This window comes from Podarcis filfolensis (assembly GCF_964270895.1).
Source record: "Podarcis filfolensis genome assembly, chromosome: 13".
Classification (NCBI taxonomy): Eukaryota; Metazoa; Chordata; class Lepidosauria; order Squamata; family Lacertidae; genus Podarcis; species Podarcis filfolensis.
In genome coordinates this window covers 10,589,901-10,873,966 of record NC_139615.1, presented here as the reverse complement: position 1 = coordinate 10,873,966, position 284,066 = coordinate 10,589,901, and the positions used below count along the sequence as shown (strand labels likewise).

At 46.3% G+C, this 284,066-nt stretch overlaps 14 protein-coding genes and 1 long non-coding RNA gene across 20 annotated transcripts; 6 read left to right on the top strand and 9 right to left on the bottom strand.

The window, feature by feature from the left end:
• Positions 1-106: 106 nt before the first annotated feature.
• LOC310748522 (vomeronasal type-2 receptor 116-like) lies at positions 107-4,548 on the top strand (the record flags this gene model as incomplete). Its single annotated transcript, XM_083584353.1, has 4 exons — positions 107-1,084; positions 2,041-2,268; positions 3,445-3,571; positions 4,448-4,548. Exons 1-4 carry the CDS (start codon positions 260-262, stop codon positions 4,546-4,548), a joined length of 1,281 nt encoding a protein of 426 aa, XP_083440479.1. The 5' UTR covers positions 107-259.
• LOC310747167 (vomeronasal type-2 receptor 26-like) lies at positions 4,382-5,801 on the top strand. The gene has a single exon (XM_083581521.1). It carries the CDS (start codon positions 4,574-4,576, stop codon positions 5,471-5,473), a length of 900 nt encoding a protein of 299 aa, XP_083437647.1. The 5' UTR covers positions 4,382-4,573; the 3' UTR covers positions 5,474-5,801.
• An 18,576-nt stretch (positions 5,802-24,377) lies between these two features.
• Positions 24,378-25,002, bottom strand: LOC310747282 (histone H2A type 1-E). The gene has a single exon (XM_083581630.1). It carries the CDS (start codon positions 24,865-24,867, stop codon positions 24,478-24,480), a length of 390 nt encoding a protein of 129 aa, XP_083437756.1. The 5' UTR covers positions 24,868-25,002; the 3' UTR covers positions 24,378-24,477.
• Positions 25,003-25,152: 150 nt separating this feature from the next.
• Positions 25,153-25,766, top strand: LOC310747283 (histone H2B 1/2/3/4/6-like). Its single transcript, XM_083581631.1, has one exon. It carries the CDS (start codon positions 25,287-25,289, stop codon positions 25,665-25,667), a length of 381 nt encoding a protein of 126 aa, XP_083437757.1. The 5' UTR covers positions 25,153-25,286; the 3' UTR covers positions 25,668-25,766.
• A 7,075-nt stretch (positions 25,767-32,841) lies between these two features.
• On the bottom strand, positions 32,842-35,265 carry ADAT3 (adenosine deaminase tRNA specific 3). Of its 2 annotated transcripts, none has more exons than XM_083584085.1 (2): positions 35,083-35,265; positions 32,842-34,350 (listed from the first exon to the last, which is right to left on the bottom strand). In XM_083584085.1, exons 1-2 carry the CDS (start codon positions 35,115-35,117, stop codon positions 33,273-33,275), a joined length of 1,113 nt encoding a protein of 370 aa, XP_083440211.1. In that variant the 5' UTR covers positions 35,118-35,265; the 3' UTR covers positions 32,842-33,272. The 2 variants fall into 2 exon arrangements, with proteins under 2 accessions (XP_083440211.1, XP_083440212.1); XM_083584086.1 differs by having other exon boundaries at positions 35,031-35,115.
• Positions 35,266-35,310: 45 nt separating this feature from the next.
• Positions 35,311-47,091, top strand: LOC310748362 (dnaJ homolog subfamily C member 3-like). Its single transcript, XM_083584084.1, has 12 exons — positions 35,311-35,535; positions 37,051-37,161; positions 37,558-37,682; positions 38,451-38,525; positions 39,251-39,394; positions 40,658-40,839; positions 41,055-41,174; positions 42,366-42,471; positions 43,110-43,230; positions 43,755-43,887; positions 44,777-44,925; positions 45,636-47,091. The coding sequence occupies exons 1-12, from the start codon at positions 35,337-35,339 to the stop codon at positions 45,776-45,778; spliced, it is 1,608 nt and encodes a 535-aa protein (XP_083440210.1). The 5' UTR covers positions 35,311-35,336; the 3' UTR covers positions 45,779-47,091.
• Positions 47,092-48,289: 1,198 nt separating this feature from the next.
• CLDN15 (claudin 15) lies at positions 48,290-62,982 on the bottom strand. Its single transcript, XM_083584087.1, has 5 exons — positions 62,331-62,982; positions 53,147-53,311; positions 52,585-52,666; positions 51,787-51,897; positions 48,290-50,597 (listed from the first exon to the last, which is right to left on the bottom strand). The coding sequence occupies exons 1-5, from the start codon at positions 62,545-62,547 to the stop codon at positions 50,474-50,476; spliced, it is 699 nt and encodes a 232-aa protein (XP_083440213.1). The 5' UTR covers positions 62,548-62,982; the 3' UTR covers positions 48,290-50,473.
• Positions 62,983-95,003: 32,021 nt separating this feature from the next.
• FIS1 (fission, mitochondrial 1) lies at positions 95,004-111,454 on the bottom strand. The gene is made up of 5 exons (XM_083581546.1): positions 111,078-111,454; positions 103,120-103,252; positions 100,766-100,842; positions 97,267-97,372; positions 95,004-96,422 (listed from the first exon to the last, which is right to left on the bottom strand). The coding sequence occupies exons 1-5, from the start codon at positions 111,120-111,122 to the stop codon at positions 96,325-96,327; spliced, it is 459 nt and encodes a 152-aa protein (XP_083437672.1). The 5' UTR covers positions 111,123-111,454; the 3' UTR covers positions 95,004-96,324.
• A 4,609-nt stretch (positions 111,455-116,063) lies between these two features.
• Positions 116,064-125,323, top strand: LOC310748521 (extracellular calcium-sensing receptor-like; the record flags this gene model as incomplete). The annotated part of the gene is made up of 5 exons (XM_083584352.1): positions 116,064-116,364; positions 118,257-119,069; positions 121,379-121,606; positions 123,607-123,730; positions 124,410-125,323. Exons 1-5 carry the CDS (start codon positions 116,107-116,109, stop codon positions 125,321-125,323), a joined length of 2,337 nt encoding a protein of 778 aa, XP_083440478.1. The 5' UTR covers positions 116,064-116,106.
• A 1,225-nt stretch (positions 125,324-126,548) lies between these two features.
• Positions 126,549-132,522, bottom strand: LOC310747244 (snaclec convulxin subunit beta-like). The gene is made up of 6 exons (XM_083581586.1): positions 132,366-132,522; positions 131,510-131,578; positions 130,561-130,670; positions 129,609-129,728; positions 127,856-127,982; positions 126,549-126,821 (listed from the first exon to the last, which is right to left on the bottom strand). Exons 1-6 carry the CDS (start codon positions 132,430-132,432, stop codon positions 126,754-126,756), a joined length of 561 nt encoding a protein of 186 aa, XP_083437712.1. The 5' UTR covers positions 132,433-132,522; the 3' UTR covers positions 126,549-126,753.
• A 4,366-nt stretch (positions 132,523-136,888) lies between these two features.
• LOC310747112 (alpha-N-acetylneuraminide alpha-2,8-sialyltransferase-like) lies at positions 136,889-162,453 on the bottom strand. The gene is given in 9 exon segments (XM_083581446.1): positions 136,889-137,135; positions 137,275-138,513; positions 141,238-141,324; positions 155,844-155,956; positions 157,356-157,500; positions 159,399-159,551; positions 160,481-160,558; positions 162,021-162,202; positions 162,204-162,453. Coding segments are annotated over 8 exon segments (1,245 nt in total). The 5' UTR covers positions 162,228-162,453; the 3' UTR covers positions 136,889-137,135; positions 137,275-138,050.
• Positions 162,454-170,969: 8,516 nt separating this feature from the next.
• ZNHIT1 (zinc finger HIT-type containing 1) lies at positions 170,970-178,016 on the bottom strand. Of its 2 annotated transcripts, none has more exons than XM_083581543.1 (5): positions 177,796-178,016; positions 175,649-175,819; positions 173,913-173,992; positions 172,390-172,559; positions 170,970-171,205 (listed from the first exon to the last, which is right to left on the bottom strand). In XM_083581543.1, the coding sequence occupies exons 1-5, from the start codon at positions 177,815-177,817 to the stop codon at positions 171,184-171,186; spliced, it is 465 nt and encodes a 154-aa protein (XP_083437669.1). In that variant the 5' UTR covers positions 177,818-178,016; the 3' UTR covers positions 170,970-171,183. The 2 variants fall into 2 exon arrangements, with proteins under 2 accessions (XP_083437669.1, XP_083437668.1); XM_083581542.1 differs by having other exon boundaries at positions 173,874-173,992; positions 177,796-177,947.
• Positions 178,017-179,605: 1,589 nt separating this feature from the next.
• PLOD3 (procollagen-lysine,2-oxoglutarate 5-dioxygenase 3) lies at positions 179,606-214,477 on the top strand. The gene is made up of 19 exons (XM_083581425.1): positions 179,606-180,027; positions 195,056-195,147; positions 195,863-195,999; positions 197,138-197,301; positions 199,334-199,446; positions 201,148-201,211; positions 201,760-201,857; positions 202,270-202,371; positions 202,756-202,887; positions 204,066-204,187; positions 204,690-204,794; positions 204,918-205,043; positions 207,226-207,367; positions 208,690-208,803; positions 209,321-209,386; positions 209,483-209,587; positions 211,006-211,152; positions 211,495-211,620; positions 212,637-214,477. The coding sequence occupies exons 1-19, from the start codon at positions 179,919-179,921 to the stop codon at positions 212,790-212,792; spliced, it is 2,220 nt and encodes a 739-aa protein (XP_083437551.1). The 5' UTR covers positions 179,606-179,918; the 3' UTR covers positions 212,793-214,477.
• LOC310747200 lies at positions 193,627-196,522 on the bottom strand. The gene is made up of 2 exons (XR_014540892.1): positions 196,236-196,522; positions 193,627-194,066 (listed from the first exon to the last, which is right to left on the bottom strand). It is a non-coding gene; the product is annotated as an uncharacterized lncRNA (long non-coding RNA).
• Positions 214,478-215,645: 1,168 nt separating the features above from the next.
• On the bottom strand, positions 215,646-270,458 carry ARHGEF15 (Rho guanine nucleotide exchange factor 15). Of its 4 annotated transcripts, none has more exons than XM_083581389.1 (16): positions 270,157-270,458; positions 234,964-235,412; positions 232,289-233,140; positions 231,469-231,529; positions 229,984-230,039; positions 228,569-228,801; positions 227,337-227,497; positions 226,470-226,622; positions 225,026-225,155; positions 224,276-224,350; positions 223,568-223,660; positions 221,371-221,525; positions 220,076-220,240; positions 219,706-219,791; positions 218,397-218,501; positions 215,646-217,756 (listed from the first exon to the last, which is right to left on the bottom strand). In XM_083581389.1, the coding sequence occupies exons 2-16, from the start codon at positions 235,361-235,363 to the stop codon at positions 217,569-217,571; spliced, it is 2,913 nt and encodes a 970-aa protein (XP_083437515.1). In that variant the 5' UTR covers positions 235,364-235,412; positions 270,157-270,458; the 3' UTR covers positions 215,646-217,568. The 4 variants fall into 4 exon arrangements, with proteins under 4 accessions (XP_083437515.1, XP_083437517.1, XP_083437516.1 ...); XM_083581391.1 differs by having other exon boundaries at positions 270,149-270,379; XM_083581390.1 differs by lacking the exon at positions 270,157-270,458 and adding an exon at positions 253,843-254,814.
• Between the last annotated feature and the right edge of the window lie 13,608 nt (positions 270,459-284,066).

Here is a 284,066-nt window from a genome sequence, read left to right as displayed (position 1 = left end):
AATCAATATATTCAGAAACAGTTGAGCAAGACTATATGTGTGTGTCTGTGATTGTGTTTTGTGTGCAAGTAGAGGGGGCATTGCTCTCCAAAAAAATTGTGGAGTATATACAATTGCACTGTGAAAAAATATTCAGTTAAATGGCAATGTGATCCACACTCTTGTTCCCATTCTTACATGTTGCCTTTTTTTCCAGATTTCATATGGTTCATTTGAATCACAAGCAAATAATCTAATTAAGTTCCCATCCTTTTACCGCATGGTCCCCAATGAAGCCCTTCAGTACCAGGGAATTATTCAACTACTTCTTCATTTCAGATGGAAATGGGTTGGGCTCGTCACTATGAATAATGAAGGTGGAGAACATTTCTTGCAGATCATAGAGCCAATGCTTTTCGAGAATGGGATCTGTTCAGCATTCACAGAAAGAGTTGTAAACCATCTGCGTTTCACTGGTGACGTATTTGATTTGATGAAAGATACAAAAATTTTATCATCAGCTTTTTTGACAAGCAAAGCCAAGGCAATTGTTATATATGGGAAAACTGGGACGATTTTATGGTTGGCAAGTACTATAAAGGCATTGAAGATGTTTCAGTTGCTGTTTCCTCACTATAAGAAGTCCGCTGAAGTAAAAGTATGGATTACAACAGCCCAAATTGATTTTGCATTACACAGCATTCAGAAAACTCTTGGGACTGATATACAAATATTCCACGGTGCTATCTCTTTCACAATTCACTCAAAGGAGCTTCCAGACTTCCAAAATTTTATTCAAGATGTAAATCCTGGTTGGGCAGAAGGAGATGGTTTCATAAATAGTTTCTGGCAACAGGCATTCACTTGTTCAGTTTCAAACTCCACAGAGACAATGAACACTGATAAAGTGTGTACTGGAGAGGAGATGCTGGAGAGCCTCCCTTCTCCATATTTTGAGATGAGCATGACTGGCCACAGCTACAGTATCTATAATGCTGTCTATGCTTTGGCACATGCTTTGCATGCTATGCAGTCAGCTGGATCCAACCACAGAAGAAGGGTGGTTGCGGATATGCTGTCTCCTCAAAATGTGAAACCCTGGCAGGTAGTGTTCTTTTCCTCTAGAAAACCTGGCCACGTTCTGGAATTTAGCAGGGCAATGGTTAATTTTGTAAAGCATTCTGTTATGCCAACTGGCCTATTCAGTTGTTTGCTTTTCTTTTTCTTATAATTTTCTTTTCTTACCATTTTATTCATATACAGTGGTACCTTGGGTTACATACGCTTCAGGTTACAGACTCCGCTAACCCAGAAATAGTGCTTCAGGTTAAGAACTTTGCTTCAGGATAAGAACAGATATCGTGCTCCAGCGGCGCAGCAGCAGCAGGAAGCCCTGTTAGCTAAAGTGGTGCTTCAGGTTAAGAACAGTTTCAGGTTAAGAACTGACCTCTGGAATGAATTAAGTACCTAACCCGAGGTACCACTGTGTGTGTGTGTGTATATATACTGTATGTATATATATATATATATATATATATATATATATATATATATATATACACACACACACACTCAAACTTTATATAAAAAGTAAAAAAGCAATTGAAGAAGATAAAATATAGACAGTAAAGTGGAGGGGGGGACACATTCAGTTTTAGATGAACCAGTCATTTTGTGGGTTTTTGTATAGTATTGATGGTATCTTATACTGTGCACTGCTTTGATATTTTATGTGAGCTGGCAGTACTTTTAGATGCGAGTACTTAACAAAATAAACTTTGATAAATTAGCTGTTAAAGAGCACAATCAGTCTCTTCCACGGTGAGAGAGGCAGCACTTAAAATAGTAAAAAAAGGGGGGGGTTCTCATGCCTGTACAGTTAGCTCATATTAGCACCTCCTACTTGCCAAACTGTTGTAAATGGTGCAGAATGTTTGGTTCTAGTGGACGCGTGTTCCCTCCTAAAGGATAAGAGCTTAAATACATCCAGAAAAGCTATGGAGCAATCTTAATAATACTATCACAGCACTTTATATACATTTTTAATATGTCTCCACCTAGCTCCATTCATTCCTGCAGAGGATCTCATTCAACAACAACGCTGGAGATGAAATTACATTTAATGAACATGGAGAATTAGTAGCTGAATTTGATATTACCAACTTGGTCACTTTCCCAAATCAATCCTACATCAGGGTCAAAGTGGGAAGGCTGGATCCTCAGGCACCTCCTGGGAAACAACTCACCATTGATGAGGACAGAATCAAATGGCAAAGAGGCTTGACTCAGGTGAGGAAATAACTGCACAGTCTCTCCAATTGTTGTTGTTGTTGTTTAGTCGTGTCCAACTCTTCATGACCCCATGGACCAGAGCACGCCAGGCACTCCTGTCTTCCACTGCCTCCCGCAGTTTGGTCAGACTCATGTTTGTAGCTTCTAGAACACTGTCCAACCATCTCGTCCTCTGCCGTCCCCTTCTCCTTGTGCCCTCCATCTTTCCCAACATCAGGGTCTTTTCCAGGGAGTCTTCTCTTCTCATGAGGTGGTCAAAGTATTGGAGCCTTAGCTTCAGGATCTGTCCTTCCAGTGAGCACTCAGGGCTGATTTCCTTAAGAATTGATAGGTTTGATCTTCTTGCAGTCCATGGGACTCTCAAGAGTCTCCTCCAGCACCATAATTCAAAAGCATCAATTCTTCGGCGATCAGCCTTCTTTATGGTCCAGCTTTCACTTCCATACATCACTACTGGGAAAACCATAGCTTTTACTATACGGACCTTTGTTGGCAAGGTGATGTCTCTACTTTTTAAGATGCTGTCTAGGTTTGTCATTGCTTTTCTCCCAAGAAGGTCTCTCCAATACCAACATTCATATGAAGATATGTTTGTAAGCCACCTGGCAGAAGATATTGTCCTTTAAGAAGTACAGAAAGTTCTACCAGTAAATATACAAATGACAACAATATTAAAAGTGCACCATCCAGAAATAACATCTCTAACAAGAACTCAATTAATGTCAGAGGATGTTGTCCATCATTCTCTTCTGTGAAATCCCTGAAGCTGGCTTGCTGGCTGGTTTGTTTGTTTGTTTCATAAACTGCATGCTCTCCTTGATTGTTAAAAATACCTCCAAGTGCTTTACAAGGAGATCAAACAAGAAAATCTAGGGGGGAAACGTAACTACTTTAAAACATACCAAAGTCAAAATACTAAAACAGATTAAAATTTCTGCTTCATGGCATTAGATTGAATTCTAACCTACTTAGTTATTCTAAGTATTAACATTCTAATCTTCTACAGTTTGGATGATGTTTAATACAGCAGGTAATTATCGCCCTGAATGTGCTACCTGTGCAATTAGGAAGAATATATTTTGTACGATTAGTGTTCTGCTTTATTAGTAGATTATCTGATGAATGCTCCAAGATGTTCTCTGAATATTAAACTCTTCAAATATATTTGAATAGGTGCCACCGCTTTCAGAATGTAATGACATCTGCCATCCTGGTTATGGAAAGAAAAAGAAGGAAGGAGTTAAATTTTGCTGCTATGATTGCGTTCCATGTCCAGATGGGATGGTCTCAAATGAGAAGGGTAGGGCATGCCACATTAAGATATATCAAACAGTACAATACATTGCAGTAATCTCTGAGAAGCTCTTTTGCAATTTTGTTCTCATTAAAGCGGGGCAAGGATTTAATGATGGCATTGTGTATTTTTTTTCCATTGGTTATAAATAATATGTATACAATTTTAAGTTTCAACCAGTTTGAAGAATATGTTTTTTTTAAGAAATGAAGTTACTACATTCTGCCATCAAGTTCTACTAACTTGAGATGAAATAGAAATTGTGATTCTCCTTTAAGAACAAGGCTTACTGAGAGAAGCTGAAAAGTCTTGTCAAAATTAGCAGAGTTGGCTCTCAAATAATAATAATAATAATAATTTATTATTTGTACCCCGTCAATCTGGCTGGGTTTCCCCAGCTACTCTGGGCGGCTTCCACAGAGACCAAAAATACACTAAAATGTCATACATTAAAAACTTCCCTGAACAGGGCTGCTTTAAGATGTATTCTGAATGTCAGGTAGTTGTTTATCTCTTTGACATCTGATGGGAGGGCGTTCCACAGGGCGGGCACCACTACCGAGAAGGCCCTCTGCCTGGTTCCCTGTAGCTTTGCTTCTTGCAATGAGGGAACCACCAGAAGGCCCTCGGCGCTGGACCTCAGCGTCCGGGCAGAACGATGGGGGTGGAGACGCTCCTTCAGGTATACCCGGCCGAGGCCGTTTAGGGCTTTAAAGGTCAAAACCAACACTTTGATTTGTGCTCGGAAACGTACTTGGCTATAATGATTCATGAGGATCAGGGGGGGGAGAACGAGGCAAACAAGAATTAAAAAGAACATATGTCCTTCACATACAAAAGTCCAAATTTGATAACACGACTTAACTGTTTAAAATGTTTTAGGCATGAAGTTTTGGAAGGGCTTCCGGGAGAAAAATATTAGGCTAGGTGGACTCTTCACAAAAGTTGTCTTTAAGAATAGCTGTAACTGGTTCAGATTGTGATGCATTGCTTTCCTCCCTTCTAGAAATGGAAACTTGTCTCATATGCCAAGAAGATCACTATCCAAACAATGGCAAGAATCAATGCATTCCTAAGATTCCAAACTTCTTAGCCTTTGATGAAACTTTGGCCATCATTTCAACATTCTCTGCGCTATTGCTGTCTCTGATCACAGCTCTAGTCTTTGGCATCTTCATTAAGCACCGGGACACTCCCATAGTCAAAGCCAACAACAGAAGTCTCACCTATGTTCTCCTTGTCTCCCTCCTCTTGTGTTTTCTCTCCTCTTTACTGTTCCTTGGAGCACCAAATAAGGCGACCTGCCTTCTCCGACAAACGAGTTTTGGCATTGTCTTCTCTGTGGCCCTCTCCAGCATCTTGGCCAAAACCATATCAGTGGTTTTGGCATTCATGGCTACCAAACCAGGATCCAGGATCAGGAAATGGGTGGATAAAAGACTGGCTTATTCCGTTGTCCTCTTTTGCTCCAAAATTCAAGTAGGGATCTGCACTCTGTGGCTGGCAACCTCTCCTCCATTCCCTGATTTAGACATGTACACAATGACAGAAGAAATGGTACTCCAGTGTAACGAAGGCTTGGTCTTGATGTTCTATTGCGTCTTGGGCTACATGGGCTTCCTTGCCATGGTCAGCTTCATTGTGGCCTTCCTAGCCAGGAAGTTGCCTGACAGTTTCAATGAAGCCAAGTTCATCACCTTCAGCATGGTGGTCTTCTGCAGTGTTTGGGTATCCTTTGTCCCAACTTACCTGAGCACAAGAGGAAAATACATGGTGGCTGTTGAAGTCTTTTCCATCTTGGCTTCCAGTGCTGGGCTACTGGGCTGCATCTTTTTCCCCAAATGCTACATTATTGTGTTGCGGCCTGAGCTGAACAGCAGAGAACATCTAATACGAAGAAAGACATAAATGACAGAAGAGTCTGTGGTTTTATTCCATTCTTGGTATCTGCATAGAACTATAAAAGAGGTGTAAATATATTGGAACTGTGCAATAGAATTATACTATTTTGGGATTTTGTTCTCTTGTTTTGTGGTTATAAAATAGTTGCTGTTTTAGTGGCCAGGGGGATCAAAAGTTCGACTCTGAATGCTGAAAGGTGTTCTGATATATTCTGTGCTTTAATGCTAAACATTAACTTACGGTATGTAGTAAACCTATCCAGACTAAGTATTTCTCCATACATTTCTGGCGTTATTTTCATTTTCTCTTAGGGCTAACTGTTGAATCTGATTTAGATTTGGAGTGCAAGTCCTAAAAATTATCTTCATAATAAATATTTCTGTTTCTGCCTTTACAAAAAAAAAAAACCAACTTTCTAAGCTTGTGTCCATTGTCCAATGCATCAGTTTCCAAGCAAGGCACACTATCAACAAATGTTAAGCTCCACTTATCAATACTGAAACAACTGCAAGGAGACCAACACAGAGATTTGGTTTTTTAAATAATAATAATAATAAAGAGTAGAGTCACACATCCATTTTCTGGATTTGAGACTTCCTAGTTGCTTTTTAAGCCATTTTTTGGGGGGGGGTGGCTTCTGGAGTAGAAGTGCCAACTGCCCCTAGAAAACAAGAGAGAGGCCCATAACTTTAGCAGCAAAGCACTGAACATGTCTAAGTCAATTCAGAAGCTGGGTGCTACGTGTGTCTCTATTTTTCATAAGTCTATGGAAATCAACAATGCCAGCTCTTGAGCTGATGATGAACCATTCCTATTCTTGCATTGTGCATAGGTGCAGCCCCTTTCAGTGCGCAATGATAACCACCATCCATGTTACAGGAAGGCGAAGAAGGAGGGGGAGAAGTCTTGCTGCTTTGATTGTGGTTTGTGTACAGAAGTAACGATCTCTAACCAGGATGGTAGGAGGCGCAGACCGCAACTGGGGGTATTGCTCAGAGTAAGCCTATAGGCCAGGGATGAGGAACCTCCTTTCAGCCACGCCCAGCATGGCCATGAGTTCACCCCCCCCCCCCCCGTAGGGTTTTTCCGAGTGGCCCATGTGTTTCTTGGCAGATGGTAAAATTCAGATAAAATTAAACAAAGGGGTGATCTTAGTAAGTAGGGAATATATTGAATTGGGGGAAGTGAATTAATTTAATAGTATGTTGCCTACAGGTGGTCTGGGGAAATAAATATGGTGATTCATTCTTATTATTGTTATTATTTATTGAATTTATATACCGCCCTATACACGGGGGTCTCAGGGCGGTTCACAGAATAAAATCAAGATATAAAACCACAAAATACCTAATAAAAATAAAAATAACAACCCAATAGTCCCCTCCCTCAAAAAAACCACCACATTTTAAAAGGGCATAGGATGTAAATTGGATCAACCAAAGGCCTGGTTTAAAAGGAACGTTTTTGCCCGGCGCCTAAAGGTGTATAATGAAGGTGCCAGGCAAACTTCCCTGGGGAGAGCATTCCACAGACAGGGAGCCACTGCAGAGAAGGCCCTGTTCTCCTGTTACCACCCTCCAAACCTCTCATGGAGGAGGCACACAAAGGAGGGACACAGAAGGTGATCTCAAGGTCTGGGTAGGTTCATGATTAAAGGGGAAATTAATTTATTTATCTCCTGCCAACCTAGCAGTTCGAAAGCATGTCAAAGTGCAAGTCGATAAATAGGTACCGCTCCGGCGGGAAGGTAAACAGCATTTCCGTGCGCTGCTCTGGTTCGCCAAAGCAGCTTAGTCATTCTGGCCACATGACCTGGAAGCTGTACGCTGGCTCCCTCGGCCAATAAAGCGAGATGAGCGCCGCAACCCCAGAGTTGGTCACAACTGGACCTAATGGTCAGGGGTCCCTTTACCTTTACCTAATTTATTTAGAGGCAGGTGTATGAATCCAAGAGGAACTGATCTGGAGCAGGGGTGCAAGTTAACTGAAGAGCTTTTGTGGGGTGATTTGGGTGGGAAACCTGTTGACTTGCCACCACAATTTGCCCAGAAAGCTTGCCCAGCAAACCCCTACGAAGGCTTCTTAAGCGGGCGAGCAGGGAGGGCAAGAAGCGCTGGTTTGAATCATTGTTTTCTTTTAATGCCACGAGGTGGCAGTACAGGACCGCTCTTTAAGGAAGATCCACCGCTGCTCCGAGAGCTGCGAGATGAGACATATGAGATGAGTGGCCATGTGAGAAACGGGGAGTTTGCAGTTTGAGGTTGAAGGGAGACTGGGATTCGCCTGAAATGGTGTTGCGGCCTTGCAGACGGATGCACAAGCCGCTCCCTGAAAAAACAAGGCAGACCTGTGCTGTCTGCTTAACGGAGTGCATTTCCCTCCTCTGTTTATACTCTGCACTTACATCTGAAGAAGTGTGCATGCACACAAAAGCTCATATCAATAACTAACTTAGTTGGTCTCTAAGGTGCTACTGGAAGGAATTTTTTATTTGTTTTATTTTATTTGTTTTGTTTTGTTTCATCTGCAAATGGAGCAGTCATGACAGCAAGGCGTCTAAAACAGGCGTACGAAAAACGGTGCCCTCCGGATTTTCGTACTACAACTCCCATGAACCTCAGCCAGCATGGCAAGATTCTCGGGGGGTGGGATGTGTGGTGCAAAACATCTAGAGCAGATGTGGGGAACCTTTGACCCTCCAGATGTTGTTTAATTTCAGCTCCCATCAGCCCCAGCCAGCATGGCCGATGGCCAGAACTGATGGGAGTTCTCGTTCCGCAACACCTGGCGAGCCAGAGATTCCCCATACCTGATCTAGATAGAGGGTACCATTCAGGAGGCAGAAGTGCTTCTGAATACCATTTTCTGGGAACCTCCAGAGGGAGGGGAGAGTGCTCTTGTGCCTGGATCTTGCTTCTGGGTTTCCTGCAGGGATCTGGGCCACTGATCTAACCCAGCTGTGTCGGTGGTCACAATGTCTGCGCATGCCCTGTCATGACACTACTGTATTATGGAGGTACTTTCAGACAACCTGTTAATTGAGCATTCAGCCTGATTTGATTGGATGACCGTGGCTATTTAATGAGTGGTTAGTTTGCATGGAGGTTAGAGCACATTAGGTCAAAAGCTGGCATTCTGCTACACTTTCAAGTGCATTTTCCCCCATTGCTTTTGTTATAAGAATTTTAAGGTCATATATTTAAAAAATACCATATTTTTCGCCCTATAGGACACACTTTTTCCCCTCCAAAAATAGAAGGGAGATGTGTGTGCATCCTATGGGGCGAATGCAGGCTTTCACTGAAGACTTCGCTCTCCAGGCTTCAGGAAGCTTTCCGCAAGCCGTGGGAGAGCTGCGCGACTTTGCGCAGCTCTCCCACGGCTTGTGGAGAGCTGCCTGCACCCCAAAGCCTGGGGGCGCACTGAGCTCAGCGCCCCCCAGGCTTCGGGCTTCGTGCAGCTCTCCCACGGCTTAGAATCATAGAATCATAGAGTTGGAAGAGACCACAAGGGCCATCGAGTCCAACCCCCTGCCAAGCAGGAAACACCATCAGAGCACTCCTGACATATGGTTGTCAAGCCTCTGCTTAAAGACCTCCAAAGAAGGAGACTCCACCACACTCCTTGGCAGCAAATTCCACTGTCGAACAGCTCTTACTATCAGGAAGTTCTTCCTAATGTTTAGGTGGAATCTTCTTTCTTGTAGTTTGGATCCATTGCTCCGTGTCCGCTTCTCTGGAGCAGCAGAAAACAACCTTTCTCCCTCCTCTATGTGACATCCTTTTATATATTTGAACATGGCTATCATATCACCCCTTAACCTCCTCTTCTCCAGGCTAAACATGCCCAGCTCCCTTAGCCGTTCCTCATAAGGCATCGTTTCCAGGCCTTTGACCATTTTGGTTGCCCTCCTCTGGACACGTTCCAGTTTGTCAGTGTCCTTCTTGAACTGTGGTGCCCAGAACTGGACACAGTACTCCAGGTGAGGTCTGACCAGAGCAGAATACAGTGGCACTATTACTTCCCTTGATCTAGATGCTATACTCCTATTGATGCAGCCCAGAATTGCATTGGCTTTTTTAGCTGCCGCGTCACACTGTTGGCTCATGTCAAGTTTGTGGTCAACCAAGACTCCTGGATCCTTTTCACATGTACTACTCTCAAGCCAGGTGTCACCCATCTTGTATTTGTGCCTCTCATTTTTTTTGCCCAAGTGCAATACTCTACATTTCTCCCTGTTAAAATTCATCTTGTTTGTTTTTGCCCAGTTCTCTAATCTGTCAAGGTCGTTTTGAAGTGTGATCCTGTCCTCTCGGGTGTTAGCCACCCCTCCCAGTTTGGTGTCATCTGCAAATTTGATCAGGATGTCCTTGAGTCCATCATCCAAGTCGTTGATAAAGATGTTGAATAAGACCGGGCCCAAGACAGAACCCTGTGGCACCCAACTAGTCACTCTTCTCCAGGATGTAGAGGAACCATTGATGAGCACCCTTTGGGTTCGGTCAGTCAGCCAGTTACAAATCCACTGAGTGGTAGCATAGTCAAGACTGCATTTTACCAGCTTCTTTACAAGAATATCATGGGGCACCTTGTCAAATGCCTTGCTGAAATCAAGGTAGGCTACATCCACTGCGTTCCCTTCATCTACCAGGCTTGTAATTCTGTCAAAAAATGAGATCAGGTTAGTCTGACATGACTTATTTTTCAGAAATCCATGCTGACTATTGGTGATCACAGCATTCCTTTCTAGGTGCTCACAGACTGTTTGCTTAATGATCTGCTCCAGAATCTTCCCTGGTATTGATGTCAGACTGACTGGGCGGTAATTATTTGGGTCCTCTCTTTTCACCTTTTTGAAAATAGGGACAACATTTGCCCTCCTCCAGTCTGCCGGGACTTCGCCTGTTCTCCAGGAATTCTCAAAGATGACTGCCAGTGGTTCTGAGATCACATCTGCCAGTTCTTTTAATACTCTTGAATGCAGTTCATCTGGCCCTGGAGACTTGAATACATCTAAACTAGCCAAGTATTCTTGTACTATCTCCTTAGTTATTCTGGGCTGTTTCCTCTGCTGAATCATTTGCTCCAAATTCTTCTTGTGGAGAGACTTCCGGGTTGGCGCCATTGTTTAATGGCGGATTCCCTCCGAGCTCCGGAGGGAATCGGCTCCGTAGCGTCTGGGTCTGGCCGCTGCGGCGAAGCGGAGACCCTTAAAATCACAGGCGCGGATGCCTGTGAACACAGAGACTCGGCGGGCACCATTTGCGCCCCCCCAATCCGCGACGGAGCCTTTTTAAAGGCTTCGGAACGGAGGCAGGGTGGGGCTTGGTGCTGAGAGTACTCCCTCGCCTACGGAGTGAAGCCGCAAGCCATTGACAGAGAGCGCCAACTTCTTCCAAGACCGATTGGACTCTAAAATATAAACCCGTGAGTAATACTGAGATTGGAATCTTAAAAATTTTTAATTTTGGATTTGGAACGAGCGGGAAGGGGCTAAAAAGGAAGTCCACCCCCCCCTCTTTGTAAACAATTTAAAGCAAAGGACTGGGCAGCTAAGGTCAAGAGAATTTGTTTCTTGTTTCTTTTTAATGAAAGTTCCTGACTTCACGGTTTTGACACTATAAGAAGATTTACTGGAGGATAAAAAGAATTTTGGGAGCTGAAATTTCACCCCCCCCCCCCGAGACCCGGGAACGTCCTATGAGAAAGCCTGTTGTATTGAGGATTTTGACAGCTGTCAAGTGAGCTGTCAGCTGGAAAAAGAGAACATTGTTTCTGCTGTTTTTGCTGGTTTATTTGGTACAACTTGTTGAAAATAAGGAGAGTTGATACAAAATAACTGGACTTTTGGTTTGGAGCCGAAAGGAACATTAAGGAACTAAAATCCCCCTAGAGGGGTAACAGGGACATTACACCACAAAAATGGCTGGAGTATGTAAAATCCAAGCAGAATTGGACAGAGCACTCGTTCTCTTGGGAAACTTGCAAGATGAATACAATGCTTTGTCTACAGAGGTATCATTACTACACTGGACAGTAAACAACAGTTTTGAGCCTGATAAGGACTTGAAACAGGAAGCCTATTCAACTGAACAAATAAATGAAACTGAAAGTGTAGATATGATGGAGCAATATGTTGTTTTTGAAGAAAATGAAGGAGGAGCAGGAGATTTGCAGGAGTCAAAGGAGAGTTACAATATGAGGCCTGACATGATGATAAAAAAGGACAATAAAAATTGGATGTGGAAAGCCTGGTCTGAATGGGACTTTGGAAAATGGAGAGATCCCCTTTGGAGGAGATCTGAAGACCTGAGGATTACAAATTTGTTGAAAGTGAAAGCTGGAGCTTTGGGGACATATGGATCTGAAAGAAATTTGAAACAAGAGTTGGAGTACCCCATAGGCTTTGTTTTTAAGTATGGAGGACTGGCTGGAAGCAACATGGAGCCTGTTGGGCCGGAGCCCCTCCGAGACTTGGGGCTTAACATCAAGGACTATCAAAGAGACCGGCAGAAAGGAACTGAGAGAGATATAAGGGCCTCGGACGTGAGATCTCCAGGCTAAATAAATAACATAAAGACTGATGGATATTGGTTGGGGACTGGAACCGGGAGAAGGGTGGGTGGAGGTTGGGAATCCAAAGGGTACATAAGGATAATTTGCTTTTTATATTTTGTTAGTGGTAAGGAAATTGGGTAAATCGTGGAAGGGAAATTTTGGTCGACTTTAGGGAAAAAGGCTTAAGAATAATTAATGAGGTATAAGTATTGATGTGTGATTTTAATAAGGTAAAATTGGTTTTTTCTTTTTAAATTAATTGAAAATAAGGCTGTTAGAAATAAATTGAGGAAATGGAAAAAAGAAGTAAAGTAAAACAATAGTATGTTAGAACAAATGTTTAAGTTAAGGTAAAGAAATAAGTTAAGGACTTGCTGAACTGACAATTTAAATTGGAATACAAGAAGGGGAGGTGTGAGGAGGTCTGAGAAATAAGGTTAAGAATAATAAGTATCAGAAATTTTATGTGGTTTTTTCTATTTTTTTTCCTCTTTTTTTTCTTTGTTTAGTTTTGAATATTATGTATTTTTGTGTTTTTTTTCTGTTTTGTTTTGTGTATTTTTTGTTTTTGTTCGTTGTGTGTTTCTTGAAAATGCCAATAAATATTTAATAAAAAAACAAAAAACAAATTCTTCTTGTGGAGAGCTGCCTGTTCTGGGGGCTGGGGTCGGGGGGAGCTCAGGCTTCCCCCGCCCCAGCCCCGCGCCTGGGGGGGGAAATAATTTTTTTTCTTGATTTCCCTCCCAAAAAAACTAGGTGCGCCCTATGGGCCGAAAAATACAGTAAATGTTCATAACTGTATATATAAACCACATGTCTGAAACCCCACAGAAAAGGTCCTGAACAAATTGACCTCAAATATTTCTCTGCAAGTGGGAAACCTCCCCATTGTCTCTTTCCTCACAAATCCTGTCTTAAGGGCACATTACAGATATGAACAGGGTGTGAGTCTGTGACCTGGATTCAGGAATTAAGTACTTATAATAACAAAAGAGTGGCCAAAACCCAGATAATAAAATCAGGTAACTTGCCAGACAGGAGATAAACAACACAATCAGGATTCTGTTTTAGACCACCCCTTCTGTGATGTATGTACGATATTTCTGGGGGGGGGGGTGGTCTGGAGTTTGAAGGTGGGCAATTTAAAAAGTCTATATATGGGGCTTGCAAGCCTGTGCTCGAGGTCTTCTCCCCCCCCCCTTGTGTGTGGTGGGAGCACCCTGTTGCAACAGCTTTAATAAAGATCTGGCTTACTAGCTGCTTTACTTCTCAATATTCCCTGGCTGGCCTCTGTTATTTTCTCCTACCCATAGAGAACCTATGGTGCTGGAGAAGACTCTTGAGAGTCCCATGGACTGCAAGAAGATCAAATGCATCCATTCTTAATGAAATCAGCCCTGAGTGCTCACTGGAAGGACAGATCGTGAAGCTGAGGCTCCAGTACTTTGGCCACCTCATGAGAAGAGAAGACTCCCTGGAGAAGACACTGATGCTGGGAAAGATGGAGGGCACAAGGAGAAGGGGGCGACAGAGGATGAGATGGTTGGATAGTGTTTTCGAGGTTACCAGCATGAGTTTGACTAAACTGCGGGAGGTAGTGGAGGACAGAGGTGCCTGGCGTGCTCTGGTCCATGGGGTCACGAAGAGTCGGACACGACTAAACGACTAAACAACAACAACAACAACATAGAGAACCTAAAAAGAGGACTCTAGATGGGCTCTTGGGTACCCCATAAGGGAATAAAAGAGCAGTTTTTTTCTTATAACACTTGAGTCTCCAGCTGTTTTTGAACTACAACTCCCATCACCCCTACCTGGCAGGACCAGTGGTCAGGGATGATGGGAATTGTAATCCAGAAACAGCTACAGACCCAAGTGCGGGAAATTCTGGATCTAATGGGAGGCTATCATAGCTGCGTTGCACAATTCCCCGCTGGGAAAATGGTGAAAATGTCTGGGAGAACCCGGCGGTATGGCAACCCATATTGGAAGTGTTATTGTTGTTTTTTGGCGAGTTTCAATTTTTTGTGTGTGCTTTTAGGAGGGAAAGCTCAACAACTTTGCCAAAAAAAAAACCTCAACAGCTTTTGTGTCCAGATCTTCATGTTCTGAAACATGACACCCCTACATAAAACCCATTACAACCCTACATAAAGATCACATGTGCATTAAAAATGGAAATCCTTTACTATAATCGGCTGTAGTTCCAAATATGAAAATAAAGTTTATCCAAAGGAGCGAACCCTCTACCCATTCCCTTTTATCTTTACCGTTGCTGCTTTCTATTATGGCCACAAGGTGGCAGTATAGGACCACTCTGCAGACTCGAGGAGCCGCCGCCGCCGCTTGCTCTGAACTGAACCATTTTGATTCCTAAACTGAGCAAATGTTTTCTCTGCAAGGTCAAAGTGGGAAACCTCCCCATTGTCTCTTTCCTCACAAATCCTATCTTAAGGGCACTTTTAAGATATGAATAGGGTGTGAGCTTGTGACCTGGCCCAGGAACTAAGTCTTTATCATTACAAAAGACTGGCCAGGCTACCCAGGCAATCCAATCAAGTAACCTGCCAGACAGGAGATAAAAGACAGGAGAAAAACAACATTCAAATTTCTGTTTTAAGACCGCCTTTTCTGTGATGTAGGTATGTTTCTGGGGGTGGTCTTGATCTACAGGGTGGCAATTTAAAATGTCTTTATAAGGCCTTGCACACCATTTTTTCTGGGTCCCTCCTCCTCTCCTGCGGGTGAGGGGAGCACCCTGTTGCAACAGATCAATAAAGATCAGACTTACTAGCTGCTTTGCTTCTCAGTTTTCTCTGGTTGGCCTCTGTTATTTTCTCCTACCAATAGGGTACCTATGTAAGGACTCTATATGGGCTCTTGGATACCCCATAAGGGAAAAGGGCAATTTTTGTTTACAACAGATTCAAAGAGGAAGGCGGGCGTCTGCTGGAAACGGCGTCCCAGCCTTGCACAAGCTGCTTCCTGCTAATGCAACACAGACTGTGCCGTCTGCTTAGAGGAGCGTATCTCCCTCTGCTTAAAATCCATCTGCCCATAAATTTGCAAATACAGTGGTACCTCAGGTTACGTATGCTTCAGGTTACAGACTCCGCTAACCCAGAAATAGTGCTTCAGGTTAAGAACTTTGCTTCAGGATGAGAACAGAAATCATGCTCTGGCGGTGCGGCAGCAGTAGGAGGCCCCATTAGCTAAAGTGGTGCTTCAGGTTAAGAACAGTTTCAGGTTAAGAATGGACCTCCGGAATGAATTAAGTACTTAACCTGAGGTACCACTGTAAATCAAATATCTCAGAGAGACTCCAGAGCTCTCTCATCCTATGGAAGATAAATCCTTTAGAATTGCACCTGGAACTGCTCGTCCCACAAGACGGGGGAGCTTTTTTGTAACAATGCTTTAATTCAACCTTCCCCCCAAAAAACCAGCCTCTCAACCTTGGGTCCCTAAATGTTGTTGGACTACAACTCCCATCATTCCTAGCTAGCACGACTGGTCAGGGATGGTGGGAGTTGTAGGTCAAGAACATCTGGGGACCCCAGGCTGAGAAAGGTTGCCCCAAATGCTGACTTCTGGATCTTTGGGACTACAACTCCCATCATCCCTGGCCAGTCTAGTGGCTGGGACTGTGGCGATCACACAGGGTCCCAGGACGTTTGACGGTCTATTGATCCCTGTGCCACCACACGGAGTCCAGACAGTTGTTAACATTAACAAATAATCAAGTTTATTTTATAAGCATGAACAAGTTTACGGTTTCAGTTAATTTTTCTTGTCAGTTTCTTAATCTTAGTTTCTACACAGGCTTATACTTTTCCTAATAACTGCTAACTGATTATCCCAACTGTCTATCTGACTCCTCCTATCAGTTTCTCTCACTCTCTCACAACACAACTCGACCAGCCCCGACCCCAGCCCCCAAACAGGCAGCTCTCTGCAAGCCGTGGGAGCGCGCCCAGGCTTCGCGGACCTCTCCGCAAACAGCGGGAGCGCTCCCGCTGCTTGCGGAGAGTTGCCAGCATGCCGAAGCCTGCCCGCGCTGAGATCAGCGCGCCCAGGCTTCGCGGACCTCTCCGCAAACAGCGGGAGCGCTCCCGCTGCTTGCGGAGAGTTGCCAGCATGCCGAAGCCTGCGCACGCTGAGATCAGCGCGCCCAGGCTTCGCGGACCTCTCCGCAAGCAGTGGGAGCGCTCCCACGGCTTGCAGAGAGCTGCCTGTTTGGGGGCTGGGGTCGGGGGAAGCTCGAGCTTCCCCCGCCCCAGCCCCGCGCCTGGGGGGGAAATAATTTTTCCCCTTTATTTCCCCCCCAAAAAACTGGGTGCGCCCTATGGTCCGGTGCGCCCTATGGTGCGAAAAATACGGTATTCTTGTACTATCTCCTTAGTTATTCTGGGCTGTGTTTCCTCTGCTGAATCATTTGCTCCAAATTCTTCTTGTGGAGAGCTGCCTGTTCTGGGGGCTGGGGTCGGGGGGAGCTCAGGCTTCCCCCGCCCCAGCCCCGCGCCTGGGGGGGAAATAATTTTTTTTCTTGATTTCCCCCCCAAAAAAACTAGGTGCGCCCTATGGGCCGAAAAATACGGTAAATGTTCATAACTGTATATATAAACCACATGTCTGAAACCCCACAGAAAAGGTCCTGAACAAATTGACCTCAAATATTTCTCTGCAAGTGGGAAACCTCCCCATTGTCTCTTTCCTCACAAATCCTGTCTTAAGGGCACATTACAGATATGAACAGGGTGTGAGTCTGTGACCTGTGACCTGGATTCAGGAATTAAGTACTTATAATAACAAAAGAGTGGCCAAAACCCAGATAATAAAATCAGGTAACTTGCCAGACAGGAGATAAACAACACAATCAGGATTCTGTTTTAGACCACCCCTTCTGTGATGTATGTACGATATTTCGGGGGGGGGTGGTCTGGAGTTTGAAGGTGGGCAATTTAAAAAGTCTATATATGGGGCTTGCAAGCCTGTGCTCGAGGTCTTCTCCCCCCCCCCTTGTGTGTGGTGGGAGCACCCTGTTGCAACAGCTTTAATAAAGATCTGGCTTACTAGCTGCCTTACTTCTCAATATTCCCTGGCTGGCCTCTGTTATTTTCTCCTACCCATAGAGAACCTAAAAAGAGGACTCTAGATGGGCTCTTGGGTACCCCATAAGGGAATAAAAGAGCAGTTTTTTTCTTATAACACTTGAGTCTCCAGCTGTTTTTGAACTACAACTCCCATCACCCCTACCTGGCAGGACCAGTGGTCAGGGATGATGGGAATTGTAATCCAGAAACAGCTACAGACCCAAGTGCGGGAAATTCTGGATCTAATGGGAGGCTATCATAGCTGCGTTGCACAATTCCCCGCTGGGAAAATGGTGAAAATGTCTGGGAGAACCCGGCGGTATGGCAACCCATATTGGAAGTGTTATTGTTGTTTTTTGGCGAGTTTCAATTTTTTGTGTGTGCTTTTAGGAGGGAAAGCTCAACAACTTTGCCAAAAAAAAAAAACCCTCAACAGCTTTTGTGTCCAGATCTTCATGTTCTGAAACATGACAACCCTACATAAAACCCATTACAACCCTACATAAAGATCACATGTGCATTAAAAATGGAAATCCTTTACTATAATCGGCTGTAGTTCCAAATATGAAAATAAAGTTTATCCAAAGGAGCGAACCCTCTACCCATTCCCTTTTATCTTTACCGTTGCTGCTTTCTATTACGGCCACAAGGTGGCAGTATAGGACCACTCTGCAGACTCGAGGAGCCGCCGCCGCCGCTTGCTCTGAACTGCTAGATGTGTGGTTTGGGGGGGGGGGCGGCCCAGAAATGGCCAGTTTGCAGTTTGGATTTGTGATAGGAATTTTGAGGTCTTAGATATATGGTAATATTCATAAGCGTACCAACCAAGCACGTACATAGAGCAGCACAGGAAGACCGACCTGGAACCATTTTGATTCCTAAACTGAGCAAATGTTTTCTCTGCAAGGTCAAAGTGGGGAACCTCCCCATTGTCTCTTTCCTCACAAATCCTATCTTAAGGGCACTTTTAAGATATGAATAGGGTGTGAGCCTGTGACCTGGCCCAGGAACTAAGTCTTTATCATTACAAAAGACTGGCCAGGCTACCCAGGCAATCCAATCAAGTAACCTACCAAACAGGAGATAAAAGACAAGAGAAAAACATTCAAATTTCTGTTTTAAGACCGCCTTTTCTGTGATGTAGGTATGATGTTTCTGGGGGTGGTCTTGATCTACAGGGTGGCAATTTAAAATGTCTTTATAAGGCCTTGCACACCATTTTTTCTGGGTCCCTCCTCCTCTCCTGCGGGTGAGGGGAGCACCCTGTTGCAACAGATCAATAAAGATCAGACTTACTAGCTGCTTTGCTTCTCAGTTTTCTCTGGTTGGCCTCTGTTATTTTCTCCTACCAATAGGGAACCTATGTAAGGACTCTATATGGGCTCTTGGATACCCCATAAGGGAAAAGGGCAATTTTTGTTTACAACAGATTCAAAGAGGAAGGCGGGCGTCTGCTGGAAACAGCGTCCCAGCCTTGCAGAGGGAAGCACAAGCTGCTTCCTGCTAATGCAACGCAGACTGTGCCGTCTGCTTAGAGGAGCATATCTCCCTCTGCTTAAAATCCATCTGCCCATAAATTTGCAAATACAGTGGTACCTCAGGTTACATACGCTTCAGGTTACAGACTCCGCTAACCCAGAAATAGTGCTTCAGGTTAAGAACTTTGCTTCAGGATGAGAACAGAAATCATGCTCTGGCGGTGCGGCAGCAGTAGGAGGCCCCATTAGCTAAAGTGGTGCTTCAGGTTAAGAACAGTTTCAGGTTAAGAATGGACCTCCGGAATGAATTAAGTACTTAACCTGAGGTACCACTGTAAATCAAGTATCTCAGAGAGACTCCAGAGCTCTCTCATCCTATGGAAGATAAATCCTTTAGAATTGCCCCTGGAACTGCTCGTCCCACAAGACGGGGGAGCTTTTTTGTAACAATGCTTTAATTCAACCTTCCCCCCAAAAAACCAGCCTCTCAACCTTGGGTCCCTAAATGTTGTTGGACTACAACTCCCATCATTCCTAGCTAGCACGGCTGGTCAGGGATGGTGGGAGTTGTAGGTCAAGAACATCTGGGGACCCCAGATTGAGAAAGGTTGCCCCAAATGCTGACTTCTGGATCTTTGGGACTACAACTCCCATCATCCCTGGCCAGTCTAGTGGCTGGGACTGTGGCGATCACACAGGGTCCCAGGACGTTTGACGCTCTACTGATCCCTGTGCCACCACACGGAGTCCAGACAGTTGTTAACAAATAATCAAGTTTATTTTATAAGCATGAACAAGTTTACGGTTTCAGTTAATTTTTCTTGTCAGTTTCTTAATCTTAGTTTCTACACAGGCTTATACTTTTCCTAATAACTGCTAACTGATTATCCCAACTGTCTATCTGACTCCTCCTATCAGTTTCTCTCACTCTCTCACAACACAACTCGACCAACCCACAGACTTATCTTCCCTCTTCCTTCTCCAACTCCCAACTCCCAGCTGACTTTCCAACAACTCCAACTCTAACTCCTCCCCTTGGGTTCCCACTGGCCAATCACTTCACACTCATTTAACCCTTTCCTTGTGACGCACCTAGGAGGGCAAAGGCCCAAGGACTGATGGGGATTGTAGTCTAAAGATACAAATGAAACCTTAATACTGTTGGGCAACTCCTGAGCACATAAAGCAGGAGTCAGCAAACTTTTTCAGCAGGGGGCCGGTCCACTGTCCCTCAGACCTTGTGGGGGGCCTGACTATATTTTGGAAAAAAATATGAACGAATTCCTATGCCCCACAAATAATCCAGAGATGCATTTTAAATAAAAGTAGACATTCTATTCATGTCAAAACGCCAGGCAGGCCCCACAAATAACCCAGAGGTGCATTTTAAATAAAAGGGTACATTTTACTCATGTAAAAACGCGCTGATTCCTGGACCATCCGTGGGCTGGATTTAGAAGGCGATTGGGCTGGATCCAGCCCCTGGGCCTTAGTTTGCCTACCCATGGCATAAAGGATAGCCACAAAGGATGGCAACAGATCTTGCTTCCCATTGCATTTACCATTTTTACCTGTCTGAAAAGTGATACTGCTCTTTAACCTGAAGGATAACTGTTATTGGGAAAATAAATAAAAGAATTGTTCACGTCACAAAAATTGTGCCTTCTGTAATGAAAGAAGAGCTCAGCTCGGCTCCCACTAACAACACGAGAAGCATCCATCCATACATCCATGTTAGTTACACATAAAGATCAACATATGCCAGCCAGTGTTCAAATAGGTACCCAAGCAAAGTTGGTGTTTATAAAAAGTGCTTTCAAATGTAGCAAGTAAATAATTTCTGACCAGCTAAACTGATTCACACACACTAATAATATCCTAGTTGTTGTGTTTTTATCACACCCTGCCACCAACAAACTCAACCTGGTTCTCCCTCTCCCTATTTTATTCTCACAACAACCCTGTGATGTAGGTCAGGCTAAAAAAAAGAAGTAAGCTCCATGGCTAGAAGGAAGGGGAAATGAAAACAATTGTACTATGTACAGTGGTTTTGTGCGAGTGTTTTAAAATAATCAAAAATATTGATTAAAATGCCTTGGGGGGGGGCAGCCAAAAATGACTGCCATGAGCAACAAAAAAGTGCTATCACCAAATAAAAGAAACCTGGTTATGTATATCTGCTATTAAAATCTGTTGGTTTTATCTACAGTTTGGAAATTTTATTGAATGTCTGGTTTTTCTTACTATTTTTAAATAATATTCCCTATCTTGTTTTTTAATTTCATAGGATGTTTTCTGCCTTCAGTTGAACGATATATACTGATTGCTAAATAAATAAACTTATTAGGGTGCCATGTTAACACTTATACAGAACTGGCTCAAAAAAAAAAAAGCCAGCCCTCAATTTGCCGTGACTCGGATTCGAACCGAGGTTGCTGCGGCCACAACGCAGAGTACTAACCACTATACGATCACGGCGAGCTACGAGGACCTTCCTGCGAAAGCGCCTCTTGCTAGCTCTGATAGTGCAATGGAACTTCCATGTACAGAGGAATTGTATCTCTTTAAATACCAGCTGCCTAGCAACCAAAGTTATAGGCGCGCAGAAGTTCGTTTCTTTGATGCCGTGCTTGTGGGATTTCACAAGACCATCCGGCTCCCCACAGTGGAAGAGGCTGGGGGCAGATTCTAGGTCAAATGGATCTGTGATCTGATCCAACAGGGTTTGTAAGTAAATAAAAGTAATAATAATCGTGTAGTCCCTCTCAGGAATCAAATGACAGGATTCTTTTAAAAACAATACAGTAATAATAATAATAATAATTCATTATAATAGTTTATATTATTATTTATTATATTAATTATTAATTGTATTATTAATTGTACTAATAATTATTTATTATTATAATTTATTTATACCACGCCCATCTAGCTGGGTTCCCCCAGCCACTCCGAGCGGCTTCCAACCGAATATTAAAAACAATACAGCCTGATCAGTGATCAGTGCAAGAAACTCATATTAAAGTATTCACGCATGTTCCACGGGAACACGCACGTCTGAAAGCAGCCAAACTACTGCGGGTCTCAACGTGTCCACAAATCATCCCTCATCTCAAAACAGGAGCAGAGTTTAGGTTCAAGCCGAAAGAACCTATGCGATCCGAAACCTTGCTTCCTGGAGCTCATTGAGGAAACGTTGGGATGAGATCTCAAGCAATTGTAATTCCTTCCTTGACTCAATAGATTTCCTTGCTTGTTTCTTTCCTAGGCGGGGAATTAGGATATAGAGTTGCATAGCGCGTACAAAACTCCAGATGGATTATTTTCCCCCTCCCGCTGTACGGGTGGCTGCAGAAGCATTTCACTTCCAAGGCAAAATTAGCAGGCAGGGAGTCTTTGCAAGGCGAGCGCGAGAAAGGTTTCTCAAGCCTTAATCAGAATGTAAAGCCCAGACGGGAGCCGTGTTTTTAGGAATCTTAATGAAGACTAAATACTCGTGCAGCAGAGTGGCGCAGCGGAAGCGTGCTGGGCCCATAACCCAGAGGTCGATGGATCGAAACCATCCTCTGCTAGCCTAATATTTTTTTCCCTCGTCCCAAATACAGTTTCTGGCATTTTTATTTTATTTACAAAACTCTGCTGTACAATTTCCTTGCCTTTCCTTCCTGCTACCTGATTGGCTCTCGCATTATTTCTTACGTGTATGAAAAAGCACCCTCTCCCCCCAAAAAAGGGCTTTTGTGTAGTGGATATTTGGGGAAAGTGTTGGCTCAAAAGAAATTGCAAAAGAGCTTAACGTTCCTTTATATAGGCAGCTCTAAAGATACCATAATGATATAGTGTACAGTGAACTGAAGCAACGATCGACGTGTGGTGTGTAACGCAAAAAAAAAAATGTTGTTGGTTTTGGAAGAAACAAAGGTTTTTTTGAAAGAATAAGCAGTGAAGAGAGAGAAAAATTCTGCGCCCAACGTGGGGCTCGAACCCACGACCCTGAGATTAAGAGTCTCATGCTCTACCGACTGAGCTAGCCGGGCTGCTGAAAGCACTAGTTTGAATCACCCATCTATATAGTGTTACTCTAAAACAGAGAGTTTATGCAAGAACTATATTTCGGTTGGATTTCTTTCTTTATTTCAATCCCGGGCACGACTCTCATTCTGGATTTTATTTTATTTAAACTGGAGGTGCGCGTTTTCCAAAGCCACTTAAGAGATCACAGCACCCAGGGTTATTATTGAGTTGTATGGTGGGTGAGCTAGTCGCTGACCAATGTCTGTGTGTTAGAACACGATCAGAAAGGGTGTCTGCGTTTGAGGTTTCCTGCTTCCAATTGCTTTTCCTTGTGTTGTGTCTTCTTGATTACAAAACTGCGGGCAGGAGGGTATTTTTAAACTGATGTTTGAAAACTGCCCGGGGAAGTTCGTGGTCTTCTGCTTTCTTTGTTGAGAGAAAAATGTTTTAGGCGAGGACACAAAAAGAAACTTGCCCTCTCTGAGGATCGAACTCAGGACCTTCAGATTATGAGACTGACGCGCTGCCTACTGCGCTAAGAAGGCACCTGATAGCATCTAGGCAGCTTCGATCTGAAAAGATACAAAAGCTGCCAATCAAATATCAAAAGGACCACGTACAAAGTATTACCACTTCTCTATATTTAGAAAGCGCACAATTTGGGACCCTAAATAAGGCTGCAATCCTAATCTGAGAGTAAGATCTATTGAATTCAATAGGATTTACTTCTGGATTACACTGTAAATGCAGTTGGGGAGAAAGCACTTAAATTACTCTATTGTCCTATTTAATACTTTCACAGAGCAATCCTATGCATGATTGCTCAGAAATAAGCCCCACTGAATTCAAAGAGACTTCCTCCCAAGTAATTGCGCATAAAGATTGTGTTAAAAAATCTGACGGCGAATAGGTCGAAGGCAATCTTGTTTTGTTTGGATCCTGTGGACAACATGACCATGACTATGGGCGTAGCCAGGGTTTATGTTGGGGGGACAAGCTTCATGTTGCGGGAGAGGAAGAAGATGAGCAAATGCTAGAAGTTCAGACATTAACAGAAAAATAGTTAGGTCCACGAAAGGTTATCCCAAAATCTCTTTCTTAGCCTTTATGGTACTCCCTGAGAGGGGAAGGGGGGGGGGGAGAGAGAGAGACGAATTTCCTGGTTGCCGCATTTCTTTGACGGAAGCTTCCGTACTTGGATGTGATTGGTCCAAATTCTTTTTTCAAAAGTCCCGCGCTTTTTACGATTGGTCCAAACTGTTTTCAAAATTCCCGCGCTAAAATATTAGCCAATTAAGTCCCTGCCGCTTCGGCTCCCTTTTCTTTATACTGTACTACTCCTGGAAGCGGGAAAAAAAAGATTCTGCTACATTCTATCATCAGAACTTTTGTGCCGAACTGAAAACTTGAATCAGATTCAAAAGTGTTACTTGGGTATCAGTTGTGGCGTTTACTTGTTACAGTAATGTACAAAGCTCCCTTTCCGTAACAGTGTATTCAGCTTGCCTTCTTACTGGAAACATTGATCTCCAAAGTACAGCTCTTTGTGTTACTGGTTTATTTTTTTTAAAAAATTCACACCCACCAATCTCAATGAGCTTTATAAAAATTCAATGTGTTGTTCGGGGAAGATACCGCAGCCTGCTATAGGGGCCGTAAAACCTATCTAGCAAGAGACTCGCGAACGGGAGGACCATAATTTTATAAACTATTAACTCTTCCTCAAGGCTTCGCATGGGTTTTTACATCTCGCAAGTAGTCAACTCATAAGAGAAAAATCAGCTCTTTTTATGAAGTTGTAGGTGGCTCTTAAAAGAGCCTTTGGGTTGGTTGGGCTTTTCTACTTTTTAGCACCTTTCTTCTTGCTTTATTTTCCTTTGGCCTTGTGGCTCTCGGTTTTCTTGGGCAACAGCACAGCCTGGATGTTGGGGAGGACGCCTCCCTGAGCGATAGTGACTCTGCCCAAGAGTTTGTTCAGCTCCTCGTCGTTGCGGATGGCGAGCTGCAAGTGGCGAGGGATGATCCTGGTCTTCTTGTTGTCCCGGGCAGCGTTGCCGGCCAACTCCAGGATCTCAGCAGTCAGGTACTCCAGCACAGCAGCCAAGTAGACGGGCGCTCCGGCTCCGACGCGCTCTGCGTAGTTCCCTTTGCGCAGAAGACGGTGCACACGACCCACGGGGAACTGGAGCCCGGCACGAGAAGAGCGAGTCTTGGCCTTGGCCCGGGCTTTTCCTCCTTGCTTGCCGCGTCCAGACATGGCGATGACGTTGAAAGTAGGCGCACAAACAAACTCCTCCGATGCTGAATGAAGCAACTGCTCGATTCCGCTCCTTATATACTTTCCCCTGGTTTTGAGACTGCGTTTTCTGATTGGTCAGCCTCTGGAACTCAATGCCCAATGACCGTGCAGGATGCCAGCGACAGAAGGAATTCTGAAATGCAGCCATTGAGAGAGGACGGCGGGAAACGGTTGGCCAATGAGAGCTCACAGGCGCGCAGAACAAAATTCCGGACCACGCCCCTCTCTTTTTCTTTTGCGTCAGCGAGGATTGTAGCCAATTGTGACAAGAGCATTTCGATACCTCATTTGCATAAGCGTCCTATAAATAGGAGAGCGCGCAGCGCGGCTGTTACTCGACTTTCTTTCCTTCGGTGCTGTCGGCAGAAAGTTGGAAGATGCCTGAGCCAGCGAAATCCGCTCCTGCGGCCAAGAAGGGCTCCAAGAAGGCCATTACCAAGACCCAGAAGAAGGGCGACAAGAAGCGCAAGAAGAGCCGCAAGGAGAGCTACTCCATCTACGTCTACAAGGTGCTCAAGCAGGTCCACCCGGACACGGGCATCTCGTCCAAGGCCATGAGCATCATGAACTCCTTCGTCAACGACATCTTCGAGCGCATCGCGGCCGAGGCTTCCCGCCTGGCGCACTACAACAAGCGCTCCACCATCACCTCCCGGGAGATCCAGACCGCCGTGCGCCTCCTGCTGCCCGGAGAGCTGGCCAAGCACGCCGTCTCCGAGGGCACCAAGGCCGTCACCAAGTACACCAGCTCCAAGTGAGCTTCCCCGGAGAAATGATTATTGGGCTTCCCAAAAAGAAAACCAAAGGCTCTTTTAAGAGCCACCTACTTTCACAGTAAAATGAGCTGATATTGCTAAGCATCGCCTCTCTTGGTTAACCAGAGAGACTAATTAGCTTGGGACGTGACTTGAAGGCAGATCTGTAGTGGTAAATTCTGTTTCATGCTACTGGGGTAATTGTTTTTAGAGGTAGAATACTAATTGGTAGAGGTGCAGAGTGACTATATAATTTGGGATGGTTTAAAGCTCCTGATGACATATCAGAAGAGCCTGGTCAGGCTAAAGGTCTATTTGGTACAGCATTCTGCTCCCCACATTGGGCAGCCTGAAGTATTAAACAATCCCATAATTAACAGTGCCCTAAAACAGCACTGCTACTGTCTTCTTTGGCAATCATTCATAGCCAAGTAAAATTGTCTTCCATGAACACAGTCTTAACAGTGAGTCCGTAAGTGACTTATGGATCCACACATCCACACAGTGGGAACATAGGCTTCCAGGTGGGAGTTCATCACGGCGAGGGTTTGCCAAGCATGCCTTCCTCTTAGCGCATTTCTCCCTTTCGTCCAGAGTTTGAGCATCTTCAGAGTCTATGACACCTTTGGTAAAGGCTGTTCTCCAACTGGAGCACTCTCAGGCCAGTGTTTCTCAGTTGTCAGTGTCTATACTACATTTTTTTTTAGATTTGCCTTGAGAGAGTCTTTGAGCCTCTTTTGTTAAACACCAGCATTACGCTTTCCATTTTTAGCTTTGGAATAGAGTAGTTGCTTTGGAAGACGATAACCAGGCATCCGCACAACATGACCAGTCCAATGAAGTTGATGTTGAAGAATCCTTGCTTCTACACTGGTGATATTTGCTTCTTCCAGTACACTGGCATTAGTTCATCTGTCTTCCCAAGTGATGTGTAAAAATTTTCGGAGACACGGTTGATGGGATCTTTCAAGGAATTGGAGATGGCATTTGTAAGTGGTCCATGTTTCACAAGCATACAGTCAGGTTGCTAGTACAATAGCTTTGTAAACAAGCATTTTGGTTTCCCTGCAAATGTTCCTAAAACAGCACTGCTACTGTATTTCCTCGCTAGCCCCACTCCCATAAGAAAAGATATGCCTTATCTGAAGCTGGAGGTTCCATTTAGTTGCCATAACTGGGTGCAAGTGTCAGGCATGTCTAAGCCACTGATAATCTATCACCACATTTATGGTGATGAATTACACAAACCGCTGGACTTCTGTTTGTCCTGAATCTACCGCTGATCAGTTTCAGTGGGTGATTTTCATGTCTACCTTTATGAGACAGGGAGAAAGGGCATCTTTCAGCTGCTTTGAGAAACAGCTGCATGGAGGAGATGAGATGGGGAAAAGATGCATAAGCCAGCAGCCCGGCTAGCTCAGTCGGTAGAGCATGAGACTCTTAATCTCAGGGTCGTGGGTTCGAGCCCCACGTTGGGCGGAAATTTTGGAGGATGGGGAAGGCTGCAACTCAGGTCCCTGATATCTCAGGCTAAGACTAGTAAAGGACTCCAGAAAATCCAGAAGCCATGAAGATATTTGAATTGGCATTGCTGACCAATGGTCTGATCTGGTGGAAGGGGGCTTATTCCTACTACCTAGGGTGATATATACGAATCTTTTTGCAGAGAAAATCTAAATGCGTCCCACAGTGAAATGCTTGGCTTAGCTCAGGGGCAAGGAGCCTGCGACCTTCCCATCTTCTTACGGGACTCTCATCCACCCCAAACAGCATGTCCAACAGGCAGGAATTATATCTGGAAAGCAAAATCTGAAAAGCCAACAGCTTTCCATACCCTTGGATTAAATCTGTACATGCTGTATAGAACCTTTTCTGTAAACCTATTGCTTAGTGTGAAAGTGACAAAGGAGGTCCTTCTCTCAGCACAGGGAAGGCTTAAAACATCACTTAAACACGAGAAAGCATGGAGGCTGTTTCAAACATGCCTCTGAATACCAGTTTCTTGGAGCTACAGAAGGGGAGAGTGTTTGGTTCACTCAGGTCTTGCTTGTGGGTTTATTCACGTGGTCTGGCCACTGTGAGAACAAGATCCTGGAATAGATGGGCTATTGGCTTGATCCAGCTGGGTTCGTCTTACGTCCTAACCCCCCACCCCAAATTATACTTTCTTTTTGAGCTGCTAATAATGAGTCAACAAAAGACGTGTTCAGCAGCCTCTGAAGAAGGCATTAACTCTACGCATAAAGATCTTAGTTTAGAAATCACATTTTTGTTTTTGAAAAATACCATGCCCTCTCTGAGGATCGAACTCAGGACCTTCAGATTATGAGACTGACGCGCTGCCTACTGCGCTAAGAAGGCACCTATTATTAAAAAGTCCCAGTAAGCCTGACTAGGATGTAAATTTGCTGTTTTAGTAAATAATTAGCTAACTGGTATTTGTTTCGTTTGAAGTTTCGGGAATGACATCGCGTTTATAATCTGAATTATCTCCCTACACCGAAAACGCAACAGATCACAACAGATATAATGCACAGATCACAACGGAGTGGAGGGCCTCTATTATAACCACAGAGAGGGAAAGAAATTAGTTCTATGCACCAGATATAGGCGTCTGAAGAAACACCCATTGGATTACACAGTAAAGTTTCCCATTCAGCTCCCTCCAGGATTTTGTCAAAAAATAAACGAAAGCATGAGAAAATCGGAGGGAATTAACAATATTGTATTGGAAAAGGTTCCAAAAATAAGCTACTGGCCCGTACGGGGATCGAACCCGCGACCTTGGCGTTATTAGCACCACGCTCTAACCAACTGAGCTAACCGGCCAGTTACGAAAGAGTTGTTTCCTGGATAGCTGTTGAATGTAACAGGGGATGTTAAAATCGTGCAAGTGAACGCTAGATGGCGAAATCACACTACTGAACTTTACTCTCGCCTATCAACACACGCCATTATGCCTACATAAATAGAGCATTCCTATTTCAAGCTTTATTCCAGATCAAACAAATCAACCAGGAAGTCGAATTTCACATTTGCCCGAAACGTGGGGCAAAACGGGAGAGAATGAGAGAGAGAGAGGAAACGATAAAATACCGAAACAGAAAGATTTAAGCAGTTATATTCTGTGCTGATCTGCAAGCTGCTTAGTCATATACAGTAATAAGGACAGTAATTTTGGGGGTATTAAAACTGCAATTAACTACGATAGTGGACAGGGGTGTGTGAATTGCACACAATCAATTTTCATTGAAGGATAGCTATCCACAGTGCACCCAAAAAGGAGAAGGAGAAGAATATCTCCAACCCGTTCTTTGGCAAAGGCACCAAAAATAACGCTTTGTCAGAAGTGGGATTCGAACCCACGCCTCCAGGGGAGACTGCGACCTGAACGCAGCGCCTTAGACCGCTCGGCCATCCTGACAGTTGCTAATCGCCCTTCCCTGTGTTGCAGTATTAATAATTTGTTATTATGTGATTCTGTTCCAGTTTTAAACCGATAAAATATGTATAATAATCATTTAACCACTGGGATAACAAATGACTGCCTCTTTCTTCTATCTCAGAACTATTAGGGCTCTAAGTTAGCGGCACCAACCTGGAAGGCTTTGAACGATGGTGAGTCGCAGTAGCTACGTTCTCTCTCCCCTGTTGGAGACAGTGGGTTTAGTTACTGCGAATCACAAGTGGGGAGAATGCTGTGCACCCCCCCCCCTCGATCTCCTCCCCACCTCCTGCTTTTGGGCTCCCCATTGGCCCCATGGCTGGGCCAATGTAAGGACAGGTTGCCGGACAAGGTGGACCACTGGCCCGATGCAACAGTTGGCCTCTTACCTTTCCGGGAGGAAACAAAGGGAAGGAGAATGTGCCAAGAACCTGCAGGCTTGCTATGCCAAATCACACTACACTACTCCTGAAACAAGGCACTCTCAGAGCCCGGATAGCTCAGTCGGTAGAGCATCAGACTTTTAATCTGAGGGTCCAGGGTTCAAGTCCCTGTTCGGGCGGCTGAATTTTTTTTAATTCTTTTTTTGTTCGCTTGCATTTTTGTCTTTTACCTTTCTTAAAGAGATTGCTTTGAATCCTCCCCAAATAGCAAAAAAAAAAAAAAAAAAATCATCAAAGAAGTGCCCTTTTCGATAATCAGGTATGTTTTGTTCTTTCATTTCCGTATCTGGCTAAGCAGCCCCTCCCCCTCCTTTGCCTAACGAAACATGTATATAGAAACACATTTTTAAAAATATGTTGGAAGTTGGCCGTTGGAAGGAGACCTCTTTTCACGATGAATTTCATCCTAACGCCGTTCAGCTCAGTTCAGATTTATAAAATCTGCTTTTATAAAGCGCAAGGCTTGGCTTGCAAACCATTTGTGATCACAGTGAATTGCAAATGTAGCAATTAGTGAATCCGAATGGTTTTTAAAAGCATCCTTTCCTTTTCTTCTTGGATCACATTTCGTGCATCACATTTCATTAGGGCTTTTTTTTTTTTTTACAAAGTTTGCAACTTTGCGGAAAAAGGTAAATCAAATGAAACTGTGTGAAAGGTGTGGGGCGGGGTGTGGGTCCCCCATCGAATACTATCACGGTCCATGAGCTTGCAGCGAAATCTTAAGCAAGCTTACTCAGAAGTAGATCTGACGTTCAATGAGGATACGTAAGTGTCAGGTTTTGAGCCACAAAGTCTTTTTCTGCTATATATATAAAATCGCATTTTGGTGATACCCCACTCACAATGCAAGCCTCAACCATGTCTACTGCTATTTAATTAAGTGGGGCTGCTTCACCCCCATATACGTGGGAGCGAGCCCCGTTGAATGCAATAGATATTTAAATTTATTTTTTAAAATGATCATAGAGTATACCGCAATTCCATTCAAAAAACAAACACAAAGCGATTTACCGGAATTATATATACAATTAAAAAAACCCCACACAAATCGACGGCTAACTATTACAGAAAGGCATATTTTTCAATACCCTTTGTGAGTAATCATAGTTAAGATTGCGTCATATTGGCGTCAACAAAAGACTTCTGTCTCCAGGCATCTAAACTGGAAGGTATTGCAGCTATTTGAGACTCGAATTGCCTGCATATTAATTTAAAGGAGGGATTTGTCTTCTTCCACATTGCTACCAAATTAAAATGTCACCCTAAAAAAAAAAAAAAAATTCAAGCTTAGCAGAGGATGGTTTCGATCCATCGACCTCTGGGTTATGGGCCCAGCACGCTTCCGCTGCGCCACTCTGCTCCACGAGGCTAGGTGTTGCATTACATTCCTAAATAGTCGCTGCTGCGTATTATACAAAGCAATGAAAGTCTATCGATTGAAATGTACCATGGATTTGAAATGATGCGGTGCATTTTAGAGCCAGCCAATTTTGACGAGCAATTCTGGGTCTAAAACATATGGACTTCTTCACCTTTGCATACTGATGGGCATTGGGAGGGGGAAGGTTGGCTTCGAATTGAATTTTTCAATTTGCAAATTCCCCAAATGAGAGGTGCTAAGAAGCTGAAACATGACTTGGCAATTCAAAAGATATTTTGGTTATATTATAATTTAAGGTTTTTTTCTTGGTAAGTAAAATTGCATAGAAATGTTTAAAAATGATTGCCCAAAATATGAGGTAATATTCTATATTTTTTATTTTATTTATTTATTTGTTTGTTTGTTTATTTATTTATTTATTTATTAGCATTACCTGACATTTTCAGAAGTTAAAATTAAAATTCTTTGGTCCTCCAAAAGCAGTTTATATGCTTCCTCATCATTTACCAAACTAAATGCTGCCCAATAGCAGATTTGAGTTCTTCACAAGCAAAAACATATTTTTAAGACCCCCTCTCACTGATGAAACTTGCGAAAATTAAGGTTCACCCCCTAAAATGGCATGGCCAAGCTCACAGTCCATTGGCGCCACTCTTGAATGCAGCCGCCTGTCACTGCCAGTGCTTGTTTTCTGTAGCCATACAAGGCAACAGCACAGTGGCAAACTCAAAAGTGTTGGGTCCCTTCATGAGAGTTGCAGCCACAGAGCTGTTCTAAGATCATACAATAATCTTCTAATTATACATTTAATAAAAATTAGGGGTGTGTTGCAACAATCAAGGCAGATCTCCACGTGTTGCCCTTCAGCTATTTTCTGTGCGCATACATGATCTGGAGTGCTCCAATATCTTATTTTGGAGTGACTTTAAGTTGTTTTCCGTAAATCTCCACTGTACGTAACAGATTTTGAAGTACCTTCTTCTGAAACTGAAGCACCTTGTGTGTTCCCAAATGCTTAGCTTTGGAGCATATAGTGGCTAAAATGATCCCTTTTCATGCTGACCGGTAGGTTGCTAGTCAGGAATACAATGAAATATGTGCAGTATTCCCCACATGAAGTGTACATTGGGGTCATCAACATGGTGGTGCCTGAATTTTCCAAGCACGAATCTCTACGTAGCAAAAAAATAATAATCCACAAAGGAGATATCAGCAGGCTCAAGTGAAATCCCAGGTACATAGATGTACAAAACAACTTTAGGGGAGAGGGGAGAGAATTCATCAGGCAAGACCTCCTTCCACCTGCCTTGGTCCACCTTCTAGTCTCTGCTTCTCAATTTGCATTGTATTATTTCATATTCTGTGGTTTGCCATTGTTTTATTGATTATAGTTTAGAAATTATTTATTGTAGCTGTTGAGTGGATTTGTTTAGCTTTTATATGTTGATATTATTATTATTTTATATTATCCCAGTGATTGTTGAATGTTACTTTTGTGGTGTAGGTTGCTTATTTTGTGTTGTTTTTATGGTTAGCCGCTCTGAGCCTGGCCTCGGCCGGGGAGGGTGGGATACAAATAAAAATTTATTATTATTATTAGAAAGAAAAACTGAGGGGACCACAAAACACCGATGAGGACTGGACATGCTCAGTAGCTGTGGAAAGTTGACCAACTGCTGCAGGCCAAGGGAAAGGAGGTACAAGGGCTTTCCGCACTGCAACTTTTTCTTGCAGGTCCAACTCATGAACCTCAAAACTGCACATAGGACCATTTATAAGTAGAGGTTTTCCCTAGTCATCATTTCTCACAATGCACAAAAAAATTCTCACAAGTGCCAAAAATCTGTAGAGGGTCACTGCTCAGTTTCAGGTACTCCAAATTCCCAGTTACCACAGACACATGACTGTTTTTTAAATAATGTATTTCAAAAGAAAAAAAAAAGAACAGTAAAAAGGGTAAAAATGAGAGACAACTCCCCACACACAAATACAGTGGTACCTCGGGTTACACACGCTTCAGGTTACATATGCTTCAGGTTACAGACTCCGCTAACCCAGAAATAGTACCTCAGGTTAAGAACTTTGCTTCAGGATGAGAACAGAAATCGTGGTCCTGCGGCACGGCGGCAGCATGAGGCCCCATTAGCTAAAGTAGTGCTTCAGGTTAAGAACAGTTTCAGGTTAAGAACGGACCTCCGGAACAAATTAAGTACTTAACCTGAGGTACCACTGTACACATTCCAAAGCTCCGCAGACATGCTACTTCTCTTAAAATAAGACATACATAATATATATTATAAAAAGTTAAAAAGGAAGCAAAACAAGAAATATCCTCCTCAAGGACTGTCTTTCCCTGATTCCCTGGGCACCGAAATATGTGCCAAGCTGTGGCACTGGTCTTCCAGAACTCCGCGGAACACCTCAAAGCGGTGGTTCAGGTCCTTGCGGCAGTGGATGTGGTATTTGGTCCCCAGGGCGCCGTGTGGGGACGGCACGCCATAGAAAACCCGTCCGATGCGCGAGTGTACCAGAGCCATGGCGCACATCACACACGGCTCACGCGTCAAGTACATATCGTAGCCGGTGCAGATGTAGGGGAGCCCGTCGCTTGAAGAGGAAAGGCCTGAGTCGCCATCCGACTGAACGAAGGTACAGGCAGGGTAATCGTTATAGCAGTACGCCCCACCTCCCTGGCCGCGGGCCACCAGGTCGATGCAAACCATAGCGGCGTGCAGCAACGGGTTGAAGCCTTTCCTGCAGTCATGCGCCACCGCCAGAACTCTCCCAGAAGCTTGGTCAACCACCACGGCCCCCACCGGCTCCATGCTGAGGCGCGCACCTTCTCGCGCCGCTCGGATAGCCAGCTCCATATGGCTTTGCATGGCGGCCTTTTCCGAGGGGGTGAAGAGGCAGCCGCTGAGAGCCTGGCTGATGCGCTTGTTCTCATGGAAAGAGACAGGCCAGTGCGAGGAGGCGTCCTCATACTGGGGGCGGGTCAAGGGCGGGAAGGCTGGCACCAGGGTCAAAAAAGGCTCCCCCAAGCCACGCGGGTCGACCTGGCCATCGGGGAAAAGGGCAGCAAGGGACTGCGAGCCATCCTGCTCTGGTCTGGGGCTGGCCAGGCACAGGATCATCTCCAGTGGGTGGGCGCTCTCCGCGGAGACGCAGCAACGGACGCGTTTCAAGTGCGGGTGGTCCCCCAGCGGGTAGGCGGCAGAGACCTCCCTCACCAGGCGGCAGGCCTCCTTCTTGTCCAGGACAGGTGCGGCAAAGGCGGGGATTAGCACCACACTCTGGGATTCCCTCTCAGAAAGAACAGGAAGCACGTCCCATGTGAAGGCCCCATTCAGCTCCACCGTTTTCCGGCGCTTGCAGCCTGTCTCCATTAGGATGGGCGCATCCCTGGCATGCTCTCTGGATGGTGGGCTGAAGGAAGAGAGCCGGTTATCAAAAATGCACGACACAAGGAATCTATACCACCTGCACATTTGCTGCAGTCTCTCTCTCCCTCTTTGCATTAAGAGGCTGCATGTCATGATCATTATTATGTATGACTTCTAAAGGGCTGTAAGTGGGAATCCTGACCTGACTATGCCTGCAGGCTCACAATCAAATAACTAGATTACTGAAAATGAGTCTGAAGCTATTGTTCTTGAAAGATAAACATTGGGAAATATCAATACATTGCTAGAGCTCATCGCTGGCACAGGATCTCTTAGTCAAACCTGTTAAAATAACTATAAGCAGAACAAGTTCTGCCCATTTCAACACACAGGCAAACACACACGCAGTGTTTTATTTTATAACCAGGCTGATACTAGGACTTCAGGTTCTCAAATGTGGTGGGAGGGATTGTGATGATTCAGCCAAGGAAGTAAGTCGCTCTGCACATGCTCAGAGGTACTCTTTAGGCTTGAACCGCATGAGCCAGAGCGGGGGGGGGGCGATGAGCCCACGTGCACAAGTCCAGTTCACCCACATAAGAAATTCACAAGTGCTGGATTTAATAATTCCTAATTATTACATTTATGACTAGCAAGTATTATTATTAGGACGATGACGATCGATCATCATTAGAATTTTCATTATCCCACCCTGCAAAAGTATCCCCCTATTATCATATCCACACGTGCATCGGCATCTCACCCCCGACTTGGCTCTGCAAAGATCACGAAACGCATCCGCCCACGTGGTGCGCCGGGACTTCACGTGGCGCTGATTGGCTACCTAAGTTCCACGGCATCCACGATGTGGAAGCTGATTGGTCAGCAGCTCCTTTCTTCCCCCTTTCCCCTGTCCTTCTTCCCTTTCCTTGACGCGATTGGAGGAGTAGGGAGGCCGAGTCGGCACGTTGACGTAGCCTAGAAGAAGAGACAAGTAAGAGGCTAGAGCGGCCGGAAATGGTTTTCGCCGACGAGGAAGCGGAAGTGAGTTGGGTCCGGAGCTGGGACATGGAGTCCGGGCAGCAGCCGGTGTGGCGCGGCCTGGGGCTGCTCGGCAGAGGCGGGGACAACCCCGGGCTGGGCCCTGGGGGCTGCGAGAGGCGGTTGCTGTGGGTCGCGTCCTTGCTGTGCGTTTTGCTGGACCTGCAGTTGCCAGGTAACCATGGTAACCGGGAGGCGAGGGGTCGTTTCCTCTTTGCCCTCAGCGACAGGGCTTCTGCTGGCCCCGCCCCCTGCGTAGGCGGTCGTCCCGCCCCTTTCTCTCCCCCCTCCTCCTGTGTTGCCGGGTCCTCCGCGTCAGGGTTCGCTCTGACGCCCCCAACCCACCTTCTAAGCCCCGCCCGCCACGGGCCCCGCCCTCTCACGTTGACGCGCCTTGCAGCCCCGCCCCTTTTCATTGCCACTCTCACTTAGCATGTTTCTAGTCCTTAGTGTTCTCCATCTTCTGCAACTCATGCGTTGCACTTCTGATCTTCTGCATCCGGTGGAAGGTGCCTGCCGGCTACCGGTCAATATCTTGCGGCTGAGATAGTCGCTCCCTCTGCCGTACACCCAGCTGTCTCCACAAAGAGTACACTTATTATTTACCCAAACAGAGGCAGGACTGTACAGGACCTGTCGGATAACCTAATTGAAAGGAACATTCCTTGATTATAAAACCATACGCATGATTTCCTAATGTATCTTTAATATTTCTTCACGTGCCATACATAAGCAACGATAGCAGCTAGTATGTCAGAAAGGCGTAACGGTACAGTAGTTTGAAGTTGGAACCCCCACTTGGAACAAGTTTGTGATGCATATTAAAGTCTCTAGTCCAACAGATCGCTCCAGATGTTTCCACGGGTCTGGGGAGATTGTGTTGATTGATCTTTGCATCTCATATGGGAGACAAAGATAAATGACAGGAGGCAGCTGTTTTTGAGCACGACGGGTTTAGTTTTAAAAATAGTTTCATTGTCTGTTGAATTTAAAAAAACAGCAAACCAGTTCTAGAGCTACTTGCCCTTCAAGCTTACTTCTGCAGTACACACCTCCTGGGTTTGCAGAAAGCTATGCAGTGTGAACAAAACTGAGATTGGCAGGATACCTGGTTCTGGAACCAGTAACTGAATGGCGTTTCCAGAAGTGATCTTTCACATCTCATCCCCCTTCCCCCTGGAAATGCTAAGGAGTTTTTAACAGAGTCACTTCAATAGCAGAGAGTCCAGAGAGAAAAGAAACTAATAATGATTTAATGTGCGACCTGAACAAAAGCAGTACGTAAATATGAGGAGAAATAAACAGGTTTTTGCGTTTCGTAATTAAAGCCTTGTTCACAGCAGTAAGATGTACAACTGCACATATAAGGGGAAACTCTCTAAGAACTACATAGCCAGTCAGAGCGTGAGTTACCTCAGCAAGCACCATGCCCTTCTGACTGGGTACTAGGCAACACCTTCACAATTCTCTTGGTTAGCTGGCTAACTGTAAATAGAATTAACCCTTAGGTTGCTAACTTAATTATCCCTGCTGTTGTACTTCCAACAGGCTTGACCCTAAGCAGGTGTCCTGCCATTTTGCTTGGGCCCCCCCTTTCCTTAAAACATGCATATGTCCTCTACTGACACCTCTCTTTCTCCTGCTCTGTTACAATGGCTATTGGTCTCACAAACCATTTTATACCTTGCAGGTTTGCTGGCTGCTGGGCAAGCTGAGATAGAAAACCACCTGGAAATGGGGCGGAAGCTATTGGCCGCTGGGCAGCTGGCTGAGGCACTATCACACTACCACTCTGCGGTGGGTGAGTAATATAGCCTGTTTTGAATGTCATCCCTGAGGCATCTAACTGACAGGTGTCTTATGGGCTTATGCTGCCCTCTCAGTGTCAGTGTGTCACTCGACTTCTGAGCTCTCTCAAGGTATAAGTTAGAGGGCCCCTGGAAGGTAAGGGTTCCACTACCTGATCTGTTGTTTTTTGTATAATTGTAAATCATAAATATAGCTGCAGCTGGTTCAGAGAAATGCATGTGAAAGAGCTAAACCACAGCAAATCCAGCCTGTCCCTATAATTATATTGCTACTCATGAGGGGGACGGTGCAGATGCAGAACTGTACGCATCTTCACACAGTATACGTTCTGTTAAGCATACTGACATTTATTTCTGTTTGGTTTCCCCCCCCCCCTCAACTCTCCTAGAAAGTGATCCCAAAAACTACCTTACCTACTACAAACGGGCAACTATCTACTTAGCCATGGGCAAGTTCAAATCGGCGCTCCCTGATCTCTCAAAGGCTATTGAGCTCAAGCCGGATTTCATGGCTGTAAGTAATATGTGTGTGTGTGTGTGTGTCTTCTCCCCCTTTCCCCAAGACCTTCTTAATGGGAAAGGGTGCAGGGAGAAGGGCTTGTTTCCGGCTCAGAGAACCAGTTTGAATGATTCAAATCAGTCCCCTGCTTCCTTTTTCAGTGCCTCTTGCATGGGTGGAGAATGATTCTGAATAGCATGGGCATGCTGGCAGATGCCGTTGATACGGGTTATAGCTAATCCGCAGCCATTATTTGTTTTATTTTTAAAGATGTTCTATCCTGTCTTCTGATCAGCTGATTTCAGATCCATATGGTTTTGTTATTTTAAGATCCATATGGTTTTGTTATTTTAAATTGCCTAGCAGCCCTTGTGTGCCTTCCCCTCAATACTGCTGTCCCAAGGCAAGTGGCACAGAGCAAGTTCCCCTTTTTTTGGAGGTGTGGGGTGGCGAGCTGCAGGGAGATAGTAAGGTCCCTGCAGCTGCTCACCTTGTACTGATGTCTGAGGCCAGGCTGGTCTTCCCTTTTCCATGGTGTCCTTCTAAGGAACCAGGATGCTTCGTGCAGTGGGTATATTTGTGAAGTTTCCCGTTTTGCTATATAATCGGGGCCCTGCAGATTCTTACTCTATCCTTCCTTGCGTGTGTTTGCAAATGTGTACAAGCACGAATGGTTTGTGCACAAGCAGTTTGTGCAACCCAACGAATAAGCTTCCTGTTTCCAAGCAGGAAATGATTGCTGTCACCCAAACCTACTTCCCTGGGGGGTTTTCTGTCCCACAGGCCCGGTTACAGCGAGGCAACATCCTCCTGAAACAAGGCAGCACGCAGGAAGCCAAGCAGGACTTTGAAGCTGTGGTAAGCAACCTGCCCACATCCACATCACAGGTGCAGGAGCCTCAGCTAGCGATGCACATTCATTTTCATGTCTGGCAATGGACCGCTGGTAAAATATATTCTCTTGCCTCCTTAGAATTCCATTTCAGGGCCATCAGGAAGGCTGTATAGCTCAGCAGCGGTAGCCTGCAGCACCAGTCTCCGCTCAACACTGGCTGCGTACACACCATCCATTAAAATCTTCCCACAAAGAATCCTGGGAATTGTAGTTTAAGAGTCTAGTTTAGTTCTGTGGGGGTGAACTACGGTTCTCAGGGTTCTTTGGGCTTGCACGTTCTAGCCAGTCAGGAAGTTGCAGCAGCACACATTGGATTCAAACCTTGCAGTTATGCAAAATATTGCGTTCACTGTGGTGTGCAAATAATACCTAGTATGATGCATTGGTGGGAAGTATGGAGGAGTGTAGTTCTTTGGGAAAGTTTGCTTTGTAACAAGCAGGAATGGTCCAGGAACGGTGGGATATCTGCCCAGCTGAGCACCTTGGGAAATAACCTTTCTCATAATTTCAAATCCCCAAATACATAGCAACACCTTTGTTCTTTCTGTATTGGCCCCCATCTTTTCTCCCTGTGTCAGCTACATGGACATTTTCAGACCTGCTCAGAGATTTGAATCAACTCCTTAAAATATTCAGTGACCTAATACATGCGTTCTGTTTTATTTTTTGAAAAAAATGATCTCATCAGCTCCAAAGTAATCCGGAAAATACAGAGGCCCAAAGGCAGCTTGCGCGCGTCTCTGAGCTCGAATTTTCCATGCAAGAAGCCCGTACTGCCTTCCAGAGGAAGAACTACCTGGGAGCAATCAGTATTTTGGATCAAGCAATTGAGGTATGTTGTCTTCAACTCCTCCTAGCTTTATATTCTTATTTAAGCAGCACCATGGGTCAGGTTAATGGGTCCCAGGAACTTGCCTTCCTGTCCTTATAATGAGGTAGTTGGTATGAGAGTGCTATGAAGTCTACAAAAGTCATTTAGCTGTGTTGAAGTACAGTCACACAGCAAGCACCTCTTGGGCCAACATGTGGGGGTGTTTAACTCGTCCATTGTTTGGAATGGCTGGGGAGAAGAGGTGTCTGTGTGAGCGAGAGGACGAACCCTCTTTTTAACCTGCATTGTTAGAACATTGAGACCAGAACCTGGAAGACCAGGGTTCCAAACCCCATTCAGCGGTGAAGCTCATTGCATGATCTTGGGCCAGGCACTCTTTCTCACCCTCACACACCTCATAAGGTTGTTGTGAGGATGAAGTGGAGGAGGAGAAATCCATGTACACCACCTTGGAGGAAAAATGAAAGTGGAATAAATAGCATGGTCCTTGTCGCCTTCTGTCTCTTCCAAAGGGAGCGGGTGGTGCTGTGGTCTAAACCGCTGAGCCTCTTGACCTTGCTGATCGGAAGGTCAGCGGTTTGATGGGATGAGCTCCCGTTGCTATGTCCCAGCTCCTGCCAACCTAGTAGTTCAAAAGCACACCACCGCAAGTAGATAAATAGGCACCATTGCGGTGGGAAAGTAAATGGCATTTCTGTGCGCTCTGGTTTCTGTCACAGTGTTCCATTGCGCCAGAAGCAGTTTAGTCATGCTGGCCACATGGATCTGGAAAGCTGTATGTGGACTTAACTATCCAGAGGTCCTTTGCCTTTTTACCTTTTACCTCTGTCTCTTCCCTCATCTCCACCCACCCCGGTCACCTGAAGCTGGAAAAGAGCAGTGGAAATCTAATGGGCTTGGCACACTATCAAGTCCTGGGGAGGGGAATAATAAATAAATTTTATTTATACACACACACAAAACTCTGAATAAATATAGCAGAAATGAGTTTTGGGGTTGGGAGGGGCCATAGCTGAGCATTTGAGCATCTCCATGCAATGAGGCCCAGGTGCAATTCCAGGCATTTGCAGCTAGGGTGGATAGAGACTCCCTGGCTGAAACCCTTGAGAGCCAGGGTGGACAAGTCAGAGTGGACTATCCTGAGCTAGGTGGACCAGCCACCCAACTCTGTGTAAGACAACTTCCTCTGCTACCAACCAAGGTTCTAAATTAAAAACAGCAGTAGGCTTTGAGGATATTAACTTCCTCTCCTCTGTGCCCCAGATCTCCCCCTGGGACCCAGAAGCAAAAGAGCTGCGTGCTGAGTGCTACCTGTACCTCGGCGACTACAACAAGGCCATCATGGACCTGAAACCCACCACCAAGCTGCGTAACGATAACAGGGCGGCCTTCCTGAAGCTCAGCAAACTCTATTACAACTTGGGGGAACACGAGGAGTCCTTAAAGTGAGTGGTGCATGCATGCATATGTTGTGCGGTGTGTTACAGACACGTGCAGGGGGCCATTCTATATTTCTTATCCCAGGCACTGTGTCTGGATTTAATAATAAAGCAGCTGGGGAGCAGCATTGCACAGGAAGGGAGTTTCTGCACCCCTCTGGCCTTTCCAGTGTCTTGAATCCCTCCTGTTGCATCTAGACCCGGTCTCTTTTCCTCCACAGCCAAGTGCGGGAGTGCTTGAAGCTGGATCAGGATGACAAGGACTGCTTCTCCCACTACAAGCAAGTGAAGAAGCTCGCCAAGCAGCTGGAATCTGCCGAGGAGCACATCAGATCTCAGAGGTGCGCTGAGTACCTCCCTATGTCCACCCGCCTTAACCTTCCTGGCTTACTTGTTTGCATGGGTGGCTGGCTAGAAGTCGGCAGGGCACATCGAGTGCCTTCTGTGCACATCGTTACGCTCTCAGCATGTGCAAAGGGTACACAGAGGAATGCTCTGTTCTGTAGCATTTTATGAGCTTGCGGGTTGAACCAATATGCATATATTTGTTCAGTGTGTATCATCGCTTCTGTTTCTGCTGTTCACAGAGAGGGGAGGACACCTGTGCAAGACTCTGTTAAGTACATAAACAGTTTCTGAGACTTCAACAGGCGGCATATTTACAGTACATTAAGTCTAGAAAATGTAAACTGATATTCTTGAGATAAGAAAATAAGAACCAAGTTGCGGGTTCAGACCAAGGATTCATCTAGGCAGGCATCCCACACAAAACGTGTTTCTGGGACGTTCACTCCCAAGCCATAGGTATCCTTCATGAATTTGTCTGCTCCCTTTTTTTTAAGAAAGTCACATGAAGCTGCCTTTTATCCTGAGACAGACCGCTAGCCCAGAACTGGTTCTCTGAGGTCAGGTCAGAGGGTCTTTTCCCAGCTGTGAAGCCCATGTTTGTTTTAACTGGAGATAGACAGAACTGAAAATGGTGCTTTGCCTGCTGAGAACATCTGGCTCTCTAACAAGGCAGATTCATGTGACTTTAAAAGGGGAACTATCAGACAACTTTGTGGCAAACGGGTCTTAGCAGCTACCCATGGAGCCATCTAAGTTGGTCACCACCTCCATTTCTTGTAGTAGTGAGTTTTGTAAGATAATCAGGTGTTGTGAAATGCTCCTGCACCTATTGTCCATCTTGTTTGTTTCATTGGACATCCCGGAGCTCCAGTGCTGTGAGAAAAGAAACCTCTCCTCCCTTCCGTACTATTCATAATTTAATAGATGTCTATCGTGTGGTTTTGTTTGTGAAAATACAATGTTTCTGCACTCCGGGGCCCAGTAGCTATCTCTGCACTTGAGTAGAGTGATAGCAGGATAATCACAGTCTTTCTGTTACACGGACCACGAAATCAGACAAATCACATTCAGTTCTTTGGCTGCTCGTTATCCCTTTGTCGATGAGAGCATTGTGCAGCCTCGAGGTTCGCATGCTCCTTTCCTTTCCATATACGGTTGTCTTCTCTGTCGTTGCCCGGGGACAGGTACGAAGATGCCATTGAGAAGTATAAAGCAGCCATGAAAACTGAGCCCAACGTGGAGATCTATACCAGTAAGGCAAAAGGACGCATCTGCCACTGTTTATCCAAGGTAAGGCAGTGCGGTCCAGCCTGTCTGAGGAGATGAATAGGAACTGAAACAAACTTGGCTTTGTTTGGTTGTTTAATTAAAGGAGTGAACAATCAAATACAACTACAAGAGTATTTGACATAAATCAATGAAAATTCATAACACTTGTATTGCAATTTTGCCCATTTTAGAATGAACTCTGACAGCCTTAGAAGTAACAGAGATGTCAGTTTTGAAATCTAGGGATCTGCATTTGGTTTCCTGATCTGCCGCTGGTATCCTATCTGTGCCTGGTCATGTTCTCAGCCTTCTCATGCTTCTTCCTTCCTGTAGAAATGAAACTTGTTGGCCTACAATCAGAGTAGCCAACAGGGTGACCTCCAGTTGGTGTTGGACTCCCTAACAGCCATCAGTCCCCCCCCTCCCCGCCAGCACGGCTAATGGACAGGGTTGACCAGAATCATCCATCAAGCATCTAGAGGACACCCTGTTAGCTGCAACTGGCCTGTATCTCAGGAAAGATTTGAACCACCATCTCTCTACTCTATAACAGTGATCCACTGGATCAGAATAGATAACGGAGCAGATATGGTGGGGGGACATGATTGCTGGGAAACCAGTAGCAAAAAAAAATCCCTTCCCGTTTTTGTGTGCCACAGAGCAAACAGCCTCATGAAGCTATAGACATCTGCACAGAAGCCCACCAACTCGACCCCAGGAACATCTTCATCTTGCGTGACAGAGCTGAAGCCTATATCCTGAACGAGGAGTTTGAAAAAGGTAAAAGAGTTGGAGATGCAGGAGGACCATGTCAGGACCTCGGCTCAGTGGTAGTGCGTCTGCTTTGCCTGCAGAATCATAGAGTTGGAAGGTACACTGAGGATCATCTGGTTCAGGTTTTTTCCATACTTGGGTCTCCAGCTGTTTTGGGACTGCAGTTCCCATCATCCCTGACCACTGATCCTGCCAGCTAGGGTTGGTGGGAGTTTGTAGTCCAAAAACAGAAGGAGACCCAAGTGAAGAAGCCTTGATTTAGTCCAGCCCTCCCTGCTCACTGGACCAAGCACAGGGTCATTGCTTTAAAATTTTCAAAATTTTCATTTTATTTTATTACAGTAATAAAGGATTAGGCATGTGGCTGTTTTTTTAAAGGAATATTTTATTATCTCTGGATTTCATGCACTTTGGTCAGATTCCAGGTGCGCAGACCTGCGAGATAATGACGTTAAGAGACAAAAGTTGAAAAAAGTGGCTGCAAAAAAGTCACTTTCCTTCCTGTGTTAAAGCCAACTCTTTCCTTGTAGCGGTTGAAGACTATCAAGAGGCCAAAGAGTTTGATGGTGAAAATGAGGAATTAAAAGAAGGGTTAGAGAGGGCGCAGAAACTGCTGAAGCAATCGAAGAAACGGGACTATTACAAAATCCTTGGGATCCGGAGGTATGGCATGCACTTTCCATAACTCTTTCCTGGTCCAGAATTGGACCTGGAAACAAATTGAGAGACAATACAGCTGATACAGCATCGGTTTAATAGAGTCAAGAAACTGAGCTCACAACCTCCTCATTTGTTTTGAACCCATTGATGCTTGTGGACAGTTTTCAAGGGCAGCCCCATGTAGTATGCATTGCCGTAGTCTAATCCAAATGTGCCCTCTGTGTGTAACTGTGGTAAGTTCAGCCTTCACCAGAGAAGGCTGCAGTTGAGACACACCAGCCCAAGCACAGCCACCACCTGTCTATTCTTGAATTCAATGGGACTTGACTTTGACTGAATCAGACCTTAAGTGATAGCTTTGCCAGAGCATAGTTTTAAACTTTTCAACTCTTGCCCTCCCCACCCAGCCACCCGGCGCTCACAAAAGGATATAAATATTGGAACGACTTCAATAGTTTTAAAGACAAAGTCAGCCTGGCCAGGTTTCGGGTAAATATTTGATGCGGCAAAGTAGATGTACTGGTTGGTTGGCAGAGTGTATTTATGAGGTGGCAATGGGGAAAAACAACTCTCTTGCAGCTCTAATTAGGTTGCTGCAGGAATATGCAAGCCTTTGGGTTTGCACAGGAATCTCTGGTAGACATGAAAGATTTCTGTATATCTCCAGAGCTTGCATACACTGAATGCTGAGCTCAGTTGGCCAAACATAGTGAGGTCTTTTTACCTACCTGCTTTGCTTCTCCTATTCTTCTGAAAACCATGGCACTGGAACCCATGTCCGAGCTGTGCAGTCTGTGGAAACTTTCGTGCTTAAATTTGTTATCATTCACATCACTGAAGAAAATGCAGGAAAAAACTTAGTTTCTGTTTCTCCCCTGTCCCCCACTTCTAGGAATGCAAATAAGCAGGAAATCATCAAAGCCTACCGGAAGCTAGCTCAGCAATGGCACCCTGACAATTTCCAGTCTGAAGATGAGAAAAAAGAGGCTGAGAAGAAATTCATTGACATTGCAGCTGCTAAAGAGGTCCTGACAGATCCAGGTAAGGCCTGCCTGATTAAATTCAGGTTTGTGTGTGCTTCACTGTAGGCGATAAATTGGTTGTTTTGCACGACGAGTGCAAGAATACATATTTGCCATGTGTTCTTCTTTGCTTAAGATAGCCTGCCCCTTAACCACTAGAATTTTGGGAGTATGCAATGGGTTACAACTGTACCAGTAGAATGGTGATTGCATCTAATTTCCCTGTACTTGCTAGCATTTAAACTCCAAATTTCCTCCAAGGAGCTCAGGATGCTGTGCATGGTACTTCTTCCCCCTTAACCTTGCAACAGTCCTGTGTGGGCAGATCAAGCTGTGAGTTGGTGATAGTCCCATCATCACCTTTGTAACCTTGGTGAATGGGTGCAATTTGAATCCGTGACTCTCTCCTAGTCTAACCTCTGCATCTCACTGATTCACGCAGACAGAGACCACGTAGGGTTTTGTGTGTGTGTTTGTCTACACCATCTAGCACACAGTAAGTATTTAAATGGGTCTAGAAACATCCACGTATGGAGGGGATGAGATCTTTCAGATTTGAAGCTAACAAGGAGTGCTTGAGAGATACGAAGACCAGAGCTGGCTCCCTCCTTTTCTCCCACCCACGTGTGTCCACCCAGATAGGCCTTGCACCTCTTTTGACCCAGGGGCCGTCTCTTCAACCTCTTTCCCACCCTACGTTTTTCTTCTCTGTTTTCTTCCCCCTTCCAGAAATGCGGCAGAAGTTTGACTCCGGCGAGGACCCCCTGGACCCAGAGAACCAGCAGGGAGGCGCAGGACACCAGCACCAGTGGCCCTTCGAATTCAACCCTTTTGGTTCTGGGAACTTCCACTTCAAATTCCACTTCAATTAACTTGGGACCGAGCCTTGGAACAGGAAGGCAAAAAAAAAAAAAAAGACCCTGTGGCTAGCAAGCAGGTGCATGGACCTCTGGGCTGTCCATTGTCCATACAGACACTGCAAAAGTTACCAGCCCCCATCAGAAAACAACCGCTATGCAATGGGGGTGGGTGAAGGTGGCCTCCCCACTGCATCCAGACATCCCCAGCCCAGATGTCCGGATGCTTTTTCCGACTAGAGCTGAGGCCTGAAGAAAGATGGTGTCGTCTTGCCTCTGGTTGTGGTTCCAAACAATGTGGGGCTGGAAGGTGAGATGTTACCATGCATGCAGGGCCTTGCATACCTTTCTGAAAATCCTGCTTTTCATGGGAGTCCTTGCAACTCTGGATTTATGTACGCGGCTCGACTTGGCCGATGGGCTGTACCTCTCGTGTCTGCTGAGATTCCTTTTTTTTTAAGCTGGTGGTAAGGAAACTGATTCCTCATTCCCTGTCCCCACTCCCATGTATCCTTAAAAAAATCCTTCACTGCCATATAACTACCAACCCGTTTAAATTGTAAAAAGAAAAGTGGGCAGGAGAGTATACCATCCTGTTCACCTGTTGGCATGCATTTGAGTTTGCCTACCTGAGAAAATATTTGAGTAATGTGAAGTGTGGGGTGATCTCTGCTGATGGCAGAAAGCACCGCTGAGTCCTGCAACGGCCTTCCTCCGTTGCAACACCCTTAATTTCGTTGATGCAGCTATTCATCTTGAAAAGGCAGTGAGAAACGCCTCTTTATCAACACCCACCAGGTTTTGCGGTGGTGTGGGCCACCCTATGAAGTGGCAAAATTCATCTCTTCTTTCGGTGGGGTGGATTCCGGTATTGCACATTTGACTTCTCCCTTCCCCCAAATACAAAGGAAAATAATGGTCAAGAACCCAGTCTGGATTTGGGGGAGAGGAGCTTAGGTCATACACCTTGCCCTAAAGTTAAACCCTGTGAAATCCATCTCCTTCCTTGCCACCGTTTGACTGTTACAGTGTGTGAATTGCGAGTCTGATATTCTACCACCCAAATGAGGGATTCTTGCCTCCCTCAATTTACTCCAGTTAGGCGAATTTTTAACTTTTCTTCCTCCTGCTCCAGGGCAAAAGGGGGAGGCACTGCTGTCCCCTTACCCCACCCACCCACCCACCCACCCCAAGACAGCACAGTACTTCTATAAAGCCTGAACCTGCTCTAGCTGTTGCCCAGGGGCCGAGGGAAGGAACTTTAAGGAGGGGGTGTTAAACCGCCACCTATTACCAAAAGTGTCAAGATTAAACGTTTGTATTGCAAAGCTCTCGCTTGTCTTTCTGTCTTGCTGCTTCAAGAAACGAGGGTTGGCCACGTCTGGAGGATCTGTCTCATCACAGCCCCACAAATTCTCTTGTACTTGGAAGCAGAAAAAGGGCGCAAAAAGAGCCCTGGTTTATCAGATCAAAGGCCCATCTAATCCTATCATCCTCTTTTCACTGTGGCCAATCAGCTGCCTATAGGAAGCTTGCAAGCATGACTTCATTCTTCCCTAAATGTCTCACCTTTTGAAGCCATTCCCCCTTTGCTGGGGGGGACATTGTAAGTCCTACAAAAGCAAGGCTTTCTGCAACAAAGACCTTTATCTAGCATTATTGAGCTGACCTGGCCTATTAAGGGAGGAACACACACACACACAAACGATTTACTAATGCCTTCTGCACAGGTTTGCAAGGAGAGGTGAGTTGCAGGTACAAGCCTATATTGTTCCCTAGAACTTGGTGGGGCATGCGTGGCAGGATGCGGACCTGTGGCCCTCTAGGTGTCAGACAAGTCTCATCATCCTCATCCAGCATCCCTGGTGAGGGATGATGGGAGTTGTAGTCCAACATATGGACACCCACAGGTTCTTCACCTTTGCCTTCAGTGTGTTCCATGTTAGGGAGAGCAAGGTAGTTTAACCATGCCTTTCTCTGGTCTCTTTTGTGTATCAGTGAACCCAGAACAACTTGCAAGGCTTTGCCAAATCCAGTATGTTACGCCTTGGGAGCAAACATAAGTGGATTCGGTACACCGCGCTACTGAAACGACTTCTTTCCGGAGCCCCCAAGCAGTATCAGGACTGGGGCACAGGAGTCTTTTGCAAGAGGAGAAATAGAGGGTTTTTTCGTCCCTTCTGCAATTAGGGAGGGGGAGAGGAATGATAGGACCTCGAAGGTTGTTGTGATGATTATGGAGCTCCCTGTACCATTGTGCCTAAATGCTAAGGGCCTTTTCTGGTGTGTGTGTGTGTGTGCGTCAGTGTGGTAAGAGTTGGGGTTGTGATGAGCAGCTCCTGAATGAAAAGATCGGAGCATGGAGCATTGCCAGTGAAGTCTGGTCCGAAGTCATTTCAGAGCACTTGGTTGTAGGACGTTGACATCAGTCCTGGCTAGGTTGCCCTACTTTAGTTCTGATTAAGAATCGTGCTTTTATTTTAGTTGGGTTCCTGCAGCTGGTTGTAAACAGCAGACACCAGTCAATTGTCATTGAAAACAATGTTCATTTTATATATATAATATATAAATCTGAAATGTACAAGGTAGTGCTTCTAGCGCACAGGTCATGTGCTCCCAGAGTTGTTTTTCTCAGCATTGAGTGAGCAAAGACTTGGTTCAAAGTCAAAGCAAAATTCACGTTTTCTTATCTATAGGAGTCCAGTTGCTCCTCTTCTCAGATGGAGGGAGGCCAAGTTACCCCAGGCTGCTGTGTCTCCGCGTTGAGTATCTTTGAGTAATACTTATCACAAAGAGGAGCTGTTGAACGTTCTGTACAGGTCCAGAGTCCAGGTGCTATTATTAACTTCCTTATGTGTAATTGTCAGAAGTAGAGATCCCTTTCAACCAGAGCTTTTGGAGGACTTTCAAGTCACCAGCTTGGTGTGTCATATCCTGAAATGCAAAACTTTTCAATATGCACCTCCAGCTGCATTTGAACTTCCTGCCCGCCGGGGGGAAGGCTGACACGGCCCTTTCAGCAGAAATTTCCAAACCAGCAACACTGCATGAAAGGGTAACCTCAATTTTCTTACACACCCTGTTTCAGGAGCCAAGCCAGGAGGTGTTATTGCAGAACAAAGGCTTACCTTTGGTTGCCAACTTTTCAACCAGCCCATGTTGCTGTGCCTTTCACAGGGTGATTTGTGACTCTGCAGAGATTATAACATTGACCCCTGCTGTGGAGCCACTTTCCCTAACCTGATGGCCTTCAAATGACGCTGGACTCTCATCTCTGGTCAGCTCCAGCCACCATGGCCAGCGGTCAAGGAAGATGGGAGTTGTAGTTCAACCACATCTGGAGAGCACCAGAGTGGGAGAGGCCGCTGTGGAATATACCAGGGCATAGCAGCTAGTGCTAATCTGAAAGGTGACAGAGGTGTGCTCTAAGCAGTAGTTAATAATGGGGGGGGGGGGGTGGAGAGACTCCTAGCAGAACCAGAAAGTACCCAAAACTGTAATTTCAGCTGTGAATTGCTGGACATAATATATACACCCAATGCCATGCTTGATGAATGATGACAAAGCACCAGATCTTTTGATCTACCTGATCCCCATCTTCAAATACAAAAGGGCAATCAAAAAACCCTAAGGCTAGTAAGAGAGGGAGGAGATACAGAAGCAACCCTGGTTTGCTTTACAACACAAGACCTGATAGTTCTTGCAAAAGCTTAAATTTCTACAGGATGTCTAGGTTTTTTGACATTTGAAGCCACTTTGCTACTTCAGGGAGTGGGAATCTGAGGTCTTCTATCTATGGTTGGACTTCCCATTATCCCAGACCAAGCTGGCTGGGGCTGATGGGAGTGGATGTCCAATGGGGAGGGCACCTTTAAAAAGCCACATCTTAGAAGTTTGTCTTACGAATCCTCGAAGCAATCCTATTCTGTTTCAGCAAGCCTTATTCAGTACTGCCATCCTGATTCAGTACCATTTCCCACCCCCCCATCCAGCAAACTCAACTGGGTGTTGTCGGGGTGTGCAGAGGTAGCGGCCACAAAACCTACAGAAAATACTATTTTGTTGCTATTTACAAGTGAATTTGAGTTCAGACTACTTCTTTCCCCATAGAGAATCCAATCCAAGTATTTGGTGCTTTGGGCTGTAGGAAGTAAGGATAAAAACCAGTTCCTCTGAGCACGTTCAAAAAATTTTTGGCCTCTCTCCCGATCACCAAGCGCATATGACCTGTGCAAGTGTCTGGAACAGACGAGAAGTTATTTCTCCCAAGAGAAATGGTCTGATTTCATCCCCTGCCTCTGTCGTTTTAAGAAGCCATCTGCTCCCAACAACACACTAGCCAAAACCTAGCAAGCCAGGGTTAACTGACCAACAGGGAACCGTCTCCATTCAGAGGAGAAGGAAGGCAAAATCATTATATGTAGACAGCTCTCCTCCGCATTGAAGAACTGAACACCATGCAGCATTTTCCAGGGTCGGTTGTGGAGTCGCTGTCTCTGTCCAGTTCCTGTTACCATCATCATCACCACCAGAAATGTCCCAAGGAATTGGAGCAGAGAGTGGGATATGAGAGAGAAAGAGAGCCCTTCCTACGAGCTTGCAAGCTCCGTAAATAAAGCCTTTGGGTTCCTGTGCAACCAGGAAAGCATCTGAAAACGTCTCTTTTGGAAAAATGCAAACAGAAAGGGGTGGTCACCCCACTGCAAAGGCTTAGACGTAAGCGTTCTTCCCATACTTTCCGTTGCTGCTGGCGTTAGACTCCCTGCGGGGGCGAGGGGCTGTGTTGGTGGGGGCTGACAGGACACTCTTGGGGGCCTTGTATGGATAAGTGTAGCTGTGAAGACACAAAAACAGATGTTAGGGGGTTACTATTCGATAAATCTTGATGTGGCTTTGGCCTTGTTGCTTCCTCTCAGAATTGCCTCCACTCCTTTTCTTGCTGCTTTCATAACAATTAGACTTTATAACGGAACCTGTGGCCTTCCATAGATTTGTGAGACTACAACTGCCATTATCCCTGACCATTGGTCATGCTGGCTAGAGCTGATGTGAGGTGGAGTCCAGCGACCTCTGGAGGTACCCAGGCTCCCTGTCCCTGGAGAAGACAATTCTAAGCTAGATGGATAAATAGCCATAAGGCAGGAAGTCTTGACAACCTCTCATTGCCTTCCCTTTTCTTTCTGGGTAATAATAATAATAATAATAATAATAATAATAATTTATTACTTATACCCCATCCATCTGGCCAGGCCTCCGCAGCCACTCTGGGTGGCTCCCAACAGGATATTAAAAACACAATAAAACATCAAACATTAAAAGCTTCCCTAAACAGGGCTACCTTCAGATGTCTTCTAAAAGTCAGGTTGTTTATTTCCTTGACATCTGATGGGAGGGCGTTCCACAGGGCGGGTGCCACCACCAAGAAGGCCCTCTGCCTGGTTCCCTGTAACCTCACTTCACGCAGTGAGGCAACCGCCAAAAGGCCGTCCAAGCTGAACCTCAGTGTCCAGGCAGAATGATGGGGGTGGAGACACTCCTTCAGGTATACTGGGCCAAGGCCATTTAGGGCTTTAAAAGTCAGCACCAACACTTTGAATTGTGCTCAGAAACGTACTGGAAGCCAATGTAGGTCTTTCAGGACCAGTGTTATATGGTCTCAGCGGCCACTCCCAGTCACCAGCCTAGCTGCTGCATTCTGTATTAGTTGCAGTTTCTGGGTCACCTTCAAAGGTAGCCCCACGTAGACCGCATTGCAGTAGTCCAAGTGGGAGATAACTAGAGCATGCACCACTCTGGCGAGACAGTTTGCGGGCAGGTAGGGTCTCAGCCGGCATACCAGATGGAGCTGGTAGACAGCTGCCCTGTACACAGAATTGACCAGCACCTCCATGGACAGCTGGAGTCCAAAATGACTCCCAGGCTGCGCACCTGATCCTTCAGCTTGGACCCAGAGGGGAAAAGGGAGGAAGGCATAAGTCCCTCTACCCACCCCACGAAAAGTTTGGAGCCAGCACTACTCTCACCTTTTGTCCTGGGACAAATGGGTCTTACACGAACTGAACAGGCATCCTCCTCCAATTATCACAAGCAGTGAGGCGCTCCAGCCCAGGTAGAGTGCAGGTCCAATTTCATACCTGCACATTGGAAACCATCCCAAAGGAATCTTGGTTAACATCCTTTCGTCACATTTTGTCATCCAAAAGGAATTCAGTTTGCAAAAGCAAACATGGGGGGCGGGGAGATGTTTGCAAAAAACATGGCATGCCAGTGATGATGCGGTTGGACTCCCAATCCCATCAGCCCCTGCGGCCAGCAAGCCCAATGGTCAGGGATGTTGGGAGTTGTAGTCCAACACCGTCTGGGAGGCCATAGGCTCCCTGTCCCTGTGCTGAGGTCAACTAAATGACGCAGATAATAAAACTCTTTACTCTCGACTCTTACGATACGCAAAAGCAGTCAAGGGCATGTCCTGTAAAACAGGGGTCAGGAACTGCAGGCCCAGGGGCCAAATGCAGCCCACCCAGTCCTCTCTAATTGGCCTGTGAGACTCTCCCCAGGCAACGCCTCCTCTCTTCAGGCCACACCCCCTCCCTGGTTCCGCAAGGCACCCTAAATGCTTTTGCCTGGGTGAAATGTGTCCTTGAAGTCTGCTAATGCAAATTTATTTAAGTATTTTATATATGACAGTAAAGTCATTGTAAAGAAAGACGCAGTCATTAAGACAGTCTAGAAATAAGCCCTGCTTCTCTTCCCTTATTTCATTGTTGTTTGGGGTCCTTTGATCTGACACCCCACCCCCTCCTGCCGCTTGGCAGACTTACTTTGTGCCGACGAAGAGGGGATTAAAGAAATCCCGGGTAATATTGAAGGCATACCAGGAGATGGTCACCATCCCGCAGATACCTGAACAAAGAGAAAGAAAGGTTGTTTAGGACAGGACGAAGCCCTGGCACATCTCTGCATACTAAAGAGGGATGCTTTTTGCACCCATAGAGAAGACAATGAGAATGACGAACGAGGAAGTGAGAGAGATTAATTCAGGACAATGTCATTATCCAACAGACTGGGTTCTATAGCCTCTCTCTGTGAAGATTGAAATAAAAAAGGATGGTAAAAAACTGTTCCTTGTATTTATATTTTCCTGGGCAACCAGCTAGGAGCCGCTGACAGCATCCTGACAGTAAGTAGGACTGCTAAGTGGGTGTGGCCTGAGGAGAGGGGTGTGTCCAGGGGGTAGAATCCCCAGTGCCAGATAAGAGAGATTCCCCACTCCAACCAAAAGGCTTATGAACAATCTCCAGCTCTGAATCCAGGAACATTGCTCAGCAAGTAATTTCCGTCTTGGTCAACAGTCGTAAGGCTCCCTCTTTTTGCTCCACTTACCAGCCAAGATGAACATGCAGCCAGCAAGAGCCGCCATCTTTGCCTTGACGTTGGGGTTCCCCTCTGCCACCTTGGTGCACTGCAGACCCAACATGCCGCACAGGATCCCCAAGAAGCCCAGCACCAACGCACTGATCATGAGGGCTCGGGATGCCTGCAGGTAAGCTGGAGAGGAATAGCGAAAAAGCTGGTCAGTGTTGACCCAGGCAGAACTTTCCAACACAACCCTGAAATTTGGGTTCGAGTTTCCCAACTCAGGAGCTGCCACAGAGAGCGCACACTCCAGGGCCACAGCCACCATCTGAACTTCTGAGGATGGTGGAACAAATGAGAGGGTCACAGAATCATAGAGTTGGAAGGGACAGCAGGGTCATCAAGTCCAACCCCCTGCAATGCAGGAATCTTTTGCCCGACGTGGGGCTCAAACCTACAGCCCTGAGATTGAAAGCCTCATGCTCGTCCGATCTTAGGGTCTGTAGGGAAGGAGGTAGTCTCTCAGGTTATTGGGGGCCTGAGTCATTTAGGGCTTTAAACACTAATGTGAGCACCTTGAATTGGGCCTCACAATTGCTCAAAGTGCAGCTGTTTCAAAACAGGAATGAGTTCTAAACATGCAAGCCCTAAACACAGTAATCTGGCTGCTGCACTTTGGAGCAATTGAAGAGCTCTTCAAAGGCGGACCCACGCAGAGCGCATTGCAATAATCCGATCTGGAAGTTACCAGAGCATGGAGTTCAGTGGCCAAGTCATCTCAGTCCAAGAAGGGCCATCTCCCCACCTCCTGGATGTGAGAATTCGGGTCGCCTCACACCTCTGTCTGTTTGGGATTCAGCGTCAGTTTACTGACCCATGTCATCACCGCCTCCAAGTATTAGTCTAGCAGTTTACAAGTATAAAATCAATTATAAAAACCCATAGGTAACTAAAATACGCAATAAAGCAATTCCTTTGGAACACAGGAAAACATCGGTAATTGAGATTTGTAACACAAAAACATGGCAAAACAACCCCGTTATACAGTGGTACCTCAGGTTACATACGCTTCAGGTTACATACGCTTCAGGTTACAGACTCCGCTAACCCAGAAATATTACCTCAGGTTAAGAACTTTGCTTCAGGATGAGAACAGAAATCGTGGTCCAGCAGCGCAGCGGCAGCAGGAGGCCCCATTAACTAAAGTGGTGCTTCAGGTTAAGAACAGTTTCAGGTTAAGTACGGACCTCCGGAACGAATTAAGTACTTAACCCGAGGTACCACTATATTTTTTTCTGCCTCCCCCCACCCCCTGGACATAGTATTAGCCTCGAGTTCCGGAAAGGTAGCTTTTGGAGTAAAGCAAAGGTGTCATTTGAAGAGGTTTTCACACCTGTGGTTCTGCCCAGTAGTATAGCTCTCTCTCTCTCACAGACACACTATACACACACTGAGGGCTATTGTCATATAAACAATGAAACTGAACTGTGCTTGCCAAAACCACAAATCCCTTTACCTTTTCTTTGGGGGGGTGACTGTTTGAACTCTGTTGATAATGCTTCCCACAAGCAAATAAGCCAAATCAATGGCTCTTTAAAATGCCATTTTTAACCATTTGACCTTCCGCATATCACTTTTGTGTGTGTGTGTTTTTAAGGTACACAGAGATAGAAGCTGGGTGCATGAAGTTGTCGCTCTGTGCTACTGCTTCATTTTGCTCCATGTTAAAGCCGGCCTTGGTTTAATTATCCATTGATCTTCTTGCTTTTTGATCCTGCCTTTCTGCCATCAGGGAAACCAAGGGGATACATTGTGCAGTTCCCTGGGCACAGACCAGAACCAGGTTCGCTTTAGTTCCAAACAAGGTGGTCTCCTGATGTCCTCTCAAACCACCCCCTAGAGCAGAACTTGGAAAGTTCCTTTTTTAAAAAAGAACAAACTCAGGTTTATCCAAAAGGAACTAATGTTCACATTTTAAGAAGGCAAACATGGATGTAGCCGGGGTGGGACAGCTGCCCCCCCCCCGAAATCAAGTAAATAAATAAAAAGACTTAACTAAAAGTAGAAATTGAGGCAGAAACACCATGGACAGAATAATTGCCACACACAAGAAGAACAAAGAGAGAGTTTGAATGCTTCACCTGTGGGACTATAAATCATTTAATGTGTTAATGCGGATGGAAGTCGTTAAAATTGCAGTTGCGGTATAAGGGTTTATTATTCTGACTGGAGTGTAATGGAAACGTAGAAAATTGGAATGCAGAAATATAGTAAATCATCAACTCTAGCATGCGGGGGCCATCTAAATTGTATAATTTGGCTTTTGAATGATTGGAATTATTAATGGTATTATAATCTGGCATTGTTATAATTAGCCTTTTATTGGATTATTGTAATTGAAAATTAATTTAAAAAAAATTCAAGGAAAAACAGAAAAACTAAAAGTAGAAATGGTACAAAGATTTTGACAGCTTTTTCTGAGCCCTTGGGTTCAAAAGAAAGTAATTGGTAACAACTGCTGCTGAGACATTTCATTCTGAATCTGCTAGACAGAACCAGACAGAGGATGGCGACAAGAGGGTGTCTCGCCCCCGCCTCGCACAGCATAAATCCTGGCTCTTACGCCCATGATGGCAATGGCTTTTAAAAATGGGGGCAATAATTTGCAGCAGACAAGCTCTCTGCTGAAAAGCCCCCCAGGAACAACACAGACTCTCCCTGGCCTGGTAAGAAAGGAACAGCTGGAACATGTGGATTCCACTACCCAAACGGCCTCGGTCCAGTATACCTGAAGGAGCGTCTCCACCCCCATCGCTCTGAGATCCAGTGCCGAGGGCCTTCTAGCAGTTCCCTCGCTGCAAGAAGCCAAGTTACAGGGAACCAGGTAGAGGGCCTTCTCGGTAGTGGCACCCGCCCTGTGGAACTTCCCCCCGCCAGATGTCAAAGAGAAAAACAACTACCAGACTTTTAGAAGACATCTGAACGCAGCCCAGTTTAGGGAAGCTTTTAATGTTTAACAGATTATTGTATTTTTATATTTTGTTGGAAGCCGCCCAGAGTGGCTGGAGAAACCCAGCCAGATGGGCGGGATATAAATAATAAATTATTATTATATTATTATTATTTGACTGAATCCTTGTCCAGCATTGTCACACATCTCACTCTGTCGCTATAGGAGATCTGCACTCCTCTTCCTCCATCATACTTTCTGCTTCAGTTCCAGATCTTTGCTGAAGGGTGGTAGGGGAGACCGATTGTGCCAGAGGAGGTGTGTCTCAGAGAATAAACAGGGAAGTCAGAAACAGGTTCTGCCATTCCCCGCTCACATCCTTTTTGGCCCAGACTCTCCTGTCTGCCAGTCTGAGGACAGCTCTGTGGTCATCAGTCCTGCCTCAGTTCATTGTCCAGGTGTTGAAATCTTTCTTCCCACCTCCACCCACCCTTCTTTCCTGTGGCAAACACGCTGACTCACACATAGGCCAAGTACCAATGGCTCCCACAGGTCAATAAACTGAAGAGGGAAGCCAAACTTTCCATTTGCACCTCTCTGAATTTTGCAGTGCCGTTCTCCATCCCAGTAATGTGTACAAAATGCACCAGGGTGATGTATGCATGAAAAAAGGCATGTTGTATTCATGAAAATAGCATGCAAAAAAAAAAGTTTATTATTAGTGGAAAGTGCTGGCAAAACTGTATATACAGTGGTACCTTGGTTCTCAAACGTCTTGGTTCTCAAACGCAGAAAACCTGGAAGTAAGTGTTTCAAATGTTTTTTTGGAAGCCGAACGTCCGATGCAGCTGTCAGCTATTGTTTCCAGGGCACCTGCACCAATCAGAAGCTGCACCTTGGGTTTCAAACATTTCGAAAGTCAAACGGACTTCTGGAACGGATTACGTTTGGCACTTTTGTTTTGCTATTTATTTTGCGTTTTTGTTTCTAAGGCTTTTTTGGTTAATTTGTTTTTGTGACTGCGTGGAACCCAGTTCAGCTACTGTACTGATTGATTGATTGTGTGACTGTGGAAATGGATAAAAGCCCCCCATCCAAACAATGACTATCATCGGTGCAAGTAAGAAAAAAATAATAATTTTAATTTTTATCATCTATAATACTGCCTTATTTATTTTATACTACAGTGCATTGATTATTGCTTTCATTTTATGGATCAATAGTCTCGTTAGATAGTAAAATTCATGTTAAATTGCTGTTTTAGGGGTTGTTTTTAAAAGTCTGGAATGGGTTAATCTGTTTTGCTTTACTTTCTATGGGAAAGTGCGCCTTGGTTTTGGAATGGACTTCCGGAACAGATCAAGCTTGAGAACCAAGGTACTACAGTAGTAGGCAAAACCGCATTCAAAAATGTGTATATTGCAGGGGAGGAGGGGATCACATGATTTTTTTATGAGACCTTTTAAAAAAAGTTTAATTGAATTTAAATTTACTTATTTATTTGCAGAGTTAAAAATTAGTAACTGATGTCAAAATGTAGAGAGCTGAACTTGAAGACTGGAAAAATGAAACATTGGGAGAGAACAAAATTGACAGATTAGCTGTTCCCTAGCAAGGAGGATGAGAGATAAGTGTGCCGCACGGCCTGTCCTGCACTCCTTAAAAACTTTCCTGCTGTCCTCAGGTGCCCTGAAGGATGCTGTCCTCTTGCCAGTGATGAACCAATATTCAGGTACCAGGCTACTCATCATCTTTATGTGACATGGAGGATGTTGGAGGCAGGAGGAGGACCAGCTTGTCCTTTGCCCAAGGCAGCAAAATGTCTTCCGGCTGAGCCTGTTCCTGCTCATGATGGGGTGATTGATGACCCAGCAGGAATGGATCCCAGGAGAAGGAGGGAGTCTGGCAAAGAAGAAAGACCTAAAAGCCTCCTCCAGTTGATTGACCCCCTCCCACTGACCTGCACCTAAAGATGGGAAGGGATCCCATTGGCATTTAAAGGTGAACCTACCTAATTCACACTTTCAAAGAGAAAAAGTGAACCAAAACACAGTCGTGAGCCATCCTTCAAAAGTCACACTTCTGTGAGTTTGGCATTGCTGTTCTTCAGCTTGGCAATGTGTACAAAAATGCAAACTCCAGTGTGAAGTGTGCGCAAGAATTCATTTATAAGTGAAAACAAACTATTCAAATGTATTTGTGAGCTTAACATATACTAATGCATTCTGCTGGGGAGAATTGCTCTGCAAAAATGACAGATTTTAATTTTTAATTTGCAAAATTGCATGCAAAAAAAGTGTTAGGATAAATTCGCACTAAGAATGCTGTGAATTTTCATGAGTTCTTTAAAAATAAACAAACAAATCACAAGCTGGTGTAAATAACTGATTTTTAAATTATTATTATTATTACTATTACATTTAGATCCTGTCTTTTCTCAAGGAGCTCAGGGTGGTGTAACAGGTCCTCTCCACTCTATCATTTACAACAACCCTGTAAGGTAGGTTGAGAGTGAGTGACTGGCTTAAGGTCGCCCAGCCACTACATCACTCTGTATCTCAGTGTAAAGATTAGAAGAAAAAACCGAGATGCTGCGAGAAAGCAACGTGGCCAGATTATTCCATCCCTACCCTCACAGGACCATCTACTACCAATTGCCTCCTCTCAAAGTTGCTTTTATATTAGTAAAGCACAACAAAGTGGTGCCTGTTGAAACGCTCCTGTTCATGATGCAAGCCAGCCAGCCAGCCATGCCCTTTCCCAAGTTACTCCATTCCATCCCTCTCTCCTTACTGTCGGTCAGCATTCTGCGGCCACCAGGTTTGCTCGGTTCTTATTGGGCAGAAGCTCTTTTTGGGGGCGGGGAGTTCTCTTCCTTAGTCCCGCCCCCCTCCTTAAGCGTTCCACATATCTGCAAACTTTAGGGTTCTTCTAAGGCTGCCCGTGATGGATCCCTCTTGCGCAGGGAAGTTCCATTTCGACTACATAACCGACGGCACTCAAAGCCTGGACATCGGAAATAGAGGGAATGGTCACAGGCAGAGCAACTGAATACACCTAGCAGACAGCAGCCTGCAGCGGTTTGGAGAGATCACAAGCATCGGTGGCAATTCGCGCACAGTACGCGCCACGCCCTGCATCGAGCTGCGGTTAAAAGCACAGCTGCGCGAGCAGTTGGCAACCTCGGTTGGCACACAGTCGCCAGCCCCCTTCAGCCCCCTGGAAAGGACGGCTTTTGTTTTGTTTTTTTCCATGATGTTACCTTTCCCACGTGCCAGCAGATACACAGCTGTTCTGAACGTTTGCAGCTAGCAGAACCATTCTGCAAACAACCGACCAGGATGCAGACTAACACAACAAGCCCGTTTGACGCATGAGGTGACAGTTGCAGCCAAAAGGCAGTTTATTCTCTTTATAATTACATTTTCCTATCGGAGATCATTTCATTGCTCATCGCTGCCCCCTGCAGGGCCTTAGGAGAAACGCTCATAATCGGCATCTTTTTTTTTCTTTCACGCCCTCTAAGACAGAAGCGCTTCCCCCAAACCCCAGGTGTGTAGGGGTGCGGAGAGAGAAAAGCACTCTGCACATGCCCCAGAACACTGCATCAGAATGTCGCACGGTTCAGGACTGTGTTTGTTTGGTTTTTTGACACAGAAGTCTAATTCCATCATGGTCAATCGAACAGGTACTGTACCCATATCGCACGCCCCCCACCCAACGCCCAACAGTGCTTAGTTGGGAAAGGGAAAGGGGATTATTCTCCCAGATTGTCTCTTCTGCAGAAATTCCACGTGGAAAACTCTTTGTAGCGCTGCCTTAGCTCGATGCTGACAGAAGCTACATCTGTTGGATTTCTGCCTGTCGTGCAACTATTCAAGATCCGGGAGAATCTTGGCAGAAAGATGCAACAGAAGGTTTCAAGCCTGCATCGAAGCCAGATCTAATGGGAAAAGGAGATTGCTCTGCACATGCTCAGAGGAACTTCTGTCATGGCTTTTGCATGCCCGCTGAAAGGTACGACTGGCCGTTGGTTATATAAGCTATCATAATACATAGGGCATGCTGACTTGGCAGTTTATCCCAGGGCAGAGTTTAAAATTCTGGATCACCCTTTCTGGCAGCCTTCGGCGAGCTCTTCTCTAGATTCGCTATACAATATGCAAACTAATAACAAAGCGCCTCTGAGCATGGGCAAAGGACTTAAATATACCCAGCTAGCACTCCTTTGGGGTGGCATCCCAGCTGCCGCAAGCAGGTCGTGTAAAAAGTGTGGTCCCCCTTCACCCCACTTTTCCAGAAACGAATGTACAGTGGTACCTCAGGTTAAGTACTTAATTCGTTCCGGAGATCCGTTCTTAACCTGAAACTGTTCTTAACCTGAAGCACCACTTTAGCTAATGGGGTCTCCTGCTGCCGCTGTGCCGCCACAACACGATTTCTGTTCTCATCCTGAAGCAAAGTTCTTAACCTGAAGCACTATTTGTAACCTGAAGTGTATGTAACCTGAAGCGTATGTAACCCGAGGTACCACTGTAAAGGCAAGGCATCCCGCCTGAAGGAAAGGGGTAAAGAGAAGAAGGGATCGCTTAGGATTTTGCTGCAGCAGGTTCAATGGGAAGGGGCTCTGTCTGGGTGGGTTTTGCCCAGAAACCCCCCTGATGCCTACTAAGAGCTGCCCAGTAGGAAAATAGACTGGAGCCTGTGCGTGGGTGGAAGCGGGTAGAAAAGAAACTATTCTGGGATGCCCAAACAGGAGCAAATGCAGCTGCCATCCGGAGCCATTTCCATGACCCCTTGGTACCATTCCCATGGCCACTCGGAATCATTCTCCATGGCTACCACCAGCCACCGTGAAAGCACTTTGTTAATCTAAAGAACTCCCTGCCACAGGAGGCAGCGATGGCCAACCAAGGTGGTGTAAAAAGAGGATTCGACAGAAAACATGGAGGAGAGGGCTGTCAATGGCTCCTAGCCAGGATAGTATGCTCTGCCTCCTCTACAGCTGCAGGCAAGAATGCTTCTGAAAACCAGTCGCTAGAAACCATAGGGGGAGAGAATGTTGTTGTGCTTGAATCCTGCTTGCTGGTTTACCACAGGCATCTGGTTGGCCACTGGGAGAACAGGATGTTGGGCTAGACACGCCATTGGCTTAATCCAGCAAGCCAGGCATAGGCAAACTCAGCCCTCCGGATGTTTTGGGACTACAACTCCCATCATCCCTAGCTAACAGGACCAGTGGTCAGGGATGATGGGAGTTGCCTGCAGCAAGCTCTTCTTGGGTTTGTATGTCATATAGCGTCCTTCCCATGGCCACCTGGTGTCATTCCCATGGACATTCACTGTCTTTCCCATGGCCACCTGGTGTCATTCCCATGGACATTCACTGTCTTTCCCATGGCCACCTGGTGTCATTCCCATGGACATTCACTGTCATTCCCATGGCCACCTGGTGTCTTTCCCATGGCCACCTGGTGTCATTCCCATGGACATTCACTGTCTTTCCCATGGCCACCTGGTGTCATTCCCATGGACATTCACTGTCATTCCCATGGCCACCTGGTGTCTTCCCCATGGCCACCAGGCATCAATCCCATGGGCTTTCACTGTCATTCCCATGGCCACCTGGTGTCATTCCCATGGCCACCTGGTGTCATTCCCATGGCCACCTGGTGCCATTCCCATGGGCATTCACTGTCATTCCCATGGCCACCTGGTGTCATTCCCATGGGCATTCACTGTCATTCCCATGGCCACCTGGTGCCTTTCCCATGGCCACCTGGTGTCATTCCCATGGACATTCACTGTGATTCCCATGGCCACCTGGTGTCTTCCCCATGGCCACCTGGCGTCAATCCCATGGGCTTTCACTGTCATTCCCATGGCCACCTGGTGTCATTCCCATGGCCACCTGGTGCCATTCCCATGGGCATTCACTGTCATTCCCATGGCCACCTGGTGTCATTCCCATGGCCACCTGGTGCCATTCCCATGGCCACCTGGCGTCATTCCCATGGGCATTCACTGTCATTCCCATGGCCACCTGGTGTCATTCCCATGGCCACCTGGTGCCTTTCCCATGGCCACCTGGTGTCATTCCCATGGGCATTCGCTCTCATTCCCATGGCCAATCGATGTCCTGCCAATGGCCACCCGGCTGCCACTCGCCTTCCCACTACCCTTATGCATGGATGCCAACCTGCCCTCCTGTCCTGCGAGATCCGAGGACCCCTCCGCCCCTTTCCCTCCCCCGCCGCTCACCTGGCAGCTCCAGCAGCGACTGGAACTCCCAGCAGTTATAGACGCCCGTGGAGTCGGTGGCGCAGCTCTGCCACAGGTTCTCGAAGATGGTGGAGGTGGTGATGACGTTGCCGGAGATGGTGGAGACCCTCCAGTAGCTGTTGAAGAGCGTGATCCCCAACATCCCGCAGCCGATGGTCGCCATGAAAAAACCGACGGTCTCCAGCATCACAGACATGGTGATGGAGAGGAGGAGGAGGAGGAGGACGACGACGACGAGAGGAGGATGGCGATGGCAAAGGCAGATTATGGGATGGCGAGAACCGGGAGCGGAGGGGTGGGTGGTCTGGCAAGCAGGCAGGCAAAAGGGAGAAGCCCCGACGGCGAAGACGCGCGGCTGCAGACGTGACACCCTTCGACGAGGTTTCCTTTGGACTCGGAAACTGCGCGGGCTGGCAGGTAAAAGCAGAGGCAGCCCCCCCTCCAAGTGACGTCAAGATCTGGACCAAAGTCCACCCCCCTCTAAGAGGCATGGGGAGGAGGGATCAAGAAGGCAGGTGCTTTTTGGCGTGGGGAGAATAGCGGGGGTGGAGCCGCAGTGAAAGTTTCCCCCCTCCCTCCCACACACTTTCTCTCCAGATGTCTGAGTGCGCTCGCAGGATCGAGCACGACGATCGCGTATCTGCTCCTTTTTGTAATTGTGGGGGCGGGAGATGTAAGACGCTGTGTGTGTGTGTCACAGACTTGCACAGGCACCCAAAAACGCCCCCTGTCTTCTTTCAGGTCCGGGAAAGGCGTGGGAGGGTGATGAAGATCCGGCGCGCGGAGCGGAGCGACCCCTTGGACGCGAGAGTCCCGTTAATATTGGACAGTTTCGCTACCTGTCCTGCTAAATTTAACAACCCGAGACGGACATCCTTTGGGTGTGAGACACTGGGATGAGTCAACGCTCCTGGATCCACGCAGAATCCGGCCACACGCAGAGTCCGCTGTGCCGGTTGCACAATATATTGAACAGTCGAATTGCATTGTATTCCACGGAGCTTTCTCGTTGGTTAGGGTGCGCAGGACTGCGGTACGATGCTTACTGATAACGCTGAACGCACATTTAAAGCCCTTGGGAGGTTTTCTCCAAAACATCCTGGGAAATGTAGTATTTTTAATCTACAATTCCCAGGATTCTTTGCGGGGGGGTCATTAAATTCTGGAGCGCATCCTCGAACTCCGGTCAAGACAATGGAAGAGAGATGTGTCCTTGCATGTATAGCCTACGGTACAAAGGTGAGAGTCGCGTTTTGTCTCTGGCTCTGCCCACTTTTTTTAAACCTCTCATCCTGTTCGCCACTGACACGTGTCCCCAGGACGGTTGCACATGAGTACGTATATGTGCCTCTCAGGTTGGAAATGGTGCCCTGTCCCTGAGATGCAGGAAGACCACGACTTGCGCGCATTTAACATGTGCGCATTCAGCTTTTGGCGCACTTGGCAAAATAAAAATTTAAAACAGTTAAAAGAGGGCAGAAAGAGGGTGGGTGTGTCCAGGAAAAAGGGAGTTTGGCAATCCCGCCTGCCATTGAACCCAATGTGTTTTCACTATATGTGATTTTGGCTTTCGGCGTGATCCCGGAACATAATCCCCAAATAAGTTGTGGGCTTACTGTAGCTGATCCAGCAGGACTATTTATTTTATTTTATTTTTAATTTGTTTTGATTAAAATATTTTATTGGGGAGCAAAAGTACATACAGCGTCTCTGTTTTCAATTCATAGAACCCTTTCTACAGATCAATTACATTAAATGAGATACTAATGTTATAGACAATATGAAGTAGGGGGAGAAAATAGGTGGGGAGAGAGATTGGGGAGAAAGAAGGGGATCATGGTCATAGACAGGCTTTATGTTGGGGGGGGGCAGAACCTCAGTTAGTTAAGTATTTTTATTGATTTACTTGATTTAGGGAAGCAGCTGCCCCCCTGTCCCCCTTGGCTATGCCCAAGGGGGGGATTGTAGAATCTTAGAGTCAGAAGGGACCTAAGGGTCATCTAGTCCAACCCCCTAATTTTTCCTTCTTTTACATAGTGTGTGTGTGTAGGGCTTTTATGCCAGCGTCACATGAATAGGTTCTTCATCCATCCATTTGTCAGTATTCATTGGCGGTAAGCGAGATTGGGGAGCCCAGGGCCTGGTCGGTTGCGTTGGGTTGACTGCAGTGAGTTTTGTTTGCGTGAGAGGGGGGAGGGGTTGTAGGGTCAAATTAGCCATATCAATTCATATGCTGCTGGCGGGATTATGTGTGCAATAAAGGGGAGCCACACTGGAGCGAAGGCATCCTCTTCCGTTTGTCCCCATGCTGATTTCAATTCAGCAGGGCTCTTGATGAAGTCTTTATCATCTTAACTTTGGCTGGATCAAGGCCCACATTTGCTGAATTGGAATCTCTCTCCCTCCCCACTCCTCTCATAATAAGCCTGAGCTACACATGTTGTTGGGTGACCCTGGTATTAGAGGTGTTATGTACTGAGTTGAATAGGATCCAAACTGCAGCAGTCTGATTGGTCCTAGAACAATAGGATCCAAAAGGCAGCAGTCTGATTGGTCCTAGAACAATGCAGCAGTATGATTGGTTGGCAGGAACCACCCAATCATGCTCCAGATAGAAGTGAATCCACAACCTGATTGGCTTACAGTAGAATTCCGGAATTAGCCAATCATGTGCAGCCCATTGTGTAAATAATGTATATAAAGCAGATACTTTGAGGGGACTTTCATTCATTCCTCCTCACCACTATGAGCTGAATAAAGAGCATGAAATCACTTTGCGACTCTGAGTATATTTTAAGAGGCTGTGTGTGTGTGTTACCATCTGCTTCCTAGCTTTCCATCCTGTGTTTGCTTTCCATGTGTGCTTCCTAGAACATTTTCCTATTTGCCATGTGGTCCCCCACCTATCTCCCATTTATTTATTTAATATATAGTCCTCAAATAGAGGACATATCAGATATTAAACTGATAAGAACAGATACTACACTTGATCTTAGCCAAAAGGCCCAAGGGAAATGGGACACATAGAAAGCCAGAGACAGATTTGTCTTTGACGAAGACCCCCCAATGGTCCCAGCAATTCAGAAAACACCGTCGATGCCGGGAAATTGGGAAAATGCTGCAAATCAACCCCGAGAACAACAACACCGTGCATATCCTAAGAACGGTTGCATCATTTCCGAACCAGTGGGAGAGCTGATAACAGTTTCCCCACCACAATGAAGCCAAGCCAGTTATGGAACGAGCAGCCTTAACTTCATCTCATGGAACATAGCGGGTTGGGCCAACAAACAAGGGGACGAGCCATTTCGTGAATATATAATGGGGTTTGACATAATAGTGCTGCAGGAAACTTGGGCAACTGACAACATAGTTTTCGACGGTTACGACGCCTATGAAATCAAGGCCTCTAAACCGCTCGGAAGGGGACGACCGAGGGGGGGCCTAGTGACTCTGGTTTCCACTCAATTGGCGTCACAAGTTACTGAGTGCTCAGTTTTTGAGCAGCTGGCACTGGGGATCACTTTGCATCTGGAATCCAAGTATCATTCTTGTTTCAGCTTATATCCCACCATATACAGTGCAAACACAGATAGAGAGCACGTGGCGTAAATTCCATAGTTTCCTTTATTCCCTACAAATTAGGCACCCTGGATCGCCTTTTTACCTAATGGGAGATATGAATGCCAGAATAGGCTCAAATGATGATAGCCTGGAAATAAAATTCCCAATATTAAGAGATCTAAAGGAAAATAGCGCCCTCTTTCTAAACCCACGCCCACGTAGACATTCGAAAGATTGCCAAATCAACTATGCCAGATTCTGCCTGGCTTTTTTACAAATAAGCCTTGACCTCATCATTGCTAATGGGGCATTCCCCAGGGACAGAGAAGGCAAGTACACATTCACAAATACAAATGGAGCCAGCACAGTAGACTACTGTCTCACTAACAGAGAGACCTTCGAATCAATTAAAAAATTCACCATAGATAATGGGACTGAAAGCGACCACCTACCTCCTATCTCCACCTATCTCCACTACTGGCCAAAATTCAATTCAGCGCACTCACATAGAACATGAGGTCATAGATAAAGCAAATTATCCAGCATTGCGTAGGAAAAAATGGACACCTGAGATAGCAATTGCAGTTGAGAATAGATTGAATTCACAAACTGCAATTAAGTTAAGATCAATTATAATAAACAATCTATCAATAGACTCCTCCCTGACGGCTTATGAAAATCTCATTGAGTCCTTGCAGGATGTGGTTTCGGTTAACATAAACTCAGCCGGCAAGCCACGCACTGCAAAAGGGCGCGGTTGGTTTGACCAAGAGTGCCGCACAAAGAAGGAAGCCTTAAGGGACGTTTATTTGGCCTATAGAAACGCTGGATTAAACTACGTACCTCCATCTTATTTCAAAATCAAAAAAGAGTATAAAGCCCTTTTGGCCTCAAAAAAAAGGCAGTCCGAACAAAATTCCTGGTCCCTGCTATTGAATGCCTCACTAAACAATGAAACTAAACTCTTTTGGCAACTGGTCTCTGACTCAATGAAAAATAGTTCCTCAGCCCCCAGCTGTGTCATTCCAGCTCAGGTTTGGGAGAATCACTTCAGAAATATATTTATGGAAAATCCAAACCTCCCTTCCAGCTTACAGGAGGATGACAGGGCAGAATTGTCACTGCTCCCTCATTGGAGGCCGGTTACTGTGGAGGAAGTCCATACATTAATTGGGAATCTGAAGAGTGGAAAGGCTCCGGGGAAAGACTTTATCCCAGCAGAGTTGATTACATCAAACCAGCACTGGTCGGCTCCGCTTCTGGCAGCACTCTTTACGGTAGTAAATAACTCAGGTAAGGTACCATATAGCTGGAAACATGCTATAGTAGTTCCAATCTTTAAGAGAGGCCACCCAAATGTACCTTCCAATTATAGGCCAATTAGCCTGCTCTCAATAATTGGGAAGCTGTATGCCCGTTTCCTCAGTAGCAAACTGACAACTTTTCTAAATGAACATAATATACTATCTGAAGCCCAGGCAGCTTTCCGTGAGAACCATTCAACAACAGACCACTGTCAAATGCTGTCCTTCCTAGCTGAGAAGTATACCAGGCCTCTACAGGGTAAACTCTTCGTGGCCTTTATGGATCTGAAATCAGCATTTGACTCCATCCCCAGATTCCAGCTATGGTCCAAATTAAGTCTGATTTTGCAGGACAAACGACTTCTCTTTCTCATAGAAGCCCTGTACAATGGAACCAAACTGCAGGTCCAATGCGGTCGACAGGGACAGCTATCGAACAGCATTGAGATGACTAGGGGGGTGAGACAGGGTTGTATTTTGGCCCCACATTGTTTTGTCTATTCTTAAATGACCTAGAAGAGAACTTAATGGACCCAGATGGACACATTCCAAAAATAGGAATGAGAAGGACCCCTCTGTTGTTATATGCTGATGATGCGGCCATCATCTCACGTTCCAGACCGGATTTGAATTATCTGTTGAGGAAATTTTCTGATTACTGTTCTGGAAATGGTTTATCCATTAATTATGAAAAATCTAAAATTTTAGTCTTCGAAAGAAGATTTTCCCACTCTAAATGGGTGCTGGATGGCCATAACCTTGAACAGGTAAAATACTTCAGTTACCTAGGGCTCACATTCCATCATACAGGATCTTGGAAGCAACATTGGCAAACCTCCCTTCAAAAGGCGGAGATTACAAAACTAGCCATACATAGATTCTTCTTCACAAAGGGCGGCAAATATGTTCCAGCAGCCTTAAGGGTTTTCAACGCAAAGCCCCTTTCCCAACTCCTGTATGCAGCAAATGTCTGGCATAATGGGGACCTGCTAAAGCTAGATGGCTTTCAGGCAAAATTTATACGATCTCTGCTGCAGGTACCTAACTGCGTCCCCAACTCCATACTTCTGTTAGAAGCTGGTGAATGCCCCATTTCAACTAAAGCGTGGTGGGCTGCCCTAAAACATTGGCTCAGGATTTCAGTGTTTAATCTAGGGAAGGGTCTGTACCAACATCTGACCAATGAGGAATTTGTCAGCAAATGGCAGAAAACCATGGCTAAAAAAGCCACCTCTATTGGTCTGTCTCCCCCCAACTGTATTACCTGGGTTATGAAGGCGCCCAAAAGGTTTTAAAGCAAAGATTATGGGACAATGCACACAGTGACTTGCGATCTCGATCACACGCAGTCTGTAGTCTGCTGGCAGCAGGAGTTCAATATGGGTATGTCTTTAAGTTAACATCTTACATTAAAAACCTGACAGTACCTAACTACCGAAGGCTTTTCACCAAAGCCAGACTAAATGTCTTCCCCTCTGCAGTGTTGGATGGTAGGTTGAGAGGAGTTCCCTACCAGACTTTGCTCGTGTGCTCAAGACATCGATTCCATAAATCATATTTTTTTGCATTGTGCAAAATATGAGCAGGCCAGGGCTGAACTGATACTACCCTTGCTGGTACCTTTCCCGGGAAAATCAGAGGCTCACTATGTCAGGTTCCTACTGGAAGACCGGACAAAAGCTAGAACGTTAGCAGTGGCAAAGTTTTTATCGGTGGTTGCAAGAACAAATGAGCCCTATATTCTAAACAAAATGCTTGATTAACCTGGAGGTAGGCTGTATGAACTGTGTATTGATTTGTAATGATTTGTTGGGTCTCTAGACCGTAATAAAGATTGTTATTGTTATTTAAAATGTCAGCTTCCCAGAGCTTGATGTTTTACAGGCCGGGATCCTGTACCCCATTGAACCATATTACAATACCAGGATTCCATGGTGCCATCCATGGGGAAGCATCATCAATGGGATTGTGTCATCTCCTTGCTCTCCAGGTGCACACTTTGCTCATATCATGTCCCTCCATGCTGGCTGAAGGGCACGGGGGTGCTTCTGAGCATGTGCAGAGTGAAATATCCTCTCTGTTAATGCAGGCAGGAACTAATGCTCTGATTCAGGAGGACAGATAGGTCCACAAAACAGATTTCCAACAACAATTTTTAAAAATGCATACGCTAATTTACATGCATTGATGCCACTTGTTGGGGAAATGGATGGTAAGATTGAGGCTGCATCTGAACTATACATTTAAAGCAATATCCTACTACTTTAAAGAGTCATGGATTCCCCCAAATAATCATGGGAACTGTAGTTTATTGCTTGGTGCTGAGAGGGCTTGTTGTTGTTTAGTCGCTTAGTCGTGTCTGACTCTTCGTGACTCCATGGACCAGAGCATGCCAGGCACTTCTGTCTTCCACTGCCTCCCGCAGTTTGGTCAGACTCATGTTTGTAGCTTCGCGAACACCGTCCAACCATCTCGTCCCCTGTCGTCCCCTTCTCCTTGTGCCCTCCATCTTACCCAACATCAGGGTCTTTTCCAGGGAGTCTTCTCTTCTCATGAGGTGGCCAAAGTACTGGAGCCTCAGCTTCAGGATCTGTCCTTCCAGTGAGCACTCAGGGCTGATTTCCTTAAGAATGGATTGGTTTGTTCTTCTTGCAGTCCATGGGACTCTCAAGAGTCTCCTCCGGCACCATAATTCAAAAGCATCAATTCTTCGGCGATCAGCCTTCTTTATGGTCCAGCTCTCACTTCCATACATCACTACTGGGAAATGAGAGGGCTTCGGAGACCCATATTCCCCTCGCAGTGACACAGTTCAGAGTGGTTTAACAGTCTCTCCCTCTTAAGAGAGAGCTCTGGGAAACTGTGACTCTGTGAGGGGAATAAGGAACTCCTAACCACTCTCAGCACCATAAACAAGCTACATTTCCCAGGGTTATTTGGTTTGGAGTGGTATAATAGTGCACTGAATGTAAGATGCAGAAGTGACCCAAGCAGAGGAAGACGTGGGCTAAGGGCTAAACAGCCACTTTAGTTTGAACCCCCTCCCCAAAGCCCCTTTATAGAACTAAACCAAAATGTAATAAAATAGTGTGCAAGCTTTTGCATCCAACAGAACTCTTCAGCAAAGCAAGATGGGGGCAGGTGAGAAAGAGGAAAACGCTGGCCTGACACTGAAGCCATAGCCGGCCAGTAATTAATTCATGCTGCATATCTCAGAACAGGAGTGAGGAATTTGTGGCCCTTCAGATGCTGATAAACTCCACCTCCCATCATCCCTGATCATTGGCCATGCTGGTGGCATCTGATGAGAGAGAAGAGTCCAGTCACATCTAAGAGGACCACTTATTCCCCATCCATGTCTCAGAATGGAGAACTATGGGGCTTAATCAGGAAGAGTACCTAGTGGCTCACTGCTGCAGCCTTGTCCCTATTTACAAGAATTTAATGGGGGATAGAAAGGGATGTTGAATCCAAACATTAACAGAAGTCAAATGGGAGGAGAGACTGTAAGGAAGATTGAAATATACTGGGAGTTGAGTGTGAATTTCATATTCTTTATAAAGCTCGTAGTAGCAACGAATGAAACTTTCCCCAAAATGTCTAGCTATATATACATTATTTACACAATGGGCCCTGCGTGATTGGCTAATTACGGGCTGCTCCTGTAGGCCAATCAGGTTGTGGATTCACTTCCTCCAGAAGCCTGATTGGCATAGCTGTCAAGTGTCCCTTATTTGAAGGGACAGTCCCTTATTCCAGCGCCATGTCCTGCTGCTGTCCCTTATTGATGGATGTCCCTTAAATGTCCCTTAAATGATGTCCCTTAAATTTCAAAGGAAGCAGCTCCTCTCCCTCCCTCCCTGCCGGCCAGGGAGGAGGGAGGCTCCAACTGTGTTGCTTGGCTGTGTTGCTCACCCAATAAGAAGTCTAAGAACGACTGGGGGGTGGAGCTTGCATGCCTTGTGTGTGGCTAGTTAATGCAAGCTGAGGGGGTTTTTGAATGTTGGACGCCATTTTGTTGCACGTGCTGCTGCAAACTTTGCAGTGCAAAGCCAGGCCGGGGAGCCATCTTAAGTTGAGGCTGCATAGGCCTTGTGGTGCATGTGATTCAGATTCTATTCAGTTGAACCTCTGGTTACAAAGTTGGTTGGACAGTGTTCTCGAAGCTACCAGCATGAGTTTGACCAGACTGCAGGAGGACAGGAAGACTGTAGTGCCTGGAACAGGTGAGGCTGCAGGTCCCTTATTTTGGCTGCTGGTCCCTTATTTTCAAGGCTGCTGGTCCCTTATTTTCAAATCTGTAAGTTGACAGCTATGCTGATTGGCTGCTCCTGCAGTCCAATCAGGTCACTGGTTCACTTCCACCTGGAGCTGGATTGGGTGGCTCCTGCGGACCAATCAGACTGCTGCATTCTGGATCTTATTGTTCTAGCATTCAGCTCAGTAATAATAATAATAATAATAATAATAATAATAATAATAATAATAATAATTTATTATTTGTACCCCGCCCATCTGGCTGGGTTTCCCCAGCCACTCTGGGCGGCTTCCAACAAAGATGAAAGATACACTAAAATGTCACATATTAAAAACTTCCCTGAACAGGGCAGCCTTCAGATGTCTTCTGAATGTCAGGTAGATGTTTATCGCTTTGACATCTGATGGGAGGGCGTTCCACAGGGCGGGCGCCACTACTGAGAAGGCCCTCTGCCTGGTTCCCTGTAACTTGGCCTCTCGCAGTGAGGGAACCGCCAGAAGGCCCTCGGAGCTGGACCTCAGTGTCCGGGCAGTACATTAAAAAGATTCAGTTTGGAAAGAGGCCAGGAGCATCTGAAGTGAGAATTATGGTAGGTTTGCCATAGCTCAAAAATGAAAATCAGGACAGAGTTGTTGAGCTTTTATTTATTTATTTGCCCAAAGTTGTTGAGTTCTTTTTGTTTTTGTTTTGTTTTTTATGGGAACCAAAGTTGTTGAGCTTTGTTTAGCAAAAGCTACAAGAATTTCTGAGTTTGGGAGCTTTTCTTTGGCATTTTCGGCACGATTTAACCCCCATTCCTGGTTTTCCAGGACATTTGCGAAAAATACTCCAGGACGCCATTTTCGGAGGTGAATTCCAGGACATGTCCTGGAAAATCAGGACGTATGGCAGCCCTACATTATGGAGATGCACAAGGGAGGGCCATGGTGACATTACCAGGGGCTCCTCCTTATTTACTGAGCACTCATCTGGATTTGTTTGCGCAAAGCTGACACAGAGTCATCTAGCCCAACCCCTTGAAGGGAAGGAATCTTTTTCTCAATGTGGGGCTCAAACCCATAACCCTGAGAACCTCTACCTGAGAACCCTCTGAGAACCCTCGTGCTCTACCAACTGAGCCATCTAATTCAACCCAGCTTACACATCTTCCCATTCCTCATTCATTCATTCATCCCAGGTGGGAATGATTCCTGCATCGCGGGGGGTTGGACTAGATGAGATCAACTTCCAGTTCTACCATTCTAAGATTTTTTGATCCCATACTTTTCAATGCATTTCCTGGTCACTTTCCAAACCTCAAATAGTCTGGCGTATTTCCCCCTGCTCCCAAGAGCATTTCTTGTGCTAGGCTGGCGTAGCCCTTTAATCCACTTTAAACTCATGAACTTAACTGTTGTTGTTTTTGCATTTATATTTCATCTGCCCTCCAATGAGCTCAAGGAGGTGGCGTACTTAGTTCTCCCCCTCCCCAGTTTATCCTCACAACAACCCTGCAAGGGAGATTAGGCTGAGAGAGAGTAGACTGGCTGAAGTCCAGTGAGCTTCTTGGCTAACTGGAGGTTTGAGTCCTCTTCTCCCAGATCCTAGCCTGGCCAGTATTGCCACACCACCTCTCCTGATGCACTTGAATCCCTCTTGGAAAATACCAGCAGACTGGAGGTACCCTTGGTGTGTGGCAGCAGAGTGGAAATAGGAAAAAGCCATCTTCCATCATTTCACCTCCACATTTATTTTTTTGGCTGCCTTGCTATGCACACGTCCATCTCTCAAGCCCTGAAGATGGGATCGCCTGCCTTTTCATGTTGACACCGATCACGCTCTGCAAACACATCATTTCCTGCCGACAATCTACAGGCAGAAGGCTGGATGCCACCCCTGGAGGGATTACTTGCTTCGTTCCCCTCTCCTCTCGGGATGAGGCAGATGAACGGTGGGTGCTGATGCCAGACTTCTGCCCAGACATCCGCCTTCTCTGCAGGAAGGCATAGGGAGGGCTGGAGGAGCATTGCACAACCTAAAGGGCATTATTAGCAATGTTTATTTTAAGAGAAGAGGAAGAAAGGGCTTGAGGAGGGGGAGGAGGAGAAGGACCTGTGCAGGAAGTGGGTTTCGAACAATAAGGGAGCTGTTCAAGTGCCACAAGACTTGTATGTTGTCCACGTGTGTGTGCAGTGGTTGCGTTGTCCCTTGGGATAACCTCCCTCTTGTTTCACAGTGACCCTGTTCTGGATCCAGTCCTCTTGGCACTCACCATCTGAGTTCAGTATTAGAAGGACCATGAGGCCAAGAGAGCTGTTAGACAGCAAGGACAACTTCCCATGGGCTCTTAGGTTTTCTAATATGTAAGTCAATACACGGAGCACAGGGTTAAATGCATCTCATTCCTGAGTGGGGATGGGCAATTCTGTCAGTTTTGGTTTCTCATTTTTGCAATCTAGGGTTCAGTTCTCCATGTCTGCATATCAGTTTGCTGCTATTATTATTATTATTATTATTATTATTATTATTATTATTATTAACAAATTTCCCCTAAAGTACATGCTTTTGTACAAAGCTTTGTCTCATTTATATTGCATCTCTATTTTTGTATGCTTTAGGTGCTGGCCTGTGCCTTTATATGCACACTTTATCCTAGTATATGCATTTTTGCACACATGCCTTGGCTGGAGAACTGCATGGCAAGATTCGAGAAAGCGTGGATTTGAAAGGATGGTCTAAGCTTCAGCCTGCCTGTTCTTTCACAAAGTAGGGATTAGGTAGGTTCCCCTTTAAAACTGAACTGCATTGAACTCTCTCCCATCCCTCTTCCTAAAACACATTTCTGGATACCTTGCAAGCAAAACATTAGCATGCCACCTGGAGAAGGTTTGCAGAAATTAGGGGTATTTATTTAATTCCACTGTATATGAGCCCATCTTCATGGTCAGGCAAACAGCAGACCCAATGCATTGCATTCATATATAGGAAACAACCTACTTCATAGAATTGTAGAGTTGGAAGGTGCCATGAGTATCATCTAGTCCAACCCTCTGCAATATGCAGCTGTCCCATACAGGGATCGAACCTGCAATCTTGGTGTCATCAGCACCATGCTCTAACCGACTGAGCTAATGCTGCATCAAATAATTTACTGTGACATATACACTCAGTGGTGTAGTCAGCTTCTCCCTTGCCTCTACTTAGAATCATTCTGTACAACCCGATGGCTTGTAGATTTCAACAAGTAAGGCCTGCAACAAAATGTTGCAGTACATTCTGACATCCTCCTGCTCAGAGTTTAAGCTACCCATGCATGCCATCCTCCCTCAGGCTATTCTATTCTCCTCCCAGCTGCTTTCTTTTCCGAATGCCAGTCAACCTTCCAGGTCAAGTGATTCAACGGTCCAGAGTCAGGGGGAACAAAGACCCGTTATTATTTCTACAGCAGGGTCCCCTTCGGGGGTCTCTCTCTTCAGCACCATACAGCTGCTCAGTCAGCACAAAAGGGAGGCTATTTAGGAACTGTATGCTCCAAAGCCTGCTGTTCTTGTCCATGGAGTTTTCTTGGCAGGGATACTGATGTATGAAAGTGAGAGCTGGACCATAAAAAAGAATTGATGCTTTTGAATTATGGTGCTGGAGGAGACTCTTGAGAGTCCCATGGACTGCAAGAAGATCAAACCTATCCATTCTGAAGGAAATCAGCCCTGAGTGCTCACTGGAAGGGCAGATCCTGAAGCTGAGGCTCCAATACTTTGGCCACCTCATGAGAAGAGAAGACTCCCTGGAAAAGACCCTGATGTTGGGAAAGATTGAGGCCACAAGGAGAAGAGGATGAGATGGTTGAACAATGTTCTCGAAACTACCAACATTAATTTGACGAAACCGCAGGAGGCAGTGGACAACAGGAGTGCCTGGAGTTCTCTGGTCCATGGGGTCACGAAGAGTAGGACACGACTAAACAACTAAACAACAACATGCTCCAAAGCTAAGCATTTGGGGACAATGAAAACAGGAGGTGCTTCAGTTCCAAGACAACGGAGAGCAAGTTCTGTTGCGTGCAATGGAACATCACAGAAGACACAACTTAAGTCACAAATAAAATATCAGAGCACTCCAAATCATTTGCCCAAGAGCACGCAGAGAAAATGGTAGGTCTAGCTGCAAGCAAACATGTTGGAGACCTTCACTGATTGTTGCAATGCATCCCTAATTATTATTATTCTATCATTATAAGATTATTGTATAATTATTACTGTATAATCTTAGGAGGTTATATAATCTAAGGAGGGGTGTGACTGTGGCTTCCATGAAGGGATTTTCCTATACACTACTGCCCTAGTTTATGCTGACACATTATCCCTCAACAACACTCAATGAGTTTTGTGGCTGAGTGGGAATTTGAACCCAAATCTCACAGAGCCTCATCCAACCATCTAACCACTGCATCACACTGGCGTGTATTTTCTTTTGCATCAAGGGAATACTTCCCCCTTCAAAAGGCTGCTTTCTTTGCTTTTTAACATGCTTACTATTATCAAGACATCCCAATGAAGTTAATGCAGTTAATGGCAAAATATTCCAAGGTTAATCAAAAAGAGGATCCATTTTTTCTCTGGTTCTCTCTCCCTGCCCCCCGCCCCCAACACCACCTCCTGATTCAGGAGGGAAGCAAATGTTGGGAAATGTGCAGGGAAACAAAACTTCAGTGTTTGGAGCAGCTTTGTAAAGTAGGAAAGTTTGAAAAACTGGCTGGGAAAACAAGAAGACTTTTTATTTGTCCCCAGGTAATAATGCGTTTGATGTTGGCACAGCATGGATTTGGCACATGCAGGGGAGAAAACTCAGCTAAACACTGTGCGTGCCAGCAGTGTCGGATTTACGTATAAACTAAACAAGCTATAGCTTAGGGCCCCACTCTCTTGGGGGCCCCCCAAAAAATTTAAAGGGGAAAAAGACTGGATGCACATTTCCAAAATATAAGATAAAAAACAAATAAAATAAAACCCACATACAGCAACAGTGTTTTGTGTTGTGTAGGCTCCTGTTAGGTCCATAAATTACCATATAGCATATATTCAACACAAAAAACTGACAATTTGTTGTTGACAAAGGACAGCTGGACATAAAAAGGGCCCCATTACCTTCAGTAGTTTACGGCCTCATCAAACCTAAATATGACCCTGCGTGCCAGTGTAACCTTTGGGGGAAAGATTTCTTCCAAACCTCTTGAGTAAGCAATTGCCTCACTGGCTGATTCAAAAAGTTGCCAACTGATGGGGGACGATGACAGGACCCTGCCTTGTGCAGAGCCAGGCAATTGAGTCTATCTTGATCAATCTTCTCTACAGGGGCAGCGACTTTCCAAGGCTTCAGACAGGAGTCCCTCAAACTTGCCTGCACCTGTTCCTTTAACGGGACTTGGGACAAATATTACCCCAACCTCAAGTCTGTAGAACAAACTGCCATTAAAAGCGCAGGAGCAGGGTTGGGCAGAAAAAGTTGGCAACCAGTCACAGTTTAGAACATGGCTGTTTTTATTTTAATGCTTTACATTTGTACTTAAAATTGTTTGTGTGCATCTGGGGGCATGTGCTCTTTAAACAGGACTTTTGGGCAACACATGACTGGCTCCTGTGTATATAATATCTATACAGCTCTTCTGTCACGCAGCTTTCAAAGGCTGTAGCCATGCCTGCCTTCCATGGTATTCCAACTCCACCGCTGAACTTTTGGGTTTCTTTTTAAAGGAAAAAATGTGCCTGCTTACAGTGTTCTTCCCAACCCCTGATTTCTGGTGTTCTGAAGCCAAATACATCAGATAATGGTTTATAGAAGTATACACTGTATTTGGTTAATATATAATATCAATACAAGGGCAAAACTTTAACCCCGTCTGGCTAAATAAACAACAGCAATATCTGAACCGGTGTCTTCCAAGGAACTTGTCTGACGTTCTAGCCACTTCCCCACGCTGCCCCTGAAACAGATTTAGCTCTCTCTGCCCAGTGGGCGGGATTCAACATTACACACACTCAAGAGTAGACCTACCGAAATTAATGGAGAGGACTCTGTCCTTTAATTCCGATGAGACTACTTGCAGTAGAATTTAGTCAGCCGCTACCCAGTGGTGTCCCTTTTGGACCCATATAAATGATCAGTTGCCATTCCTAAGAAAAGTCTAAATGGCCCATTTAGTCCAGCATCCTGTTCTCACAATGGCTGTGCAAGAAAGATCTGAGCGCAACAACACCCTCTGCTCCTGCGGTTTCCAGCAATTTGTATTCAGAAGCATACTGCCTGAAATTGGAGGCAGAACACAGCTCTGTATCTTCCTCTCATTCATTCATCATAAAAGCATAGAATAGAGTTGGAAGGGACCTCAGGCAAACAAACAAAAATGCCTTAGGCCAGCCCTGGGGAAAAGCCCAGTCCACGGCTACTGGAGTTGCGCTTCTTGTTCTTTCTAAACTAAACTAATACTGTTTGGCGTGTTCCCTCAGAAAAAGACTGCAAACCTATCGTTGAAACTTTTATTTTTTTATTTATTTTATTTATTGAATTTATATACCGCCCTAGACCCAGGGGTCTCAGGGCGGTTCACAGAATAAAATCAAAATATAAAAAAATACATAATAAAAATAAAAACAACAACCCAATAGCCTCCCTCCACACACAAAAAATAACACATTTTAAAAGGGCATAGGATGTAAATCAGATCATCCAAAGGCCTGGTTAAAAAGGAACGTTTTTGCCCGGCGCCTAAAGGTGTATAATGAAGGCCCCAAGCAAACTACCCGGGGAGAGCATTCCACAGATAGGGGGCCACTGCAGAGAAGGCCCTGTTCTCGTGTTGCCACCCTCCGGACCTCTCGGGGAGGAGGCACTCAAAGGCAGGCCTCAGAAGATGATCTCAGGGTCTGGGTAGGTTCATATGGAAAGAGGCAGTCCTTGAGATATTGCAGTTTAAGGTGACAACCAGCACTTTGAATGGGGCCTGGAATCTTATTTCACCGCTCACGACAAGGCAACATCCTCTACTGTCCCTGAGGCAGCAGGAATATAGGGAGAGGCATGTGACACATGTACGCTTGCTGCCATCCCATAGCTCCTGCTGCCTGAGGCCACTGCCTCACTCTGCCTTGTGAAAGAGCCGGTCCTGCTTTCGTGCCATTACTCCCTTTGTGTTTTGCACTAACACACCAAAGCTTATTCTCATGATTCAATCTGTTCCCCTTGTGAAATATATTCAAACCCTAGAAATTAATCAATGGTATGATTTTGATTATTTGGGATGTGAAGGGAGAAATACAAGCTGCAGAGGAATTCTTGAGCTAGCCTATGCAAAAACGACCTGCCCAAGCTAGGGTTATTAAGGAACAATGCAGGGTCACTGAGGGCCGCTGGCAATGTAGAGAACTCTCCTTCCCCCTTGCCCTGAGGTATGAACAGAGACTGGGGGTTTGAAAGGTTGCCAGGATAACTGGGCGTGAGGTGACAGGAAAAGAGAGTTTTTAGCAAGGTGTTCTGGGAAGAAGAAAAACTGGGGTCCATCTTGGGCTGGCTGACTGAGAGAGATTTCTTAGATTCCAGGGCCGTCTTGAAATGACCATGCTGCACGATCTGGACTTCCTACACGCAGACTAAAGGTGTAAATAAGTGAATAAACCATTTTTCTTAAGTCTACAGCAGTCTCCACCGTGTCTCAATTCTCCAAAGGAACACAGACCCTGGGGGAGTGCCTGGAACCTTATGGTAACAATATTACTCGTCCTTCGCTGGTCCAGGGTGGGTTACAGTTTAAAATCCAGTCTGAAAAACAGTTACAGTCACAGAATAGGGTGGGTCCTGAAAACACACTGCTCAGGTGTCAAAGGCCGGAGTAAAGAGGCGTATCTCTTGATACCTGAACCTTCCTCAGCATCCGAGGTTGAGGCCCAAGGTTACTCTCACCTGGGTATATGCCCAAAACCTGTTGCTTGGCAACCGAAAATGCCCTTCTTGCAGAAGGGATTCCAACAAAGGCTTTCTCTCTGGCCTTGGCGGAAGCAACTAATTATTAACTCTCTAGGCCTTGAGTGACGCAGACATCTTTTCCTCAGCTGTTGAGCTTTCCAGAAGTCCCCACATACACTCCCTGCAAAGGCAGCAGGAGGATAAACAAAAGGCCCATCCCTCTAATTTCTGCGTTTCTTCAAAAGGACCATGTGGTGTTACCGTTCGATCACAGTGACTTGGCGTAGCAAAGTCCAGAGGAACTGATGTGACTCCCATCTCACAAGGCATTCGATAGCAATAGCTTCCTTATAACAAAGAGCAAGACATGGTGTCAGTCAACTCTGTTCCAAACAGGACTGTCTTTACCCAGGGGTGCAAGGGGTGCAGGGCACCCGGGTGCTGAATTCTGGGGGGGGCGCCAGGCACCCGCCGCTGAAGCCGCCTAAGCTCTTAACTATCTTCCTTTTCTGAAATAATAAATAAATTTGATTAAGCTAGAAAAACAAAATACATATATACCTAGGTATTACCGAAATGGATACCTACTGTTTCACTAAAGGACTTTCGACTTGGTGCGCTCATTTACCAAAGACGCGCCACGCCGGCGTTTGCCATTCACAACGGCGGCGCTTATCAGACTCAACGACGGCACTTGTCATTCACAACGGCGCCATGCATGCAAAATTAACTCTTACATCAAAATATTATGTTACGTATTGTATTGAGCTGCTATGTGGCAGTGGGGACAGCCGCACCTTTGACATGACTGATGTTTCTCCTAAGTAGGTGCCTAAACAATGCTTATGAGTTTAAGTGTGGTGGTGTTGCATACTTAAGTATAAGTGTATTGTAAATAAATGAGCAAATAGAAAAGTTTGTTTCTTTTTCCTCCTTTCGTAAACAAGAGATAAGGCGTAAGCGTGGTGTCTGAAATATGCATAATAAAAGTTAATTTGGGGGCGCTGGGTGGATCTTTGCACCCCAGCGGCGCATATGCTAAAGACAGTTCTGGTTCCGAGACACTGATCTTAAACTTCACATGAAGTTTCGGGTTGTGGCTTTGCTAAGTGGCTGGAAAGAGATGCTGGGCGGAATAGACACCTGACCAATGCTGGCCAATCACGAGTCTTGGTATTGGAATAGCGGTGCCAATGGCAGCTCAGGGAGGCCCTAGGACGCATATGCTTTTCTGGCACTGCTCTGAGATCAGAGCAGCTAGGCCAATAGCAGCCAGAGTGGGGTGGGGCTCTCATCCCTCGCCGGAGTCCCTCTTACATCAGAGCAGTCAGCCTATAAGAGAGAGGGAAGGGGAAAGAGAGAACTTGTTGAAAACACAGGGAAATATGACTGCGCTCACCTCCTATGCTACAAGCAGTTACATAAGTGAGGGAAAGCAACTAAAATGAACAGCAAATATTCGCGAGAAATCCTTCCAAGTTGGCAGCAGAGCACAGGGAAGGAAGTGTCTTGTTACACCCCTCCTACACTACTTAGAAATTTAATGCCCTTCTAGTATCCGTGCTGATTTCCTGGCTCCTATTTCAGAGGCCTAATCCAGTGGAGGAGCTGAGCGCTTTCACTACAGCCATAGGCGGAAGCCAGCACCATTTGGCTGGAAAGTTTAGAACCCTGTGAGGCCATTTTTGCCCCCCTCCCCTTGTTCGGGAGCCCTGGCTCTGCAGAAGAGAGCATTTCCTTATTATTTTAAGCTTCTGGTTGACAACTCTTAAATACACAGTGCAAGGGAAAGTGCACAATCTGTGTTTTTCAGCAGAGCTACTGGCCAGGGAGGAAAAAGGAAAGTTTTGGGGTTTAACTGCAAGCCACTATGAAGCCCAAAGTTAAGTGTAAATAAAGTAAAGCATTTGCTTTATTTTTGTTCTGTTTTGTGTTTGTTCACTCCCAAAGAGTGGTTAGAGTGTTTGGCTGAGCCAAAGGTGAGGACTCAGTGCTGGCTGAGCTGGAAATCTGCTGCATCCTAAGCTGGGTGAAGGATCTTGCCATAGGATTCCCCCCTTGGTCTAGGAACTGCGCCTGCCATTGATCTCAATGGCTGCCTGGCAATTCTACTGGATTTTCCTTATCAGCCGCATTACCACTTATCAGTTTTTATAGCACTAACTTGGCAGAATTGCTTTTGTTTTTGTTGCCATTAGTCACCTTGGGGTGAAGGGTGGAGAGAAATGCAAGATGTGACTGTTCTAAATAAACAGATATGTGCATTTTTATTAATTTACGTACTTCGTGCAGGTCACAGAATCCAGCTTTGCAGTTATTGTGGTTTAGAATTATAGGGTTGGGTCCAGTGTTTATCAGGCGTGACTAAGCCACATACCATAACGTTAGCTTTAAAGTGGATCGACACGCTCAACCTAGTACAACACTTTAAACAAAAAGAAAAGATGGACAATTTGCGGTTAGGAAAGTGATGGGAAAATGCACTGCAAAGAGTGGGATGGATAAATAATTAACAGGAAGGTAAAGAGTCATGTTATGAGAAAAGAACTGCTCCTTTTCCCTTATGGGGTACCCCAAGAGTCCATATAGAGTCCTTTTGTAGGTTCTCTGTCGGTAGGAGAAAATAACAGAGACCAACCAGAGAATATTGAGAAGCAAAGCAGATAGTAAGCCTGATCTTTATTAAAGCTGTTGCAACAGGGTGCTCCCACACACACAGGAGGGGGGGAGGGACCCCGAACCATGCGCACAAGCCCTTATATAGACTTTTGAACTGCCCACCCTGGAGCCCGACCACCCCTCCAATACATTATACGTACATCAGAGAAGGGCGAACTACAACAGAAATCTGAGTGCCTTGTTTTTTCTCCTGTCTGCTACGTTACTTGATTGGATTACCTGGGCATCCTGGCCACTCTTTCATTATTATAACTTCTCAACTCCTGAATCCAGGTCACAGGCTCACCCTATTCATCTCTTAAATGTGCCCTTGAGACAGGATTTGTGAGCAAAGAGACAATGGAGAGGCTCCTCATCTCCTTCGACCTTGCAGAGAAATATTTGAGGTCAATTTGGGAGAAAATGGTTTCAGGACTTTTCTGTGGGTTTCAGACAAGTAGTTTACATATTTGTATGTGTTTGCCTGGTACATTTATGAACATCTATTTTATATGTATAAGACCTTAAAATTCTTATAATAGTCATCACACGAGCAAATCAGGATAAACGCAGGAGATGTGTTCTTGGTTATATAACATCCTCACAGAATAGTTCAGTTGGTTAGAGCATGGTGCTGATAACGCCAAGGTTGCAAGTCTGATCTCCGAATGGGACAGCTGCATATCCGTGCATTGCAAGGGGCTGGACTAGATGATCCTCAGTGTCCCAACTCTACAATTCTATGATATCAGAATGAATGCTTAGTAGCAACTGCGTATAGGCTGCATGTACACCATATATTTATAGCACATTTCCTGCCCCTGTAGAATCCCGGGGACTGCAGTTTACCCCTCACAGAGCTACAATCCCAAGCACCCTTAACAAACTACATTTGCCATGATTCACAAACGTCTGGTGTGGAAACCCAGCCTTATGGGTGGGGCACAAATAACGTTATAGACAGGATAGACTTGTCTGTAATTAATAAATGCTAGGATTTTTGTTATTTGTGGTGGTATGAAGGGAGGGTGCAAGCTGCAAGGGAGTTCCTGGGCTGGCTTATGCAAACCAGCTTTCTTAAAGCATGACAGTCTCCGACAGTCTCCGCCACGTCTTCTGTTCTCTGAAGGGACAGAGACCCTGTATGTGCGCCTGTGACCCCATGCGCTCTTGCCACTGAGAGGGGCAGGCACCAGGCTTTTGTAGCAATCTTATTGTGTACACAGCCATAGTTTAACCTCTATGTAAGCTTTGTGGAAGAAAACCAGCATAGGTTGCTTGGAAAAGTCCCAAGTTAGCTGAACTTAGTCTTCATGAACATCAGTGGGACAAGTTCATCATGTCCATTGCTTAAGTCTTATTGATTTTGATGGGAACAAAGTGTAACTCAAGACCTCTTTGGGCATAGTGATAAAGTGCTAAGCAAACATGGGGGGGGGGGTAGACAAGAGCGCTGCCTCTACCACCCCCATTCTCATCCCCCTCTAACAGAAGAGTATCTGCCTCAAGTGGGGAGGGGGGCTTTCTAGACTTGTGGGGAATCCCCATCCATGGGAAAACCCTGATCCTCTTACATTCACCTTAGGAACCAGAGCGACCTGCTGAATTCACCTGTGTGTGTCCCTGTGTGTGTGCTGAAACCACCAATAAATGTCAAAATGCTAAATGACTTTGCATTGTTCCGGCAGCATGTGGCTCTTCCTGCAAGGACAGAGTTAAATGCTGTCTTTATTCATACCTAGAAGAAAGGGGTGGGAGGGACACATGCACCACGTTGGGAATGTCAGCCCAGCTCACGTATCTTTTTTAATATATTTTTTCCTCCTGTTATGTTTGCTCTTTTGTCCCTATATAAGACGGATGGGATGTTTCGACTTGGCAGCTTATTAATTAAGTGCCTCAGATAAACACCATACAATAAGGCCTCTATCTGCGGGGACTGGTTTCCCATCGCGGTGGGCCGCTTACTTCCTTCTTTGTGTCACACGGCTACCGGCAGCCAGTGTGGCCTGTTTTTTTCCACCGCCGATCAAGCTCCTCTATCCGTTTCCCAAACAGCCTGTGCTCATTTCTCTGGGGTCCTTTTTTCCACAAGGCCAGCCTCCCTGCTCCCCTCGTCCTGTATGGACTTGTACATCCCTCTCCGTGCTGCTCCCTTCCTGTTTTCCAGCCATTTCTGTTTTGTCTCTCGGCTTCCTCAGAAGAGCAAGGCCGAAGCCACATCTCCCCGCCCCCCATGCTTTGATGCACAATAGGACCCCCCTGATTCTCCTCCGTCAGCCGCTGAAGCTAATCTCTCTCTGGAGTGCTATAAATCTCTCCACTGTGCCAGTATAATGTACCAAAGCTGGAAAACATTCTCCCATCCATTATTCCGCTTGGGCCAAATGGGAATCAGTTGCTGGCCACATTTGTTACACGTTCATCGTCATCATCTATGTGTCCTGCAAACACATAGCGGCCTATCTGAATCAGGGACACCCTTGCCTTGGACCGTTTGCCAGCAAGATAAGAATATATATATATATATATATATATATATATATATATATATATATATGACCTTAAAATTCTTATAACAAAAGCAATGGGGGGAAATGCACTTAAAAGTGTAGTAGAACGCCGGCTTTTGACCTAACATGCTCTAACCTCCTTGCAAACTAACCACTCATTAAATAGCCACCATCATCCCATCAAATCAGGCTGAATGCTCAATAAACAGGTTGTCTGAACGTACCTCCATAATACAGTAGTGTCATGACAGGGCATGCGCAGACATTGTGACCACCGACACAGCATATACGTTTATTCTCCCAAAGAGTCCTGGGAACTGTAGTTTGCTAATGGTGTGCGCAGAGCTTTGTTCGTAATCACGGGCGGGTCTGACTCAGCCCCATCTGCTCTCCGTCAGGGAAGGACTGAATCGGCACCTTGACAGCCTCAAGATGGAATCTGGCTTGGCGTTCGCTCCATCTCACCCGTCGCTTGGTCACCTAACAGGGCCTGCAACGAAACTTCGGCCCTGAGGGGAGATGGGAGCTGCCTGATAGCCGCCTATTACATAACCCAACAAGGCCTGGGAATCCGAGCCAAGAATGAGATAATGACTCTGACACTTCTGTGTCACCTATGTAGGTCTAGCACAGAAACATCAATTACCAAATAGAATGGGAAATGCCCATAAACACACGTACTACATTCAGACCCTGTCTGTTAAGGGCTGAGGTAACTTTTCTAACCGTCATTTCATTTCCATTCTTTCTATTCTTTACGCATTCATTAATTTGGAGGAAAGGTGGGGTATAGATGATAGATTAGATAGATGATAGATAGATAGATGATAGATGATAGATGATAGATGATAGATAGATAGATAGATAGATAGATAGATAGATAGATAGATAGATGGTAGATAGATAGAGAGAGAGAGATAGAAAGAAAATGAAAGCCACAAGCAAAAAATAAAAAGAGGATCGGTTTTTTGATGGGCCGGAAAATGTGGCATCCTATGACCCACGCTACTGCGAAAATCACTGTTCCCTTATTTTTGCTTCAGGGAAATTATTTCCTAACAGACACACACCACGTTCTTGATACTGTAAAACGAGCATACCTTCCTCACCCATTGTTTATGCAAGTTATGTTGTATAAATTGAATTTCTTTTTTTGCTATTCTGAAAACGAATAAACATATTTGAAAGCGGGGGTGGGGAACGAGAAAAACACACACCCCCCGGGCTCACTTTGCTTAATAAATATTTTAAATTCCATTTTATAATGTGTATAAAACATGATTGCTGGTATTTGCCACTACTTACCTTTTACTATTGGAAGTAAGCACTACTTACTGTTAATACTGGTAGTAGCCTTACCACTATAGCCTATTTACCATTGCTGATAATAACTGCTAATAGTGGTGGTAGCACTACCAGTGCTTCTACTGCTCCTAGTTTTAAGTGCTGCTGCTACAGCTGTTGTAGCAACTACTGCCTCTGCTATTACTGCCGTACCTACATCGTTGGAAGGTGTGGGTCATCAGCCTGCTGGGAATCAAGACGTCCGCAGCAGTTCTTTGGGAAAGCCCATGGCAGGAGGACAAAAACAACAGGTGCATGCCTGACCGCCACTGACCTCCTTATCACCTGACAAGAGGTCCATTGTTATCGGCTGAACCAGCTCAGCCGGAACTGTCAGCAGGGACACACACAAGCCACTGGGAAAATGAGAGGGCAGGGATGGCGTGCGTGGAAGAGGAAATTCCAACAAGTGTGGTGTCAGCATCTGCAATGCTGGTGTTTCGCCTGGGCTCTTTTCCCTGCCAACCTCCATGAGAACTGGAAACTTAAAACCTCCATAAGAATTTTGAGGATGTTGGATTCTAGCTCCCAAGACAGTAGCCAACCTTCCAAGTGTCCCTATTTTCCAGGGAGAGTCCTGGATTTACAGAAGCAGTCCCGGTTTCCGATTTGACCTGGAATGTCCTGCTTTACCTTAAAAAGGTAAAGGGACCCCTGACCATAAGGTCCAGTCGCGGACGACTCTGGGGTTGTGGCACTCATCTCCTTTTATTGGCCGAGAGAGTCGGTGTACAGCTTCCAGGTCATGTGGGCAGCATGACTAAGCCGCTTCTGGTGAGCCAGAGCAGCGCACGGAAACGCCGTTTACCTTCCCGCCGGAGCAGTACCTATTTATCTACTTGCACTTGATGTGCTTTCGAACTGCTAGGTTGGCAGGAGCAGGGACCAAGCAACGGGAGCTCACCCTGTTGCAGGGATTCGAACCGCCAACCTTCTGATCGGCAAGTCCTAGGCTCTGTGGTTTAACCCACAGGGCCACCCTCATCCCTTTTCCTTAGGACGTCCTTATTTTCACCAGAGAAATGTTGGAGCGTATGGAGCTATGTGGCCCCTGAGCCAAGGAAATAAGCAACTATGCAACCTTTAGGAGACCTCTGAAGGCAGCCCTATATAGGGAAGTGTATTATTTTTAATGTTGATTATGCTTTTTTATATGTTGGAAGATGCCCAGAGTGGCTGGGGCAACCCAGTCAGATGGCCAGAATATAATAATAACAATGATGATGATGATGATGATGATGATGATGATGATGATGGACTAGGACGTCCCTATTGTTGTCAGAGAAATGTTGGAGGGTATGCACTAGGTGCAGGGCAAGCAACCCCCAAGGTCCTTTTAGAGTGATAGACTTGTAGAGCTGGCCCAAACACAGTCCAAGATGTGAGAGGCATGCCCGGGCTGAGGTCCACTTCGGCTGGAGGTGAGGAAGTTCATGTTCCAGAAGGCCATCCATGACGCGGTGAAGATTCCTTCCCTCCCACTCTTGGCAGGCTGGGCAGCTTAACCCACAGGATCAGGTGAAGGGCTGAACTCCTGGCAAGAGGCCACGCAGCTTGGGACGGGAGCTGCCGGTACCTACTATCTCCCACTGAAGGGGCGTTCCACCAATCAATCAAGCTTTCGGGCAAGAGCATGCAGCACATTCCTGAGCTGGTGCCCCGAGCCAAGGCCCTGAAGGCAGCCCCAGGGCATAGTCTGAAAGCCCATGATGCAGGATCTTTGTGGAAATTAAACAGGAGGTCGAAGGCTGGTCAGTCTTCCTGGAACCCTCTGGGCCTCGAGTTCTGTCTTTCAGTTCTCCTTTGGCAATCACTTGTAGCCGAGTAAGATTGTCTTCCATAAACACGGTTTTAACAATGAGTCTGTAAGGGACTGTGGAGGCCAATTCTGGATCCACACATCCTTCCACAGCGGGGACATTGGTTTCCGGGCGGGAGCTGATCACGGTGTGGATTTGCCAAGCGTGCCTTCCTCCTAGCACGTTTCTCCCTTGCATCCCGAGTTCGAGTGTCTTCAAAGCCCATGACACCTTTGGTGAAGGCTGTTCTCCAACTGGAGCGCTCGCAGGCCAGTGTTTCCCAGTTGTCGGTGTTTATACTACTTTTTTTTTTAGATGTGCCTTGAGAGAGTCTTTGAACCTCTTTTGTTGACCACCAGCATTAAGCTTTCCATTTTTAAGTTCGGAATAGCGTAGTTGCTTTGGAAGATGATCATCAGGCATCCACACAACATGACCAGTCCGACGAAATTGATGTTGAAGAATCATTGCTTCAACACTGGTGATCTTTGCTTCTTCCAGTACACTGATATTACAAGGCACTGCCCCACCAACCTCTGGGCACCTTCAGCCAGCTCCCACTGACCTGCCTGCAGGTCAGCCTTCTTGCTTACAACCACTCAGATGACAGGCTCTGCTGATCACTGGCTCTGGCGCCACCTACTGTCCGCCTCCCTGCCTTCTGCCCTACCAGTCGCAATCAGCACCAGGCAGCCCCCACCTGCCTTGCAGGGAGATCAGTGAGGCTGCCTCAAAGCAAACGTTACCCCACACCTCCCGTCAGTTCTCCTTATCGCAAAAAAAAAAAGCCCCTATCTTTTGGACAAGCGGGTTTGTTACGCAAGACCTCCTAAACTTTTCTAATTGTGCAACCTGAATTTGCCGGAATGCAACTGAATTTGCCGGAATCCACAAGCACACACCCCACCCCTAAAAACAGCAGTCTGGAAGCTCCCCTGCTCTATTTTTTTTTTTAATTAAAAAAGCACGACCACCCTAATAATGCAGCAGTGCTGGGCAGGAGGCGGCAGCAGGAAACTAGCCCCTCTATGAAGAGGGTCCAGACTCTTACAAAAATACTTACTAGCTGTTTTCCTTTCAATACAGATAAGGAATTAATTAGAAATATCAAGATGTAACAGTCAACAGATTCTTGTTGATTCACTCAGATTGATGGGAGCCGGGCAGGATGCTGAGTACTGAGTAAACACCCTCTGATTAAGAGCAGGGAAAGTGGTCAGATTTTTTTCTGGTATTTCTTCCTCCTTCTCCGATCAACAGTTTCCCAAGTGCAACGTTTCACCATTTAGCAAATATGGGCATGCCAGGGCTCAAACATGGGACCTTCTGCCTGCAAAGCACATGCTATTCCCCTAAGCTACAGCCCTTCCCCTATTTCATTAGTTCATATCATTTTAATTTCTGTAATGATCTACATACGTTTTATACACAATTATTTTACTTCAATTAAATTTTTTTTAAAGCCTAGCTATTTCAGAACTATGGCACATAGATAGCTTCTCGGATGAGGACGTACCACTGCTGCAAGTCTAAGTCTAAGGGGTTTTAAAGCCCATTAAACAAGGCAGAGCATCACTGCTCCAAATGGGGCTTCAGGGCCTGCCCTACCATTAGGCAGAGTGAGGTGACTGCCTCAGGCAGCTGAGGTAGAGGCTAAAGTGGAAGGAGCTATGTGGCCAACACAAACACACAGAGATGCACACATACAGCCACCTCCAGGTGGGGTCAAGGATTCTGTCCCCATCATTAATTGCCAGCCTGCTCAGCTTTTGTAGATGAAACGAGGGAGAGTTTATAGATGAAACCATCTTGCGCTTCACCTCAACCAGCAAAATGCCTCGAGAAACAGCCTTGCTAGGCTGATAGCCATCGTGGCTTCTCAACCCTCGAAAGAGAGAGCATGTGGTGGAGGTACAGTGGTACCTCGGGTTACATACGCTTCAGGTTACAGACGCCGCTAACCCAGAAATAGTACCTCAGGTTAAGAACTTTGCTTCAGGATCAAAACAGAAATTGCGTGGCGGCGGCAGTGGGAGGCCCCATTAGCTAAAGTGGTGCTTCAGGTTAAGAACAGTTTCAGGTTAAGAACTGACCCCCGGAACGAATTAAGTCCCGCATTTTTCACTCTATAAGACGCATCAGACCACAAGACGCACCTAGTTTTTGGAGGAGAAAAACAAGAAAAAAAAATTCTGAACCTCAGAAGCCAGAACACCAAGAGGGATCCCTGCACAGCGATCCCTCTTACTGTTTGGCTTCTGGGATAGCTGTGCAGCCTACATTCGCTCCATAAGACGCACACACATTTCCCCTTACTTTTTAGGAAGGAAAAAGTGAGTCTTATAGAGCAAAAAATACGGTACTTAACCCGAGGTACCACTGTATATCTTTGGGGCAAGCAAAATAAAGTAGCAAGATCTTGCTTCGTAAAATTATACTGCACATACTAGCAACCACTGATAATGCAGAGGAGCTTCAAAACTGTCTCTCTCTCTCTCTCTCTCTGTGTGTGTGTGTGTGTGTGTGTGTCCCTCCACAACCTGACACCAAACACAGGAAGGGTAGCCCAAGTCAGATAAGGGTAGCCCATCCTAATGCAATGCAGCTGAATACACTTTTAACTGTTTTGATATGCAGATGTAGCAGATGGCTATGCTGAAGTCACTATATGTTGGGGTGGGGCATGATTGGTTCAGAGCTCTCAGCCAAGCGGAAGAGATAAGCACCTGTTATGTGTTAATGTGGGAGCCCAAAGGGCTTGTAGTGTGGGCATAAGAGGAAGCGTGTGACCTGCAGTGAATTGTTGATGAGTAAAGTGCTGCTGTCCTGGATCATACCTCCTCCATTGGGTCCATATTCCACCCCCCCTCACTCATCAGTCAGCATTTCCATGGCCACTGAGCATGCGCAGTTTTCATTGAGCTGTTCCCCAGCGCATACCCCTAAACATTTTGTGAATCTAAGTTTGGCCTCACTGAGGGGCAGTATTTCAATATGAGCGCGAAAATGAGAGTACCCCTAAACGTGTGTTTTTAGGGGGGGAGCACTGGTTAAACCACTCTGGAAACTGCTGTTCCTAGGGAGGAATGAGGGTTTCCTAATAACTTCCTAACAAACTACACCTGACAGAAGTCTTTGAGGGAAGCCATAACTGTTTACAGTGGTACTGCTCACTGTGGTGCGGATACCGTTGCAGGTTCGATGGCACAGCTGCATATTCCGGCATTGCAGCGGGCTTGGGCTAGATCATGGGTAGGCAAACTAAGTCCCAGGGGCCGGATCCTGCCCAATCACCTTCTAAATCCAGCCTGCGGGCAGTCCGGGAATCAGCATGTTTTTACATGAGTAGAATGTGTACTTTTCTTTAAAATGCATCTCTGAATTATTTGTGGGGATAGGAATTCATTCTCACCCCCCCCCCCAAAAATATAGTCTGCCTCCCCCCCCCCCCGAAAGGTCTGAGGGACAGTGGATCGGCCGCCTGCTGAAAAAGTTTGCTGATCCCTGGGCTAGTTGGTCCAACCCTACAATTCTACGATTCTATCATGCTTTAAATGCATGGTGTGAATGTGGCCTTTTAATATAAAGGTACTGTACTGGGTCTTTTTAGATGGGCATTACCAATTTACTGGGCACGACGTTACTGACAAGACAAATCTCTGCTGCCAGGAACTTGCAATTGCAACATAGGGAAGACAACAGATGATGACCAGTGATGAGTCCAGGTTTTAGAGACCCCTTTGGGTCCTCCCTCAGCGTGTCTACCTCCTCACTTCAGCAGGGCCAAGGGGCTCTTGTCAGATGCCTAAGCCTTGACACCAGCCTTGGGAGGATAAACAGGGAGGGGAGGCAATTGATTCAATTAGACCGAATGGACTTTAGGCTTGCTTTTCGTAGGGGAGCAATGAGACCTTGGCAAAGACTTCATGGAAAAGGTGGGTCCGAAGGAGGGGATTTGAAAAGAGGGCAGGCATCCTGTGTGGTGTAGTGGTTAAGAGCGGTGGACTCGTAACCTGGTGAACCGGGTTCGCTTCCCCACTCCTCCACATGCAGCTGCTGGGTGACCTTGGGCCAGTCACACTTCTTTGACGTCTCTCAGCCCCACTCACCTCACAGAGTGTTTGTTGTGGGAGAGGAAGGGAAAGGAGAATGTTAGCCGCTTGAGACTCCTTAGGGTAGTGATAAAGCAGGATATCAAATCCAAACTCTTCTACTTCTGTGGATGGTCAGTTACGACTAAACCTGCCCCAACAGTTTTAAATCATTTGTGTGGGGGGGGGGGTTGAGGTGGATTAGAAAGTGACCAGGCTTTGAAAGTTGCTCCCCTGCCCAACTATTCTTATCACTGGAACATTCTTCCCCATACCCAACCTAAATCTTTCTTCCTTGCATTTAATCCGATTAGCTGCTGTGATGTAACTCCAGGGAGAATGATCCATGTCCGTTCTCCTTAAGCAGTGCTTTTAAAATAGGAAGGGATGTGTGCAAGATCATGCAAATGCAAGTTAAAGCACCCATGTGAGCTGTAGCTTCACCAAAGACGCCACCTTTAAACATTGGGAAGATACGAAAACAGTGGCCTAGATTTTCCAAGGACCTGACACAGAAAAACAGCAGCTTCCTATATACTTACAACCCTATTCATTCTAAAGCCATGTCATTAACTAAACATGGCCAAGAAGTGTACAGAAGTCTGGACCATCAAAAGAAAGTTTCCCTAGATTATGCAACATAAAAAACTTAACGTCAACAAGAGATAAGCTAGAAAAACATTTCCATTTTCTAGGAGCCATCAATCTCCTTTCCGAAGGAGCTGCAGCCTCTGCTAGTACACCAATATTTTCCTCCTCTGCATTCAGCAGGTGGAAGCTCTTGCCTGGCTAGAGATCCAGTACTGGCAACAACTTTACCTGGTGAATTTCAGCCTGCTGCACTTAAAAGATGCAGTAAACTCCCTGGGTGGGAAGCAGGGCAAAACACACTCCTCTGGAAGATGCTATGCATGGACAACCCAACACTGAAGGCCAAGACGACACAAAGCAAACCAGTCCCCCAGTGGCGTAGCGTGGGGGGTGCAGGGGGGGCGGGTCGCACCGGGCGCAACATCTGGGGTTAGGGCAAATCCATGGGTTAGGGGGCGCAAATCCACGGGTTAGGGGGCGCAAATCCACGGGTTAGGGGGCGCAAATTACTTGCCTTGCCCCGGGTGCTGACAACCCACGCTACGCCACTGCAGTCCCCACTGCCAAAAGAAAACTAGAGGCCTGGGCAGGGAAGGGGAAAAACAAAAATAAGGGAATCAAGTGTTTCCTAGTATGCTGCAGTCTCTCTGCAAGGGCGAATGAGCTGGGTAGCTGGCATTTAAATCCTGAGAATATACCATGGCCTAGGACCCTCATACCTATGGGACTGCCTCTCCCAATATGCCCCACAGAGGACCTTAAGGTCCATAAATAGCAACACCCTAGAGGTCCCGGGCCCTAAGGAAGTCAGATTAGCCTCAACCAGAGCCAGGGCCTTTTCAACACTGGCTCTGGCCTGGTGGAACGCTCTGTTTCATGAGACCAGGGCTCTGCAGGATTTGATTTCTTTCCGCAGGGCCTGTAAGACAGAGTTGTTCCGCCTGGCCTTTGGCTTGGAGCCAATTTGATCCCCTCCCCCTTTCTTTTTTCCTTTCTCCTGTATTGGAACTCCTATTTGGGGACTTCCCTGGCTTTTTTTCTGGCCCATGGAGGACCAGTCTGGATAGTTAGCCGTGGTAAAGACTTGACGTTTTTATTCCCCAAAAGTTTTTTGATTGAGTTTCGAGGCTGCATTTTAAGGTTGTATTTTAATCTTATTTTTTAAGCTGTATTTCAATCGTTTTTATATCTGGTGTTAGCCGCCCTGAGCCCGGTCTCGGCTGGGGAGGGCGGGGTATAAATAAAAATTATTATTATTATTATTATTATTATTATTATTATTATTATTATTCCTCAAGCTCTCAACATCCTCAAACATTGCAGTCCCACAACATCTGGGGACCCGGTTGTTGTTTTTAAAAAATTGCTTTTATTAAAAAGGTTTTCTTGGGTTACAAAAGGAAAGAAGAACAAGATGTTTGGTACCAGCTTGGCTGCAGTTGTTGCTGGAAAGAGGCATACAAGGCGCCATCCAACAGCCTTAGGATTTGTGTAGGGTTTTCTTCTTCCAAATATCCCATAAGGCAGCAAAGGTTTAGGGCCAGCGTTTTCCTTTTCCTAGATGAGCTACCCTCACCTGGTTTAGCTGGCCAGTTGAAGCTGTTCCCAGGGTGGCCGCCGTCACATGCTGACAGCATCTAGGAGCCACAAGTGAGAACTGAGTGGGGGGTGGGGGGGCAAAGGTGGACAAACTACCCCAGGAGTACAATGTCCCCCCCCCCCCCACTGGAGGTATTATCCCTCCCTTGCCACAGCACACACGTCTACCACAACTATTTAAATCACCTTAATTTAAACCCAATTCTGCAAGCTGTCAGAAATGGAGAGCGAGGACTGGAAAGGGACGTTTCAAGACACAATGTCCTAGACAGACCCTGGCGCAATGGGACGTTCTCAGCTTGCTTCCAAACGCACGTCAGCTGCAGAATGGGAAAGAGGCCCATCGAATCAGGCCATCACTTTGCTTCCACTTGCTCAGCAACTCTTGCAGCCAGCGGGGTGAGGGGGAATTGCAGTTTGCCAGGCTCGGTCCAAAGGCTACTGTGTAGCCTCTGCATTCAGTAGGTCAAGAGGCATTTGCCAGGATGCTGGCACACAACATCTGCATGCACAGCAGCCAGGTTTCAGCTGTTTGGCAATGTGAAATTAGCCATCTTGCTCACTTCTGAAACTCACTTGGGGCTGCCTGGGTGTGAGCTGTCGTACAGCAATTAAGACGCACGGTGCTGCCAAGGATCCAGAGTTCAAGGCAAGCTGTCGGGTGCTCATTATCGAGGGAGACCCTGGCCATAGGGGGAAGGGCTGGAGCTCCCGTGGTGGAATATCTGCTTTGCATACAGCTTCAATCTCTGGCATCGCCAGGTAGGGCGAGGATAAGGCTCCCTGCCTGAAACCTTGGAGATCTGCTGCCAGGCAGCATCCACAATGCCGGCAGCTGAGGGGCCAATGGTCTAATTGATTCCTAAATGGTCAAAAACACAGAAAATTCAGTGGCGGCCTACAGTATAAACAGGATGGATTGGACAACAGCTCACCATCTTAAGGACATCTGAGGCCCAAACTTCACGAGAGGCGCAAATCAGACAATCCAAATCATTTGCATCTGTATTTTTATTTTTATTGACATCCCTGCCTCACACCAGTCAGAGGCTAGAAAACCATATAAAAGCACCTGTTCAGTGAGCAGGGAAATTAAAGTTTCCAGAAAGGAGGAGAGAAGTGTTTTCAATACATCTGTAGTCTCTGAACGGCGACTGGAACGTCAACCTTGCACGAAGGAAGCCCCGCCATAGGGTTGGTGTGGGGTCTTCACTTGCCAACCTAAAAAAGGAACCCATCCCTTGTCAGCTTAGAAGCAGATACTTTCCAATATAAGGCTGCTTTGAGTGTCCCTCTTTTCTGCTGTTTCCTCTCCATGTCCCAAGAAGCTCGCTCTCTTTATCTGTTGCGAGACAAAGAGAGGTGACCTAATTCTCATGTTGGCAGCCCCCACCAGCTCTTATCAAATAAATAAGGGGACAACAGAAGATAGCTATCTAGGCAGAGGAAGACCCCAAAGAAGACGCAGGGGCACCTATGTTCCTCCAGTGATGGGGCTGGACTACAATTCCCATCGTCCCTGACCACTGCCCATGCTGTTTGGGGCTGATGGGAGTTCAACAAAAATATGAAGGGCCACAGGCTCCTCTAGAGGGAACCCAGTGCTGCTACGGAGCTAAGAGGGTCAGGAGGCACCATGCAAAGGAAGTGCAAACTAGGGGGATGCACTGTGTATGGAAGGAAGAGAGGGAGGCACATGTGTGTGTTTATTAAGTGTAAGAGAAAACACAGCCTGACAGTGAGGGAAAGGTTCTGTCCTGGAAAGCCTTCTCCTCGACCATCGTTCACAGCAACAAGAAGCTAAGCCGCACACTGCAGGACCGGGGAGCTTCCCCCCGCCCCACCCAATCCAACTGTAATCTTCTGAAAATGATGTCCTTTCCTGGCATTTTGTATCTTAAGTCTCAGATGAGAGAAATCTCCAAGCCCCACGACAAGTGAGAGGCGGCAAATCCGGGCAGCGGGGAGAAACCCGTGTGCTTTCCTCACGTCAGCGTGTGATAGGTGAAGCACAGGCAAGGAACCTAAAGGAAGTAACACAACAGGGGGCTGGGGCGACTGAGAGCTAGACAGGCTCGCAGCCATGCGCGCCCATGTTCCTATTTGGCCAGTCTTCTACCGAAAGGGCCACTTTGGCCTCACAGAAGGAGGGGAGGGGAAAGTCCGGGAATCAGGGTCGGATTAGTGGCTGCCGAGCATGTTTTTAATCGTCCCTCATTTTCCCTGCAGGGTTAGAGCTGTGAGTTGCCAAGGCCAGGCTGCTCTGGCCGGGTGCGAAAGGGGGGGTGGGACCCCACCACCTCCCTAACCAAGCCAGTTAAGGTTTTGATTTGGAGATGGCCAAGCCGATGAGACCAGCCAGCCCGGCTGCGCCCAGGGCCATGCCGCCCACAATCGCCATGCCAACCAGGCCATCTGTGGAGAGAGAAGAGGGAAGAAAGGCGTCATTCTGGAACGCTAGTTAAGGATTGAGAGGCTCCTCAAGAGATCTTTGGACTGCAGCCTGCGGGAGGGGGGCTGGACCAACCCGGTTGCCATGGGGATCAACTTTTTCCATCACCACCTTTTCAGAGGAGGTGGTGGAGGAACAGCTGCTGCCACCTCCCAGGACGACGGCCATCAGCCTCTCATTGGCCTCTGCCAGTGCAGAAGTGATCCCTGTGCCGTCTTATCCAACCGAGGCACCCGGTCCTCATCGCTGGTACTTGAGAGCTGTTGAAACGCCTTCCCGCCTCCTTGAGAAATACTAGGAGGCATTTCGTAAAAGGCGCTCAATGATGGTTGGGTGTTTTAATGCATTCTGCTTTCTGAACACATCGGCTTAGTTTACATATCCAAAGCACGATGGTTTGTTGGGAGTTACGAAGAGCGTCCCTGCGCTCTCCCCATTCCTACGCACTTGAAAAACAAAAAGCCTCCTTGGTTTGTTAAACCACATTTCCCTCATTGCTTCCAAACTGGGAAACTGTTTTGGGCGATCCCCACAAACCTTGCATGAAGAAACGTCTCGGGGTTCAAGACTCGGCATCTCCAGCTATGGCTGGGAAAGATTCCCTTCCTGAAACCCCGGAGAGCTGCTGCCAGTCAGTGCACGGAGCTAAGCGGACTGACACAGGCCTCAGTTTCCTATGTGGAGTCATCACTTGGTTTGTGGGAAATGCCCCAACCATGGTTCACTGGGATCAGAGTTACTGTGTTTGAACAGAGCCTTAAAAGGTGGGAGGGAAAGGGTTTCGCTCCCCACTCCTGGCCCCCTGACCTTTCTGCATGGCCCTCTTGATGAGCTTCTCCAGCTCCATGGCTTGCGTGTTGCTTGGCTCCGTCTTCAGCAGCCCCCGGATGTACTTCAGAGCTTTCTCATATTCCTACGAGAAAGAGAGAAGAGCGTTAATGCACCTGTGTCTGGGGACATCATGCGCAGTACCCTGTTGCCCACCACAGATGGAGTGAAATGGAGGGAATCAGTAAGTGGGGAGTTCTAGCTTTGGAAAAAGAAAGTGATGAGCTGGATGGAGGCTTGGGGACAGTCAAGGAAGGTGGGGAAAGGAGCTATGTACACTTAGAACTAGGGCCACCCAACAATGTGGACCATGGCTGTGGTCAGACTAGACACAGAGCACCCTAGCTAACCTACCGTATATACTCGAGTATAAGCCGACTTTTTCAGCACATTTTTTATGCTGAAAAAGCCCCCCTTGGCTTATACTCGAGTGAGGCAGGCAGCGTCGGCAGAGGGACGAGTGGCCCGAAAGGAGCCCTTTCTCGCCGCTGGTCCTGCTGCTGCCACCTGCCTCTCGCAAATGCAGGCAGCAGCAGAAGCGATGGCGGAGGGACGAGCAGCCCGAAAGGAGCCCTTTTGGGCTGCTTGTTCTTCCTCCACTGCTGCTGCCACCACCAGGTTTGTGAGGTGGTGAATCGGCTTACACTCGATTCAATAAGTTTTCCTAGTTTTTTGTGCTAAAATTAGGTGCCTCGGCTTATATTCGGGTAGGCTTATACTCGAGTATATACGGTATGTAAGGGCTGCTGAAGTGGGTTTCAAACACCCCAAGAAATGAAGTCCATTAGCAACAACAGCTCAATGAAACCTCCACATTCAAAAGGTGGGATGCCTCCAAGGGCCGGAAAACAGGGACAAACAACAGGCAACAGTCTGATTCTCAAGCTTCCAGGAGGTCATCTGGATGACCACTGCTGAGGGCAGGATGCTAAGGCAGCTCTTATTAAGGAGAGAGAATTCCTCTACAGGGGAAACAGGGACAGTTCAAAAGTCTCCTGCCTCAGGACGTTAAGCTCTCCCATTCCCCCTTTTAGCTCAAGGCAAGGAGTTTAACCTGCACAGGAGATGCAAACCCCACAGAGCGGTGGATGGGGAGAGCGGTGGCTGCTTGAGCAACCTTCTGAAGTCCACATGGCAGAGGTGGGTGGAGCAACAAACACCACCTTTGTAGAGTAGGCTAGTTTCTATATGCACACTTTGCAGGAGGCATGATTAAAAGACACTTTACTGCCAGACAAAAAACACTTGGGGTGGTGTTGATGCAGAGCGAGTAAGGGGTGTGGCTAGGGAGCATCCCGAGGGCCAGGCAGAGAGGCCTGGAGGGCCACACTTGGGCCTGAGGCTCCCTGCCCCTGCCACAAGTTTTGAGAAGGACAGGATTTGAAGTGGGGGGGGATTCAGGGCAGAATCCCACCAAGGTGTTCTGCTGGTGCATGGCTGCTCAATGGAACTCCCTCTCCCCATGTGCCCCCAACTGCTCTGCAGGATTGGGGAGTCCCAGAGCAGAATGGAGGATGCATGAAGAGATTTGGGGAAATTGCGTTGCACAGCTACTTTGCTGGATACTGCCCTCGATTTCTTGGCTGCAAGCCTAACACTTTCCCGGTAGCACAACCCAGACCCCAGCAATCAACTGCAGCTTGCCATCATTTGCACTGACACTCTCAGGGCTGCAACCCCAGACAGTGTGAGACCCACTACAAGCAACAGAACTCCCTTGCGCAGGATTGCACAGTTAAGATTGGCTGTGTTTTGCACCGCTCCTTCCCTTTGGGCCCAAGCTCCTGCTTATCTCGCGCCGTTGCCTCCACACACACGCCCCATAACTGAAGAGGGTTATGATCTGCTGCTCTCGCAGTCTATAAAAGCGCACCGATAAAAGGCCCAGCTGAGACTGATACATGTGGGCACCACCCTGGTTTTGACAAGGTTTATGGAGTTGGGATTAGCTGCCAGAGATAAGAAAGGGCCTGAGGTAACGGGAAACGCAGGACTTTCACCCCGGAGAGGAGAGTTAACGTCTCCCTCACATGGTGGGGGAAGCGAGCGTGAAAGATAGGCAAAGTCTCAAACACTGACTGAGGATCTCTCCCCCGCTCGCCATTTGGCAACCCAGGCAGAAAACACATCTGTTGCCTATCTGCAAAAATCTGCAGGATGCAAAACATTTTGAAGTTTTCCAATCTGTGTAAGGAGGAAGTGGGTGAAAAACAGAAGCTCAGCTTTCCTTAAGTCAGATTTGGGGACAGAGGATGGAACAGGGGAAGACTTAATGCAGCCTCCAACTTTCTGTTGCCTGATTGAATCCTCTTGAGTGCCAACTGCTGCTCTTCTATATATTCATTCATCGGAGCCCTGAGGATACAAACAAATGCTATGCAGGGCGTTCTGTGGAGCTAGCCCCTGTGGATGCTGTCCAAGTGAGGGATCAGCAACTAGCAGCCCTGGGCCAAATCAGTTCCAGTTTGGGAGAAAGGGGCAGAAGCTGGGAGAGGTAATGAGGAAGAAGAGCTCACTTGCTTGACGCCACTTTGAAGAAAGGAAGAACGGATCTTGACCTTCCTTCCCTCTTTGCCTCTGTCCCACTGACTCGATGTCAGATGTTCTCCTCCAGAGCAGAGGTGGAGCGCTGGATTTGGGCAGATCATCACCTCCCCACCCCCTGCACAGAGGCCAAGCTCAACAGGTGGGCAAGTCTATCTGTCAATCACCTGGCACCACAATGACACTAGGAACATATCGAGTCAGACCATTGGGTCATCTAGCTTAGTATAGTTTGCATCGACTGGCAGCAGCTCTCAAGTGAAAGTCTTACTCATTTTTTATCCCTTTTTTTTGCCTAAATGACTTGGAATCAAAACATTTATTATTGTTTATTTATTGCATTTATATACCGGTATATATCCCACCGTTTTCTCCATGCAGCTCAATGTGGCTTACATGATTCTCCTGCCTCCTCCTTTCATAGAATTGTAAATTCGCAAGGGAAACGCAAGGGCCATCTAGTCCAACCCCCTGCAAGGCAATCCCCACAGCAACCACCATGGTCCTACTATGACTCTAACCACTACACCACACTGCTCCCATGGGCTTTGCAAGTGCCAACAACTGGCTGATCATCAGGGTTCACAAAGCACTGTGCATGAGACTTTTCACAGATCAGTGGGCCCAGCAGACCCCCCTTTCAACCTGTTCTTTCCCTGACCTACACCTGACATCACGTACACTATAGGGTGGGTGGGTTCCCTGAACAGTCTCACAGCACAAATAGACAGGCTCGGTAGGCCTAATAAGGCCCGAGAGCTAGAGGTGACCCCGCTGCTGCTTTAGAGGAAATTACCTCCCTAAAAAAAGTTAAACTTTTCGTGGATTTTAACTATAAGCCTCATCAGGATCCCATCTCGCCTGAACAACAGAGGTACAAATATAAGCAGGTCCAAACCAAAGGAAGCAGGCAGGGCCACCAGCAGAGACTTACCTTCAGCCGGTAATTGGCCACCGAGAGGTAAAAGACATAATCACGCTGCTCCTCTTTGTTCCCTTTAGGCAGCAGCTCTGAAAATAAAAGGGTCAAGAGTGTAACGTTTACCTATATCTGTTTAGAGAGAGATGGGTCTGAGGGTTTCTCCATTTTACCTGCCTCCTACAGCTCACGACACATACAGACACAAAACACAAAAATCTGAACTTGGAACTAGAGTAACCCCACCTGGATTCCTGACAACCGAATCCCAAACGACACCCCGGCGCCTGGACTTTGGCAAGCCGAAGGTCAAGAGAGTGTACGGGGAGCTGCCGTGCAAGGAGAGCAAGGACACTGTGCCAAGGAGGTCATGCCCGACCGATGAAAAGACAGGAATGGGACAGATGCACACACAGAAAAAAGAAGGGGGAGGATGTGGCAGAGGCGGAAGGACAGGAGGCATCTCACCCGCTGCCACGTACACACAAAAGGTTTTCTCTCCCCACAGTGCAGAAGATCCTTTGATACTCCAAGGGAGGTGGGGGGGAAACTCATAGCGGAAGTTTATGGTGCGGAGAAATGAGTTTTTTTCTCCCCTCCCCAACCGATTATGGCAGAATGTGGGAGCTGCTCAATTAATTGACTGGCAGCAGATTCAGGGCAAACCACGTACAACCACAGAAAAACGTACTTATTCGCAGAAAGCATAATTGGCACGTGGACCTCTTTGCCAGTTAATGTGGTGGTGGGTTCAGGTGGCTGTGAAAGAGGGTTCTGCAAATCTCAGCCATGTTTGGTAGATGAACTTCCACGTTCAGAGACAGTGTGCTGCTGAATACCAGGTGCTGGGGGAGAAGGGCTAGTCACGCCCTGCCTGTGGGCTTGCTGGAGGCCATATGATTTGCTGTGGGGCCGGGCGGAAGAATGCCGGACTAGAAACACTTTCGGTCCAATCTAGTAAGGCTCTTATTAGAGCAAGTGCTTGCAGGTGGAGATGTTGCAGTGTAAGAAACTCAGATACAGTGGTACCTTGGTTTACAAACTCCGCAAAACTGGAAATAGTGTCTTGGTTTGAGAACTTCACCTCGTTCTAAGAACAGAATCCGAAAGGTGGAAGGGTACCAGCAGCAGGAGGCCTCGTTAGGGAAAGCACGCCTCAGTTTAAGAAAGGTTTTGGTTTAAGAACATACTTCCGGAACAGATTAAGTTCGTAAACCAAGGTACCACTGTATATAAGCTAGGGGCCAAATGGATCTTTCAACCGAGGTTGTAGATGCCAAAATGGAATGCCTAGTTGCCATTTTGGGGTAAAAGGTAAAGGTAAAGGACCCCTGACAGTTAAGTCCAGTTACAGACGACTCTGGGGTTGCAGTGCTCATCTCACTTTACAGGCCGAGGGAGCCGGCGTTTGTTTGCAGACAGTTTTTCTGGGTCATGTGGCCAGCATGACTAAGCCGCTTCTGAAACCAGAACAGAGAGGTACCTATTTATCTACTTGCACTTTCTGACATGCTTTTGAACTGCTAGGATGACAGGAGCTGGGACCGAGCAACGGGAGCTCACTCCGTCATGGGGATTCGAACCGCCAACCTTCTGATTGGCAAGCCCAAGAGGCTCCGTGCCACCCGCTTTATGGATTAAGACGGCTCTAAGGTGGTCTTCTGCAAATGTCAGACAGTGATTGAGTTTCACTGAAACATCAGGCTAGTTCCAATGACAACCTTGAGCTAGGTTAAGAACTTGGAGGACTTGAAGAAGAAAAGTCACTTGATCCAGGGACAGTCCACATATATACTGGCCCATCCCTACCTGTTTTTCTTCATGGTGACACAAACCATTCATAACGTAGAAATATTCTTCACAACTGTGACCAGGGCAGTGGGATGGGGTAAGTGAAGACAAACTACAATTAACCATAACTTTGTTCACTGCTCCTGCTCAGGCTGCACAGAAAAAGCATTTTGGTTCCTGAAATTGGTTCCAATTGTGCAAATAAAATATAACAGATAGGATGTGGCATTAGTGTGTGAAAACAATCAAGATCCAAGGATCCCCGGGCATGCACCTCCAGATGGTGGAGATGTCAGGCACCATTCAGGCTTCTTCACTTGGTTGCAAGCAGTCAATAGCCAGGTGCAAAATGTGCCTGGCTAGTTTCAAGCACTGGGATGTTTGTAATAAAAGCTACAAAATAACCAACAAGAGTGTACAAAAAGGACACACTGTGGAGCTCAAATAAATAAATCAAATCAAAATGGGGTGGGTGTTTCAACCACTGCTTTGCGATTAGCTTACTGGATGTCTTGCTTGGCAAGAGAAATCAAGGAGGTGGCTCGGTGGATGTTAGAGTCTATTGATCTACTGCTCACCTTCCAGGAGTACAACGCCCTTCTTGATGTCCTCGTTGTATTTGCTGCGGACCAGGCACCAGGCGTACTCAAATGTGGTCCCTTTGGAGACATTGCCTGAGCTCACCTCAGCATTGTACTTCTTCTCAAATCTCTGTGGAAAAGAAGAGAGGGATGGTTAAGCTGACACCAGTCTCCCGGGAAAGGCAAAATGTGCCTTTCTGCCCCACTTCGCCCACCCAATTCACAGGTTTTTCCTGAGAACAATACGTCAGCAGGGGTCAAGCTGACACGATCTTGGCCACAGTAGGCCACCAGAGAGCAGGTAGCAGGCCTATAGATCATGAAGGAGTGACAAGGGACTCTGGCCCAGTGTTAGAAGCCGAGATATGAAAGCTAGGAGCTAAATGGCACCTTAAACCTAGGTTATGGGTGCAACAATGGAATGTCTAGACACGCTTTTTTATAACAAGAATACACAGCTGAAAATGAATGAACTGCAGCTAATATATTATGTTTATTTTTCACATGGTCTAGTCCTTCCCCTGCGAAAGGTACCTAGAACAATGGGAGTTATGAATGCTGCTCTGGCCTATGGTAGAGCTGCTTCCATTGGGCCACTTGTCTGTGGTTGGCAGATCCAAGAGTTTCCTTTTCCAGCTTTTCAAAAAAAACACACCATCACCCTAAATATTTTTTTGTATTTGTGCGTGGATGGTACCATCTCGGCTACTCACCACTGAACTTCAGAAATAGAAAGGGACAGGTGCAAAACCAATTATGTAAGAGGAATGATGTACAAGCACATAAATTTCAACAAAGGTTAGAGAATTCAGCTCTACCAGTTGGGAGATTTATTATTATTTTAAAGCATTGAGTACCTAGTAAGGACAGATGATTCCCAGATGAGGAATTGCTCCAACAGGAACCGGTGACCCTGGCTTAGCAGCCGGATCTTCTATGAAGCCTTATGCAAGCATCGAAAAAACAAGAAGAACAAGCACCTCCGAAACCAGACACTGGTCTTTTTGTCTCCCATCAATGGATTTGGTCTGGGCAGGTCGCACCAACTGCCGCCCAAGGCTGCCAGGCTGTTTAGTGCTGGAAAGTCAGAGGGGGCTCTTCGTTCCGCAGGCACACGAACCATTCAAACCCCATTTCATGGAAGGGCTCAGAAGGGAACGTGCAGGGGAAAGGGCTGTAGCTCAGTGGCAGAGTGCCGGCTTTGCGGGCTGAAGGTCTTGGGTTCGATTCCCAACATCCCTAGGTAGGGCTGAGACACACTCCCTGTTGGAAAACCTGAAGAGTCGCTGGCAGTCTGTGCAGACAGCACTGCGCTTGGAGGACTAATCTTCCCATTCATTATAAGGCACCCCCACCCTGTTTAAACAGGGCCATGCAGTTGTTTACAATTTTATTGGGTAGCCAGTCATTTTAATGATTGTTCCGTACTACTATTAATTGTGGGTTGTTGTTTTTTTACGTTTCCGTACTGCTGCACACCACCATGATACTTTTTATGGGTACTTTTACCAGCTAATCAGTAAAATTAATATAAAGAAATATAAAGATCATTCACACTCACAATGAAAACAATGTGACCTTCAGCGGGGCGGTGGTGTAAAGAGGTTTGAAGTGATGGCTAAACCAGCCAAAGATCTGTCCAAGTGGCTGCATGACTTCTCAGAAGCCTGCTCAAAAACCCACGTTTACTAAAAACAACCGCTCAAGGAGGAATGTCACCTGCCATAAAAGCGCCCTTTTAATTTCATCGGAAAGGAAACAGAACTGTTTAAACAACACTCTGGTTGCAACACCACTGCTCAAAAGCCTGAAAACACCCAAAGAAGGCCAAGAGAAGACCTGAAAAGCACCTTGTCCTCTGTGGGGTGGGAGCTGGCAGAAAGGAGTCAGCAACTAGCAAACCGCCCTTTCACTTGCAAGCCCAGAGGCAATGGGGGGGAGGAAATGTATGGAATCTGCTGCCAGTTCACTTTAGGGTGGGGAATTGGAGGCTCCATCAATGTCTTGAGGGCTCCGGATTCCATACATTGCTGGAGCCTCCAATTCCCCACTAGGCCAAGCTGGCTGGGAATAAGGAGATGGGGCTCAGTAGCATCTGGTGAAGGGTCACTGATCCCACCCAGCTTGCAGGGTGTGATGGTAGAGCCCAGGCCCCCTTGGTAGTATGTGGACTGTATTAAATCCAAGCAGGACAAAAACCATTGATTTAAACCACCAAGCGGGGGGGGGGGGGAGGGAGGAGACAGAGAAATAAATCAACTGAAAGGCACATCAATTTAAGTCATGTTTCCCCCCATTATGAAACAGATTAACTTGAGAAGCCAAAATTCTCATGGAGTCTGCTGTAGGCTCCATGGAGGATCTTGGCAAGAGATAGGATGGCAGCGCTTGGAACCCAGCGCCAGTGAAGAAGACATGTTAGCCCCTGCAGGTCAAGGAGGACATCCAAAATAAATACTCTGAGGCTGAGCTAGGAGTTCTCCCACCAGTACCAACCCCCACCAATTTATTATTGCACAAGTTTCTGCAGACTGGAGTCCACCTGAAGCGTTATCTTCAGGGAGAAGCTTGGGGGGGGAATTACCCCCAACAGAAGCTTCCTACAAGGAAAAGGATATACTACCACCTGGGGAGCATTTTAAAAATGGCATCCCTCCACCTTTAGACAATGCCTATGCCATGGCACTCCTCATAGGGTACTGATCACTGCAGACCTGCGGTCATCGCCAACAGCGAGCGTCCCTTGCCAAGGGTAGAATTTAAGGCATGTCCGCCTGCCTAGGATTACCATATGTCCAGAATTTCCCGGACACAGGCGGCATTCGGCCGTCAGAAAGGGTATCTGGGAGGAAATAGCTTAAATGTCCTGGAAAATCCAGACGTATGGCAACCCATGTTGGAAGTGTAGATTTTGGCGAATTTCCTTAAAAATAGCTCTCTTTTTGTTTGAGATTTTTGTGTCCGGATTTACACTTTTTGAAATATGACAACCCTACACCTGGCCACCAGATGACAACAGGTGGGTGGGGGTTTTGGGGGGGAGGGGAGGGAACAGCATCCCAGGCCAAATTGGTTCCAGGCCTAATTAGCTCACAGGCTACTAGCTCTACAACCTCCAGGGAGATTGGATTAATACCAGGAACATTTCTTTAAAAATGACACCCATCCATCTACAGTCTGAAATTGCACTGCCCACTCCTGCACATCAAGATTCAGCCACATCAGTCGGATGCACGCGTAGATCAGGCGCTGGCATTTTAAGAGGCAGGCCTCTGTATTAAATGGAGGTTTCCTTTTAAAACTGGGCTATGTTTCGAGAGAAGCACACATGCCCTGGTCACAACCAACAAAGTCTCTTGGATCCTTCTCCACTAGCCCTCAGCAGTAATCACAGGAAATAGGTCACACATAGTGAGTAAATTTCAGGGAGAGGGATTTTATTATTATTAAGATGTTTGCTATATTAAGTATTCCTGCAGCTACTCAAATGAATCCATGATTCCCCCTACTCTTAAACACATCAACACAGTTCAGATGTTAAAGCAGGGCTCGGGAGCACATGACTCTCCAGATACCATGGGACACCAAACTGAACTGTGGATTCCTTGATAGTATTGTATGACTTGACAGGTGCAGCTCCCAAGAGTTCAAGCATTGCAATTTTGATGTTCTGTTATATTAAGTGTGATGTTCTACTGTAACGTTTATTGATTGTATGAAAGCTACTTTGGAATCCAGGCTAATGGAAACTGGCATGGAAATACAATAATTCGCTCTCACATACCCAAAAGGCAAGGAGTCTAAATATTCATGGTTTGAACAATAAACAGTAGTAAGATTTGCTTTCCAAGTCATGGAGATGCATGACTCTCTCTGTCCTGTATCCACCAACTCCTGCTTCTGATTTCGGTAAGTGCCTTACAGATGTAAAGAGTGTGCCAGGAAAAAGTGCTTAATTTCACAATTGCTCCTTAAATGCAGATAGATTCTGCAATACAAAAGGAAACTAGTTTTAGACTGCATTCCTGTGCACTATAGAAAGCTCTGTTGGTACCTCACCATGCCAGTATTTCTACTCCCAGCAGAACTAGCACAGGTCATTGCAAGCCGATATTGGTCATTACGACAAAACATTAGCATGCATTGTTGTGGAGTAACCATATATGAATGAGAACACCAAAACCACAATTCAAGTCTTCAATTTGAAAAACCAGCCCTTATTCATGGTCGCTTAAAATACACCCTGATTGTTTGTCATTGTGTAAGGCATACATGCCATGCGATTTTCCCATTTCCAGAGGGGTAGCTGGGCTGCAACCAACTAACAAAGCATCTTGTGCCACCTGGAAGGCTAACAAATTTATTATGGCGTAAGCTTTCGTGAGCTATAGTCCATTTCATCAGATGTATGAAATGTCATCCTAGGTTACAGATGTACTTAAGGTTAATAGACGAGGCAAGCTATTATCATCACTGAGATCAGAGGAATGAAACGCAGAAAAAGTACAAGACTGTGATAATTATGTTATTAAGAGTAGCCATTCACAACGAAGTTGATGGCGCTAATACAGACATCCTGGAAATTCCTCCTTAGTGACTCAATTGACCTTGAATGACCAATTCCAACTTCACACAGCCATAGAAACCTATGGTATCTTCTTTCCTGAGTTAGCACATTCAATGTAAATGCAACACGTAGGACCAAACAAAGCACCAATTCTTTAAAGCCAAACTGCTGCTCAGAGACTGCAAAAACAGCAGCTGCATTGGCGGAAAAAATGTCACTGAATTAGTGCTCTCCTCTGGAACAAATAAGGCTACAACTCTAAATGTACCTACTGGAATGAAATTTACACTGAATTCAACAATACACATGCATAAGTGTACACATTTAGGCTTGGGCAGTTAAGCGCACAAGAGCTATTGGAAGTGATTTGATGCCCCCTAGTGGATTTGCTTTACTTCTTACGCCAGTCACTTCCTGACAAATAAATCACAGAATTGTAGAGTTGGAATGGACCCCAAGGGTCATTTAGTCCAACCCCCTGCAATACAGGAATTTCAACTAAGCTTCCTGGATAGATGTCCCATCCAACCTCTGCTTTAAAACTACCAAGGAAGGAGAGTCCACCACCTCCTGAGGGAGTCCTGTCCTCTGCCAAAGAGCCCTTACAGCAGGCATAGGCAAACTCGGCCCTGCAGATGTTTTGGAACAACAATTCCTATCCTCCCCGACCACTGGTTTTGTTAGCTAGGGATGATGGGAGTTGTAGTCCCGAAACATCTGGAGGGCCGAGTTTGCCTATGCCTGCCTTACAGTCAGAAAGTTCTTCCTTATGCTTAGTTGGGATCTCCTTTCTTGTAACTTGAATCCTTTGGTTTGGGTCCTACCCTCTGGAGAAGGAGAAAACAAGCTTGCTCCATCGTCCATGTGACAGCCCTTTAGAGATCTGAATCATCTGATTACAGGCTGTTAACATGCTGCCTTCTATAACCATGAGGCTTCAATTACTTGGATCTTACACATCTAAGAAACCACCTCTTCTTCTTTATCATGGATGTGGGTGTGTGCATGCACTGCTCCCATCTCTGCAATACAGAACTGCGGGGGAAAGCACAGGGCACCTTCTAGGATCCTGCATTTGTGTAAGAAGAGGAATGGGAAACCTGTGTTCCCCCAGATGTTGCTGAACTGTGACTCCTGTCAGCCCCAGCCGGCATGACCAGTGATCAGGAATGATGGGAGCTGTATTTCAGCAACATCTGGAGGACCACCTTGTCATGAAATTCTACTCATTAATCCAGAGCAGATTCCAATTTATAGTTAGCAGAGTAAAAACTTAAACACGTTGCAGGATTCCCAAAAAATAGACCAGAGGCAGTTGTATTTCATCTAGCAGAGCTTTACTGCTACCGAAGGCAAATGAGCATAATGGTTGTAAATCCAATACATTCGGGATTGGCACTGTCCATAAGAAATCCAGTTACAGCAGACTTAACTTTAACTTACAACAACTTATAATAAGTCTAAGACCTTAAAACTATACAATGGTACCTTGGTTCTCAAACAGAATGTGTTCCGGAAGCCGCAGAAGACATGCCGGACATTCGGCTTCCGAAAAATCATTCAAAAACCGGATCACTCGTTTCCGGGTTTTGATAGTTTGGGAGCCGATTTGTTCGAGAGCCAAGGCCTTTGAGATCCAAGGTACAACTGCATATAAAACACCACACCAGAAGGAAAAGAGATGGAAAGAGAAAGTGAAACCCAGGCTCCTTCTGCCCCTACTTTTATAGTCAGCATGACCTTGACAGAAGAGATAACAGAATCAGTTTAAGCCAGCTATACATCATGAACCTTCTGCTTGTTTCTTTCACACAGAGAAGCTTCCAGAACCCTTTTGAATTAAGCAGAATAGGAAAGATCTCTACACATCAGATCAATACTTACTGGTAATACTTTTTATTTATTATTTTGATAAGCATGAACTAATACACAATTCACATAAGTGACACATTGTTAATATCACATTTTAAAGAGAATTTGTTAATACAAGTTTAATTTGGTGTTTACAATAAAAATATTGGTACCAAACTTCAGTTTTCAAAACATGCTACTCTTTATTGTTAAACTCCTTAACGTATTGTCTATCCTTAACATATACTTCAAGGCTTCAAAGCACATACATTCCAGTAATCCTTGAGTGTCATCCAGGTGCAAAAAATGGCACCCAGACATTTTGAGGTGCTTGCAAATGGAGAACCTTTAGGCGCAAAATGTACCTGGCGTCCTGCTAATTTTGAAACCCGTATACAGTATATACCTCAGCTGTCCGCAAACCCTGCTGTTCAGAAATCCTAATTGGAGAACAGAAGAAGTCACTGCCATGAAGCTGTCTCAATGTGTACAGGAGGGTGGGGGTGGAATGACCAATCACAGGGAAGCAAGATAAACCAGCCCATTTTTTTCTTGAGCTCCCTCTGACACTTTGATGAGGGAGCAGAGGAGAGCAAAACATAGATAACATACAAGTTTATGTATAGCATAAGTAGCTAACTAAATTAATTTACCTACATAATTTAAAATCCAGTTTGTAGCTAATATTCATAATCATAAACAGTAGCACCCAGCTAAGCCAGAGTAGAGCTACTCTGATCATGGCTTAGCTGCATATCACACTAAATTAATAGAGAGAGTCCGTGTGTGTGTGTGCTGAGAGGATCACACCTTTTCCAGCCAGAGGGCCAAATTGCATTGTAGGCAATCTTCCAGGGGCCACATTCCAGTGATGCGTGGGGCCAGGTTTTACATTAGCTACATTTTAGCCATATAAAAGCTACTCACTCTCCAGCCTCCATCCAGAGAAGAAAGAAGCATTATTACAGCCTCATAGTTTAATGCTACATATAAGCCAGGCAAAAGCGTCTTGAGGAAGATAGGGGGTGCTTTGTACTTTCCCTCACTTGAATTCACTCAAGTCACTCCCAGCACTTCCCTTCTCCATACGGAGTGGCTGCCCAGCACTTCAGCGGAGGAGAGTGATGCCTCTTCCTAGTCGCTACCATGAAGCATTTCCGCTGAAGGAGAGGAAGCTCCGGCTCCACCTCATCTTCAGACCAGACATATGACCCACAGCACAAATGTAAAAGGTTACAGGAGGGTGCATTTTTTTAAAAAGGAAGAACCACCCAAAATCAGGCCGTCGGAGAGAGAGAACGAAGCGACCAGGACGGAGAGCAAAGGGCGGCCATGCTGGGCCAAAAGGCCCGTCCAAGCCCAGCTGACCCCACGAAACTCAAAGGCACCGCCCACACTCAGTGGCCCAAGGTAGACCGCCCCTGGACCTGGAGGCTCCACTTAAATCTCGCGGCCCGCGACCAGAGCCAGGAGAAGAGGGAGATACACACACAAAACCCGCGCGCTCCTCCTGCTGTTAAATAAGGCTCCGACTCACTTGCAGATCCTCCAGCGCCACCACTTCGCTGAGCACCGACTCCATCGCGCCCAATCCAGGAAGCAGGGCCGGAAGCGGTCCGGCGACGGAAGCGGAACTTTAAAAATCCCATTCGTCGCTCTAGGACGGGAGAGGGCGGTTGTCTCTATGGTGTCCCTTTTCAACTTTCCCTTAGTTCAGCCACGCCCTGTTGCCTCGCGCGCCTGCGCACGCTCCCTTCCGCAGAGAAACCCCGAGAGGTTCAAAAGCGCCCGCGCGCTTGTTTCGTGCGTTGGTCCGTTTCCACGGCAACGGGGAGGGCGGGGGAGAGTCTTTTCCCGCCGTTTCTCTCCATCTTCACGCTCACTGGAGGCGCTTCCTCGTGTTTCCAAAACAAAAAGCCAATAGGCGGTTGCCATGGCAACCTCGGGAGCAGGAAGCGTCATAGGGTAGGCGCGCTTTCCCATAGAAAGTAATGCAAAATGGATTAATCCGTTCCAGACTTTTGAAAACAACCCCTAAAACAGTAATTTAACATGAATTTTACCCTCTAACGCAGGCATCCCTAACCTTCGGCCCGCCAGATGTTTTGGACTACAATTCCCATCATCCCTGAACACTGGTCGTGTTAGCTAGGGATCATGGGAGTTGTAGGCAGAACATCTGGAGAGCCGCAGGTTGGGGATGCCTGCTCTAACGAGACCATTGAGCCATAAAATTAAAGCAATAAACAATGTACTGCAGGCACACAATCTGGGTTCTGGGTTCCACACAATCACAAAAACAAAAAAGAGCCGCAAAAACAAAGGGCTGAGGTGGATAAGGGCAATGGTGGGGAATCTGTCCCTCCAGCTGTTGCGGTAGTATATTGTTAGGAGCCACCCCAAACTCTGCCCAGCTGTGCATTAGATTCCAGGGGGTATTTGCCCTCAGTGTAGGACCACATTTGGTCCCATTTTTGCCATCTTCTCTGATGATACATTTCCTCCTTCTTTGGCACAGGCCAAGTCCACACTATACATTTAAATAATCTTAACCCACCCACCCACCCCCCGCCGCAAAAAAAGACTCCAGGGAACTATGGTTTGTTACAGGAGCTGGGAATTGTAGCTCTGTGAAGGGGTAAACTACAGTTCCCATGATTTTTTTATGCATGTGGTTAAATGTTGTTGTTTTTTTTTTCATCTATAACGTGACAGGCTGCCAGTTGCCAACCAATGGCAAAGTCCATTTCTTTGTGATAACTGTTCTTTCCCTAGAAAACACACACACTAGTTAGCAGGCATTTAATTAGGACAGGGAGGTGCAGTTCAAGTGTTCTGCTTCATGTTTGAACCTGCCCTCAATTACATGCACTTATCTGCTATTTTCCTAATGGTAATTGGAATAAAAATAATCCTAACTATTCCCTTGTCACATGCGGTTTATCTGCCCTTGGTTGAGATGAGGGCGTTGCCTGAGCTAGTAATGTGTTGCCTTATTTGGTTAATGAGACAAAATTAGCTTTAGGGCAGGAACTGGTTTAATTACATAAAGCAGCTGGGAATAAATCTGCAAACAGGGACAACCCACTTGCAAAAGTTTCAAAAGTTTGTCCTCAAGTAGAGCACGTGGAGATTCCTGTGCTTTTTACAGCTGGGCAAGGGGCAGAAACCCAATAGGGGCAGAGCTTTCACCACCAATGCATCTCTCGACCTGAAAAAGCGGCACCCATTTAATTTCCATATTCTCTCTGCCCCTGAAAATGTGGTAGTTTAGTAGGAATGGCTGAGCGATAGATCACTGCCTGCTCCTGATTGTTCACATAGAATCTGTGTAGATTTTTCATTCTGTTAAGAACAGAAGAAGAGCCAAAGGCTCGTTTAGTCTGGCCTCCTGTTCTTACAACCAGATGCCTATAGGAAACCCACAAGCATTGTCTGAGCACAGCAGCACACTTCCCACTTGTGATTTCCAGCAACTGGCATTCAGGGACATACTACATCTGACAGTTGAAGGGAAATGTAGCCGTTGATAGCCTTATCCTCCATTTGCAAAGTCCTCTTTTAAAACCATCCCAAGTTGGTAGCTGTTATGTACTGAGTTGAATAGGATCCAAAATGCAGCAGTCTGATTGGTCCTAAAACAATAGGATCCAGAATGCAGCAGTCTGATTGGTCCGCAGGAGCCACCCAATCCAACTCCAGGTGGAAGTGAATTTGCAACCTGATTGGCCTACAGGAGAATCCCAGAATTAGCCAATCACATGGGGCCCATTGTGTAAATAATGTATATAAAGCAGACATTTCGTGGTAATTTCCATTCCTCACTACTCTGAGCTGAATAAAGAGCATGAAATTCACACTCGACTCTTGAGTATATTTCAGTAGCCATCACTACATCTTTGGGGAGCAAATTAAGTAGTTTAACAATGCACTGTGGGAAGAAGTACCATACTTCTCTGTGTATAAGACAATTTTTTAAATTATAAAATAATGGAGAGTGCAGAAGGGGGACGATTGTCAGCCAAGGCCTGCTGTTGATTTTTGGCAATCCTCCAAAAAAAGGCTCAGCAACTCTGGTCAACTCCCCCCCTCAAAAAAAGCTTAACAACTCTGGGCAATCTCCCCCCCCTTTCTTAATTTGGAGTCCCCCAAAATAGGGGTCATTTTATACACAGGGGCATGTTATACACAGAAAAATACAGTACTTTCTTTTGTCTGTCCTGAATTTTCCAACATTCAGTTTTATTGGATGCTTACAAGTTCTGGTGTTAATAAGCGTGAGAGTGGGGGATTTCTCCACTTTGACACCACGCATGTTGTTATGGCTCTGCATCAGGTCTCCACCTCCCCTTTTCTCTAAGCTAAATGCCCCCAGATACTGTAACTTTGCCTCATGTGGGAGTTGCTACATCCCCTTAATAATTTTGGTTGCCCTTTTCTGAACCTTAGCCTTAGGTTAACACTTCTCACTTGGGTTTCTCACCACTGGTCAGAAGGAAAGGCCTTGTGTTTCCACGGCCCCTAAGATTTCACAGCGCGCTGGCCTCCTTGGCCATCATGAGGTCTAGAAACCTATTCAAAAGAAAACAAAAGAGAGTGAAGTCCACACCAGACACAAAATTCCACACTAATGTGACGCTGTTGCACATACCCAGAATTAACACATACATGTAATACAGTCCAGGCATTTACTGGGAGGGACCCAATCCAGGTGACAAAGGAAAAAGACACATGTGCCATCTTTCTTCTTTCATCTCCTGGGTGAAAGAATTAACAATTACGGGATTCTCTGGCCTGACTGGATCATCTGCAGTAACCCCCTAGGAGATAAAAGTTTCAGAGGATGGGGGAATAATTTTATGCTATTAGCTGCTGTGAATGCAGAAGCCAAAGGCTGCCTTGCTGAGCAGGTGGAGTCTCCGGTGTCCTGTCATCCCTCCAGAGAATCCATTTTCAAATGTGCCCTTCCTTTGTGGCAGCTGGTGGCCCCTCACTCATCTCGCCTTGCTTCCTCAACTCGCCACAATTTTCCATTTGGCAAAAAAGCTCCAGGGATGGTAAGAGCCAACAAAATATTATTTTGTTCTCCGAGTCAATTGAAAAAGGGAGTTAGGAGGTCCTGGAGATTAATTGTGCATTCCGTTTTTATAGCCAAGGGAGCTGCTAGTTTCTGTCCCTCTTTCGCTAGCTAACACGATGTGAAATATTACTAATATTTGCCGTCAACCAAGATTCAGAGCGAAGAAAGACCTCCGCGTTACAGAGGGCCGCCTTCTTTGGATGTCACATTTATTTTCCGCGAGAGGTGAATACAGAAGATCTGCTTGTGGATCCATGAACTTGCTAGGACTCCCATTTTTCATGCTGGTGATCCACACTGATGGGCGCCAGTGTCAGCTGCCAGCCCTCAGGATGGAGGCCTTTGAGAGAAGGGGAGACATCCTCATCGGAGGGCTTTTCCCGCTGCATCACCAAACATCAAGCGATGCTGTGGCCATCACCTTTACGATGCCGCCTAATCCCACATACTGTCACACCTCAATGCGGCGCCAGCAGCCCCTCCCAAAGGATAGTGCTGGAACTGTCAATGGAAGACATCCCTCAAGGTAAATCTGGAGTGTTTGGGCTGCTTTGGAGCAGGGTGGGCAGATGGTTCTCCTTTTCTCTTCTGCCTAAGGATGGCTCGTTCACTCACACAAGCATGCACGTCACCCAGGGCGTCTCCGACCAAGCCTGTGATGGTGTAGCGGTTAAGTGTGGGACAGGGACCTGGGAGAGACTTGGGTTCGAATCTGAGGCCTCACCAGACTGGCAATTCGTTGGGGGCGTGTTCTGTGACATGTTCTTGACCTCATAATAATGCATTAGCAGTGACTTAGCAGCCTTCACCAGACTCTTTTCTGCGACTGTTAAAATTTTACAAGCCTACCCAGATATTTAGAATGCTGGTTTCTTTTTCTTTTCTTTTTTGTAAAATCAGCAAAATCTGGATTTAATTGTTTTTACTAATAACAGAAAACAATAGAAAATTGCTTCAGTTTATTTTTAATATAATTTTAATTAGAGGTTTGTGTGTGTGTGTTTTTATACACTCACTGGTATCTGTGTTCAGTAGCTAGTAGCCACCAATCATAAGACCCCATTGAAAACACATTTACAGTGGTACCTTGGGTTAAGAACTTAATTCATTCTGGAGGTCCGTTCTTAACCTGAAACTGTTCTTAACCTGAAGCACCACTTTAGCTAATGGGGCCTCCCGCTGCTGCCGCGTTGCTGCTGCGCGATTTCTGTTCTCATCCTGAAGCAAAGTTCTTAACCTGAGGTACTATTTCTGGGTTAGCGGAGTCTGTAACCTGAAGCATCTGTAACCTGAGGTATCACTGTATTTACCATTCATGTCCATTAGCCATTGACTGAACAACATCTGAGGCAGGTCTATCTCAGTTGGCAGCCAGTGCAATAATCTGTGCAGTCCGAAGATCAATTCCTGTGTTCTGATTGGAATCCCTCATTCTCTCCTGCTTTCCCACAGCTTGGTGCTTTGGTTTTACAAGTTCATCCAAACCATGGTCTTTGCCATCAAAGAGATTAACCAGGATTCAAGCCTATTGCCCAACATCACTCTCGGCTTCCAGATCTTCGATTCTTGCCAAATTCTTTCAAGAGCCCTTTTGGGTGCCACACAGTTTCTTGCGGGCGGTCAAAACCCCATCCTCAACTTTCACTGCGGCCACACCCCGCCTCAAGCTGGTCTTATAGGAGAGGCAGGCATAACCGAGTCCAGGACGATAGCTAGGTGGTTGGATCTCTATAAATACCCTCAGGTAGGAGTGGTGTGGGGCTGTGAGATCCTCTGAGGCAGGAGCTGTCCTTTTGCACTTTGCAAAATGCCAGAGCCCCCACAAGGATAAAACCGATTTCATGCCATATCTGTGTGTTTCACATAAGTTGTGGCAAAGGAGCAAATAGCATTGTGAGACTTTAAAAAGAGTAACCAATTTTTTTGTGGCGTGTGCTTTTATGGACTTAGATGCACTGGATGAAGTGGATAACTTAACGCTTTAGACTGGCGTAGCCCATGCAGATGGGAGCCTAATCTGTAATGTGAAAGATTTTCTGAGTTTGTTTCCATGGTGTGTGGATACAAGACTTAACACCTGTACAGTGGTACCTCTGGTTAAGAATTTAATTCGTTCCGGAGGTCCGTTCTTAACCTGAAACTGTTCTTAACCTGAAGCACCACTTTAGCTAATGGGGCCTCCCACTGCCGCTGCGCTGCCGGACCACAATTTCTGTTTTCATCCTGAAGCAAAGTTCTTAACCCGAGGTACTATTTCTGGGTTAGCGGAGTCTGTAACCTGAAGCGTATGTAACCTGAAGCGTCTGTAACCCGAGGTACCACTGTACATGTATTTGTTTTGGAAGACAGCACCTTATGTTTCATAACTGTTTTTAAAAATTTACAATAAGGTTTGTTTGTTTTTTAAAAAAGAAGCAGAAGAAATGGATTTGAGCAGTTCATCAAAGCTTTCGCTATAATAAAATCGGTAGTCTTTTAAGGGTGTTGCAATTTTGGCAGATGGTTGTAGTTGCATGGAAGGGCCAGTAGAGGGCAATGTGGTTGCATGGATTGAGTGGGAGCATTATTGTACCTGTGGTACATTATTAGCCTGTGGCTGGGAGCTGTTTACTGTGAATTTATTATTTCCATGAAAAATGCCTTATATGATAATACCATGACTAGGCCTCATGCGGTATCTAGGTGCACCTACTTGCATTACTGTCTCTCCCAGCACCCTTCCAACAATTTTTGCATCCTAGAGACTTTTCTGTTCTTCCAAGCGATGTCAGTTCCATTTTTTTTAAAAGTCTAAATGATATAGGTTTATAGGTTTTTTGAAGTCTAAATGATTTTGGTTTATAAGGTGGTGTGTTCAGTGATTCTTTGGCTGAGCACAATGTCAGCAGAAATAAAATGGCAGCATTAAAGAAAGCCATTGCCTCAGATATTCACATGCACGCAAGTCCCACGGTTCGGATATCCGAATCAGATGTTCGCGTACCAAGGTGAGGGTCATAGCTGTCAACCGTCCCTTATTTGGCGGGAAACTCCCTTATCCCAGCGCCGTGTCCCACTGCTGTCCCTTATTGATGATGTCCCTTAAATTTCCCAGGTCTCAAAGGAAGCAGCTTCTCTCCCTCCCTCCCTGCCGGCCAGGGAGGAGGGAGGCTCCAACTGTGTTGCTTGGCTGCATTGCTCACCCAATAAGGAGTCTAAGAACGACTGGGGGGTGGAGCTTGCATTACTTGTGCCGATCAAATCAGCCGCGTTGCCTGGGGACTCGCCTTTGCTCAGCGCTTCCCAGCAGAGAGGTGACGGTGGTTTCCCTTGCTGCATCCCCTTTGCCGGGTTGCTGCGCTGTGGGAACCACCGCTTTAGGCCTTGTTTGGCTGATGGCTGGGCTTTCTGCCTTTGGCTCGGAGGGGCTCAGAAGTTGAACATACCTGTGCCCAAAAAATCCCTTATTTTGGCTGCTGATCCCTTATTTTCGAGGCTACTGGTCCCTTATTTTCAAATCTGTAAGTTGACAGTTATGGTGAGGGTGCAAGTCCCTCATTCAAATAACTGAAGGTTCGACTGACAAGTGCGTCTGCATAGGGAAACCGGCGTGCATTTTTGTTTAACAGACGGGTGGTTTTCTCCTCTTGCGCCCAGATCAGTTACTTTGCCACGGGCCCGGTGGCCGACGACGGCTCTCAGTTCCGCTCTTTCTTCCGCACTGTCCCTAGCAACAGGCTGCAGGCCCTGGGCCTGGCTCAGTTGGTGACCCACTTCGCCTGGACGTGGGTCGGCCTGCTCACGACGGACTCCGAATATGGGAGGCAAGGCATCGAGATTGTGCGGGAGGAGATTGTCCGGAACGGGGCCTGCGTTGCCTTTTCGGAGCTGCTCGACAAACCGCCGGACATGGGCAACGTCGAGAGAGTCGCCAGAAGGGTCGCAGGGTCCAAGAGCCAGGTCATTGTCACCTTCTGCGGGTCTGAGGCTCAGTCTCTGCTGCTCCTTCTGCACAGCCAGGGGGTGACAGGGAAGGTTTGGCTCTGCTCCGAAGCCATGAGCCACATCACCTTCTACAGGAACCGGCAGGCCTTGCTGATGCTCAGCGGTTCGCTGGCCATCTCCCCTCGCAAACGGCCAGTCCCCGGCCTGAGGGACTTTGTAGTCCGGCTCCACCCTTCCACTTCTCCAGAAGACATCTTCATCCAGGAGTTCTGGGGCGAAGTCTTCCATTGCTGGTGGGACGCGAGCTCTGAGGAGGGGGAAAACAACAGCAGCCATTCCTGCACAGGGAAGGAGAACTTGGGGGACGGCAGGAACTCCTTTGTCGGCATGATGGGGTTCGGCTTGTCCTTCAACGTCCACAACGCCGTCTATGCCATTGCCCACGCCCTACACGACATGGCGCAAGAGGAGCCGAGGGGCCTGAAGAGGAGCAAAAGGGAAGTTCCTGGGATCGAGCCCTGGAAGGTAATACAGTGGTACCTCGGGTTACATGTGCTTCAGGTTACATATGCTTCAGGTTGCAGACTCCGCTAACCCAGAAATAGTGCTTCAGGTTAAGAACTTTGCTTCAGGATGAGAACAGAAATCGGACTCTGGCGGCACGGCAGCAGCAGGAGCCCCATTAGCTAAAGTGGTGCTTCAGGTTAAGAACAGTTTCAGGTTAAGAACGGACCACCGGAATGAAGTAAGTACTTAACCAGAGGTACCACTGTATCTGAGAGCCAGTGTGGTGTAGTGGTTAAGAGTGGTGGACTCATAATCTAGGGAACCGGGTTCGCTTCCCCGCTCCTCCACATGCGGCTGCAGGGTGACCTTGGGCCAGTCACACTTCTCTGAAGTCTCTCAGCCCCACTCACCTCACAGAGTGTTTGTTGTGGGGAGGAAGGGAAAGGAGAATGTTAGCCGCTTTGAGACTCCTTCGGGTAGTGATAAAGCGGGATATCAAATCCAAACTCCTCCTCTTCTTCTCCAATCGTATGCTGACTTTAAAAGAGGATTGGACAAATTCGCGTTGGAGAAGGCTATGGATAGCTTCTAGCCGTGGTAGCTATGATCAGCCTGCCACAGGTGCTTCTGAATACCAGCTGAAGGAAACCACAGGAGGAGTGCTCTTATGCTGAGGTCCATGCCTGAGAGTTTGCAGCAGGATCTGGCTGGCCACTGTGAGAACAGGATGATGAAATAGATGGCCCATTGGCCTGATCCAGCGGGCTCCTCTTAATGTTCTTACATTGAAATGCTTTTGGGGGGTTTCCAGAATGGGTGCAGCCTAAGGTGACTACCTCCAGAAGTTGTTCTTCTTTATCAGATTCTCCCCCACAAAAAAAGAGCAGAGAGGGTTAATAGCTGAAAAAGCAGCTCAGAATCCAGTATATGTTCTCCTTTTACAGAAGAGATGTGGCGAGTCCTTCCTTTGTCCCTCTTATGGGTTTTCAGCAACACCGTAAATCCTTCCCAAGCACGAACAGGGCAGGATAGGACACATGGTATGAAATCTCCTCATAACAGTGAAGATACAGTGGTGCCTCTGGTTAAGTACTTAATTCGTTCCAGAGGTCCGTTCTTAACCTGAAACTGTTCTTAACCTGAAGCACCACTTTAGCTAATGGGGCCTCCTGCTGCTGCCGCACCGCCGGAGTACGATTTCTGTTCTCATCCTGAAGCAAAGTTCTTAATCCGAGGTACTATTTCTGGGTTAGCGGAGTCTGTAACCTGAACGTCTGTACCACTGTAATTATGGTAGAATTAAATTTGGCCACAGAGAAATAGAGGCCAGTCCAATATCACACAGAGAACTTAATGGTTTACTGGGGATTTGAACCTGGTTGTCAAGCACTCTTAACCATAGAGATCTAACTCCAGTGCTACAATTCTCTGCTGGGGCTACTGTTCCCAGTCAGCACAACCAACAGTGAGAAATTATGGGCTCTGTAGTCCAACAGTATCTGGAGGGTATCTCACTTGCTACCGTGGTTTAAGGAGATTCACACTGATGCTGGTTCAGAGGATACCAAGGTACAGTGGTACCTTGGTTCTCAAACTTAATCCGTTCCAGAAGTCCGCTCCAAAACCAAAGCGTTCCAAAACCAAGGCGCACTTTCCCATAGAAAGTAATGCAAAATGGATTAATCCGTTCCAGACGGATTAAAAACAACCCCTAAAACAGCAATTTAACATGAACTTTACTATCTAATGAGACCATTAGTCACACAATCAAGCAATCAGTAGCTGAAAAACAAACAAAAAAAGAGCCGCAAAAACAAAAACGCAAAATAAATAGCAAAAACAGACAGACCTCAGCGTAACACTCAGAATGGAAGTGTGGCACTCAAATCGGAAGCAAAACACTCAAAATGGAGTACGTTTGGCTTCCGAAGAAAGTTCACGAACCAGAACACTTACTTCCAGGTTTGCAGCGTTCTGGTTCCAAGTTGTTCAAGTACCAAGGCGCTTGAGAACCAAGGTACCACTGTATTCCGTTGCCAGTAACTAGCCACACGATTTGGCCAGTTAACCAGTCTAGGGCAGCATGTACATACGAGCAGAAAGCCTAATCTCTTCCCTTTAAAACTCAGACGCCTGGAACCTTTGGCCTTCCAGGCGTTGCTGAACTACAACTCCCATCTGGCCCAGCAAGTGTGGGGCGATAGGAGCTGCAGTTCCTCAACATCTGGAGGCCCAATGGTTCCTTGAATGCCCTTAACTCAGATGATGCGTATTTACATAGAGCACAAAACTGATGCCTGCCCCTTTCCTCCCTGCCTTGCTTCCAGTTGCTTCACTACTTGAGGAAAGTCCGTTTCAAGAACAAGGTGGGCGAGGAAGTCTCCTTTGACCAGCACGGTGACCCCCCTGCCCTCTTCGATGTCCTCAACACCCGCTACCCTTCCATGAAGCAATTCCAAGCTGTGCCAGTGGGGCAGATTGCGTTCACCCCCTCACAAGGCGAGGAACTGAAGGTGGACGACAGCGCCATCATGTGGACAGGAGGGAATACGCAGGTAGGACAGATTTTATCCTCCAAGGCAGGTGTGGGGGGGGGACATTTTGCCCTCCAGGTGCTGCTAAACTACAACTCCCTGGCTATTGGCCATGCTTGCTAAGGCTGATGAGAGTCGTAGTTCAACAGCATCTGGAGGAAGGACCAGATGTTCACCATTGTGAAATAACACTTGCTACGTGAAAGGAACTGTGGATATAAACAGAATTTTCTGGACTAATAGAGGACAATATGATATGCAGTGGGAAACAGTTATCGGCAGACTCCACAGAGGGGAAGAAGGAAGTCCGAGAATTAAGAGAACGTTACACTCTTTTGGGATTCTAATGTATGTGTGAATATAAAATTAAATTGTAAAACCAATAAAAATTTATTTATTTTTTTAAAAAGTTCACCCTTGCTCCTCAAAGGGCATATCTATCTTGCATATGTAGTTATGCAGAGAAGGAGGTGGTTGTTGTTTTAAACCCCTTTTTCATTGTTCCCCAGGGGACAGTTCCTGTGTGAGGACTGGATGTGGCAGGGCACATGAGGGACGGGCTGTGGCTTACTTGCAGAGCATCTGCTTGGCGTACTGAAATATACTTGGAGTCAAGAGTGGATTTCATGCTCTTTATTCACCTCATAGTGGTGAGGAGGAATGGAAGTTCCCCCAGAATGTCTGCTTTATATACATTATTTACAAAATGGGCCGCACATGATTGACTAATTCCGGGATTCTCCTGTAGGCCAATCAGGTTGCGGATTCACTTCTACCTGGAGCTGGATTGGGTGGCTCCTGTGGACCAATCAGACTGCTGCATTTTGGATCCTGTTGTCCTAGGACCAATAAGACTGCTGCATTTTGGATCCTATTGTTCTAGGACCAACCAGACTGCTGCATTCTGAATCCTGTTGTTCTAGGACCAATCAGACTGCTGCATTTTGGGTCCTATTCAACTCAGTACATAACACGTGCAGAAGTCCCAGGTTCAATTCCCGGCATCTCCAGATAGGCCTGTTCAAAACCCAGAAGAGACACAGTCAGTGTAGACAATACGAACTTAGGTGGGCATATGGTTTGACTTAGTAAAGGCAGCTTCCTGTGTTTGTGTGCCCTGAGGTGCATCTTGTGGTCAAGCCTGTCCAGGGAGATTTCTTTAGAATGCAGCTCCTAGGAAACTCTTTGCTACAGCTGTCCTGTGGAGTACAGTGCATGCTGCTCTTAAAAACAAAAAGAGAAAAATAATAAACCAGAGAGGGTTGAGGAGGGTCCTGAGTTTTCTCACTCAGGGCCTCTGGGCAGCATCCCAATTTTGATCTGCAGGATGCTAGAGGGTATGTGTTTGGCTCCTGCACCAAACATTCTCCACACCTGCCCTATTTCAGTGGGCAGGAGCAGCAGCCATGGGCCCAGTTCCCACCTGGAGGCAACTGCAGACCCTCCAAGTGTCCCTTTTTTTCCAGGGACGTCCCTGATTTAGGGAAGCCATCCCAGTTTCTGATTTGATCCCGGAATGTCCCACTTTCCCTTAGGATGTCCCTAGTTTCATTGGAGAAATGTTGGCGGGTATGGCAATCCTGCATAGAGAAGTTCTTTTAATGTTTAATTGTGTTTTTATATATGTTGGAAGCTGTCCAGAATGGCTGGGGCAACCCAGTAAGATGTGTGGAGTATAAATAGCAAGATAAAAATTATGGAATGAGACGACACCTCACTATTTTCATCGGAGAAATGTTGGAGGGTTATGCAACTGTGGCACATCTCCGGGAGACTGGGGTGCCCCACTAGTGTTCTTTACCCTCGCCAAAACTACAGTTCCCAGGATTCTTGGGTGGGGGCAGCCATGATGTTTGAGCTGATAACACACCAGTGTAAGCCTTTTTCATATAGATGTGCTATTTTAAAACAGAGTGTGCTTTGTCATTCATGGTCATTTTAACTGTCACAATGCAGGTAAACATTGGCATTGCGATGAGAAATATTAAGTCAGGCAAATTTTCCTCTCCTCTCTTATTTAGGTCCCTGTCTCAGTCTGTACACCGAGTTGCCCCATGGGCCACCACAAAACCCAGCGCTCAGATATGGCTACTTGTTGCTTTGAATGTGTGCCGTGTGCAAGCGGGGAAATTTCAAACCAGACCGGTGCGTGGAATGCTACAAATATCTGTCAGTTTTATATACCTGTGGTTGCTGTTTTGGCTGCCCCCCATGGCATTTAGCTAGCACTGCTAATAGCTGTGGATAGGTTGGTCCTCCATAAACTCACCAAATACTCTTTTAAAGCCATCTTGGCATCAAATCACATGTTGGAAGGAAGGAATGAAGGAAGGAAGATAGATTGACATAGCACGTAGCTTGGCCCTAAACTAGGGGCTGTTCCCATATCTTGCAGCTGAGAATTCCCAAAATTAATGGCATGTTCCATCCCATAAAGAAGTCTTTCTCTTTCATCTGTGATGATTCTCCTGCCAATCAATTGCTCAGGGTCAACCCAAGATTAGTATTTTTGGAAGGGGGATATTTCTAACCCATTTTGACCTACACCACAGTTCCAGACGCACTTGAATTATGCTTTGAGCCTGTGCCAGTGATATACTCTGTGTGCACCCAGAGACTCCCTTGTTTAGTGTAGCTTTAGGGTTTTCACAGCGTTAGACACAGACTGCAGGGCAAAAGCTGGTGAGGTCAAATAGAAGCTAAACCAAGGATTATGAAGGGCACATGAAGGTTTTACTTCCTTTCTTTTGGGGGGGGGGAAGGGAGGGGAATTTGTTGGTTCGTGCAGTGATGAGATGCTCCCTGAATCCCTCTTTGCTTCTAGATTCTTCCGCCTGCTCAAGGTGTCCCGAAGACCAGTGGCCTGGTGCAGGGCAGACACAATGTGTACCCAAAAGGGAGCTTTTTCTCCATTTCCACGAGCCTCTGGGGGCCGGTCTGGCCAGTGCCTCCATCTGCGGCTCTCTCTTGCCCGTCTTGATCCTTGGCCTCTTCATCACTCACCGGGGGACCCCTCTGGTCCGCGCCAACAGCCAGGAGCTCAGCTACCTCCTGCTCTCAGGGCTGGCACTCAGTTTCCTCTGCTGCCTGCCGTTTCTCGGGAGGCCCACGCCTCGGTCCTGCTTGTGGCGCCAGGCTGCCTTTGGGCTGACCTTTGCCCTCTGCCTCTCCTGCATCCTGGCCAAGACGGCGATGGTGGTGGCAGCCTTCCGGGCCACCAGCCCCGGCAACCCCGCAAAGCTGTGGCTTGGGTCCAGGACACCCCGTGCCGTGGTCCTGCTGGGTTGCCTGCCCCAGCTTCTGCTTTGCGCCATGTGGCTGGCCACCTCCCCTCCCTCCCCTGGGAGAGATTTTCACTCCATCCCTCACGCCATATCCTTCTTCTGCGATGAAGGCTCTCCCAGTGCATTCTGGGGCATGATGGCTTACCTGAGCCTGCTGGCGGCGCTCAGCTTGGCCGGGGCCTTCTTGGCACGGAATCTCCCCGACGCCTTCAACGAGGGCTGGCTCATCTGTTTCAGCTTGTTGGGGTGCCTTGGGGTGTGGCTGGCCTTCGTCCCTGCTTACCTCACCTCCAGAGCGTGGTACACAGCCGCCACAGAGGCCTTCGCCATCCTAGCCTCCAGCTCAGCCTTGCTCTGTGGGATGTTTTTCCCCAAGTGCTACATCTTGTTGTGGCACCCTGAGCTGAACACCAGGAGGTTCCTCATGAGAAGGGAAACGCACGCCAGCGCTTAACGTGACCTTAAGCGCGAGCGGGAAAAGAGTTTTGCCCGCGGATGTTTCTCCCTCATTCTCAAGATTCACCCGTTCGTATGTGAAGAGGTCGGCGAAACAAATCCGACTCGGGCAGACGCAAGCCGGATGCATCAAACACTCAGTTTTCCCATTCTGGAAAATGGGGGTAGAAGTGATCTTGTTCACGGTGTTACTGCAAGGATGAAGCTCACAGCAAATCGAAAAAAAGACACAACAAAGATGAGCTGTGGGAGACATCCCCAGAAATCTACATTTAATATTTAATATTTTCATTTGGGGAGATGGGGTTGGAGCATGGGTAGGCAAACTAAGGCCCGGGGGCCGAATCCGGCCCACGGATGATCCGGGAATCAGCATGTTTTTACATGAGTAGAATGTGTACTTTTATTTAAAATGCATCTCTGAATTTATTTGTGGAGCATAGGAATTTGTTCATTTTTTCCCCTTCAAAATATAGTCTGGCCCCCCACAAGGTCTGAGGGACAGTGGACCGGCCCCCTGCTGAAAAAGTTTGCTGTCCCCTGGGTTGGAGGGAGCTCAAACTTGCCATAAACGTTTTTAGAATTCAAAGCCTACCTTGCTCCCTTATAAATGGGCTCATATCTAGATTGCCTTTAGGGACTGGGGAACAGGACATTGCTGCGGTTTACCCCTATCTGTGGAACATATTTTACTAGTTCTGTCCTCTGGCACCTAAATGCCTGTCTTTTGCAACAGATACAAATATTTATTTTTTGTGTTTTAACATTTTGTATTGTTTGACCGTTACTGTTGTGATTATCAAGTTTTTGGGGAGTTTAATCTGGATTTCATTTTGTTGGTTGTGATGTCATAGTTTTGTGTAATAAAAAATTATTGTGCGATTTATTATTTTGGTTAGTCCCCTCGGACTTTTTTTTTTTTTTTTAAGTACGAGAGATAAATTTAGTAAAACAGTCAAGCCGTTCAGCCATGCCTTGTTTTTAATATTTGCTCCAAATCATTTCAGAAAACATGCATGTACATTTTCAGCCCATCCTGCAAATGAGAAATAAATAGTGTAGCGGCTTCCCATTTAATTTCCTGGATTTTCCTTTGTTCCATCGACAGATGGAACATTCTCACAACCAGTATTCAAAGGAGGCACACAGTACACTCATCACTGGACTGTTTCACTTCAGAATGCAAGTGAGGCATCACATTTCTGAAGGCCCCTTACAAGTCAAAAATTCTCCACGGGTCAGAAGCATTTTCCTAACTCTGTGAAACTCAAAAGTTCTCTATTCGGTTGGCTATGATCTGAGAACAATTGTTTGGACATCCATCTGCTCCAGAAAAATTTCAGCTACCGGAATAATAGTCGCTAAGCAAAGGCACACAATAGCTTCTTAAAACCAGATGCAATTCTCCTTTATCCCTGGGGTGCATCCTCAATACAGAAGGTATTTGCAGACGTACATGTGTTGATTACTCTTAGGTGCATCGATCCAGTAGATACCTGAAAGAAAGGTGAGGCAGCTGAAAAAGGGGACCAAGAAATCTGAGTAGCAGCATATATGACATATGTGGGGCAGGTGGGCACGGTTGGGGGAAATAACCTCCTTGGGTCATGTTTGACCTGTGGGCCAGAGGTTATCCAACCCTAATTTCCAGTATCAGTGGCTGAGCATCTTCTCTGCATGCACAAGGCCCCGGGCACATATCCTCAGCTTCTCCAGATAGGGCTGGGAAACACTCCTGCCTAGAGCCCTAGAGAGTCACTGCCAGTCAGTGCAGACAAGTGCTGAGCCCCACTCATAATAATAATAATAATAATAATAATAATAATAATAATATTTATACCCCGTCCATCTGGCTGGGTTTCCCCAGCCACTCTGGGTGGCTCCCAACAAAACACTAAAAAAAGAAGAAAACTTCAAACATTAAAAACTTCTCTAAAGAGGGCTGCCTTCAGATGTCTTCTAAAAGTCAGATACAGTAGTTGTTTATTTCCTTCACATCTGGTGGGAGGGCGTTCCACAGAGCGGGTGCCACTGAGAAGGCCCTCTGCCTGGTTCCCTGCAACCTCACTTCTCGCAGGGAGGGAACCACCAGAAGGCCCTCGGCGCTGGACCTCAGTGTCCGGGCTGAACGATGGGGGTGGAGACGCTCCTTCAGGTATACTGGGCCGAGGCCGTTTAAGGCTTTAAAGGTCAGCACCAACACTTGGAATTGTGCTCGGAAACGTACTTAAACTTAAACTCAGTTTAAGGCGGCTTCCTAGGTTCATTTCAGCGGTGCACTGTGTTGCATTTTAATTTGTGGTACATCACCGTGCAACTCTTGTGCTGAGGGTCAGTATAAAGAACTGCAATAAATACATAGCACAAGAATCGTACAGAGGCAAACCTCACCCATGTTCTGCTTCAAAGGTCAATTTATCTCTCCACCATCAATTTCCATTATTTCCATGCAACAATGGAAGTTGGTTGGCTGATATGTGCTGAGTGCACTCAAGGTGTTCACCCGGCTATGCCTCCCCCTGCCCCGAACCTTTATCTTTTGATCTGTCGACTGCCAGTGCCATGGGTATCAGAGGGTTGCTTGATTTTAAAGGCTGCCCAAATTTCTCATACCGCCACGTGGAGTTATCGGTCCATCTCCAGGGCGCTGCTGGATCCTACAGAACAAACAGTGAAAAGAAGAATTAGCATTATGAACCAGCCACTGCTTGAGAAACTGATGAAACACGCCTATTACCTACAGAGGTAAGACCCATTGAGTTCAATCAAACTTACTCCCAGGTAATTGAGCCTCACGCATCAACCCTTTACCCCTTTTCCTGGCAGTAAGTCCCATTGAACTCAGTTGGAATTACTCTAGAATATGCGACTGCAGCGGCAAGAATGTTGTTTTCCCAAAATTGGAAAGAAGAAGAAGTCCCGACGAAAGACAAATGGATACAAAAACTTACGGAATATGCAAAGATGGTGAAACTTATCGGAAAAATAAGAAATCAAAATAACAAACTTTTTATAAAAGAATGGAAATGGTCTATCGAATATTTACAAATAAACTGTAAACAGATAACATTGGCAAGATTGTTGTAATAACCTACAGTTTTATAAGTGTATACATTTAAAGTAGATGAATAAATGATTAACTTAATTTGGACTATTCAGAAAATATAAAAAACAAATTTAAGGAACCACAGAAAGAGGGGGAAGTAAGTCGAGTTTTGAAATGATTCTAAAATTTTTGAGATGTATAAAATTGAAAATCATAAATAAAATTTAAAAAAAAGGAAAATTACTCTAGAATAGACACATATAATATTGGACTCTTTAAAGTCACAAGAAGTGAGGTGGGAACATCAGTGTCATATACAGTGGTATCTCGGGTTAAGAACTTAATTCGTTCTGGAGGTCCGTTCTTAACCTGAAACTGTTCTTAACCTGAGGTACCACTTTAGCTAATGGGGCCTCCCGCTGCCGCCGTGCGATTTCTGTTCTCATCCTGAAGCAAAATTCTTAACCCAAGGTACTATTTCTGGGTTAGAGGAGTCTGTAACCTGAAGCGTCTGTAACCTGAAGTGTCTGTAACCCAAGGTACCACTGTACAGGAAGTTATCTATATATGCCTTTCCGAAGAGCTTTTGAAATTTCCCTACTCGTCTACCCCAAATAGACAACTGAACTGAAGAAAACCTTTGATGCGTTTCTCACTCTTTCCCAATCGGGTGCCCTGCAGAAGATGCTTCACCTACCACCACCACCAGATATGTTGGCCAAAGTCAAAACGGGCTTCCCTCAATAACTTTCAGAGGTCCAGAAATGCTGAGACAGGTAAATCTGCCACCAGCACTTCCTGTGGTATAATAAGCTGTGGATATGAGCAATACTCATTGTGGGACATGGGTGGCGCTGTGGGTTAAACCACAGAGCCTAGGACTTGCCAATCAGAAGGTTGGTAGTTCGAATCCCTGCGACGGGGTGAGCTCCCGTTGCTGGGTCCCTGCTCCTGCCAACCTAGCAGTTCAAAAGCACGTCAAAGTGCAAGTAGATAAATAGGTACCGCTCCGGCGGGAAGGTAAACACCGTTTCCGTGCGCTGCTCTGGTTCGCCAGAAGCGGCTTAGTTAGGCCACATGACCTGGAAGCTGTATGCCGGCTCCCTCGGCCAATAAAGCAAGATGAGCGCCACAACCCCAGAGTCGGCCACGACTGGACCTAACAGTCAGGGGTCCCTTTACCTTTACCTTTATGTGCAATACTAACAGTGGATCCCACCCACTCCCTTGTTCTTACATCAGTTCCCTCTGCGCCAATCCAGTAACGCGTCCGTTGCCCCATCACGTGAAAGATGAAGCTTTGCTCATCATCGCTATGAACAGAGGCTAGATGGGTACCGAATCTCTCACAGTTCTCCTGATAAGAAATAAGAAGAGTAGCATTGGTGGGACTGCAGTCTCTTTCCAGAGCATGAAAAACTTTAAAAAGTCACAGTTTTTCTAATCTTGTGGTGTGGTTTCTCTAACTAAATAATCTGTACAAAGGTCCATATGCATTATCTTTGTGTGGTTATATTTGTTGTTTGTAATGTTTAGTGGAAATAATGGGAAATCCACAAAATAGGAGAAAGCGTGCATAAGAATGCATCTGTTGGTGAAAAATAACATAAAATGCATTAGATGCAGGGAAATACCTAACAAAAATCTGTATTTCAGGCAAAATTGCATACAAAAAGGTGTTTTTATATTTTGATTTTGTTCTGTGAACCACCCTGAGACTTCCTGGTATAGGGAGGTATATAAATTGACCAAATAAAATAAATAAATAAATATTAGGAGAAATTTGCACCATGGTACTGATGAATTTTCATGAGGATTTTCATGAGTTTTCATTAATTTAAAAAAAGTAACACAAATTGATACAGAAATGTGGATGACTGTGCCTGGGAAAATGATAAACTTATAGAAAGTGGAACTGACAGATTTGTTAATCCATTATTATTATTGCTGTCATCATCATCAACAACAACTTATTAGTTTTCTTGCAAACGCAAACATTAAAACCATCACAAAACCAAGCATAGAAAAATCTAAAACATGTCCACATTTTTAAAAGGCAGGGTTAAAATATCCCATCCACAAAAAGTAAGGATCACATATGTTTGGATCTCCTAATCTATCCACTGGTATTTGAAGATTCTTACACACACACACACACACACACACACACACACACACACACAATGTACCTTAACTGTACTCCAGTCCTGAGTGTCACCTGTGACTGGTAGGTAACAAGCATCTTTGTACTGAAACCAGGCATTGGCACAGCATCCCTGAGTGCAAGGACAAACGAGTCCTGGAAAGGAAGGAAGCAGTTTTCTATGAGAGGACAGGGCAAGGGCAGAACATCTGCTTTGCATACAGAAAGTCCCAGGTTCAGTTCCCAGCATCTCCAGGTAGGGATGGGAATTTCCGCTGTCTGAAAGCCCTGGAGAGCTGCTGCCAGTCAGTGCAGACAGCACTAGGCTAGATTGAACCTGTGGGCTAACTCAGCACCACTCATTTCAGGGGGTGAATTTATGCAAATTTCTTCCTTGGGGGATCTTTTAAAAGGGTGGAAAAGAGATAGATGATAGATAGATAGATGATAGATAGATAGATAGATGATAGATAGATGATAGATGATAGATAGATAGATAGATGATAGATGATAGATAGATAGATGATAGATAGATATAGATGGATAGAAAGATAGATGACAGGCAGGCAGGCAGGCAGACGACAAAAGACTTTTGACAGCCGATGTCTTTCTGGTGGTGAGTCTCCCTCCATGGGAACTAAGAAAGTGAGGCGATGATCAGATGCGCTTATTCATCCAGAGTACAGTGGAACCTTTGTTCTCCAACATTTTGGCTCCCAAACACAAAAAACCCAGAAGTGTTCCAGTTTTCGAATGCTTTTCGGAAGCCAAATGTCTGATGCGGTTGTCGGCTATTGTTTCCAGGGTATCTGCGCCAATTGGAAGCCGTGCCTTGGTTTTCGAACATTTCGGAAGTCAAATGGACTTCCGGAATGGATTACGTTTGAGAACCAAGGTACCATTGTATAGGGACCCTGGGCAGATGCATGACCATGCTAACCCTCGATTCTGGCCCTAACAACTTATTGACTCACAGCAAAATGATACGCACACACCTGTCCTCTCCATAGATCCGCCGTCGTCTTCACCACTGTTCTCAACTGTTTCCATGGAGCCTCCAGAACCTTAGCAGAAAACATCTATTTTCTGTTTTTGTTATAGTAATTTAAAAAAAAATCATGCAGAAAGAAGAAGAGTAACATATTGGGTTGTATCTGCTGTTCCCCCTATTCATAAAAGGCCCACTGCATGGCATGCAATACTATCCTACTCAGAGTTGACCCGCTGAAGTTAACAGACATGACTAACTTAGGTTTTCTATGGGTCTCCTCTGCGTCAGACTTAATTGAATACAACCCATTAAAACTGGTGGGCATGGCTGTCAGGTGCATGAATTTCGGTGTTTGACTCCAAGTTGGACTTAGTTGGATACAACCCACAGCCATTAATCCACAAGGATAAAGAAGAGATTTAAGTCTCATTTTAAAGTACAGTGGTACCTCAGGTTAAGTACTTAATTCATTCTGGAGGTCCATTCTTAACCTGAAACTGTTCTTAACCTGAAGCACTACTTGAGCTAATGGGGCCTCCTGCTGCCGCCACGCCGCCGGAGCACGATTTCTGTTCTCATCCTGAAGCAAAGTTCTTAACCTGAAGCACTATTTCTGGGTTAGCGGAGTCTGTAACCTGAAGCGTATGTAACCTGAGGTACCACTGTATGCAGTATGGTATCTCGTCATCACCAAACTTCTTATTTCATTATTATTCTTATTTTATTATTATCATAAATAATATGAGGCAAGCTCACCAAGGACTAGCAACTGAGGGGTGGGGCACAACAGATGATGCTTTGCCTACCACCACCATCCCGAAAAACAGCCATCTCTGCTTGTCCTTTCCCGATAGCCTTACCTGCCACCACGGTGCCTGCAATCACCAGAGCGATGGGAAAGAGAACTTGGGCAGGCCGAGCCGCCATCTCTGATGAGGAGGATTCGGGAACGTGGAAGCTCTGCTACGGAGGCAAACGGTGCTGAAAAAGGCAAAACTACTTCCAAACAAACCCCAACCCCTCTCATTTAAAGCACATTGTCCCCCTGCCCCCAAAATACCAAGTGGGATGCTGGGAGTTGTAGCTGCGAGGGGCAAACTCCAGTCCCCAGAATTATTTTGGGGAAGCCATGACTGTAAAAGTGGTATAAATGTCTGATAATTATTATTATAAATAATAATAATAATAATAATAATAATAATAATAATAATAATAATTTATTTATATCCCGCCCATCTGGCTGGGCTTCCCCAGCCACTCTGGGCGGCTTCCAACAAAATATTAAAATATTATAATACATCAAACATTAAATAATGTATGGTGCACATTGTGACCTAAGTTGAGGAGAGGTTTACTGCAGGGTCCCCCAGCTGAGAAAACTCCCCCCCCCTTATACCACCATAAGAGCTAGTGCTAGTGTAAATAGTTTTTTGTTTTGTTTTTAAGTGTGACTGGGCTGATCTGCCTTGAAGAACTGTGTGATAATAAGCAGGAACCCATTGCTTATTTATTTCATTTCAAAACATTTATTAGAGTTAGGGGTAGAATAAGAATAGAAATATAAGATAAATAGACAATTCTTGGAAGAAATTGTTAGGCTTAGGGGTAGAATAAGAATATGCGCTAGTAAATATTAAGGAGAGAATAGTAATAAAGGAGAAGAGGTTAGTAAATGAAAGGAGTTAATATTATTGGAAATATGAATTTGGAGAACTGTTAAACAGGTGTCATAATGAAATTCACTTAGAGGGGATTTGAGGAAGTCAGTTATTAATGTAATGAAATTATGGATTTGAAGTATTAACTCTTTTTTATGTCTTTTTTTCTTTGTTCTATGTCTTGTAATGCTTTTCTTTTTTCTTTGTGATAAATGTGAAAACCATTTTTTTTTTTGAAAAACAACAACAACAGCCACCCTGCTCTTCCTTGAAGGAGCTGGGGACAAGGAACCTGTCCACTTCTTCACAACAACCTTATGTGGTCGCTTAAGATGGAAAAGAAAAGGATGGGTAAGTTGCCCAAGGCTATTTATGGTTCAGAAAGTGAAGGGGGCCATTAGAATATTGTTCTCTATATGATCCCCAAAAAAACCTGTTTAAGACGAGGTTTTTCCAAAGGTTTTTCACCAGCCAGAAGGACAAGGCCTTTTCTTGCTTAAATGTTACATTGCAAATGGGTCTCTTTGGAATGTCTAGGCTTAGGCGGTGAAAGATAAAGAGCAAGGTTGAATATGTGTTATTCTGGCCCCAGACGGGGGAAAGACTGAAGACAAGGAGGGTAATGCAGGAGACAAAGCCCCCATTTTATTGCTATCAGTATAAATCACATGTTTTAGATTTGAACACGTGTCGAGGTTCATGGCGTGGAGAGGCTGGTGCAGGAAGAAGGGGGCAAGCAAGCCCATATAAGGTCAAGCCCATATAAGGACATAGGAAGTTGCTAAAATTACGATTTCCCAGAAATCAGGTGGTATTATTCTGCAGATGTATAAAAGGGCTGGCAAGCCCAGAGAGGGCGGGCAGGCAATGAACCTTGTCTGTACCTTTTTTGTCATGGCAAAAATAAATAATTTTACTGCTGTCTGATTGACTCTTTGAAGCGATTTCTGATGCTCCAAGATAAAGGAACAAAGAAAAGGTCTAACAAAAGGATTTGAAGCAAGTCTTCCTAAGCCTAGCCTGACACTCTCGGTACATCACACCCAACTGAAGAATGCTTCACCTTCTGAATTTCTGCTCTGGGGCACAGCTGTTAATAGAGCCCCGGCAAAATAATGAATCTGGTGCAGTTCTGAGCCGAGGCTTTTGCCCAGAATTACATTTCCACGTTGGGAAAGGATTTCGCCCGTTTAGCAAACCCTCCAACATTTCACAGAGAATATTAGGGACACTCCAGTTTCAGGACCTCAAAGAGCTACAATTCTCATAGTGGTTTAATCTATCCCTTTTTCCAGGGAATTCTGAAAATTGTAGGCAGGTAGGGGGTTCTCCTAGCAACTCTAGGCACCCTTAATAAACTACAGTTCCCAGGATGCTTTGGGGCTACAGCCATGACTGTATCACAATGCTTTAAATGTAAAGCTTGGATGTGGCCTCTAGTCACCCACCACACGAATTTGCCTGAAGGTATCTATAAGTGTCAGTTAGCGCATTACATGCAAATTAAAATTAGCACCTGTAGTTTTGTGTCATGGCCTTGCATCCCAAATCCTTAATTTTTTAAAAAAATCATTTTTATTGATTTTCCAATAAAAAACATCCAATTAATATATCCAATCGTAATACTCCAATTAAAATAAGAAACCAAATTATACTCCAAATTATAACTATTTATTTTTTAGAGCTCCCCATGGTCTGGATCTCTGAAGCATATCTCCACATCTCAGCCCTGCCTCTCCTTGTTATTCCCATATTTTCCCACATCTCGATTTTGACGCTTTATAATTCTCCGTCCCTGAGTCCACATCCCAAGTCCTTTAAATAGGTACAAAAGGTCAAGGCACCCCACCCCGAAACGCATGCCGTATACCTGATGGTCTAAGTTAGATGCTTCCACTCGGTAGCTGGATGGTTTTCCAGGGAACAGCCTCTCTGCTGGGTTGCATTTATACACTAGGAGCAGCTGTGTTTGCTGTGCCACTGATACAGACATGCAGCATTAAAAGAAATGGGGAAATTGGGCCAGTTTCGGGGGTCCTTTGCTGTTGCTCTTCCACTCAGTATCAGGTAACACGGCGGATAAACTAGCTGAATGGATTGTGGGCATCAAGCATGATGCTTGTTCTGTAAATGCATTTGCGACTATCTAAAGGACCTTCTCCTTCCCGATGGACCCACTCGGGTGTTAAGATTGGCAGAAGATAGCAGTCCCTCGAAGTGGACCGAAAGTTTAAGATAATCACATTTTCTTATTTTATGTAAACGGCAAGTGGAAAATCAGAAGTTCCCCTTTTGTATTTTTTGCTAATGTTTCTTTTCTTTTGCTTTCTTTTATCTTTCTCTTTCCTCACTTTATTTCTCTTGTCCCTTTCTTTTCTCCTTTGTTTTGTACTTTTGTAGATGCAATTTGACTGTGTTATGGGGAAATCTCGATTAAACATCTTATTAAAAAAGAAAAAGTGGTTATTATTGCAATTCGTAAATGGAATGAAATAGATAAATAAGCATAGCAAATGCATAATAGATATAAATTGGCCCAAGTCCACCTTTCCTGATCTCAGTGTTGTGAAAAGCCGGGGTGGGGGGTTGATAAAATAAAATGATGATGATGATGATGATGATGATGATGATGATGATGATGATGTATTATTTATACCCTGCCCATCTGTCTGGGTTTCCCCAGCCACTCTGGGTGGCTTCCAACATAACAATAAAAACATAATAAAACATCAAACATTAAAAACTTTCCTATACAGCGCTGCCTTCAGATGTCTTCTAAAAGTCAGATAGTTGTTTATTTCTTTGACATCTGACAGGACGGTGTTCCACAGGGCAGGCGCCACTACCAAGAAGGCCCCCTGCCTGGTTCCTTGTAACCTCACTTCTCACAGTGAGGGAACTGCCAGAAGGCCCTTGGAGCTGGACCTCAGTGTTAGGATGGAGGACAGGGCGAGGTGAGGACAGACTGAGGTTGATGGGGCAGTGCCCAATTTCCCCACCTTCACTAAGGAGGACCTCTGATTGGGTGTGTGAGAAACCTTTGGCCTGCCAGATGTTCCTGAGCCACAACTCCCCTCATTCCAGGTCATTGGCCGTGCTTGCTGGGGCTGATGGGAGTTGTAGTACAGCAGCACCTATCAAGCCAAAGGTGTCCCCTACACCTGCCTTTGATGAAAGGTCTTGGCAAAGCGAAGTCTCTCTTGGTTGAAAACAGCTTGGAAATCTGACCCTGACCTGACCTGACCTCATGGAAGACTGTATAAAACACTAAGCAAATAATGAAATCTGCTAATGGAAAAAAATGTTTGCTATTGGGCTTTGTTCCTGCATTCTAGACCTTCTAACAGGAAGCAGGTGCTGAGCAGGAGCGATTATTTATGTTTGCTAATGGGACGTCAGGCAGTAGCAAGAAACCACCTTTCTTTCTCCTGTCCGAGGGTAGGGCAAGCATGAAAGTCAGGCATGGGTTGGGAGGTGAGGCAGAATCACAATCACAAGACGAGTTTCTACATGAGAACTAGCCCTTTTGAATTTATATTCAGTGAAACGTTAAGAAGCAGAATAAGGCTGTGTCCCTCAGTGTGTTTACGGCAGCAAAAACAACAAGGGTTCCCAAGTGTCTCAAAAGTCAAGAGACCTGCAATTCTGAGCTGGATTGGCCACTTTTTTGTATTTCTGTTATTTCTCTTTTTTCAGGTGTTTACACACACACACACACACATACACACACTCCATTTTATAATATACATTCACATCATAACACTCCACTTTGCATCCCTGGCTCTTTAGAGCCTGTCAACTTCTTTCCCTCCTGCCTCATGGCTTTCAAAATTAGCCTTTATATCATTGCATTTTGTACGTTTTCCAATTCTAATTACACACATTAGAAAATAACTCAAAATTTAAATAAATATAGAAAGGTAGAGAATTTCTCATTACAAGTCTTCAAACAACCCTGCTAGTGATGTCAAGCTACAAACATGAGTCTGACCAAACTGCGGGAGGCGGTGGAAGACAGAAGTGCCTGGCGTGCTCTGGTCCATGGGGTCACGAAGAGTTGGACACGACTAAACGACTAAACAACAACAACACAGTGATGTCAATTGCTTACAATCTTTCAGGTATCGTATAAATTTACTCCAGTCCTTTTGGAATGCTTGATCTTGCCGGTTTCGGATTTTTCCTGTCAGCTTTGCCAGTCCTGCAAAGTCCGCTATCTTCTGTTATTTCTATTGGTTTGATTTACTTCAGTAAAATCTTTCTCTTAAAAAAAAAATTAAAAATAAGAGAGCGGCTTACAAATACAACATGAACACTAACACAAAGAAGCACACGTTGTCGTAGAATTGTAGAGTTGGAAGGGACCTCAAGGACCATCTAGCACAGGCATCCCCAACCTGTGGCCCTCCAGATGTTTTGGACTACAATTCCCATCATCCCTGATCACTGGTCCTGTTCGCTAGGGATCATGGGAGTTGTAGGCCAAAACATCTGGAGGGCTGCAGGTTGGGGATGCCTGATCTGCCACAAACCTCAACAATGCAGGAGCAGGCAGGTGTCCCATAGGGGAATCAAACCTATGACCTTGGCATTATCAGCGCCACACTCTAACCACACTCTATCCCTCAGTCTACCAATCCTGGGACACAGACGAGCCTCCTGTTCTTAGAGGAATTTCACTCGTGTTCCTTAAGACATCCAGGGGGGTAGGAAAGTTCTTCCGATTTGAATGAGCGGCCTTTGATTGTGTTGACAAAACGCTCCTTTGGGCTGTCTGCACTGCTGCCTGAGCATTGCAACTTGGTGCCATCATTTGTGCCGCCCATTCTTCCACAGCTCAGGAGACACCTGATCACCCCCTTGCCCATTCAGGCGGAAGCTCCCCTCTCACGGACACTTGCCAAGCCGTAAGCGCAGCAACCCCTGGGCGTACATGTCTAGATATCGGGAAAACTCGCTTGGCATCTCGTGAACCCCCTGCTTGGGCAGCCTGTTGTCATAGTAATGGTGGAGAATGGGCTGGTTCTCCAGGTCGTGTTGGAAAGGCCAGAATCCGTAGAGGGTGATGCGCTCGCACAACTCCAGAGCCATACTGGTGAAGATGAAGCCGGAGGAGAGACGTTTGGGCCCTAAGCCCCTCGACTTCCAGTAGCTACCCAGTGGGGCCAGGTAATGGGGGTTCAGGAAGAGAGCTCTCTGAGACAAGCCAAAGTCCTCCATGGTATACAGGGCACGGTAGCTGACATCGGTGTGTCCCACGAAGGAGAAGGCAGGGATGAGGAAGAAAGCATCTCCATAAAGGCGCAGGGAATCGGCGAAAGGCTTCCGGCGGTCTGACAGTCTTCGGAATCTGCAGGAGATGGGGAAGGAACAAAACGATCAAGCCACATTCTTCTAAGCCTGGAGGAGAAAATTTCATCCTATCTGCAGTTTCTAAGCTGGCTGATCTCATCAGTACCTCCTGGACTGCAACATGGATTGGAGCTGTGGGGGCAGCCGCACCAAACATTTAAAGAATCCTGAGAACGGTAGTTTGTGATGGGTACTGTTAAGTTGTGGGTGAACACATCAGATGATACAGCGATTCTTCAAACAGCTCTTGTTTATTCAAAGGCCAGAACAGAACTGAACTGAAGGGTTCAGCTAGCCTGCTTATATAGAGCTCCACTAGAATGCAACAGTAACCATTTTCTGTAACTATCCAGTCACTGAATGTCACTTTTGATCCCTTATTTGCATATGTGGACCTGAACTATCTACAGTATCCCCCTGCTGGCCCAGGGTGAGAACTTCAGTACATAACAGGTACTGTGAACTGCAAGAAGATCAAACCTAGCCATTCTGAAGGAAATCAGCCCTGAGTGCTCACTGGAAGGACAGATCCTGAAGCTGAGGTTCCAATACTTTGGCCACCTCATGAGAAGAGAAGACTGCCTGGAAAAGACCCTGATGTTGGGAAAGATAGAGGGCACAAGGAGAAGGGGACGACAGAGGACAAGATGGTTGGATGGTGCTCTCGAAGCAACCAGCATGAGTCTGACCAAACTGCGGGAGGCAGTGGAAGACAGGAGTGCCTGGCGTGCTCTGGTCCATGGGGTAACGAAGAGTCGGACACAACGAAACGAGTGAACAACAACAACAACTGTGAACTGTAGCTGTGCGAGAGGGATACTACAGTTCCCAGGGTTCTTTGGGGGAAGTTGCGGGCTTTAAATGTGCGCTTGATGTGCACACACGGGGTTGATCTGCCCTAAGGCACATTTAAAGCATACAGCCTCCCACAAATCCTCTAACTGTAGTTTATCTCGCACGCAGCAGAATTCCCAGCACCATTCATTCATTCATTCTTTCATTCATACTTTTCAAGTTTATACATTTCACTAATTGTAAAACCATTTTGGCATTTCAAAACTTGACTTCCTTCCCCCTCTTCCTGCAATTCCTTGAATTTATTTTTAATATATTCTGCATATCCAAATTAACTCAATTTGTTCATTTGTTCATCTTCTTTAAATATGTACTCTTATCAACTGCAGGTTATTACAATGATCCTGCCAGTGTTTTTATCTGTTTATAGTTTATCTGTAAATATGCAATAAGCCATTTCCATTCTTTTGTAAAAGATTTGTTATCTTGATTTCTTATTCTTCCGTAAGTTTCACCATTTCTGCATATTCCATAAGTTTCTGTATCCATTCTTCCTTTGCTGGGACTACAATTCCTAGCACCCTTGGCAAACTACAGCTCCCAGGATCCTTTGTGGGGAGCGGTGTGTTTTTCATGTGTGATGTGTGGGCATGGCCATAATTATCCTTTGAGTTTCATGAAGTATTTGAAATGTTTACATGGGATAAAACATGTTTTCATACACCTAAAAGGTAAGGGGACCCCTGACCATTAGGTCCAGTCGTGGCCAACTCTGGGGTTGCGGCGCTCATCTCGCTTTATTGGTCGAGGGAGCCGGTGTACAGCTTCCGGGTCATGTGGCCAGCATGACTAAGCCGCTTCTGGTGAACCAGAGCAGCGCATGGAAACGCCGTTTACCTTCCCGCTGGAGCGGTACCTATTGATCTACTTGCACTTTGACGTGCTTTCGAACTGCTAGGTTGGCAGGAGCTGGGACCGAGCAACGGGAGCTCACCCCATCACAGGGATTCAAACTGCCGACCTTCTGATCAGCAAGCCCAAGAGGCTCAGTGGTTTAACCCACAGTGCCACCCGCATCCCTGTTTTCATACACCTACACAGAGATAAATAAATAATAATAATAATAATTTTTTATTTATACCCCGCCCTCCCCAGCCAAGGACGGGCTCAGAGTGGCTTACAAGCAATAATAAAAACAAGTTGAATGATTACAACTTAAAAACAAAATTAAAATACAACATTAAAATATTGAAACATTAAAATATTAAAATGTAGCTTCCTCGCAGGAGGAGAAGAAAAAAGAAAGAGAGGGAGGGAATCAAATTGGCTCCAAGCCAAAGGCCAGGCGGAACAACTCTGTCTTACAGGACCTGCGGAAAGAAATCAGATCCTGATTTATACATTTATACAACAAATCTTAAATAACCCGGAGCACCGAGTCAAACCATTGACCTCTCTAGCTTAGCAGTGCCTGCACTGACTGGCAGGGGCTCTCCAGGGTTCTAGGGAGGAGCTCCTGTCAGCCCTACCTGGAGACACCAGGGATTGAACCCAGGACCTGCTGCATGCAGAGCAGGAGGCACTGGCCGCTGGGTGCAGCTTTGTTACTGCTTCCTACAACCGCTTAAATCAGGGGTCAGCAAACTTTTTCAGCAGGCAGCCAGTCCACTGTCCCTCAGTCCTTGTGGGGGGCCAGACTATATTTTGGGGGCAGGGAATGAATGAATTCCTATGCCCCACAAATAACCCAGAGATGCATTTTAAATAAAAGGACACATTCTACTCATGTAAAAACACGCTGATTCTCGGACTGTCCGCGGGACGGATTTAGAAGGCGATTGGGCCGGATCCGGCCCCCAGGCCTTACTTTGCCTACTCATGGCTTAAATTATGACACAGCCAGTGCATTCTCGGATCTTTCCCTTACTTTTCATTAAGGATGCTGGGGTTTAAAGTCACCAGGTCTGACTTGGTTCCCACATCTTCAGAGAAATTCATGGGAGGCAGGTTGAACCTGGATTGGAGGGAGAAAGTGGAAAAACAGAATCAGCTCTCATGTAACTGTTGGGGAGCTCTCATTCAGACAGGCTTCATGGAGAATCCAGGCAACTTAATTGCCAACACATCACATTCCAGGGCTCTGCATGCTATCCCTGCATCTATTTTTCAGGCCTGATTTGTGAAGCTTTCTTTTTTTCCTTTTAATTTTTTTTTTATTTATACCTTTCAAATTTATACATTTCACTGATTTTACAATCATTTCGACATTTCATTTTTTAAAAATAATATTTATTAAAGTTTCAAAGAAGTTAAAGAAGAAAAATAAAAAAAGAAACAAAAAATACAAAATACAGAAAAATAAAAGCAATTAAAAACAAACGAATCTTTCCATGTCTTGTCTTTCATTTGCTTGTTTCCCTGACCTCCTCACACCTCCCTTTTTTGTATTCTAGTTCAATAGTTGTTTCAGCAAGTCCTTACCATTTTTGCTTTTATCTTGATATTTTATCTTAATATATTGTAACTTTACATTTTTACCTGTTAACAATCCATTTTTACATACCCCTTTGTAACATTATTGCTAAAACCACATAACTTCATCCTTCTAACATTCCTTAATTTTACAGTGTTTCTGTAAATAGTCTTTAAATTTCTTCCAATCTTCTTCTACCGACTCTTCTCCCTGGTCTCGGATTCTGCCGGTCATTTCCGCCAGTTCCATGTAGTCCATCAACTTCATCTGCCATTCTTCCCGGGTGGGTAAATCTTGTGTCTTCCAATACTTTGCGATGAGTATTCTTGCTGCTGTTGTTGCATACATAAAGAAAGTTCTATCCTTCTTTGGCACCAATTGGCCAACCATGCCCAGGAGAAAGGCCTCTGGTTTCTTCAGGAAGGTATATTTAAATACCTTTTTCATTTCATTATAGATCATCTCCCAGAAAGCCTTGATCCTTGGGCACGTCCACCAAAGGTGAAAGAATGTACCTTCATTTTCTTTACATTTCCAGCACTTATTATCGGGCAAATGATATATTTTTGCAAGCTTGACTGGTGTCATGTACCACCTGTATATCATTTTCATAATATTCTCTCTTAAGGCATTACATGCCGTAAATTTCATACCTGTGGTCCATAACTGTTCCCAGTCAGCCAACATAATGTTATGTCCAACATCTTGTGCCCATTTTATTATAGCAGATTTCACCGTTTCATCCTGAGTATTCCATTTCAACAGCAAGTTATACATTCTTGATAATATCTTAGTTTTGGGATCTAACAGTTCTGTTTCCAATTTTGATTTTTCCACCTGGGAGCCAATTTTCTTGTCCAAATTGTAAGCCTCCCTTATTTGATAATAATGAAGCCAATCTCGCACTTTGTCTTTTAGTTTCTCAAAGCTCTGCAATTTTAATTTATCTCCTTCTTGTTCCAAAATCTCCCAATATTTCGGCCATTTGGCCTCCATATTGAGCTTTTTCTGGGCCTTCGCTTCCATCGGTGACAACCACCTTGGGGTTTTATTTTCAAATAGGTCTTTATATCTTATCCAGACATTGAACAATGCTTTCCTGACAATATGGTTTTTAAATGCTTTATGTGCTTTGACCTTATCATACCACAAATATGCATGCCACCCAAATACATTATTGAAACCTTCTAAATCCAAAATGTCTGTGTTCTCAAGAAGCAGCCATTCTTTCAGCCAGCAAAATGCAGCTGATTCATAGTAAAGTTTAAGGTCTGGCAGGGCAAATCCACCTCTTTCTTTTGCATCGGTTAGTATTTTAAATTTTATTCTGGGCTTCTTGCCCTGCCAGACAAATCTTGAAATATCTCTCTGCCACTTCTTGAAACAGTCCATTTTATCCAAAATTTGCAATGATTGAAACAAAAACAACATTCTTGGCAATACATTCATTTTTATAGCAGCAATACGGCCTAGCAAAGAAAGCTTCAAGTTTGACCATATTTCTAAATCCTTTTTCACTTCTGACCAGCATTTTTCATAGTTATCTTTAAATAAATTCACGTTCTTAGCGGTCATATTAACCCCCAGGTATTTTACTTTCTTAACCAGCGTTAAACCTGTCTCCTTCTGAAACCTCTCTTTCTCAATCGGTGTTAGATTTTTCTCTAAAACCTTAGTTTTTGACTTACTCAACTTGAATCCTACAACCTGACCAAATTCTTGAATCAGTTCCAATACTCTTTTAGTACTAGATTCTGGCTCCTGTAATGTCAGTACTAGATCATCTGCAAATGCTTTCAATTTGTACTGTTTGGCTCCGACTTGTATACCTTTAACCAATTGGTCCCTTTTGATCATATTTAGGAGAACCTCCAGGACCGAAATAAAGAGCAATGGGGAAATTGGGCAACCTTGTCGTGTCCCTTTCTCTATCTTAAATTCCTCTGTCACCACATTATTAACAATTAATTTGGCCTTTTGTTCTGAATAAATTGCACCTATACCATTTCCAAAACCTTGACCAACCCCCATCCCCTGGAGATTCTTCTTCATAAAACTCCAAGAAATGTTGTCCAAGGCTTTCTCCGCGTCTACAAATATCAAAACTGCTTTAGTATTAATATTCACTTGTAATTTTTCTAAGATATTAATTATATTTCTCGTGTTGTCAGACAAGTGTCTGCCCGGGAGAAAGCCTGCTTGATCTTTATGTATCTCTTCCGCTAGTACTTTTTTTAATCTTTTAGCCAAAATATCTGCAAAAAAATTGTAATCCACATTAAGCAGAGATATGGGGCAGTAATTCTTAAGTTGTGTCTTCTCAGACTCAATTTTCAGTATAAGTGTAATGTAAGCTTCCTTCCACGACTCTGGTGCTTTTTTCCCTTCCAAAATTCCATTACAAACTTCCTTTAATGGTTGTATTATCCAATCTTTCAAGGATCTATAATATCTTGAAGTTAAGCCGTCCGGCCCTGGAGATTTACCCAGTTGCATATTCTGGATGGCACCTTCTACCTCCTGTTCAGTTATTTTATAGTTCAGCATTAACTTATTTTCTTGAGAGATTTTTTGTAGTCCATTTAATTTCAAAAATTGATCTATATCAATTTCTTTCTGTGGCCCTTGTGTATATAATTGTTTAAAGTACCTCTGGAAACATTTTCTAATCTCCACTGGATTCTGTATATTCTTTCCTTCCACTTCCAAATTTGTAATAGTGTTGAGTTTTTGCCTTCTTTTCATTTGCCAAGGTAGCAATTTCCCACATTTATTGGCCGATTCAAATGTCTTTTGTCTCATCTGTTTGATTTTCCACTCTATTTCCTGGTTCATCATTTTCATATATTGTACTTGATATAACTTTATTTCTCTCAGAATCTCTTGCGACTTTGGTTTCGCTCTCAATTTCTTCTCACCTTCTTTTATTCTGTCCAAAATTTTATCTTTTTTCTCATTTTGAGTTCTCTTCTTTATTGCATTCTGTTGTATCAGAAACCCTCTCATAACCGCTTTGCTTGCATCCCAGATTACTCTTTTTTCAACGGTGGTATTCATATTTATCTCAAAATAATCTCTCAAGGTTTTTTGGGCCTTTTTGGTCACTTCTTCGTCTCTAAACAAGGTGTCATTCATCCTCCATCTGAAGGAGCCAATTGGTGTTAGTTTCATCTCCATTTTCACAGAATTGTGGTCGGAGCAGGTTTTAGGACAAATTTCCACTTTTCTAGTCTTTGGAGCCAGTCCTCTAGTTATCCAGATTTGGTCAATTCTTGTCCATGTCATTTTGGCTTCAGAGATGAAAGTTCCCTCTCTACCCAAGGGGTTCTTTGTTCTCCAAATCAGCTAAGTCCAAACTGTCAGTCATCTCAAAAAAGGTTTTTGGTAGTCTGCCGTCCTTAGTAACTACCTGTCTCTGTGCCTTATCCATATTTGTAGATACCACTCCATTCATATCCCCCATCATGATCATATTATAATCCAAATAGTCCAACAAAGTCTCATGCAACTTTTAAAAAAATTCTGATTTTCCTTCATTCGGTGCATAAACGCCTACTATCAAGAATTTCTCTCCTTGTAGTTGAATTTCAATTGCCACAAATCTTCCTTGATCATCTTTAAATATAAATTTCGGTGATAGGCTCTCCTTTGCATAAATTACTACTCCTCTTTTTTTAACTTTGTCTGATGAAATAAACTCTTGGCCCAATCTTTTATTAATCAATACTTTCCTGTGGAGCCTCATCACATGTGTTTCCTGTAGGCAAATCAAGTCCAATTGTTCCTTTTTTAATAAATGAAAGACTCTTTTCCTTTTTTGAGGCAGGTTAAGTCCATTAGTATTCCAACTCAGTAGTTGCAGGGCCATGATGTAGTTATTCTGATTTTCCTCCAACCGCACCAAGTGCTTGCTCTTGTTCTGTCAGTGGTATTACTGTTACTTTCTCTGGACAGTCCAATCCGAAGGGTAGTCTTGCTATGTCTAGTATTCCTCTTTTTGATAATCTTCTGTCCAATGCTCTTTGTTTTAGTCCTCTATCAAATGGTTCTCTGTCCAGTGCTCTTGGCTCTTCTCCAGATTCTTTCTGTAAATCTTCTCCGTAATCTTTCAGAAATTTTTCTTTGTCATCCACTGATCTTATTTTTATCTTTCTTCCTTTAAAACTAAAAGATAGGCCTTGGGGAAATTCCCACCTGAAGATAAGTCTATTCCTTCTCAGCAGGGCAACCAAATCTCCGTAATTGGACCTAAGGTCCAAAAGATGTTTTGGAATATCTTTAAATATTTCCACTCTTGATTGATGTATTTCCAAAGTCTTCTGGAAGTGCAAACCCAAAATTTTGTCTCTCTCCTCTTTTGTTCGGAGGGTAATCAAACAGTCTCTCACCCTGTTCTTCTTCCCCCCTCTTCCAAGTCTGAAAGCACTCGCGATCTTGAATCCTTCTTTTTCCAAGTCCAATTCCCAAAAGTCTGCAAATTCCTGCATAAGAAAATCTGTCAGATTGTCCTTCTCTAATTCAGGCACAGCTCTGATCCTCAAGTTCGTTTGTTTCTCCTTGAGTTCAATCATAGAAAGTGTCGACCTATGGTCCTCAAGTTGCCTTTGTGTACCTGGAATCTTCTCCTCTGCGGCAGCTGCTTTTTCCTTAGCTTCTTCAGCTGTCTGTTGAGTCAGGGTAGATTCCTGTAGCAGTTTCTCGATAGTTTCTGTGTTGGTATTTACCTTTTGTCCCAGATTATTAATACTTATAGTATTTTGATCAATTTTAGTTGATGCTTCAACCACCTGTTTACTTAGTTTTTCCAATGATTCATTTATCTTACCTAATGCAACTGCTAAAGCTTCTTCAGATGACATACCTTTTGACTTAGATTGTGTAGATGCAGCCGCAGATGAGGCAGAAGGGCCAGATGTTGATGGTCTTCGCTGCCAAGATTTCCCAGACCTCGTTGTTTTGTCTTGAAGGGAATCTACTTTTTCTTTTCCATCTGCCATAACTCTTCAATTAAATACCCAAGGTCAATCCCACGGCCACAGTTTGTTTTGAAGTGGAAAATTCCCCTGGCCCAATTGTTAACAGTTTCAGAAACTTCCTCTAGGGGGACACAGTATCAGTCTATACTTGTTGTATTACAAAGTAGCACTTTTTAAACCCCCCCCCCCTTCAAGCAGAAAAAAAGGATAAAAGTCAGTTTCAATTTCAGTTACTTTTCAATTACTTCCCTTTCTTTCTAAGATCAGTAGGTGACAACCAAAAACAATGTATCTTCCTTGCAGAGCTAGCTGTCAAAAGATACTCTATTCACAAGCAGTGCGCTTCCAAATGCGGCAGTCTTATTGTCTGTTGGCAGCCCGTTCCCAGGTTTTGAGCAGTAGATTTTTATTTCCTTCCCTCTCTCTTGCAGGCATATATAGTTCAAGCCTCCCCCCCCTTCTCCTGCATCCAAGGGGGGAATCACTTATTTAGGTGTTGGGATTTTAGTCCTTTCCAATCAATTTTCCAAGGCTTTAGCTTGCAACTTCTTTGCTTTAGTCTATTTACAAAAGCGGAAGGCGGACTTCCTGTTTATGCCTTCCCGCTTCGGTGCCAAATTAATTCTTTTTTTCCCTTGCCTTTTCCAATTTATCCTACTCATGGGTAGTTGCTTTTGTAGTCGAATTGTCACAGGAAGAAGTCAGCGCTCTTCGATAATGGCTGTGCGGCTTCGCTCCGTGGAAGTAGCAGTTGACTCTCAGCACCGCGCCACTCGCCCCACTTCGCTCTGGAGCCCGTAGTCGGGTTTCCTTGCGGATTGGGGGGGCGCAAAGGGTGCCCGCCGAGTCCCACGTTCACAGGCTTCACCCCGCCTGTGATTTTAAAAGGGTCTCCACTTCGCCATTGTGGTTTGACCCGATTTCCTCGGAGCGGGTCCCTCCGAATCAGAGGGAGTCCGCCATTACTTTTTTTTTTTTTTTTATAAATATTTTTATTTTTCCATATAAACACAATACAACAAACATAAACATACAAAAACAAAAACAAAACAAAAAACATGTATCATTTCATATCCTAATTTCATATCCTATCTTCCCCGACTTCCTCGTGCTTCCCCTTTCTGTATTCCAAATTCTTATCGATTGTTCAGCAAATCTTCCCTTATTTTAATTTAAATTTAGACTATTCTTCCTTATTTTCCTTGTCTTAACCATTGCTAATAGTAACCATTTACTTTCCAGTCCAACATCATTCTAACTTTCATTAACTTTATGATATTTCTTTAAATAGTCCTTGAATTTTTTCCATTCTTCTTGCGCTGCTTCTCTTCCCTGGTTTCGGATTCTGCTCGTCATTTCTGCCAAGCCCATATAGTCTATCACCTTCATCTGCCATTCTTCCAGTGTGGGTAGTTCTTGCGTCTTCCAGTACTTCGCAATGAGTATTCTAGCTGCTGTTGTAGCATACATAAAGAAAGTTATATCCGTCTTTAACACCCCTTGGCCGACAATACCCAAGAGAAAGGCCTCTGGTTTCTTGGGGAAAGTATATTTAAATACCTTTTTAAGTTCATTATAGATCATTTCCCAGAATGCCTTAATCTTCGGGCAGGTCCACCAAAGATGAAAAAATGTACCTTCAGTTTCTTTACATTTCCAACATTTGTTGTCAGGCACATGGTAAATCTTTGCAAGCTTGACTGGGGTTATGTACCACCTATATATCATTTTCATAATGTTTTCTCTTAAGGCATTACATGCCGTAAATTTTATCCCGGTGGTCCACAACTTTTCCCAATCAGCAAACAAAATATTATGACCAATGTCCTGAGCCCATTTAATCATGACCGATTTGACCGTTTCATCTTGTGTATTCCATTTCAGCAGCAAATTGTACATTTTGGACAAATTCTTAGTACTGGGTTCTAACAGTTCTGTCTCCAATTTTGATTTTTCCACCTGGAAGCCAATTTTACTGTCCAGTTTAAACGCTTCATTAATTTGATGGTAGTGGAACCAATCTCTCACCTTCCCTTTTAATTTCTCAAAACTCTGCAATCTCAATTTGTCCCCTTCCTTTTCCAAAATTTCCCAGTATCTTGGCCATTTGGACTCCATATTTAACTTTTTAACTGCCTTAGCTTCCATTGGCGACAGCCACCTTGGAGTTTTATTTTCCAGCAAGTCTTTATATCTGTCCCAGACATTTAGTAGTGCTTTTCTGACAATATGATTTTTAAAACTTTTATGTGCTTTAACCTTGTCGTACCACAAATATGCATGCCACCCAAAAATGTTATTAAAACCTTCCAAATCCAAAATGTCTGTGTTTTCAAGAAGTAGCCATTCTTTCAGCCAGCAGAAAGCTGCCGCTTCATAGTAAAGTTTAAAGTCTGGCAGGGCAAACCCCCCTCTTTCCTTTGAATCCGTTAGTATCTTAAATTTAATTCTGGGCTTTTTGCCCTGCCAGACAAATTTAGATATGTCTTTTTGCCACCTCTTGAAACAATCCATTTTATCAATTATTTGCAATGCTTGGAACAAAAACAACATTCTTGGCAATACATTCATCTTTATAGCTGCAATACGGCCTAACAAGGAAAGCTTCAAGTTGGACCAAATCTCCAAATCTTTTTTCACTTCTCTCCAAGTTTTTTCATAATTATCTTTAAACAAATTCACATTTTTAGCTGTCATATTTATACCCAAATATTTCACTTTTTTAACCACAGTCAACCCTGTCTCATTCTGGAACCTTTCCTTTTCTATCTGTGTCAAATTTTTCTCCAAAACCTTTGTCTTAGACTTATTCAATTTAAATCCTGCCATTTGACCAAACTCTTGGATTATTTCCAAAACTCTTTTCGTGCTAGCTTCTGGCTCTTGCAATGTAAGTACTAAGTCATCTGCAAATGCTCTCAGTTTATATTGTTTAGCTCCGACCTGAATCCCTTTAACCAACTGGTCCCTCCTAATCATATTAAGCAAAACCTCCAGGACCGATATAAAAAGTAATGGGGAGATAGGGCACCCCTGACGTGTCCCTTTTTCAATCTTGAACTCTTCTGTAACCACATTATTTACAATTAGTTTGGCTTTCTGTTCAGAGTATATTGCACCTATACCATTTTCAAACCCTTGGCCTACCCCCATCCCCCGGAGGTTCTTCAACATAAAACTCCAAGAAATGTTGTCAAAGGCTTTCTCGGCATCCACAAATATCAAAACAGCTTTAGTGTTTATGTTCACTTCCAGCTTTTCCAAAATGTCAATTATATTCCTTACATTGTTCGACAAGTGCCTTTTTGGGAGAAAGCCCGCTTGGTCCCCGTGAATCTCCTCCATCAAAACTCTCTTCAGTCTTTTTGCCAAAATATCAGCAAAGATTTTGTAATCCACATTCAATAACGAGATGGGTCGGTAGTTTTTAAGTTGGGTCTTTTCAGTCTCTGTCTTTGGTATAAGTGTAATGTAGGCCTCTCTCCACGTATCAGGTGCCCTTTTCCCTTCCATAATCTCATTGCAGACTTCCTTCAAAGGTTGTATCAACCCTTCCTTCAAAACTTTGTAGTATTTGGAAGTCAGTCCATCCGGTCCAGGGGATTTGCCCAGCGTCATGCCTTGAATGGCATCTTCTATTTCTTGTGCTGATATCTCCTGGTTCAATATTATCTTACTTTCATGCGAAACCTTTTTCAGCCCATTTTCCTCGAGGAACTGTTGTATGTCCATTTCTTTTTGCGGCCCTTGTGTGTAAAGTTGTCTAAAGTAGTTCTGAAAACAATTCCTAATTTCCGCTGGGTTGCTTATGTTTTTTCCTTCCACTTCTATATTTGTTACCGTGTTGAGTTTTTGTCTCTTCTTTATTTGCCAAGCCAGTAACTTGCCACATTTATCAGCAGATTCAAAAGTCTTTTGTCTCATTTGTTTAATTCTCCACTCTAATTCTTGATTCATCAGTTCCATATATTGTGTTTGATGAAATTTGATTTCTCTTAGAATCTCTTGGGATTTTGGATTCGATCTTAATTGTTTTTCCCCTTCTTTTATCTTTTCCAAAATTCTCTCCTTTTTCTCATTTTGCTTTCTCTTCTTTAAAGTATTTTGCTGAATCAAAAACCCTCTCATCACGGCTTTGCTTGCGTCCCATACTATTCTTTTTTCTACTTCAGACCTTAAGTTGATTTCAAAATAGTCTTTCAAGGTTTTTTGGGCCTTCTTACAGATCTCCTCGTCTCTAAATAAGGTGTCATTCATTCTCCATCTGAAGGAACCAGTTGTTGTTTGCCTCATCACCATCTTTACAGCATTATGGTCGGAGAAAGTTTTTGGGCAGATTTCTACTTTTTTTATATTCGGAGCCATACTGCTAGTCACCCAGATTTGGTCAATCCTTGTCCATGTCATTTTGGCTTCAGAAAAGAAGGTTCCCTCTCTTTCTAATGGGTGTTTTGTTCTCCAAATATCAATCAAGTCCATATTGTCAGTCATTTCAAAAAAAGTCTTTGGTAGTCTTCCATCTTTTGTTATTACCTGTCTTTGTGCCTTGTCCATATTTGTTGAAACCACTCCATTCATATCTCCCATCAAAATTAAGTTGTAATCCATATGGTCCATCAAAATTTCATGCAACTTCTTAAAAAATTCAGCTTTCCCTTCGTTTGGTGCATAGATTCCCACTATCAAATACTTCTCTCCTTGAGATTGAATTTCAATTGCCAAATATCTTCCTTGATCATCTTTAAAAATTTGTTTCGGTTGCAATTTTTCTTTTGCATAGATCACCACTCCTCTCTTTTTTACTCTGTCTGAAGATATAAATTCCTGTCCCAGTCTTTTATTTATTAATAATTTTCTATGTGCTCTTGTCACGTGGGTCTCTTGTAGGCAAATCAAGTCCAATTGGTCTTTCTTTAAGGCATGAAATATATTTTTTCTCTTCCTGGGAATATTTAAGCCATTACAATTCCAGGTTAGAAGTTGCAGAGCCATGATGGGATTATTTACTCCTTCCTCCTACAGCTCCCTGTTTTTGTTCCTCGTCTGTCGGTGGTACCGTGTTCGTGTCCAGTGATGGATGCCCTTGTCCTGGAAATGTCTCTTTCTGTAGGTCTTCTTCGTGTTCTCCCAAGAACTTGTCTTTATCACTTACAGTCTTTATTCTTCTCTTCTTTCCCTTATATTTAAAAGACAAGCCTTGGGGAAATTCCCACCTGAATGGTATGTAGTTCTTCTTCAGCAGTGTCACCAGGTCTTTATAATGTCCTCTTGCGTCCAAGATACTCTTAGGGATGTCTTTAAAGATCTCAATAAAAAAGTCTTCAATTCGAAGGGCTGTTTGGTAGTGCAGGTTCAATATTTTATCTCGCTCCTCCTTTGATCTTAAGGTAATAAGACAATCTCTGGGTCGATTTCTCTTCTGTCTTATTCCCAATCTAAATGCACTTTCTATCTTAAAATCTTCTTTCTTCAGCTCCTGCTTCCAAAAGTCAGAAAATTCTTTTGTCAAATCATCCACCAAGTTCTCTCCTTCCTTTTCCGGCACAAGTCTGATCCTCAGGTTCCTCTCCTTGCGTTGCATATCCTGCATAGAGAGTGCCAGTTCATATTCATCCAATTTCTTGTAAACTGGTGGAAATTTTTCCTCCGCAGCAGTTGCAATTTCCTTAGCTTCCTCGGCTATCTTTCGTGTTATAGATGAATCTTCCAATAATTTCCCAATTGCTTCTGCATTTGAGTTCACTTTATTCCCTAGGTCAGTTATACTTTTAGTATTTAGGTCAATTTTCCCAGAGATTTCTTCAATTTTTTTATTTGTTTCAGCAACTTGTACTTTAGTTTCAGCAACTTGCAATTTAGTCTCCGCACCTTGCTTTTTTAGTTCCTCCAAAGAGTCATTTATCTTCTCCAATACCTTGGCAAATGATTCTTCTGTAGACATTGCTTTCGCTTTTGGCTTTGCAGCCACTATAGTTCCAGAGGCTCCTGTTACAGAAGCCCTTCTTTGCATGTAAGTGTCAATTTTGTATTGTCTGCCAGATCTCAAGGTTGTTTCTTGTAACTCCCCTTTCTCTTTACCATCTGCCATAACAAAGTCTTTTAGTCAAGGTCATTCCCAGACTTTGAAACTCACAAACAAAGTTCTCAAATTTTAAACTCCACTTGTTGCTGAAACAATTTGTAAATCCTCTAGGGGGCGTAGAGTCAGTTCTATACTTCTCAAAGTAATCCCACACTCTTCAAAAAAGAAGGAATAAAAGTTTCCTAGTCCCTTTCAATTTTTCTTTCCTTTTTCAAGGGGATCCCAGTCAATAGTGTCCTGTAAGTAACTTTGTAATGCCACAGAAACAGTGTTTCAAATTGGAAGTAACCAAAGTCAATTTGAGATATTTATTAGCTTCTTATGGCAACAGTCCTTAGCCGGTTCCTTTTCTCCGGCAGTCCGATCCCAGGTTAAAGAGCAGCGATACTTAATCCAATTCTTTTAAATTGGCAGGGAAACACTTTTAAAATCTTCTTCCCCCTCCTCCTGCCTTCGGGGGGGGGGAGTTCTTTGCTTTGGTGGTGGATTTCTTAAATCCCGCAAATTTCCTCTCAAGCAGTTACAGCTAGAGTGCCTTTCGCTTTGATCTTGCTACAGAACGGAAAGCAGACTTCCTTTTTAATGCTTGTCCGTCTCGGTGCCCAATTTCTTTACTTTTAGTGTCCAATTATATTTTAGCGGTCAATCCTACTCACGGATAGTTGTTCTTTTAATCCAATTTCCCGGGAAGAAGTCAGCGCTCTCCGCTAATGGCGACGCGGCTTCGCTTCGCAGGCTGGGTGAAGACGACTCTCAGCACCGCTCCAAGACCCCTCCGCTCCTCCGGAGCCTTTAAAAAGGCTATTTCGCAGCGTCGGGGGGGCGCAAAGGTGCCCGCCGAGTCTCCAGTTCACAGGCAACGCGCCTGTGATTTTTAAGGGTCCCCGCTTCGCCGTAGCTGACAGGACCCGAACCCACGAAGCAGATCTCTCCCGGAGCTCCGGTTGAGATCCGCCATTAAGCGCCGGCGCTGACCGGAAGTCGGGAGGGAGTCCGCCATTACTGATGGCGCTAACCCGGAAGTCCCATTTTGACATTTCAAAACTTGACTTCCTTTCCCCACTTTCTGCAGATCCTGAATTTTTTTTTTAATATCTTCTGCATATCCAAATTAACTCAATTTGTTCATTTATTCATCTTCTTTAAATATATACTCTTATGAAACTGCAGATTATTACAATGATCCTGCCAATGTTTTTATCTGTTTACAATTTATCTGTAAATATTTAATAAACCATTTCCATTCTTTTATAAAAAGTTTGTTATCTTGATTTCTTATTCTTCCGGTAACTTTCGCCATTTCTGCATATTCCATAAGTTTCTGTATCCATTCTTCCTTTGCTGGGGCTTCTTCTTCTTTCCATTTTTGGGCAAGTAACATTCTTGCCACTGTAGTTGCATACATGAATAAGTTTCTATACATTTTAGGTAGTTCTGTCCCTATAATTCCCAAGAGAAAATCTTCTGGGGTTTTTTACGAACGTTATTTTAAACATCCTTTTCGTTTCCTTATATATCTTTTTTCCCTTTTCTTAAAACCCAACAGCAGTGTCAGGCCGTCCAGTATGGACTCACACAGTAGTATTGATGCTTTCCCAATCTACCATTTCTTTAACAGCTTCCCCCTTTTAATGGGGCTTCTACCTTTGTATTTAGTTGCTTCCTGTTCACTGACTGCAGCATTCCTAAATCAGCTGCTAAACTGGCAGTTCTGTTCTATGAGGTACGTTTCTCTCTCTCTCTCTCTCTCTCTCTCTCTCTCTGACTCGGTGCTTTCCTCTTTGCAGCCAATTGTTCCTTTGTTGTCTACTTTTTAAGTGTATTTAAATGAGCAATTGTTCTGGCGGGAAAGAAGAAGCCAATAATGAAAGGTTTAGCTCCTGCAAGAGACATTACTAACTAATGAACGGTGAATTTAGGAATGCAAAACCACAAGTGAACAGGAACATGAAGATTCAAGGAGCAGAATTCTGCCCAAGACCTTGGAGGTGCGCTGCCGGTCAATGTTGATGACACTGGGCTACATACATGGGCTCAGCATTAGGCTGCTTCCAATATTAGAAACATAGGGAGCCCCCTTAAACCAGAGCCAACCACCTGTCTATATAGCTCAGTAATGTCTACTCTGACTGGAAGCAGCTTTTCATAATCTCAGGCATGGGTGGATCTTTCCCATTGCCTTTAAAACATAGCTGTCAAGTTACAGATTTGAAAATAAGGGACCAGCAGCCTCGAAAATAAAGGATCAGCAGCCAAAATAAGGGATTTTCCAAGCACAGGTATGTTCCACTTCTGAGCCCCTCCAAGCCAAAGGCAAAAAGCCCAGCCAGCAGCCAAACAAAGCCTCAAGCGGTGGTTCCCACAGCGCAGCAACCCAGCAAAGGGGATGCAGCAAGGGAAACCACCGTCACCTCTCCGCTGGGAAGCGCTGAGCAAAGGTGAGTCCCCAGGCAATGTGACTGATTTGATCGGCACAAGGCATGCAAGCTCCACCCCCCAGTTGTTCTTAGACACCTTATTGGGTGAGCAACGCAGCCAAGCAACACAGTTGGAGCCTCCCTCCTCCCTCGCTGGCAGGGAGGGAGGGAGAGGAGCTGCTTCCTTTGAAACCCGGGAAATTTAAGGGACATCATCAATAAGGGACAGCAGCGGGACATGGCGCTGGGATAAGGGACTTTCCCGCCAAATAAGGAACGGTTGACAGATATGCTTTAAAACTCAAAATAGCAGGGGCTGAACCTGGGACATTCCATATGCAAAATATGAATTTTACCACTCAGCCCAAATGCTCTTTTAAAATAATTTGGAAACTGCCAGTTAAAAGGCTAGTTGCAAGGAGAAGTAGGGCTTTTACAGAATGTTTGTTACTTCTGAGTAAAACAAAACAAAAAAACCAAGACCGCCTGGGAATAAACACTGTAAAAGGACCCGATATTATTTGCGATTCCCACCTGTTTGCAGTGCCACCAGTTTCCCTCGAAAAGGAAGAAGAAATAAGTTACCTGATTACTAGATCTGCCCGGTCAATCTCCTGACCACAGCTGCTGTTTCGTAGAATCCCACCATTGCCCACTACAGCACAGTGCCTATACTGGGAGTCTGGGAAGGGTGACCTCTAGATTTTTGAGAGTGCAGAAGAGAAATAATCTTAATAAAAACATACAAAAGAAATATTGGCTTAGATCACCAGGATTCTGTTACCCTTTAACTCAGGAGTGGGAAATCATTTTCATGCATAAAAATATTGATAGGACACTGTGTCATAAAAATATATCACAGCGCTTTACAACAATATAAAAGCATAAAGCCAAACAATAATGTCATAAAAAGTTAAAAACTAAAAGAAAACCTCCATAAACCATTATGGGTGGATGCACTCTGAATTTCCTGCTTAGGCCTAGCAGAACAGAAAAGTTTCCAGCAGGCATTTAAAAGTTGACACATAATTCACTTGGTGATTCTCTTGTGGCAGAGAGTTCCACAGGACTAGGTTGATGACACTAAAGGCTCCGTTCCAAAACCAGGTCTAAACCCAGATTGTAGCATACCTGCCAAGTGCCCCCGGGGGAAAAATGGACAGCCCGTTTTTTCACGCAAGATTGCAGCAGCCATTTTGGGTGCAAACGCCACCACCCCCACCAAAAAAAAGACTTTTTCAGGGTGAGAGTGAGGCACAGGTCACATGACTCACTCCCGGAAGTTGGACAAATTTGTCTAGGCAACCCCAATCTTCCTGGGATACCAGCTCCACAACCAACTTTGCCAAGAAAGGGATACTGGCAACTGGTTCATGGGTGTTAACTTCCATTGGGTCTAGGGTGGGCTTTTTGTGGAACAGATTCACCACGGCCTTAATAATAATAATAATATTATAATAGTTTTATTATTTGTACACCGCGCATCTGACTGGGTGACGGGTGCCATTCCCTCATGCAAGGATGTGTTGACCACACCTTTGACCCCTTTAGTAACCCCACCCTGGCTAGCTTTAATAAGTCAGGATGGAAAAGGATTAATAATAATAATAATAATAATAATAATAATAATAAATTTTATTTATACCCCGCCCTCCCCAGCCAAGACCAGGCTCAGGGCAGCTAACAACCAATAATAAAAGCAAGTTGATTGAAAGACAACTTAAAAAACAAGATTAAAAATACAACATTAAAATGCAGCCTCAATTATTATTATATTTTATTTATACCCCACCTATCTGGCTGGAGTCTAATGAGCAGGTGGTTGAGTGCATCACTGCAAGAATCCTTCGCACATCCCCACGATGTATTAACCAGAAATGATCCCACAAAAACAGGGTTCATAGGTGGCATCAGGTATACAGGGCAGGCTGGTGTGGACCGTGAGGGGAGGCCTGGCAGGCCAGGGGAGACCTGTGAGCCAAAGGTTCCTCTGCCCAGTTTAAACGAAAGAGGCCAAGGACTGAACCTTCTGTACCAGGATGTGCTCTGGGTTGTGGCTCTTTTCCCCCACCCCAAATATCCCCCCCCCACACACACCTCCGGCAGCAGGTCCACCAGCTTAGCGCTCGCCGGAAACGCCTTTCCTTTCATTCCGTCAAAGGTGATGCTTGATCCCAACGGCGTGTTTTCCTTGGTCAAGACTATTGAGAAGGAAGCATTGCAACATTGGCCCAGTTCTGCCCTACAAATGGGAGGAGAGGTGGATTAGGGTGACACTGCGGAGGAAATAACTTATGCTCCCCCTAAGCCCTTTGTGGCAGGTGGGGCAGGGGGTCGCCTCATACAAAGAGATGAAGTCACTCTAAGCTTCATCAAGGGGAGATCATTTATGGACTATGTGTGCTCGGGATGGTGTTGCCTTCCTTCTGAAGATCTGTAGTCTGGCTCCATCCTTCGAGTCCTCGAGTTACTGAGAATCACAAGAGGATGAGGGTGTTGTTGCACTCAGATTCTGTTTGCAGGCTTCCCACAGGCTGTGGGTTGGCCACTCTGAGAACAGCGACCTGGATTAGATGAGTCTTTGGCCTGATCTCTTCTGATGGTTTTATGTTAAGTGACCTCAGCGACTAGGTGTGCCACTTTCACCAGCTGGCCATGGAGGCACAGGTCAATTCTGTGTCCAAGGCAGCTGACTACCAGCTCCATCTGGTATGCAGGCTGAGACCCTACCTGCCCGCGGACTGTCTTGCCAGAGTGGTGCATGCTCTGGTTATCTCCCACTTGGACTACTGCAATGCGCTCTATGTGGAGCTACCTTTGAAGGTGACCTGGAAACTGCAACTAATCTAGAATGTGGCGGCTAGACTGGCGACTGGGAGAGGCCACCGAGACCACATAACACTGGTCTTGAAAGACCTACATTGGCTCCCAGTACATTTCCAAGCACAATTCCAAGTGCTGGTGTTGACCTTTAAAGCCCTAAATGGCCTTGGCCCAGTATACCTGAAGGAGCGTCTCCACCCCCATTGTTCTGCCTAGACACTGAGGTCCAGCTCCAAGGGCCTTCTGGCGGTTCCCTCAGTGTGAGAAGTGAGGTTACAGGAAAGCAGGCAGAGGGCTTCTCGGTAGTGGTGCCCGCCCTGTGGAACGCCCTTCCATCAGATGCCAAAGAAATAAACAACTATCTGACTTTTAGAAGACATCTGAAGGCAGCCCTGTTTAGGGAAGTTTTTAATGTTTGATATTTTATTGCTTCCTCCTCCTCCTCCTTCTGTTGGGAGCTGCCCAGAGTGGCTGTGGAAACCCAGCCAGATGGGTGGGGTATAAATAATAAAATATTTGCTGCTGTTGTTGTTACCAGCTTTGTCCATTCTTGGACAGGAAGATAGCTTGTCTACAGTAGTCTAGGCACTTGTTGTAATATACAGTTACTGACTTCCACTTCCATGCATGAAGGAATTAACCTGAGCTCATGTAGCCAGTGGGGGTAGAGCTTAGCAGGCTCCCTGCAGCCTTTTGTTTCTTCCCTCCCATTCTTCCCTTTTCTCTTCATGCTTTCTGGAACAAGCAAAGAAGGAGCCGTGTGGCTAAGGCCCCCAATAGCAAACAACAACAACAACCCAAGTGAATTGAATCTCTCCGAAAGGGAGATTTTACAGCCTGCATCTTTGCTAACCCAAAGATTGCACGAGACTTTTTGTGCGGAAACAAAGTACTTTTCTTTTAAAGTCTTTCGGAACCTTTGCATCTTTGTTTTACCGCCAACAGATAGGAGACTTGTTTAATGTAGCGTCTAGAAATGCTGTGAGTAAACTATGTGATTTATTCTAGCCTAAGTATTTTCGTGCAGAATGTTTGTTCAAAGGCGTATGGCGTATGGAGCAATCACCATTGTGCCTAACTCTGCTACGAAAGAGTAAGGATCTCTCTCCCAAACCTCTCTCTAGAACACCGGTAACCTTTGAGACTAGATTACTGTAACATGCTCCATGTGGGGCTATGTGGGGTTGGTCTGGGAGCTGCTGCTAATGCAGAATGCAGCAGCCAGGCTTCTGGCTGGAGGGTCTAACAATGGCATATACAACCATTGCTGTCTGTTTTTCCAGGTGTCTCTCCAAACAGGTGAGTGGATGGCTTTACCTGTATTGGGCCATTGCTGCAGGATTGGGTTCCCAAGGGCACTCCTGAGAGAGTAGCACATGCTCCAGAATGCCCTTATCTTTTTGAGGAAGTTTCCACGTTTTGACAACACGAACCCGCTTCTCATCGCTGGCTGTCTTGCTGAATTGAGCACTGCCAGCAAAAGAGACAGAGATATCAACAACTAGTTTCAGAGTTCATCCCTTTTTCCATATGAACCTAACTGGACCCCGAGATCATCTTCTGAGGCCCCTTTTCTTTGTTTGCTTCCTCCACAAGAGGCCCCGGGGGCGGGAAGTCATGCTTCTTCAGGGAAGTAAAGAAATTTGGCAATAACAGATCGCACAACACAGAGGTGCCCCAAGATTGTGGAGGCCCGGGGTGTGACGTCTCAAGCAAATATAGAGGGGGGCCGAGATGCCTTTTGTCGTGGAATTCTACTCAAAATGGTCCAGAGCAGAACTCCAACGTACAGTTAGCAGAGTAAAAACTTAAACACGTTGCAGGATACCCCCCCCCAAAAAAAATAGACCAGAGGGAATTGTATTTCATCCAGCAGAGCTTTAGTGCTACTGAAGGCAAATGAGCAGAATGGTCACAAATCCAATACATTCAGGACTGGCACTGTCCATAAGAAACCCAGTTGCAGCAGACTTAACTGCAGACTTAACTTACAATAAGTCTAAACCTTTACGCTAAGCATACTATGTGCAGAAGACCACACCAAAAGGAAAGAAAGACAGAAAGGAAAGTGAAACCCAGGCTCCTTCTGGCTTTATAGTCAGCATGACCCTGACAGAAAAGATAAGAGAACCAGTTTAAGCCAGCTTCTCTGAAGGAATAACTCAAACATCATGAACCTTCTGCTTGTTTCTTTCACACAGAGAAGCTTCCAGAATAGGAAAGATCTCTATGCATCTGATCAATACTTTCTGTACTAAGAAATGCAAACTGACACCTTTGACCCCCTCAAGTTGACGCGCCAGACACAACTAAGATTTGCTGCCTTTACATGACACCCCAAATCAGCTGCCTCTCTCTGCCCAACAGTGAGGCCTGCCAGTCCAACCAGAAAAACTCACCTCTGAGAGAATTCCCTTACTTCAAATAACCGATTCAGTTCCCGGCACTTTGATAATTGTCCTAACGTAGTTTTCTCTCTGTGGGGGGAAAGAACCACACACAGCGCTGGGATTAATTTCAGAGCTCGTCGTCATTGCTACAGACTCTGCTGAAGCCCATTTGCACTTCCCCTTGTTAAAACAACTCAAGTTTTTAAAGAAGGCTCTCAGAGCTGATTTTCTACAGGTTTTCCTCTTGTTATAAGAATTATTAGGTCTAAGATATAAAATAAATGTTCATAAATGTATAAGGCAAACACATACATAAATATATAAACCACGTGTCTGAAATAGTACAGGAGAACAATCCTGAAGCCATTTTGACCCTCCCCAGTGGCGTAGCGTGGGGGGTGCAGGGGGGGCTGGCCGCACCGGGCGCAACATCTGGGGGTTAGGGTTAGGAGGCGCAAATCCATGGGTTAGGGGGCGCAAATCCACGGGTTAGGGGGCGCAAATCCACGGGTTAGGGGGCGCAAATTACTTGCCTTGCCCCGGGTGCTGACAACCCACGCTACGCCACTGACCCTCCCAAAATTGACCTCAAATATTTCTCTGCAAGGAGGAAAAGCTTTCCAATTGTCTTTGGACTGTAGGGGCTTACACCTCCCTATAAATACAGTCTGGCAAGTATCTGTTAAACTGAGCACACTATCAATATGCGTAAGAGATTCAGGTATTTACCATCACAAAAGAATGGCCAGGATGCCCAGGTAAAAGCAACCAGTGACCATTATCAGGTATCCTGGCAGACAGGTTTTCTGCTGTAGACCGCCCTTTCAGTGATGTATGTATGATGTATTGCGGGGTGGCCTTGATCTGCAGGGTTGCAATTTCAGAAGTCTATATAAGAGCTTGCACACCAATGTTCTGGGTTCCTCCTCCCTCCTGCATTGGGGGGGGAGCACCCTGTTGCAACAGCTTAATAAAGATCAGGCTTACTAGCTGCTTTACTTCTCAATATTCTCTGGTTGGCCTCTGTTGTGTTCTCCTACTGATAGGGAACCTACATAAGGACTCTATACGGGCTCTTGGGTACCCCATAAGGGAAAAAAAAGCAGTTTGTTTTCTTATAACACTCTACAACATGTGTGTGTGTGTGTGTGTGTGTGTATACTGTATTTTTTGCTCTGTAAGACTCACTTTTTCCCTCCTAATAAATAAGGGGAAATGTGTGTGCGTCTTATGGAGCAAATGCAAGCTGCGCAGCTATCCCAGAAGCCAGAACAGCAAGAGGGATTGCTGCTTTCACTGCGCAGCAATCCCTCTTGCTGTTCTGGCTTCTGAGATTCAGAATATTTTTTTTCTTGTTTTCCTCCTAAAAACTAGGTGCGTCTTGTGGTCTGGCGTGTCTTATAGAGCGAAAAATACAGTATATGGGGGTGCTTGCCTCAGTGGATGTCTCAGGCGGCCTGGCTATCTCTGATACTGTTTGACATTTCAAAAAAGCACTTAAAACTATGCTGTTCCCAGCCCACTTTCCCAAAGAACCCAGATAACTCACCTGGTTGCCCTCTGTAGCAGCGAAAGAGTAAGACTAACAAAGAAAACCATGCAGACGGTCAGCGCTACGTTCTGCTTCCGAAGCCGTAAATTGAAGGACATGTTACAGAAAGACAGAGTCGAGACCCGAACCGTTTGTCGCCCGGGTTCATCTGGAGTCTGCTGCTTCCTCAGGTGTGCCCCGAACAGCTGCTGCCAAGGTAGGCATCAAAACGCATCAGGATGAGGAACAAGAAGCGCGAGAAACACCTGAAGCGAATGCAAAGGTAATAAAAAGGATATAAGAACAGTGTTGTATTATATTCAGCATATACGTATCTAAAACAAGCTGCATCGGCGTTGATGTGTAAACAAAACTAAGCAAAAGGATAATATAAACCAGAAAGGCAGGCTGGTAGATAAATATCTGCTTAAAACAGCTCAGTTAAAATGTTTCTCACGTCTGATTGGGCTCAATAAATCTCTTTCAGTAAGCAGCCCCACCTTTTATCGTTCAGTCATCCTGTAAGTGTGGATTTGCCCTCAGGAAATAACACACATTTCAGAGTGCGCACAATGGTCACAACAACTTTTGTTGGTAAAAGGAGTAGACAGTGTCAGATTTTCATATGGGCTGAGTGGTCCGCAGCCCAGGGCCTCATAATTTAGAGGAGACTACAGTGGTGCCTCGCAAGACGAAATTAATCCGTTCCGCAAGTCTCTTCGTCTTGCGGTTTTTTCGTCTTGCGAAGCACGGCTATTAGCGGCTTAGCGGCTTAGCGGCTATTAGCGGCTTAGCGGCTATTAACGGCTTAGCGGCTTTAAGAAAAAGGAAACAAACTCGCAAGAACTCGCAAGACGTTTCGTCTTGCGAAGCAAGCCCATAGGGAAATTCGTCTTGCGGAACGACTCAAAAAACGGAAAACTCTTTCGTCTTGCGCGTTTTTCGTCTTGCGAGGTATTCGTCTTGCGAGGTACCACTGTAAGCCTCTAGACAGCATCTTGAAAAGTAGAGACATCGCCTTGCCAACAAATGTCCGTATAGTTAAAGCTATGGTTTTCCCAGTAGTGATGTATGGAAGTGAAAGCTGGACCATAAAGAAGGCTGATCGCCGAAGAATTGATGCTTTTGAATTATGGTGCTGGAGGAGACTCTTGAGAGTCCCACGGACTGCAAGAAGATCAAACCTCTCCATTCTGAAGGAAATCAGCCCTGAGTGCTCATTGGAAGGACAGATCGTGAAGCTGAGGCTCCAATACTTAGGCCACCTCATGAGAAGAGCAGACTCCCTGGAAAAGACCCTGATGTTGGGAAAGATGGAGGGCACAAGGAGAAGGGGACGACAGGACGAGATGGTTGGATGGTGTTCTCGAAGCTACCAGCATGAGTTTGACCAAACTGCGGGAGGCAGTGAAAGACAGGAGTGCCTGGCGTGCTCTGGTCCAGGGGGCCACGAAGAGTCGGACACGACTAAACGACTAAACAACAACAACGGCCTCTTGTCATTAAAAAAACAAACAGGCAGATTTTACTATCTAGAATCATAGAACTGCAGAGCTAGATGGGTCTAAAGGGTCATTTAGTCCAATCCCATGCAATGCAGGAATCACAGCTAAAGACAATCTAGGAAGCTGCCTTGAATCTCAAGCAGAGTCTCAAGCAAAGTGAGAAAGATCTCTCCCATCCCCTGTCACCTAAGGCAGCTGCGTTGGGCTGAACCTGGGACCTTCTTCCTGCAAATCAAGAGGGCTACCCTCACTGAGTTTTCGTCACCTTCCCCGTTGCTTCCCCAGGCATCCCCACCCTCAATTCTGCAGCACCTGGGTAATGTGTGGCACACACAGAGCATTGCTGTCCTTCACAAAGTGGTCCAGGATGGCCTTCCAATTGCTGTCAATGCAGTCAAAGGAGGCTCACTCACTGGGCAGCTGCCTGCAAATGTCTTCTCCCAAGAAGACATCTGTCAGAGCTGCCCAAGGTCCCAGCTCACAAAGGACCAACGCTGCTTCGTTGTTAAGTACAAAAGTCTTTATTGAAGTTCAGTTTCACTTCCAGAGCCGCAGCGCGCAGCTCTACGTCTCAACTGTCAGACCGCTGATGCTCCGTCTGAGTCTCCTCCCCCCAGACACCAATTTAAGACTCTAGCCTTACTCCACCTCTTCCTCTGTTCCTTCCGCCTCTGGTTCCGCCTGGCCGTTGGGGTCTCGCCCTTTCTAGACTCTTCTGACGCTGAGTCCCCTGAGCATTCCCCCTCCCTCCGGCGGGCTTTAGGAGCTGGTTCCCCATCCGGGTCTCCTGCTGTTCCCCGCGCCTGTACATTTGAACTTGGTGCGCACGCCCAGCCGGTAACTTTCCTCCTGACCGTTTCACTGCTGCTGCTGTCACTGCTTCCCCCTCTGGGGGGGCTAGCTGCAACTGACCTCCCCTCCGTTGGAGGTGTGGTCAGCCCTGACTCACTCTCTCTCCCCGCTGGAGGAGACGCTGGCCCTGACACATGTGACTCTTCCCCCCCACTACGCTCTGGTGGGGAAACTGGTCCCGATCCCCCACTGCTGCTTTGGGGTTCCCCTCTGGCTCCTTGTTTCTGGTGCGTCCCCCCTGGGACCCCCCTTGCCCTGACCATCGGCGCCCCCTTCTGGGAATCTTCTGATTCGCTGGAGAAGCTCATGGAATCTCTCGGGCCACTGTCATACTCCCCTACACTGCCCTCGGATTCTTCCCCTTCGCTCTCCATTTCCTCTCTCCCCAGTGCTCCTGCTCCTGAGTCCCTGACAACATCAAACCCCTTGCAATGCAGGAATCTCAGCTAAAGCATCCATGACAGATGTCCATCTGAACTCTGCTTAAAAACCTCCAAGGAAAGAGAACCCACAACCTCCCAAGGGAGACCGTTCCACTGTCGAACGGCTCTTACTGCTGAAATAAAACAATTAAGGTCTTATATATCTAGTAAATGTTCATAAATGTACCAACCAAGCACGTACATAGATATGGGGACCACATGTCTGGAGCAGCACAGGAGGACCGCCCTGAAACCATTTTGACTCGCAAACTGACCAAATGTTTTCTCTGCAAGGAGGGAGGGGGTGGGGGAGCCTTCCCATTGTCTCAGGAATTGGGTAATCACCATCTCAAAGGAATGGCCAGACTACCAGGAAAGGCAATCAGATAACCTGGCAGACAGGAAAAACAACAACATTCAAATTTCTATTGTAGACCACCTTTTCTGTGATGTAGGTATGATGTTTGTGGGGGGTGGTCTTCTGTGATGTATGATGTATCGAGGGGTGGTCTTGAGCTCCAGGGGAGGGAATTTAAAATGTCTATATAAGGGCAGGCACACCTTGGTTCTGGGTCCTCCTGCTTTCCTGTGTGTGAGGGGAGCACCTTCTTGCAACAGTTCAATAAAGATCAGGCTTACTAGCTGCTTTGCTTCTCAGTATTCTCTGGTTGGCCTCTGTTATTTCCTCTTACCGATGGAGAACCTACAACGGACTCTATAAGGGCTCTTGGGTCCCCCATAAGGGAATAAGGGCCGATTTTGTTTATTACACTGTCATAAAGTTCTTCCTTATGTTTGGTCAGAATCTCCTTTCTTGCAAGTTGAAGCTGCCTCAGCCCAGTAGCTTAGTGTCAGGGAACTGCCATCGGAGCCAAGAGTGGAGGTAAGGCTCCCCAACGATGCAGGAGAAGGGACCAGCAGGGAGAGAGAGAACACTTCCTTTGGGGAAGGAAATCGGCGTGACACCAGGAAGAAAGGGGAGCAGGGAAGGACTTCGGAGACATGGCTCCAAGACTCTTCCACAGAGACCAGTGGGGAGAGCCCAGGACCTCCGCTGGCCACGCCCACTCTGCGCAGAAGACTTCCACGCAGGGAGGCTAGGTGGAGACTTGGCGTCAAGCAGCTTTTATGTTGGAAGAAGTTCAGGAAACACCCACTGACGGATTCTGCCAGTGACTGACACAGCCACGGAGAAAGGGCTGTCCAGCCAGGGAAAGGTTTAGCCAGACAACGTTGCCTAGAGCAGCAGCCCCCTTACGCACGAGCAACCCCAATTCCCTTTACACTTAGTAATGTTAAAAACATGATGCATAAGTCTATGGCTCTATGATAAGGTTACCAGACGTCCCTGTTTCCCAGGAACAGTCCCTGGATTTACAAATCAGTCCCTTGACAAAATCCATCCCCTTCAACTGAAGTTGAAAAGTGTCCCTGGATTCACTGGAAAAAATCTGGTAACCTTACTCTACGACAGTTACACAAATGTGTACTTACTGTTTAGTAAAGTTTGTAGAGGCTTTGAAGCTACTCAGAATCAAATGATAAAGTCAGCTATGAAGCATTACAGGTGTTCAGATCACTGTCTATCATTCTAGTGTGTGTTTTGAGAACAAGTGAGAATTCTTGTACATCACTATGAATCACAATAATATTTCACTTTGACTTTTTGTGAAAATAGCAATGAGTAAGCGATATGAAAGTGGTGCTAGTAAACGAAAGCGACAAAAAGAACAGAAGGAGAAACAGTGGTACCTTGATTTACGAACTTAATCTGTTCCTGAAGTCCATTCTTAAACCAAAGCGTTCTTAAACTAAGGTTCCACTGTACTCAAAATCTTTAAATGGCTTTACACAGCAGGCAGAAACAGCCCTCAGATACAGAACAATTGCATTTACAAGCAAAAGAAAATCAAATAGACTATACTTAGCAGCCATACAGACTGAAGAAAAAAGCAATTTATATATAGAATGCAGCCTCCCAAAATTTTCAAGGAGCACTGTTGTCAGTAACTACCACTACAAGTACAAAATCCTCTGGAGAAATTGACAATGACGGCAGAACCCACAGGCAAATATTAACACAAGGCGTGAAGGAACATGCCACGAGATACCCTAGTTACATCAAAAGAAGCAGTTCAAGCTCATTACCACCTTAATGAATGGGAAAAAACAGCAAACGATCTCTGCGAAAACTCTAGCATCGTAGTCACAAAAATACTAATTGTTCGTGCTACTAGTTATTTCAGACACGAGAGTGACGTAGGTTTTTGGACCACATTGAATAATAAGGAAATGTCATGGGGTTCATGGGGTCACAGAGAGTCAAACACAACTAAGGCAACTAAACAACAACAAATGAAAACATTTTGTCACTAAACAATGGTAACTGTCTTGGATTGCTTGAATCAGTTGCCAAATTTGATCCCTTCCTGTGTGCTCACATAAATCAGTATGGTGGTAAAGGCTCTGGTCAACCATCATACTTTTCCAAAAGCATATGTGAAGAGGTTATTCAGTTGATGAGAAGCAGTACTGAGATTATTTTAGTTTAGCAGTTGATGCAACCCGATGTTTACCACGTTGATCAACTTACTATCGTTGTTAGATATGCTTCTCCCTCGTGATGGATTACCAGCTAAATACTTTCTGAGTCTTTTTGAACTGCCGTGAAAGTATGGCTGAGCTTGTAGCAGGAGACCCCCTGATACTACTACAGTGAATTTGAAATAGATTTCAGACAATCCTATGATAATGCAGCCAATGTACCTGGAAGGTATAATGGTATTAGACAAAAAAAAATATGGAAAGGAACAAGTTTGCAAAATTTATTCCATGCACTGAACATTCTCTATATCTAGTTGAATGAACCACAGCTGACTTGGGCCTGGATGCAGTGAATTTTTTTTTTTTTATTTTTTTTGCCACAATAAATGTGCTTTCTTTGTTTGTTTTTTGTTTTGCAGCTTCTTCAAAAAGGGCAGTGCTAAAAGTTATTGCCTCTTGAGTTAAAAAATCCTAAACATTTAGCAGTCACAATAAAATTATGCCAAAGCACTTGGTCGTATTTCCCGTGATGAAACTGAAAATGGAAATGACAGGCTGATAATCTTCTGCAGGAAAACTGAATCATCCGAATTCATTTTCACGCTTCACCTTTGGACACCTTTACTAGAACATTTGCATAAAGTTAGCAAGGCATTCAAAATTTGCAAATTTCATCGAGGATGTATGCAGAGCTCACTATTGTGGTTCGTATCAAACACTCGGACAGAGGAAAGCAAAATTCCCTGTACAATGGGGCAGGGGGGACGACCTCCAGCCCACAGCTCAAACATGGTCCACCAAGACATTTTTGGGAAGCCACACCCACCTGCCCCACACCTGACATCATACAGTTGTGGGGCAGGAGGGTAAAAGTCCTGGCTGTTCCTTAGATACAGCTCTGGTCCACCTTCAAACCAAACACACCACTCGTTTCTCTTTCAAAACTTGGAAGCTTGAAAGAGAAACACGAGAGTGGGTCCTGGGTGGTCCTGGGTGGAGAATTTGAAGCCTCTTTAAATCAAGCTTTGAAGGAAAAGGGACAGGCTGTTTTGAAGACCTTTGTAAAGGTCCCTGGGCAGGGAACAGACACCAAGTCTCTAACCTCCTAGAAACCACAAGGAAAATCAAAAGTTAGAACGTACTTTAAAGGTCAGCGGATTGGCAGCTTGCGGTGGGCAATCTCAAGTGAAGGTTGTTGAAGCCCATTTGTTCATCAAAATCCAGCATTAGATTATTAAGGGCTAGTTTCTCCTCCCCGCCCCTCTTCTGCACAGACCACGTATTCAGAACCCAAAGTGAAGCCACCCAAATTCAGACTTATCTCCTTATTCAGATTTTGGATGTGTCAGGTTAATCATTTACAAATGAAACCGAATGATGCCTCCACTTCCTAACGACATTTCGCTTCACCATGCTCATCCATTGGACAAGACTGGAAGGGCAATTTAAGCTCCACCCCTAAATAGTGTTATTATGTGCCCTGGGTACAGCAGTACAAAGGAATAACACACTATTAACAGCCATCCCAAAATGGCTCAGTCCAGCTTCCTGTTCTCACACTGGCCAACCAGATGACTGTGGGAAGATTGCAAGCAGAACACTCTCCTCCTGAGGTTTCCAACAGAGGCAGCTGGTTCTGGGGTGGCTCAAGGACTAAATGGCCGCCATGACAAGCATGGGGCTGTCCCAACATGTTGTCGCAGGAAACGCCCCCCCCCCAATCATTCAGTTTGTACAAACTTCACACACACACACACTCACACACTACATACGCTACACTTCTGTTATAAATTCATAGAAAATCAACCATGCATTAGATCTGCACTGTTCCACTTTTTTTTACTCCATGAAGGAAGGACTACAAAATGGGGAAGGTTTGATACAGGCCAGCCATAATCCCTTGAGCATACCACCACATACACAGGAGGCCCTGCCCAGTTGCTATGCCAGCCCTGATGGTCCTAGACAGAAGACCATCAAGATCACAAAGAACTTGCATATGGGAGTGAATTCAGCACAGACAGGAACAAAGGACAATGATCAGCTCTTCCCTCTGGGGGCAGGAAACTGCAAGCTCCCCTTTGTCACCTGGAAAGTATTCATGGGGAGGGGGGAAAGGAGGAACCAGCCAGGTGACAGGACACTCAGGTTACCACCACAATTCCTCCCTCAACCCCTCCTTTTTGTGATGTAGTTGTGATGTAGTCTTAGGGGTGTAGTTTGGGGGATTAGTAACTAATAAAAGTTGGGGTCTTCTTTTGTTCTGGGCTTCCATTTTGCTTCATCTTGTTGTGGGTGGGAGTCCTGTCGCGACAGTATTCAATAAAGGCCAAGCCTACAGGCTGCTGTTTTGCTCCAAGTTCTCCTGGTTGGTGTCTTTGTTATTGTCCAAGGGAGCCCTCGGATTTTTCCATTAACAATGTCACCGGCCCAACGCACATGCAGGCCACACTCTGGACCTTGTTTTCTCGACTGGCCTCTTCCTTGAGAAGTCCAGAGGGTGGCAGCACAAGAACAGGGCCTTCTCTGCAGTGGCTCCCCGTCTGTGGAATGCTCTCCCCAGGGAAGTTTGCCTGGCACCTTCATTACACACCATTAGGTAGCAGGCAAAAACGTTCCTTTTTACCGAGGCCTTTGGCTGACCTAATCAACATCCTATATCCTTTAAAAGGTGGCTCTTTTGGGGCAGGGTGTTATTGGATTATTGTTTTTATTTTGATTTTATACATTGTGATTTTTTTTGTGAACTGCCCTGAGACCTCTGGGTATAGTAAAGGACCCCTGACCATTAGGTCCAGTCGTGGCCGACTCTGGGGTTGCAGCGCTCATCTCGCTTGATTGGCCAAGGGAGCCGGCGTACAGCTTCCGGGTCATGTGGCCAGCATGACTAAGCTGCTTCTGGCGAACCAGAGCAGCGCACGGAAATGCCATTTACCTTCCCGCCAGAGCGGTACCTATTTATCTACTTGCACTTTGACATGCTTTCGAACTGCTAGGTTGGCAGAAGTAGGGACCGAACAACGGGAGCTCACCCCGTCATGGGGATTCGAACCGCCGACCTTCTGATTGGCAAGTCCTAGGCTCAGTGGTTTAACCCACAGCGCCATCCGCGTCCCTGGGTATAGAGCAGTATATAAATTCAATAAATGAATGAAATGAATGAATTGCCTCCAGCAGTGGTGGTAGAACACAACTATTGCGCTTAGTAGCCACCGATCGCCTTACTGAAGTTGTTTAATCATTTTTTAAAGCCTTCCAAATTTGTGGCCATTGATACTGCTTGGGGGAGGGGCTTTCGTGGTAGTTTAATTATGAACGGTGTGGAAAAAGCACTTTCTTTTGTCTGTCACGAATCTTTCCAACATTTGGCTTCGCTGTCGCAATCACTGGCTGTACACCCATTGAATGTAATGTGTGAACAGTTCTCTGGCTACGAGCAGAACCAGACAAAGCTGCAGCACGTCTGTTGATGATTTTTAAATATGCTTCATAGACCGAGACCCATTACCCAGCATTTCATATGTTGTGAGCCACCTTGTTGTGTTTTGTGAAAGAGCGGATTGGAAATTTCCAAGTACAAATATATAAATCTGCCAGACAAATAGTCCCAGGCGACTCAAAAGAAGCGATCCAAGCCCCAAGGCTACAGCACAGATACTTTTTAATTACTCAAAATGCTAGTGACAGATGATGGCGCAAGGCAAAGCGGCCTTCCTCTCCGTCTCTGAGAAACCTGGTTTCCTGTCCTTCAGCCTCAAAGCGAGGAAGAGCTCCAGGCCCAACCCATCCAAAGGCAACAGGTACGCCGCACAAATGCTCCTTCCACAGGCAGCACAGGGAAGTTCCTTAGAACACACCTCAGACGGTCCACTTCAGACACCTTCAGGTAAGAGAGAGAGAGAGAGAGAGAGAGAGCAGGAGTTTCAGAAGAAAGCCTAACAAGGCATTTTCAGTTCTCTTTGATGGATGTTTATTGCTATAATGGTCTTTTATTAATCTCTTTGTGAGAGTCACCTGAAAAGCTGTATAAAACCCACTTAATTCTTAAAAAAAAACACACCACAACTACAGGCATAGGCAAATTCGGCCCTCCAGATGTTTTGCGACTACAACTCCCCTCATCCCTGACCACTGGTCCTGTTAGCTAGGGATGATGGGAGTTGTAGTCCCAAAACATCTGGAGGACCAAGTTTGCCAATGCCTGAAGTAGGGGCTCTGCACCTACTCACCAACTTTGCATCCTGCCCCCATTAACTTCTGTCACTGTTTAAACCACGGGTAGGCAAACTAAGGCCTGGGGGCCGGATCCAGCCCAATCGCCTTCTTAATCCGGCCTGCGGATGGTCCGGGAATTAGCATGTTTTTACATGAGTAGAATGTGTGCTTTTATTTAAAATGCATCTCTGGGTTATTTGTGGGGCATAGGAATTCGTTCATTCTCCACCCCAAAAGAATATAGCCCGACCCCCCCACAAGGTCTGAGGGACAGTGGACCGACCCCCTGCTGAAAAAGTTTGCTGACCCCTGGTTTAAACCATCACTTTCCCCCTCTTCATGTTCCTCCTGTCTTGCTCCCATGTCATGGCTGCTGCAGTTGTGCAACCTGCCTTTACTTGCGCTCCCCTGCCCCACTATGCAAAACCAGGATTGTGGGGAGGCACTGCAAATCCTCCAATGGGGAATGAGTGACAACATCCTTACATTTTCATTGTAAAGAGAGAAATGTTCAGGCTCTGAGTACTACAGAACGAAATTCCTACGTTTCTATTAAATACTGTAGAGAGAAAATGGCAGGCTACGAATACCGCTAAACAACCAATCCGGTGCACACCAGATGTTGCTGGACTACAACTCCCATCATCCTTTGCCACTGGCCAGGGGCTGATGGGAGTCAGAGGCCAACAGCACCCATAGAGCACTCCATTTGCTACTTGCTGTCCTAACAGTTCTGTGTTATTATTCTTTTAAAATCCCCTTGGTAGTTGCGGTTTTGGGTCAGGAAACGGAACAGCAGCCCATGCTGGTGGCGACCAGGGCGAGCTGCTGTTTGCAAACCTGTCTCACCGAGTTTCCTGGTGCGTCCCCAGACACTTGACACAGCAGTACCGGGTTCCGCACGATACACATGTGTAGTTCGACGGGAAGCCGCAAACAGTGCAGAAGTGGCGCTGGGGCAGGTTGGAAGGGGGCGCACACGCTGTCAGGTAGTTGGGTCCTTCGCTCACGTTCAGGTTCTGTTGGGGAGTCCAGAGGGGAGAAAAGGATATGAACTCAAGCCTCACGCCATGCATTATATAGGGAAGAATCAAACCATCTGATGCACATGGAAGAGGGCTCTCTGAAGGAGCGCTGGGAGTGCAGCTTCAAAGTGGGGCCAGTGGGGCGTAAGGGCTGGACTAAGACCTGGGTTCAAATCCTCCACTCAGCCATGGAGCTCACTGGGCAACCTTGGGCCAGTCGCTCGCTCTCAGCCTAGCCTACCTCACAGGGTTGTCGCGGGGATTAAACAGGTGTGACACTTTGAGCTCCTTGGAGAAGGAAGCGCGAAGCAAATGCCCTAACAGCTTACAGAAAAGAGGCTCATCGCCTACCGACACTGAGGTGCCAGGTGATTGACTGGCGAGCAGCCCTGCCTCCCTGTCCAATTTGGCCTGTGAAGGGTAGGGCAAATATTGATCTGGCCTGCATAATAACGGACACACCTGTCCCAGGAAATGCTTCCTTGAAGTATAGAGTGATACTGTTCAAAGTTCTGCCTGTGCAATCGCTTTCCCCCTCAGTCAACAGTCTATGCCCATGGAGCTGGCTCAGTCCTCACTGGCCTGCGGCTGGTTTTGGGGGGGGGTGACATATTTTCAGTTTTTATTTGGGGTGTGTGGAAAGGTGCCCAATCCAAGCTAACGGCAAAAACTTAATTCGTCCGCTTAGTTCTATAGAAGGTTATCCTTTCCATCTCTGGGAGGAGTGGTCCCCTCCTTGCTACATCCCTCTAGGCCCGTGGCAGCCAAAATGGTTCCCGTCCAGATTCTGTTGGGACTACAGCTCCCATCATCCCTGACCGCTGCTCACAACATCTGGGGCTGATGGGAGTTGTAGTCCAAAACACTCTGGAGAGCCCCACATTCATTGCCCCCTGCTCTTGGCCTAAGAACAGGAACGTTTGGAGCTTGCCTGGAAACTTTAGCAAGTCTCCACTTTTAATCTCAACCCTGCAATAAACCTGACCCCCCCCCAATTCAATCCGCAACATTTATTACAAGCCTATCGCTCTTGTAAGGATCATTTACGGAGTTATGGCCAGTGAGCTTTCTGACTAAATTGTCTCCACACACAGCACAGCCTCCAGGCCGCAAATCCAACGACATGCAGATGTTTCGCGCAAAACTAACAAAGCACTTTTATGCTTGCAATGGCTTGGCTACAATGTCTGCAATTGTTCAAACATTTATATTTAAACAGCGCTGTTAAATCCATGGTGGGGTAGGAAATAAGACCATAAGGAAGGAGTACATAAGCGAAGCAACTGTTAAAGAATATTTATGCCTCACCCACGTCCCACAAAGGGGAGAGGGAGGGCCTAGAGGCACCTGTTCTTCCAGCAAGGCTTGGAAGTTCTTGCGGAAACGCAGCTTGAAATGGTCTCCCCGCGTTTTCTTCTTCTTCTTCCCTGTAAAAACAAAACCCAGGGAATGCAAAGTATGATTTTATCTGGATTCGATAGTATTCCTTGCTGCTGACCGCTCTGCGGTGCTTCCATGCTCTTCTTATTCATGCTGTTGTTACGATCTCCCTTCAATAATAATTTCTCTGCTCTGCATCCATTTTTTTCTTTTTCAAATTGAGGGCCATATGATGTCAAACAGGCAAGCCCCTGTTGGTTTCTGCATCTCTCAAACAGTTGCATTGTTATATCCAATAAAATAAAATAATTAAAACGTAGGGGGAGAAATGTTACTATCTACACTCCCAGTGCCAATAATAATCCATTATTTTCAGGGATTGTGAATGAAATGACCCACATTAGCATTTTGAAATTTTTAAAAAGTTTTAGCTACTGTCTATAATAAATTTTAGGGACACGGGTGGCACTGTGGGTTAAACCACAGAGCCTAGGACTTGCTGATCAGAAGGTCGGTGGTTCGAATCCCCGCGACGGGGTGAGCTCCTGTTGCTCGGTCCCTGCTCCTGCCAACCTAGCAGTTCGAAAGCACGTCAAAGTGCAAGCAGATAAATAGGTACCGCTCCGGCGGGAAGGTAAACGGCGTTTCCGTGCGCTGCTCTGGTTCTCCAGAAGCAGCTTAGTCATGCTGGCTCCCTCAGCCAATAAAGCGAGATGAGCGCCGCAACCCCAGAGTCGGTCACAACTGGACCTAATGGTCAGGGGTCCCTTTACCTTTATAATAAATTTTACTGAGGAAAAATATATATAAATTTATTATTTGTACAGTGTGATGGAACAGTGATAGGTATATCTATATCTGGGGTGTTCCGTTAGTGCAGTGACAGGAATACCTGTGGGGGTTTTTTGAGATGCGGTTGGACTCCAAATCCCATCAGCCCCAACCAGCATGGCCAACAGTCAAGAATGATGGGAGTTGGAGTCCAGCAATTTCTAAAGAGCTACAGGCCTCCCACCCCTGAGCTAACACATCCATCATGGTGGAACCATATCAGTGGGGCTTCTGCCAAATCCTAAAGCCCCTCAGCTAGTGGATCTTGAGTGCAGGATTGCACCTTTGTCTCCCACCGTTTCCCATTTTCTTGATACCATCTCTGCTCAACTCCATCCAGCTTGGCCAACCCTCAAGGGTGAATTTGTGACCTTCCCACAAAGGAGGAATGGCTTTTAAAAGTAATGGACTACGTGGAAAAGGCAAAGCTGACAGCAAGATTAAGAGATCGAAATGATGAACTGTTTACAGAAGAATGGAGGCCTTTTTTTTTTTTAAACTAATTGAAAAAGTACTGTAGTGAAATGAAATCATGGGCAGGTTTTGAGATAGGAGCAGCGGAAGGAAAATGATAAAGTAATTGTATTAGAGGGATTTATATAACAGATAAGAGTCCGATATATAATGCAGTAGAAAAGAGTTTGAACGAAAACACTGTAGAGGTAGGGATGGGAAGACAAAGTATGAAACAATGTAACTATTAGTTTTGAAGTGAGTATGTAAAAATTCGGAAACTCAATAAAAAATTATATTACAAAAATAGAGAGGAATTTGTGACCCACCTCCAGCAGCGAAGTGGTGCAAGTTAACAGAGTGAGAGCCAAGGAAGACGGCAGAAGTCAACAGATGCAACCCAACAAACAAACCCTCACCTGTTTCAGCGTCGTCGTCAAACTGGGGCAAGCGCTTCACAAGCTGGGGCATGTTGGCGTGAGGGTCATCCTGGAAGTTGTCATTCTCAAGGGCCTCCAACTGGCGGTTCAGGCGCCGCTGCCGGGTGGCCCGGTCTAAGATGCGCCTCTGGCTGGGGTCCTGAGACCGTGCTGAGAGAGAAAAAGAGAGAGAGCTGTGTCTGATGCCAGTAATGGTTAAGAGCGGTGGACTCGTAATCTGGGGAACTGGGTTCGCGTCTCCGCTCCTCCACATGCAGCTGCTGGGTGACCTTGGGCCAGCCACACTTCTCTGAAGTCTCTCAGCCCCACTCACCTCACAGAGTGTTTGTTGTGGGGGAGGAAGGGAAAGGAGAATGTTAGCCGCTTGAGACTCCTTCGGGTAGTGATAAAGCGGGATATCAAATCCATCCAATCCAAGCAACCCACAGTCTGCCAGGGGAGACACCCCTTGGGCCTTCCGCTATGCCCCTGAACATCTGAATTGCCTCCGCTGAAGCTCAGGTGGCCTTGTGCTCAGGATAGCTTGGTGGCAAGGACTGCCTTAAATCAGCTTCAGCTGGTGTGCCAGCTATGCCCCCTAAATGGACAGGGATAGCCTAACTACTGTTGTCTATGCTCTGGTGCTTTCATTCATCAGTTAAAACCACTGAAAGGTGAGAGCAGACTAGTCTCTCCCCAAAACAAAGGAGCAGAATAGTGCCTGCACACCTGGCCTCGTATCTGACGTTCTACAAATGTTGGAAATTTTTACTCTTTTTTTGGAAAAAGAAAGCTGGGAATCTGGAGATTATCTTTCATTTGGGGTGGGGGAGGAAATGCCTCATTGTCCCCCACCATCACAAAGCACCCTAGAGGTCTAACAGACACATTAGCCCCATGGTGACCGCACTACCACATACATTTAGCTCAAGATTATGTTCTACTAACGCACCATCCTGTGGCAGGAGCAAGTAGGTGCTATGCCAGAGCATAGGAGGAATTTGTATTGCATTTTTGTATTTGATTTTTATCTGCAATTTTTTGGTTGTTCACAAGAATATTTTGTTTTTCTGTTTAAGCATACTGCCCTAAATGTGAATCATTATTGCATTGGATTTTCATCTGTAATGTTTTAATTCAGTGTTTTGAAAGGTTCTGCTCTTATGTTTTAAGGTGGCTAAGATTTATTTGTTTAGAAAAATAAAACGGTATAAAAAATTATTACAAAGAATAAATCCTCTCCTACAGATTCAGTTTTTAAGAGGCAGCCTGGTGCCAGCTTCTTCCAAATAAGAAACACTGTCCCTTCATTTCCAGATTGTTGAGAGAGGCTGACATTCATCAGTGGCAAGCCAAAAGGCACTCTGTTCAAGCTCAGATACCCTCCTATGTGGTAAGCTCACGTACTTCCATCATGCCTGACCCCTGGAGTTCAGCAACTTCTGAAGAGCACCCCCAATGGCTACCCCTGAAAGGGATACTGTGTTTGTAGCAGGAATTGGGAACGCCCCCAAATGCTGCTGGACTCCAACTCCCATCAGCCCCAGCCAGCATGACCAATGGTCAGGCACGGTGGGAGCTGGAGTCGTGCAACATCTGGAAGGCCACAGATTCCACACCAAGGTCCTTTCTCATTACCAGGTGCTAAACTAGCATCAGCATAAGTTCCAGGTTTCCCCAGTAAATGCTAGTTCAAAATTAAGCCCGGGTCACATCAAAAACTTCTAGGACCCACCTCGCTTCTGCGACTGCAAATTGTTTCAAATATTGTGTTTTAATGGCAGCAGCCCACACTGGGACCTTCCAGCGAAGGGCAGATAAATGTTTAGGGCTATGAGGAACACAATGAAACCTCAGCAAGAGCGTTCTTCTGAACATGTGCAGAGTCCCTGCGGAATAAACTCTCCACCAACGACAGTGATGATAATAGTTCGGCAGGTGGGAAGCCGGATTATAGCATTATTTTGGGGTTCCCAGAATATCCTTTGTTTTGCAAAGGGCTGCTCCTGATCACAGCACAGCACAATGCAAAACATGCATTCCTTGTTTCCCATTATTTTCTTGGCAACTGCTATTTAAATCGGAGAACACCGATCCCCCTTCGCGCCCAGCAGCCCCGCCGCCCTCCCATTCCCACTGCGAAGTACCTGAGATTTTCTTCTCCACCATCCTGCGAGCAAGCAAAGAGGCACAACCTCCCGCAGACACTCCTTCTTGACACTTCCGGTATCGAACAGCACTAGCTTCCCAACGCTGGTTCTCTTAACGCAGCGTAGATAGGGCTTTTCAACCATAGAGAGCGGGAAAAAGATAGAGGGGGGTCCGCATCCCGGTCAGGCAAGAGCTTTCGCTTTAATACCGGAAGTTTAGGCTGTATCTCCCCGGGCGGTGGAACCGCTCGCAAGCCGCCATGTTACCAGGGGCAAATCGCGCTTCCGCCTGTGCTCCCAACTCACATTCCTTGGGGAAGCGACTTCGCGGGGTCCTAAACTCCGCCGCTGTTTGGCGCAAAGCCTTTCTAATGGCTTGTTTGTGTGAGAAGGGAGAGGCAGTGATTTATGGCTGGTGGCGATTGGGAGGGAAGGCAAAGGGAGCCCAAGGCAAAGGAATGTCATCTCCTCTTCCAATGTTTAGGGCTATGATGAGCATCATGAAACCTCAACAGGAGCGTTCTTCTGAACATGTGCAGAGTGCAGGCGGAATAAACCCTCCAACAAGCACAATGAAATGTAGGAGTAGGGGATAGAAAAAGTTGGGAGATAACAATTGGCAGGTTGAAGGGCAGTACTGAGCTTCGAAACACTTTATTTGAGCCCGGGGATGTAGCTCAGTGGTAGAGCGCATGCTTTGCATGTATGAGGTCCTGGGTTCGATCCCCAGCATCTCCACCTTTTACTCCTTGCTCTGCCGCCAAGTTGACACGCAGACAGTGCTGTAGGTTATCTACTTAGGGCTATCCCTGTCTGTTGAAGCCTGAGAGGGCAAATGAACGTCAGGCACGAAAGAATTCACGGAGCTGTTTACAGTTACGTGTGTCCCACTGCCCACGTCTTCAAAGGCAGTACAGTACAGTGGTTAGAGTGTCAGACCAGGGAGACCAGGGTTCAAGTCCCCACTCAGCCACGAAGCTCACTAGGTGACTTTGCCCTCAAAGATTGCTGGGCGCTGTCCTTTGTTGCTGATGAAATCAAACTTTGAAAACGAAGTAGAGGAAACATTTGTCAAAGTATAGATAAAAATCGGCAGTTTTAAAACAAATTAACAGAAACAAAATTACACGCCTGGGTAGGCTGCTGCTGGCCTGAGCAAAATGAAGTTTTGATGAGGCAGGGAAAGCAATACAAGGCATGTGAAATTAATGTTTCGAATTCTAGTGCTAAACAGACACGCGATATGTATTCAGTTATAAAAATATTTATAGACCACTATTTCACTCTTTTAAAAAAACTTTTAAAAACGTGTGTGTGTGTGACATCAATTACATTTGCAGAAAGATGTATCATTAACTGCCTGCATAACCCTGGCTTTTAGCAGGTGTATGAAAGTGGCTAAGGCTGCCGTGGAACCATCTGGGCTCCCATCATTTTGAAGCACGCGAAGTGTGCATGGGGAGAGGGCTTTAATACCTTTAAAATCAACAGCACCCCCTGCTCTGGGCAGCCCACCCTTCCTCCCTGGAGGATCCCTTTCAGATCTCCCACCCACCCCGCGCGCAGGTTTATTTTCTTGGCAACGTGGCATTGGAGGAAGCGCAGGTCTCCCCCCTCCTTCCTCCCCTTTCCAAACACTTTTCCCGACCAGATTTTCTACTACTTTCTCTCGCCGTCCCGAACTTTCCAGACTCCTGATTGGCCCGCAGAGGAGGGAGCCCCCGCGTCCCGATTGGCCGCCCCTTACCCGAGCTGCCGCGCGATTGGATGGCGGCCACTCTCTTTTTTTCCCATGGGCTCCCATTGATGAAAATGACCAGGAAAGAGACGCGAAGGTTCTCGCGGGGCTATATACTGATTTTTTTTCTGGTTTTGTGGGTGGGCGCAGCGGGAATATCGGGGTCCCGCCGCCTCATTCCGCCCAAGGAAAGTGGAGGGGGGAGAAATGGGAAGAGGGTTTCCGATCTCCCCTTCCTCCTCCCCCTTCTTTTTCCCAGCTGCGGGGCTGCTGCGGGGAGGAGCCTGACGTCGGTCCGGCCCCGCCGATCGCGAGAGCTGAAAAAGCAGCAGCCCGAGCGGGCCCCGCAGTCTCTCGCCTCGGTTCCCGGGTCGCCTCCACCATGAAGCGGCAGAGATGCGTCTTTCTCAGCGCCGCCGCCGCGATCCTAGCCACTCTGCTGATGGGCGCAGCCGCGACCAGCGACGAAGATCAAGAGGCCGTCGATCCAGGTACGAGACAAGATCGGGGTGGGGTGGGGGGGTTGTCAGGATCGGTAGCAGAATGACCTTTCCAGGGATCCAGTGTTTCCACGCCGGAATGAGGCAGAGGTTGCAATGGGGGGTGGGTGCAAAAACGGGGATGGGGGTGTCATACATATATGCGCACGAGGAGGGAGAGAGGCTTATTGGCAAATACATGTAGGGGAAAAAGAGGATCGACCCGGGAATTGCAAGCTGCGCGCCAGCGCCTTGCACAATTGCTGGCCTTTCTCTTCGCTTTCTGGGAGAAGCTGGAGGGGCTAGAATAATCACAAATAATATTTTTTTATTTATACCCCGCCCTTCCCGGTTCAGAAAACCGGACTCAGGGCGGCTAACAACAAATTTAAAACACTTTAATTGCAATACAACATAGAAGCAGCATAAAATACAGTATAAAAGCATGAATAACAATAAAATTCAAAGTTCAAAAATCAATTTGGGGAAAATCCATCCAATAAGCGTTAGTCACCAGGGCTAGCTGGCTGAATTAGTCCTACTTGGGCCAGCGAGGAGGCCAGGAGAGAATTAGCTGTGGGGTCTCTGAGCGGGTAAGCAGCCAAGGAGGTTGTGGACTCCCAACACCCATCAGTGGGCCTGGGATGATGAGAGAGGTCGTTCCCAACATCTGGAGTGAGTGCATCGCTTTCGGGTCAGAAAGCAAGATGTTTGCAGAGACGGGAAATGTGTAGCCCAGGCATAGGCAAACTCGGCTCTCCAGATGTTTTGAGACTACAACTCCCATCATCCCTGGCCACTGGTCCTGTTAGCTAGGGATGATGGGAGTTGTAGTCCCAAAACATCTGGAGAGCTGAGTTTGCCGATGCCTGGTGTAGCCCTACAGATAGTGTTGGGCTCCAGACTCCCATCAGCCCCCAGGCAGTGTGAATGGGTGGTTGAGGATTGTGGGAGTTGTAGTTCAGTGACATTCTTGGCTGCAAATAACCATTTGTACATCCCATTCCTTGTGATTGACCAAGTGAGCCAAGCAGAGGGGGAACAGAGGGAAATCAGAAAGGTGTGTGTGTGTTTATATAGAGAGCTCTTGACATAGTCCATGTGATAGCGGAAGAAGTGAAATATTACCAGGGCCATCTTTACAAAATGTGCGTGCAGACACACACATGGCACTAATATTATGCACTGATGTGTTTTGGTGTAACGGGGGAGCAGAGAGGAAAGGTTGTTACACGGGTCAGATGAGAAGCAATAATGGCCACCAACTTGGATGATTTCAAGAGAGGAATGGACAGCTAGGAATAAGGTGATCAGTGGCTGTGCCCTACTTCAGCTCAAGAAGCCTGGCACAGAACAGTCTTAAAAATACTTGTTTTTCTTCTGCCAGAGGAGCAGCAGCAGCCCCGCTGTTCATCGGCTTCTTATGCATAGGATTTCTCTCTAAGTGTTTGTCTTTTGCAACAGATCCCAGTTCGTAGATCTCAGAGTTCTGGTACAAAACAAAGTAGATCCCACCAACCTGCAGCCCACAACCCCTGGTGCAGGTTCCCTTTTTTGCCAAGTCTTTTTCTTATTTTTGCCAAGATCTGACAAGCGCTTTGAAGCTAATCAAAGAATGTATTGTTGAGAGAGTTTAGTGCTTTGTCCAGGTGGTGTCTTGGCCTGTCTTGGTTCATTCTCCCTTTGTGAGCCTTCTTTTCCAGAGGATGCTGACCTACATAATCTCGCCATGGTTGGGTTGTGGGAGGTTTGGGTTGATACCCCACACTGCTTCAGTATCCATTAATCCTCTGACACGCTAGTGTGGCTCTTCCGCAGCATTGTACCCTCTAGCCTTCGGACCGAAAAACAGTTCCTCCTGCTGCTCTTCCTCTTGGTTTGAGGAAGCGTCTTTTACTGCCTTTTGCTTGTGATGTGAAAGTTGCAGACTTGGCGACTTAACAGAATTTGCAAAATTGCAACTTAACTGCTGCCCAGAAATATTTCATGGTTGCTTTGCTGCTGCTGCTGTTCTTGATTATGGTAATATTGGAGCAGTAGTAGTCATAGCTTACTGTTCTGGATCACACCGAGGTTCATCTAAGTCCAGCATTCTTAGCGTAGCTAACTAGATGTTTCTGTGTGTCCTCTAGGAAGTCCATCAGGGCGGGACTTCAGGGCTGAATTTCGAGGGCTCTTCACCAGAATGAGGACCCCCAAATCCAGCAGGGCTGACTTACCGCATTTTGAACTGAAAACAGGCATTGGCATCTAAAGAGCTCCCTCCCACCCATAAGGCCATAAAGTCCAGAGTTTAAAATGACCTAACCGCATTGCTGAATTTACAAAGGTGGCAATTCTCTTGCTCCTGGCTTGTGTGACTCATTGTGGTCTGGCCTGCCTTGGTTCCCCTGTGGCTGAAATACTTGCCATTTATATTTTATTTTATTTTATATTTCATTTCATTTTATTTCATTTCGTTTCGTTTTATTTTATTTTATTTTTACCCTGGCCAAGACCGGGCTCAGGGCAGCTAACATCAGATATAAAAACAATTGATTAAAATACAACTTTAAAAGCAAAATTAAAATACTACTTAAAATGCAGCCTCATTTCAGTGGAAGCCCAGATCAAAAACTGTTTTGGGGGGGGGGGGGAGAAAACGTCAAATCTTCACCAAGGCCAACTATCCAGACTGGTCCTACGTGGGCCAGAAAAGCCAGGGAAGTCCCCAAATAGGGGTTCCATCACAGAAGGAAAAGGAAAGAGGAAGAGGGGATCAGGCTGGTTCCAAGCCAAAGACGAGACGGAACAACTCTGTCTTACAGGCCCTGAGGAAAGAAATCAAATCCCACAGAGCCCTGGTCTCATGAGGCAGAGCGTTCCACCAGGCCGGAGCCAGTGTTGAAAAGGCCCTGGCCCTGGTTGAGGCTAATCTGACTTCCTTAGGGCCCGGGACCTCTAGGGTGTTGCTATTTATGGACCTTAAGGTCCTCCGTGGGGCATACAGGGAGAGGCGGTCCCATAGATACCTGTCTTTATAGTTCCTTCGAACTTCTGAAGTCGAGAGCTGGCAACTGCTAAAGTGGGAATGGGGAAGTCAGTGGCCCACCAGATATGGCAGGACTCCAACTCCCATCATCTTCAGCCATTGGCTGTGCTGACTGGGGCTGATGGGAGGTGGAGTCCAAGGAGATGTAGAGGGTTGGTTCCCCATCCCTACTCTAAAGCAAAGTGAGCTCTTGGAAGTAATGCACTGGGATGCCCTTTGAGCCCACCTCACACGTAACCTATTTTTAGGGTTGTGTGTTTTAAGCATGCACTTGAAAACGCAAGGCACAAGCAACAAAACTGGGGGCACAAAAGAAACGTACCAGCTTCTTGGCATCATTCTAGGAGTTTCAGCATTTTATCGTTTAGCGGCTTTTTAGCTGGTGATTACCGTATTTTTCGCCCTATAGGACGCACCGTCCCATAAGGCGCACCTAGTTTTTTGGGGGGGAAATAAAGGGGGGAAAATTATTTTTCCCCCCCCCCAGGCGCGGGGCTGTGGCGGGGGAGGCCCGAGTTTCCCCCGGCCCCAGCCCCCAAACAGGCAGCTCTCTGCAAGCCGTGGGAGCCCAGCGCTGGCTCCCGCTGCTTGCGGAGAGGTCCGCAAAGCCTGGGCGCGCTGATCTCAGCGCGCGCAGGCTTCGGCATTCAGGCAACTCTCCGCAAGCAGCGGGAGCGCTCCCGCTGCTTGCGGAGAGGTCCGCGAAGCCTGGAGAGCGAGAGGGGTCGTTGCGCACCGACCCCTCTTGCTCTCCAGGCTTCAGCGAAAGCCTGCATTTGCCCCATAGGACACACACACATTTCCCCTTCATTTTTGGAGGGGAAAAAGTGCGTCCTATAGGGCGAAAAATACGGTAATATTGTCTGCTGGGGCTGTTGCCTCTTGAAAAGGGTTTTGTGTATAGCAAGTTTTGTGCTTGAATGCGGGTGCTCTTGCTGTTAGCAGTTTGGCTCGAGGTGTTTTATCGCCTGTGCATTTTTTATAAAAACATTTGTATTTATGACATTGCATGCCTTGTTTTATCTGTAAGTTGCCCATAGGCTTTTTACGTCTGCAACAAACAAATATATTCAATCAATAATAATTTTAAAATTATATGTCCCATATGGGGATCAAACCTGCAACCTTGGCATCATCAGTACCATGCTCTAACCAACTGAGCTATCCAGGCTATAAATATAGGGATCGTCCGGGATTTGAACCTGAGACCTCTCGTACCCTAAACAAGAATCATACCTCTAGACCAGCGGTTCTCAACCTGTGGGTCCCCAGATGTTGTTGGACTACAACTCCCATCATCCCTGAGTTCTGGCCTTGCTAGCTAAGGGTGTTGGGAGTTGTAGTTCAACATTTGGGGACCCACAGGTTGAGAAAGGCTGCTCTAGACCAACAAGCCAGCTAGAGAAGATACATTTGAAATGAATGGACTCCATTTAAAGACCCTGTGAGGCAGGTTAGGCTTACAGGCAGGGTGCTTCATGGCCGAGGGGGAATTTGAACCCTGCTCTCCGAGGTCCTGTTCCAACACACTTACCAGCCGTTCTCAACCTGGGGTCCCCAGACGTTCTTAAACTATGACTCCCATGATCCCTGACCGAAGACCATGCTGGCTATGAATAATGGGAGTTGTAGTTCAACAGCATCTAGGAGCCTGTAGATCTGTAGGCTCCTAGATGCTGTTGAACTACAGAAATATTATAAAATTAATGAACTTTGAAAAGATGTTGGTTTGAACTTTGGTGGTCTCCAGCTGTTATGATAAAGATAATGGGGATCATAATTGTTTCTGTTACTAAATTTAAAAAAAAGTTGAGTGGAAAATAAGGTGATATTTTAAAAGGAATGTTAAGAGATTAGGATTTGCTGAATTAACAAATTGAACTAGAGAACAAGAAGGGGAGGTATGAGGAAGTCAAAGAAACATGTGACTGAAAATTGTTATTGAAACTGAATTGTTTTTAATATTTTTCTTTTTCTTTTTCTTTTTGTCTTTATATAAAATTGGAAAATTTAATAAATATTCATTTAAAAAAAAACAACAGCATCTAGGAGCCTGAGGTTGAAAAAGGCTGCTCTAACCACTGTGCCACACTGGCGACCAGATTTTGGTGCCTGGACCTTTTTGTTCAATGTAGACTGTAAAGTGAGTTTCTTCTCTTGTTGTTTTCCAAACATTGTGTTTCCTGTTTGGGACGGAGATGGAGCAGCCCAGTTTGCAATTTGGCTTGGATCCTGTCCTTCATAGATCTTTCTCGGTGGCTTAGTGTTGTTTAAGGACAGCTCTCCAATGTGAGTTCCAGGGAGATGGCCTCTCTCTTTCACCCCCCAGCCAGCTCTGTCAGTAATTATTTTTACAGAAGTTGCTGGATAGAATTTCATGGGGCTGGTGACTTCCGGCTTTGCGAAATATTACTGACTGCCAAAGGAAATATACGGACCGTGGAGACAGCTGTCCGGTTTTTGAGAGGTATTGCTATGTCCATGAATGGAACACCGCCAGACTAAGACATTATCATATTTATTTGCATTTTCTCTATTTGGGCTCAAGGATTAGAGATTCCTAGTCCTAAATCTTACTAGGTTGCAGCAGATGTCCTTTTTCTGCACTCTCTGTGGCTAAACAATTGCTAAAGGGCTGAATCCTTAGGAGAGGAAAAGTATGGTTTGTACAGTTCCAGACTGAAGCAAGCATAAGTTGGCTTGAGCATAATTGGAAGGTAATTTAAAGCACCAGGCCTGCAGCTTAAGGTCTCATTCTGCCATAGCGTTTAAAGCCCTAAACAACTTAGGCCCCCAATATCTGAAAGGCCACAATCAGAATGAATTTCAGAAACCAAAAAGTCGTATCGAAAAAGACGACTTTCAAGCCGTCTGGCCCCAGAATGCCAACCAGGCATTCAGTTTTGGCAACTGTAGCCCTGGTTTAAGGAGCCATTTGGCGCCTAGATTATCTACCTGAGTTTCTAACACTGCAGTCCGTCCCTACAGACCCTCTTGGCTGTCAAGATTGTCTGAGGGAGCTCACCTGGTAGTGTGGGATGTGTGAGGGCATTTTTTGTGGCAGCCGCCGAGCTGTGGCGTTCCCGCCACACAGAAACATGAAGGCACACTTGTTTCTCGTGGCCTTGACACCTGAGAGATGTCTTTTAGGGCTCACCCTATTTTTGATTGTGGCTTAACTGTTTTTAATACTGTATTTTTAACTTGTTGTAATCCAGTTTGGACGGCGTGGTAAGCCAAACCATGCAGCCACAGGAGTAATCTCCCAGCCAGCTCCTTCTTTCTTCTGATGCAAAGATGGTACCAAGACCTGTTCACAATGAAGGAAAGGGTGAGGGAGGCATGGCCAGTGATTTAGGACGATGGGTACTGTAGTCCAGCAGCAACTGGAAAGTCCACAGATGTTTCCCCCTCCTTACACGGAGCTAACATGCCTGCTACTTTTCCCTCAGCACCAACCCACAAACTTAATTTATCTGTTGAACTGGGAATATTCGAGCACAAAGTTTGACCACTTCTTCACCTAGGGTTTTCTCATTCCTCTTAATGCTCTTTCTTTTCGTCCATTATTCCTCGCTCCTGCGGCAGGTTTTGTTAGGCGGCTGCTGAATAACTTTTCTTTCTTCCCTTTCTCAGTTGCCTCTGACTGACTGGTGCCTTTTTCTTCAGTTTTTCTCTCTCTCTCTGAGCGCACGGGACAATTTGAGACGTTCCTGGTTGGTTCTCGAATTCTCTGGCAACACAGGGAGTGGGACGGGCTGGGAAGGCTCTCGCCAGACTTTCCAGAGTTTGAGGAGCGAAAAATAGTAGCTTGGAAAATATTGCCAGAGGGATACAATCATAGGTTGGCAGTCTAGGTGGCGGCACCGACAGCTGAGAGGAGAAACCCTTGTTCAGGAGAAGTTTGTTTTGATGTGGGAAGGATGGCTTCTTTTTGGCTTGGGTTTAAAGCATAAAAATAAATGATTTTTTCCAGCGGATTTTTGGCATTTAAAACGGATTTTTAAAATAAAATGCTTTTGGAGGAAAAATATTTCTAAAGATAGTTATCTATTTAAGTTACATTATAGTCCATCAGGAAATAAGGATTTGTTTTAAGTTTTTCATGTGTGCTAAACTCAGTCTAAGTTTTTTGTTTTTTGTTTAAATTGTTTAACCACACCAGTTAACAAACATGGATACATTTGCTATCATGTTATTGTTTTAGTTAAATAAATTGTTATTAAGAAAATGATTATATTTCTCCTTCCAATAAAGTACGGCGGAAAAGTTGTCCAAATGCAAACAGTTAACTTATTAAACCTCACTTTAATTTCATAATTATCTGTATATGTATTTCTAATAGTATAACCAAATCAATAATTGTTGATATAACTGTAAAAATGGTTGTAAATAGTAAGAGTACACCAGCAAGAATGAGTCTTTCTGCAAAAAATATGATTTAAATCAAGTCTTACTTACTAGTGATTTAAATCAAATCCACCCTGGTTTAAAGGCAGCCTCTTTTTGTTGCCAGAGCTCAGATGGGAAACCTTTTTTCTCAGACTGAGGGCTGCATCAGCTGAGGCACATTTACATTTGCTTGAAGTAGCTGTTAGGGGAAGGACTAGCAGAGCATATGCTTTGCATGCAGAAGGCCTCAGGTTCAGTCTCCAGCAAATCCAGGTAGGACTGGGAGAGACTGGAGATTCGCTGCCTGTCTGTGCGGACATTACTTCGCCAGATGAGGCAGTGATCTGAGTCTGCACAAGGAACTTAGGGAGCTGCCTTAGACTGAGTCATCAACCCACTGGTCCATTTACAAGATTTCAAACCAGGTATCTTTCCCATCCCTACCTGGAGATGCTCTATAGCCGAGCCATGGCCTTTTCCCAAGTACAGTGGTACCTTGGTACTCAAATGCCTTGGTTCCCAAATGCTGAAAACCTGGATGTAGGGGTTCTGGTTTTCAAATTTTTCGGAAGCTGAACGTCCGATGGGGTTGTCGGCTATTGTTTCCGGGGCACCTGCACCAATCAGAAGTTGCACCTTGGTTTCCAAAAATTTCAGGAGTCAAACGGACTTCCAGAATGGATTAAGTTTGGTGCTTTTGTTTTTGCTATTTATTTTGCGTTTTTGTTTTTCAGGCTTTTTCGGGTGATTTGTTTTTGTGACTGTGTGGAACCCGGTTTAGCTACTGATCGATTGATTGTGTGACTGCAGAAATGGGGAAAAAACAATGACTATCATCAGTGCAAGAAAGAAAGAAAAAATTAATTTAAATTTTGATCGTCTACAATACTGTATTTATTTTATAGTACAGTACATTGATTATTGCTTTCATTTTATGGATCAATGGTCTCATTAGATAGTAAAATTCCTGCTAAACTGCTGTTTTAGGGGTTGCTTTTAAAAGTATGGAATGGATCGATCCGTTTTGCAGTCCTTTCTATGGGAAAGCGTGCCTTGGTTTTGGAACGCTTTGGTTTTGGAACGGACTTCCGGAACGGATTACGTTTGAGAACCAAGGTACCACTGTACGAAGCCGCTTCCTAAGGGAGTCTTGGCATCCTCTTTTCCCTCTGCTTCTCTCTGTCCCTGGGTGACCGAAAGCACCCTGGTCCTCTTTCTCCCCGAGGTACGGCTTTCTCTGTGCAAATTTTACCCTCCGACTAAGAGGGACCTTCCCTTGTGAGCCAGAGGCCTCCTGACAGAGCAGCAGCGTTGGCCTTCCCCCAAGGCTGCATTCCTGATCCCCTGAAAGGCCCATTGAGGAGCCAGAGGCCCTGGCGCTGTCTGGGACCATCAGAGCCAAAAGGGGACGCACAGGGATTTAAAAGGAGGAGAGCGGAGGGGACCCAGGATGGAGTTACCACTTAGCTGTGCCAGGCCTCAGAGACACAGCTCTTACTGGTTTTTTTTTAATAGCTGGGAACAGCCAGGAGAGACAGGGCCCAGCAAGATATCTGCCCATCACTCTTGTCTCAGGAAACTCCAAACACAATGTGCCTTTTATTCTCATTTTAATTCCGTCCACCATTAGATTGATTGCAGAGACTCGGCTCTGAATAATGGCTACTATTAAACCACTCTGCCCACATGGTGCATGGCCTTAGATGTTGGACTATGGTTCAAATCTCCACTCGGTCCCAGTCTAACCTACCACACAGGGTTGCTGGAAGGATGAAATGTGGCGGGGGAGAGAATTGAGCTGCTTGGAGGGTAGGTGTGGCGTGCACATAATAAAATACGCAAATAAATGCTCTGTATTATTGAGTGCATTCTTGTGCAGGGTCGGGGTGGCGCAAAATGCCTCTCTGCCAAGTGTGGAATTGAGCAGCAAATAGAAACAAGAGACCAGATCCGTTTGTGTCTTGTAAGGAATTGTAGAAAGAACCCTGGGGGTTTTCATTTTGCTTTTTTAAACTCCCTGAAACAGAAGACTTAACACAGCAGGGCTCAGCTACCTTTCTTCCTGCATGTTCTTCATTTTGCAAGCAGTTTTTCAACGGGCGTGTTTTTAAAACTGCTCTTTCCATGACCACCCCCTCGTATTCCGAAATGGCACTACCTGGTCAGGATTCTACCATTCCATTCTGCTGCTTCCATTGACTGGGCTGGAACTTGAGATTTACCAAAATCTGCTGACTTCCACTGTGGTCCTGTAGGTTTCAGTGACGCTGCCCTTGCTGTGTGGTCACAGAGGCTTACTGTGCCAATGTGTGGATGCCATTGTGCCATGTAAGCATATAAGGCCTCTGTGTGTGTTTGGCGAAGCCTGTGGAACTCATTGCATTAGATGGATTTTGCTCAGGTTCCCATCAGTTCTGGAACAGCAGGGAGATCAGTGGCAGATGCATCATTGGGGGGGGGTGTCATTTTTTCCTTGAGGCTCCATGCCACTCAGCACCCTTCTACCAGCCTGCCATGCCTTAAAAGGTAAAGGTAAAGGGACCCCTGACCATTAGGTCCAGTCATGGATGACTCTGGGGTTGCGGCGCTCATCTCGCTTTATTGGCCGAGGGAACCGGCGTACAGCTTCCGGGTCATGTGGCCAGCATGACTAAGCCACTTCTGGCGAACCAGAGCAGTGCATGGAAAAGCCGTTTACCTTCCTGCCGGAGCGGTACCTATTTATCTACTTGCACTTTGACGTGCTTTCGAACTGCTAGGTTGGCAGGAGCAGGGACCCAGCAACGGGAGCTCACCCCGTCGCAGGGATTACATTGATAATAATAATAATAATAATAAATTTTATTTATATCCCGCCCTCCCCAGCCGCTCAGGGCGGCTAACAACACAAATAAATAATGATATAATAAAACAGTGGATATTCTCTGCTCCGCCTCCGTTCCTGATTCATTCAGTCCACATGAGAGAAATCTGGAGCCTAACTTTCTTCCAATAGAGATTATTGGTCCCAAATGATGGGACAGCATTGCATCCATCTTCCATAAATGGATTAATAAGAAGAGGCGGGAATTATAGGGACAGAACTACCCAAACTGTATAGAAATTTATTCATGTACTTGACTGCAGCGGCAAGAATGTTATTTGCCCAAAAAATGGAAAGAAGAAGAAGCCCCGAGGAAACAAGAATAGATACAAAAGCTCATGGAATACGCAGAAACTGCAATACTTACCGGAAAAATAAAAAATCAAGATAACAAACTTTTTTTATATAAAAGAATGGAAATGGTTTATTGAATATTTACAAACAAATTGTAAACAGACAAGAACATTGGCAGGATTATTTTAATAACCTGCAGTTTTATAAGAGTGTGCAGTTGTACCTTGGAAGTCAAACGGAATCCGTTCCGGAAGTCCGTTCGACTTCCAAAACGTTCGGAAACCAAAGCACGGTTTCCAATTGGCTGGAGCAAGCTCCTGTAGCCAATTGGAAGCCGCGGAAGCCCCATTGGAGATTCAGGTTCCAAAGAACGTTCGTTCTTCACTTCCAGGTTTGCAGAGTTCGGGTGCCAAAATGTCCGAGTGCCAAGGCATTCAGGATCCAAGGTATGACTGTACATTTAAGTAGATGAATAAATGATTAAGTTAAGTTAATTTGGAATATGCAGAAAATAAATTAAAAAAAACAAATTTAAGGAACCACAGAAAGAGGGGGAAGGAAGTCAAGTTTCGAAATGTCAAAATGGTTGTAAAATTACTGAAATGTATAAAATTGAAAATCATAGATAGATAGATAGATAGATAGATAGATTAGATTCAGGTAGGTAGTCGTGTTGGTCTGATGGAGTCGAAATAATAGATAGATAGATAGATAGATAGATAGATAGATAGATAGACATCAGCTTAGAAACCAACTAAGTTTGTTCTTGATATAAGCTTTCTATCTGAAGAAGTGTGCATGCACATGAAAGCTTATACCAAGAACAAATTTAGTTGGTCTCTAAGGTGTGTGTGTGTGTGTGTCTATATATAAAATAAAGATAAGAGGTGGGGAAAATACCATAGCTGAGCGGTAGAGAATCAGCCCAAGTTCAATTTCCAATCTCTCCAGGTAGACCTGGGAGAGAGAGTCGTGTCTGAAACCCTGGAGGAGCCACTGACTGTCTGAATTGCCAATAATGAATGAGATGCCACAGTGGTTTCACGCAGGATAAGGCAGAGATTCCTATGAGTCAAAAGGAACTGTGTTGGTGGGATGACTCACTAGGCCCCACTCCCCAGAAACCTGGCAATGGACCACTGGATCGAGACATTTCTCACAGCTGGTTTGAGCTGAAGATGCCATGGGAACGAGGAAGAGTCATTGGTCCCAGCAGAGTTACTCCGATGCTCTGAGCCAATGCTGCAGCTGTGTCGGCAGGAGAGGCTGCACATGTGTGTTTTTTACATGCATGTGCAGAGAGAAGCCTTTCTCCTCCTAGAAATCCATTGCATCCATATTCATCTGTTTGTTGAGATGTGGAGGGTGGGGAAGACCAAAATAGGGTTGGCGGGACCAGTCTGTTGCTTGGACAAATACCAGGAAATTTTTGCTGCTGTTTTAAAATTGTCAAATATTCCATGAAGCCATGAATGCCACTGTTGAGATGGTGGCTCACATAAAAATATAAATGATTTACAGTGTTGTTTGTCAGCAAGTACAAGAGTGAAGGTTCTTTTTCTGCTAGTAGTCTGACGTATTCCTCATTGGGGAAGGATGCATGGCAGAATATCTGCTTTGCAGAAGATTCCAGGTTCGGTCTCTGGAGCATCTCAGACTGGGAAAAGACTCCCTGTCTGAAATGCTGGAATGCTGCTGCCGGCCTGAGCTAGATGGGCAGAAAACCACGCAAACGTTTAAAAAGCAGTCCCACAGATAAAAACACTTGAAGATGATTCAAACACAGATGATGAACTGGGTTGAGGTTCTGCACTTAAAAGCTTCCTTGGAAGGTGAAGGTCTTCAGAAGCAGGTTTCTCAAGCGACAACAGAGGCAGCACCTGTATGATTTGCAAAGGGAGGGAATTTCAATGGGAATGTATTGTTTTGGGTGCTGGCATCTGTCTGTCTCAAGAGACAATGGAGTGCGCCTCCGGGGGTGAAGCCAAACTGCTGTGTTAGCAGTACCGAAATGACCTCCCTGGGGCCCAGACCTGACCAGTGTGTCTGGAAGTCCTGGGCTGCCCAGATGACAAGACACCCCCCCTCCAGGCCTTGCTGATGTGATCCAAAGTAAAGCAGAGCAATACGTTTTGCACCACTTTTGCTGCAAGAGCTGCTGCAAGGAGGCGTACAAGATGCCAACCAGTCTTAGGAACTCCACTCCAGATTGGGGTAGGGTTCCTGAGCCTTTTCTTCTCTCAAAGATACCCTGCAAGGCAGCAGAAGTTTAGGATCAGAGTTTTCCATCTGCCCCTCGCTTCCCTCTACAGCACATACAGAAACCCCATTCTTGTTTGTTTGACCCACTATTGGTCCCATCCTCTCAATCCACCAGATCCTGTCTTTGCAAGCAGAGGAAGTCCCTAACTCACAGAGAGTTTGAGACCCACTGGCTACCCTCACCTGGTTTAGCCAGCCAGTTGAAGCCATTCCTGGGGTATGACTGCTGTCGCATGCTGACAGATTCTAGGAGCAAGAGCTGAGTGCAGACTGGGGACCAAAGGTGGACAAACTGCCCCAGAAGAAGCATGACATGTCCCCACCAGAGGTAATACCCCATACAACCCAAAGGGAAGGTGCCACCACAATAAAGGCCCTGTTCCTATATTGCGAAGAACAGGCCCCCTGATAAGATCTTCAGAAGGTTTTCTCACAGTGATATATTGGGCATAGAAGGGGCAAAGTGATCTTTTAGGTAGAAGGATATAGGGTTGCAGGCTTATTCTGGATCCAATCCTGAACCTGTAAGGTAGCCTTCCCAAACCTCGAGCTCTCCAATTGTTTTTGGCTCCCATCCGCCCTAGCTGGCCAGTTGTGGCTGATGTCAGTTGTCGTCCAAAACATCTGGGGAGCACCAGGTTTCGGAAGGCCTCAAGTGTTCCTGCACAAAAGCCCGAGAGAGGAATGGCCCAGTGACTGACTTGCATTAGAGGAAAACCTTGCTTCCCGTCTTTTAAATACAAATGGAATCATTATCGTATCTACTGGCTGCACTATAACCAAGAGTTTATTTGTAATTAGTGTTGTGTTTCAAACCAGCTGATGGTTAAAAAACATCTGTGTTGAAAAGTTTATGCTTTTTCAAATTCACATCCCTTTTTTGACCAGATCTCTTTCGCCTGGTTAGATGCCGGCCTGCAAACCAAAATTCTTTCTTTCCTTTGGTGCGTAAGAGCGGGTCACATCGTGCCTGGCCTTGGCTACTACTAGCGATGTTGTTTTTGGGAAGCTTCTCTGCTTACTCAACACGCTTGCAGCCGGCGCCCGGAATACGTGTAGTTCGTGGCTTCGGTGCGATCTGAATCTGGGTCCAATCCAAACACGCCTGCCTGCCTGAGCGCGCAAAATCTTCGCTCCTGTTAGCAGGGATCCCGGTGGTGTAGATCTCCTCCGCTCTCCCCCTGCTCTCCCCCTGGGCCTCTCTCCTCCCTGCAAGGATTAGAAGAACATCTTTTCCAGCACTTAATCACCAGGAATGTGATAGCTTGTGAGAAGGTAGATAGAGGGAGATGGCCCTTAGCTCTGTGCTACTGAGAGAGGAGGGGACGCTTTGGTAAGCTGAGCTCTCAGTAGTAGAGAAGAATTTAGAAACCTTGAGTTGGAGGGTTCCTGAGGTGAAAGCTGGGCATAGTGTCGTGCGGTGGTCTTCAACTGGTCCAGAACCAAGACCCACCTCCGACACATGTTCACCAAGCTGCAACATGGGACCCAATTTCACAATTTGACTGTTGATTTACACTGTAGGATCCCATCTTAGGCGGGGGTTCACTTCCAGGGGTTCTTTGAATACAGGAAAATCCCGCATATCCAAACCCAATCAAGGCGGAGAGCTTAAAAGCTCTTTCTTTGCTGGGTAACCCTAAGTGGATCCGGCATAAAAAGAGCTTTTAATATTATTATTTGCATACCACCCTATAGCCATAGCACTCAGGTCGGTTCGCAACATAAGAATAAGATATAAAATTCACAAAAGACATAATAAAAAACGAAAACAAACCAGTAAATTCCCCCCCCACACACACATTTAAAAGGGCATTGGATGTCAGTCAGCCAAAAGCCTGGTTTCAATCCTGAAATCCTCCGGGGAAGAATGGGCTAACAGTATTAAATTTCTAAGTTCATGTGTCCAAACATTTCGCCTCTCCACAAAGAGCTCTTGCTAAATTCTCTACGATTGCTGGACTTGTTCAATCTGTGAATGCTTCCAAAAATCTTCAGGGGAAATATGCACTTATGGTGCCATCTTCTGCTTTTGAGGAACTGGCTTGGGGGGGGGGGAAGCATTCTTAATTCCTACCTAGCTTTTTTTAGAACCCGAGATAGATCCTGGCTTTGATAGCCAAGGTGCAGTTTATATATGTAAATCCTCTGGTTTCCATTCCTGACTCTATTTGGGGAATGTGTGTTCCTATTTTCAGGCAAACTCCTGGTACTGACAGCTGCCACAGATGAGACAGAGGGTTACCAGCGCTTCCTGCGGACGGCCAAGTACTTCAACTACACTGTCAAGGTGTGAGAAACTCTGAAAATAGCAGATATTTTCTTTCCATTAAAATAATAAAAACATTTGAGGGGGGGAGGTAGAATGTAGAGCCAAATTTCAGCTCTTAATTTAACTGTCCCCGGATTACCTCAGCAGTCTTATTCTCTGGTACCTCATGGGGCATGACTGTATTGCAGCGGCCAGGGAAAACCTTTCTGAGCTTGAGGGCCACATTTCCTTACAGGAAACCTTCCAGGGGCCACATGTGAATTGATGGGGGAGGGGACAGAGGCAAAGGTGGCAGAGCAGCAGAGGAGATTCTTGCCTTTGCACAGTAGGCTATATTCCATCCCAGGGCAGGCCCAAGACGTTTTGGCACCTGAGGAGAACCACAAAATGGTGCCACTGGGGTGGGTGACCAGCAGCGTCTCCTCTTCAAGAGGCCGCTGTAGAAGTGGCTTTGGTGGGACTGTCATGGAGGCAGCAGATCCAGCCTTCAAGAAATGTCCCGTCGCTGTCGTTGCTGCCACAGCAGCAAGCAGCCCATTCCTTGGAAGATGGCTCTGTTGGCCTTGTGGGTCTTGCCGCCTGAGGCGGTCGCCTCACTTTGTCTCGTGAGTGGGCCGGCCCTGTTCCACCCAGGCAAGGTGGAAGAGGCATTATCAGTCAAAGGACAGTTTTGCTTTAGAGGAAAATAACGAATTTCCACCCCTGTTGCTTTTGTGTTGTTGTCGTCTCCCAGACTCTCGGCCTAGGAGAAGACTGGAAGGGTGGAGACGTTGCTCGGACGGTCGGCGGAGGACAGAAGGTCCGCTGGCTGAAGGCGGAAATGAAAAAACATGCCAATGAGGAGGACCTAATTGTCATGTTTGTAGACAGGTGAGCTCACAGATTCTCTCTATGCCAGTCGCAACAACTTGACTGTGAGGGAGGCCTACGTCGCAGGGTTGTTGTGAGACTTAACACTTACATGTTTGATCTGTTCATTTTATTGCACTTCTTTACTTTTCTTTCTCTTCTGCCTGCGTGGGCCCCCAAACTCAGAGCAGGTGAGATGAGGATATAATATATTAGCTGTGCAGGTCACGAGGAAATAAGTTGGTGTTGCACTTTACCTGATAAAGGAGTGATGGGGAGGTCAGGGTCTTTTCCTTTTGAAGGGAGGAAAGTGGGGGTAGGCGTGGAAACGGGAGGAAACTGAAGCTTGGGATGGGGATATCCATTCTCTGAGGAAGAGAGGCAGCCGACCATTTAATTCCCACCCAGATATTTGTGACTTACCACACTTTAATGGGTGACATGAGAAGAGCTGTGTTCAAATCCCCCCACTTGGTAATAGAAGCTGGTTTGGTAGCTTTGGGCAAGTCAATTACTTCTAGCCTAGCCAACCTCACAGGGCTATTGAAATTGATGGGCAACCAAGAAGATAAAGGGTCTGGAAACCAAAAAGGCTGATGGCCAACGGTTGAAGGAGCTGGGTATGTTTAGCCTGGAAAAGAGGAGACTAAGAGGTGATAGGATAGCCATTTTCAAATAACTAAAGGGCTGCCCCATGGAAGATGCAGCAAGCTTGTATTCTGCTGCTCCAGAGGGTACGACCCGAACGAATGGATCCCATTGCAATAGAGGAAATTCTGACTAAACACCAGGAAGAACTTTATGATGGTAAGAGCTGCTCGACAGTGGAACGGACTCTCTCAGAATTTGATGGACTCTCATTTATTGGAGGTTTATAAGCAGAGGTTGGCTGGCCATCTGCCAGGGCTTCTTTAGACTTTGATTCCTGCATTTTCTGGGGGTTGGACTAGATGACCCCCTGGGTCCCTTCCAGTTCTGCAGTTCTAGGATTCTATAAAATGTTGAATGAGTACTGTTAGTAATTATAAATGGGCATGCTCTTTTCCTGGAGACGGCCACAGGCTGAACTTGCAGTCCCAGCCTCACAATAAAGCACTGCCTTGCTTACCTGAGGACCCTCGCGAAAAGCTCTCAATCTGCCCTCTTGTCTGCTTCCCAGCTACGATGTGATCCTGGCAGGCAGCCCCATCGAACTCCTCTGGAAGTTCCTGCAGTTCAAGAGCAACGTGGTCTTCTCGGCGGAAAGCTTCTGCTGGCCAGAGTGGTCGCTGGCCGAGAAGTACCCGCCGGTGGGCGTGGGAAAACGCTTTCTGAACTCTGGAGGTAAAAGGCCAGCTTCCCTTCCCTTGTCCCCCTCCAACTCCCCATTTAGCAAAGTAACTTGAATTCTGTGCTAGGAAGGCCCACTGGAATCTGCCACTGGAATCAATTATGCAAAGATGCACATGGGTTTTGCACAATTAATATTCCGTTGCCGAGTGCCAGGTTTCCAAATAATACAGCGTTTCTTTAGCAAGCTGTGCGGGTTTGGATGGGTAGGGTGAAACTTAAGAAGGAAAGCATTATACAGTGGTACCTCAGGTTAAGAACTTAATTCGTTCCGGAGGTCCGTACTTAACCTGAAACTGTTCTTAACCTGAAGACCACTTTAGCTAATGGGGCCTCCCACTGCTGCCACACCGCCGGAGCACGATTTCTGTTCTCATCCTGAAGCAAAGTTCTTAACCCGAGGTAATATTTCTGGGTTAGTGGAGTCTGTAACCTGAAGCATATGTAACCCGAGGTACCACTGTATTAGGAAAGCATTATATTGGAAGAAGGAATGAGATGCTCACTGGGGCTATAAAGACCTACTCTTCTGTCCCGAAAAGTACTGTTACCGCTTTCTTTCTGCTTGAGGTTCTAGCTATTTGCTGCTCACACGCTTGCAAGCTTATATCTACAGCCATATGGACTAGAAGCTTGGAGCAGAGGGAATTGAGTGTAAAAGCTATTTAATAGTTTATACTAGATGCTAGATTAGGGGACGCGGGTGGTGCTGTTGTCTAAACCACTGAGCCTCTTGGGCTTGCCAATCAGAAGGTTGGCGGTTCGAATCCCTGCAACGGGGTGAGCTCCCGTTGCTCAGTCCCAGCTCCTGCCAACCTAGCAGTTCAAAAGCACGCCAAAAAGTGCAAGTAGATAAATAGGTACTGCTTCGGCGGGAAGGTAAACGGCGTTTCCATGCGCTGCTTAGTCATACTGGCCACATGACCCAGAAAAACTGTCTGTGGACAAAGGCCGGCTCCCTCGGCCTGTAAAGCGAGATGAGCGCCGCAACCCCAGAGTCGTCTGCGACTGGACTTAACTATCGGGGTCCTTTACCTTTTAGATGCTAGATTACAAGCTTGCACAGCAAATGTGAGTGTAACAGGGCCTGATTGATGACTGGCTTCTTAGCACTTTCTGACAGGAGCTTCTGTAACTGTCCTGTCGACTCCAGCTAGGATGCTGCTGCTAATGCCCTTCTGGAAGTGTGCCAGGATTGTAGCTCAGGTGTGCTTTGAAAGTGCCCTGCGAGTAATAACCCAGCAGCAAAACTCTGTTTTCAACAGGCCAGGTGCTCGCCTTCCAGTGACAGACATGGTATCCAAATGCAGAGATCAGCATTCTGAGAATTCCTGCTTTACTTTAAAAAAGAAAAAAAGTTTCTAGTTCTTAAGGTGGGCTGGGAAGCTCAGGCCTGGAGACCAAATGCAACCCTCCTGGCCTTTCTACCTGTCTCTTGGAATTCTTACTGACCCCTCAGGCACACCTTGAGGAATTTAGCCTGGCTGGAATGTGTTTTGAGCTCTGAGAACATCTCTTGCTTGTTGAGAGGTGTGTGTGTATCTCTCTGTGCGTACAGTGGTACCTCTAGTTACGAACTTAATTCATTCCGGAGGTCTGTTCTTAACCTGAAACTGTTCTTAACTAGAGGCATGCTTTTGTTAATGGAGCCTCTTGCTGCCGCTGTGCCACTGGCACATGATTTCCATTCTCATCCTGGGGCAAAGTTTTCAACTCGAGGTAACTCTTCCAGGTTAGCGGAGTTTGTAACCTGAAGCATTTGTAACCTGAAGCATTTATAACCTGAGGCGTTTGTAACTCGAGGTACCAATGTATACAGAAACTAGCCTATTCTACAAAGGTAACATAGATCGGCCCAGCCACTTTTGCTTCTGACCGCTGGCACATGGCCCCCAGAAGGTTGCCAGAAGGGAATGTGGCTCTCGGGATAAAAAGGTTCCCTACTCCTGCCTTAAGGCTGCAAGGGTAGGCTTGAAACAGTACATACCCCCTCAAAAATCCCAAAATTGGTGTCTCTCTGCCTCAGGGTTCATTGGCTACGCCCCCACCATCAACCGCATCGTCCAGCTCTGGAAGTACAAAGATGATGACGACGACCAGCTCTTCTACACACGCATTTACTTGGATCCTGCCTTGCGGGTGAGTCTGTTGGGGTGGGTGGGTGAGTCTTTGCTTCCTTTGAGAAACAAAGACGGGGAACTCTGTGGCCCTCAGGGCTCTGCTGGACTACAACTCCCATCATTCCCAACAGCTGGCCGTGCTGGCTGTGGCTGATGGCAGCTGGAGTCCCGACAAAATCTGGAGGGCTTTAAGAGACTCCCCTGCTGCCTGTGGAAGGCACACGTGGAGGTCTCTGAGTTGACCATCTTAAGCTGCTTTCAACAGCAGCCGGGAAACTGAAATCTGATGCCCTCACAAAGCAGCAGGACCGGATTCTCAGAAAAACACTAAAACTCTGCACATTCACTCCTCTGGCTCAAAAGCTGGGAGCTAAAGTCTTGGGGGGGAACCTTTTTCATCACCCATTTTTAATAGGGAAATAAAGATTTCTATCCAATGTCCATCATGCTCTGAGCAGACGCATGGAAAGCAAGAATCAGAAGAATCTTTATTTGTATCAGCCACTAGCCATTAGCAATAAAATAAAATAAAATGTACTGAAGATAGAGGTAGAAACGTAACTATAGAAAATACATTTTAAAGGGGTTACGTCAATAATCAAATGCAGTTGTACCTTGGAAGTCGAACAGAATCCGTTCCGGAAGTCCATTTGACTTCCAAAGCGTTCGAAAACCAAAGCGTGACTTCTGATTGGCTGCAGGAAACTCCTGCAGCCAATCGGAAGCCGCATTGGATGTTCGGCTTCCAAAAGAACATTCGAAAACCGGAACAGTCACGATGAACGATTACAATCGTTCAGGAGCCAAAACCTTCGAGAACTAGGCTGTTCAAAAGCCAAGGTACGACTGTAATAGATCTTATTCTAATTGCCCCAGCTAAAAACCTTGCAGTTTTTGCTGTCACCTGTTCATCTTGATCTGCTAAAAGAAAGGACACAGTAGCAATGGAAAGTGTAATGGTTATAGGGGTTGCTCGTGCGTAAGTTGCCGCCACTCCTGGCTAGGTTGCCTGGGTAAACCTTTTCTGTCTGGACAGCCCTTCACTTCGTGGCTGTTTCAGTCGCTAGCAGAATCCGTCAGTGGGCATTTCTTGAACTTCTTCCGATGGCAGTTCCCTGACAGAAAGCAGTGGACATTTATTATTTGTTTATTTGCTGCACCTATATCCCACCTTTCCCCTCAAGGAGGTCAAGGTGGTATTTTTAGTTCTACCCCCTCCTTGTTTAATCCTCACAACAATCCTGTGAGGTAGGGTGGGATGATGATGATGATGATAATTAATAAAAATAATAAAAATTATTTATACTCCGCCCATCTGGCTGAGTCTCCCCAGCCACCCTGGGCAGCTTCCAACAAAGTATTAAAATACAGTGGTCTGTAAAACATTAAAATCTTCCCTAAACAGGGCTGCCTTCAGATGTCTTCTAAAAGTCTGGTAGTTGTTCTTCTCTTTGACATCTGGTCGGAGGGTGGGTGAGAGTGAGTGACTGGCTCAAGGTGAGCCTCATGGCTGACTGGGGTTTGAACCTGTTGCTCCCAGATCCTAGTCTGATACTGCAAGCACACTGAATTTATAAATAGATAGGACATATAAATCCTTGCTGGATTTGTGTTTATAGCGGCACTCTATGGGTGCTTTGTCATTGTACCGTTTTGATGGAAGATTATGATTATGTAAGGGGAGGCTTCTGCTCTTATCTCCTCCTTCCTGTCTCCCTAGGAGAAACATAAGATCACGCTGGATCATAAGTCAAAAATCTTCCAAAACCTGAATGGCGCCATCGGTGAGTGGTTGATATTTTCTGTAGCAGCGTTCCGGTTGTCTATGAGTGAAAACATCAGTAGGGCAGCCAGAACCGTACATTTAAAGCACCGTGATATCACCTTAAACAGTCGCGGTTTCCCCCAAAGGATTCTGGGAGCTGTAGTTTGCTAAGGGTGCTGCTTGGAGGCCCCTATTCCAGAGCTACAATTCCCAGAATTCCCTGGGAAGAGGGCTTGATTGTAGCTCTGTGAGGGGAATAGGGATCTGCTCAGCATCCTTAACAAACTGCATATCCCAGAATGCTTTTTTGGGGGGAGAGCTATGACTTTAAAGTGGTATCGTGATGCTTTAAAATGTGGTACATTCCCATTTAAATGTATGGTGCGAATGTTGCCTAGCTCCCCCTGATCTGCATGTTTGAAACTTCATAGTCACGAGGCAAGCTGCAGATCGCAATAATTCCCACTGTGTGATGGACATTTCTGCAAGGGGAAACATGGTGTTTGGTTTGGGAAGCAGAGATTTGGTTTGTCCCATACTCTTTATTCCATCCTCCTTGCTTAACAGACGAGGTAGTTCTGAAATTCGAACGGACCCGAGTGCGCGCCCGGAACGTCGCTTACGACACCTTTCCTGTTGTCATCCATGGCAATGGGCCTACCAAGGTATTTGAACTGCTCCTCTCCTGGCCATGCGCCTTGGTCGAAGAAGACCTTATTCCTTGGGGTTGGGAGTCTGCGGCCAGCTTGCTGAAGCTAAGCAGGTCCGTGCCTGGTCCGTGCCTGGATGGGAGACCCCACTTAGGCCAACGGACAGAAGAAAAGCGGGATAAAAGCACAAATAAACAAAATGGATGTTGCGTTTCAATTTGCCTCTGGGCTTTGTAGCCAAACCAGTCTTGAAACATTGTCTGATATCTGGTAAGGCAAGCAGGCTCCCAAGCTTACAGTCCTCATGGTGACAAAACCCACAAAGAAGAATTCAGGTTGGGGGGTGTTTGGGGAAACTGTCCTCTATTTTATTTCCTCCCCTCATCTTGCTGACTGGTGTTCTTGCCTTCTCCTTCCTTCCCTGCAGCTGCAGCTGAACTATCTGGGAAACTACATCCCCAACACCTGGACCTACGAGGGGGGCTGCGAAGTTTGTGACGAAAACCTCTTGGATCTGTCAGGCCTGCCGGTGAGTCAGAGGATAAATCAGGATGCAGAAGAGTCAGCTGTGAGGCTGGAGGCGGGGGAAGGTGTTGAGGGAGCGGCAAGGCCAGCCCAAGACATTTTTTGACCGCCTGAGGCGAAAGACAAAATGGCTTCCCTCTCGCTCCTCATACGGAAGCGAACTGAGCTGCTGTCGATGAGATGATGCCCTCCTCTATATCTGGGGGTGGTAGGTCTACTTGGAGGCAGGAAGCAAAGCCTAAGGGCACACACACACACACCCTCCATCGCTTCTTTCGCCTGAGGCAATTGCCTCACCTTGCTGGTCCCTGCAAGAGCAGTGTTTGAGAGTGGGCTTCTGGAGGTTCATATTTGAGCTCACCTTTCCTGTGCCCTCTCCTTTTCACAGGAAGAATCGTATCCACGCGTGCTTCTGGGTGTGTTCATCGAGCAGCCCACACCCTTTCTGCCTCAGTTTCTTCAGCGTCTCTTGACCTTGAATTATCCGTACTCTCATCTCCAGCTCTTCATCCACAATCACGTGAGTTATACACATGCACACACTCACACCCTACAAAGGATAGGTATTTTGCACTGTCCCTAACTGTAGCCTGATCCTCATTTTACATTTAAAGCTCTGGTCTAACTAGACCATCAGATAAACAGCATTGGGGCGGGGGGGGGGGAGCTGTCATAGCTTCTTAAAGGACTTGGGACTCGGGACCCATGGCACAAATTTACATATGCTGATTTGCATGTGATATCCTAATTATTTATTTTATTTGCTTCGTAAAATTTATATACTGCTTGACTGTAAAAAAAACCCCAAACACCTCAAAGTAGTTTACAAAATGATAAAGCAATAAAATTATCACTGAGGAAAATTGACAACAATATATTAAGACATTTGAAGAGTTAAAATACTGATATGTATCAGTGCCCCCAGGCAAATTAATAAGCTAGGTAACCGGTGGCTGTCTCTGAACTACGCATTTAAAGCACTATGATACAAACTTTAACAGTTACAGCTTCCCTCAAAGCATCCTGGGAACTGTAGTTTGCTATGAACACTGAGAATTGCTAGGAGACCCCTACATTTCCTGGACTGAATATATTAAAAAATAAATAAATTGTCCAGTAGCACCTTAGAGACGAACTAAGTTTGTTCTTGGTATAAGCTTTCGTGTACATGCACACTTCTTCAGATTTCGTGTGCATGCATACGGAAGCTTATACCAAGAACAAACTTAGTTGGTCTCTAAGGTGCTACAGGACAATTTTTTTTTTAATGTATTTCTACTGCGTCAGACCAACACTGCTACCTACCTGAATCTATTTCCCAGACTGGTTTGACAATCCTTCTTCCCGGGGAATTCGGGGAATTGTAGTTCTGAGAGGGGAACGAGAGGTCACCTCACAGCTCTCAGCTCCCTCAACAAACCACACTTTTCCAGGATGATTTGTGAGAAGCCAGGAGTGTCTAAAGTGGTAGAATAGAGCTTTAAATGTATGGCACTGATGTGACATGTTTGTTGCGGGGGGGGGGGGGTTTGAACCCAGGCATTCTGAGGTTCCGCTGCATCTGTGGCATTTTGATCTCCTGTTTGGGCCTGGATGTAAAGGCGCAGGAACTCTCTGCCTTGTCGGAATGTGGCAACGTCAGGGAAACTCTGCTTCCCTGCTAGGGAGGCTCATTTAACCTGTCCCAACGTTTTGCAGGAGGTGTATCATGAGCCGCACATCGAAGCCGAGTGGGAGCAGCTCCGTGGGGCCTTTGAGAGCATCAAGCTTGTCGGTCCAGAGGAGGAGCTGAGCCAAGGGGAGGCGAGAGACATGGCCATGTAAGTAATAATAATAATGATGATAATAATTTATTATTTATACCCCGCCCATCTGGCTGAGTTTCCCCAGCCACTCTGGGCGGCTCCCAATCAAGTATTAAAAACAATACAGCGTTGAATATTAAAAACTTCCCTAAACAGGGCTGCCTTCAGGTGTCTTTTAAAGATAGGATAGCTACTTATTTCCTTCACATCTGAAGGGAGAGCGTTTCACAGGGTGGGCGCCACTACCAAGAAGGCCCTCTGTCTGGTTCCCTGTAACCTTACTTCTCACAATGAGGGAACCGCCAGAAGGCCCTCGGCGCTGGATCTCAGTGTCTGGACTGAACGATGGGGGTGGAGACGCTCCTTCAGGTATACAGGACCGAGGCCGCTTAGGGCTTTAAAGTTCAGCACCAACACAACAAGTAAAAGCAGAGAAAGGTAGTTAAACTGGAATTTTCTCCTATAAGAGGAGAAATGTTCTCAACCCGTTCTGACAATTTCCTCGCTTGTGCAACAGGGACCTCTGCCGCCAGGACCCGACCTGTGACTACTACTTTAGCCTGGATGCTGATGTGGTCGTGGCAAACCCGGACATCTTGCAGATATTGATCCAGGAGAACAAGTAAGCAATGCTTCCTTTTCCCTCCTCCGGAGCATTTTATAAAACCGTTTGTACAGCATTTCTCCTGCCCCCATCTCCCCATAAGCGACTTCTCTTTTGCTTCTTTCTCCCTCCGCGATCCAGGAAGGTGATTGCTCCGATGATGTCCCGCCACGGCAAGCTTTGGTCCAACTTCTGGGGGGCCCTGAGCCCTGATGAATATTACGCGCGCTCAGAGGACTACGTGGAATTGGTCCAGGGCAAGAGGATGTGAGTCGTGGTCAGAACCGGGTGGGAAGAAGAATTATTATTAGTACTTATTTATTAAATTTATGCGCTGCTCTTCATCTGAAGATCTTGGAGCGGTAATAATACAGGAGGGTTCTGCTTCGCTCCCAAAAATTTCATTTGTATATTTAAAGCTTTGGTCTTCAGCTGGGGGTTGGGACCCCTCCTGGGTCACGGCCTGAGATGAGTTGGGTCACAACAGCGGGGTAGTCAACATACAGATATGTGGTACCTGAAAAAAGTTATGAAGTGGGCCCCAAACAGCATGTGGATGGGCCAAAGGTGGGCCAGAAGACAACAGGTTTATTTTTATTTTTTTAATAAATTTTTATTCACTTTCTTTTCTATCATTACATACATCTCATATCAATAACATACATATTACACCTCTTCACCCATTCCCTCCCGGGCTTCCCTCAGCTTCCATTTCTGGTTTGTTATTACATACTGCTGTTTCTTAAAATCCACTATATCATTTCTTCATTATTTTAAATGTTCTCTGTTAATAGAGATGAGTGATTATTTAAATCCTGCCATCAAGTCGATGTTCTTTCTGCAAATGTATTATAAATATAAGACGACAGGTTTAGACTGCTAACAAAAATTGTGCATGGCTTGGAGAAACTGACTAGAGAAAAGCTTTTATCCCTCTTTCAAAACGCCAGAATTTGTGGGCATCTAATGAAGCTGATGAGGGACGCGGGTGGCGCTGTGGGTTAAACCACAGAGCCTAGGACTTGCCGATCAGAAGGTTGGCGGTTCGAATCCCCGCGGCGGGGTGAGCTCCCATTGCTCGGTCCCTGCTCCTGCCAACCTAGCAGTTCGAAAGCACGTCAAAGTGCAAGTAGATAAATAGGTACCGCCCTGGCGGGAAGGTAAACAGCGTTTCCGTGCGCTGCTCTGGTTTTCCAGAAGCGGCTTAGTCATGCTGGCCACATGACCCGGAAGCTGTATGCCGGCTCCCTCGGCCAATAAAGCGAGATGAGCGCCGCAACCCCAGAGTCGGCCACAACTGGACCTAATGGTCAGGGGTCCCTTTACCCTTTACCTTTTAATGAAGCTGAACGCTGGAAGATTTAGGACAGAAAAAAGCAAGTCCTTCTTCGCGCAGTGCGGAGTCGTTCTATGGAACTCACTGCCACAGGAGGGCAGTGCCAGTCGCCAACCTAGATGACTTTAAACGTGGATTAGACAAATTCATGGAGGAGAAGGCTGTTGAAGTTATGCTATACTTCTGAATACCAGTTGCTGGGAACCACAGGAGAGGAGAGGGCTCTGTGCTTTTGAGTTGCACTTGCTGGTTTCCCACAGGCATCCTTTTGGCCACAGGGAGAACAGGATGCCAGACTAGATTGGCTATTGTCCTTTAAAGTCCTTTGTGGTTTAGGGCCCTCGTATCTACGGGATCGCCTCTCCTGGTATGCCCCGCAGAGGACCTTAAGGTCCATGAATAACCATAGTTTAGAGGTCCCGAGCCCTAAGGAAGTCAGACTATCCTCCACCAGGGCCAGGGCCTTTTCAGTGATGGCTCCGACCTGGTGGAATGCTCTGTGCCATGAGACTAGGGCCCTTCAGGATTTAACCTCCTTCCATCTATTCCGCCTGGCCTTTAATTTGAATTCAGCCTGAACTTTTATTTCCCTTCTCTTCCCTCCCCCTCCCCTTTTATGAAGATCTCCTGCTCTGAGACCCCACAGCTAATTCTCCCCTGGCCTCCTTGCTGGCCCCCCAAGTAGGACTAATTCAGCCAGCTAGCCCTGGGGATTATCTAATGCTTATTTCCCCTAAATTGATTTTTGATTTTTGAATTTTATTGTTATTCATGTTTTTATACTGTATTTTATGCTGCTTTTATAATTAAGTGTTTTAAATTTGTTGTTAGCCGCCCTGAGCCCGGTTTTTGAACCGGGAAGGGCGGGGTAGAAATAAAATATTATTATTATTATTATTATTATTATTATTATTATTATTAGCCTGATCCAGCAGGCTCTTCTTGTGCACAGCTCTTCAGCAAAAAAGTTCCCTGAGCGGATTACTTGCAGTTCATTTAAAGAAGGCGAGCTGCGGTGAAAGGGAATCTGCCGCATGCGACGACTAGAGGGCAGAAAACGATGGCCACTTACTTCTTACTGAGAATTCTCCTCTCCCTCTTCTCTTCCTACAGCGGAGTGTGGAATGTCCCCTACATCTCTCAAGCCTATTTGCTGCGAGGGGAAACTCTGCGCCAGGAGCTGCCCCAGCGCAACGTCTTCACCTTGGACGACACAGACCCAGACATGGCCTTTTGCAAGACTGTGAGGGAGAAGGTAAGGAATGTTTCGCCTCCCAGACATCCCGTGAATCAAGATCTCCCCAGACTCTGCGCTTCTGAAAGCTGTGTTCTGTCTCTTCCAGAGATGGTGCAAACCCGACACGTTTTCCTGGGTTTGCATAAATTTATTCTACACCTAGCACTTTTGGGGAAATTCAAAAGATTAACAGAAGCTCTGTCCTACTTTGGGGAGTTTCACTGCTGGTTCGCTGTCCTGGCTTTCAGTTCTGTCTGCCCAATCTTAAAGGCTAGAAACCTCTTTTTTAAAAAAAACCAAAACCAAAAACCACCACCTAAGGTTCTCTACAAGGGACGTGGGTGGCGCTGTGGGTTAAACCACAGAGCCTAGGACTTGCCGGTCAGAAGGTTGGCGGTTTGAATCCCCGTGACGGGGTGAGCTCCCGTTGTTCGGTCCCTGCTCCTGCCAACCTAGCAGTTCAAAAGCACGTCAAAGTGCAAGTAGATAAATAGGCACTGCTCTGGTGGGAAGGTAAACGGCGTTTCTGTGCGCTGCTCTGTTTCGCCAGAAGCGGCTTAGTTATGCTGGCCACATGACCCGGAAGCTGTACGCCGACTCCCTCAGCCAATAAAGCGAGATGAGCGCTGCAACCCCAGAGTTGGCCACGACTGGACCTAATGGTCAGGGGTCCCTTTACCTTTTAAGGTTCTCTACACCGTGAATGATGTTCTCAATAGCAAAATTCTGTGATCTTGCAGAACACATATAACCATACAATTACCGTATTTTTTGCTCCATAAGATGCACTTTTTTCCTCCTAAAAAGTAAGGGGAAATGTCTGTTCGTCTTATGGAGCGAATGTGTGGTCGATCGCTGGCTCCTTTTCTGGCCCTGCCCTCTTGCCCAGGCCTCCATTGCTGAATGTTCTGCAGATGGAGGCTGTTTGTTTCCCCAGCAACATGTGACTGGCTGATTAGATTATCTGTCTGGAAACTATAGAAATGGCTCCCTTTCCTTTCCTTAAAGAAGCTGCAGAACTGTGAGTTGAACCCCATAAAAACAGGACTTTTCCCCTTTGCAAAAGAAGCTGCACAACTTTGAGCTGATCCTCAAAAAAAGGGGCTTTCCCCCTTTGCAAAAGAAGCTGCACAACTTTGAGCTGATCCTGCCCCAAAACAGGGCTTTCCCCCTTTCCTCCTCTAAAAACTAGGTGTGTCTTATGGAGCGAAAAATACGGTATATGGGGTTTGGGGGAGCACTTCTGTGTCCTCCCAGGATGCATGTATTTGGGGCTGGACGGTGGCTGTGGTAACCTTTTTCTACTTATCCAAATTTTAACTATCTACTTTCTCCCCCAGGGCATCTTCCTTCACATCAGTAACCGGGACGAGTTTGGGCGCCTCATTTCCACCGCCAGATACAACATATCTCACCTATATCCTGACCTCAGGCAGATCTCTGAGAATCCCCTGGTGAGAAGCAGTCCATTTTCCTGCCTTCCGTCATTCCACAATTCACTGGGGTGTGATGGCTCCCCTCCCGCTACCCATCTTCCCACAAGTTTGAGGGGGGGCCCTAGCCAAGCGCCATCTTGTGGCCACTGTCCCACATTGGGGGACCTCCCTGAAGCTGCACACTTACCTAAAAATTTACCACAATGTCTTGATTTGGCGTTCTCTTAGGGTTGTGGGGAATCGTAAATGGCTGCTGCCCAACTGAGGTCTGCCCTTTTGGTATCCCTGAAGTGATGTCATGCTGGTGTATAGTGGGAAATAAAAATGGCAGCTCCCCAAACCAGCCACACAGTGCTTATCTGGCCTGAGTGCCAGTTAAGAGCCCAGTGTCTCTGCTGCTGTATGCTGGGTTATTATTTTTTAGCATTTCTCTGCAGCCATGAGGTCTAGGAACTTGCTCTTTGTCATTTTGGGGAATCCAATATGTACTCCCTGGATCCCTTAATGTCTCTGTCCCGCACCCCCTTTTGTTTAGGATTGGCAGGAGAAATACATCCATGAGAATTACACTCAGGTGTTGGAGGCAGACTATTACGAGCAGGTAAGCACCTCTTGGTTCCCATGCCTTTGCATCATGCATCTCATGTCTCGGAAACTCTCCTTTCTCTCTCACGCCAACCCTTCTTCCCTTTCGCAGCCCTGCCCTGACGTTTATTGGTTCCCTGTGTTCACCGACCAGATGTGTGATGAGCTGGTGGAAGAGGCAGAAAACTTTGGCCAGTGGTCCGGAGGGAAGCATGAGGTGGGAGCCCTCCCTTCTCCTTTGGGTCTAACATAAAGAAGAGCTTTGCCGGATCAGGCCAGAGGCTCATCCAGCCTTGACACTTTTTCTTATTCTCACAGAGGCCAAACACATGCACTCTGCGGTTTCCAGCTGCTGGTATTGAGAGGTTGTAGGGACACGCGTGGTGCTGTGGTCTAAACCAGAGAGCCTCTTGGGCTTGCCGATCAGAAGGTCGGCGGTTCGAATCCCCACAACGGAGTGAGCTTCCGTCCTAGCTCCTGCTAACCTAGCAGTTCAAAAGCACGCCAGTACAAGTAGATAAATAGGTACTGCTGTGGTGGGAAGATAAATGGCATTTCCATGCACTCTGGTTTCCGTCACGGTGTCACGTTGTGCCAGAAGTGGTTTAGTCATGCTGGCCACATGACCTGGAAAACTGTGGACAAATGCCAGCTCCCTTGGCCTGAAAGCGAGATGAGCAACGAAACCCCATAGTTGCCTTTGACTGGACTTAACTGTCCAGGGTCCTTTTCATTTATTATTACTATTATTATTCAGAGGTGTACTGCCTCCAAGGGGGAAGGGGGAGAACACAGCCAGCTTGGCCTAGCAGCTGTTGATAGCCTTATCCTCCCTGAATTTCTCTATAATCTTACGTTAAAGTCATCTAAGTTTTGGTGGCGCCATCAGCTACACCCTGTAAGAGCGCAGTCCATAATTTTAACTACACTGCATGAAGAAGTTGCTGCCTTTTTCCCCTCTGTCCTGATTTGACCAACTTTCAGCTTCCCTGGAACACCCCAGGCCCTGCTTGCATGCTCCCCGTCATGGGCATCTGCTTGACCACTGTGAGAACAGGATGCTGGACTAAATCGGTCCTTGGCTTGATCCAGCAGGTCTTTCCTTATGTTCCATATCCCTGAATTCTAGTATTAAGAGAAAGGAGGGAAAGCATCTTCCTATCCACTTTTTCAGCACCATGTATCTTTCATATACCTGTACTTGCTAAATTTGGCAGAAGGGACCGTACACTCCCATGAGAGGTTTCAGCTTGAAATTTTGGGCAAGGGGAGGCAAATGTGGCTTGGGGCCATCCTTAATCGTTATTGTAAGATTATTGTAGAATCTTAGAAAAGGCAGTGGCAGAATTTGCCAGTACAGTGGTACCTCGGGTTACAGACGCTTCAGGTTACAGATTCCGCTAACCCAGAAATAGTACCTCGGGTTAAGAACTTTGCTTCAGGATGAGAACAGAAATTGTGCTCCGGCGGCGCAGCAGCAGCAGGAGGCCTCATTAGCTAAAGTGGTGCTTCAGGTTAAGAACAGTTTCAGGTTAAGAACGGACCTCCGGAACGAATTAAGTATTTAATCCGAGGTACCACTGTGTGCTGCTGGTTTCTCAGTACCATTTGCCTCGGCGATTTTGCCTCCCCCAGGATTCCCGGCTGGCTGGTGGCTATGAGAATGTCCCGACCGTTGATATCCACATGAACCAAATTGGTTTTGAGAAGGAATGGCTGCAGTTCCTGCAGGACTACATCGCTCCCGTCACGGAAAAGCTCTATCCCGGCTACTACACCAAGGTACCGGCTCCTGCAGTTTGTCAGAGGGGGAAGCATCTAGCCTGCCTGATGAAGCATCACAGCTGAGGGGTTGGGAAAAGGGTCGCTGCGAAGAGCCCAAGTGGGGAGATGAATAGAAAACTGTTCCAAACTTTGAAAGCAGAGGGGGGAGGAGCATAATCAGACCATCTCCAGTTTCACAAAAGCTTCAAGTTTTTTGTGGTGGCTATTTATAAGCCTGGGCACAGCAGCAAAGTCTGGCGTTTCCTGAATTATTTCCACTATTCTTATTTTGGGTGTGGGTGTGTATGTGCAATTTGCCATTCTACCGAAGACAATGCTTGACTCACTGCCGTTCTGCAGGCACGAGCGATCATGAATTTCATGGTCCGCTACCGCCCGGATGAGCAGCCCTCGCTCCGGCCACATCACGATTCCTCCACTTTTACCATCAATGTTGCGCTGAACCACAAAGGGATCGACTATGAGGTGAGCGCCCCCTAGAGGGCAGGAGTTGGATCTGGGGCTTTTTTTGTGTGTGTACAGGTAAAGGTACGGGTGGCGCTGTGGTCTAAACCACTGAGCCTCTGGGTCTTGCTGATCAGAAGGTCAGCGGTTTGGATCCCCGCGACGGGGTGAGCTCCTGTTGCTCTGTCCCAGCTCTTGCCAACCTAGCAGTTCAAAAGCACACCAGTGCAAGTAGATAAAAAGGTATTGCTGCAGTGGGAAGGTAAACGGTGTTTCCGTGTGCTCTGGTTTCCATCACGGGGTCCCGTTGCGCCACAAGCTGTTTAGTCATGCTGGTCACATGACCTGGAAAGCTCTCTGCGGACAAACACCAGCTCCCTTGGCCTAAAAGCAAGATGAGCGCCGCAACTCCATAGTCGCCTTTGACTGGACTTAACCGTCCAGGGATCCTTTACCTTAACCTTAAAAGGACCCCTGATTGTTAGGTCCAGTCACGGACGACTCTGGGGTTGCGGCGCTCATCTTGCTTTACTGACCAAGGGAGCTGGCGTATAGCTTCCTAGCTTCTGGGTCATGTGACCAGCATGACTAAGCTGCTTCTGGCAAACCAGAGCAGCGCATGGAAACGCCATTTACCTTCCCGCCAGAGCAGTACCTATTTATCTACTTGCACTTTGACGTGCTTTCAAACTGCTAGGTGGGCAGGAGCAGGGACCGAGCAACGGGAGCTCACCCCGTCGTGGGGATTCGAACTGCCGACCTTCTGATCAGCAAGCCCTAGGCTCTGTGGTTTAGACCACAGTGCCACCCACATCCCTGTACCTTAACCTTACACAGGTATAAATACTGTACTTTCGTTGACTAAAAAATGTGAACACTGCATGTTCATAGTCCAACAAGTGCACAGTCTGTACGTATAACTGCTGAGCTGTGCAAATCAGCAATTGTACACCCTTTTACACAAGCACATGCGAGCCTCAAACACAGTTTGTGACGTACTTTTTCTCTCTCTTTCTCCTCTCCCCGCCCTCCTGAAGGGAGGCGGCTGCCGGTTTATCCGCTACAACTGCAAAGTGGAATCCCCCCGCAAGGGATGGACCTTGCTGCATCCCGGACGCCTCACCCACTACCACGAAGGACTGCCCACCACCCGTGGGACCCGCTACATCATGGTCTCGTTTGTGGACCCCTAACACCAGCTCCACCCCCCTGGTCCTGGGGCAGTGAGTGGGCCGCGGTGGTCAACACACTGGCAGGAAGAGACTTGTGGGGGGGCAGATGCAGGCGGGTCCATCTCTCCGGCTCGGCTGCTGCCTTCCTTGGTGCCTTTGAAAATGGAGGGAAACAAATAACTCTACGTCCGGTGCTGATGGATACGGTCCTTGCCTGGCACTGAACTTTGGGTCACTACTAGTGCTGGGAGCAGCCACTGCTGCCTTGTGGCGTTCCACCAACCTCCCCCCCCACCCCATAATATGTGGGTTGAAGATGACAGGTTGTCTCTAACAAAATGTCGCCAGTTCAGGATGTGTTTTAATGCCTCCCTCTCTCAGCATGGCCCAGCCAACTGGAGATACAGTTGTTTTAGCAGTAGCACAATCATTCTCTAAACATTTTTTAGTCCCTTGCTCAAATCAAGGCACCTCTGGGGTTTTTTCCTACAAATATATGTACTGCTGCTGTTCTGTTTTTGCCCCAGGTCTTCATTCTTTCCCTCCACCCACCTTTTATATGAGTGTCTTTGTTACACTGAAGCTGCATTTTGTGAAAGAATGCCTCTGAGCAACTGCAGAGTGTTTTTCATCTATAATTCCCAACCGCATGCGGTTGAGGATCTAAGTGGGAAGGTGTTCCTTCGTTTCATTGCACCATTTTTTTTAAAAAAAAAGAGGCAGGGGGAGGATGAAGAGAAAAATCTCTCTTCCTATAGGCACAGGGTAAAATCAGTATTAAGGGAGAAGTAAGTTAATGAGAGGTAACCTATTAACTCCCACGGAAGGGAAAAGGGGCTTGTCTATACATTTCAAGTTTACCTATATTATACATTTAAAGCTGGTTATAGCACTTGAAAAGTCATGCTCCCTCAAAGAATCCTGGGAGCTGTAGTTTGCTGAGGGTGCTGGGAATTGTAGCTCTGGAGGCAAACTACAGTTCCCATGATTCATTGGTGGAAGCCCTTATGCATTAAATATAAGATGTGATCTTCCTCCCTGCACACAGCTACAGTTCCCAGGGTAGTTTAACAATCAGTCCCTCTTCCTAGTGAACTCCGGAAATTGGGGCTCTGTGTGTGTGTGTCTCCCAACTCTCAGCACGCCTAACAAACTATAGTTCCTAGGTTTCTTTTGTGATGGGGAGCCATGGTTTAAAAAAGTGGTATAAGAGTGCTGTAAATGTTTGGTGTGGAAGTGGCCTAACCTCGAGGTGGAACAGCAACAGAGAGCTTGCCTTATGCTGCAGCGGGGGTCCCTTTTATGCTTGATTTTTGAAGTATTTTAAACACTGTGATCAAGGCAGCAGCTACTCAGACACACACACACACGCACCTCTCTTAGGGCATCTGCAAAGTGTGACTAATGTCTTTTTAGCAGTATGTGGAAAACGTGGTTGGTTGGGGGAGGGAGGGAGGAATGTTTTTTCCATTTCCTAAGCCAGGAGCTCCCCTCCCCCGGGGTGAGGCGGGAAAGGCCTGGCTGGCACTTCTGAGACAGGGGCCTTGCGTAATCTCCCATAATCCTGTGGGCTTTTCTTTTTGGCCCTCAGCCTAGCCTGGCTGGTAGGGTGGACATGCGTCGGCTGCTTCCTGTACAAAGCGTGCATTAAGTTATTGGCGTGGCTGTTCCACAGAACACCAAATAAATCTACCTTTTATACTAGACTCTTTTCTGTCCGCAGATTTGAGGGAAGAGGCGATCCCTTGCTTTAAGGGAAGCGCTTTGGCCTAAGATCTCTCAGTCAAATGTGTGAGAAAGACACCCTTGAGCATTGGGGCCTAAGGAACCATTTCCTTGTGAAGATCTGAGGCAGCTTTCTGTCAAGTCCAACTGCTGGTCTATATAACCTGGAAATATCCGCTCCGAATTATAACCAGAGGCACACCCTACCTCCCCACTGGCTTACTTTCAAAAGTATGTGAATTGGATGCACTAGGGGTGCCCAACAGATATTTCTGGACTACAACAGGGGTGGGAGGGACCAGTGTGGCCCTCCAGGCATCTCTTAATTGGCCCCTGGAACAGTCCCCAGACTGCACACTCCTCACTGGTCCTGCTTTGCCCCAAATGTTTTTGCCTGGCCAGAACTTTGACAATGCTTTCTTCTTGGCTGGAAGATGTGGGAGTGTGTTTGGAAACTAAGCCTGCATTAAAACAGCAACATTTATGCTCCATACACCCCCCGCCCCAGCAAAGGAATGTGGCCCTCTTCTTCCCCTGCCCCCTGGATGACAGCTGTCATCAGCCTTACCCACTTTAATAATGTGTTGGCTGGGGCTGATGGGAATTGCAGTCCAAGACGTCTGGCAGGCAGCAGGTTACCAAAAGCAGATTGCTCTAGCAGAATAGGCTTTCCTCGTCTGGATGCCTGTTCCAGCTAGAAGGAGACCAGTCCAGCAACTCGCACAGAGACACACTTGCCAACCTCCCGTTGAAAGCAACCGCTCCTGCTGATGTGTTTCTGCACCTGAAGGAGTTGAAAAATCCACTAGCACCCAATGCTGACATTGCAAAATGGCCCCCTCTCTCGGGACAGGCTGATTGAGCCTTGTCCTTTTCCAGACTAGTGGATCCAAAATAGCAATAGTCTGGAAAGGGAGGGGGCTTGAGCTCAGAAGAATCTTTAAATGTAGGAAACAGCAAGCCTAAGGGTCAAAAGAGCCACTGGTATAGTAGTGGATACTACAGGGCTGGCTAAGACAGTGTTCTGATCTCCCCATGTGGATGGAGCATGGACGTAGGAAAAAGTAATGTCACCGGTATTTTAAAAGGATCTGCAAACACCAGAGAAGGAGCCGCTTGCAGGCAGAGAAAAAGCCCATTGCCACAATGTTCTTCCATCATCTTCATTTTTTTAAAAAAGCAATTCCGATAGAAAAACACAAAACGAAAACAAAGACAACAGTGCAGGCAAATATGGTACAGAATAAGTTAAACATCTTTTTCGTCCGCACCTCCTTGATGCTACCAGAGCTGGTGGGGGTGCAGAAATCTCCTCCTCTAGGATATAGGAGTTAAGAGGCTGTCATATATAATAAATAGAAGCCGGTCCGTGGCCACGTTTCTAGAGTGGAAGCAGGGAAGAAGATGCAAGAAAGGCCGAGGAAACTCTGGCAGGCTTGCAACATTGGCGGTAGGGAAATGCATTTAGAGGCGGGGGCGGGGGGGGGCAAGCAGATCAGACGCCAGCGCCAGAAGAGAAGAAATGAGCGGCCGAGTCCTGAAAAGTGGGCAGAGCCAGGAGGCCCCAATCCCCTGCAAGGGCTAAAGGAGAAGCGGGGGCGCTAGTTGGCAAGGAGCATAGCCGCTGAGGTAGAGAGAGGGCCCTGAGGCGAAGAACAGCAGGGAGAGTCTCTGCAATATTAGCAGAGATCGATGGCACCAAGAGGAAGGGATTCCCCACTTTTGCAAAAGGTAAATCCCAGGTTCCTAACATGGCCTGATAGGAAAAGGCACAGCCAACCCCACAGTTAGGGCACCCTCAAGAGCCAGGGGTAGGGCGCGGGAAACAGCATCAGGCCCATGAGGCCTTGGGGCAGGTTCCGGGTTGGTTTACCCACACGTGGAATTGACTGACCCTCTGTATCCAGAGGAGGATGGGGGCTGTGTGCAAATCCTGCTCCAGCTTGCTGGCAAAGAAGGTGCTGTGTTCAGGCATCTGATTCTGGGAATGGGGCGGACTACACTTGCAACCCTGCTTTGAAATGGAGTGCCCACCCCCCGCATTGTTAACAGGCGTTGGCAAACGGAGGCTCCAACTAGCTGCTCCTCTTCATGTGAAAAAGGGACCCTGTCTTTGAAAGCACATAAATTTAACCCTCTGAGCGCAGGAGGTAAAGGTAAAGGGACCCCTGACCGTTAGGCCCAGTCGCGGACGACTCTGGGGTTGTGGCGCTCATCTCGCTTTACTGGCTGATGTGGCCAGCATCACTAAGCCGCTTCTGGTGAACCAGAGCAGTGCATGGAAACACCGTTTACCTTCCCGCCAGAGTGGTACCTATTTATCTACTTGTACTGCGTGCTTTTGAACTGCTAGGTTGGCAGGAGCAGGGACCGAGCAACAGGAGCTCACCCCGTCACGGGGATTCGAACCGCCGACCTTCTGATCAGCAAGCCCTAGGCTCTGTTATTTAGACCACAGCACCACCCGTGCAGACAGGAAAAAATAACCCCTGCACTGACAAAGTTTGTCATTGTGGGCGCCCCTGAATCATCTACCTCAATGCATCTGGCCTGGCAATGATGTCATGGGTGTGGGTGGGGCGATCTGGCTTTTTCCCATGGAGCATTGCTGGAGGCGGCCCACCTACCCACCCTTCCCTCTGGCTGAGGAAGTTGGCTGTCATCGCCCTGGGCATTGAGCTCCCCCACCAAGCAGGACAAGTGCTGAAGAGTTCGGACAAGTTTGTAGTCGAACCAACCGTAGGTGGCTCTGTACACAGTGCAATGAAGCTGAAGATGCTGGCAACACCGCCCTCTTCTGGCAAACAGCAGGCAAAGCAGGCAGGTTGGGCGGTGTGCCTCCGATGCCTCCGGTGGCCCACTTGTGGCATTACAGTCTACATCCAGCGAGAAGCATTGTGGGCATGTGCTATGTATTGGTCTTCCTCCCCTCTAGCGCCACCTACTGCTGCCATCTTTGGTGCCCCCCTTTGTGGCAGTGCTTCTCCTGCCCTGAGCGGAGCAGACGTTGCTCTTAGTCTGAGCCCAGTAGTGGGATTAACATCCTCGTTCCGTGGCTCTGTGCCCGCCGCCTCAGGCCGAACTGTACTTGCTCTTCGTGTGGCTGGTGCGCGTCAGCTGGAGTTGGCAGGCGGCCTGCAGGACGCGGTAGCGCTCGCGGAGGTTGCGCCGCCGCACGTGCTCGTTCGTGATCTCCTGCACGTAGCGTGAGGGGAACCAGCCCTTCTTGCCGTCGGTCAGGCGGACGCCCTCATACCAGCCTACGAGAAGGGAGGAAAAGGGAAGGAGACCCGTCAACCTCTCGCTTTCTGTCCGCCCCTTTCCTCGCCTTCAAAGCCACTGGGAGGGGGGTTCTCTCAGGAGTTGGGTTTGAAGCTTCCAGAAGCTTCCAGAGCAGCCCTGCTGCTTCGCAGGAAGGGTGGGGTCAGAATGCAGCATATCAATAAAGTGTGTGGCCTCTAGATTGCAGGGAGTGTGTGTGTGTGTCAAAAACTGAAGGAGGACCGTTCTTTCGGTAGCTACAGGCCTCAACTTCAAAAAACACCGCCTTGTAAGAACTTAAGAAGAGTTTTGATGGACTGGCCCAATGGCCCATATTGTCCAACATCTTGTTCTCTCAGATGCCCTGGTGAGAAGGCCAGAAGATGGATCTGAGCGCAGCCACACTCTCCCTACCTGCGGTTTCCAGGAACTGGGATTCAGAACCATATGTTGCCTCTGGGTGCAAATTCCATAGTTTTAACTACCTCTATGTTTAAACATGGCATACCTTAGGTGGTGAATGTCTCCCCCCTCCCCTTTATCTATCTGGGATAAGTGACACTTTTACAGAGTGATTTGATAACTCCACACACGTCGATATTAAACGTACGCGCATTTCGATATTAAACACACACATACCCTCGTTGGTTTTGCGTAGCACATTGACAATGTCTGTAGGCTCTAGGCTCAGTTCGTCGGCCTGGGCAGCAGAGTAGGTCTCAATGCACTGCACCTGAGGGCAGTCTGCGAGGGAAGAGGGAAGGAGGGAGAGTGAAAGAAGGAAAGAACGAAAAAGAGGCATTGGCATAGGGTACAGGGAGGTTTACAGATATAGGTGAAAATGATCTTCCTGTAATTGGACACACAGTCATGGCGGAAGGAACACACATCCAAAAGAATAGTTCCAGGAGGAGGCAAATTAAACACTGAGAGCAGGTTGGACACAGACCTGTACCTCATGAAAAACAATGAGAATAGTACATTTTGCCTTGTATTGCAGGTTCTACAAACGCTAGAAACTTGCTCTCTTTTTCTTATTTAAAAACCAAAAAATGAACACTGGGAATCTGGGGATTATGGTTCATGGCCAGGAAGGGGAAGAGGGTCTTGCCCTCAAAAAATAACTTACTAGTTACCAGTAATTGAAGGGAACCGCAGCTTTAAGGTGAGGGCATCATTTTACATTGGTGAGCTTGTGCAGCTTACAATTGTGAGGGTTACACAGACCATGAAGAAAAACATTTCCTGTCACAGTTAGCTGCTGATCTATAATTTTAAATCTCCATGTGGTTTTCGTTATGTATGCTGTGTATAATTGCTGTAAACCAACTTGGTATTTTTTTAAAAAATGAAATCGTGGTATACAAGTATTGTTATAAACAAATCCAAGAAAATCAATGTACATGGGGGCTGACCACCATCGCCATCCCAGCACCACCATCCTGATTCAAATCCTACCTCTGAAGCAGTTAAAGCCTCGGGCTATGTACATACTACATACCCTTCAAGCACATTCAAGGAACACTCTTTCCCCTCAAAGAATTCTGGGCCCTGTAGTTTACCCCTCACAGTTACAATCCCCAGCAAATCCTAACATACTACGACACCCAGAATTCTTTGAGGGAATGAACGGGCTTTGAATGGACTCCAGAGGCATAGTGTGTACACAGCCTCAGACCAAGACCTGGGAGACCAGAGTTCAAATTCTTGCATGGCAGTGAAGCTCAGGTGGGTGATACTAGGCCAGACACCTTCTCTAAGCCTAACCTATCTCACAGGGTTGTCAGGAGGATAAAATTTGGAGTGGGGGTGGGGGACACACACACTCCTTTGAGGTCCTTGGAAGAAAGGTGGGATCTAAATGTAACAAGAAAGCAAATAAATTCTGCTGGTAGTAATGACAAGAGCGGATTTTAGGCAGTGTGTACATGAAACCAATGTGTCTCACCCCAGTCCTCATAGATGGTTTCCTGTTTGCCAACCGACTGGGATTCATGGCGAGGAAAAGCACCCATCCAGCGGTGCATATCTGACCTGAAACCAAATGACAAATCCATGAAAAGCATCTTTCGCCATGGTGGGCTAGTTCTGGAAGAGGTGAGGCAATTGTGGTCCTCCAAGAATGTTTTTTTGGAAAGTGATTCAATGCATCAGAACCACAGGGAAGCCCCTGGGCAGAGTTTGCACGCAACGCAAAGCCATGGTATAAGAAACCACAGTTGAATCAACCATAGGTGTGCATCATGTACGAACTAGGACTTTAGCTAGTTGTCATTTTCTTCCCTAATCCCACACCCAGCCTGATCTCTGCCACTCACTGTGTTGGGGCCCGGCAGAGCCGGTCACTGCTCCGTCCTTGGTGGTTCTCCAGCAGCGTCAGGTAGAAGCTGTTCTCTGCGCTGTGGCTTGTGGAGGATTCGCAGCAGCCCTGGGCCTGGACGAGAGAGCGGTGGGCATAATCCAGCACCACAAAGCGCTCTGAACTGCAGGAGAGGGTGAAGCAGAGGAGAAAACCTATAGCAGAGGGACTGCTAAGCCGCAATGTGCACATATAAGCCCTCTTTCTTTACAGAAAACATCATCTTGAAAAATGGCTTCTATTCCTTCAGCAAAGTGGAATAAATAGACTGGTGTGTGCATTGCCATGTTCACACCCCGCAAGCAGCCAACACTTGGGCAATCTCCACTCTTATTATTATTATTATTACAGTCAAACCTCGGTTGTCAAACGTAATCCATTCCGGAAGACCGTTTGACTTCTGAAGTATTCGACAACCGAAAACTGAAAGCAGAAGCCTCAATACAATAGGGTAGCATGTTCAGTAGCATATTCAGCTTCCGAAAATCATTCGAAAACTGGAGCATTTACTTCTGGATTTTCGGCATTCAGGAACCAAGGTTTGACTGTACAGTGGTACCTCGGTTTAAGAACAGTCCTGTTTACGAATGATTTGGTTTACAAACTCCGCAAAACCGGAAGGAGTGTCCCAGTTTGCAAACTTTACCTCAGTCTAAGAATGGAAGCCGAACGGTGAAAGGGCACCAGGAGGCCTCATTAGGGAAAGCACGCCTCGGTTTAAGAACGGTTTCGGTTTAAGAACAGACTTCTGGAACGGATTCCGTTTGTAAACCGAACTTATTATTTTTAAAATTTCTAGTCCTTGAGAATAAAGCAACAGGCTTGGAAAGCGGGCAACTGACTGAGACTTAAAATTTGTATAAATGTATCACAGGCTGCAGGCTTTCAGCTACCCGATACTGCTTCTCTGCCCCATGAGTCACTTCTTAAGATCCCTTCCCTTCCCCATATTGACCCTGTCCAAAATTTGCATGCCCTTTCCTTTGTCGGGGGGGCCAAGCACAACCTACTCAACCACTCCTTGCCAAGGAGAAAAAAATCCAGCGTGTTGAACCCCATACAAGCCAAGAGTTGTAGGTCAGAGCATCTGACTTGCATGCAGAAGACCCCAGGGCTTAATCCCCAGCATCTCCAGCTAGGGGAGCTAGTCTCCTGTCTGAAACTCTGGAGAGCCCCTGCACATAATACCAAGGGAGATGGGCCAAGACTCTGGTTGACTCCGCTGTAAGGCAGCTCCGCTGTAAGTCAGCTCACCTCTTCCGCTGGGTGATGAGCAGCAGGTCGTTGAAGAGGTACAGGTAAATGGGGACCAGTTTGGGCTTGGTGCCAAAGATGGTGCCCCGGTGCACCACCTCCAATAGCTCGCCCTGTTTCAGCAGCTGCCGGCTCTGGGAGATGATGGGAACTGCCTGGATCAAAGAGAAATCAAAGCAGAATTGAAGCCCCCAAAACAGGCCACCAACTTGGATTAATTTTTGCTGAGCATTTGACGTGTGTGTGTGTGTTCAAGTGTCAGGTCAAATGTTTTTTAGGCAGTGTTAACTTCATCCGATCAAACGCAAAGGTGCTTTAATTATTCACAGGTTTTACACTTACACTAATTATTTTTTAAAAAAACAACTGCCATTATGAAACAATGAAATTAACTTTTTCTTTCCTCTAAGCAATGGGAAGTACCGTACTTTTCCGTGTATAGGACTATGTTTTTTTCTTTAAAAATCATGCTAAAAAGTGGGGGTCGTCTTATACACGGGCAATGCATAGGGTGGACGTTTGATTGGTTGCTGTCGAGGCTGTCAGCAGCTATTGTGCATGTTATTGGCTGCTGCGTCAATGGGTAGAAGAAGAAGAAGAGTTTGGATTTGATATCCCGCCTTTCACTCCCCTTCAGGAGTCTCAAAGCGGCTAACATTCTCCTATCCCTTCCTCCCCCACAACAAACACTCTGTGAGGTGAGTGGGGCTGAGAGACTTCAAAGAAGTGTGACTAGCCCAAAGTCACTCAGCAGCTGCATGTGGAGGAGTGGGGAAGCGAACCCGGTTCCCCAGATTACAAGTCTACCCCTCTTAACCACTACACCACACTGGGTAGTGTTGATTGGCGGATGCTCGGTATGTAGTTGGGCGGTCGATTGGCAATTTATGCAAACGATGTGACAGACAGGAGGCTGATTTAGCAACGCGTATGGGCTTTTGGCAACCCCCCCCCCAAAAAAAACCCTCAACAGCCCTGGGCAATCCTCCTCAAAAAAAGCTCAACTCTGTGCCATCTCCCCCCATTTTCTTAAATTTGAGTCCCCCAAAATAGGGAGTGTCCTATACATGGGGGCGTCTTATAGACGGAAAAGTATGGTAAGCTTTCTAGAACTGCGAGTGATTAACTAACAGCTCTGGGCTTTCTTTGGCTTTTATCCTGGAACAAGTGGGTCAGCCTTGAGTCGCAAATTTTAAAAACATCAAAATTAAAAACAGAAAGAAAGAGAAGCAATGGCAAAGCCTCACTTTTTAATTTTTATTTTTTAAGGGTGGTTGTTCTAAGTGAGTAAGTAAGGCCAGCGGGCTAATTTCTCGAGCATCCCTGACATCAAAGTTTCTGGGCGTATTTGACAAAGAGTTGATGGTCAACCGGCAATATTAACTGGTCTATTAAGAACATTACAGAGATCCCTCCTGGGGCAGGCCAATGGCCCATCTAGTCCAGCATCCTGTTCTCATTTTGGCCAACCAGATTCCCACAATGGGAAGCCCATTCAGTAGCAGAACCTGAGCACAACAGCATTCTCCCCGCCTGCGGTTTCTGCAACTGGAATTCAGAAGCACACTGCCTCCGACGGGTGGTGCTGACCAGCAAGACAACTCAATTAACTAATTAACTAATTAGCTCAAGTAATTAATTAATTAACTTAATTAATGAATTAGCAGAATGTGTATACTGCTTAACTGTAAATAAGATGTTCAAACGGTCCACAATGTCTATTAATAGCATGAATTTTGCAATTATTATTACATTTACGTGCTGCTCTTCTTCCAAGGAGCTGAAGGTGGCGGCAGATAGGCAATGTTATTTTCACAACAACCCTGTGAGGTAGGCTAGGCTGAGGGACCCTAAGATCGGCCAGTGCGCTTCAAGGCCGAATGAGGGTTTGAACCCTAAATTCACAGAACGTCAACGCTCCAATCACACGGGTAGCTCACCGATTCCAGGGAACGCGATCAAATGACTTATTATTTCCGAGGGTTGGGCAAGGCACAGTTGTAAAGGAGAGGAAGATATTCGGAACCAAGCAGAGAAAAATAACGTAACGCGCTCTGTTACGCTGCTTAGCACAAGTCACAAAGAGGAAGAGGCACAGCAATGTTTTCAATCCACAATTTAGGCAGGCAGAGAGGATCAGGGAAGAGCCATTTGGAGTGAGCCCAAAAGCAAGGCAGAGAGCTGAAGCCTTCCTGACCTTAAGCTTGTCAAACTCGATCTTGCTGGCGATGTGGATGAGCTCCTCCATGTGACGCATGCGGCCCACCTCAGAGTTACATTCTTCTATTATCTTGGTCAGAGATTGAGGGAATGGGAAAAGGAGAGAGAGGAGTCACGTTACTTGTGGTCATCGAGGGGCTGCTGATCTACCGCAAAGGGAAGGGAATGCTTAGGAAACAGGCGGTATTAAAAATATACAAACATGCAAATATCAGCAACAAAATGCAGTAGTGTGCAGTGCTCCAGCCAACCACACCCTTTCCAGCGTACTCCATTCCATTCCATTCTTCTTGGCTAGTAAACATGCTCAGTCCTCATCAGGGTAAATTTGGGTTCGTTTTTCTTCCAATTTTTGTGTGTGTACTACTGTGAAACTTGGGATTTCACCCCAACTCTTGCTTCACCCTCGGCCCCATTCTGGCTACATAGCCATTGGCATTTCGCACCTGACTATTGGGAAGGAGCAGGATTAAGCAGTGTAGTACAAACAAGGCCATGGGCTCAATAGCACATCCGGTGCTTTGGGTGGCAAAGATTCCAAGGTCAACTGAGGGCATCTCTGGTTAGAGATGATATTTGGTAGCAGCGCTGGAAAAGACCCTGCAGAGCTGCTGCCAATCACAATAGCAGGGTTGACTCGGTCTGAGATGGCTTCGTAAGTTCACATAATCAGTGTCATCCTCACCTTGGAAACTGAGGACAAAGCTTTCATGGCGTTCTGCTCTCGCAATGAGCCTTCTTCTGTCCGACGCAGGATATTCTAGGAGAAACAAGTAAAGTTAGAGGGGGAGGAAATGGGGCTGGAAGATGGGTTTCAGGTGCACCCTCTGCTCTTAAGCAATTGGACGAACGGGTGGCGCTGTGGGTTAAACCACAGAGCCTAGGGCTTGCCGATCGGAAGGTCGGCGGTTCGAATCCCAGCGACAGGGTGATCTCCCGTTGCTCAGTCCCAGCTCCTGCCCACCTAGCAGTTTGAAAGCACGTCAAAGTGCAAGTAGATAAATAGGTACCGTTCTGGCGGGAAGGTAAACGGCGCTGCTCTGGTGTGCCAGAAGCGGCTTAGTCATGCTGGCCACATGACCCAGAAGCTGTATGCCGGCTCCCTCGGCCAGTAAAGTGAGATGAGCGCCGCAACCCCAGAGTCGGCCACGACTGGACCTAATCGTCAGGGGTCCCTTTAACCCCCTCCCACATTGACACATCTGCCACATAACCTCTGAGATTTGCAGAGGATTCTGGGAGAGCATCTCCCATTTGCCCAGGGTGCCAACAGCACTTCTGCTGGATCTCGCTGAAGACTTGCACTGAGCGTGCCTTAGAAAACTCTCAACGCTCTCCCTCTGCAGCTACACATTGCTGGGAAGATAGATAATGGTTGGCAGATGCTTCCAGCTCTACGATTCTATGGTTCTATGAATGTCTCCAGAGCCCCCACCTCTATGAGCATCTTGATCCGGGTGATCCTCTGGAAAGGAAGCAGCAGGAAGGACATGAAGGGGAGCCGCTGGCATTGGGGGAGCTCCTGGAGCCGGGTGACGACAATGGCAAACTGGGGGTTCTTCTCCCTGGGAAGGAAGAGAGGAGGCAGGATTGGATCAGGAAGAGGGCTATGCCTTCCGACTGCAGCGCCACCTAGAGAGGGGAGGATGGAACTTGCCATAGTTATACATGCCCAGGTTGCACCCAGACTAGACTACAGCAGCACATTCTACGTGGGGCTGCCTTTCAAGGTGGTTCAGAAGCTTCCTCTGGTAGAAAACACAGCTGCCTTGTTACTTGAGAGGGGCAAGCGATGGGAGCATATGAAGGCTATTCTGTACCGGCTATGCTGGTTCATTTCCAGAGCTGATTTAAAGCGCAGGTGGTTACCTTTAAAGGCCTAAACCAGGGCTAGCCCTCCAAATGTTGTTGAACTGGAGAGCCCCAGCCTGTCAGTTTAATAATAATAATAATAATAATAATAATAATAATAATAATATTTTTATTTATTCCCTGCCTTTCTGCCTGACACAGGACTAAGGCAGCTTAACAAATCAGTGGTACCTCAGGTTAAGTACTTAATTCATTCCAGAGGCCCGTTGTTAACCTGAAACTGTTCTTAACCTGAAGCACCACTTTAGCTAATGGGGCCTCCTGCTGCTGCCGCGCCGCTGGAGCATGATTTCTGTTCTCATCCTGAAGCAAAGTTCTTAACCTGAAGCACTAATTCTGGGTTAGCGGAGTCTGTAACCTGAAGCGTATGTAACCTGAAGTGTATGTAACCCGAGGTACCACTGTAAAAATAAGAACCATTCAAAACATAGAAAAATTGGTAGCCGATACTGAGCTCAATGGACCAAAGGTCTGACTCCGTATAATGCAGCTTCTTATGAACACACAAGCAAGCAGCTATTCCATCGGGCTGCAGAGCAAAAGAAGAAAAGGGCTGTTTCAGTGCCTCCACTTCTGACCTTGCCTCAACCGTCACATAGCAGGCAGCCATTCCACAGGGCTACCTGAACTGTCTCCGTCCCAGCTGGTCAATATTGGAAGGGTAACTTTAAGAACTGCTACCTGAGCTTGTTTTTGTCCTCCTCCCTCCTCTTCCCTTTTCCCTTTCATGTCGTCTCTTCTAGATTCTAAGCCTGAGAGGGCAGGGACCATCTTAATGCTGTTTTTCTTTTTCTGAAGCCACTCTAGAATACCTTTCAGCCCAAACAGCACAGTTTTTAAATGCTCTAGATAAAAAACAAAGACACAATCCAAAATTGCTAGACCAGCTGGCAAAAGAAAGAGATTCTTTGGCTAGCGGCTCCCTATTCCCATCGAGAGGCCTTTGAAACTATCAAGAGTCTCCCAACAGAACTCCTTTTGCTTCCTTCTCTCTTTCTGCCACTCACATGAGGCTGCTGTAGGTCTTCTCTTGGTACAGCTGGTTGCGCACGTAGTCAATGTAGACTGAGAAGTTCTGCTGTGCGTGTGTCTCCACTATGTCACAGACGTCCGAGATCTGCAGGCTTTCGGCCAGGCGTCCTTCAAGATCATGAAGAAATCTGCCAAAGGAGAAGGACTGGCATCATGAATAGCCATATATACCGTATTTTTCACTCTATAAGACACACCTAGTTTTTAGAGGGGGAATGCAAGAAAAAAAATATTCTTTAAAGGGAACCTGTATGCATCCCAGGCTCTGCTCAGCACTCCCTTTCATGAGCCGCGTGGAGCGTGTGTGCGACTCTTGGGGGCTTTTCTCTGAGGGGAAAAGCCCCCAAGAGACACATGCTCCACGCGGCTCGTGAAAGGGAGAGCGGCTCTTGCGGGCTTTCCCAGGAGGTGGGTGAAGGGACTGAGGGGCTAAGCCATAAGCTAGAACAGCAAGAGGGAACGCTGCACAACGCTCCCTCTCGCTGTTCTGGCTTCTGGGATAGCCGCGCAGCCTGCATTCGCTCCATAAGACACACACACATTTCCCCTTACTTTTTAGGAGGGAAATAGTGTGTCTTATAGAGCGAAAAATACAGTGTGTGTGTGTATGGGACATTCACAAGAAGTGGGGAAGGGGCTGGAGGTCAGTGGCAGAGCACATGCTTTTCATATAGAAGGTCCCATGTTCAAACTCTGGGTTGCAAATGTCCCCAGACTCGATAAAAGGCAGGCTCCTATTTTCCTGCGTAATCATAGATCAGTTTCCTTTATTTTTCCAGATAGCCCCATGGCGATATAGGGAAAGGGGACAGAAGAAGGGAAGAGGAAGAGGCGGAGCTGACCTTTCGCTGACTTCCTTGACTTTGCGGATGTTAGAAAAGAGGGTACGGTGCTCGCGCAGAAGGATGGTGGCTGTCAGGTCCCGCGATTCCATAAAGTGCTCGATCAGCAGCAACAGGGAGCGCAGGTAGGACGCCTCGGAGGTCACCACCTCAAAAAGGCTCTGGACATGGCGGAGAGGAAGGAACCATGGAAAGGGGCATCAGTGGGAGGAGATGGGCAGGACTCATCACAACCATGGTTTGCTTCGCCTGTCGCACTACGCCAAACCATGGTTTATCATGAAAGTGAAGGCTGCAGAATGGGAGATCGTGGCCACTTCAACTCTGGTTATTTTGCTACTGTGCCACGCTGAGCTAGGCAATTATTTGGCTTGGAGTGTCGCTCTCCTGGACAAATCACAAGCTGTAAATCATATAGCAAACCTTGGATTCAGCTCATGGTTAAGCCATGAACCAGGTATGGACAACAAACAAACCCAAGCTCTTCGTTAGTTCAGCATGGCGCAGCTTCAGAATGATCAGGTAGGAGCAGATTAGATGCAAACTTCTCTCTGGTTTGGAATAGCATGATGTGCAAACCAGGCCCGTGTGTGTGATGTGACAGAACACAGGTAAACCTACCTATTCTATTTATCTTTCACTAATTTATTACTAAGAACCATAAAAAGTGGCATGCCAGGAAAAGCAAACCTATCTATCACATCTCTCATGATGGGCTAGTTGAGAACCCGGTTAACTTGTATATGTAAAGTTTGGATTTTGTTTGTCCCGGGGTAAAATCAATTCATGCTTTTCAAACACTGATCAGCACCCAACAAACTCATCTGAAAGTGTTCTGCTTCCTAAAGTTTAGAATGAGCGATTAAAACACACAAAACAAACACATGCAATTTGTGAATGAGGAGCCACCCTTTTGAAAGTTGTGCACAATCAGCTGCCAGATAAATCCCAAATTCCCTCAATTATAAAATGACCCCATTGAAAAAACCAAACAAACAGCACTAATGGGTCTCTTCCAATGCTACAATTCTTCGGTTCTCAAAGTGTTCTGGGCTCAAAAAAGTTCTTCATTTGGCCATTTTCATTCAGTCTGAGACTGTGGCTCAGCGGTAGAGGACACGCTCCGACTACGCACAAGGTCCCAGATTCAGTCTCTGCCCATCTCCAATGACAGGATCTCATAATGGCAGAACGGCAGGAGATCACTCTGCCCGAGACAACAGCCAACTCACCTCCTGCATCTTCCTCTCTTCGGGGCTGATATTTCCCAGAAGGCCGCTCTCTCGCACAGCGGGCAGCTCCTGCCAAAGCGTGCTGTGCGGGATGGGACCCCGAGGCCCCGCGGGCCCTTCGCCAGGGGAAGGGCCCCCATAGTCAGAGCTGCTGAAGCTGCTGTTGCGGGGGACCGTTTGCCGCTTGATCTCCTTGGAGATGACAGCCTGGCGATATGTCTGGTACAGGGGCTCTGAGGAGAGAAGAGATGGAAACAGGTTTCAAAAAGAGACACGTAGCCCCTCCAGACTGATGTGGTTTTTTTTGGCAGATGTATTCTGTATCGCATCAAATAATAGTGCATTGGTAGTTGATCTGTGTTACTAGGCATCATTTCATCAGATGTCAAGGAAATAAGAAGCTATCCTATTTTTAAAAGACACCTGAAGACAGCCCTGTTTAGGGAAGTTTTTAATATTTAATGCTGTATTGTTTTTAACACTTGATTGGGAGCCGCCCAGAGTGGCTGGGGAAACTCAGCCAGATGGGCAGGGTATAAATAAATAAATAAATAAATTATTATTATTATTATTATTATTATTATTATTATTATTATTATTATTACTATTATTATTATTATTTGTAGAGTGGTACCTTGGGTTAAGTACTTAAATCGTTCCGGAGGTCCGTTCTTAACCTGAAACTGTTCTTAACCTGAAGCACCACTTTAGCTAATGGGGCCTCCTGCTGCCGCCGCGCCGCCAGAGCACAATTTCTGTTCTCATCCTGAAGCAAAGTTCTTAACCTGAAGCACTATTTCTGGGTTAGCGGAGTCTGTAACGTGAAGCATATGTAACCTGAAGCGTATGTAACCTGAAGCGTATGTAACCTGAAGCGTATGTAACCCGAGGTACCACTGTATTTGTTGTTGTTGCCTTCTTGTTGTTGTTGTTCCACAAGGCAGGACTAAATAAACCCCCAGAGAATTTCTTGAAAACCAGAAGCAATCAAATGGAAGCTAAGCGTCGGGAGATTTGTGACAGACAAAAGGAGGAACGTCTTCACACTGCGCATGGTTAAACTCTGGAATTTGCTCCAAAGCACTGTTGCTGTATTAGGCAGCATAGAAATCTATGAAAAAAATAAAAAAGATGTAGTGATGGCCAACCTGGAAAGCTTTTAAAGAGAGGAGTGGAGGAGGATAGGTCTATTGGTGGCTAATAACCATGACAGTTATGTTCTACCTCCAGTTTCAGAGACCTTATGTCTCTAAATACCAGTTGTTGAGAATCACAAGTAAGGTGAGTGCTGGTCCTGCCTGCTGACTTCTCAGAATGGGCCCCTAGTTAGCCACTGTGAGAGCAGGATGCTGTACTCAATGGGCCTTTGGCCTGATCCATGCTCAACCCTTTTCCTGCACCAATTTCCCACTTACCATCCTGCAGGTAAAGTCCCCAGTCAGGGCCCTTTGGGGATAGCACCGAGCAGTGTCTGCAAGGAAGGAGAAGCAGAAAGAAACTAATTGGTAAATTATCTTAAGAGATGATGCCTTCCTGGTTGAACCAAGGATGATGGAGCAGTCAGACTGCAGGCTTGTAAGATCCATTAAAAAAAAAAAATCACCATTGGGAGCCAGATGCAAAAGGAATACACTTGTAAACAACCCACCGAGTGCTTCTGAGCACATTCTCAGCCTGGGAATTAGTTTTCAATCCCAGAACTAAGAATTCTTATACACACATATGTCAGTCCAGGTTTCCCCCAAGCAGTCTTCGTTTCAACGAGATGGAAGGAACCTTCTTGTTCTTGCGATTGCTAAAAAATGGTGAGTCCAAAACACTTGACTATCTTGGGGAAGCATCGTAGCTCAGTGGCTGAGCATCTGCTTTGCATGCAGAAAGTCCCTGGTTCAATACCCAACATCTCCGCTTAGGACTAGGAACGTCCCATGTCTGAAACCCCAGGAGAGATGCTGCCAGCCAGTGTAGATTATATTGAGCTAGATGAACCAATGGGCTGGGACACGAGTGGTGCTGTGAGTTAAACCACAGAGCCTAGGACTTGCTGATCAGAAGGTTGGCGGTTCAAATCCCCGCGACAGGTTGAGCTCCCGTTGCTCGGTCCCTGCTCCTGCCAACCTAGCAGTTCAAAAGCATGTCAAAGTGCAAGTAGACAAATAGGTACCGCTCCGGTGGGAAGGTAAACGGCGTTTCCATGAGCTGCTCTGGTTCGCCAGAAGCGGCTTAGTCATGATGGCCACATGACCCGGAAGCAGTACGCCGGCTCCCTCGGCCAATAAAGCGAGATGAGCGCCGCAACCCCCGAGTCAGCCACAACTGGACCTAATGTTCAGGGGTCCCTTTACCTCTACCTAGATGGACCAATAGTAGAATGGACCTGGTAAAAATTTAGGCTCGTTCAGAGATTCTCTGGACAGGCAAAGTCAACAAAGTGATCATACAAGCAGAATGCATGACAATCTCTCTGTGTGTGTTTATGGCACTTTTAAGTTCAGCCTCCTCCTTCAACAGACACAATTTGCAGAAGACGGTATTCCAACCCCATACTCTGATTGATGCAAACAGACCCTCTGCCCTCCCAAAAGCTGGGCTACGCCCTAGAAACCTGAAGTGATCCAACCAGTTCTGCAGAGATAACAGTGCACACTTCACTTCACTTTACAACTCTCTCGAGATTCAATCTCCACACCGGAAGGCAGTAGTTTGTCCAAAGTGGGGCAAGCTGACTCAAATATAATGCCTCACTTCCTAAGTTCCTATATCCATTGTGAATCACCCAGAAATCTGGGCAAGCCCATCACAACATCCCCCGATCAACCTCAGCATCCTCCTTGCACACAAATACCCATGGACATCTTTCATTCAGGAATTTGCGGGCACACGGAAGAACACCAACGCACCCGTCATTTGGGGTCTCCGCGTCGGAGTCTCCAGGAGTCGGGCATTCGTTTTCACAGCCATCTGGTGGGAGAGAAATTTTGCAGAGTTAGTTGGGATTGGAAAAGGAGCAGAGATAAAGCTATGTGTGGGGAGCAGGGTATTGCTCTTGCTCGTTTTTATTTTATTTTAGGTAACTACCGTACTTTTCCATCTATAAGACACCAACATGTATAAGATAACCCCTATTTTTTTTAACCCCAAATTAAGAAATTAAGTTGTTTAGCTTTGGGGGGGGGGGGAGGTCACTTCCACCAATCGCTCACTCGCCTGCCAGCCACCGCTGACCCCTTGTCACAGCCACTGCCGATTGCACACCTCACTGCAGCTGCCAATTGTTTGCCCGCTCACCGCCAACAGCCCACCCGCCCACTTGCCACAGCCACCAATCACCTGCCCAATTGCCACAGCCAATAGCCAGCAGGCCTTTCCGCAGCCACCAATCACCCACCCAATCACCGCTGCCAATCTCCTGCTTGCTGCTGCCATTAATCGCACGTCCCCCTCTGCATTCACTATCCGTGTATAAGATGACATTCAATTTTTGCCCAATTTTTTTTAGCAAAAAGCATCATCTTATACATGGAAAAATACGGTATTTGGGGTAATTTTAGTCTTTTATTATTTTCCTTGCCGGCCAATTTCCTTGGGACCTTTTCAGGAGGCATGGAATATACTGAATAAATCTTAGGCTAACGAATTTCTTAACTCCACCCTTCTTATCCTTCCCAGGCCGCCCCCCTCTCCCAATTATGTCTTTCACTTGCAGGGTGCAGTCGTTACCTTGACACGGTCCTTCACCCAAGGGTGGCGGTGGCTGGGTTGGAGGAGGAGGCAGGCCTTGAGGCAATGGTGGCGGCGGCTGGGAGGGTGGAGGGGGAGTCATGGTTGTGGGCAACTGGCAGGAAGGGGGCAGAGGGGGCTGGTTCTGTGGGAGGGGAAGGGGCGCCTGCGCCTGGGAGACGGGTGGCGGCGGCGGGGGCATTGAGGGGGGAGGCATGAGGAGCCCTTCCACCGCAGAGAGGAGGCAGGTGTCGCCTTGAGCTTGGTTCATCTCCAGCGGGTACTGCAGGGAACTCCGGCGAGAGTAGGCTAAAGGAACTAAGGAGTTGCGAGGCGGTTTCGTGGGGGCCTTGGGTGGGATGGCGGGGGGCAAGGCCTCTCCATCCAAAGAGGCAAGGGAACCCGCTTTGCTGCGCCGGGGGGGCTTGGGCATCAAGGGCGGGCAGCGCAGCGGAAGAGGCTCGGCGGTGGATCGGTACCCCGTCAAGACCACACCGCCTTCGGGGTGCCCGTTGGCCGAGGGAGGTGGGTCAGGGGGCTTCTTGCTGCGGGGAGAACGGCAGGATTTAGGGGGCCGCCCACTGCAGGCTGGGGGGCTGGGGGCAGCTGGGGCATTGAGCACCAAGAGGTGTTGGAAGACAGGCCCTCCCTCATCCGCAGAGGACGAGAGGTCTGAGGCGGGCCCGTCCTCACAGTCGGCCTGCTGGGAATGTGCCGGAACCCAGGCCAAGACCATGCCTGGCCGCTGTTGATGGCAGATGCAGGGGCAACCTGAGGGGCAGGTGGCTGGCGACTCAATGCCGTTCTGCTCCACCATATGCGACACGGGCTGCTGGGGATCCTCACTGGGATCTGTGGGAAAGAGAGAAGCAAAAGAAGATAAAGCCCCCGCCAGAGAAGAATGGGAGATCAAGTTGACGGATTATGCCGAAATGGCTAAAATGACTGGAACCGTCGGAAATCAGGAAGACCAAAATTCTAATAAAGAATGGGGGAAATTTATAATTTGTCTTAAAAACCACGGTAAACAGCTAAAATCGTTAGCAGGATTGGAATAACACTTGTAGTTTAATGGTGAATTTTGGACACAATGGAGATGTAAAAGCTTTGGATTATCATAAAGGATGCAGGAGGAAATGGCTAACAATAGGACCCACAAAGGGGAGCAGGGGAGTCCAGGAGATTCTTCGGAATCTTGTTTTTATATTGTATGTTGGATATGCGCTTGTAAAATTTTAATCTGAAAAACCAAATAAATAAATTTTTAAAAAGAGAAGAGAAGCAACACTGGAGGCCTTGTCGAAGATAAGACAGAGCCTCTGCCGTGCGAAGGGATACTGCTTTAGATATTACCATGCACTGAGGCTCAAAGATAGACGTAGGACAGGAATGGGGGGGGGGGCAGAATTGGAAGCGAACAGGGATCCTACGAACAGGGATCGCGGAATTTGGAAAGCTCAAGTAGAGTGTGGAAATTAACAGCTAGGACAGAGCTTTCCCAACTTTCACGTTGGTGACACGCGTTTTAGACATGCATCATTTCACGAGACAGTAATTCAGTTTTACTAGCAAACTGGAGGTTAAACTAACCCCTTTCCAGTCCCAGGAGGAGCACCGGGGGAATTCGAACAACACACTGCAGCCGACACACTAACGTGTCGCGACACGCAGTTTGGAAAGCTCTGAGCTAAGGAAACGGAACAAACTGTTGTGTGAATGAAGCCTATTTTAGTTGTGTCCCCATCACACCTCCCTGCAAGGGCAATACTGACACTGAAGAGGAGAAATTCTACAGCTAAGGCTGTTGCTGCACTGGTTGTTAAGGACAGAGGGCTGGTTGAGGGCAGGATGAAGTTGGCAAGGCAGTGCCCCATTCAGCCTAATGGACCAGCCTGGGCTGGTATGCAAACACGCTTTGCTTGCACAATTTATACAAGCAGCAAAACAATTCACCATCACTTGGGGCAGAGATTCCAGCTCGGGATGCACATGGCTTTCGAAGCATCCCAAGGCCTGCAGGGCCAGAGGTTACCTTCCAGCCAAAGACATTTTTATTTACCTTACTTTGATTTCTGTATGTTGTATACGGCCTTGCTGCGTTTTTTTAATGAGTGTGATCTATAAATATTTTAATAACGTATTGGACCGACTATAAGCCACACCCAGATATAAGCCGCACCTTTAACATTCAAGGGGAGGGAGAAAAAAAGACAATACAGTGGTACCTCGGGTTAAGAACTTAATTCGTTCTGGAGGTCCGTTCTTAACCTGAAACTGTTCTTAACCTGAGGTACCACTTTAACTAATGGGGCCTCCCGCTGCCGGGGCGCAATTTCTGTTCTCATCCTGAAGCAAAGTTCTTCATCTGAGGTACTATTTCTGGGTTAGCGGAGTCTGTAACCTGAAGTGTCTGTAACCTGAGGTACCACTGTACACGAATATAAGCCGCTCCCTTAAAATTCTGCAGGCACTCACACCCGTTCCGTTTTACCGTATGTCTGTTCCAGCAGCGATAACGTAAAAGCCAATTTTTGTAAGGTCGCGAATTTAAGCCACACTTTTAACTTTTCATGCTCAGAATTTGGAAAAAAAAGTGAGGCTTATATTCAGGCCAATGCGATAATAGGGAAGGAAGCCACAAACAGCCCCATAGCCTTATAGCCAAGCTTACTTACCCAACTGCCCCTCCTTCCCCTCTGATATCTTCTCTTCCCCATTCTCGGCGACAGGCACCTGGCTGCAGTTCACAGCAGGCTGAGCCGGCTTCCCAGCCTCTTCTTTCTCCGTGTGGCTGAAGCGCACGACGATTTTACGAACGGCGCCAGAGTTCTGCAGCTTGTGGAGCTGCTGCTGTTGGCTGCAGGGGGGATCAGCCGACCTGGAGGATCCATCGTTCGCAGCCTCAGTTGAGGAGCCCTCTGGGGGCAAAGGTGGGGTTGGTCCACGGCTCAGCCTGGCAGAGTCCGGCCTGGGGGGCAAGTACGGTCGTGGCCTGGTGGGTGGGCGGGGCTTAATGATGCGCGTGGGTTTCTGGGTCGGAGGGGTCGCCGGAGGCAGAGGGTCCATGGAGGACATCTTCACAGCGGGTGGGTCATCCGCAGCGCTGCCGCCACGACTTCATTTCCTGGGGGGGGGGGAGGGAGAGTGAGAGGCAGACACAATCAAGCAGAAGCCTAAATAATAACAATTAACAGAATTTTATTTACCGTATTTTTCGCTCTATAGGACGCACCCTAACCCATAAGACGCACCTAGTTTTAGAGGGGGAGAACAAGAAAAAAAAATTCTCTCCCTCTCTGCACAGCGCCCCTTCAGCGAAGCGGCAGGAGAAACGGAGCCCCTTCCATTTCTCCTCCCGCTTCGCTGAAGGGACGCTGCGCAGAGAAGGAAAGCTGCGCAGCGCCTCTCCAGCGAAGCGAAGCCAGGAGAGCAAGAGGGATTGGTGCACACCAACCCCTCTTGCTCTCCTGGCTTCAGCAAAAGCAACACGAAGCCTCCGGAGCACAGCGGGAGCACTCCGGAGGCTTCGTGTCGCTTTCGCTGAAGCCATGAAGCCTGCATTCACTCCATAAGACGCACACACATTTCCCCTTAATTTTTGGAGGGGAAAAAGTGTGTCTTATAGAGCGAAAAATGTGGTATATCCCGCCCTCCCCAGCCGAAGCTGGGCTCAGAGTGGCTAACAACAGTAAAATAATAATAAAGGCAGGGGTGAGGGAACATTTTTCAGCCTGACAGGCTGCCCGGGGGCAACTTGCATTTTTTTAAAATGCTTCCTCACATTAAGCGAATGAAATCATAGATCTGTACATTTGGAACAATCATCTAGGGCAACCCTCTGTAATGTAGGAATCCCAGCTAAAGCTTCCAGGACAGATGGCCATCAAACCTCTGCTTAAAAGCCTCCAGGGAAGGAAAATCCACCACCTCCTGAGGGAGCCCATTCTACTGTTGAACAGCTCTTGCTGTCAGAAAGGTCCTCCTGATGTTTAGTCAGAATCTCCTTTCTTGTAACTTGAAGCCATTGACCACTTTCAGACCACTCCCTGCCGTGCTCATCCTATGTTTGCTGCAAAGTCTTGTGTGTTTTGCTCATAAAGCATTCAAAAGACTGGATCCCCACCATCAAAAGTGGCTCAGCCTGCTCTATCACTTAAGGAGGGTGGTAGCTCAGCGGCTGAGCCTCTGTTTTGCACTCAGAAGGTTCCAGGTTCAATCCTCGGCTTCCCCAGGTATGGCTGGGAATGTCCTGATACGACAGACAGCTGATGTCAAGTCAGAGTAGACAATATTGAGTTGGATGGACCAATGGAGTAACTCTGTAGAAGGCAACTCTGTAGAAGGCAGTGTCAGCTGGTTGTATACAGAGAGTGGGGACCCTTCTGAAACAACAGTAGAATAGACTGTGCCACTTAAGACGGAAGGAGGCAATCACTTTTTTAATGCTCTCTCGTGTTGTTTTTTCAAAAGCCTCTCTGCAAACGGAGAATTAGCAAAGTCAGAAACAGGCTAGAATGGAGCCTTTGTCCCCGATGCACACACATTTTATTTGCAGAAAGTGCTTGTTTGTTTTAGCATAAGGGAAGGATTCACAAATGGTATCCCATTTCACTTGCAATTGTAGCCAGCACAGTCCATTACACCATCTCGTGACTCAGTCACATCATTCTGTTTAATACAGCCATGGGTCAAGGCTAAGTTTAAGAAGCTGGCGGGGCCCTAGACTCCTTGGGGAAGGAGGGGGTACATACTGGTCTACCAGTCCCAATTTACACTGTCCCACAAAGGCTACTAGCAGTATATATTCATGGGAAGTTGCCTTATCACACTGAATCATACTGGCTATGTACACATACAGCTAGATACAGTGGTACCTCAGGTTACATGTGCTTCAGGCTACACACTCCGCTAACCGAGAAATAGTACCTCAGGTTAAGAATTTTGCTTTGGGATGAGAACAGAAATCGTGCTCTGGCAGCGCGGCAGCAGCAGGAGGCCCCATTAGCTAAAGTGGTGCTTCAGGTTAAGAACAGTTTCAGGTTAAGAATGGACCTCCGAAACGAATTAAATACTTAACCCGAGGTACCACTGTAGTTCTTTTCCTCAATTCGGATCGAAGCTGGTTTTGGAGGGTAACACGCTATTTCATAAGAAACAATAGGATAGATATGGATTGCGGCTAACATCACTTTCCAAACCACCAATGGGAGCACACTGGATGCAAAGCAACTGGGAGTGTGCAGACTTGGTGTGGCAAAGATGTTGCCCTCCCATTTGTTGCTGGACTACAAAACCCATAATCCCTGACCAGATATCACACTTGCAGGGGCTGATGGGAGTGGTAGTCCTCAACATCAAGAGGCCACTACGTTGGCTGCCCCTGTTCCCACGCAGATGGGCAGCGACTCTCTCCAGTGTTTTGGACCAGGGCGTTTCTCAAGTCCAGGGGTTGAAACGGGTGTCGTTGGCACGACATGTGCTCAGCCACAGAGCTACAGCTGTTCGCTCATGGGAGGCTGAGGCAAGAGCCCTGTAGGCAAAGCAACAGCTTAAAGGAGGGATTGTGTCAACACCCCCTCAACCCCGGTTCAGGATAAAAGTTCTGGGCGTCCGGTTGAATCAGGCTTCCTTCCGGAAGCATTCCAGAGTCATACGCGAGGTCTTGGCAGCGCTTGCCCAAAGCCCTGTCGTCATCTATTGCCTGGACTGGGCCTCCACAACCTCGTTCGTTTCTGCTCTGCACGCAGGCAATGCATCCTGCCCTCTGGGGAGCTGAAACACGCGGCAGCCCAGCCGGCTCTAAATGCTAACCCCCCCCCCCCTTTGAGGGCCAGCTGCCAGAACAGGCCCTCCAGCCTGGCTAGCACACTCCCGGGTGTGGCTCTCGTACTTCCAGCTGGGGAAGTTGACCGCAACAGGGCTGCTCAGCCTGGCCAGAGGCTGCCCAAGGAACGTGGAAATAAAATAAGAGGCAAGTCATAGGAAATGGAGGAGGGGAGGCTGTTAGTCAGGCCCTGATGCAAGCAGCAAAGGGGGATAGCAACTCCACCTATTTTAGGTAAAACATGAGGATGGGAAAAGATCAGACATCCATTTTATTGTGCGTTCTTGACGTTTTGCGCTTGGAGAGTTTATACGTGACCCTGTTTTGTGGCTGCAGAGGTTTCAGGGCAGAGATACGACTTCAGTGCATCTTGCGGAAACCCTGCAGCTTTTCATACTGCAAATGCTCTGGTTTTATTTTTTGGCCCTCCTTTCGTTGCACTATGGAGCAAGAGCAAACATAAGAACATAAAATGTGCTTGCAGGATCAGGCCAATAGCCTAGCTAGTCCAGCATCCTGCTCTCACAGTGGCCAACCAGATGCCTGCGGGAAGCCTGCAGGCTTCTAGGTGGCAATAAAGTCAATAACACGAGGCAAGAATCGCAGAATAACTCATAAAGTGGAATGACGTGCAGACACACAGCAGGTTCTTATGGAGATGGTCCAGAATAAATCCACCACTGATGCACTAATATTGCACTAATGGTATGTGTTGCAGAATACAACCCACAAAAACAAAAGCCCAACTTTGAAGAGCACTTGTCTGACTAGGATTTGGCAGAACAGAGTTCAAATCCCAACTCAGCCATGAAGCTCACCGGGTGACCCTGGGCCCGTCACTGCCTCTCGACCTAATCCACTTTACAGTGGTACCTCTGGATACGAACGGGATCCGTTCCGGAGCCCTGTTCGTATCTAGAAGCAAACGTAACTAGCGACGGCACGTCTGCGCATGCGTCTCTTTTGCCGCTTCTGCGCATGCGTGTGACGTCATTTTGAGCGTCTGCGCATGCGCAAGTGGCGAAACCCGGAAGTAACGTGCTCCATTACTTCCGGGCTGCCGCAGAGCGCAACTCGAATGCACTCAACCCGAAGCGCATTCAACACGAGGTATGACTGTACAAGGGTTGTTGTGGAGATTAAATGAGGAGGGGGGGAACTATGTATGCCTTGAGCTCCTTAGAGAAAAAGGTGGGATGGAAATGCAATAAAGAAATAAGAAAATGACCAAGCTATGCATTGCAGTTGCATCAGCGGTGGCCAGCATGGTGCCCCTGCCCAGATATAACTGAATACAACTCCCATCAGCTCCAGCCTACATGGCTGATAGTCAGGGATTATGGGAGTTGTAGTCCAACAGCATCTGAAGGCGTGCTCCTGCATGGCATACCAAAACCAGCTACAGTGGTGGTAGTGAAGTAGACTCTGGTCCTTACTGGGACCGTGGGAAGGGAAGGAGTATTTTACTTTCCACTCAGAGCCATTTTCCTGCCAAACCTTTCCTGCCCACTCAAAGCTGCTATTCCACCAAAACCACCCCTGCCGCCGTACAACAAGTAAAAGTTGTAGCCCTTTTTCCCTCCAGGGCTTTTCCGTTTCTCTAAAGGAACTCACAAAACAGCAGTTGCTACTTGACCCAAAGGGACCGTGCCACCCACTTCAGTCCGTCCCCCTGCTTCCAGCACAAAAACATACCCAAAACATCCCAGAATCGAGTGAATCTTCCATACTTCTGTGTTTGCATGAGAATTTCCCTCCCTCCCTTCCCCCCCCTCTCTCACACACACTCACAAACAAACACACAAACACCTCAAGTTTGTAGCCCTTATGATTTCCAAAAGATACCCGGGGGCGGGGAGGAATATAGGGACTGGTGAAATCTCAAGTTATACAGGAGTGGGCACTCAATGCATGAGTGTTTATATGGTCAGGATGCCAAGCAAGGGCAGAATAGCTCAACCCTCCCCCTCCAAGGGCAGAAGCGGTAACTAAAACTATGCCAAAGAAACTATTAGTGCAACTGCAGTAAGCTTGCATCACCGACTCCATTAAATACTTTGGCATTCTTCACTAAAGAATGTGGAGGGGGGCACAGAGAGAGAATGAGAACTATTACAGAGAGCACATATCCCTGTATAGATTCCCTTCATTTCAAATCCAATGCCACAGCTTCTATTTACTTCTGAGCCCAAGCGAGTGCCCTTATCAGCTGCATATAAACTCTCCTGGATCAAAAACTGGGCAGGGCTGGAAAGTATGTGCCAGTCGTCCCCTCCAAAATCCCCCCTCCCCGCATCCCAGCAGATTTAATTCCCAGGCCGACTGTTCCCTTTTTTTAAAAAAAATTGGCCTAGATCTCGATTCCAGAAAACACGTTCCAAACCCTGCCACACAGGGACACACCCTCAAACATCCCCCAGAACGCACATACAACACACACAATGCTCTTTCTCTGCAGGCTTCAGACTTCCAGTCTGTTCTCCTAGCCTCATCTTACCTGTTCCCATACCTGATGGCTGCGAAACCATGGCCAAGCAGAAGACGGACTGCTGAACACATGCAAACATGGACTCACATACATGCATGGCGGGGGACTGGCGACGGGGAGGTGGGGTGGCCAGGAGGCAGGAGGCAGGAATGAATTTGGGACAGCTGTCTCTTAGGAGACAGTTGCAAGGATGTCAGCTGCTGGGTATTTTGGGCCCGCCATGTGGGTAGAGAAAGTCAGGCTTTGTGCCTGTCAGGAAATAGAACAGCAAGGGAGGCAAAGGGGATGGGCCTGTAGAGAAAGGATGTGTGTGTGTGTTTGGAGGGGTACTGGTCGGTAACCGGTGGCCGCCAAACCAAAACACGGCCAGTGTAAAGTCCTTGCTTGGCCTGCTGCTCCTATTGGGCCCTAAAATCAAATGCCAGAAACCTTTAGCCCCAGCAGCTCCAAGAGGCTGAGAAAACGTTGCTCAGGTTGAAAAACGCCCCCCAACAACTGAATATAGCTCCTCTCCCCAATTGGCACAAAATCATGGCCTCCCCTATACCACCACCCCCGTCGTATATTTTCATACATATGAAAATAAAAATCAGTCCTCTGTGTGTGGACTAAAGGGAAGAGAAAAGAGAGAGAGAATCATGGGAGAGAGGGAGCAGGAATGGAATGGAGTATCCTGGAAGAGGGAAAGACTGTCTGGCTCCCTTAACTAGGAGCACTCCAGTCTGTGGATGAGCAAGGGCGGGTTCAAGGCAGCCTGTTCTGCTCTTTCTCATTCCTGCATTGCAGGGGGCTGGACTAGATGACCCTTGGCGTCCCTTCCAGCTCTGCAATTCTATGATTCAGTTGCAGGCCTCTCTTGTTCTCTCTGTGACCAACCACGAACACCCGCTGGGCAGCACTATAAGATTGCAGAGGAAGTCGGGAACCTCGGGCCTAGGGGCCGAATGTCCCCCCCCCCCAGGTCTTTATCCAGCCCTCAGAGCTCTCCCCAGGCAAAACCCAGGTTCACACACCCCAGAGCGTTTTTGCCTGGTTGGCATGCACCCAAGTTTTCTAATAATGCTGGATGGAGGATAAGGGAGGAGTGTGCGAGTGTATGTAGAAACTAGCTTTCTGTAACAAAGGTAAATTTTACCTTTGTTGCTCTGTCACCTTCTGCCTTAAGCTCTGCCTTACCCTGGACCGGTGGCCCTCAGGAGGTTCATGCAGAAGGGAATGTGGCCCTCAAGCTGAAATAAAAGGTTCATGGTTCCTGCTTTACAATTTAAAGCACTGAGTGTGGGCTGGAAGGTTGCAGAGAGACTGTCTGCCCCGAAAACTATGTGACTCCCTTCCCCAAAGCCAGAGCCTCATCTTCACATCTTTTTGAGATTCCCTTTAGGCTGTGTCTAGGATTGAACCTGTACAAGCCACAGGGTGGGGGTGGGGGGCAGAAGCAGGAAAGGAAACGTTCCCCCTTCTGCTTCTCTGTTCAAAGATGACCTGCTTTATTTTCCTCCTTCATTACCATTCGGGAAGAAGAGCAGGCCTCTCCCTTTAGCAGCAGGAGCGTAGGCTGCAAGAGTGCAGCGGTTGCTACGGCAACCCCGTAGCCGGTACCTTACAGCTGCCCCCATCTAAGACTTTCAAGCCTTTGCAGCCACAACGAGGGGCTAGAAATTCAACAGGAAAGCTCCCTCCACACCTGTTGAATTCCTGCCTGAGGTTTTTGCACTCATTTAGTGCACAGGAGCTTTGCTGGGGTGGAGTGAGAGGCTATCCTGCCCCCATTCTCTTCTCTGCAGTGACCGCTGCAGAGTCTTCTTCCTCCCTCTCTCCCCTTGGCCAGAAAAGCCTCCGTCTTGATCCTGTCCAAAAACTCTCGCTCTCAGCCCCTCCTTACACTCCCCACACGCTCATCATATCGATGACAGGGAGGGAAGGCAGAGCATGCATGACCAGCTGAGGAGCAGCGCATATCCAACGCCAACCGGCCGCACGCCAACGTCCCCCGAGGAGACCGGAGCCAGGCGCCTCCCAGCTATAGTTCCCTCCTCTCCCTTGACAAAGCTGCCTGCCTTGCAGCTGATCTTCAGCATTTCAATGGCAGGCCCCCCACCCCCCAGGAGAGACACAGCCATGTTTTGGGAGTGGAGAGAGGGAAAGCATTCAATAAAAAAAGCTTCTCTTTCCTCAAGAACAACGGAAAACGTTTCTGGGGGTGCTGGCCCCCACCATACACTTAACAGCTTCTACACAATTCTCAAATTATCTCTAAGCGGCCCAATCATACTCAGAACCCTATTTCTAATGGTGGAACTAATCCTGGGCCAGGAGAAATAATAATATTGATCCCATATACTGAAAGCAAACTGTGAAGATCCTTAGGTAGCCAAAACTGCACTGTCTACAGACACAACAGGCTTTTGGGAACAGTCTCTAAGACGAGGTACTGTAGTAGAACGTAGTCATAATCAATTATGGGGTGCAAACCCCAACACCTCTCGTTTTAAGAATTAAATACAGTGGTACCTCGGGTTAAGAACTTAATTCGTTCCGGAGGTCTGTTCTTAACCTGAAACTGTTCTTAACCTGAAGCACCACTTTAGCTAATGGGGCCTCCCGCTGCTGCCGCACCGCCACTGCGCGATTTCTGTTCTCATCCTGAAGCAAAGTTCTTAACCCGAGGTAATATTTCTGGATTAGCGGAGTCTGTAACCTGAAGCGTCTGTAACCTGAGGTACCACTGTACCAGAGAACCCTGCTTTCCGAAGGAGAAGAAAATAAAGCAAGATGGTCAGAGCTTGGGCAGAGATTCAGACTTTTAAACTGAGGGAACATGTCCCTATTTGGGCAGTCCCTATTTTGTTCTGAGAAGGTGGAAACTCAGAGGCAGAGCATGCTAAAACTCCCTGATTCAATCCCTAGCATCTCCAGGTAGGTTTGGGCAGGAGCCCTGTCTGAAAACAATCTTCTGCCAGTCAGTGTAGACAATACTAAGCCAGATGAGCCACTGGCATGACTCAGTATAATACAGCTTCCTAATGAATTCTAGGCATGCTCAGAGATTCTCTGGACAGGGAGAGTCAGTTCAGGCATCCCTCCTACAAGTAGAGTGCATGACAATGTGTGTGTGTGTGTTTATGACACTCTTAAGTCCAGCGTCCTCAATTAGCAGAGACAACCATCATCCGACAACATCCCACAGCCATTCTTCAACCGATGCAAACAGGCCCTCCGCCCTCCTCAAATCTGGGCTATGCCCTAGAAACCTGGAGTGATCTAGCCAGCTCTGCAGTCACAAGGGCTTGTTTAGGTGACAGCTCCCTGGAGGTTCACACTCCAGAAGGCAGCAGCTCCTAAAAAGTGGGGCAAGCTGAGAATGGGATAGATCCTCAAAATATCAAAATGGAAGCTCAACCCAGAGCTCTTCTATTACATCTCCAATAAAAAGCTGCGGCTTGTTTTCTTTAAAAGGTGGGGGCTCTCTCCCGTTTTGCAGCAAGTTTCTCAGCCTAAGGGCCACCTTCCCTCTGGAAAACTTTCTGGGGGCCATATGTCAGGGATGGGCAGGGTCAGAGGCAAAGGTGGGCAGAGGAACAAAAGTTAATTTTGCCTTTGTATGTGCTTTCTAAACACATTCCCATACCCATCTCTAGCCTGTATCTAGAAAAGCAAGTGGAATTTTCATAGTTCAAGAGCACATCCCAGTCAGGCAAAAACACCAGAGGAGGATTTGAAGAAGTACCAGGAGAGAGTGTGGCTGGGAAAGGGTCCTGAGGACCAGCCTAAAAGTCTTGAGAGGTATAGCCCCTGGCCTTAGATTCCCCACCCCTGCTATACACAATGTTCCTCCTTCAAGAAACCTGTTGCAATATTCACCTAAGTCCAAACCACATGCTATGCAGTAAGAAACTTTGCCTGTTGAATTCCTGCAGCTTGGGACTGAGGAGACCCAGGTTCAAATTCCAAGTCAGTCAAGACAAGAGGTTCACTGGTGGACTTTGTGTCAGCCCCTCTCTTTCAGCCTCGCCTACCTCACTGGGTTGTTGTAAGAATAAAGTAGCCGAGTAAGCAGAGCATCATACACCTTTCCCTGAGCAGCTTGAAATAAACCTCCAACTAAATGAAACGAACACGCCACCCCTTTCCACCCCCACTGGCACTCCAGATAACTTTACATGGCAAAAAATATCACAAATTGGTATTATCTGTAAAAATGTTAAATCGCTGGCAATTGCAAAACGCAGGGGCAGGCACCTCCCTCCCAGAAGCAAAGCACAGGTGCAGGATTCTACATTTTGAACAGAGGCTCAAGCCACAAGCAATGGCCGTGGGGTGGGGCTTTTGCACAGAAATGCCAGAATAAAAGATACCGTTTTGCAGATAACAAGTTACTAGTCCTCATTATTCAGGACCGTACAGGCACACTGCGCTGCAGCCCAGGCTTGTACAGCAACCTGGAGCCACCAGATAGAACCCCAGGGAGGAATCAGCAAGGGTAGTTAAAGCCGAGAGGTGAATCCGTACCTGGAACAATTCTGCTGGCCCCTCTCGGTCAAGGGCTTATTGGAGAAACTGCAGACAGGCTCCCTGCAGATACGACTTGGCTCTTCCAAGCCACAGCCCCTTCATGGATCCTAGCCTTCCAACCCTTTTCCATGGAGAAGGGAAATGCGTCTTTCCGGACGCAGGAAACGAGGAAGTTTTAGTTAGCATCCTCTCACTGCAGAGGAAAGGAAATGCTAGGCAAAAAGGAACAACCAGGGAAGGGGCAGCAGTTGTTCGGCCAGCACTGCCAGAGTATTGTTTTCTTATCATTTCTAAAGCGCCATCTATGCGCAAAAGCTGTGCTTTTTACATCAGGGTGTGGGAGAGCAGCAACTCATTCCCCCATGCAATTTTGCCAACAAAAAGTCCCACATCCCCTGTTCTTTACCCCTGCTAAACTACATTTTTTTTCCTGTGTACAAATCTATCTGTCATATACGGTCATACCTTGGGTTGAATATGCTTCATGTTGAGAGCGTTCAAGTTGCGCTCCGCTGCAAGCGCATTACTTCTCACGCATGCACAGACACTCAAAATGACGTCACGCGCATGCGCAGAAGTGGCAAAAAGCGACGCATGCATGCGCAAACGTGCCGTCGCTAGGTACGTTTGCTTCTGGATGCGAATGGGGCTCCAGAACGGATCCCGTTTGCATCCCGAGGTACCACTGTACAGTCATACCTTGGGTTACAGATGCTTCAGGTTGCGTTTTTTCGGGTTACGGACCCGCCGAAACCCGGAAGTACTGGAACGGGTTACTTCTGGGTTTAAGCGGTCACGCATGCGCAGAAGCACTAAATTGCGCTTTGCACATGCACAGAAGCACCAAATCGCAACCCACGCATGCGCAGATGCGGCGCTGCGGGTTGCGAACGTGCCTCCCACACAGATCACGTTCACAATGCGAGCGTTCACTGTATAGCTCAGTTGGCTAGAGTGTGATGCTGATAACACCACTGGTTGTGGGTTCAATCCTGCTGGGGGTTGGACTAGATGATCCTCAAGGTCCCTTCCAGCTCTACAATTCTCTTATTCTATGACCCAAATTCCATGTACGGCTGCGGTTGCCTCACTTTAAAAAATATACTGTTCTGAGTGATTATATACATACAGATGCACGCATCACAGCACATTACTTTCAATCTGGAACAACCAGTTCACCTGCTTCCGCTAATTTGAAATAAATGTAATGCGAAAAAAACAACTTTCTCCACAAGCAGTGGAGCGAGGTGGTAGAACAGACTGTGCCACCTTAGCCTGCAGGTGCAGAGGAGGGGTTGGTTGTTGAGGGAGGCGGGAGTCCACATTATATTAAAAAAACACCAATCTGCTATTTTAAAAAACAAAAAGCCTAGGATAGCAGTGAGAAATGTTCCAGACTCGAGCTTTCCCAGCTACACTATTTTTCCACTTGCATGCAGATGTGCTGAGTGTGTGGTTTGTTGGGTTTTCTTAAATCCAGGGAAGCATTTTTTAAAAAGAAAAAGGGAATCCTCCCCGCTTGCAGCCTAAACTGGTATAATCCACTTTCTGCCCCCTCATTTTACTGCATGTGTTACCCCAACAAAACTTAATGTGTGCGTGTGTGTGTTCAGAGCACAACGCCAGCTAAAAAGTCAGCTGCTTTAAAATTATCTGTCAGCATCGAACCCGTCTGGAGCAAGTGGTTCTGGCCACTTCCCAGATGTGGTCCGCTCAGAAAAACACTTTAAAGCCCTTTAAAAGCCCACACAATGCTCTTAAAATGGGCATCCTGGATTTCCAGCGTTTCCCGACATGACCTAAGGCCGTTATGAAAGAGCTGCCATGCACTTAATCGCCTTTCTTCCAACAATAGCCAACAAGAAGCCACATGCAGGTTTAGAAGCAAGGCATGATGGGAAAATCCATCACCTGCAAACACTGTGCATCTGCTAGTTGCAAGTCCGGGCTTTATTAAAGCCAGGAGCAGAGCATCCTAAACCCGTATTTATTAGTGCCACTCAGCCACAAGTATTACTCAAGGCAAAGCAATGCAGAAGAAAAGAGAGTCCCTCAGGATTTGCGGAACTCACTTCTCTCTCAATTGAAAAACAGGAGCCAGTATCTATGCAATCATAGATGCTTATCTGATATATTGCGGGGGGGGGGGGCACATTTTTGGCCCAGCAGGCCAGATCTTTATCTCCCTCTACCCTGGAAGATAACTTTGACAAGTGGGTGGAGCAACCCACTTATCAATCATCTGGCATCACAACGACATCAGGTGGGCGGTCCTGGCACCTGCAGAGGTGGGGTCTGCTTCAGCACAGAATTTCTTGCACGGAGAGTACTTGCGAAGCAGCACCCAGCAGGATTGAACTCTCCACTTACCAACTGATGAGCAGAAACTTCGATCATGCTCTCTGCTGGGGTCTGCTTCACCAACCCAACAGAACTGAGCCACGTCCCCCTGACCATCAGTGGCAATGATTTCCATGGACAGGTTACTGACTGCAATATCAATACCACACCTTTCTGAACCCAAATAGGGCAAGGCAGCTAAGAACCAAAATGAAACTGTCATCAGGTTAAAAACAAACAAACTAGCAAGTTTTATTTCCATGATCAATGAGGGCTAGCGACCTGTTATTTGCAAAACAGCATCCGAGATTCTGGCAATTCTGCACAGCACCCCCACTACTAATCCTTATTGTCTAGGCCTCTGAAATTGTGACACTGAAAAGCACATTAAAACAATAAAGTTTTTATCTGGCATCTAAAGATACAGATAGGGGCCTGAAAAAATCTATCTAAGAAGTGTGATTCACCAGCCTACGTAATTGTGACAAAATCTGCCATGATGCCAGCACACCAGCAGAACTTGCACACACATAGACTCTTGACCAAAGCTATCGCAACTTGTCAATCCAGGGCGATGCCAGTTCAACTCCTGAACTGTGAACTATTGGAATTTATTTTGTTAGTTTGGGCACACTTTTACGACCTGTTAGGGTCATCTTGAGTCCTGATTCTGTCCCCTTAGGCATTAGCTACCCCTCCCAGTTTGGTGTCATCTGCAAATCCCCTCAATTCCCTCAGCCAAGTTGTTTATAAATGGTCCCAGGACAGAACCCTGTGACACCCCACTTGTCACTTTTTTCCTGGATGATGAAGAACCATTAGTGAGAACTCTTTGGGTTCAGTCAGTCAACCAGCTACAAATCCACTTAGAGTCACCTCATCCACATTTGCCAGCTCCTCATGGATCTCTTCACAACAGTGTTCAAAACTCCCATTGTTCTAGGCACGTTTTGTGACAAGGAATTTCATTAGCGTGAGCTGTTTCTGAGCTCTGGGGGCAGTACTGTGCCTAAGATTTCAGATTAAAACTGCAGAGTGGAAGGAAAGGAGGACCTTTTTCTGCCTCTCCACTTCCAGTCACTCTCTGAAGACTGGAGAAGAGACCCTCTTAAGAATATTAGGGGGGCAGACAGGTAAAGCATGGCTTTGTTTTTTGCAGTCTTCAGGTGAGGACTAGACCGGGGGGGCAGACAGGTAAAGCATGGCTTTGTTTTTTGCAGTCTTCAGGTGAGGACTAGACCATGTGAGAAATGAATATAAGATTTAGCTGCAGTTCATTTTCAGCTTTTTATTCTTGCTATTAAAAAAGTGTGCCTAGACATTCTGTTGTTTACCGAGGTTTAAGGTGCCATTTAGCTCCCCGCTTTCATATCTCAGTTTCTAACACTGCTTCACAACTGTACATATCCTTTACATACTTCTCCTTTCCTGTTTGGTCTATTCCTTTTTAATAGGTTATACCCCTCAATTTCTACATTCCAGTCATGAGTCTCATCCCACCAGGTTTCAGTACAGTGGTACCTCAGGTTACATATGCTTCAGGTTACAGACTCCGCTAACCCAGAAATAGTGCTTCAGGTTAAGAACTTTGCTTCAGGATGAGAACAGAAATCGTGCTCCGGCGGCGTAGCAGCAGTGGGAGGCCCCATTAGCTAAAATGGTGCTTCAGGTTAAGAACAGTTTCAGGTTAAGTACGGACCTCCAGAACGAATTAAGTACTTAACCTGAGGTACCACCGTAATGCCTATTAGGTCATATTTGCCATCCTCTATTAAGAGCTCAGATTCATCTTGCTTGTTTCCCATTCTCTGGGCATTAGTATAAAGCCAACTGAGACCATAAACCATCCTATCCAGCTGCTTCCTTCTTTAGAAGGTTTCTGGAGCACCACCTTAGTTCCCTGTATATCAACGAAGGTATTATCTCTAGTATCAGGTTTGACTCTGTCGTCTGTGATATTGTCTCCCTCCCTCTCAGTATTTAGTTTAAAGTTGTCCTGATCGGGTTCCCCAGGCCTCCTGCAACCACTCCCAGCCCACACCTAGTAGGTGAATAAAGGGAGGGATTTGTCCACAGACCACAAAAATATCTCCTTCTTCTTCTTCTTTTTGAAAACCAAAGTTTACCCCAAAGTTGAAAATGAAAGGAGGAAATAAGGAAGAACAGAATCTGTCTCATTGACTCTTGGCTTACACCAGGGTGAGTCACAAAGCTGTGGTATTCATCAGCTGCAAAGCAGATACTTCTGATTTCCTAAGAGTATAAGGAGAATGCTGATGGAACAGGCAAATGGCCTAATAGTGGCCAAACTGCTGTCTGTGGAAATAAGCCCACAAGCAAGACGCAAGTGCAATAGGACTCTTCCTACCAGTGATTCCTAGAACCTGGTATTCGGAGGTATACAGTCTCCTCTAATGACAGAGGTAGAGCTTAGTCATTGTGACTGGCAGTCATTGGTAGTCTGATCCTCCATGAATTCCTCTATCCTCTTTTAAAGCTACCCAAGTTGGTAGCCATCACTACCTCTTGCGGGAGCAAATTATGCTGTGTGAACAAGCACTGGATGAAAGGCAGAGTGAGAATCGTGACTTATCCTTCAGAGTTACTCCAAATTTACACGCTCCAAAAAGGAATGATTGCAAAGAGGTCCTTACGATTCACTCCAGAGCGAAAAGAGGTAGTAGAGGTGAAATCCTAGGATTTCAACTGAGTGAAGAAGGGGTAAGTAACTAGTTCAGGAGACCTCATATTAGTTGTTTCCTGGTGAGCGAGCCCAGTGAAAGTCAATTGCACTGATGGTCACTAAGTGTTACTCCGGGCTTAAAATAAAAGGAGCCAGACAGTTGGGCTATGTACACACTGGTAGATGGCCATCTTTCATGGATGCTTTAGCAGAGATTCCTGCATTGCAGGGGGCTGAACTAGATGACCCTTGGGGTCCCTTCCAACTCTATGATTCTACAAAAACACAGTGAGGTCATTCCTTCCCCCTGTGATTCATATTGCATTTGAACGCTGCTGTGCACACCAGACCGGGAGGGGAGCAGGCATGTCTTCATCCAGTGCGCACAAGCAGTTTGGTTCCCCTCTCCCCAGCCCTGCAAACCACCATGCCCTGAACTCCGAATTCATGAAGCCATCGCCTGGGCATGTGCTGTTCTCTGTTCATGTGCAATGGCTGCCTCAAACGTACAGACCTCAGCTTAACCGCAAAGCGAACACGGCCTACGTTTTCACATCGGATGGAAGCTGGTTAGGGGGGAAACGCATCGAACTGCTGTGGCTAACATCATGTGTACAGTGGTACCTCAGGTTAAGAACTTAATTCGTTCTGGAGGTCCGTTCTTAACCTGAAACTGTTCTTAACCTGCGGCACCACTTTAGCTAATAGGGCCTCCCACTGCCGCCATGCCGCCAGCGCATGATTTCTGTTCTCATCCTGAAGCAAAGTTCTTAACCTGAGGTACTATTTCTGGGTTAGCAGAGTCTGTAACCCGAAGCGTCTGTAACCCGAGGTACCACTGTACATGGTTTCCAACACCAGTGGTGGGAACAACACACTGAAGCCAGAATAAACAGTAATGTGCACACAGCCTTCCTGGCTCCAGCAGAATTACACCTGGTTCACACCAGGGTAAGGAGTTGGTGGGACAGAGGTTTAACAGAGGAGGACCCCCCCTCCCTAGTTTACAGCAGGGTGAAAAAAATTTACCGTAGCTCCCATAGAGAGCTCTTCCTTATTTACAGCAGGAATACACGAGGAGAGTCCATTTAGCTACATTATTCCAACGGAGCACAACTTGATCAAACCTAGAGAAAGTTGAAGTTATACTACTCAGTATCCCTTATGCTGGGTAGAAATTCGGCTCCTGAATCAAACCCAATTTTTCTGCTACCAGAAAGGCACTGGAAGTATCTTTGCCACAGTACGATCTCTTCTCCAATTAAATTATTTCACTTTGTAACCAAAGACTCCTTAGGGACGCGGATGGCGCTGTGGTCTAAACCACTGAGCCTCTTGGGCTTGCCGATCAGAAGGTCGGCGGTTTGAACCCTTGCGATGGGGTGAGCTCCCATTGTTCGGTCCCAGCTCCTGCCAACCTAGCAGTTCGAAAGCACGCCAAAAAGTGCAAGTAGATAAATAGGTACCACTCCGGCGGGAAGGTAAACAGCGTTTCCGTGCGCTGCTCTGGTTTCGCCAGAAGTGGCTTAGTCATGCTGGCCGCATAACCCGGAAAAACTGTCTGCGGACAAACGCCAGCTTCCTCAGCCTGTAAAGCGAGATGAGCACCGCAACCCCAGAGTCGTCTGCAACTGGACTTAACTGTCAGGGGTCCTTTACCTTTACCTTTAACCAAAGACCCCTAATGTGCTGAACTACAGTACTACTTGGGGTTGTGTTGTTGTTTTTTGTTTAATTTTATTATAGAGGTTTTCTTTTTTTCATTATTCTGATTTTCTCTTTATCCGTGTGTGCTTGTCTTTCAAGAAATTTCAACAACCAATTTATTACTTTAGTAATCTTTTAAAGTCTTTGTACTTTTTTGGACAAATTTGTGTGTGTGTATGTTTAAAAAGACAAGATATTTGGCAACTCTGGGTGTATTCAAAAGCACTCTTTTTTGATGACATCACATATCCCTGCCTTTTTAACTCTCTGAACTGTACTTTCTCCCTGTCTGCAACCAAAGTCTGTCCTGTCATTGTGTTCGTTTAATGGGCTCGTCTCTCATTTGAAAAATCAAACTGCTCGGATGAATCATTCAAAATTGAGACCACATGAAGCAGGCAGCTTTGTAAATAAACCAGTGAAATTGGCAAGTGTGGGGGAAGAAGGGAGAGAAACACTCATTCTGTAACCCTGGACATATTTTATTCCCCATACCCTGTTGCCTACTTTAATTTTGGGGGGAGGAGAAGACCCTTTCACTGCTATGTTCCTTTTCAGTTGGGCAAATTTATTCCAGCCCTGCAGTTTTTCCTCTGCTCCAGATTTCTGGAGAGGGTGGGGGCGTTCCTATTACTGTAAGACTTTTCACGCTCCCAGTTCCAAACTAGCCTCCCTTGGGAGCGGCTTAAGAATCCAGCCAGCAATAAGGCAGAGCTGTTAATTCTCCTCTTCTCGCCCCCCCCACCCCCAATTTCACTTGAATTTTAAGCCTGCGAGGAGAGAAGACAAAGGATTCCCCAGAAAGTGAATGTGGAATTGGTCCCTATGGGGCAGAATCTTTTCCAGCTCAAGGACTCTTGGGAAACATTGGGGGGGTGTCACATGTGAGTGGTGGGTGGAGCCAGAGACAGAAGTGGGAGGGGCAATAGATCTCTGAACAGCCATGCAAAGGAGAGACGCTTCCACAGACACACGTGTGCTCAAAGACGGCCCTCCACCCAGATGAGCAAAAAGCATAATCGCAGCTGAAGGACAGATTCCAGCCAGGCAAAAGCACCTGAGGAGTGTGTGCAGCAAGAATGGTGAGGGGTGAATCCTGGAGAGGGGGTGTGGCCTATTATTGAGAGAGACCAGAGGTGTGAAGGACCACAGATTCCCTACCACCTTTAAAAAGAGCATTGTAAGTGTTGCTCTAAGCCAGGGGTCAGCAAGGTTTACTGGCAATGGGCCGGATCACTCCCACGGAGATCGTCTGTGGGCTGGGCTGGCGCAGCGTGACACCAGAAATCGCGTCTGCACATGTCCGTGGTGCCGGAAATCACTTCTGCGCATGCCCAGACGCCGAAAATCATGCCTGCGCAGAAGTGATTTTTAGCGTCTGGACATGCACAGGTGCAATTTCTGGTACATGCGCATGCGCAGACACAATTTCTGGCGCCACTCAGCAAGTCCCTGCCCCGCGCTGCGCCAGTTCAGGGGCGGCTTGTGGGCCAGTAAAATGGTCTTCGTGGGCCACATCCGGCCCATGGGCCGCACATTGCCGACCCCTGCTCTAAGCCTATGTACTTAGAAGACTGGATCCCACCCAGCCTAGTCTTTCCTGGAGAAGATGGAGAGGTAATTCCTTCTACCGTTTCCAATCTACCCCTGGGACCAGATCCGTTTCTCCAAAGGAGATTCTCCCAAGCCTACAGAACGAAGAAGCCCAGTTACACCCACCCCTGCACATGGTTGCCAGGGAGTGGGTGGGGAGACGAAAGGCGCAGAAAATCCTGAACAGGATCCGCCCCCTCAAACCGCTGGCTTTGATGTTCCAATGAGCGACGGAACCCCCCTGCATCTTAGGAGAAGATTTCCAAAAGGTTGGGTTGCCTCTCCCCACTGGGACCATTTTCTCTCCTAAATAAGAACACCTTTGTTAAGCCCTGTTTAAAATGAAATAAAAACCCTTTGTTAAGCCCACCCTCCCAAAACTCCCTCGCACGAGAAAGATCCATTACCCTTCAGTTCCAGGCTGCCTCCGGAGCATTTCCATGCCAGATTGGGTCGACCATCCACAATGCAAAAAAAATAAAAAATATCTGCAAGGCGGGGGAACTTCACATCACGGACTCACTTGAGTTTTCAGAGAAAAGCCAGAAATCCAGAGGCGGACTCGCACACACACGCACACACACAAAAAGAAAAAAGCAAGCCAGCTCCCAGAGTGGGGAAAAACCGTCCTCTTTCCTTCTCTCTGTTGTTACAGGATGGTTACAACAGCTGCATTCTGCAAGCCTGCCGCAACTCAGTCCTGGCCAGTCGTCTCTGCCTGTGGTCCTCCAGAGAGAGCTTGCCCGTAAAAAGAATCAAACCGCTCCTTGTTTCTGAGTTGGCTGCTGGAAAAAAAGAAAGGGAGGGGAGGAAAAAGAAGAGCTGGTCCTCCTCTCCTCTTGTCTGATGAGAGGGTGCCGGGTGGCACAAAAGCAGGAAGGGAAGGGTTGGGATTGGCAGATGCCTTTGCACACAGGAGGAAACCAAGAGAGAGACAGAGCATAGCACGCCTTTTTTCTCATTCATTGGGAAGGGAAGGGAGTGGCGGTCGGAAAGGTGGGAGACGAGCACAGAGGACTTATTCATGGAGCGGGCTTGCTGGAAAGAAGCAAGAAGACCTAGGGGATTTGCTTCTGCAAGAAGCAGCAGCAAGGACCACCAGTTTGGATGGTGGTGAAAGAGGGTGAGGGGAAAACATGGATCGGGCTATCCATGGCTCCTGGCCACAATGGCTGTGCTCTACCTCCACGGTGCCTCTGAATTACAGAGGCATCTGACCAGCTGCCACAAGAACATGATGCAGGATTAGATGGGCCATTGGGCAGATCTTGCAGGGCTCTCAGTTCCCTCAAGCGTTCCTCAAAGGTTCTGGAAGCCAAGACTTATAAGGAATGGTTGAGGGAGCTGGGTATGTTTAGCCTGCTAAAGAGGAGACAGGAGGAGACAGGAGGAGGAAAAGGAGGAGGAGGAGGAGGAGGAGAAGGAGAAGGAGGAGGAGGAGAAGAAGAAGAAGAAGAAGAAGAGGAGGAGGAGTTTGGATTTGATATCCCACTTTATCACTACCCGAGGAGTCTCAAAGCGGCTAATATTCTCCTTTCCCGTCCTCCCCCACAACGAACACTGTGAGGTGAATGGGGCTGAGAGACTTCAAAGAAGTGTGACTAGCCCAAGGTCACCCAGCAGCTGCGTGTGGAGGAGCGGAGACACAAACCCGGTTCACCAGATTACGAGTCTACTGCTCTTAACCACTACACCTCACTGGCTGAGAGAAGATACGACAGCCATCTTCAAATATCTCAAGGGCTGTCACATGGAAGATGGAGCAAACCTGTTTTCTCCTGCTCTGAAGACCCGAACCAATGGATCTAAGTTACAAGAAAAGAGATTCCAACTCAACATCAGGAAGAACTTTCTGACCACAAGAGTTGTTTGACAGTGGAACGGACTCCCAGGGGAAGTTGTGGACTCTCCTTCCTTGGAGGTTTTTAAGCAGAGGCTGGATGGTCATCCATCATGGATGCTTCAGCTGAGATTCCTGCATTGCTGGAGGTTGGACTAGAAAACCCTCAGGGTCCCTTCCAAATGTACAATTCTATTATTCTTGTGTTTATGTTCATCTGGCCACCAACAGGCCATGAAAGATGGGCCAGAACGATGCAAAACGTTGATATGGGTGGAGATTTGGCTAAGCTATGCCAACTCATTGCAGCATACACCAATGGTTTATTTAATTTTTTTTTTTTTAAATAATATTTATTAAAATTTTTCAAAAATACAAAAAATATCACTTTACGGGACTCCCCCCTTCCCCCACCCCTACCATATTCCCCTTTCATATTGTTGGCCAAACAAGTTCCCCATTCAAATTGAAACTTAATTTGTTTTACAGTAAAAAAAAGAAAAAAAAAAAAAAAAAAACCCAGTGTTCTTTCCCCAAGACCCACCCCATGTCATTCCACAATTTCCATTTTTTAATAAAAGAAGCACCCCAGATAATAGAAACAGAAAAGGTAGAGAATAAAAAAAATATAATGAATAATAGACCAATTCAGCAAAAAATAACCAAGTTGGCAAGCCTTTGGAGTTTTAGTTCTCCCCCCCCTGTCCCCGGTTTAATTTCCCCCTGACCATCAACCCCTGGTGTCTGCCTGGAATTCTTAAGACCATAAATCACAACTTTACACCAATGGTTTATTTAAGAGAGCGCCACCCTTTTCAGGTTAAGGCTTGCTCTCTTCTCCCAGGGTTAAAATGCAGTGTGCCAAATAATGACTGCAAAAAGAACCCATTGTTATTACAAGCAGAAACCTGCAAACACACACACACAGAGGTTAACAATTCTGGGAACTCAATTCTTTTCGACTGTGGCATATCTATTTATTACATTTTTGCAACCCCGACCTTCTGCCACAGAGCTCAGCGCGGACTACAAGATTTCCCTGCCCCCAGGTTAAGCCACACAACACCCCTGCGAGGCAGGTTAGGCTGGCCACTGGAGAGGATTGGGTCAAAACGCTTCCAGCTGTGGAAGATCGATCATGCAAGATATATGTCTAGTGTAAACTGTTTAAGATGCTCCACCTTAGGGTGTAGGGACCATTGGTCTAAAAATAATTCAGGGTGTTTTGTATATACACCGTTTAATATGTTTACATGCGCACTGGTTGGTTAATATGTACTGTGAACTGAGATGTAAGTCAAACCATTGGTTCAGCCAATCAAATACTGAAGGTTCCATGGTTTCAGCCAAGAGTCTTCTAGCAGCCATTTTAATTACCCACAATGCCCCTGACATAGCACCAACCCTAGGCACTGTGGGAAATTAAAATGGAAGCCAATTGCTGCTACCTGCCACTACCTGATAGGCCCACGGCGGGAAGGGGAGACACAGCTTTGCCACCCCTCAAAAAAAAAACCCCAAAAACCCCTGCAACCAGCCTTGACCTTATCTCCAAACACACTTGTTTATTAGAACAGTCATTCCTGGGCTTTGTTAAACCGTAGCTGTGGTACTCCAGATCTTGTTGGCCTACAACTCCCATCATCCCCTGTTCTCTGGCCACACTGCCTGGGGCTGATGGGAGATGGGGTCCCTAGGCACTGTGGCTGCAATCCAGAGAGTCCCGCACATCTCAGTGTGACTGTGTCTCTATGGAGCTTCGGCCTTTTCCCTCCCCAAAAAATTCCGTAACGACGAAGGTGGGATTCGAACCCACGCGTGCAGAGCACAATGGATTAGCAGTCCATCGCCTTAACCACTCGGCCACCTCGTCCTTCCTGGCCTCTCTGTGCACAACATACACCTCATTTGCTGACAGCAGGATCTGCACCCTTTTTTTTAAAGCTTTCATTTCTTAAATCAGAAATACAATTTTCAAGGGACAGGATTTAAAAATACCTTTTAAAAAACTGTTCTGTGTGCAGAAACAGGCTCCTGCATGCATAGTTACTGTTTCTTTGCACAAGAGGGTTGCGCAAGAACCTTATTACATAAGAGGGGGTGGGAATCAAATGTAGCCAGACATCCCACTCTGAAAGCTTTCTTGCACAACTTTTCCCCCACTGCCGCCCACACCCCGTGCCAAAAGCTGTCTGTATTGCCATACACTAAAAAAGAATGATAATAAAAGAAACTATACCTGAAAAGAACTTGGGTTTGCCCACCTGCACAAATTATGCAATTTAAGGACCTTATTTCACTGTATTTTGCATCGTCGTTTCTACAAATATCAAGGGACGGTCGGCAGCAACAATGCCTTGCTTCCGTGACTTCTCAAAATCTTATTCAGCCACCCCTTCAGCTTCCAAGACTGAACAAGCCTTGCATGCATCAAGCTGGCCTCAATAAGAACTAGAAACTTACCAGGGGGAGGGTATAAAAGGGAAGCATCTCAAGGAGCTGAGCTTTGCTGCCAAAGTCGCACCCTTTTGTGCGTGTGGCATCTGCATAGCTTTCTCTGGGCACACCCCAGGTTGTAAAGCGCTTGTGCATTCCTGCACAGAGAGTAGGGAAGGATTTATTGCAATGCATAGAGATTTCTGCCTCAGGAGCAAGCAAAAATATTTTTTGTCCCGCGTGTGCTGGGTATGGGCCAGGGCGGGGGCACAAGAGCAAGGTTGTGAAACCTACAAATCTGTTCTGCCAACCCACTTGTGGCTTGAAATCAGGTTAAGGTGTTTTAAATCACACTGCATGTGCTAATTAGCAGGCCGGTGCTCAAATGTTGTGTCAACACCTACACATTAATAACGGTAATTGCCGCTGTCTGTACTTTTCTGCCTCTGTTTACATCCACAGCCCTGTGTAGAAACACCAGCAACTCAGGAGAACGCTTCACATGAGGTGGGTTTGTAATGCAGAAAAGGCTCGTGACAAGGATGAGAAACTTGTGGTGGTCCAGATTATTATTATTATTATTATTATTATTATTATTATTAGCATCAGCATCAATTTATATACAGTGGTACCTCGGGTTACATACGCTTCAGGTTACAGACTCCACTAACCCAGAAATAGTACCTTGGGTTAAGAACTTTGCTTCAGGATGAGAACAGAAATCGTGCTCCAGCGGTGCGGCGGCAGGAGGCCCCATTAGCTAAAGTGGGGCTTCAGGTTAAGAACAGTTTCAGGTTAAGAACGGACCTCTGGAACAAATTAAGTACTTAACCCGAGGTACCACTGTACCACCGTTTATCAAAAGATCCCCGGGGGTGTACAACATTACAAACACATTACAGAACATCAATGATAAAAACATTAATGAAAAGATGATGAAAAACACACTGACAGATAGCCTAAGAATAAAATAGCCATCATAATATCAGTCCTCTTCCCTACACTTTGACAGATGTTCCTGAACTACATCTCCCATCTTCCCTGACCACTGGCCCTGCTGGTCAGCGGTTGATGGGAGTCCAGCAACATCCAACGTCCAGCTACCAACCCCACCCCCATCCCAGATGCATGTCACAATAAAATGCTTTAGTTGTTCAGGTGCTGCAAGACTGTTGATGTTGTAGCAGCAGACTCACACAGTTCCCCTGCTGGAAATCAAGTTGTGATCCTGGGGGTACGCTCCATTTCATCCCCAACAAATAATTATGGGAACTCTGAATGCCAGGCCCCTTTAAATCAGTATTTTACTACTTTAAACATTCACGGCTTCCTCCCAAGAATCCTGGGAACTGCCGTTAGATAATGGCACTATTGTGAGTTGTCAACAGACCCCGTTTCCCCTCACAGAGCTACAGTTCCCAGCGTTCCCTGAAAAGGCGAATTAATGGTTAAGCCGTTCTGGGAATTGTAGCTGGGGACTAGTGGTTTACTGCTCTGCTTCCCAAGGAACTCTGGGAATTGTAGAGATGATATTTACAATGCCACCACCCGCTCCACCCCCCTTTTTTGGGTGGTTATGTTGAGACCCAACTGTTTAGAAACTTTTGAAAACTGGCACACGCTTTTCCCAGAGAGGAGGCTGATGAGTCACTTTCCGAGAAAGGGGGAGCAGTCTGCAAACTGTCTCGTGTCCATTGTCCCTTTCCAACACAATGTATACTTCCTTCCAGGCGGAATGAGAGCCCGGTAAGCAAGCAATCTCAATGGACATCTATGCACAAAGAGTCAGTGCCCTCCCTGCCCCATTTGCCTTTTAGCAATTAAGAAGAAGAAGAAGAAGAGCACTCATAGGTGCGGACAGGAAGGTTTAGATTCTGGACTTAATTGTCATCTGGGGTGGAAGAACCTAGTGCATAGACACCATGCATTTTAAAAATATTTGAAGTACAAGCCCTCAAAAAAAAAAAAAAAAAAAAGAATTCTGGGAACTGTAGTTTACCTCTTACAGAGCTAGCACCCTTAAACTACAGTTCCCAGGATTCCTGCATTGCGGGGGTTGGACTAGATGACCCATGGGGTCCCATCCAACTCTACAATTCGACAATTCTATGGTTCTTTGTGGCTAGCAATGTGCTTCCAAATATATACGCAGCCTCATTCTAAAATGTGGTATGCCCACCCCACTGAATTTGGAAGCCCACCTGCTCTTTGTGCAGTGTGGCACCCTGGCCCGCTGCTCCAAACTATTGCCCTAACGGTGCCCCCCCCCAAAAAACCCTGAGAGAGCTGACTTCGATGCCAACAGTCCCTTTCACTCGGCTCCAAATTTCCACAGAGTAGTGATAGTGCCAATTAGCAAATTTATATCCCCGTCTTCCACCCGGAAGAGCCCAGGTGAAACAAACACAAAAGTGATAAAGCAATGCCCTCAAAAATAAAATAAAAATATACTTAGTCAAGTCACTAGTCCTCAATGAGGTGAGAAACCTGTGTCTGACTAGTACCACCTGCAGCAGCACAGGGAAGTTCTTAGATAACTTAATGCTTCCCAAGACACAACACTTCCATGCACATAGAAAACTAGGTGTTTAGGGGCAACAGCTAGGCTGCAATCCTCCGGGACACCTCTTTTTCCTTGGAAGAAGTCAAAAATAATGACTGCCTGGGAATTTCCATCTGGGAATTCCCAGGTGTCAAAAAAGGTTATTTATGTATGGCAACTTAAGCTGATGGAATATGCACAGTTTGAAGACTTAACATATAGAAAAAGAGAACAAGAAGAATATACGTTTAGAGAAGATCTGAAAATATTTACACTTGAAAACGTTGGCAGCATTAAGATAAATTCAACAGTGTAAATAAGTTTTGATGGACATAATAAAGGAACACTGAATGGTTTAGTTTACGTAAAATATGCAGGGATTTGTGATATGCAAAATGAACCATGGAAAGAGAAGAAGGGAAGTCATTGATATTTTAAGGATGTTTAAATGCGTATTCTAAATTGTAAAACAGAAAATTTAATAATATAGGCAAATAATGACTGCCACCAGCGGCAGCCAAAATCCGTGAGGCGCCGACCTCTTTTCATCTTTGGCATGCTTAATGCATTTTTTTAAATTTTTAACCATGAACAAGCTTTGAGCTTAAACAGGGCCTGCGGCCATGGACCCTGTCCCCAGGATCAGAGATAAAGAGAGAGCGAGAGAACAGTTCTGAGCATACACAGAGCGCCTTCCGCTACGGAGTTATCAAAATAAAAATAGGTTTCCTGGCACACACTATAAAAACATTTCAGGAAAGTTGACCGGCCTGCGCCCCTGTTGAATGATAGCCCTGCAAAATAAACACAATTACCGCCTCCTGATATCTTACCTGCATTTCCTCTGACACAGTTTCCCTGCTATCTGAAGGTCTGAGGCCTTCCACAAAAAGCAGGAGACGAGCACCCATTTTTTTCACAAAAGACGGGTAAAAAGCATTCTGCATGCCGGGAACTGACACTGGCTGGCGACATTATTATGAATCTCTCCTGTGGCAATTTTTTTATTGCGAAAAGGCACTTTATGGTTCCGCAGTGCGCAGCTGAAGGCGGAATCTGAACCCAGCTCTCCCCTAGTCAGACTCCAAAGACGGGAGTCCACTACGTCAGGCCAACTCTGACTCTGACCATTTCCCCATGCAGCCAGTGTTTCACGTGAAATAAAACAGTGAAACAAAGTCCATCCCATAACTGTCTTTATCACCTTGGCCTCCTTTCAACCTGTCTCGGAAGCAGGAAATTCTTCCCCACCTCTGCGCTGGATGTAATTGGACCATTCAATCACTCCCAAAGTGAGCATTCAAGAAAATTCAACTACTTCTAGGGTTGGCAATTGCCACTCTGCAAGACTCATGGTTCTCAGCTCAGATATATCAAATGGCACCTTAAACCTAGGTTGTGGTCGCCACAACCAAATGTCTAGACACCTTTTTTCTTTGTTGCAATGAGGTTTATTATTATTGATCTCTATACTGCTTTGTATTTTAAAGAAAAAAATCTCAAAGCGGTTCACATCACTTCAAAACATCCAATAAAGAAATCCAGAATAAAACAAATGTAAGCTTCAAAGAAAATATTTCAAATCCTTCTCTAAGTGACATTTTGCTTTCCCCATATTTATTTACCGACTTAATTTATAGAGCTGCCCCATAGCAGAAAGGCTCTAGGGAGCCAGGGTGGTGTCACAGACATGGCCAAACTTGGCCCTCGAGATGTTTTGGGACAACTCCCATCATCCCTAGCTAACAGGAGGAGTAGTCAGGGATGATGGGAATTGTAGTCGCAAAACAGCTGGAGGGCCAAGTTTGGCCATGCCTGGTAGTGTGTCGGACAAGGAACTGGGAGCCCAGGGTTCAAATCTTCACTCGGCCATGAAGCTTACTGGATGACCCGGGGCCAGTCACAGACTCTTAACCTACCTCACAGGGTCGTTGTAAGGATTAACTGAGGAGAGGAGTGAACTTTGGGAGAAAAAAATGAGATATACAGTGGTACATCGGGTTAAGTACTTAATTCGTTCCGGAGGTCCGTTCTTAACCTGAAACTGTTCTTAACCTGAAGCATCACTTTAGCTAATGGGGCCTCCCTCTGCCGCCATGCCGCCGCTGCACGATTTCTGTTCTCATCCTGAAGCAAAGGTCTTAACCCAAAGTACAATTTCTGGGTTAGCAGAAACTGTAACCTGAAGCGTATGTAACCCAAGGTACCACTGTAAATGCAATAAATGAGCTCTTCTGCCTACCTGCTTAAGAAAGCAGGAGGGGCCAGTCAGATGTTAGTCGTGAAGCTGGCACTCAGAAATCACAATTGGACCTGTGCCAGTCCCAAAACTTGGCTGGCACCTGGAGAATATCTAACACAGCATGGATAGTACGCACCCTGGAAATGATCTCTTTCAGCTTCTGCCTTCTGGAAGAAGGTACAGGGTTATAAAGACTAGGACTAGCCGCCTGAGAAACAGTTTTTATCCAAATGCGATTTTGGTTTTAAACGCAGTATAAGGTAGTCTCTGTGGGAGTATATTGTATTTAATTATGGGGTATCAGACTTTTTAGTGGGTTAACCAGGCTGGGATAGCAGGCTTGTTTGTTTTTGAATGTCTGAGGTAGATTTTTTCAATTTCGTTGTTCTGTTTGGGACAATGACAATAAAGATGTATCATATTGTATGGTGAACCTTTTTTTGTACCCAGGACCCATGGTAAAAGAGTTTGCAGGATTCTATAGCATTCTCTCTCTCTAAATCTCTCTCTCCATCTCTCCATGCCACTTCATCTGGCCAAGCTATATAAAATTTGGGCAGTTTCCCCCAAAAGGGTGAGCCTGTTTGGTCTGTTGCAGCAAGAACAAAACGTGGCAAGGCTTTCCACGGGCCACTCCGCAAAGCGCAGCCCTGACTTGGCAAGCATATAAAGGGATTTGCGACACCTAAAGGCTAGCAGATTTACTGTGGCGTAAATCCACATGGACTGGAGCCCACTCCGTCAGATGAGTTGGCAAACGCACATCCACATGCCCAAGTGTGCGCTGAGCGGGTCGGGATGTAAACAACAGGGGTCCAGGGAGCAGGTAACACAATTACTATCATCTGACGCTTCAATTAAAGCGGAAAGGGATGCCAAACAAGCACAGCGGCCGCCGCTACTCATTGCCATATTAAATCAGCCCCGTCTTTGCTATGTTTCATTTCACACAGGAGTCTCCCATTATAGTTCCTCAGCTGGAGAACAGCGACCTTCAAGATGAAAATAAGGCTTTTTGGGAGATAAGGCTTTTAAAGACAAAGATGATGGAGTGTTTCTGTTTTAAAGGGAGATTGTTCGCGTATATGTGGGGACGTAAAGGTAAAGGACCTCTGGGCGGTGAAGTTGAGTCAAAGGCGACTATGGGGTTGCAGCGCTCATCTGGCTTTCAGGCTGAGGGAGCTGGTGTTTGTCCACAGACAGCTTTCCGGGTCATGTGGGCAGCAAGACTAAACTGCTTCTGGTGCAACAGGACACCGTGGCGGAAACCAGAGCGCACAGAAACACCATTTACCTTCCCGCCGCAGCGGTACCTATTTATCTACTTGCACTGGCGTGTTTTCGAAGTGCTAGGTTGGCAGGAGCTAGGACAGAGCAACGGGAGCTCACTCATCGCGGGGATTCAAACCGCCGACCTTCTGATCAGCAAGCCCAAGAGGCTCTGCGGTTTAGATCACAGCGCCACCTGCGTCCCTGTGGGGATGTACACCCCCATTGGCATCCGTCAATGAGAGAGACAATGGAGGAATACACCTTGGGGGTAAAGTCAAACCATTGGAGTGTTAACAGTACCTGCTGTGGCTGCACACAAACCTGAATAAAATATATTCAGATGTTTATATGCAGCTGTTTAAAATGCAGATAGAGAAAGACAGATGTACTGTATATATTTTCAAAGTGCAATGTTTTACCATTTTTTACATACATGCTATAAGGATATATATTTATTGTAGCATTTCAATATCCATTTTCGCAAGAGTTCTTTAAGGCAACTAACGACATTGGATTGAAACGAAAAGTGCCCCAAAGGCAACAGTCTAATTCTCTACACGTCTACACGGCAGTAATGTTTCAATGGGACCTGCTCCTGGGTAAACATATCAATAAAAGGCAATTAACTACAGAACCGCAGCCAAAGATCTAACTGATGGCAGGGACAGGTATAGTGCCAAAACAAAGTCCTTTTGAGATCAAGCACTACGTATGTTGCAACAGGTAAGAACCATAGATTCCACAGATTTGCAGAACTGGAAGGGACCTTAAGGGTCATCCAGTCCAACCCCCTGAGGCAGAAGTCGTTTTGCACAATGTGGGGCTTGAACCCACGGTCCTGAGATCAACAGCCTCATGCTCTACCAACAGAGCCATCCCAGCTTGTTAGAATTGTCAGGCAAACTATAAACCAGGTGTGGGGAACCTTTGGTCCTCCAGACGTTGCGGAACTACAAATCCCATCATCCTTGACAGTTGGTCATGCATGCTGTGGCTGATGGGAGTCATAGTTCAGCAGCAGCTGGAGGGCCAAAGGTCCCCCCTACCCATAGCTGTCAACATTTCCCTTTTTTAAAGGGAAATTCCCTTATTCCGAATAGGATTTCTCGCAAGAAAAGGGAAAAGTTGACAGCTATGCCCCCACCTGCTTATAAAGCATTTAGACCAGCAGCGGGCAACTATTTTCAGGTCCAGGGACCCATGTCCTTGTAGACAGCCCTTCAGGGGCCAGAGGGAACAAAAGTAAAAGCCACAAATACAACCCTGGCCTTTGTACGGTGGGCTACACCCAAGCCACATATAAATCTTTGGTTTACAAAGACACTCAAATCACCATCATCCATCCAGTCGGGCAGCAGCATTGCAGGAGGGCATGGCGCACAGGCAGCGAAGGGCATGGATTGGGAAGAGTCCCAGGGGCCAGACAGAAAGGGATGAAGGTCCACACTTGACACATATTTAAATAACCTTAAAATATCAAAGTGGAAGACAGGAGTACCTGGCGTGCTCTGGTCCATGGGGTCACGAAGAGTCGGACACAACTAAACGACTAAACAACAACAACAACAAAATTTCAAAAACATCCCTTCTTCTCTTTCCATGGTTCATTCTGTATAACATAAATCCCTGCATATTTTGTATAAACTAAAACATTTAGTATTCCATTATTACATCCATCAAAACTTATTTACCGGTACACTGTCGACTTTATCTTAATGCTGCCCACGTTTCAAGTGTATACAATTCCCCCCTCCCCATATATTCAATAAACATTTTCCAATCTTTTTTAAACGTATGTTCTTCTTGTTTTCTTATTCTGTATGTTAGGTCCACAAGCTGCGCATATTCCATCAGCTTAAGTTGCCATTCTCCTTTAGTTGGAACCTCGCTCATTTTCCATTTGGGGGCTAACAAAACACAGGCCACAGTAGTGGCCTACATAAATAACCTTTTTTGACACCTGGGAATTTCCATCTGAATTTTCTCCAACAAAAAGACCTCTGGGTGTGTGTGTTTTTGGAAAAGTACTTTTAAACATTTTTTTCAATTCACTATAAATTATTTCCCAATACTCTTTTACCCTTTTATAGGTCCACCATGTGTGAAAGAACGTACCCTCTACCTCAGGGGTGCCCAAACCTTTTCAAAGAGGGCCAGATTTGATGAAGTGAACATGCGTGAGGGCCGACCAAAGTTGTTTTTTTTTAGGATTGAAGTTATTGAGCTTCTTTTTTAAGATTGAAGCTGTTAAGCTTTTTTAAGGATTTTACCCCAGGAGATAAACTGCCACAGGAGCCAAATAAAACTGACCGGTGGGCCGGATTAGGCCCCCAAAACAGACTTTGGACATACCTGCTCTACCTCATTGCATCTCCAGCCTTTATCTGATTCAGATAAGTCCCCACCCCGATTCAGACTGCCAACCAGAACAGAGTGGTCCTTTATTTAAAAATATGAGATATAAGGTACATTAGAAACTGCCTCATACCAAATAAGGCCATTGGCCCACCCAGCTCAGTATTGAACACAGATTGGCAGAGGCTCTCCAGGGTTTCAGCAGGTGCTCCTCCCAGAGTCCTTACCTAGAGATGCCAGGAATTGAACCTGCAAGTCAAATGTTCTACCACTGAGCTGCCGACCTCCAAACCTGCAGCCTTCAAGATGTTATTGGGATCCAATCCCCATCATCCCTAGCCAGCGTGGCCAACAGGCACGATGATGGGAGTTGTAGTCCAACAACATCTGGAGGACACAAGCTAGGAGAAACAAGGCCTCCTGCCCATCAGATTCACCACACTGAGTCCAAGCAGACTTCCTTCTTCTCCATGATGCAACTCCAGGATTGCACTCTCAGCTTCCAAGCAACACATTTATCTCACTTTGCACATCTTTGCAGTTGCGCAGCAAAAGCTTATCAGAAACCTGCGCATTATCTCTACGCAGATATAATTCACCGCCGCAGGGGTCGTGCACGACCAAAGGTTTTTGGACTATGGTCCTAGGTTCCATAAACGCTCTGCTTGGCTGCAAGCTGAAATAATTCTGTGGCTATATAAACCATCAGCTTGGATGCACGCATGTTCAGGAGAGTATGTGCATTAAAAAAGGGGGGGGATTTAAATCATCCCATTAAGGAGAACCCCAAACATCGATCTAGCCCAGCATCCGGCTTCACATAGTGACCAACCAGATGGGCTCTGAAAGGCGAACATGCAGGACGTCAGCACAGCGGTCCTCTTTGGTTGCTACTCTCCAGTAAGTGGCATTCAACCCAAGGGATGCATACCTTTGGGGCAACCTTGCAAGGATCACATGTCCATGGTGGGTGGGGCCAGAGGCAAGTAGGCGGAGCATCAGGCTAGTTTCTCTGCAGCACAAACCCTCCTCTTGGTCCTCCATCCAGACAAGCATTATCAGAGTTCAGGGATGCAATCTAGCCAGGGGGAAACAACTCAGGTGGGAGAGAAGGGCCGGTGAAAGGTGGGGCCTGCAGAGCATTCCAGGGGCCAGATAAAAAGCCCCAGAGGGCCGCATTCAGTCCTCCAGCACCTGGAGATTCTCTACTGTCTCCACAGCTAAAAAATAGTTGGTAAAAAAACCCCTCCTTCTTCATGTCTGATCCCCTTTTAAAGCCACCTGTTTGATGCTACCCCTGCTACTGCCATACCTTTGCCAGTTCCTTCACAAGGCATCTATTTAAAATGGCCTTTTTTGTCCCCACAGCAATTTAAATCCGCTCACCCAGAACACACTTCCCATTCTGCTTCAGATGAAAACAAAGGGTCCCTTAGGCACCAGCGATTTGCCACAACACTGCTCTAACCACTAGGCGTGACTTCCTCCAAGAGCAGGACCCCAAATTCCATGAGTGTGCCAGGGTGCAGATGCAGCTTGTCACCCAGTGGGTTCCCTTTGAAACATGAGGCTCAGGGAGCTGGAAGTTCCCCATCATTTGCCCGTTAAGCGCATGAGTGCAAAGGCACCTGGCAACAAAGCCACCTGTCTTGTGTACACACGCACACACACATGCACACATGTGCCAAGGATTTCCTCTCCCAGCTGTCTCTGTATGGAAAGGCAATTGCTGACAGATCCTCCATATTTCATCTCTCCATACTGGCAAATTCGGGATTGCGCAATCAAAGTTGAACCGGGTGGGTGTGCCTTGAACAACAAACCCGCTTGCTGAAAATATCGGACCTTTTGCAACAAGGAAAGCAAAATGCAAACGTGTGAAATAACACTTGTTTGACACGACGTCGTCTAACCTCCCTGCGAACAAATCAGGATAACTGTTCAACAGACAGGTGGAGTGTGTGGAAGTGCCCTTTGTCCAGAAAGCCCTCCTGATTTTGCCATCTGCTCAGGAATCAGGCGTCACCCGGAACCCTGCAGAGCTGGGGGCTTTTCCCTTTGCCTGTGACTGGAGAAACTGACTCACTCCTTTTGCTCCAGGGTTTCCTGCACCTTCATCAGATTAGAAGCCAGGCTGATCTCTCAGCCCCAAGCTGTAGAAGCCTCACCCTCGTCTACTCCCCACCCCCCAAACCTGGAATCAGTCGCTCCATCTGGGGCCCAGTCACAATGGAAACTCACCCCAAGGCACTAAGATTGTGTGTAAAATGGAGGTTGCAATAGCCAGAGCACAGATCGCAGCCAGGTAAACTGAGCGTTGTCATTTGAGACATCCGGCTGTGGATGTGTGAGAGGAGGATCACGCTGGACTTTGGTCAAGAGGTCGCCCGATGGACAATGTCTTTGGAAGGGTATTCTGCAGGTAGCAAACTTGAACCGCAAGGTGATCAAGTGAGGTTTTCTTGGTGGCTACTCTCTGTAACCGCAGGAAATGGGCAAGAAGGTGTTTCTGGAATGGCAGCAATAAATCACTCCCTCCAATAACAAGCTCAGGTGGTGCGTGCCGACAGGACTGTACCAAAACAGGGCCGCCAAGGAACGCAAAGGAAGTACGAGCATGCTCAGGGGAACATCCTGAGGACTTGAACATCAATGAGGACCAAGCTTGCTCAGTTGGTAGAGAACGCCGAGTTGGAAAAGGAAAACTGAGTGTAGGTGGAATGGAGTGTCCTGGAGGAGAGCAAGCAGTCTGGAACCCTGAACCAAAACCTTGCTGAAATGTGGGTACCGTATTTTCTGCTCTATAAGACTCACTTTTTCCCTCCTAAAAAGTAAGGGGAAATGTGTGTGCGTCTTATGCAGCGAATGCAGGCTGCACAGCTATCCCAGAAGCCAGAAGAGCAAGAGGGATCGCTGCTTTCACAGCACAGCGATCCCTCTTGCTGTTCTGGCTTCTGAGATTCAGAATATTTTTTTCCTTGTTTTCCTCCTCCAAAACCTAGGTGCATCTTGTGGTCTGGAGTGTCTTATAGAGCGAAAAATACGGCATACACAGCCACATTCTATTGCTGGTTCCACACATGTTAGGAACAGCAAACGGTTAAATAAATCGCTACCTGACTATTTATATGGCCTTTAATTCGTTGATAGTAGAATTCTATGGACATGTACTCAAAAGAAAATTCCACAGAGTCCGATGGGGGCTTACTTCCTGGTAACAGTGACTCTCCATGTCCCTGAGCTGCATTCTGGTTATCCAAAACCAGGTGATAGTCGGAGCTCCAGCTGCAGGTTTTTCTAACCTCTGTACCTGGGGATGCGCGGGCATTAAGAAGATCCAAATAAAACCAGAGGGTACAAACTGTTTGTGGGGCACCGTTCTAACACTGCGCTGCTATGCACAATTAGTCCCGCTTCGCACAATCCGGAGCACGCTTGCTCAGAAAGAAATGCCACGGAGTTCACCCGTCTGTAAACATGCACAGGAATTCGTGTAGCCTTTCGCCTCCTAAATACATGTACATACCTCGGAGGCAGAGCACATGATTTATATGTGGCATCAGGCTCAAATCTCCGGCAGTCTCCCGTTTTAACATCTCTGGCAGCGAGGGTGGCAGAAAGACGCCCACCGCTCCATGCCTTGGAGAGTCACAGCCAGACAGAGAAAGCAGCAGTGGACCCAGGATCCGACTCAACTTAAGAAACTTGAATGCCCTCATAAGTCCAGCTCTTCCACATGAAAGGTGTTGGGGGCCCTGCTGGGAGCCGCCCCCTTAAATAAACCCCATAAGGAGTCGCCGATTCTCACCGGGGTTACAAAAGGCACTCTGCACATGTTCAATGACACTCTCACACACTTGCACGCGCGCTCTCTCCATATATACATATATATTCTTCACGCGTTGCAGAGTTGCAGAGGAAAAGGTGCGCGTGTTTCTACAAGATCACCTACCCAGCCGCCGGATCAGGTTTATGGGAGATCCAGCCGACAGATACCAGAGGTTTAACCCAGAGCCTCTCCCTCACCTTCTCACCTTGAGCAGCTCAGGAGCCGGGCACGATCTGGCGTGAGCGAACGAGGAGAGGGACGCTCAGCCAAACCGGATCGCAGATCTGCGCCTTGGCGAGCAGAGGCGAGGCTGGCGATGCGTCCTCGGTCGCTCCGGGTCTCCGATCTCCCGCAGGAACTGGGCTCGGCCGTCCTCCTTTGTCCCGCCCGCCGCATGCCGCCAGCCGGCTGCCGCGCTCGCCTGCTGCCGCCTCCGCCTCCGCCTCCGCCGCCAGGGCGCAGTTGGCTCAGGGACCCGCCTCCATGTGCGCCCCCGCCCTCGCCTGGGACCCGGACCAGAGGAGGAGGAGGAGGAGCCGGCGAAGAGGGCGAGGGAGACGATCCACCGAGACGGCGCCCCCGCCCGGCGCTTCCAGCCCCACCCCGGGGCTCGCGTAAAGCGCAGTCCGGGCCCCTGCCGTTAACATGTTTGCTAAGGTTTAAGCCACGCCGGGGTGGGTGGGTTAAGGGAGAAGTCATAGTTAACTGTCGAGTTGGAAGGGTACCCCCGGGGTCATCTAGTCCAACCCCCTGAAGTGCAGGTCTCCACTTTCAGATACCGCCACTGCCCCTTGAGCATGGTGGGTCTCGCTTCCCTGCAAACATTATTATGAATTCCTTATGCGCAGGATGGCGCTGCAGTCGTTGCAACACACTCTTTCTCTCCGGGTGAGCTTATCAAGTTTTGTGCGTCCCCAGCCCAATTAGGAATGTAAATGGAGGTCAAGAAAGATCCATACGCAATCAGCGTTCATTAATTATCAACCACCATTGCCAGTAAAAAAGAAAAGTAAAACTAGTGAAAATAATGAGGTCGCCCTGCTTTTTAATCTCCTCTCTGAGATGGACTGGGCTGATAAAGCTTTAACAAGCATGTGACTGTCGGGCCTTAGGGCTGTGAGTTCGAGTCTTGAGTCACCGCGTTTTAAAAATGTTCGCTTCCGCCTGCTTGTTTGTACGGGAAATCGACAACATGGCTGAACCCAACTCTGACCATTATACTTAAAAACGCGCCGTGCTCATCTTTTCCACCCTAGGCCCTTTTCCACTTCCTAGGTCTTTATTCACCCCTTGCACAGTTCCACTGACCCCAGGGGAAACCCTGATCTAGTAACTGTGTTTAGGGTTGAAGCCCAAGACAGTTATTCATTTCTGACTTTATTAAAAGAGAGCCAACGTGTGTCTGCTCCTAGCAGTGTGGTAAAAAAAGGAGTATTTTATTTTTCAACGCCTGTAAATGTTTAGAGAGTCCCTCCTTTAAAATGATATACCGGTAACAAATCCAACCCCACAATATGTTTACTCCACTTTGATCGATGGCATTTACTCCTAGGTAAACATGCATAGGACAGTAAGCTTAATACACTGCCCAAAACAGGGCTGCAGTGCTTAATAAATCTATTAACGGACAATAAAAGAAAGCTCCTCCTGGATGAACTGGCCAGCAGTTTGGGTTTTTTAAAAATAATAATCTGTTATTCTTAATACAAGCCCTTACAAAAACTGCAGGCGGGGAGAAAAAAAACCTCTCATCACTCTTAACAAACTACACTTCCCAGAATTATTTGGGGGAAACCATGATGGTTTAAAGTGGTGTGATACTGCTTTAATTGGATAGTGCAGATGGGGCCTAATAAGATTTTGTTAGACCAATTACTTCTATTTATTTTGTCCGAGTGAGGGGTGTCATTGCTAAAGCAGCCAAAACAGCAGCACCCATGCACCAAGGGGGGGGGGGTATCAGCAGGCTCAGGGAGCTCCCAATTTGCACAAGTACTTTTTTTTTTAGCAACATAAATGTGGGGGTGGCCACACATCATACCCAATGAGATCTGAGCATGCTCAGTGGCCACAGAATGCTGGCTGACTGCTGGGGGTGGCAGAATACAGCAAACCAAGTGGGAGGGGAAATGGATTGTGTTGGAGGGAGACAGGTCTGGCAGACTCCGCACTGCAACATTTGGTTGCAGCTCCCACTTCGCTTCTGCAAAACATGGGCATCGTATGAAAGCAAAGGGTGCTTCTTGCATTGGGTTAACCCTCTGAAATGAATGGACAGGAGTCTAAGGCCCATTCATTACAGTGGGCCTAAAACTTCATTGAATTTCTACCCATTTGCAAATTTAATTGATTAAACTAATTGACATAACAGCCCTCTGTACCTCAGGGGTAAGTACCGTTGAATCTAAAGGGGCTTAATCTCAAATAAGCAAGAGTCTACCCCCTTTTAACACAGGGGCTTACTTCTGAATAAACATGCATGGGATGAAAACTGGCATGTTTACACAGTGCGCATGATGATAAAATATATAGACTGATGCTTATTTTGGCGTTGTGGGACATAATAATTTTTAAAGTTTTCTTACTGAGTTGTATTTCCAGTTTTCATGCAGATAAGGAACGAGTAATCAACTACAACATCATCCTTCCATACTTGAGAATAAACAGCATTTAGGCTCCCTGCTCCTGTAAGACCCCTTTACCTGCCTGGACTATTAAATTCTCTTCCCCCACCACCGCCACCAGTTGGCTGTTTCTCCCTTAGATCATCTTTTCCACAAGCCCTGCTCATCTCCAACTGGCCCAGCTCCCACACTGAACTGTTTGGCGCTGTTCCCAAGCTTCGGTGCTGGGTGCCAGCTGGAGGAGCTGCCTGGCACTGTTCCCAGTTTGGCATCTCCCAATACACCTCCGGCCTGGAAAGCAGCCATTGCCCTCCCTTCACCATGGCCTTTTGGTGGCCACTGTCTCCTTGGGGAAAGGACTGTAGCTCAGTGGTAGAGCATCTGCCTTGCGGACAGGGGATCTCATGTTCAATCCCAATGACATCTCCAGGTTGCGCTATGACTCCTCTCTGAAACCCTGGGGCATCACTGCCAGCCTGTGTAGATACAGGTATGTAGCCATGTTGGTCTGCCGTAGTCGAAACAAAACAAAACAAAAAATCCTTCCAGTACATGTGTATCTGAAGAAGTGTGCATGCACACGAAAGCTCATACCAGTAACAAACTTAGTTGGTCTCTAAGGTGCTACTGGAAGGAATTTTTTAAATATTTTGTTTAGCCTGTGTAGAGAACACTTTGCTCAATATTCCGACTCCGTATAAGGCAGTGTTCTATGCTCCCATTGTGGAGAGAGTCTCGAAGACCAAATTGATAAACTTAAGATGGTTGCATTTGGCCTTTTAAATATACAAGGTGTGACTGGAAATTTTGGTGGATGGTCACAGAAATCGGACAGCGAGAAATATTTGAACATACTGTACCTGCCTCAAAGTAGGCCCCCTCTGATACAATGCACTGTTGACAATGTCCGTAGAAGTGTTGGAAACTTCTGGAGAAGTCCTCTTTTCATATTGCTTTCAGTTCCCTCATCACAGCAGCTTGGACATGTGAAATGTTGGAAAACTCTGCCCTTTCAGTGCAGATTTCAGTTTTGGAAAAAGAAAGAAATCGGATGGGGCCAGATTGGGAGAATATGGAGGGCAGGACAATTCAGTACCCTCAGTAACGATTTCACGTGGAATATGCAATTCTTCCACCATCATTCGGACGGACAAACGCTGATCCTGCATCAGTAACTGACGAACTCTGTCGACATTTGCCACCATTCTGCTCGTCGATGGTCTGCCAGACTGAGGGTCACCTTCGATGGTTTGCCGCCCTTCATGGAAACCCTTAAACCACTCATACACTGTCTTTCGAGTTACAGCTTCATCTCCGTACACAATTGTCAACATTTCGTGCGTTTCCAATGCTGATTGTATGTTTGAATATTTCTCACTGTCCGATTTCTGTGACCATTCACTGAACCTTCCGGTCACACCTTGTAAATTTGTAAACCACCCTGTGATCTTCAGATGAAGGGCAGTATATAAATGTAATTAATAATTTTTTTTTAGTTTTTACTAATATTTTTATTACCTTTCGCTAATAAAATATAGCAAAATTAGTTTTAAGTAATGCATGTAAGAAAGTAAACATCAAGAACCAAAGAACAAACGTGTCAAGTATAATTCAGAGGGGAAACCTGACATATTAAAGTAGTTGCCAAGTCAGCTGTAATTTAATAGATGAATTAAAAAACGAAAGAAGCCTAATCTACCCACCGTGACTTATCAAAGCTCTCCATCAGGATAACTAGGTAATTGGAGGAGAAAGAACCAGCATTGTTCTGTTAACATATGTGAGAATTGGAAACTGAATGCAGCCGGATTTTATCTTTCCAAGACAGCCCACAAACAACTCCGCAGTGGTGCATTAATTTTTTCAGACGCGGCCATTTCCAACACCCTGTCCAGCCATCCCTGCAAGGGAAAAATTGCCTGCCAGCTTCCACGTTGGAGCAATTTCCATGCCAGTTGGTAAGACCACCAACTCCTTATGAATCACTTGTATGCTAGGTTGTTCCTAAGGGATACTCATCCCTGTTCCAAGCACTGATGTAGAAACTTAAGTGGGCTGCAAGCGAAGGGAACCCAGCATATAAATAAATACAACACTCTGTCTCTCATTTGCCAGCCCCCAGCAGGAAAGTGGAGATATATATGTATATATTCATATATAAAATTTTAAATATATAAAATTTCATTCTTGTAAATTTTGTGGGCTTACTTGCCTACGATTTGGGGTACCCTCTAAGGAAAACATGCTGTCGTTCTTATTTAATTTGACTTTTAAAAACTAATTATTAACAGTTTAAGAACAGTGATATGCTCCTGTTTCGTATCGCTGCTTGGTCGTTCTAATCTAAACCTTAAAATAAATAATCAATGTGCCCCTTTTTCAAGCATGCATCTCTCAACGCACTGTGCTTGTTTTTTTTTAAATAAGAATGCGATGTGTGAAGAAGCTCACAGCCAAGGCCTCCTGCTTATCTCCGCCAGGGGTCAGCATCGGGCATTTTCCTCCCCTTGCCTGTAGAATGTGCGCCAGCATCCCATTCTGGGGTGATGCTAAATGACTATCATTACTCCTCCTGCCTTAATTAAATTGGCGAGTCGCAGAAGGGGATGGGATGCTCTGCAAAGCTGCCATCTGGAGGAGGAGAGTTGCCAGCTGGACCCTTCCCCACCTCGGATGCTAATTCACCCTCTCCTATTGGCTGCCCCCCAAGAGCTCCTGGACCAGCCCCAGCATCTGCCAGAATGAACTCTGCCTCTCTCCATCTTTCCATGCTGCATGTGGCTGCCTTTTTTACAAGTTCTGAGAGATTCCAAGGAGGAGGAGCCGAATCTTTTGTTTGAAGCTTGTAGTCCTCCATGCTGTGAATCTCACTGATCCTACTCTCCCTTCCTTCCTCTTGGGGATATAAGGAGCTGCTGCCTTTAGGCTTCCCTACCTAGATAAATGTTTTTTTGCCACAAGCGTTTGCCGGTTAGGGTTTTGGTTATTATTATTATTATTATTATTATTATTATTATTATTATTATTAATTTTTTGGGTTTTTTTACAATAAAATGTAATCAAAACATAAAGAATTCTCTGAATTATTTGACATCCTCCCTCCCCTCTGTGGAGTCCATTGATAATCCCTTTTCACCGCATATCATAACGTTCTCTAGTCGTCCATAAAACTATTAGTTCATTTCACATTGCAAGAGTTACTGTATTCCTGCCAATGTGTTAAGCTGATTACAGTGTTCTCTCAAATAAGTTTAAATTTTTCCCAGTCCTTTTTGAAGTTTTTCTCACCCTAGTTCCTGTTTTTTCCATTCAATTTGGCCATCTCAGCATAGTCCATCAATTTTATTATCCACTCTTGTAGGAATCTTGTCTTCCTTCCATCTCTGGGCTATGCCATCATTGCATACATGAAAAGTGTTTTTTGCTCCTTTGCTATCTCCGCACCTATAATTCCTAATAAAAAGGCTTTTGGTTTTATAGCAAACGTTATTATAAACATTTTTTTAACTCATTCTAAATCATTTCCCAATCAGCTTGTTTGGTCTTGTTCTAAATGTAGTTGCTGTTTTTGTTTATTTGACTGTCTTTAACTGTTTTCACCTTGAGACAGCAGCTCAGAAGGTGACTAATAAATTAACTTCCTAATAATAATAGCAACAGTAATAGATGGGGTGGCACATCCTGTTTGGCCACTTGAGGTTACCACCTCAAGTTAACGTGGTTTCGGGTGACAGCTTGTCAGTTCTGGGCAGAAACCATGTGAGGTTGCCCCAAATCTGTGAGATCTCACCCCAAATTGGTGCTGGTGGCAAGGGATACCGTCTCAGGGGCTTTTGCCACCTGAGGCAGCAGCCTCACCCCATCTAACAGCTGGGCCAACCTTGATAACAGTCACTGTCTGGTGGGTGAGTTTTGGTGAAGGGCCTTGGCTCTGCGGTAGGCTTCCCGCTGCCAGTCAGTGTATGCACTATTGGGCTACATGGTCTGGCGGGGTGTTGTTGTTGAATCGGGGGCTTTCGGCAATGAAAGCAGATACTCTGTCTCAGCATCAAGGTCCTTCCCCAAAACTCACCCACCAGACTGTGTCCACCTACCCCTATCCAGCCCTAGAGGTGGACCCACATGGGGCTCAGTTAAAGCCACTTCCGCCCTTCAGAGAAGGTGGAGTTGCGGTCTCCACAGCCCCACCCCGCGTGACGGGGGATTCCCGGCCGTGTCACCTCCTGGCCAGCCAATCGGCAGGCTCTGGGGGTGTGGCCTGCCTTATTTAAAGCAGGAGCGGCCGGGGATCTCCCTCTTTGCCGCTTTCCAGCTGTTCCCGCTTTTCCCACTCTCCCACCCTATAAGGTTTTCCTTCTTTGACCTTGCTTTGGACGTTGGTTGGTCGCTGTTGAGGGGCCTGGTAGGAATTTTTCCACTTGGCAAATCGACACCAGCCACTTGGTTTTCGCCTACCTCGTAGCAAATCGTCACAACTTTCTTGGTATTGGCGGTTAGGCATTGGTATCGCTCTGTGGATGGAAGAGGGGAAGTTACAGTATCTGGGGGGGCGTGGCCCTGTCCGAAGTCTAAGGAGGTGAGGGCCTAAGGCACGCCCCCTAGTGGTGACCCCGGGGAAGTTCCTAGTTGATGTGCATCAGCAGGAGTCCCCCTACTGGTGGTTAACCCTTCAAGCGGACGGACTGAAGTCGGATATAGTTGGTTAGGCTCAATGCCTAAGCCAATACCGCTCATCACCTGTAACCAATAAAAGTTGTAGCCTCATTTAGCCCATTAACCTTAATAATTGTGTCATGTGTCATTATTTCCACTGGGGGGGCAGGAACTCACCACGCAAAGTGCTTTAAATTGAGACAAAGCCCTTTTGCGGCTGGGGGCACCAGCGCATACAAAATAGCTAGCTGCTCCTGAAAAATGCTTTAAATCTTTTTAAATCTCTTTACCACCAAGCGACTTCCTGCTTTAATGTTTTTAATGTAAAGCACTTGGCACGTAATGTGCTTAGACCGGGCGATGGTTGTTTCATAAATCTGAAAGCCATATACAACAAAAACTTCCATGGTGTTTCTCGGCTCCTTATTCCTCATTCCTTTCAGTAGACTTAGACCCTACTTAAAAAAGTAAAGGGACCCCTGACCATTAGGTCCAGTTGTATCCGACTCTGGGGTTGCAAGTGCTCATCTCGCTTTATTGGCCGAGGGAGCCGGCGTACAGCTTCCGGGTCATGTGGCCAGCATGACTAAGCCGCTTCTGGAGAACCAGAGCAGCGCACAGAAACACCGTTTACCTTCCCGCCGGAGCGGTACCTATTTATCTACTTGCACTTTGACGTGCTTTCGAACTGCTAGGTTGGTAGGAGCAGGGACTGAGCAATGGGAGCTCACCCCGTTGCGGGGATTCAAACTGCCAACCTTCTGATCGGCAAGTCCTAGGCTCTGTGATTTAACCCACAGCGCCACCCGCACCCTTGCATACCCCACAAATGTCCCAGAAAAGCCGGGACACCCCATGTTTTATGTGAGAGAACGGCGGCCATTTGGGGAGCCATGATCTCGCGCTATTTTGTACCTCTGTCCCCCTCAAAAAAAGAGAGCTCTTGTTCAGAGCCACAGTCTCACACAGTGCCCCATAATATGCATTTTCAAGTGACAAGCTCCCCCCCCCAGAAAGACACTTTTTTCAGTAGAAAATTGCAGCACGAAATCGCATTTGATCACGACTTCCAAAATGGCCACCGTGCCCTCGTGAGGAAAAAAAATGGGAATATGGCATCCAGGAAGATGGTGTCCTGGATTTTGCTTTTGCGGTGTTGGAAGATATGCACTTGCACTATAGCTTTTTAAAGCAGTATAATGCCATTTGAAACACTTGTGACTTCTCCCAAAGAATCCTGGGAACTGTAGTTTGTTTGAGGTGCTGAAAGTTGTTAAGAGACTCCTATTGCCCTCAGTTCCCAAAGTGGCTTAACAAACAATCCCTCTTCTGAGGGGATTCTGGGAACTGCAGCTATGGGGGGGGGAATAGGGGGTCTCCTAACATCTCTCAGTCGCACCCTTAACAAACTACACTTCCCAGAATTCTTTGGGGAGGGGAGCATGACTTTTTAAAGTGGCATGATAACTGCTTTAGACGTATAAACTGAATAGCGCCCTAGTAAGAAACTTTAGATGCCTTTGCCTCCCCACCCCAATTCAGCTATCTCATATCACACTGTCCTCTTAAGATACACCAGCATTCTCTAGTCAGAATCCTTGTTTTCACAAAATGTGCTTTAACGCATGATGACCCCGGGCCACATTTATGAATCAGGAACTAATAGTTTCTACAGGAACCCACCTTTCAATATGCTTTGGGTCCCTAGAACTGTGTCTGGCCCTATGAAGGTGTGTCTGGCAGATTTAATATATATATTTCACTATATGCTGAAGACATACCTGTTTTCACTCAGATCTTTCATGCCCGAGAACTATGTGTATCTTAGGACCTCCCCGAGTCTCCTGATTGTAAATTGCTTTTAATGGGTTTTAATAGTTTTACGTTGTTGTAACCTGCCCTGAGACCTGATGGAGAAGGGTGAGTAAGAAATGTAATTGAGGATGATGGCGATAATAAATAATAATTGACGGCTATTAAGAAGCGCATGTCTTACACACAGGAATTGCAGCCATGTAGAAAATTGCTCACTGAAAAGATGGATTTGTGTTTTATTTTACGTCGTTTTAATTTTTGTTAAGCTGTTTGGGGATTTTGAAATGTTATTTCCCTGTATAAATGTTTCCAAGAAATAAATCTGAAAATAATGTAAATCTGTAAAGTCGCTGCTGCTGTTTTAGGTCTCTCTTATTCATAAACGTTAGTGTTACTGCTGTTTTTATGTGTCTTTTTTCATTTTGGAGGGGGTCATATTTGAATTAAGCTTCTAAATCGGGCATAGGCAAACTCGGCCCTCCAGATGTTTTGGGACTACAACTCCCATCACCCCTAGCTAACAGGACCAGTGGTCAGGGATGATGGGAATTGTAGTCCCAAAACATCTGGAGGGTCGAGTTTGCCTATGCCTGTTCTAAATGTTGTGTTGTTTCTTTTACTTGAGTGTTGATTGTAAGCTGCCTTAATTTTTTCAAAAGATTTTAAAGAAATGTTAAGGTGGGGTAGATTTTTTATTTATTTGTAAAGCAGATAATCTGACTCCACCATATTTTCAAGCACATCCTAGGACTGGAAAGGAGAAGATGACAATGGATGCCAACCCCATTTTATGAACAGATCTGAGGAGTCCAATCTCAAAAATAAATAAATCTAAGTTTGTTGGGTTGGGGCATGGCTTCCTTCTATGTTCTGGCACTATTACTTTTGCAATGCAACCCCAATCTTGCTTTCTAAAGACCTCTCCAAGTTTCATGGTGATCTGTGTTCATGATGGCATTGGGGCATTTGCCCATCCCTATTTTATTTTATTTATTTATTTATTATATTTTATTATTATTTTATTAACACTGTATTGTTTTTAATACTTGATTGGGAGCCGCCCAGAGTGGCTGGGGAAACTCAGCCAGATGGGCGGGGTATAAATAATAAATTATTATTATATTATTATTTTATTTTATTTTTATTTATTAAATTTGTATAACACCCTTCATCCAAAGATCTCGGGGCGGTTCACAGCATAGAAACACGAAACAAAGCCACAAAATGCAATGCAAGTGTGCTTAGTTAGGACTGCAGCTCTTGAAATAGGAACTGGCCACTGCTTGAGGGGGCTGTAAACCTCACCAGACTTGCAGCATCTGAGTCATATCCAAAATACCCACCATCAAAGGACCGTGATTCATCATGCTGGGCCCTGAGGAGACGGGCAGGCATGTGCTATCTAATGATTAGCCTGGTCACCTTTTAGGCAGCTTCTCCCTCTCACCAATGACGGATGCTAAAACGGCAGCCCAAAGAGCCATAAATCTCATTCCATCCTCAGAGAGGCCTGTTCAGGATGGGGATGGTTAGCAACACATTCTTCAAGTCCAGTGACGGTTGTGCAGGTGGTGTCTGGAGCAGCGGTTTTAAAAACAACCACAAAGTTTTTGTCCATTTAGGTGGGGGGGGGAGGGCCTTTTTTCAGCATGAGGGACACGGTCCCTCAGGGGCAACCTTTGCGGTGGGACATGCCGGGCATGGGCATTCAGGAAGCAACCAGTGCCCATCTTAAAAAGGTAAAGGGACCCCTGACCATTAGGTCCAGTCGTGGCCGACTCTGGGGTTGTGGCGCTCATCTCACTTTATTGGCCGAGGGAGCCGGCGTACAGCTTCTGGGTCATGTGGCCAGCATGACTAAGCCACTTCTGGTGAACCAGAGCAGCGCACGGAAACGCCGTTTACTTTCCCGCCGGAGCGGTACCTATTTATCTACTTGCACTTTGACGTGCTTTTGAACTGCTAGGTTGGCAGGAGCAGGGACCCAGCAACGGGAGCTCACCCTGTCATGGGGATTCGAACTGCCGACCTTCTGATTAGCAAGCTCTAGTCTCTGTGGTTTAACCCACAGCGCCACCCGCGTCCCTGTGCCCATCTTAAGGTAAAGGTAAAGGGACCCCTGACCATTAGGTCCAGTCGTGACCGATTCTGGGGTTGCGGCACTCATCTCGCCTTATTGGCCGAGGGAGCCGGCGTACAGCTTCCAGGTCATGTGGCCAGCATGACTAAGCTGCTTCTGGCGAACCAGAGCAGCGCACGGAAACGCCATTTACCTTCCCGCCGGAGCGGTACCTATTTATCTACTTGCACTTTGACGTGCTTTTGAACTGCTAGGTTGGCAGGAGCAGGGACCGAGCAACGGGAGCTCACCCCGTCATGGGGATTCGAACCGCCGACCTTCTGATTAGCAAGCCCTAGTCTCTGTGGTTTAACCCACAGCGCCACCCGCGTCCCTGTGCCCATCTTAAGGTAGAGGTAAAGGGACCCCTGACCATTAGGTCCAGTCGTGACCGACTCTGGGGTTGCGGCACTCATCTCGCTTTATTTATCTACTTGCACTTTGACGTGCTTTTGAACTGCTAGGTGGGCAGGAGTAGGGACCAAGCAACAGGAGCTCACCTCGTCATGGTGATTCAAATCGCCAACCTTCTGATCGGCAAGCCCTAGGCTCTGTGGTTTAACCCACCCGCGTCCCTGTGCCCACCTGCGTCCCTGTGCCCTTCTTACTTTCGTACAATATGCAAAATTTCAGCCACGTAGAAGTCAACGGTACGTAGGAACAGACGAAGAGTGCTCCTGGTTCAGGCTAAAGCATCCTGCTCTCACAGTGGCCAACCAGATAATCTGAAGACAGCCTTGTATAGGGAAGCCTTTTGTAATGTTATGTTATTTTTTTATATATGTTGGAAGACATCCATAGTGGTTGGGGCAACCCAGTCAGATGGGTGGGGTACAAATTATTATTATTATTATTATTATTATTATTATTATTATTATGCTCATGGGAAGCCCACAAGCAGGACCTGAGGGTGGCAGCATACATCTTAAGTTCAATTTCTCCACATTGACACATCTGTTTGTGGTGTTTTTAAAGTCCCCGTGAAAACCCACCAGCATTTTAGCTGCCCGTTTCTCCTAAGATACTTTTCTACACGCTGTCTTGCAAAACAATTATCCCAAATATAATGCACAGTTGTATGCCCTCCTCACTAATATATGCTTGTTTATGCAGACTTTATCCTAGTAAAAGTTGTGGAACTTCCTTTCCACAGAGGTGCCTCATTATACAGCTTTATTTGAATGCTGAAGACACATTTCTTTACTTTGGCTTTTGACACTTGAGGTATATATTTAGCACCCGCCTAATTTCTGTGATTGTTTCAACTTGACTTTAGCATTGTTGTAATTGTTGTAACTCGCCCTAGGACCTCAGGGTGAGAGTCACGCGTTGTCGTTGTTGTTGTATTTGTACCCCATACATCTGACTGGGCTGCCACGGCGATAATAAAATACAGTTTTTGGCACACATTACTTGACTGGAGACATTTTGAGAAGTGCGCATTTCAAAGGCTGGTGGTGTTTTGGTTCATACATTGTTTCAGGACGTGCAAATCTCTTAGGTTCACTTTTAAATAAGAATTGGATTGAATTTCTCCTCCACCCCTACCTGCCACAACCAGCCAACGGGCACATCCAGGGATAGTTGTTCCGAATTTTTGCCTTTCCCACATAGGAGCCGAGCCTTGGCTCACCCCTCCTCCATCTTCCTGGAGTTCATTGCCAGCCAGACCTCATGATGACTAGAAAGCTGATAATGATTTGCGGAGACTCCTACACGCCAGGCTGGTCCAGCTCCTCAGGGCAGGAGGCCGTCTTGAAGGAAGCATGTGCTGCTCAGCACATCCTGCAGACTCAGCCAGGGAGCACTTATCCTGCCGCTACAGATAATTCTCCCAACCAGCTCCAGGCGGAATCTTTTCATGCCACGGCAATGGCCTAAGCAAGCATCGCTTCCAGCTTCCCACGCATGCATCTCCCTTAGGGCAGTGCTTCCTGAGGCATTTTGAATCCCAAAGTTGCGCTGCTAAGCTCGTTCCGCCTTCTACCTTGCCCACCCTGCCCTGACCCGTAGAGGTGGGGGAGAAATCCAATTCAGGTTGCATTTAAAGACGTAACCTACCTAATGGTGGCTAACAGATTGAGGTTGAATCCTGACGAGACAGAAGTACTGTTTTGGGGGGACAGGGAGCGGGTGGGTGTGGGGGATTCCCTGGTCCTGAATGGGGTAACTGTGCCCCTGAAGGACCAGGTGCGCAGCCTGGGAGTCATTTTGGACTCACAGCTATCCATGGAGGTGCAGGTTAATTCTGTGTCCAGGGCAGCTGTCTACCAGCTCCACCGGGTACGCAGGCTAAGACCCTACCTGCCTGCGGACTGTCTCGCCAGAGTGGTGCATGCTCTAGTAATCTCCCGCTTGGACTACTGCAACGCGCTCTACGTGGGGCTACCTTTGAAGGTGACCCGGAAACTGCAATTAATCCAGAATGCGGCAGCTAGACTGGTGACTGGGAGTGGCCGCCGGGACCACATAACACTGGTTCTGAGAGATCTGCATTGGCTCCCAGTACGTTTCAGAGCACAATTCAAAGTATTGGTGCTGACCTTTAAAGCCCTAAACGGCCTCGGTCCTGTATACCTGAAGGAGCGTCTCCACCCCCATCGTTCTGCCCAGACACCGAGGTCCAGCGCCGAGGGCCTTCTGGTGGTTCCCTCATTGCGAGAAGTGAGGCTACAGGAAACCAGACAGAGGGCCTTCTCAGTAGTGGCGCCCGCCCTGTGGAACGCCCTCCCATCAGATGTCAAAGAGATAAACAACTACTGACATTCAGAAGACATCTTAAGGCAGCCCTGTTCAGGGAAGTTTTTAACATTTAACGCTGTACTGTTTTTAACACTTGATTGGGAGCCGCCCAGAGTGGCTGGGGAAACTCAGCCAGATGGGCGGGGTATAAATAATAAATTA

Bases quoted from the DNA above. Each gene is read 5' to 3' on its own strand.
- LOC310748362 (XM_083584084.1), top strand. From the start codon at position 35,337: ATGGTTTTCGCCGACGAGGAAGCGGAAGTGAGTTGGGTCCGGAGCTGG. The intron at 39,395-40,657 runs GTATGTTGTCTT...TCTGTGCCCCAG, and splicing joins TTTTGGATCAAGCAATTGAG to ATCTCCCCCTGGGACCCAGA. The intron at 41,175-42,365 runs GTGCGCTGAGTA...GCCCGGGGACAG, and splicing joins GAGCACATCAGATCTCAGAG to GTACGAAGATGCCATTGAGA.
- LOC310747244 (XM_083581586.1), bottom strand. From the start codon at position 132,432: ATGGCGGCTCGGCCTGCCCAAGTTCTCTTTCCCATCGCTCTGGTGATT. The intron at 129,729-130,560 runs GTACATTGTGTG...ATTTCTTATCAG, and splicing joins AGGACTGGAGTACAGTTAAG to GAGAACTGTGAGAGATTCGG. The intron at 126,822-127,855 runs GTTCGGGGCAGG...CCTTTCTTTCAG, and splicing joins CGACAGATCAAAAGATAAAG to GTATCTACTGGATCGATGCA.
- PLOD3 (XM_083581425.1), top strand. From the start codon at position 179,919: ATGAAGCGGCAGAGATGCGTCTTTCTCAGCGCCGCCGCCGCGATCCTA. The intron at 208,804-209,320 runs GTGAGAAGCAGT...CCTTTTGTTTAG, and splicing joins AGATCTCTGAGAATCCCCTG to GATTGGCAGGAGAAATACAT. The intron at 211,153-211,494 runs GTACCGGCTCCT...GCCGTTCTGCAG, and splicing joins ATCCCGGCTACTACACCAAG to GCACGAGCGATCATGAATTT.
- LOC310747282 (XM_083581630.1), bottom strand. From the start codon at position 24,867: ATGTCTGGACGCGGCAAGCAAGGAGGAAAAGCCCGGGCCAAGGCCAAG.
- FIS1 (XM_083581546.1), bottom strand. From the start codon at position 111,122: ATGGAGTCGGTGCTCAGCGAAGTGGTGGCGCTGGAGGATCTGCAA. The intron at 97,373-100,765 runs GTAAGTCTCTGC...TCTTTCTCGTAG, and splicing joins TGGCCAATTACCGGCTGAAG to GAATATGAGAAAGCTCTGAA. The intron at 96,423-97,266 runs GTCAGGGGGCCA...CTCTCTCCACAG, and splicing joins CAAGAGGGCCATGCAGAAAG to ATGGCCTGGTTGGCATGGCG.
- LOC310747167 (XM_083581521.1), top strand. From the start codon at position 4,574: ATGGAAACTTGTCTCATATGCCAAGAAGATCACTATCCAAACAATGGC.
- ARHGEF15 (XM_083581389.1), bottom strand. From the start codon at position 235,363: ATGTCCTCCATGGACCCTCTGCCTCCGGCGACCCCTCCGACCCAGAAA. The intron at 223,661-224,275 runs GTGAGGATGACA...TCTCTGACCAAG, and splicing joins CTTTGTCCTCAGTTTCCAAG to ATAATAGAAGAATGTAACTC. The intron at 217,757-218,396 runs GTATGTGTGTGT...CCCTTCTCGTAG, and splicing joins GCTACGCAAAACCAACGAGG to GCTGGTATGAGGGCGTCCGC.
- ZNHIT1 (XM_083581542.1), bottom strand. From the start codon at position 177,817: ATGGTGGAGAAGAAAATCTCAG. The intron at 173,993-175,648 runs GTGAGGGTTTGT...TTGTTTTTACAG, and splicing joins TGACGACGACGCTGAAACAG to GGAAGAAGAAGAAGAAAACG. The intron at 171,206-172,389 runs GTGAGACAGGTT...TCTTACCTGAAG, and splicing joins GGGACGCACCAGGAAACTCG to GTGTCTGAAGTGGACCGTCT.
- CLDN15 (XM_083584087.1), bottom strand. From the start codon at position 62,547: ATGTCTGTGATGCTGGAGACCGTCGGTTTTTTCATGGCGACCATCGGC. The intron at 51,898-52,584 runs GTAAGTCTGCCA...TCCAATGTGCAG, and splicing joins CCCCTCTTCGTCGGCACAAA to GTATGAAATTGGACCTGCAC. The intron at 50,598-51,786 runs GTGAGAGTAGTG...GTGTCTTCACAG, and splicing joins CATTTGTCCCAGGACAAAAG to CTACACTTATCCATACAAGG.
- LOC310747283 (XM_083581631.1), top strand. From the start codon at position 25,287: ATGCCTGAGCCAGCGAAATCCGCTCCTGCGGCCAAGAAGGGCTCCAAG.
- ADAT3 (XM_083584085.1), bottom strand. From the start codon at position 35,117: ATGCGTTTCGTGATCTTTGCAGAGCCAAGTCGGGG. The intron at 34,351-35,082 runs GTGAGATGCCGA...CCCACCATCCAG, and splicing joins TTTGCAGAGCCAAGTCGGGG to AGAGCATGCCAGGGATGCGC.